This window comes from Toxorhynchites rutilus, chromosome 1 (assembly GCF_029784135.1).
Source record: "Toxorhynchites rutilus septentrionalis strain SRP chromosome 1, ASM2978413v1, whole genome shotgun sequence".
Classification (NCBI taxonomy): Eukaryota; Metazoa; Arthropoda; class Insecta; order Diptera; family Culicidae; genus Toxorhynchites; species Toxorhynchites rutilus.
In genome coordinates, this window is record NC_073744.1 from 37,428,402 (window position 1) to 37,678,064 (window position 249,663).

At 37.9% G+C, this 249,663-nt stretch overlaps 2 protein-coding genes, 1 long non-coding RNA gene and 1 other non-coding gene across 6 annotated transcripts; 3 read left to right on the plus strand and 1 right to left on the minus strand.

Annotated features, from left to right (window-relative positions):
- Positions 1 to 28,739: 28,739 nt before the first annotated feature.
- Positions 28,740 to 28,812, plus strand: Trnak-uuu (transfer RNA lysine (anticodon UUU)). Its single transcript has one exon. It is a non-coding gene; the product is annotated as a tRNA-Lys (tRNA).
- A 27,265-nt stretch (positions 28,813 to 56,077) lies between these two features.
- Positions 56,078 to 58,413, plus strand: LOC129777826 (traB domain-containing protein). The gene is made up of 3 exons (XM_055784348.1): positions 56,078 to 56,278; positions 56,433 to 57,120; positions 57,181 to 58,413. Exons 2-3 carry the CDS (start codon positions 56,479 to 56,481, stop codon positions 58,111 to 58,113), a joined length of 1,575 nt encoding a protein of 524 aa, XP_055640323.1. The 5' UTR covers positions 56,078 to 56,278; positions 56,433 to 56,478; the 3' UTR covers positions 58,114 to 58,413.
- Positions 58,414 to 62,081: 3,668 nt separating this feature from the next.
- On the minus strand, positions 62,082 to 236,699 carry LOC129777798 (metastasis-associated protein MTA3). 3 transcript variants are annotated; one of them, XM_055784284.1, is made up of 13 exons: positions 235,393 to 236,699; positions 171,885 to 172,046; positions 127,409 to 127,516; positions 68,474 to 68,688; positions 68,034 to 68,354; positions 67,785 to 67,973; positions 67,412 to 67,687; positions 67,061 to 67,352; positions 66,704 to 66,997; positions 66,088 to 66,633; positions 65,903 to 66,030; positions 65,723 to 65,838; positions 62,082 to 63,410 (listed from the first exon to the last, which is right to left on the minus strand). In XM_055784284.1, the coding sequence occupies exons 1-13, from the start codon at positions 235,418 to 235,420 to the stop codon at positions 62,963 to 62,965; spliced, it is 3,123 nt and encodes a 1,040-aa protein (XP_055640259.1). In that variant the 5' UTR covers positions 235,421 to 236,699; the 3' UTR covers positions 62,082 to 62,962. The 3 variants fall into 3 exon arrangements, with proteins under 3 accessions (XP_055640259.1, XP_055640267.1, XP_055640275.1); XM_055784292.1 differs by having other exon boundaries at positions 66,704 to 66,966; positions 67,036 to 67,352; positions 235,393 to 236,698; XM_055784300.1 differs by lacking the exons at positions 171,885 to 172,046; positions 235,393 to 236,699 and adding an exon at positions 101,099 to 102,182 and having other exon boundaries at positions 127,409 to 127,504.
- Positions 236,700 to 240,880: 4,181 nt separating this feature from the next.
- On the plus strand, positions 240,881 to 241,820 carry LOC129777851 (uncharacterized). Its single transcript, XR_008743308.1, has 3 exons — positions 240,881 to 240,931; positions 240,991 to 241,416; positions 241,473 to 241,820. It is a non-coding gene; the product is annotated as an uncharacterized LOC129777851 (long non-coding RNA).
- The last annotated feature ends 7,843 nt before the right edge of the window (positions 241,821 to 249,663 follow it).

Here is a 249,663-nt window from a genome sequence, read left to right on the forward strand (position 1 = left end):
GTTTTTGTGTGTTATTTTAAAAATGTACAATTTATGCTTTTCCTTTGTATTGTGTATGTGTTTCCGTTTTCATCCCGACGTTGATTCAAGGGAAACAATTTATTTTAATTTTTCATTTTAAGCTTCCCTCAATCGTGAAATTAGCAAAAAATAAAACAACTCCACAACTGTATCGTGAAATATGACGCCATAGCTGCTGCCGCCGGTGCGCTTCAGTCGGGTTAATTCGGACGATCCTGTGTGCATTATCGGAAAGTTTTTTGTTTCAGTCGGCGACAGATGCGAACTGGCTTGTGTGCGAGTGGTGGGTTTTCTACTCATGTTTACCGGATCAATTAAAATATTAAAATTTCCATCGGAATAAAGCAAAAAGTTTGCCATCGGGTGGTGCTCTTATTTGCTCATGATTGCAGAGGCATGCTAATTACCACCACCTTTTAGTGGGGGGAAAGGGTTCTGTTGGGATCTTCCAGTGTGCTATCAATTTTCGGCACGCGGTACTTAGCCTTAATTAACGCTTGACTGGAACGCTTTCGCTCGCGATGAGCATTAAAGTCATAATTTTCCAGGGCAAAGGAACTGATACCGACCTACGGGTGGGTGTTAATGGGGCAACCCGACCGGGATGCAACCGCCAATGGGGAACTAAGTATGTGTACTTTTGAAGTGTCATGTTTATGATCAACTTTTTTTACTTTCGATGGTATTCACCACATCTGCGGAGCTAATAAACTATCTGAACTTGTTGAAAATCATTTTCGTGTGTTGAAGTCCGCTATCCTCGAAACCGTCGCGGTTAACACCAGAGAAGGAAATCCAGTCTTCTGTGATGTGGAGGACTCGCCGTATTGGTCCATAATATTCCATAGATATCATAGCATCTTACGACAGAATCGTTGAGACTTGACTTTCGCCGAACTTCTTGAAGATCTGTCGCATGAAGCCGGCCTGACAACCTTTACCAAATGAGCGTTCTACAAATTTCTGTAGATGGTTTTAATTTTTAATTTTCAATTTTCGATTCCTAATTTTCAATTTTCGATTCTTAATTTTCAATTTGTCCAATTTCCAATTTGTTCAATTTTAAAACTTATTCAATTTTCAATTTATTCAATTTTCAATTTGTTCAATTTGCATTTGTACTGTTTTCAATTTATTTAATTTTCAATTGGTTTAATTTTTAATTTAAAATTTGCTAAATTTTTAATTTGCTAAATCTTTAGTTTGTTAAATTTTCAATTTTTTCGATTTTCTATTATTCCAATTGGTTCAATTTTGGGGGGGTCTCCGTAGCCACATTGGTTGCGCGTTCGCTTAGTAAGCGATCGATCGTGAGTTCAAAACTTAGGACCCTCATTGACCAACTTTGTGTTGTTACAGAATAGCTACGTCCACGCAACAATCATCAGCGATGGAGATCGATCCACGGTCGAAATTAGATCGATTCATCCATACAACTGCTCTGCTCTGCAAGACACATCGGGCTGCTGTTCTATAAATAGCTCAACAATGATCAATCAACTTTCTCCGCTATCCGGTGGTCTAACTGGATAATGGAAGAAAAATACAATACAGAATACTCTTACGCCTAAATGGCTACTGTGTAAATGTAACATATGCAATGGTATAGAAGGAATACTGGCGAATGGCAACTGTGTAATGTAATGTGCTATAATTATAGATATGATAGCCATGTGACATGTACACGATTAAAATTCGGCTCTGTTACAGCTAAAATGCTAATGAGCCTGAAATAAATAAATGGGATAAAAAAAATGTTCAATTTTTAATATGTTCAATCTTCAATTTGTTCAATTAACAATTTATTGAATTCCCTTCTTTGTTCAATTTTCATTTTGTTCAATTTTCAATTCGATCAATTTTCGATTTATTCACGTTTCAATTTGTTCAATTTTCAATTTCCTGAGTTTTTAATATGTTCAATTTTCAATTTGCTAAATTTTAATTTTGAGTTCGTTCAATTTTTAATTTGTTCAATCTTCAATTTGTTCAATTAACAATGTGTTGATTTCAATTTGTTCAGTTTTCAGTTTGTTCAATTTTATTAATTTTTATTATTTTCAATTTTATTAACAATTTTATTATTTATTAACAATTTATTAACGTTTCAATTTTTTTTAATTTGTTCAATTTTCAATTTGTTATTTTTTTTAATTTGTCCTATTTCAATTTATTCACTTTTTAATTTGTTTAATTTTCAATTTGTTTAGTTACTAATGTGTTCAATTTTCAATTTGCTAAAATTTTCAGTTTCCTAAATTTACAATTTACTCTGTTTGTTTAGTTTGTTTGGCTTTCAATTTGTTCAATTTTCCAAGTTTTTTAATTCTCAATTTATTAAATTTTCAATTTGTTCAATTTTAAATTCGTTCAACTTTCAATTTATTCACTTTTTAATTTGTTCAATTTTCAATTTGCAAAATTTTTAAATTACTATATTTCCAATCCGTTTAATTTTCAATTCATTCACTTTCCAATTTGTTCAATTTTAAATTTGTTTAATTTTTAATTAGTTCAATTTTCAATTTGTTCTATTTTAAATTTTCAATTCGCTTAATTTTTAATTTGTTCAATTAACAAATTTTCGAATTTTCAATTTGCTCAGTTTTCAGTTTGTTCAGCTCGTTTTCAAGTTTTTTAATTCTCAATTTGTTCAATTTTCAATTTGTCCACTTTCAATTCGTTCAATTTTCAATTTATTTACTTTTCAATTTATTCAATTTGCAAAATTTTTAATTTACTCAATTTCCAATCCGTTTAATTTTCAATTCATTCACTTTCCAATTTGTTCAATTTTCAATTTGCTTAATTTTTAATTAGTTCAATTTTCAATTTGTCCTATTTTCAGTTTGTTCAATTTTCAAGTTGTTCTGTTTTCAATATGTTCAATTTTCAATTTTCAATTCGCTTAATTTTTAATTTGTTCAATTAACAACTTGTTCGATTTTCAATTTGCTTTGTTTTTAATTTGTTCAATTTTCAATTTGCAAAATTTTTAATATGCTCAATTTGTTCGATTTCCAATTTGTACTGTTTTTAGTTTATTCAATTTTCAATTGGTTTAATTTTCAATTTGTTCGATTAACAATTTGTTGAATTTTAAATTTGCTCAATTTTCAGTTTATTTAGTTCTCAATTTGTTCAGTTTTCAGTTAGTTCAATTTTCAATTGGTTGAATTTTCCATTTGTCCTATTTCAGTTTGTTTAGTTTTCAATTTGTTCAATTTCTAATTTGTACTGTTTTCAATTTATTCAATTGGTTCAATTTTAAATTTGTTCAATTAACAATTTGTTGAATTTTCAACAGTTTTAAATTCATTCAATTTTCAATTTGTGCAATTTTCAGTTTGTTTAATTCTCAATTTGTTCAATTTCAAATTTGTACTGTTTTCACATTATTCAATTTTCAATTAGTTTAATTTTCAATTTGTTCAATTAACAATTAAATTTTCTATTGTTCAATTTTCAATTTATTCACTTTTTAATTTGATTAACTTTTAATTTGTTTTATATTCTATTGGCTTAATTTTCATTTGCTACAATTTTCAATTTGTCCTATTTTAATGTTTTTCAATTTTCTATTTGCAAAATTTTCAATTTTCAATTCGTTCAATTTTAAATTTGTTCAATTTTCAATATGTACTGTTTTTAAATTTGTTCAATTGACAATTTGTTGAGTTTTCAATTTCAATTTTCAATTTTTCAAAATTTGAGTTTACAATTTCAATTTTCAGTTTCCAATTAGATCAATTTTAAATTTGCTTGATTTTCAATTTGTCCTACTTTAATTTTTTTCAATTTGCTAAATTTTCAATTTGCAATTTGTACTGTTTTCAATTTATGCAATTTTTAATTTGTTCAAATAACAATTTGTTGAATTTTCCATTTGCGCAGTTTCAGTACGTTCAATTTTCGATTTTTTTAATTCTCAATTTATTAAATTTTCAATTTGTGCTGTTTTCAATCTATTCAATTTTCAATTGGTTTAATTTTCAATTTGTTCAATTAAAATTTGCTCAATTTTCAATTTGGTCAATTAACAATTTTTTAATTTGCCCAGTTTTTAATTTGGTCATTTTTCGATTTGTTGGATCAATTTAAATTTTAAATTTGTTCAATTTTCAATATGTCAATTTCCAATTTGTACTGTTTTCAATTTATTCAATTTTCAATTGGTTTAATTTTCAATTTATTCAATGTTCATTCATTTTTCAGTTTTTTTTTTCAATTTTCAGTTTGTTTCATTCTCAATTAGTTCAATTTTCAATTTTTCATATTTTCGGTTTGTTTAGTTCTCAATTTGTTCAATTTCCAATTTGTACTGTTTTTAATTTATTCAATTTTCAATTTGTTCAATTAACAATTCAATTTTCCGTTGTTCAATTTTAAATTTATTCACTTTTCAATTTGTTCAATTTTCAATTTGATTAATTTTTAATTTGTCGACGTGTGACTACGTCTAACCGGAGTATATGGGGGGTAACATGAAAACCTTAACACAGAACCTGCAGGAAAAAATGAAAGATTCCGAATGATTATAACTCGAACATTTCTTACTGGATAGGAAAAATGTTTGTAACAATTGATAGGGAATATTTCTACGCTTCTATCGCGATTAATATAATGTTATTTTTCATTAGATAAACAATTGAATAACTGTAAAATGTTAAGCGTTATCTAAACGCCCTAACTGCTTCGTTTAGATTGGCCCGATTTACGGTTTCCCTAACACAGCCATCAAATCCAAGCAGCCTTGGGGATATCGGCATTGCAAACACATGAAAGTTGAGGGTATTTTATTTCCGACTGAAATGTGTTTCCCTAACACAAACTTCAAATCCATAGAGAGTAGGCAAATTGGCATTGCAAATACATGCAGGTCGGGAGTAATTTTGTTTCGACTGAAATATGTTTCCCCAACACAGACTTCAGAACCAAGATGTCTGGGGAAATCAGCTTTGCAAACAAACGCAAATTGCGAGTACTTTTGTACTCGCTTGCCTTTGTGCAAACTAGAAAATGTTTCCTTAACACGGTCTCCTGAACTTAGGAACCTGGGAAAATCGTGCAGACACTAGAGGCGAATGAACTTTTAAGTTTAAATCTTCTATAGTATAAAAAAGAAGTTGAAGTTGTTGATTCATGCAAGCCAGGGGGACTTTTTTTGCACTCCGAAAAGTGTTTTCCTAACACGGATTACAAAAGCGGGTGCGGACACAACGCTCTGGCTCGGTTATTTAAGATTGCATTGAAGGATATGCTTTCATATCTTCTGCTCACTGAATTTCAACGCATACCATTTGAAGATTAGGTGAAATGTTGATAACCATTTGCTGCGATAACGCCTATTGATTAAACAATATGCGTTCGACGCACATGTCAAAATCGAAACTGAGTGCCTGAAGTATATCAAATCAAGCTGTTGGAGAAGTACGTACACTTGAGAGATGTAAACTTCAGAAGGAAACGTAAAATAATATAATCATTTGATGATTCTTCCGTTCACATATTTTTTCCTAGGTATCATACCAAACGTAAAAGTCATTAAATGTCATTAAATTTACTTGTAACGAAGAACATAATATATCACAATGCATGAATTGACCTTACATAGCATTATACAATCTTTTTACTCACAAAGCAAATATATTGATGTCAATTGAATTCGGAAATTGTTTCATCCAATCAAAAATTCAATCAATACAAACAAATGATTGCTAATGTAAAGTAGTCCCACGTCAACCTTGCGGTTATATAATAGATATTACCCACCCATTTTTTTTTAATTTCAATTGGCTTAATTTTCATTTGCTACAATTTTCAATTTGTCCTATTTTAATTTTTTTTCAATTTTCGATTTGCTAAATTTTCAATTTGCTCGATTTTAATTTTTTTTCAATTTTCAATTTTAAATTTATTCAATTTGCTTGATTTTCAATTTGTCCCACTTTAATTTTTTTCAATTTCCTTAATTTTCAAATTTCAATTTGTTTTCAATTTATGCAATTTTTAATTTGTTCAAATAACAATTTGTTGAATTTTCCATTTGTTCAGTTTTCAGTTTGTTCAATTTTCGATTTGTGCAATTTTCGGTTTGTTTAATTCTCAATTTATGAAATTTTAAAAATTTGTTAAAAATTTGTACTATTTTCAATCTATTCAATTTTTAATTGGTTTAATTTTCAATTTGTTCAATTACAATTTGCTCAATTTTCAATTTGGTCAATTAACAATTTGTTGATTTTTCTATTTGCCCAGTTTTTAATTTGGTCGTTTTTCAATTTGTTGGATTTTAAATTTTCAAATAATCAATTAAACAATTTAAATTTTGAATTCTCAATTTGTTCAATTTCCAATTTGTACTGTTTTCAATTTGTTGAATTTTCAATTGATTTAATTTTCAATTTGTTCAATTAACAATTCAATTTTCTATTGTTCAATTTTCAATTTATTCACATTTCAATTTGTTCAATTTTCAATTTGATTAATTTTTAATTTGTTTTATTTTCAATTGGCTTAATTTTTATTTGTTACAATTTTCAATTTTTCCTATTTTAATTTTTTTCAATTTTCGATTTGCTAAATTTTCAATTTGCTTGATTTTAATTTTTTCAATTTTCATTTGAAATTTGTTAAATTTTCAATATTTACTGTTTTCAAATTTGTCAATTAACAATTTGTTGAGTTTTTTTTTCAATTTGTTCAGTTTTCAATTTGCTTGATTTTCAATTTGTCCTACTTTATTTTTTTTCTATTTGCTAAATTTTCAATTTTCAATTTGTACTGTTTTCAATTTATGCAATTTTTAATTTGTTCAATTAACAATTTGTTGAATTTTCCATTTGCTCAGTTTTCAGTTTGTTCAATTTTCGATTTGTGCAATTTTTAGTTTGCTTAAGTCTCAATTTATTAAATTTTCAATTTGTACTGTTTTCAATCTATTCAATTTTTAATTGGTTTAATTTTCAATTTATTCAATTACAATTTGTTGAATTTTCAATTTGGTCAATAAACAATTCATTGATTTTTCAATTTGCACAGTTTTTAATTTGCTCATTTTTCAATTTTTTGGATTTTCAATCTTCAAATAATCAATTTAACAATTTAAATTTTCAATTTGTTCAAATTTCAATATGTCAATTTCCAATTTGTACTGTTTTCAATTTATTTAATTTTCAATTGGTTTAATTTTCAATTTATTCAATGCTCAGTTTGTGCAACTTTCAACTTGTTCAGAATTCAATTGCTCGATTTTCAGTTTTTTTTCAGTTTTCAATTTGTTGAATTTCCAATTTGCTCAATTTTCAAAATGCTTGATTTTCAATTTGTTTAATTTTAAATTTTCATTTTGTTCAATTTTCAATTTGCTAAATTTTCAATTTGCTCAATTTTCAATATGTTCAATTGTCAATTTGTTCGATTTTAAATTTTTTCAATTTTCTGTTTGTTTAATATTCGATTAGTACAGTTGTCAATTTGTATAATTTTGAATTTGTTCAATTTATAATTTGTTTAATTTTCAATTTGTTCAATTTTTAAATTGCTTTGTTTTCAATTTGTTCATTTTTCAATTTGTCCAATTTTCATTTTGTTCAATTTTCAAATTACTCAATTTTCAACTAGTTCAATTCTAAATATGTTCAATTTTCAATTTGTTCAATTTTTAATTTGTTCAATTTTCAATTTGTTAGATTTTATATTTGCTCAATTTTCAATTTGTTCTATTTTCGATTTATTCAATTTTCAATTTGTTCCATTTTGAATTCGTTCCATTTCCATTTTCTTCAAATTTTAATTTGCAATTTATTCGATTTTCAATTTGCTCAATTTTTTATTTGCTCAGTTTTCAATTTGTTTTACTTTCAAATTGGTCCATTTCTAATTTGTTGCATTTTAATTTTTTTTTTAATTTTAAATTTGCAATTTGTTCAATTTTCAAATTTGTCCACTTCTAATTTGTTCCATTTTCAATTTTTTTAATTTTAAATTTGTTCAATTTTGTTCAATTTTCAGTTTGCTCAACTTTCGTTTTGCTCAGTTTTTTTAAATTGGTCCATTTCTAATTTGTTCCATTTTCTTTTTTTTTAATTTTTAATTTGCAATTTGTTCAATTCTAAATTGGTCCACTTCTAATTTGTTCCATTTTAATTTTTTTTTTAATTTTAAATTTGCAATTTGTTTAATTTTCAGTTTGCTCAATTTTCGTTTTGCTCAGTTTTTTCAAATTGGTCCATTTCAAATTTGTTCCATTTTCATGTTTTTTTTTTTTTATTTACATTTTTAATTTATTCAATTTTTTAATTTCTTGAATGGCGTTAAAGTTCCCTGTGGAACTTTTGCCGTCTCAACGTATGCATTAACAAGTGTCATTTATTAATACTTAGTTAAGATTTCTTAAGCCAAATAACACGCCTTGAAAGTATTCCGAGGGGCAAGCTCTTGAATACGTGTCACCACAGTGCAAGTCGAAGGAAATTTCTTTGACGAAAAATCCTCCGGCCAGAACGGGAATCGAACCCGAACACCCGGCAAGATAATGTGAGACGCTAACCACACGGCCACGGGTGCACCAAATTTTTAAATTTAGATTGAACAAATAGAAAATTGAAAATTGTACGAACTGAAAATGTGCAATTGTGTCTATTCTCCACAGAAACGTTTCGTGCCTCCTAAAATCTTCTCATGGCAAATTTGGTTTCGTTTGCTTGATTATCTCTCGAGTAATGCAGAAATTTGTGTTTCATTTGTGTTGCATAGTGAATGAAACCCTTCACTACAACCCTGGAAACAATCAGCTGCTGCCTGGTGCGAACCAAGGCGCATAGAAGTATATCCTAAGGTGGGCCAACTTGCTAAAACCACTCTTCAGCCATCTTGGAAGTCTACTGTTTTGTTTGTTAACAAAACACAATACGCTAGTGCCGAAGCTCGCTCCTGATCAGTCTGTCTCTTTCACCCTTCAAGGTAATAATTCCCCTGCTTTCTTCCGTACTGTTTTCATATACCGATCCCCTAACCAACTTAGTGACGAAACGCCCTCACCTAGTACCATAGACCCGTCTTGGTGCGAACAACGACCTTTTACGCAACATTAAATGATGTTATGTGATTACAATAAACTGATAGCTACCAAACAGTGTTTTGTTAATTTCTTTCGGCGCTTGCTTGCAGTGCATTGCAAGACGGGAGTACATTGAATGGAAATTGCGTAGTTTACTGTCGGCTCTAATTCATTGATTGCGAAGTGCATTTCGGGCCACAGACTTGCCCATGGAATTGTTCGTTTGGAATTTGTGATGTTGGTTCCTAAAGACGGGCTATCGGAGAAGGCCAGGTAACCGACAATTTGTATGGCAGCACCCCTTAGAGAGGGGGGTGGAGTGTCTAACCATCATAGAATCATTTATTTCACCCTTAAAACTCCAGATGCCTAATTTGGTTGCATTTGCTTGATTAATTCTCGAGTAATGTAGAAATTTGAATTTTATTTATATGACAGCCCCCCCTCCCCTTAGAGAGGGGGGGGGTGAAGTGTAAAAGTTAATTTTAACAGTGAATTTATCTGCCATCTCATATTACTAATGGATACATTCTCGCTGTAACATTCCATCGCGTTTCCTCCACTAGAAAGCGACAATTTCCCTTTCGCGAGCCACCGAACGCAAAACCTCATTTGTCGCCACCAAATGTATGCCAACATTAATAACGTCACAATTTCAATTTCATCACTTCCGTCATACTTATTTTCCCGGCGGATGCTACATATGCACACGAATGGGAAGCTCCTCATTTCACAATTTGCGAAGCACTCCGATGACTTTGTCTGTGGAAGAACAGAGAGTGAAATAATTTGGAGAAAACAGTCGCAGTGAACGGCAAAAAAAACAAAGAATCCGAAAGCGACAAGTAGCGCAAAGCTCTCCCATATTCTTCACACGATAAATCCCGCTGGCATTCAAAATTCATCCCGCCATCATCATCCCACGCCTGACCCAAATTCAATTCGAACGCTTTAAGCCCCCCGATGTCGTCGCTCGGCTCGGGCTGTAATAAATTATCATTAGATCCGTTGCATGATTTATGATTATTTAAATTCCTGACAGCGTACGCTTTGACCCCACTTCCCACGCTTCCCAGCACGTGCCTCGTATACTTCGACGCCGGGACAAACTCTCCAAGCCGACAGTAACGACGCCAGGATGCACCACCGTTGCGTCGCGTGTGAAATTGAACTGCTTGGTTCATAAAATCAGGAAATGAAAATTCAAGGAGTGATTTTCCTAAAGTTTGAAAATTTTGAGAAATTATATTGGTTTTCTTTGCTAAATACCACTTTAAACATCCTTCCGAATAGTTTTCCGAATTCATTTACAACAGATTGCCAGTCGTATTGATGACTCTCAAAACGTTCGTCAAATAATTGTTGTGGATTATAAACTTTCCCATCATGCATTTATGTTTTTCTTCATTGTCAGAAACTCGAAAAATTCGCTTCATCGGCAAATTGCAAGTAACAGTTGTTGCTCCCAATCCGCCACTAAATATGATCCCTTTGGGCGACAAATCCTCTCCAGAGTCTCCGCTCGTTCGTCGGTAATAAATTTCTCGTTCCGCTTGAGTTCGCGTGGAGTTGGAGTCAGCACGAATTAAACGATAGTTGTGCATTCGTTATGTGCCTTCCAACCGCCTCCACAAATCTCGCACTGATTGCAGCGGAATCGATCGCAAATCCCACTTCGAAATGTAATCAATCTCACCCACTTTAAAGCAATAATGGTAAGTTTGATTTTATTATTTTGATTTTATTTGTTCGTTCGTTCAAACATTGAGTCGGGGGACTTGTGTTGTTTTTCTACGACGTCTCTGAAAAGCATTGTTTGATAGTTAAATTGTAGATAGATACGTGAATAAATGTATCAGTTCCAAAGTTGAAAGAATTGACCCAACGTAGAATATACTTCTTTGCGTCTTGAACTGAACAGGAATTCTGACAGATTGTAACTACACCCGTCCGTAAACTGCTTCGAATCAAGGCGCCTAGACGTATATCCCAAGGCGCGTAGAAGTATATCCTAAGGCGGGTCAACTTACTAAAACCACCCTTCAGCCATCTTGGAAGTCTACTGTGTTTTGTTTGTAAACAAAACACAATACGCTTGTGCCCAAGCTCGCTCGTGATCAGTCTGTCTCTTTCACACTTCAAGGAAAAAATTTCCCTTCTGCTTTCTTCCGTACTGTTTTCATATACCGCTCCCCTAACCAACTTAGTGACGAAACGGCCTCACCTAGTACCATAGACCCGTCTTGGTATATCCTAAGGTGAGGCCATTTTGTCACTAAGTTAATTAGGGGAGCGGTATATGAAAACAATACGGAAGAAAGCAGAAGGGGAATTATTTGCTTGAAGAGTGAAAGAGACAGACGGATCAGGAACGAGCTGCGGCACTAGCATATTGTGTTTTGTTTACACACAAAACACAGTAGACTTCCAAGATGGCTGAAGAGTGTATTTGGCAAGTTGGCCCAACTTAGGATATACTTCTAGGCGCCTTGCTTCGAATGTAGACGAATGACGGCATCACCATTGGGCTCCATTTATTTGGACATAGCAGATGAGAGTTACTTCACGTGTTTTGACATAGGACTATGTCTTTGATTTCTAAGAGTTATTAAGATATTAAGAGTTTTCAAAGCATATTACTCAAATGGTTATTGCGACATATGTTGTGTTATATATCGTTAGACAGGAAATTTATCCCAATTTTTTTTTTGCTTGAAACATGAACAGTGAATATAGTTAAAAAAAAGTTAACTATTTGACGATTTAATTGGGTATGTTTTCTTTCGATTGCACTATCCACGTGCTTCCTCCCCGACGCAACGAGCAATCATTTTGCCTAAATTCGGGCGTTAGCTCATAACGTGAGTTGATGCGTAAAATGCATTATTCTCCATTTTCCGATAATAGGCATTAATTTTATATTATATTGTATGTCGTCCAATAAATTTGTGCTCAATTCATGTTTTTATCGTGTAGGTCTCACTACTAACAGTTTGTGTAATTGTGGTCCAGGATGTCATAATATCGAGTATGTTGTTTGGTTATGTAAAAAGGCAATAAATGAATTCAAATGACTGCTGATTTAGAAGATCGAAAGCTTGATAGCTTGAGTAGTCGCGATATTACAGGGCTAGAAAGTTATTACAAACAATGTTGAGGACAACGCGGTAACGAAGGATATAATGCTATTTTTATCTGTAATATATTTTTGTAGTCATAGATTGATTTGACTCAGGCTTATATTTATGTAGGTCTTAACTATTTAGACTTGTGTTTAAAAATGATACATGATGACTCTTTGTCTTCTTCTGTATGATTGAATAAACAGAAGAAGAGGGTAGTAATGGCTTTAATGGTATTTTTGTGTACATTTTGAACAGAATGCGGTACCAAATTCTACCACGTTATGTCATCTAACCCGTTCAAAGAATACAAGTACATATATGAAACGGTTTTTCCAGGGCATCCATTTGATGTATCAAAAGATAAAAAAAAAATACAGATTTTGAACAATGAAAAACTCAATTTAAATGCAATTACTACACATAATCACAGTCCTATGTCAAGATCCCGTCCATGCCGATAGACAACTTTTTTGACGTAGGTCTTTCATTTCTACACTGGGATGTAAACTTCGAAAACGAGAGCGTAACGCCGGAGCAACAAGACTTTGAGAGTTAATACCTTCTAAACAAATGGTATGATGAACACTCCCTTCGAAAGATGAAATGTTCACGCGTTATATGCTTGTTTCTTATTGATTCAAAAACGTGTTTCAATAGCTTCAAAATTGCTTTCCAAACAGGCTATTGAAATCACACAAATCTGTATATAAGCGGGTGCCCGCTCGAAAAAAAAGCTTTCGCTTGAGGTATTGAAGACAGTCGCCACTCACACACACGCGCGCAACTCATTTCGTTTGGTGGTCATCGAGGAAAAGGAACCGAAAAGATGTCATCGCCAGTTCTGCTTAGAACTTTGGATTATGTTGAAGCGAAAGAGTTTATTTTGTTTTTATTTCATGATATAATATTGCGACCAAATATATTTCGTTTCAATTTAAAATTTTCAATCAAGGGCAATTATTATAAAGGTTTCTAAAGATTATTCTTCCCCACCAGTAAGATATATTCGTATTCTATATTCTCTGGCTAGTGGTATAATTTTGGTGTTAGTATCACATAAAAGTGTTATATATTGTAACAAAAAAAAATTCCAACCTCAGATTACGTCATTGCGTCAGATTACGATTCATATTCAGCCATTCCATGCCAAACTGATATAGTGGTTCTCAGATTTTCGTGCAAAGTGGTAGTTTTGTTCTTTATCGCAAAACATTGGACCCGTATTTTTATTATTTTTCCAGTATGGTGACCAGGGTTGCCACATATACAGAATATTCTGTATTTTACAGATTTTAGCCAAATTTCAGATACAGAATCTGTATACACAGAATTACAGATTTTCAGCGAAAATACAGAATTTACAGATTTTTTTGAAATTCAATTTTAAATATTAAATTTATTACAGTGCATACATAGATACCTTGATTTATAAAAAAGTTGGACGCAACGCAACGAGATGTCTGTCATTTGAGGCAGTTATTAAGCGAAATCTTTAGCGATTTCAAGAGCTTAAACTAGGAAGGTTTTTTTAAGTTTTTTTTAGGAAGGAAGGCTAGGAAGTTGATCTTCAAATCGATTTGTCGTGAACTCTTGAAACATAGTTGCAGCCTTGATGAACCCTCAAAATTTCGTCAAGCTACCAAACCTTAATGATTTGATGCTACAATTTTCTTCAATTCGTTGAAACAGGTAATAGAAAAGGCTTACGAATTTAGGCTACTCAAGACGGATTTTATGGGACAAAAATTGAGTGACTCGGATATAACTTGGTCCCAGCTGTTGGATGTCAAAAGGCGTGATGGGAATTTGTTGTATCCATTGCTAAGGTCATTTGTAAGACATTTTTTGCGGCTCCGTAAAGCTTATGCGATTGAGTCTTACAAATAAATGAACTGGAAGAAAAGACATTTGATGACATTCATCAGCATGTGTTGAGCGAATATTTGTGCATTACAGTACCAACAAAACAAAGTCCGGAAATCGGTTGGTTCCCACAATTGTGTCGTTACAAAACCGGCTAACTCCACAAGTTTAAGAAATACATTTTTTTCAATTTTTTAGACCTTAGATAAATTTTTCTACTTATTAGTAGTGAGAAACAGCACCTATATCTATCAATTCCCTATAAAACACGCGTTTGAAAATAATGATGTGCTGCAAAACAGGTGGAAAATCCTTTCTTGTAATTTTTTTCTTTTTGGAGTTGGCCGGTTTTGCAAATAATCGATACAATTATGGACTCTATTTTGAGAGCGAAGAACTTTGTATCGGCTCAAGGAGGAACGTCAAAGATGAAGTTGAAGGAAAATTTGAAGGCAAAGTACAAACAAAACCATTTAAAAATATCGTACAATTCAGAAGTGAAAAACATTCCTATGATTTATTTCGTTGTATTGACACGACTTTAACAACCCATAAATAAGAAAAAAATATTTCAAAGTGAAAACCTTCATTTTAATTTTTTTTCCTCTAGCTTTCCGATACAGATTCTTTATACAGATGACTAAAAATACAGATGTACAGATTTTTTCAGAAATTTTTACTGAATTTAATGTGGTAACCCTGATGGTGACCATTCGGTATATTCGGTAGTTCTCGGTATTATTGATTGTATTCGTTTTTTATTGTTTTCATAGTCTTGAGACCAAAGGCGCTATATTTTTTTATATTTTTACTGGAAAGCTGAGGATTTTTCCCAGAGAGGCGTTTTTTTTCGTTTTTGAGTTATGATTTTTCAAAGTTAACCGATGGTTCGAAAAATCATTTTCCTCTTTTTTCCAACACAAAAATTCATAACTTTTGATCGATTTAGTTGATCGACACATAAAATTAAAGCCAATTAGATAGTCTTTATATATATTAGACTTGCGAAAAAAAATGAATTTTGATTTCGTAATTTATGATTGTATTAGTTTTCTTATAGTTTACATGATTTCAGGATCAAGAATGCTATATTTTTATTATATTTTTCCTTGAGGGCTGAGGGTTTTTTTACATAACATATCCAAAATAACATATCCAAATTTTTTTCAAAAAAGGCTAGCTAAATTGCTTTAATTTTATATATCGATCATCTGAATGTGGAGGCGATCTGGTGTAGTGGTAACATCCATGCCTCTCACGCTTAAGGTCACGAGTTCAATTCTCACTCCCGACATTCTTCCAAAAATGGAAGTAAAAGTGACGAACCAGCCAAATGAGTTGAAAGTCACTATAATACAGATAAAAAAAAAGATCATCTGAATCGGTCCAGTAGCTCAAAAGTAATACATTGTTTAAAAAAGTTATTTTTGGAAAGGAAGTGAAAAATGATTTTTTGGACCATCGGTTATCTTTGAAAAATCATAACTCAAAAACGAAAAAAAAACACCTCCCTGGTTTGGAGATATGTTATGTGAAAAATCCTCAGCTTTCCATAAAAAATATAGCGCTCTTGGTCCCGAGACCATGAAAACTATAAAAAACAATAATGACAAAACCAATACCTGACATTTTTGCAAGCGTAGCATTTTTTCAAGAATGATTAGCTAATTAGCTTTAATTTAATATGTCGACCGTCTAAATCGGTTCAGTAGTTCACAAGGAATGAATTTTTGAAAAATGTCATTTTTGGAGAAAAAAATACGGGTCTAATAGTTTGTGATAAAGAACGAAACTGCCACTTTTTATGGAAATCTGAGAACTACTATATCGGTTTGATATAAAATGGCTGTATTGAAGTATCCTAGAAACCGTTCAATGAAAATAGAATCTAATGAAGATTTAACAGTTTTAAATAACAGAGTAATAAAGATAGCATAAAATTTTGTGAATTTGTGTGTCGTAAATGGATATACTTTGAAGTGAGTAGAAACCAAAAATTTTCGCTTGTCTTCACCACGAATCTCCTAATGTTCAAGGATTACCCAGCTGAACCGATAAACCCCTACCTCCGCGTGAGTACTTTTTCTAAGCACCATGGTACAGCCGGTAACCTTTCGGAGTTGATTCTCGCATAATACGGGCTCTGTCAGCATCGCAAGCGATCCATCAATTCTATCTCCGTATGGATCCTGTGTAGACAGCACCAGCGTGTGGTCCTGTGCTGGTATTAAGCGATAGGTATGCGATATATATGTTTTTTATCTTCGTTTTACCACCCAGGTTATGTTAGGCCTCCAGCGAATTGCTGCTGCTGCTGCACCATCATCATCTCATCACCGTTCGTCGTCAGCACCGTTTATCAGGCCAGCAAACCCAGATCTACCACAACGCCCACGCCCAGTAACAGGAATCCGTTCTGTTCCGAGTGTAGAGATGGAATGAAACTTGCTCTGGCAGTCTCACAAGCGATCTATCGGTAGGTATCACGTACCATCATCACTATCAAATCGTTCAAAGCCATGTTACATCGATTGTATCGTTTGCCTCGGATTGCGAAATGTAAGTGAGCGTAGGATTTCTTCTGGCGGATGTACAAATCAACGTGAACAAGTGCCAAGTCATGTTTTTCTTAGCTCCCGCTGACTTTCGATACCGTCGATATGTCAGCGCTAAAGGGATGTGCATATTCTACTACGTACCAACTCGTTCCGTTTGCCGGATATGTTTGACTCAGGGAAAGCGTGTTCCTTCCAACATAATCCTGGCAAACGTCGGACCACGTGGTCAACTGACCATCCTCGGGCATCAGCAATCTCCGCTACCATCATATTTAAGGCCGCAAATCAAATCACTATTACTTGATTTTCCGGCTAAGCCTCTCGATACATATCATCACTCCATTTTGCTCACCCTCTAGTCACGATTTGTGGAATCCACATTCACAGATTACGGTGAATCCGGGTGACGAGCATGCGGGAAATCAGATAACAAGAAAACTTGCCACAGTAGATGATACGGAAGGGGAGGAGAAGCGAGGAGTGTGCCGGAAATACGGAGGAAATAAATTTTGCCATCACGTTTTCCTGCTCGGGTGCTCGAGTGAGGGGGTAAGAGGTCGACAGACCGACCGACAAGTACGTGTGTGTATGTGTATGTGCTAAGTCATCGGGTTGAATCACTTCGTGGGGGAATACAAATCAGAGCCCACATCCCTCGGAGCTGGTCTTATGGATGATGTTTTCTCAGTTGTTTTGGTTTATTTGGTTTGTACTGTGGTTTGGCTCCCAAAAGTGGCTACAATATGTGACTATGTGCACTTAATATTTGTCTCACAATCGTCATTTTTATTTCTGTGTGGCTCAGGATATGACCGATTATTTCCCTGTGTTAGCTTTTCATCTAGGAAGAATTTATCTCCTGAAGTATCATCTGATACTGACTGGAATGGTTCGCTGAGGACAAACATTTATTGTAACGGAAATTATTTCGTTAATATGTTTCTCCCGTTCTCCCATTGTATGAAGGAGAAGAAATACGAACAAACATGCTATTACTAATTCAAATACCAAACTATTTTTCATAATTTATAATAGCCAAATCTATAGTAGTACTTGGTTGAGATTTCCTATGCCAAATAACATACCTGAGTGCATTCTGAGTGGCAAACTCTAGAATACGCGTGCCCACAGTGCAAAACGGAAGAAATTAATTTGACGAAAAATTCCCCGGCCAGAACCGGAATCGAACTCGAACCCACGGCATGATAACGTGTGACGCTAACCACCAGCCTACGGGAGCACAATTCAATGAAACTAATAGGGCAAAAATACCAATTATGATATTATACTTTCGGAAAAATTTCTGAAGAAAGGCATAAATCATTGTAAACTTAAAATCTGTACTTACATCTCCCTTCCAAATCACTAACATCTCAAGGATGGAATGGCATTCGAGAAAAGTTAACCATTCAAACAAATATATTATATTTTACTTTCATAGAGAAATATCGTTAAAAATATTTTTCTCCATTTCTGATATAGCTGCGCCGTTTTCTTGTGGAACCCGCATCAAACGTTGCACTCTTGTAGCATCAACGTCAAATTTTTCCCAAAACTTTGGTTTTCGCTCAACAGGTGGAAATTCCTTGCCAAATCATGTACCTCCGAGGAAATCACCACAAACTCAAATCTACCGGGAAGCTGTCCGAAATCTATTCATCTTGTTCGCAGACGCGCTCTTCGAACGGTGCTTCGAGCGGCACCATATTTCAATGCGACTTCATGCGACTGACAGTCCAGGATTTGCTTTTCCTCATTGCTTTCCAATCCAGCTGACGATCGTACACTGAGAGGAACAATCAGTAAATATGACCAATTTTTTGAAAAATATTACCGATTCGCTAATGGACAACTTCTAAACTAAAGCCGGATTTAGACGTTGTGAGTTACTCGGTTGGGTTGTGAGTAAACGTCAATCGATCCGAAGAATCCCAATACATGCAATTCAAATGTCAAATTTCGTGGGTGCGTTTGTAATTATTCGAATCATTTGACGTTTACTCGTAACCGAGTAACTGACAACGTCTGAATCCGGCTTAAGTGTCCTTATGACTGACAAGTGCATGAAAAGATTTGGATCCTTGGACAGTTACCACTGTAGACGTCTTTCTGTTGAACGCTCTCGGTAGTTCTTGCAACTTTCATCTTGATCAGATATGACAAAAAACGATATTGTCAATGTAAACCAATGCAAAATATCCTAATATCTGGTAGGGATGTCTGAGCGTTGCTTTACAAAGCATTGGTGATGTATAAAGAAAATGGACCAATATACAGAAAATTAGACCGATGTTCCGACAATTAAAGATTCAGTAGTTTCGGTTGCGAATGTGTAAGTTTCACTACAACACTTCGTTTGAGTCTCTTGGGCTTCGGTGTTCCGCTCGTGAAAACATATGAGCGCATCACAACTCACGATATTCATCTGTTTTGCAATTATCGCGCCGAACCATGTTGGATGTTTACCGTAACTGTGCAAGACTAATTTTATTCACTCGTCTCTCATCTGGAATAACTTCTGACTCGCTGCACGAAAAGCGACGAAACCTTCACCACCGAGAAAGGACTTGTTTAGAAACAAATCGCTGTCAAAAAATTCAAGGAGCGATTCTTGAGCGTGATCACCAATGGCCATCCAAAACATCAACCTTAGCCGGAATCTTCGACCTAGGAAGAAGTACAATATTTCATACAGTTTAATTTCCGAGAGACTCGCAGTAATGTTTTGAAAAAGGGAAACCGTAAAATAAGTCTTTTTTTTCCAAAATATATATTTTATTAAGGAACATGTGGCGTTAGCCTGACGGGGCCGGGAGTCCAATATTTTGACAATTTTTGTCTTACAACTATGTTAGTAATATGTAACCGATTACTCGCGGTTGGCTCGAGGTTAGTATTACAAGTGTTCTCATAATTGGTATGTTGCAGTCTTCGATGCTCTGTACATGTGCCCGACACGGGATACTTCCTATTGGGATGCAGCTGACCATTAATCAGCAACGCCCCCCTAGTCTGTACCCCATATCTAGCGTGGTGCGTCTTTTTCGACTCGAGGAATCCAGGATAGATTGGTCACTAGCCGGCGCAATCATCAGCTCGTGTAGAGTTGTCATGAGCGGTACAACCTTTGGCTCTTGTTGAATGATCAGTGGACTGCACAACCTTCGGCCCGTGCATCTGTAAAGAGTGTGTGTATGTATTGCCGCGACTAAGTAAAAATTTATCGATCGGATAGGAGGGATATGAAACGGGGACACAACGGAGGAAACATCATTAAACGTTGACATCGGCGTTTCTGAGGAACAGGTATAGATGAAGCAGAAGATCAGGATCCCGGCTACCTAAGATATCCCGGACGGGGATATCCGATTGTCTGCCTTGTGCTCTCAGTGCTCTAGAGAGCTGAGAGCGAGCAGCATGGAACCGGATACATGACCAGACAACATGCTCGATGTCGTGGTAGCCATCGCCACAATCAAAAAGATTGTTTGCTGCGAGCCCAATGAGATAGAGATGCGCGTTTAGGTTGTAGTGATTGGACATAAGCCGATATATCACGCGAATGAAATCACGACCTACATTCAACCCCTTGAACCATGCACTCGTCGAGACCTTAGGGATAATCGTGTGTAACCAACGACCGAATTCATCTTCCCTCCACATGCGCTGCCAACTTACGAGCGAATACTGACGAGGAATGTGGAAAAATTCATTATAAGCAATTTGCCTTTCAAAAAGTGTGCCTTCTAAAGCGCCCACCTTAGCTAGCGAGTCCGCTTTCTCATTCCTCGGAATCGAGCAATGAGAGGGAACCCATGCTAAGGTAATCTTGAATAATTTTTCGACCAAAACACTCAATAGTTGTCTTATTCTTGTTAGGAAATAAGATGAGTCTTATCGTTCATCATACACTTTTACCGTGTTTCCACGTTGTCAATTACTTACCAACACATTAAGCGATTCATTTTTATTCATATAGTTAGAAGATATAGGATTGCGTTTTTCCTCCTGAAAACCCATTTCAATTTTCGAACGAAGATCAATTTCGTTAGCGCAAACATTAAATGGACTGAAAACGAGTTTTAGAATGTAATTGTAGAACATTTGAAAATTCCAAAATTTTCCAGATTTTTCTATTTTCCTTCAGAGTTTTCCGAAAATTTTCATTGGTCATGTTTTTCCCAGCATTCCCATTAATCCCAACATTTGTTCTGTCTATTTGTGTTCTTACATACACGTGCAATCAAAAACGGACAACTAATTGTTTTGTCCGTTTCCATTCTGGTTTGGTGGTCATCAATTTGTTACATTGAATGATCTTAAAAAATATCAAAAAATGGGTTACTCTCTCATACTGGTATAGCATTTGTATAATATACGAGGTATGGCTATTAAACAACGAGACTGCGCGCCTGGAGGGCGCCCTAGAGGGGTAGGGAGAAAAACGAATAGTGCGTTCGGTAGCTTGAAGTATATTGAAGGGGAGCATATCGTTGTACCGTAATTTTTAAAATATAACCCTATTTCGTAACCAGTCTCTTTATTTAATAGCCATACCTCGTATGCTATAGCAATTTAAGAGCAATATAAGCGACCGGAACAATGAACACATTGCAAATAAGCACGCATTAAAGCTTTCCGCATATATATACACCCATACATACAAACATTTTAAAGCTTTTGAAAAAGGTGCTTTTATTTGTTCATTCCATTTTTCAGCACACGAAAAACCAGCTGACCCGGCAAACTTTGTACCGCCCAAAATTGATTTTTTGATATGAATACTTTCGAACTTTCACGTTCCTTCCGCAAGGGGACATTCGTGGTTCAATACCAGAACAATTTCTTTCTTCTTTCCTTTTTCCTTCATTATTTTTTTTTAAATAAATTTTCTCGCCGTTACATTGATCTACGGCCAGAGAGAGAGATACAACGGAATAAAGACAGCTCAAATCGGACAATCTTTACTCGAATTGAACGACCACTATTTGGCGATTCATTTGCATTATCCCCCTGGAAATTATTATTACTATTATTTACAAAATATTTACAAAATGGCGAAACATGAACATCAATATCGTCAAAATTAATTTCAATTGAAGAAATTAACTCCAATCGGACAAACTTATCATTGTAGAATAAATGCGTGATCATTTTTTTCGAAATCACTTTTCACTGCAGTACATATGCGTAGCCCATTTTTTTTTTGAATTTTTCTTTTTCTTTTAAAATATTCTCCAAAGTATTCTACCATCCACATTTGAGTGGAGACAGACACAACGATATATAGACGACTCAAATCTAATCAGCTGTACGTACGTGATACGTGTATACGTACGTGAGAAAAACCTTGTTTTATAAAGGGTGTGTCACATCAAATTGCATCACGGAAAAAAACGCTGTAGAAATTCGCCCAGTAGACCGATCCTTTTGAAAATTTTAGACAGTAAAATAAAAACTATTAAACAACTTTTGGCATTTTCTTTTTATTCATACTTCGAGCCCAAGCCCGTATGCTCGCACCTTCCTCCTTACCCCGTCCATAAGGTTCTGTACAACGTCAGGTTGTAGTTTTTTTTGAACAGAAATCCATTTTCTCTTGAAGTCCGCCTCCGATTTGACAACTTTTGGGTTCTTCCGGAGGGCCTGCTTCATAATCGCCCAATGTTTCTCTATTGGGCGAAGCTCCGGCGCGTTGGGCGGGTTCATTTCCTTTGGCACGAAGGTGACCCCGTTGGCTTCGTACAACTCCAACAAGTCCTTTGAATAGTGGCACGAAGCGAGATCCGGCCAGAAGATGGTCGGGCCCTCGTGCTGCTTCAATAGTGGTAGTAAGCGCTTCTGTAGGCACTCCTTAAGGTAAATCTGCCCGTTTACCGTGCCGGTCATCACGAAGGGGGCGCTCCGCTTTCCGCAAGAGCAGATCGCTTGCCACACCATGTACTTTTTGGCAAACTTGGATAGTTTCTGCTTGCGAATCTCCTCCGGAACGTTGAATTTGTCCTCTGCGGAGAAGAACAACAGGCCCGGCAGCTGACGAAAGTCCGCTTTGACGTAGGTTTCGTCGTCCATTACCAGGCAATGCGGCTTCGTCAGCATTTCGGTGTACAGCTTCCGGGCTCGCGTCTTCCCCACCATGTTTTGCCTTTCGTCGCGGTTAGGAGCCTTCTGAACCTTGTATGTACGCAGGCCCTCCCGCTGCTTGGTCCGCTGGACGAATGAACTTGACAAATTCAGCTTATTGGCGACATCCCGGACCGAACTTCTCGGATCACGTCTAAACTGCTTAACTACGCGCTTGTGATCTTTTTCACTGACGGAGCATCCATTTTTGTCGTTCTTCACCTTCCGGTCGATGGTTAGGTTCTCGAAGTATCGTTTTAGTACTCTGCTGACCGTGGATTGGACGATTCCCAGCATCTTACCGATGTCCCGATGTGACAACTCCGGATTCTCGAAATGAGTGCGCAGGATAAATTCACGACGCTTTTTTTCGTTCGACGACATTTTTCCAAATTTACGAAAAATTGACAGTGAAGCATGGCCAACGTGATCTATACACTCTTATCTGATTATAAGCGAAAGCTGAAGATATAATTCCTAAAAATTAAATTTCTACAGCGTTTTTTCCGTGATGCAATTTGATGTGACACACCCTTTATATATAAGATTTTGAAGCATAATCTTAGCTTTAGTATCATTGGTTTGCATAGTTATTATGAATCTGAGGATGTTGATGAACCGTGTTATTTATTTATTGTAAAGCTAGCCGATGACGCAGACGTTGACATCTTTTCGCCTTAGATTGAACATGAGAGAGCAGTATTACGCGCTACTTATGAATGCCAAAATGACTCTCATTCAGACTGATTCGAATACTATATGAATAAAATTGATGAGTTGGGCAAATATTGTTGAGATCAAGCCATAACTGATATTGGATCGATATTTTGGAAAAAATGTAAATCTGTATAAAAACCTGAAAAATCTGAAATCTGTAATACAAATTATTCAGCAGACATGGTAACCCTGCCACTCGTTGACGAATTTCGGGAAGGCCTAGAGATTCAATTTTTCAAATTACAGTAGAGAACCGATTATCCACGTACTTGAGTGGTAACGTTACCGCGCATAACGAGGACCGCCAATAACAAAAAAAACTAAACACCAAAGAAAAGATTGTTCAGTGTGAAAACTTTCTAATAGAAATGTTTTTAAAAATATCGAAGAAATACAGTTCCTATACAGTCTATTGCATTTTTACCGGCTTTTTTGTACATCATATAATGATTTGTGAATTCGGGTGGCTGCTTCCTCATACAGCCATTCCATGACTTTCAGATTTTCGTCAAAACTGGTAATTTTGTTCTTTATGGCAAAATATTAATATAAGTTTTTTTTATTTTTTTTTATTAGGGTGCCCATTTTCATTTGAAAGTGGTCCGGAAAATATTTTTTTAAACATTTTCCCAAAAATGACTCTTTTCAAAAATTCATAACTTTTGAACTACTGAACCGATTTAGATGATCGATATATCTAATTAAAGCCAATAAGCTTTCATAAAAAATTATTCAACTTGCGCGCCCTCTAGCCCAAAGCCATGAAAACAATAAAAAACGACTACAATCAATAATTACGATTAATTTTTTTTTTATTTTTAATAAAATGCTAGCTTATTGGCTTCAATTTGATATGTCGATCATCTAAATTGGTTCAATGGTTCAAAAGTCATGAATTTAAAAAAAAAGTCATTTTTGGGAAAAAGTGGAAAAAGTTGATTTTTCGGACCACCCTAAAATGAAAATGATCACCCTAACGAAAAAATAAAAAAATACGGGTCTAATATTTTGCAATAAAGCACAAAACTACCGCCTTTCATAGAAATCTGAGAACCACTTTATCGGTTTGGCATGGAATGGCTGCATATTTAAAAAATAAAGAGGGAGGTGCCCTAATTAGTCCTACGTTAACGTAAAACTAAAATTGTGATTTTGGGTAGCTGACGCCCGAAACGTTCAAACCCACATTCCGTTTTGCCTGCCAAGATTGGGTCGAATACAATGTCAACAATCGACCTCAAATTGTGCCACTTTGCAATCGTTACATCGACCATTTGTATGTGTTTGATGTACAATTTGACGCAGCGATGCTCGATCCATATTAAGATCGTTTTTGAATGTTTTTCAGCAAACAGAAAATAAATGAAACACAATTGATCACAAAAAACCAATTTTATTTTATATTCATGCAATTATCAATTATCAAATATAATTATCGAAGTCTAGAAGTCTAGAGAAGTCTAGACTTCCGCTTGTTCTGGGATGATGTGCAGGAGGGTTTGCGACATCATCCGTATAAGCCGCGTTAGAGCGGCTCTAAAGCAGCAGAAGCTTGCTGCAGTGGAACATACGTGGATTAACAATTTCTGGTACGAAGCGTTTGTATTTGTTGAAATGTGTACCTCGATAAATGCGGGTTGATAGGATGAAAAACCGCAGAGGCAGCTCCTTGTGGTTTCCATCGACCTTCACCTTAACAAAGTAACATTCCAATGATACCAAGGAGCAACAATTTGCAATTCGAAACGCAACCGGAACAGGCCCGCATCTGACCTACGATGACCTAGACACTAGATATGACCACCAATGGGCTAGTTTTTAAATCCCAAGTAATTAGAGGTGTCACATGATGGGCATAGTTAAAAGTACTGCTTTTATCATGCACATTATATTACCGAAACATGTTCCGGCCATATTCCTGAACCAGTTTTCCTGTCATTTATATTGGCAACAAAAGGATCATATTATCTTTCTTTGGTTGAGCTTGAATTGGTTGAATGAAGGACGAGAAAACTAAAAAACAGGATTTAAGAAAAACTGTTCGTTTTTGGCACATGTGCCAAAAACGAACTGTGCCAAAAACGAAACGTGCCAAAATCGAACGGGGTCTGCAGTTTCATAAAGAAAGTATTGTTATGAAAGGCGAATTAAATAAAATGAATGAACTACATTTTTCATCAATTAATGCTAGGGTTTAAAATCATGACAGCACAACTGACATTTTGGCAGATTCTGAAATTTTAGTATTATTGAGTTCTAAACTTTTCAAAACTTAATTGCAACTCAATTTTACTTATCGACAAATGTTAGGCTTTTTTTTAACTTGAACACTAGAATTTTATTATTTGAACTCATTTAAACAACTAAAAAATACGAATTACCCAAATTACAACATTTATTTCAATTCTAGTTCGGTCACAAAAGGTAAATAAACAAAGCCCGAGTCACGAAAACGTTTATTCCTTTTATAGGAGACACGTTTGACCGCATGGGGAAGAATGCTGCAAGAATTTTTTTTTCAAGCTAAATCCACTTGAAAAATAGATTCGATTGTTTCCACATGACCCAGGTTTCAGCAAGTCTTCAGTCTTCAACCATATTTAATCTCCGTTCGGACCAATTGTCTCCTGAAATAAAATTGAAGAACAAACAAAATGAAAAAGTATAAATTATTCACAAATGTGAATCTTGGTTATTTCTTTGTTGTGTGTCGAATGACAGCTCAGCAACAGCAACAGCTGCTTTGATGTCTTTTCGCTCAGTAGGGTAACACGGGGTGAATTTTTGTAATGTCATATCTTTCTATTGTTGAACGACATGTACCTAACGTAAAAAACTTTGGTGAAATTCGACAGCCGGAAGGAAACGGTAGCATGAACGCGGCAAGCACTTTGATTGTCGAAAAATGTGAGTTTTCCAATCTTAGTTTTAAGGTTTTTCCCGCTGATTAAACGAACTTTTCGTGTATTGTGCAGTAAAATTTTGTTCGCATACAGAAGAGCAACAATTTGATGCAGCGAAACTGTAAGTTTGATAACAATAAATGAAATTAATTGCATTTTAATTTTTGCATGTTGTGTGGGGTGACATGGACACGTTTCTGGGGGGTGAATTGGTCCTACAGGTTTGAGGCTATTGATTGATCTAATTGATTCCAGATGTCACGGAATTACAAAAAGAAGATGGGCAGACAACGTTGGAAGAAGGAGGAGCTTGAAAGAGTAACTCAGGCCATCGAGAACGGATTTTCTTTGACCAAGCATCGAAAGTGTTTGAGAATGCTCGAACAGTGAAAAGATCCATGCAGAATTCGAGATGATCTCAATCCAATTTGTCTGGTCTGAAATCTGGCCAAGACACCTGGTATCGATTCCAAAACACTGTTACTGATTGTAACAATATCCTAAAATACTTTACATAAACAAAGTATGTTTTTTTCGATGAAACACACACTGGACCACATCACCCCACAGGCGGTCCAAATCACCCCGCATCAAATTTAAATGTCCAAAAATCATCTCTTTTATTTTATGATATATTGTGTAGATCGAAGCTTTATATTATGATTGAACACTATTGATTGAGAGAAAGCAAGTGTAGCTCAGTGTTCAATGTTACATTTTTTATTTAGACCGTATTGGTTTGGAAATATTAGGCGATTTGCTTAGGGGGTCCAAATTCCCCCTTTTACCCTACATGCAGCATTTGTAGTGTTCGGCTGATGAAGCGTCGATATCTCGTACATAGATTTTATTCTGGGAAGCTTCAAGAAAAAAATGGAGAGTGTCGGAGGAACGGCAGACTGATTTGACGTGGAACTGCTCACATATGAAATCAATCGTATTGCCTTTGAACACCCTGTGTAAACTGGTTCTTTCAAATTGGATTGCAAACAACTTTCTCAATGTAGTGGAATTGATTATCACAGACTTTTACCCATTAGATAAAGGTTATGTTACCATTACAAGTGATATTTTTCCGAATAAAACTCAATCGGATTAAATAACAGTTGAAAAAAGGAATGATTCCAAAGTACATATTCCATATCAAAACCAATCTCTCGTCAACAGGCAGCAAGAAGTAGCATCCCAAACACATGCACACACACATCTACCCACATCCGAATACACTAAATCTTCAAATAAATCAAACAATGAATTTTTCATAAACAACACAAACCTGGTATCGGTGTGCATCACGAGGGCAAAACCAATGTGCATCATTTATTTTCAACGAGCAGCTCCTGACAATGGCTCAATTTGGATTTAAGATGAAAATCGTTGCATATTGTATGCATAAAATCACTCCTTCATCGCCCCGTCACCGCCCTCCTGTGTCGATTCCTAGCGGCTCGGAAAGCGCCAACACGAACACACCATGGCGCTGATACGAGCTGAAGGGCATCCCGCTCCAATATAGTGTGGCTCGCTTCTCCGAGGATACTCCGCTGCCGGAGCTCCGGGCCAGAGATGATGTTAGGACGAGCGTGAGAGAATCGTACATAATTGAGGAAGATGTGGCTGATGGAGATCAATTTTGATCAGCCTTGTGGTAATTGATGTGCTGTACACTTCAGGTGAAGTTGGTATTTTTCCTAGTGATAGGATTTGCAAGGTTTCAAGCAACCGAGAAGCACACAGACAATAATGCAAAATGGTATTTCCTAGCTCACGGTTGATTTAAAAAAAAGTCTAAATAAAAGCATTCAAAATAACATTCATTATTTCGGAATGATCTAACACAGGGTAAGAAAAAACAAATCGCATCAGGAGAAACTTTCTCCCACTGAGAAATAAAAAAGACGGACCAAACTAGACCAAGAGAAAAACTCTGCGAGTAAGCAGTTCTTACCCATTTCCACTATTGCTGTCAACTTATCCTGGTTGAGAAAATGAAAAGTTAGTTTCCACCGCTTTATCCTCCACGTTTCCGAAGAACGTTCGCTTGTCTTATTCCTAAGAATATCATTTCTCTTCGCTTTTTTGTTTCTTTGAATAGCGGATTGCTGCTCCGGGTTAAAGTTTTTCCAACCGAAACCGAAAAGCAATCGACGAGACTAGAAAGTACATCACAATCGTACCATTTGTTACCCACATCCATCGTTGGGGTTGGGGGATTTCTGTGGGAATCAAACGAGACCAATTAGAGTGTCAGCGTCGGGCAAATTGTGCCTCCCGATGGATGAGTCTAAAAACAATCAATTCGTTTCCAATGTTCTCTGTTATCAAAGCTGACAATAGTGGTGTGATGATTATAGTAAGGCTTGTGTGCGCCCGGATAGCTCAGTCGGTAGAGCGTTGGACTTTTAATCCAACGGTCTAGGGTTCAAGTCCCTATTCGGGCGATGGGCTTTTTTCTTTGGTTTTCAGCTAGCAGGTAGTTTTAAGAATAATAGCGGTTATTTTGGAAAGTTATAACCTAAGAGAAGCATCGCTCCATAAATAACCTAATTGAGTTGAACATTTAGATAATTAAACATCTGTTCTCCATATGGTTGGAAGTTATGTAATATCGGACCAACTTGTTGTGAAAATGGTGCAATACCCCACAAAAAAAAACTCAACTTTCATTAGGTAACTTCCATTTAATCTATCCTCAACCTATTAAATTAACTTAAAATTTCGACGAAAGATCCTCGTTATCGTTTTAATAGAATGAAAGTGTTGATGTGTTAAATTGAAGGGTTTCAAGTCTAAATAGGATGAAAATCTATTTTTTGTTTGTTCCATTCAGTTGTGAGTTACAGGGTGCTAGCAATGCACAATGGTCCAGGAAGAGCATTTAAGTGGAAATTAGCATCTAGAGCTCGGCTACGGCTACCAAGAAACATCGCCACCAAGCTGCTGACGGTATGAAGGTTAAAGTAGGATGGACTGTATGTACCCTGAGGCCCTCCCACCAAGTTGTGAGGTGCTTTAGATGCATGGACTTCGGCCACAAAGCCAGGTATTGCCAGAGCGTAGATAGATCGAAGATCTGCTTAAGATGTGGGGAAAACGGATACCAGAGAATGCAATAAACCACCAAGATGCATGCTCTGCTCTACCGAGAACGAAAATAACCACGTTACGGGAGGCTCAAATTGCCCAGTCTTCAAGGCGGCACTGGCATCGAAAACGGGATGGAGGTAACTCAGGTAAAGCTCAACAGCTACTAAAGCAATCTGTAGCAGAAACTAAGTGCGACGTTGTTATTATCTCGGAGCCATATCGAGTTCCCCCCAACAATGGAAATTGGGTAGCTGACAAAGCTGGGATGGCTGCTATAACAGTTACAGGAAATTTTCCTATACAAGAAGTGGTATCCAGTGACAAGGAAGGGTTCGTAATAGCCGATATCTAACGATATCTTCATATGCAGCTGCTATGCTCCTCCAAGATGAACAATCGGACAATTTGAGGAAATGCTCGACATTTTAACGGACGAACTCACAGCGCGAAGCCCTATTGTTATCGATGGCGACTTCAACGCCTGGGCAGTTGATTGGGGAAGTAAACCAACCAACGCAAGCGATCACCAAGCGGTCCGATTCAGTATCGATAAAGGAGAGTCACTCGTAAGGAAAAGAAACTTTGGAGGTGAACGTAAGTGGAAAACAACAAACTTCGATTCCGATCTCCTCATTAAAGCTTTCCGGGAAGAAACCAGTTCCACCAGTCCGAATGCGGACGAACTAACGGAAGTAGTAACGCGGGCATGTGACCTAACCATGCCAAGGAAACATGAACCGAGAAATAGACGCTGTCCAGTGTACTGGTGGAACGAAACAATTCGATACCTTCATTCAAGATGTCTTAATGCTAGGAGGAGCATGCAGATTGCTAGAACCGACATCGAGAGGAACGAGCGCTGCACGATCCGCACTCAAACGCGAGATCGAGGTTAGTAAGGTGAATTGATTCAAGGCGCTCTGCAGAAACGTCGACGCGAACCCTTGGGGGAATGCATACAGGGTCACGATGGCGAAATTCATATACAAATCATATAGACCAATATGCCTGCTGGACACACTTGGAAAGTTGCTGGGAAAAATCATCGTCAACAGACCGTCAAAAACCACAGAGAGTGAACAAGGGCTGTCAAAGAAGCCATTCGCATTTCGGAGAGGAAGATCGACCCTGGACGCGATTATCTCAGAGATCGGCACAGCATAAAAAGCCATTAAACAGAAAGGAAGAGGCAATCGATATTGCGCCATCATCACGATAGACGTTAAAAATGCATTTAACTGCGCCAGCTGGAGAGCTATGGCCGAAGCATTGCACAGTATGGGTACTCCCGACTATCTGTGTGAAATCCTGGAGAGTTATTTCCAGAAACGAATACTAATGTACGACGCAGCTATTGGGCAGATGTAGACCAAAATCACAGAAGGCGTCCCGCAAGGCTCCATCCTTGACCCTATATTATGGAACGGCATGTATAACGGAGTGTTGACACTAGGACTTCCAAGGGGTGTTGAAATCACTGGCTTCGCTGATGATATTGTGCTAACTGTGATTGGTGAAACATGCGAGGAAGTAGAAATGCTAGCTACTGAGGGGTTTGGAATCGTTGAGAACTGGATGTCTCAGGAAAAACTTCATATTGCTCACCACAAAACCGAAATGGTTCTAATAAGCAATTGTAGAAGGGTGCAACAAGCGAAAATACAAGTAGGACAAGTTATAGTTTCCAAACGAGAGCTCAAGTATCTAGGAGTTATTAATGACGACCGACTCAACTTCAAGAGCCATGTAAAGTATGCTTGTGAAAAGGCGACTCAATCCACCGCAGCTCTCGCAAGAATAATGCCCAACAGTGCAGGACCCAACAGCAGTAGCAGACGTCTTTTGGCGAGCGTATTAACCTCAATACTCCGGTATGGGGGTCCAGCTTGGGCAACAGCACTAAAAAAGAAGCTGAACCGTACGCTGCTGAACAGAACGTACAGGCTTATAGCTAGAGGTGTGCAAATCAGCTCATCATGATGAACAGCTCTGATCATATCAGCTCATCTAAATGAGCTGTTCTTTATGAACAGCTCTTCAGCTCAGTTGTCAGTGCCGACTTTCAATTTGGGTCCCAAACTCGATAGCCACGAAGCCAGTTTGAAAATGTTAAAATTCAAATGAAATTTTTCACACCATATTATTAATTACTTGAAACACGTATTCCAGACTATTATTTACAACAGACTCGGCGAGTACAACATTTCCGACATTTTTACTGAGGCTTTACTTTACAATAGAAAGTTTTCTTCAAAAAAAAAAAAATCTTATGAGATTTTTGCACCGCCTGCAAACAAAGTGTTTTTCATTGAAATAGAATACTCATTTGATACACAGAAGTTAATTTTCATTAATAATTTGAATTTTAAAAACGTGTTCATTCTGCCTGAGAGCCAATTATTATTTTTGGCGCCCCCTAAACTGGTAAACAAAGCTCAATGCCGTCAACGCGAATATAACAGTTGAAAAGACGAGGGACAAATGAAACTAAACTGATGTCTTAACACGAAGAGCGAGAGACGGTCAGTTCATTTGAATCTTACAGCTCACACACTCTCTTCAATTCTACAGCTCTTTTCTCTCCTTCATCATCATCAAAGTGAGCTGAAGAGCTGTTTGATTTTTTTTGCGAGCTGTTCCGCGTCAACTCACTTCAAAGAGTCGATTCTTCGGAACAGCTCATGAGCGGATGGCACATCTCTACTTATGGCTATGAGAGTTGCGAGTGCTTATCGTACCATATCACTGGAAGCTGTATGTGTTATCGCCGGGATGACCCCCATTGATATCATCCTGGGAGAGGACAGCACATTTTTTGAACAGAGAACTGCGAATGGTCAGAACGCAAGAAATGTGCGTGCAACAGCAAGAACTGACTCGACGCGAAAGTGGCAACAGATGTGGAACAATGCAAGCAATGGTAAATGGACCCATCGGCTGATTCCCAATATTGCTGGGTGGATAGAAAACATGGAAAGGGAACTTCCATCTGACGAAGTTTTTATCGGGTCATGGTTGCTTCAGACAGTACCTTCACAGATTCGGGCATGCAAGATCGCCGCTGTGTCTTCAATGTGCAAGTGCAAAAGAAACACCGGAACACGTAATGTTTAAATGTCCCAGATTCGAAGTTTTACGTAACGAAATGGTCGAGCGAGGTGGTACAGATCTAAACGTGGGAAATGTTACACAAAAAATGTGCAGCAATGAGAACACATGGAATGCAGTGAGCCACGCAGTAAACAAAATAATGATGAGGCTGCAACGAAAATGGAGAGAAGAGCAACGATCGCACATTGAAATGAATTCATAAGCATAGCCTCCTCCCGAAGTAATACCAAACGGTGGTTCCGGGAGGTAAATGGCACGAAGAAGGAGGTGGGTTTTGGTGAGTAGGAATCTCACACTACACAGTCAACATGGCGACTGGGTGTCTATGCGAGATTTCCACCTTCTACAACAAAAAAAAGCTTCTAGAGCTCGACAGTTATTCTCTAGACTGTCTTCGACAAAATTGTTACGTATGATAAAGCGCTCATTTTGATGTTATCAAAAATAGGGTGACCAACATTTATGATGAAATAAAAATTGTAACTTTCTAATCTTTATAGATAGAGATAAACAGTTCTACAATTTTATAGCCCCAGTTATTTAAGAAAACTTTTTAGACCATCCGCTATCCGACATATAGAATTAAGAAACCGAAACGAGGAGCTCGTCCTCAACTTTGTCGCGTCATTTTAGTTGTTAGGTATGCTTAAAACGCATTTTTCTAACGAATGACCATTCTTTAAATTACAGATGTTATAAATTTCTTCGATCAATTTTTTATTGATTTTCAAACGTATCAAGAAGCCAGTATTATAAAAACAAAAACAAAGCGAACTGGCTCTGTTGCAGGCATAAATATATATCAATAGAACATTAAAAATAGGCATAAACTGCGAAAAAACCAACAATGTTCCTATCCATATTGACATTGTCATAGTCATAGTCTCAACTTCAGGCCCAACCCGGGAAGATCCTTGACTGATTGGGAATTGAACCCAATATCCAAAAGTTTCAACTTAGAACATAAAAGAGATCTGCTACAATCAGAAATAATCGATACCACCATCTGGTGAAAGATAGTTTACGACAATTCTGAATGAGCTATCCCAATTCCAGTTTCCACTTCAGACCCTACATAAAATTTCATTGTGTGTCAGTTTACTGCCAGTGTTCATTATTAACATTAGTCCAGGCCCACCAAACGCGCGCGAGACTCAAACTTTCGTAGACAACGCTCGTTTTTCTTTTTTTTTAATAATCTACAAAACAATAAAAAAAAAACATCATCATCATCAGTACGAACATGGCAGTTTGAGATACCTGTAATTTTTTTTAAAATTTCAATAATTAATAAACATAAAAAAAATAATTTACAAAAAAATTTCGAAACCCTGTTTATAAAACAGATTTAACGTGGGAAATACACATTCGCTTAAACTCTGCCATTGTTGCCGCTCGTTTTCCACTACAAAAAATCATAACTTTTGATTTACTGGACCAATTCAGATTATCGACATATCAAATTGAGGCCAATGAGCTGGCATTGTTTGAAAACATACACTCTGAATAAAAATGGATTTTGTTTTCGTAATTATTGATTATATTTGTTTTTATAGCTTACATCGTTTCGGGACCAAGGGCGTCAATTTTTTTTTTAATTTTTCCCTGAAAGCTGAGGTTAGACTGGTTGTATGTGACTATAATACAATTAATTGGCAAGTGTGTTATTTCTTCAAAAAAGGCTATCTAATAGGCTTTAATTTGATATGTTGATCATCTGAATCGGTCTAGTAGTCCAAAAGTAATACATTTTTGAACAAAATTATTTTTTGACAAAAAGTGAAAAATGATTTTCTACCTTGCGGTTATATCACAGATATAACCCAATGAGGTACATGTCGAGGTGGAGCAGTAGGCGAAGTATATCTGTATTGGCAAGCAAAATATCGTGTCGTAAATATTTGCATTCAATATGGAATGTATATGGAAGAAACAAAACAATGTTCAAAGTACTCACGGTTGCATGATAATTTGAGCCAAAATTCTCATGAAATCATTCAACTGTTTGTTTTTGACCAGATGACAATTTTATTATGGCTTATATCGATTATAAATGTGGTAAAAAGGTCCAAAGAGCAGTCGTATGCTTAGTTCTCGAAAGCAGTAACATTTTCGGTGAAATTTGGATTTATTGGCGGTTAATCTCTCACAACATACACACCGACACAGAGTGCCTTCGAAACATCAACTTCATAACGTTGATACCAGAGACAGACATACAGCTATACTAGCGTTGTACAGGTACCATCGCTACGATGACACATATACTTTGGTTATACATTGTACCGCATGTCAAACTGACAATCAGAAATTTGAATTAATTACATTGTATTTCCACCAATATTTCAACGAAAAAGTTTTCTATTTAGCGCCTAAACTATCAAACACAACAAATAAGTTTGCAATCTGAGTTTTTAACTCAAGAGAAAATCAATTAAAAGAATGTGTACCAAGTATTTTGATTCGGTTGGTTCATGCTACCCACCACTAACCGTTTATGGCGCTGCGCACAGTACAACTGTAGCCATGTACAACGGTGAAACAGGTCGGTACAGATACAGCGATTGTACCGAGTTGCTTGCATGGTTCTAGCGCTGTACATTAGAGATGGGCAAATCAACTCATCATGGTGAGCGGCTCAGAGCCATTCAGCTCATGCAAGTGAGCTGCTCATTTGGAACAGCTCTACAGCTCAGTTAAAATTTACGGTTGTCCACACAATTGCAGATGAAACGTAACTACCATGGGACATTTTATAGTGTGAATTTTCTTAATAGACGAAAGCAAAAAAAAATAAACGAATTTAATTTGTAATTGTACACAAACTAAAACTAATATGAATTCTAATAATATAATATACAACAAATATTGAATGCCGAAATCTAACATAGAAGATGCTTAGAACCAGCAGTAGCCAAATAAAATGCCTTCAGAAATATCGGCCGAGACAACGTTTTTGATTAAACTACCGATATATTTTTTTTGCATCCAAGGATAAAAAAATAAATCCAATAATAGATACAACGAAATAATTATTCGCGATAAAAAAGGTAACAAAAGGACCATTATCAATCATCTGTATTTATGCCGGATGGTTTTCTGAATTGTTTTGATTCAGCACGCGGAAATAAATTTATGTGTTTCCACAGTCATGTTTAAATAACAATATTCTATAGTAATTTTATTTACAAGCATATAATAATGTGGATTATTTTGTTTGGCGATGTAAGAAAAATTTTATGAAGCAACGAACGATTGAATATCTTCAAAACAAAAACCTTTTTCCTATCTGGCATCTCTGCTAAAGCTAAAGAACGAAGAGGAACACATGAAAACAAACTGACGTCATGTCATAACGCGGGAGACGAAAAATTCTTTCGCGTTTCTCAATTCACACTCTCTGCAGCTTTTGCGATCCACAGCTATGCAGCTCTTCAACTCATCAGTTCAGCAGCTCAACAGCTCATCAGCTCATCAGCTCAACAGCTCATCAGCTCTTCAGCTCCGTAATGAGCTGATGAGCTGCGTTGTTTTGATTGCGAGCCGATCCGAATCCGCTCACTATGATGAAGCGATTCGAATTCTGTACATGGTGACAGACATGCAATTTTCGAAGTACAACGCTAGTACAGTTGTATGTCTATCATAAGTATAAAATAATGAAAGTTCGTTCGTTTCTATGAACGTGAAGGAGTGAAAATGGCACATGGAAATATCACTCATCAGCTCTCCAGACAGACTCCCCGCAAAATATTTAAAGGAATTCAAGGATGAACTTGTTGAACCCCTGACTACCTTATTCAATTCTTCACTTTCGTCCGGTTACTTCCCGCCGTTGTGGAAAATTTCCCATATTACTCCAATCCATAAGAAGGGCCCTCGCTCGGATGCTGAAAACTACCGGGGCGTTGCAATCCAGTCGACGATGCCAAAATTATTCGAGCGGCTTGTTTATTCCCACCTTTACGAACGTATTGCCGACCGTGTTTCACCAACACAGCACGGTTTCTTGAAAGGAAAGTCAGTTGTCACGAACCTATGCGAGTTTTGCTCTACCGTCACGGACAGTATATCCAAAGGGTATCAAGTGGACTGTATTTATACAGATATGAGCAAGGCTTTCGATGTGGTAGGGATAAACAGCATAATGCGCGCAGTGGCTGATTTCGGCATTCACGGTAAAATGTTTGAATGGATTAAGACGTATCTGGAGAGCAGAACGCAATATGTGAAAGTACACAATAATTCATCTAGGTCATTTGGTGTCCACTCAGGAGTTCCACAAGGTAGTCATTTGGGGCCTATCCTCTTTGTCATGGTCATGAATAATCTTCCATCATTCTTGACCAACGCAGTAGTGCTTATTTACGCGGATGATGTAAAGATTTTCCAGCCAGTGAAACACATCGCTGACTGTCATCTGCTTCAGCAGGATTTGGACAATTTTGAGAGGTTCGTCGAGAACAATGGATTGAGCGTAAACCCCAACAAATGCTCCGTTATGACCTTTACGAGGAGAGTTCAGCCAATAAGCTTCGACTATAGACTGGGAGGTTCGAATCTACAACAAGTAGAGAATGTTCGTGACTTAGGCGTGACGATGGATCGATCTCTTTCGTTCAATTGCCACATAGAGCGTATTGTCAAAGAAGCGCTGAAACTATTTGCACTCACTCGTCGATTTGGGCAGGACTTTACCGATCCGCACGCAATCCTGAAAATTTACACCTGCCTTGTACGATCCAAACTCGATTTTGCGAGTGTGGTGTGGCGACCGCAGTACGATCTACATATTCAAAGACTTGAAAATGTTCAAAAGAAGTTCTTGAAATTTGCGCTAAGAAATCTGGGATGGAGAGAAGAATCCCGGCCACCATATAAAGATCTCTGCTGTTTGGTAGATCTGGATACCATTAGCAGCAGGCACAAAATTACAGACGTAACTTTTTTTTGCAACGTACTGAACGGACGGATCAAAAGCCCGCGTCTCTATGACAGGATTCGTTTTAACACCAGCCCCGTTTCTCTTCGTCGACGGAGGATGTTTGACCCACCCCTGAGGAACAGAAATTACACCCAGCATGAACCGACAGCCAGATTCATGCGTGAGTTCAACGTGCTGCAAAATGTTGTTTCTGTAAATATGACATCAGAAGAAATTCGAAGAAGATTAAGATTATATTTTAGAGACCAACTGAATGTATAAGTACTAAGTTTGTATGTTTTATGTTTTCTGTATTCACGTTTAATTTTAAGAAGGCTAACGGGCTTACAGCCTATAGACCAAATAAACAAATTAAATTAAATTAAATTCAATTAAAATCACTTTTATCCGTCTTTTTTGACATTATTTCACAAATATTCACTGCACGCTATCACATTAGCCTCATATTCAGCGGGAGTTCTAAAAAATGTACGTTTTTAGTACGTTTTAAAGCATTTTCACATGGATGCGAAGGGCATTCAAAGTGAACACAACGACTGACGTCACTATTTGAGAAGTAGTTATAGCAGCGCATACTATGTCGCTTGAAAATCTACCGTCTTCATTATCTTTTTTCCAGGACATTGGATATAACCTATTTCTAGTTTTCAAAATACATCTTCAAACAAACCTTAAACACGCCCAAAAGAACCTAACACTTAGCTAGATCTCAAATAATATAATAAATCGCCAAAACCTCAGGTTTTGACCTTCCAGATCAACCTCCCCCCGTATGTAATAAATACCATCTAACCAACCTCAAATAATTACTTTGATTTCATATTGAAATTGGGCGCTCTGGATAATTGTAACGTTCAAATATAGACAGTGTTTCCAAATCCTGAAACAAAAACCCTAATTCTCACCAACATCGTGCAGCCTTATTTATTCAAATGATGAACTAACTTGCAACTGTATCTAGTTGCAAGTAGGAGCTCGTTCGCAATAATCCTAACGGCACATTACAACGGTGTCCGTGTCCGTGTGCTGCTGAGTGACCCGCAGGACCACCATCGTTACCAGATTACCACCACCGGCTTCTCTATCTACCCGGGCAGCAATTTTCCGCTACACCATTCGCTAGCCATTTCCACAGTTAGTAAATAAATTATATCGGTGCAAAACCAAAATCGTATCTCGCTGAAACCTATACTTGCCATACGGCTATTGCCCAACAAACGCTGCAATCGAAATGTGTTCCCACGCCTCCCCCTATTCCGCAGGGAAAGCGTTGTCTCTCTCTCTCTCCATATGAGTAATTGCGATATTAATCATATTTTGCGCCAGCTTCTATCTATGTTACTGCCACTTCGGCTCCCGGCAAATCGGTCTACCGCGTAGACCCGGATTGGAGGAAGCATCGATGTCTAATCGCAACGGGGCAAACAGCGCGTGTCCTTTCCTCTCCCCCGCTGAGATTCAGATATATTCCCGATAATCTACGATTAATTGTATCTCTCTGCAGTAACGATGTGGTTTGCAACAGAAATCCTCATCGAGTCTCCGCTCAGTTCAGATTGTGGGTCAGTTTCGTATTTACACGAAACAGCGGAACCAAACTGCTGCATGCGCAATGTGTACCGTTTCATGTTTCGGAGCATACTACGAACGGTTCCAAATGATTTCGACGAGAAGGCAAACCAGGAAAGCCGACTGGAAGGAAAGAAATTCCCCTCCTGGCAATCCGACGACGAAAACGACTACGAGTTCGAAAAGTGTCCTGCGCACTCGGTTCCCACGAACACGTTCCGGAGGCCTTCCAGCGGATGGTCACAAGCGACCAGCTTGAGGATCAGGTGAAAGAGGAAAATAACAAAACAATGCAGTGCACATACTCACTTCGATTAAGATCAGGTGCGAGAAAATAAGAACATCTGCAAGTGTTGATTGATACGCCTCACCGATTTTGGGCATAGCTTAAATGCACATTCGATTGTTTTCTGTTGCCATCGTTACCTCGTCAACTCATGAACATGAAGAGCATTCATACAAGATATGTGATTATCATGCAGTAAGTGGCTCTGAGATTTTTTTTTTGCATTCAAATTTGTTTTATTCAGAAATCTTAGAGTTAAGCTATAATTTACATTAGAAGTGATACAGAATAAAAAAGGAAAAAAAACTTTTTAAGTTAAACGGTTTAATGTACTAATAATATAATTAGGCAAGTAACAGTTATTAGTTATCACATCTCTTCATTCATTAATCTAGGGCAATGATGAAACTAAAATAAAATCGTGAGGCATATGATGAAACAATTAATTCTGGATAATGGAAATCCGAAGTGCCCCACGATTTGATCTCGGAAAAAAAAATTTTTCACAGATCGGTTTTTTATAAATAAAAATTTTGAGATAACTGTAAATCTCGACGATTAGCTGATAATTTTGTATAGGATGTTTTTTCGAGGTGGTGAACATTTTTTATGGGGTAACTTTTTGAAATTAGAGATTACCATTTTCATTGGCACCCTAATGCAGGCATTGTTCAGGTGTGAGTATATTCATGGTTAAATGGTAAATCAAACTTATCATGGAACAAGTAACAGCTGTTAAAATAGTGCAAATATAGAAAAATGTCGCCAATTCGAATAGAGGTATATAACCTCTATACAGTGATGGACAAAAAAATCCCCTCCATTTGAAATCAAAGTGTTCCAATAGGTTCCAATGTGTTCCAACTCATGAAATTACCTATGAGTACGAGTGCGGGAAAGAGAGAATGAGTCGTCCCTCTCTTTTTCGGTGAATTTATCACTCACCAGCAGTGTCTTATGGCGGGTTTACATTAGAGAGATCTATAGCTATAGATGGATTTATTCACGTGAATATAGGTGTAAACGGGTGAGAATAAATATGATATACTTATTCGAGGTATATATAACTTGAATAAATTCAGCATATGTAAACGCTTGTGAATTTCTCACTGGTGAGAAATCACTAAAGTTGGATGCAGTTCTACTTCAGGTGAATAAATCCACCGAAAATATGAATATATTCATTATAGAAGTTCACGCTAGTGTAAACAGTTGATGCGATTTCTATAAATCTCATCATATTTCTTCACATGAATATATCACTAGTCTAAACCCACCCTTAGAATATCAACAAATATTCACGAGTAACAAACATGATTTTATTTCAGGGTAAATGACTCTTTTTCAGCTCGAAACACACTGCCCTCATTATATTGATGACAATAACAAACGAGTTCATATCGTTGGTGCATGAACAAATTTGGGTTCATAACTTCGCTGTTATTTATACTTTGAATATCAAAAGCAACAAATTGATAGTCATTACATTCGAAACGATATTCGTTCTGGCATAAATTTTGAGTAAAAATTCAAAAATAAAAAAATAGGCAGGCTGGACCATTTAAAGAACAAAAACGGTAGAGTTCGATGAAACGAACTTTACAAGAAAAAGCGCAGGATTTTGTTTGGCGAGACGGTTACAACGGCATAAATAAAAGCCAACCGCACACAGCTGCCGCAGGTTAAAAGTTCAACAGCTGATATTCATTTGACTAAAATGAATTTCAATTCTGGCATCTTGAATAATCAAGATGAAAATGACACTGGGTGGAAAAATAAACTTCAAAACATATTGAAGAACAAAAGTTCATTTGCCCATATTCACTGGTTGTCTGGATCTGTCATTTTGATTTTCGTTTGAAATATATAGGTTTTCGATACAACCTAGCCCAAAAATCTATGCATTTGAGCTTAGCAAAGATGATTTTTTTCAACACTGCTCACCAGTGAGAAATTCAACAACGTTTACATATGCTGAATCTATTCTATTCATAGTAGTAATATATATCTCGAATAAGTGTATCATATATATTCTCTACTAGCTGACCCGGCAAACTTCGTCCCACCCAAAATTTGTATTTTGACATCCGGCGATCCTTCTTTGGTATAGATAGAAGAAGATATAGGAGTGCGTTACATCACACTAAATTCCATTTCCAGTTTCGAACAAAGATCAAATTCGCTAGCGCAAACATCAAATGGACTAACAGCACTTGTCACTATGTAATTGTAGAACATATGGGAATCTAATTTTCCGAATTTTCCCTTTTTCCTTCAGAGTTTTTCGAAAATTTTCAATTGTCATGTTTGGAGGGGTGTCATACCATCATAGAAACATTTCTCATACTCAAAGACCCTCACATCCCAAATTGTGCTTGATTAGTTCTCGAGTTATGCAGAAGTTTGTGTTTCGTTTGTATGGCAGCCACCCTTAGAGAAAGAAAAAAAATTCACATGCTAAATTTGGTTTCATTTGCTTCATTAATTCTCGAGTAATGCAGAAATTTGTATTTCATTTGTACGGCAGACCCCCCCCCCTCCCTCCCTTAGAGAGGGGGAGAAGAGAATAACCACCATAGGAACATTTATAGCACCCTAAAACCTCCATATGCCTAATTTCGTTCCATTTGCTTGATTAATTCTCGAGTAATGTAGAAACTTGTGGTTCATTTGTATGGCAGCACAAAGAGAGGGGGGTGGATAGTCTAACCACCATACAAACATTTATTGCACTCTGAAATCTTCACATGCCTAATTTGGTTTCATTTGCTCGATTAATTCCCGAGTAATGCGAGTAAAGAAAGATTAGAGTTGGACCTTTCCAATCGCACCATCCTGAAGTACCTGAAGTGCTACTTCGCTAAAAACGACCGATGATCAGCAATATCAACAAAAATACGACTTCTGTTTGCGAGGGACTACGTCAACAAGCCGCTGAAGTTCTGGAAGCGCGTTATTTGGTCGGGTTCATGTTCGAGCTGTTAAACAAGAGAAGGCGACTCCGAGTGTGGCGGAAGAGTGACGAGAGCCTCCAGAACCAGCATCTACAATCGATGATGGTTGTTGTTGTTTTGAATTATAGAGACTTTCAGCTGTATGACAGTCGTTCGTCTCTTTATTCCCCTTTACACACCGGAGCAACCACTCAAAGTTACACAATACTTGTAGGTAATCATTTCAGGTGGGCGCAGACGCCTCTTTTAGATTACCCTGGTACGTGATACCAGGGTCTAAGCGTTCAACATTGATTGCAGTATCAAATGTACTGAATCAGGTTAGCCTCTTTAAGGAAATCCAGAGTGTCTCTTTCTTTCCGTGTGTCGTTCTGCAACACGACATCTTGGCCACCGGTTAAGCCGTACCTCCTACGAAAGTTCGCAGTTCGCATGCATTCCGTTAGAATATACCCCACTGTCAGGCATGTGCCGCAACAGGTAGGGGCCTCTTCTTTCTATGCTCGGAAGTTATAAGTCAACCACGGCCCGTTGCGAAGACGCGAGAGAATTCGCTGTTCAATTCTCTCGCGTCTTCGCATCGGCCATACGTGATTGACTGCTGGTGGTGGAAACATCATGGTGCAGGGGCTGTTTGTCGTAGGCTGGGTGGGAAACTTAGTGCAGATCAACTGTATTATGACTACCTAAAGCTACATCGACATTTTGTGTAAGGCTCTCCATGCTGGGAATGAATCCTTGTGAGAATCCATGCTGAAAATGGGGCTACATCTTCCAGCAAGATGAGTACCCAAAACATACTGTGAAGAAAACAGCCGTATTCTCAAACCAATGGTGTGGTCGTCCCAAAGCTCCGACTTGAATCCTATTAAGAATTTATGAGTGATTTTGGACAACGAGGGGGACAAAATTAACCTTACGAACAAGCAAAACTATTTTGCTGCGTTGAAGAAGGCTTGGAACCAGCTGGACCTCCAACACCTCAGGAACCTCGTGGAAAGTATTGTCAGTTGGTTATCGAGACCAAAGGGGGTCATATTGACTTTTAATTAATTGTTTTTGTTTTTTTCACTTCACGGACTTTTACGTCATACCTTAAAAGTGTCCATTTAGGAACAAAAGCCATTTTCTGTTTCTTCTAAAAAATAAATCAACGATGCGAAACGATGGAAAAATTGTCTACTTATACCAGCTTTTACCTGGAACACCGAAAAGTTTGAACAAAATAATTAAAGTTGTAATAGGCTGTGTTTTTTGTGCCCTTCACTGTACATCTACAAAAAAACGCGCATTACAAACAGTGATATTTTTTTACAACTCTGATGTAGAGTTATTTAAATACGAACAAGTATATGAAGTCGATTATATTTCATACAACCACCAGCAGTTTCTCGATAAATATTTAAGAGCAGAACAAATTCCAAGCCAATTTCCAACCGACACGAGCGTGAAAGTTAATAATTAAACCAGTATTTGACCAACTTACCTGTCTGCTTTTCATTCCATCTGTCACAAACCCGTCTCTGCCACCGCTCCCTGTGAACCGACGACGAAAATTCATTATTAAGAGTCTTATTCTCCTACTTAGCGCTAATTCACTGACTGCACTTCTTTATTTTTCTTCCTCCTTTGCGCCCTGAACTGACATACCTACACCCCCACCCGCCCAACCAAACATAAGAATACGACGACGGCAGAAGGTAGCAACCGAAGGAGCAGATTTTCTCCGTCAACTTTTCCATATAAGTAGCAAACTTTCCTAAATTAACACATAATCCGAGTGATTATGGAATCTTTCTACTTCTCGCTCTCTGTCGCTGCTGATTCCCACATTCCCGCCAGGATCGAGCGAACGGATTGTCACAGCTTTGCTCTGTCGCTTTGATTGTTCGCCGGTAGTCGCAAGTCGGGGAACCCTTTCGCCCAATCCTTCCGCCGTCTGCTCATCCCGTTGCTATCTTTCTCATTGTTCCCGTAATGAATATGAAATTCAAAACTCCTGCTCGTGGAGCTCGAAGCCGCGGTCTTTTTGGAAGCTGCTCGTGGGAGAACCAACCGGAACACAATCGTTGCGGATGGTGGCGAGCTCAGGAGAGGTGAAAGTTTGTTGACGAAAAACTTACGTTCGTGTGCTCTCTGTGCTGTTCATCAGCGGTGCGCTTCCGGTTGGTGACACACCCACACAAAGAATAGACGGCAGATCATTACCATATACTTTACGCGAGTTGTTCATCGAGAATCCAGGAAATGTTCGCTTTGTTCAAGCAGGTTGATTCGCTTTTGTTTGCGTTGTTCGGATTGAAAATCAAATATTTTGTCCAGATTATTGAAATGAGAAAGATCTGTACTACTGTCCAGAGTTCAGCGAATCCAAATTGTGTCGAGAATTATGGTCAAAATTTTGCTGCAAACAGTAATGGTATGATTATCGTGTTTGATGCCAGAATTCATTTCTATCAAATTCGTTTTCGGACAGTTGATCCCCGTCTTTCTAGTCTTCCTACGGTCCCCATCCTCTCAAGAATCCTATACTCGCGCATTGGTCTGTCAGACCGAGAAATCAATAATTCGTTCATTTCTCAGAAGATATCAACACTACGACTTTGCGATTCTCTCTAGCTTCGTTATTCGTCGTTCGGCATCGTTTAGCGTATCGCATGTGTTGGTACAAATGGGACGTGTGTCACTTTTTTAACACTTTCGGTCTGACACACCGACGCGAATATAGGAGTAACTTTTTTGGACAAGTGCCTTTTTTCATATTGTAGAATATTGTTGAATGAAATGTATAAATTAATGTTAGTGGCATGAAATATTTATTGAATACTAGCTGACCTGGCAAACTTCCTCCCGCCCAACATTTGTTTTTTGTTATTAATACCTTCAAACATTCACGTTTTCTTACTATGAGCAAGTTCATGGGTCCAATCGCAGAACTGTTCATTGATTGATCTTCTATTCGACCCCGTTGAATTTACCTTTTACTATAAAATTCCTAGTATTAGTAACAAAACTCATCATTATAATATCAGATTATTTTCAGACACAATTCAGTAATTTGTGTTTTATTTGTCTGGCAGCTCCCTCTTAGAGAGGACATATATATATATATATATATATATATATATATATATATATATATATATATATATATATATATATATATATATTTTAAATACGAGTACAGGAGGGTTTATCACAACCTCCAAAGGTGCATAATACAGTTTTACAAACAACAACTATCTCCATCGAAAGCACCGCATTTTCGAAGTTGTTTTTACCACACCATCAGAACTTGATTTAAATTTTGATGCCAATGGCTCGTTTGTGTTTTGATTAGCAAGTTGAAAAGAACGCCAAACAATTGAAGAGTTACAGGATGATTGTGTCTGAGACATAGGGCCCTATTATAGAAATCGAGGCGATAAGAATTTAGCTCGTTAGCTCTATTTTACTATTACAGAAATCGAGCAATTCGATAGCACCGAGCGAGTGATAGCTATCGATGCAAGTGTCAGAACTTTTCGAGTTGTTTGGTTCTCTTGTTGCATATCTTCAGAGAATTATTTTGTTTTGGTTCGCGTGTCTGATATTTTCCTTTGGGAAACATTTCAGAAACGCTTAAATATATGAAATTTTCAACACATGTCCGTTTGTATTGATCAGTATTTGTTTTACGGTGCTGCCAAAATAGTCCATACAAGGTAAATCCAGCATTATTTATACTAATCACTAGCTAACCAGACGAACTGCGTCCCGCCCAAAATAGATTTTTGACGTAGGATTACGTCTTTCGGGAACATATTGGGGTACAAATTGAAAATCAAAAATCGAGCACATCGTGAAAATTGTCCAATTTCAAACGCTTACTGCTCAGTCATTTCATGATGGATTAATGAAATTTTTGCGTCAATCGATTTCGGCATTCCATAACATTTTTTTATATTGGAGAAAATAATATATGTCATGAAACTAACTATTGAACAATTGAAAAATCCCTACCCCTATCCTAACGGAAATACCACGTCTGATTGGTCGAAATTGACGACACATGCGGCGGGTCCCTAACAGAGACATCAAAACCAAGCTTCCTGAGGAAATTCGGCATTGCAAATACATAAAAGTAGGGGGGACTTTTGTTCCTACCGAAATGTGTTCCCTAACAGAGACATCAAAACTAAGCTGCCTGGGGGAAATCGATATTGCAAATGCATGAAAGTAGGGGGAGCTTTTGTTCCCACCGAAAAGTGTTTCCTAACAGAGACATCAAAACCAAGCTGCCTGGGGGAAATCGGCATTGCAAATATATGCAAGTCGGGGGCATTTTTATATTGCAAGTAAGGTGAGTGATACGACTAATTCTACCAGCCTGAGGGCATCCGTATACTAGCACATAGGATTTGACAGCGTCAAACATGTCCGGGTCGCAAATGCAATTTGCGACCACTGTCACTCGCGAGAACTGCCAAACTCTCAAGCTGGTGTAAAACAAGGCACTTAACATACTACCAGGTGGGTCAAAACGTGAAGTGGTTTTCTGCAGCCATTTAAAAAATACACAAAAGTAAATTAAGACGATTGAGCACAATTTGTGGAATATACTGATACTTTATGAAATACTCATTGCTATATTCATTATATTCATTACGTTTTACGCTGCAAGCGTTTCATTTATTGTCTTTGCGTTGAAGGCACCATAATGATTTGCGCCATTTGGAAAACGAAATTAAGGACGAAATTAACACACTTCTAGAACAAAAAATAATGAATGAAAATTTACTTTTCTGTATTCAATATGTATTCAATATGGTGGTGGGTCAACATTTCACAACCATACTGTAGCCATTTTTAAAATATACGAATTACCTGTAAACAAAACATAATACACTTGTGCACGGTTTGTGAACTCTATTCAATAGAACGTTTTATTCGGCAAACGCTTCATTTTTTCCGCACGCAAAACGCAAATTTTCGAATAAAGCATGAGCAGCAGCTAAATACAACAGAAATTATTGAAATAATGCAGAATTCATTCAAACCCTTTTATTTCACTTAAATTCTTTCAATTTCTTAAGTTGGTTTACATTATAATATAATACTACATTTCAAGTGATCAACCTAGGGTTCTACGTTTTATATTATCATTCAGACCCTTGTGATCATCATGATCATTACATTTCACATAAATTTTTTTTTCAAAAAACAATTCTTTTTTTAGTTAGCGAATGGGCGCACCTTGTTCCATAGATTTGCCTTGAGTTCGCCGAGTAATTTGATAGGTTTGGCAATGACAGCTAAATTTGTAGCACATCTTGACTCGCGGATCATATCCCCTTGCCCGGGGCTTGAATTCTACCAATGAAATTTAAATTTGGAACTTTAATGTTGGTTGCTTCGTGAAATTTCATATCAATGACCGTTCGTGTATTGTGAGAAATGTATCACAATAGAGGTGTAAAATTGTATATGGTAGCAGTTGTGTTAAAAATGACTCGGTATATGAAAAGATTTACTTCAATTTTCATAAATAAAAACAAATGTGTTCCCGCTCCAGAACGGGTCGTTTGGTTTATGCTGTCTGTTTTGTTATGTGCATTTTACCCAAGAAAAGTTTATACGGCGAGAAAAATTGGAAAAGTGTAGAAATATTGGAAAAAGTGATTGCTCTACATATTGTATGAGGTGTTGTTAGTCCAATTAAAATTCGCATTGGGTTGAATAACACTCAGAAAGTAAAAATTATACAAGAAAACTACCTTTTCCTTTTTAAATATGTTTTCTCTATATTAAAGTAATGTTTTACTGATGAGAAAAATTGATAATTTTGTTCGATATTGATAATTATCTTATATTACATTGGTGAGTTTTTTTTTATTTCATCCATACATAACACAGGAGGCATCTCGTCTAGGATCATAGAGGGCGGTTTTCATCATATCTCGTTCCACTTCGATATCTTTTATCTAATACGCACCATCCAACGACTGTTTACCATCCTTCTGTTATCATCACTCGGTAAACACTGGTGGAGTGAACAAACAATACCCAACAACCAAACAAAACGGCCCTTTTCAGGAGGCCACCAAATAATTATCAAAGAGTTTAACTATGTCATTCTTCAAACATATCCAAAATCAACAGATAGCCTAACGGAATCCTACGTCCACTATGCAGTCGTGTCTCGGACACAAACCTCCTGTAACTTTTTGATTTGAATACTTTCAAACATCCACTTTTTCTTACTAAGTGAACGTTAGTGAGTTCAATCACTGAACTCTTCATTGATTGATTACCCTTTGACCCTTCACAATTTCCTTTTACTATAAATTGTCTAGTACTTCTACAAAAATTCGTACTTATAATATAAAATTATATTCAGACACAATTCTCGTTCAAGATTCTTCAAGCATTTGGAAATAACATGTTTCTCTGTTGCATGGAATACATGTTTGATACAGAGAATATTATAAAATAAAGACAGCTCAAATCGGACCATTACTTCCTCGGGTTTAGGGCACACCAACACATTTGGCCTTCCATTTTTGTTTAAATAGATAGAAGATATAGGAAATAACGCTATATCGTCTGAAAATCTCTCTCCACTTTCGAACAAAAATCAATTTCGTTAGCGCCAACATCAAATGGATTAACAACGCATAGCTAATTGTAGAACATATGGGAATTCAATTTTCCGAATTTTCCGATTTTTCTCTCCGCTATATTGATCTACGGGAAGAGACGAATACAACGAAATATAGATGACTCAAATTGAGCCATTCCTCGGGGTTTGCGCTTACCAACAGATTTTGCCTTACATTTTTATTTATATTAGGCTGTCAAAAAATGCCTGCGGTATTTCCGCGAGGTGTCGATGTAAGCGCGTAGTTCTAGTTGTATTCATTGTATCGAGTCATACTATAGCTCGTTGGAAAGGTATTTTTGCGCGCTATAATATAGTCCTTGACAGTGTTTTGTTTGGTTAAGTCGTTCGTGAGTTATAGTGTCGCAAATATGGAGCAAAATAAAGAGAAAATCCGACATATTTTACAGTACTATTATGACAAAGGCAAAAATGGATCTCAAGCTGCCAATAACATTTGTGCAGTTTATGGACCCGATACAGTTTCCATTTCCACCGCACAACGATGGTTTCAACGTTTTCGTTCTGGTGTATAAGTCGTCGAAGATGCGACACGTTCCGGAAGGCCTGTCGTCGAAAATTGCGACAAAATCGCTGAATTAGCCGAGAAAGACCGGCATAGTAGCAGCCGTAGCATCGGCCAAGAGCTGGGGATAAGTCATCAAACCGTTATTAACCATTTGAAGAAGCTTGGATCCACAAAGAAGCTCGATGTATGGGTGCCACACACGTTGACGCAAAAAAACATCTTTGACCGTATCGACGCATGTGAATCGCTGCTGAATCGCAACAAAATCGACCCGTTTCTGAAGCGGATGGTGACAGTCGATGAAAAGTGGGTCACTTGCGACAGCGTGAAGCGCTCTTGCGTTCTACACACATCCACAATGGTTAGGGTCCTCAACCACGTTCTAACTTCACCTCAAAGGCTGAGATGCTCCCTTTTTCCACCAAACTATATGGGGCGAGGCTTGGTAACCCCTTTCGAGTTCGATTACGATGTAAGAAAAAGGTTGTATAGAAGAAGAACCATTCCAAGAAGAATATATGTTTTATTATAAATGTTTGGTATGTGTATTTACTCCTTATTTTCCTACTTCCTCTTTACTATTCTAACCTACTTGTGACGTCACATTTTTATGTAATACTTGCCTAATTTTGAGCAATGTTTGGTGGTAATGTTCTCTAACTTTTGTCTATTCGTCCGCCATGTGCTAGATTAAGCGTAATAAGAAAAAAAAGGTCCACTGTGCAAACCTACACAGTTCAGGTTATAATATACCAACCATCGCTCATTAACCGCATGCTCGTTATGTGCTTTTCTTACCTTTTTCTCTCCCTATCTATTTTTCTTTAACTTTCAGGTTTGTACTTCTTGTCGGTTACATTGGTAAGTATAATTTGGTTTTTCTTTTTTTTTCTGTTTTCAGGTATCTGACGCTAATATGGTCACGTCTAAGGTAAGTATTTTCTTTTCAACAATACACAAAACATAATTTCCACAGCTATTACACCTAGAACAAAACTTCTTCTATTAAACTAAGCACTACAAAAAAGACAAAGAGATATTACAATTTAAACTAGACACGACGCGCACTACTACTCCCGATTCTAGCTCTAGGCGGAAAGACCGAATATCGCAATCTGCCGAGTTCGTCTCTTTATTAGAATCCGCAGTAAAACCCCAACTCCGACAATCGGGTTTTGACACATGCTGATTGTTGGGAACCCTGTTCATAAAGCATTGTGAGTGAACACACGAAAGCTAGAAGAAACAATAGCTCAAACAGTTGAGCTTTTCGTAGCCAATGAGCAGGGGTCTGGCATGCTGATGAGTTTTTATTTATTTACAGTATGGTGTGTGGTCTCTGTAGTGTGTCTATAGTAATGGTCTATAGTGTTTATTTGGAATATTATGAAACCGAACGGTTACAGATGTTATAATTTACAATGCAGAACTTACTTCCAGCGCATATTTCAGTGGCTGAAAATGAGTGGACAGACAAATCACCACCAGTTTGAACAACTCGACTGCATTGAGACCATCAATGCGTCTTGGTTTAGAATGGCAGAAAGTAAGTGTTTCTTCTACGATACATATAACTTCATAAGTAAATTCAATCATATTCTTTGAATTACTACCAGCCGACTTTCCTACCTAAAATTTGCTTATCGCGTACATTAGTACGTGTTATTTTTGCCAGCAATTTTCTTTTTTTATTGCTATACTATACCAAACTTTTTATACCATATGCTAAAGCTGAAATGTCTTGCAAAACAATAATTATTGTTTTTAAATTACAGATTTGGATTGACATGAGGTGAAGGTAAAGAAAACACTAGCACACAACAAGCGATAGGGCCACAGGTGGTAGCCCAATTGGCGATCTAACGTACAAATCTACACCTAGGCGGCGCTGCGGTAAAAGTGATGATGGTTTTAAATTTTGCCATGTGAGCTTATTGGCGATCTAACGTACAAATCTACACCTAGGCGGCGCTGCGGTGAAAGTGATGATGGTTTTAAATTTTGCCATGTGAGCTTATGGAAGGTTTGTAGCTTTTTCCATAAATTACAATGTTATAATCATAAAAGATTATTTGATTGCGATGAGTTTGTAAGAAATTTAATTCTGCGCAATTTTATATATAAGATGTTATTTATTTACCTCTTTCAGTAGTGAAAACTATAAAAATCTTGACAATGGTTGAGTTAAAGAAGGAAATTCGAGAGCACAATCAAACACAAGTAGAAAAATGCACGATTCCTGCATGTGAGAACTACCTTGGAAAGCCCGGAAGTAAAATATACGTGACTTTTCGCGTAACTTTTGAAAAGGTCCAATGTAACATTTTCGTCAACTCGAATAGGGTGTTTTGTGCTAAAAATACTGCAAATCTTTCTCGTATCGACCCCTACATAATCAATGATATCAGCCAATTTGATATCATATCGATTTCATCGCTTTTATCCATAGTATCAATAACCGGTATGCATTGTCAAACTTAAAATTTTCGAAAATTATCTATGACCTTGGTCAAATCGCGTGTTGAAACCATCGTAAATATACAAAACTCCAACTTTCTTACCATATACTGACGACATTCAATGGCTGAAATGAATCTAAATTGAAATAAAATAAATAATCACCACCGAATCTTGCTTTTCAGTGCGTAAAATAAACATACACCCTCACTTTTGTGGTTCTGAGCTCTAATGTAGATGTCGCAAGAGCTGATTCAGCTTTGCGTAAATTCTTCAATTCCATACCAAAAAAAAACAGGAAGTGGGTTATATCTATGGTATATCCGCAAGGGTGACGTAGGACTATCGTTGATTTAGAGATCATTTGTTTGAAGTTGAATCTAAATCCATCCTGAATGAATGAATAAATAAATATTTGGGTGACTTCAAAAACGACTTCAGTGTTACTTTGAAGACTCAAGGTTTTATGCATCCAATATTGGATACAAAAAACCTTGTTCTGAAGAATAATCTTCAGAAGCTTTCCTGTTAACTGCACTTGATTGACAAATCACAAAACCAAATGTATGTGGTCGCAGTATTATATGGATAGAAAACATTAAAATAAACTCGCTTGAATGTAATTTTCAATTCCAAGGGGAACTGGCAGATTATTTTTCAGCAACGATCATTTCTTTCCAGGTTTCCTCTCGATAACCAGCAAACGAAAAGAGTTGCGCACGTGTATGTGTGTGTGTGTGGCGGCTGCTTCTATGTCTTCCCGAGGAACCGTATTTCGATGCTGATACTCTCTTGGTCACGAGAGTATCAGCATCGGCTTTTCTGCGCTCCCTCACAGTTAAAACAAACTGATTGCATTTCAGGTCAGGTCAAGCCAGGTAATGAATACCTCGATCCCTCGCCGTTCAGCTCGTTCAGTAACGATGTTGTCTTGTCGATGTCCTCAGGCGTCGTGCACAAATTACGTAACGCAAAAATCCGGATTTTCGTAACGCAATTTCCTATCTCTAATAAACAGAAAGTAACGCAACATCTAACCCCTCCCCCCTTATCGCGTTACGTAATTTGTGCACGACGCCTCACGAAAAATGAATGGGTTTCACCACCAGAATATCATTTCAGTATGCTTTTCGTGCGTGATTGAATCGAGAGAAGGTGTGGTTTACGATGGCAATTTGGAAGGCAAACTAGAGGAGAATGAACTCACTGAGTATGAAAATTTCGGCGACTGAGCAATAATCGATTGGAAATTATATAATTTTGGCGATACGAAACATTTTCCGTTTTTCATGTTATGCATCCATTATTGGATTCGAAAATATCCTACTGATGGGAAAGAATAATCTTCAGAAGCTTTCCAGCTAATTACACTTGATTGAAAAATTACGAAATCAAATGTATTTGGTCGCTGTGTTCGCCATATAATTAGAAAACATTAAAATAAACTCTTTCGCATGGATGTATTCTTCAATTCCCAGGGAACTGGCAGATTATTTTTCAGCAACGATTAGATCTTTCCGGAATTTTCTCGATGCTGTATGGCATCCAAACGTAAATTCTCATTTCAGTTTGGCCTGCAAAAAACTTTTCTGAACTCTAATCCATCAAATTCGGAGCCCTGAAAAGGGCCGTTGATTATATGCTAAGCTAATATAGCACCCTCTCCTTGGGTTCGACGGGCCAGCTGAATGTCCTTGGGCATGATGTGACGCGTTTTACTTGGATAGCACACAAATTTGTATCTTCGAATAAGCCTCCTGCAGCGTCATAACCGCGGAACTTTCAAAGCGCAAGTCGGTTTTGAAGTCCTGAGCAATTCCACGAACCAAATGCTGCAAAGGTAGCTTGCGGATCAGCAATTCGGTCGACTTCTGATAGCGACGAATTTCATGCGAAGTTCCCGGTCGATAGCGATGTGGCTTCTTCATGCTTCCTGCGGCTGATTCGTTTATCCGAGCTGCTTTCGTGGTGCCTTACCACCGAAAGACTAACGAGCTGTCTGCTTAGTCCCGATGAAACGAGTCCTCACGGTGCGAGAGTAGAGTAAGAAATGAACGAAAGCAAGGGAAGTGTCATTTTATAAAACATAAAAGAATCGAATGTAAACCCCACCCACTTTATTGTATAAGCTTACTGTATACTCACGAATATAATAAGGGTGGGATTTAGATTCTATACTTTTATGGTTTATAAAATGACGCTTCCTTTGCTTTCGTTCATTTCTTACTTTACTCTCGCACCGTGAGGACTCGAGCTCGTTAGTCTTTCGCAGACAGCTCGTTAGTCATTCGGTGGTAAGGCACACGAAGTCAGCTCGAATAAGCGCACCAGTAGCAGGATAGGTGGAGAAGCCACATCGCTATCGACCGGGAACTTTGCGTGAAATTCATCGCTATCAGAAGTCGACCGAATTGCTGATCCGCAGCTACCTTTGCAGCATTTGGATCGTGGAATTGCTCAGGACTTCAAAACCGACCGAGGCTTATTCGAAGATACCAATTTGTGTGCTATCCATGCAAAACGCGTCACATCATGCCCAAGGACATCCAGCTGGCCCATCGTATCCGAGGAGAGCGTGCTATATTAGCTTAGCATATAATCAACAGCCCTTTTCAGGGCTCCAAATTTGATGGATTAGAGTTCAGAAAAGTTTTTTACAGGCCGAACTGAAAGGAGCATTTAGCGAAAATCGTGGTTTCGATAATAATTCGTTACCGATAGGTGCCATGGATATGGATTTCTTAATGAAGAATATGAAATACATGACATGATGTAGTGAATATATCCGAAGAAATCACTTTGGTGAAACTGCATTATAAAATTATTTGTGTACGAATGCCGCAATCGATAGTCGACTCTAAATTGCGCTGGGTAATTTCCTCGGAGGACTCGATTCCTCCTTTGAACATTAATAATCTCTTTCTGGCAAAACGATGTGGTATGAATCACATTATTTGAATGATAGAATGAAGAAGTTTTCTGCCAATTTCCTTCAACCTCCAAACGTATCTTTCTCCCGTTTGTCGTTTTCGCGTTCGCTAATCCTTTCTCACAACACCCATTTCTCGTTTGAGAAATTGTTGATTAAACATTGTTTGCCAGTGCGCGTAGAGCGGGAGTTCCTTAAGATCAATTGCACCTCTAATAAATTGCCGAAAGACGTGGTCTTACGTTGATCGCACTTGATTGAAAAATCCAAAACGAAATGTATTTGGTCGCAGCATTATATGAGTAGAAAGCAAATAATCGCTCGAAAATGACTTGATTTTCGCGATGTGAAACATTTTCCGTTTTTCATGATGGGGAGAAAAATATTCAAAAGCTTTCCTGTTAATTGCGATTGATTGAAAAATAACAAAACCAAATGTATTTGGTTGCAGTGTTATATGGATAGAAAACATTAAAATAAACTCTTTCGCATGAATGTATTTTTCAATTCCCAGGGGAACTGGCAGATTACTTTTCAGCAACGATGATAGCAACGAGAATTCCGCGCGTGTATGTGTGTATGTGTGTGTGTGTGGCGGCTGCTCCGATGTTTCAAGCGGAACCGTGGCATCACTCTCCTCCTGATGGATTCCCTTTTGGCCTTAGGTGCACAAACAGGCTCTTGGTGACACTGTTCATCAGCGTTTTCATGATAAACGAAATTAGCTTCACAACAACAGCGACATCATGCTCCAATCGCTGTTCAATCATAACTGAGTGGGTTTACGAGCGGCGCTCGCTTATATACCGATTGGTGATTTCAATAGCCTGTTTTGAAAGCAATTTTAAGACTATTGAAACAAGTTTTTGGATCAAAAAGTAACAAGTATATGACGCGTAGACATTTTATCTTTCAAATGAAGTGTTTATCATACAATTTCGTTCAGTTGTTTAGGAGCTATTAACGCTCAAAATCTCGGTCTCCAGCGTAACGCTTTCGTTCTCGAAACATTGGTTTTACACCCCGGTATAGAAATGAAAGACGTAGTCCTACGTCAAAAATCAAAACATCATCATTTTACTCGCTGCGTCATCTGGTTGCAATTCTAACGTAAATTCGTCAATTCCACTGTCATCGCCAATAAACCACCTCCAGCGCCTCTTGTTGTCAACTACAAAAACTAAAATTGTTCCTCTTCAGCTGGCCACTCTTCTGTTGGCTGTCATTTACTCCGTTTCAGAAAAGAAAAAAACAGTGTTTTCCAGTGGAAGAGAAAGGCTCGTGTCGCGAAATAAATCCTTTTTTAAATCAAATCTCCACAAAGCTGAGTTTGCATGATAACAATTACTCGATTGAGCAAAAGAGAAAAGCAATTTTCACCCGTTCCTGCAGAATAGTAGGTAAGGATGGTATCCCACAGCGTATGGTTTGTTTTCGAATTCCTGAATTCACAATCGAAACCGATTACGTGGATAAATTTCTAATTGCAATTGAAACGAATGCATATTTTTGTTATTGTTTCGCTAACGGATGCATTTTTTCGTTCTGCCCTAGGAGCCGCGAACAGACATTGCTAATCTAAAAGCAAATTGCGCATAAAATGTCCTCCCCAGTAAGTTCCGCATCCGAATACAACAGCGCACTAGATGACACCTTAAATTCCACTGCCGGTTCGGAAACATTGACTGCTTCTCTCGTAGATTCAGATATCGAGAACATAAATCTCTCGCAGGAGTGGAATAAGCTGCTCCCTCCGGCGGGGCGCAAGAAACCCCAAAACCCTGTCGAATCGACCAAACTGCTGCTGGACAGTCTGAAAAATAACAACATTGCTAACAGTACCCTTCTGCAGGAGGGAGATCCGTTGGTTGAGGAAAAGAGCCCTTCTAAATCACTGAATAACGATACAACAATCGACAGTACGCTGGGCTCCGTTAGCATAGATATGAGTGGATCCGATGGCAGTACCACTCTGTCGGTTATGTCCAGCTCGGATGAGGTGTCGGTGTTGATAAGCGACGAAGAGATCAGTGGTGCAGCAGCAGCGGTTTCGTCCTCTAGTGTAACAACTCCGAGACCATCGCAGCTGAATGTGTCGCTGGTGACTGGTTCAGCGAAGGATAAGCTAAACGACGACGACAGCCCCACCACTAAGGATTCGAGAGACACAACGCACAATGTGTCACTGCTGCCGGTTGACGATGATCAACCGACCGAACCGGGGCACAGTCAAAGTCAGAAGGTGAGCAAGGTATTTTTTTCCTGGCATTGGGAATATGATCGATATTTCCATATTTTGCAGGACACTATAAAAATATACAACTCTCTGGAGGAATTCGACCAGAATCTTCCGGATACGGTTACCCTGTTGACCACTCCAGAGGGGAGCAAAGTATATCTCGTAGGAACGGCTCACTTCAGTGAGAACTCACAGAACGACGTTTCTCTGGTGATGCGAAATGTTCAGCCGAACTTGGTTATGCTTGAGTTGTGTCCTTCCCGGGTTCACATACTGAAGTACGACGAAAAGACTCTCATGGAGGAAGCTAAGGATATCAATCTTGCCAAAATTCAAACCATTGTCAAAACGAACGGCGCCATAAATGGACTGTTTTACATTCTACTGCTGAACATGAGCGCAAAGATTACAAAAAAACTGGGAATGGCTCCGGGAGGCGAGTTCCGAAGGGCTGTGGATGAAGCTACACGCATTCCAAACTGTTTGGTCCAACTGGGCGATCGACAGATAAATATAACTCTCCAACGTGCTCTCCGGGGTCTCTCCCTCTGGCAGACAATCAAACTTATACCCAAGTTACTGATCATGGACGATAACATCAGCGTCGAAGAGGTGGAACAGTGCAAACAGAAGGATCTACTCGAAGAAATAATGCTGGAGATGGCGGGTGAATTTCCCGCATTCGGTAAGGTTTTCGTCCAGGAACGGGATCTCTATCTTTGCCACTCGCTGCAGGTGGCAGCCCTTCCTCAACAGCTTCCCGACGGAAGCCTCCAGCCGGTGAAGGTGGTCGGAGTGGTGGGAATTGGTCACGCCGCGGGCATCGTTAAGCACTGGGGCAAAGTCGAACTCGATGCAATAGCCTCCATCCTAACCATTCCTCCGGCTAGCTTCGGTCATAAAGCGGCCAAATTTGTGCTGAAATACGGCACTCTTGGACTCTGCGCGTACGGTGCTTTCCGATTCCTGCGACCACGGTTCCACAAGTGGTTATGATCGGCCATTTATTTCCTGATGCTCGAAGACTACTGAGAAAAAAAAAATACAAGGCACGCACGATATTGAAGCATATTATATTTTTTATTGATTTCAAAGACACTACGCGTATGTATCTTCCAAAATTCACCGTAAATTATCATAGACAGAGCATGTGTATTCAGAAACCAGATTGCGCTCGAGTCGGCCGCAGATAGGGTATGATTCAAATCAAAATGTTGTGTAATTATTATTATCTTATTACGGTTGACAAAGAAAATATACTAGTAGAGTTGACAATTATTCCCCAAATTATTTGAAGCTTTCCAGTAGTTATTCTAAAAAGCGAACGGCCTAAATCAATTCCATTCCAGAGATGCCGAAGATATACGTCGACTTTCTGTGCTCAAATTCTCGGGCGTGCTTGATAATGCCACGCAATCACCCGAACAAGTATCGGCAGCCGCCAAGAATGTTCCGGTTCATAAGGTTTCGCTGAACCGAATTCTTGTCAACGATGACTGCATCCTCAAGGCTATGGCCCAATTGAAATCATCACTGTCAGCCGTCCCCAATGGGATACCTTCATTCGTTCTAAAAAAGTGTACTCAATCGCTACTCGCTCCACTCCGTCATTTGTTTGGACTATCACTGTCTAGCGGTAAATTTCCTGTCCTTTGTCCTTTGTAAATTTCCTGTCCGGCGTATATGTTCCCGGTACATAAGAAAGGGGACAAATCAAACATTGATAATTACAGGGGCATTTCTACCCTATGCGCCATTGCAAACCTTTTGGAACTCGTTGTTCTGCCGCATATGTTATTTCATTGCAAGCTACAAATAAGCAACGATCAGCACAGATTCATGCCCGATCGCTCCATAACTACGAACCTGCTCGCCTTCACATCGTACAGCACCGACGGCTTCTCGGAGGGTTGCCAGACAGACGCCATCTATACCAACTTGTCAGCTGCCTTCGACAAATTGAACCACGCAATCACAGTGGCCAAGTTGAAACGCATGGGAATCTGCGGTAACCTTCTGCAATGGTTCCATTCTTATCCTAGTGGCAGAACAAACTACGTGAAGATCGGAGAGCTTTTGTCCTCATATTTCGCATCGCGTTCAGGAATACCACAGGGTAGCCACCTCGGTCCACTTTTTTATGCCATCTCAACGACTGCAACCATTTATTAGAGGGTCACCGATTAATATACGCGGATGATATGAAAATATTCTGCTACATAAGGACTATTGATGATGTCATGTTTTTGCAAAGACAACTAGATTCCTTCGCAGCTTGGTGTGAGGCCAATAGAATGGTGTTAAATCCCAGTAAATGCTCTGTCGTGTCATTCACAAGGAAACGGAATCCTATAGCCTTCGATTACAGACTCTCAAACGCCGTTCTACCTCGCGCGGAGTGCGTTAATGAACTTGATGTCCTTCTGGACTGTAAGCTCACGTACAAAAACCATATTGCGTACATTGTTAACAAGGCATCGAGACAACTAGGCCTTATCTTTCGTACGACGAAATCCTTCACCGACATTTACTATCTGAAAGCTCTCGCTCGCCTTGTTCGCTCAGTACTAGAGTACTGCTCCGCTGTCTGGAACCCGCATTACCAGAACAGTGCGCATCGTATTGAAAGCGTGCAACGACTACTGCCGTGGCGAAATCCGCATCGTCTACCAAGCTATGAAAGCCGCTGCCAGCTCATTAACATAGATACTCTGGAAACGCGCAGGAACACTGCCCGAGCCATGGTGATTGCAGATGCATTAAAATCAAGAACCGACTGCCCTGCATTTCTCCAAAGGACGAGTATTCTGGCCCACCCAAGACAGCTTCGGAATTCTGCTTTTCTCTGGCTTCCCATCCGACGAATGAACTACGGTGCTTATGGCGCTATTACTGGACTGCAACGAATATTCAACCGTGTAGCTTCTATGTTCGATTTTAATTTGCCACGTGAATGTATTAAGTGTAAATTTTTAATGTTTTTTAAGTTCTAGACAACACACTTAGGCAAAATTTATTATGTTCGAATATTTAGGGAAAATCTAGATATTAAGTCTACCATTGGGGCCCCGAGCCTGTTGGCAAATAAATGTAAATAAATAAATAAAAAAAATGTCCATCAGGACAGCTTCAGTCAGTTTTGGAATTCCTAGAACCACCAACAAACCAAAGGAAATAAATCACCGACGATGGAGCTCGAATCCTTTGATCCAGTTTTACCACTACTCAGGAACAAGAACTGGTGGAATATTTACTGAAGCTGGAGAATCGATTCTTCGCCATCACAATGCGAGATGTCACCGTTGCGTGCCGTTATTGTTGCGCATTCCATTGAAACGTCAATAAGAGAGCGAAAGTACAATTAATCCTTTCACTACGAGTGTCGTCTATATACAATATCAGGGTGTTACTGCACATCGATTACACCAGCGCGATGTGCATACTTTTCGGCACAGTGCTCCGTACAGCGGTTGCACTCCGGCGAAGCACACTGCCGTATTGAAAGGGTTAACGGGAAGCACCACAATATCAAGTGTAATATCTCAAGTGTCGGTCTCAACAACCAAAGATATTTATTTCAAAACAAGATGACAGAAAAGATTTCTTGTTCTTCAAATTTGGTAAATACGTAAATGAACATGAAACAATGTTTCGATAAATTTGATTTTGCATTCGAAAACGAAAACAAAGAATTAATAACATTGATTAATTATTGAGGAGTGAAATTTTGTGCTCCCGTGGCCGAGTGGTTAGCGTCATAACTAACATGCCGGGTTTTCGGGTTCTTTCGGGTTGAGACGGCGAAGTTCCTCTAGGAACGTTAGTGCCATTGAAGAAGAAGAAGAAGAAATTTTTAAAACCCGCCGAGTGTCCTACGCTGTTACTGGTCGGCACATCCATTCCGACGTTTGGTTTGAGGCATCCAAATCGTCGTCACTCGGCAAAGGGCTCGGCAAAGTTATATTTAACTGGAAATCGCCAAGGGACTATGGAACCATTAATCTTCGCATTCAATTGAAAATGTTTTTTTGCTTCTTCCAACAATGTCAACATAAATCAAAAATCATCCGGGTGCTTCCGTTGCTATTTGCATCTACTTCGTCCATGTTCATTTCATTTTTCACCGTAAAATCAACTCTACGGCATATTGAAATGACCCCCCTCCTCTCAGACTGAATTCATTTCTCCCTATCTCATTTACAAATTGAAGATGAGTTAACGGTAGGTGAACAATGGAGTCATCCATTAATCCTGTAACTACTTTTATGTTTTGTTTACGAAAATGTTAGATCCTAATTTTAAATGCTTACATGCGCACCACAGAGGGGTTTTCAAGCTGCACATTTTTTCTCCTTTCACGCTTTTGCAAGATGATTGTTTTCAAAACACGTTCGATCTACGGAATAATAGAAATATGCTGTTGTTATCGATGTTACCAACACATGCTACACCACCGTCTGGCTAGAACTACTCAGGTTAGAGCTGAAAACGATTTCACTTCGGGTATCCCCTGCACGATTCGCTGTCTGTGACCTGGAAGAACACTGGTAGCAGTCGCCCACATTGATGAGAAATCCGGCTTCGAAATGTTTACTATATCGACAAATATGAAACACCTGGCCACCACCAGCTGATAATCTGATAAGAATATCTGGAAATGTGAAACAAAAGATAACCTGAATCCACTTACCTTTGGGTTCATTTTCCAAGCCGACAATTAAGTTCATCGGTGTTAACTCGCGTTTCTTTAGTATGACTGAGTTTTTTCTCGACAGACCAGAGAACGGATGAAGATCAACAATTTGATCAAATTGAGCACAAAATTTCATAATTCTGCAAAGCATTTTTATCTGTGCGAGTAATTTTGTGTAAGAGATCGTAATAACATACCTGTAGCAGCCATCAATGTGCGTTGGGTAGGGAGGTGTGATATTCCACTGCGTGATCGGCACCCGTGACTCCGCTTGTGATTTTCAATAGTTGCTTGTATATTTTGAGAGAGGTTTTTCATCAAAGGTGGAAAAAAGTTAATGATATTCCTTCTGCTCGACAGTGTTATCTTTTTTTTCTTCGCTTTTTCTTTTGTATTCATCTAGTTTTTGTAGTAAATTGAGTTTAGTTTATTATCATTTCTTCCTTCACGAATTTTTCACTTTTTGTTCTGCTTGTTAATTTTTTGTTTTCTTTGCCTTTTTCATCATTTCAAGAAGTGTTACTCTTAATAAAGAGGAAGGGAGCGATGTGTTTTACTTTTTACAAAAAATATATTGAAACTCGCATTTCTCCAGCACGACTTTTTTTGCGGACCTCGGAATTTCTTTTTCTCTCTCTTTCTCTCTTTTTCTCACTTTCGTTCTTCCATTCACAAGCGTACGGAAACTACCTTAATTTATTCTGTGTCTATCCCACTCTATTTTTAGATTCGTAACGCGAAATTCTCTCGAATTCTCCGCGTGACGCAATTATTATTATTACTAAACTCTCATTGTTTTTTCTTATTTTTCTCGTTTCGCTACTAGGTTTTTTCTTGTCTCACAGAGAATTAATAGTTTACACTTGAAATATTTAAATAGTTTTTTGATGTGCTTTTTCAACATCATACGCGAGTCCTAAAATTAAGATAAAATCGGAAAGAAAAAACGAAAACGATTTCTTTTTTTTCTTAATCATTAGAACTTGTTCTCAACCGTTCTTAGTAAACTAATCGTTAATTGAGCAGTGCTTCCATCGTGTATGGATGTGGCGGCGGCGGCGGCGCCGACGACTGTTGCTGTTGATGGTGGTGTTGAGACGACGGCGTCGGGTGCGCTTGATGCTGTTGTTGCAGTTGTTTCGAAGGTTCGGGTCAGTCTAGAATTACAACCTGTAGATCACTGTTGGCTTTATTATTGCTACTACTGCTAATATTGATGCTTGTGCTACTGCTAATGTTTTTGCTGTTGCTGGTCGCCAGTTGGGCAGCCAGCGGGTGAACACCGGCCAGGGCAGCGGTCGCGGCAATGCTAGTATTGAGATTGAGATTAAGGTTAGCGGCAACGGCAGAATGAGGAAGCTGGCCGGTGGCGTTCAGCTGGGCCGTCAGCTGAGGTGGAAGCGTCGTAGGTGGCTGGGAGGGTATACCAGCTGCTGCCGCGGCTGCTGCAGCGGCTACAGCGGCGGCGGTAGCGGCCGAAACGGGCGGGACTGGTGGCAGCAGGGTAGCGATGATCGCCGCATACTTCGGGTGCAGATTACGCCAGGGCTTCCGCGCCGACCGCCGCAGTTCGGTGATCGGGATTTTACGGCGCGTTTTCCTGAGGAAGAAAATAACGGGGAAAAGTTGTTAGATGGGGTACGTTTATCTTTCCAAATTTGTAGCACCATTAAATGGTGGTCCAATCCGTAAAATCACGCGCTTCCCAGGCATCGCGGGATACACGCTGCTGTGTGCCAGTAAAGTCTATTACAAGGATATCGCGTAAACTTCCGCTTTCAAACAACTCTTATAGCAATCATGTAAATCATACTGTATACCAATAAATAAGTGGAAGTAGCTTTTCCTGATAGGGCCTCACGTCAGTGATCGTTTGCAGCTGTTCCATCTTCTGATATGATATGACTAATGAACATTCGTATACCTTAATAACATAGTTTATGAATTAATGACTGATTTTGGAATCTGGGTATATTATCGTGCAAATTAAAATTTCGCAGCAAGTTCCGAATGAAAAATCGAGTGGGTAACACCAATTCCAAGGAATTCGTGCTGAGGGATTAATGACGGAGGGAATTGAAAGATACTCTGTAGCTAACGAAACTTGTGGGGAGCCAGACTTCATTCTCTTGGTTACGCATCTCGCTGGATGGGCTATCACCTATTCAAGGCAGACGCAAGGATATGAGAGAGACGGGTTGAGTTGTCTCGAGTTCTGCTGGAGAAGAGCGTGCGTGATAACTTTCTTTCCATTCTGGTGGTAATAAATCGAAAATTTCGATCTATGAGCCAGATTATTTGAGACAGAAAATATACACCTATCATCTTCGCAAAGTTCATTCTTGATTTGAACGGAAAAATACAGTCTCGATTCCACTCATCTATTCTCAGAGAATTTTGCATTCCCTCATTTGCCTCTCGGAATGACGTTAGATGGTGAGAGATTGCGTTACTTTCGGTGTATTAGAGATAGGAAATTGCGGGGGTCCAAAAATCGGATTTTTAGCGTTACGTAATTTGTACACGACGCCTTATTGGTGAGCGGGAAGGTAGATTCATGTACACTTGAGTGCTGACAATAAAAAGAGTACAAGGGAAAATAAAATCATACATACACGCAGATTCAGTCTATTTTGACTCACTCGTTATTTTGTTTCGTGCGATCCTTCCAAAGGAGTATTCATTCATTGAATGTTGTTTTCCACTCTTGGTTTTGTTCACTCTCAGCCCCGAATGAAGATGGTCGGAGAATGAAAAATGATTCATCGTACAATCTCACAATTGCTTGCTGCATTCATTTCGCCATTATTCCAAGCAGATACAGAAGTGATTTATAATTAGGTGTGGAGAAATGATTCCATACTTGGTAACAAGATTCATGTCAGGGGGAGTAGAAGTGTGGATTGAAGTCAGTTGAATGAAGAGGTAGATTTGTATTCATTAGTCACGTGAATTAGAATATGCTTGTCAATTCATTTTCTAGACAATTCAAATATGTTGACGGCGAAGCGAAGCTACTGGGAGGAGAGTCGATTTTCATTTTTTATCTTCGAAGATTTCGGGCCCTGCTCCTTAGTCAATAAATAAGCGTCTTGACTAGGTTGCTTCTCTTATTTGAATGCTTAACCCTTTCTCTACGGAAGTGTACTTCGCCGGAGTGCTACCGCTGAACGGACCACTGCGACGAAAAGTATGCATATCGCGCTGGTGTGATCGATGTGCAGTATCACCCTGATGTCGTCTATAGACGAAACTCGTAGCGAAATGGTTAATTCTGCTCCTTAAGGTACGCAGCACATAATACTGTATTATTGAGTGCGACTATAGATGTTATTGAAAAAAATCCAACCAATATCGGTATCGAACTTCATCTCCACCAACCGTGTGTGGGTGTTCCACCACGCAGGCTGACGCAGGCTGACGAGACGTTGTTCCTTTCCTTGCGTTCCACCAAACACGGCCATCGCTTTGTCTATTGAACAATCACCCTTCCAAGACACATCTAGGTATGAAAAATATACCGCACTCCCCATTGAGTCAAAAAAAATTGAGTCAATAAAAAAAAAATTGAGTCAATAAGTAACAAATATCACACAGTTTCATGGGTAGTTGAAAATTAACGGCTAAACCAAAACTAACTAGCAAGAGGAGAAAAGGAAAATGCTTGTACTGTAGATGAGCCTGATTCGGAAAGTCAACCACGATCTCCCAACTTCTCGGATTATGATTTGGCGAAAAAATTTAATGCTTGTTTTGAACGTCATGCGCAACAAACTCGTCTACAGGAAGACAACCCAACTGAAGCGTCAAACAACAAACAGTGATCAGTATTCGGGCTCACGAGCTGTACGGCCAGGTTACATGACACGAAATTAAACAACTAATCACTATTAAAGCGAAATCCGAACAAACCTGCTCGCTTTGGTTGATCGATAGTAAACATCGTCGGGTGCATCCATCCAGCTGATGACCTGCTTTCGCCCGGAACCGGTCCGTGCTAGTTGTGCAATTTTTGGTTTACCATTCATCTGCAAAACAAACATCACACGTTATCGATTACAGTCGCACCTTCGCTATACGCACAACACTCACATGATGCCGCGGGAGAGGTTGACCGGATGCTTGTGCTGCGGCCATCATGGCCGCATACTGTTCTGGTGTGGGACGATGAGACGGCATGGGATCCTTGTTCGGTCGCTTTGCCGGGATTACAATTGGACCTGAAAAAAAATATTACTTTAAAAAGACATTCTTGGCCACAGGGATACGATACCAACCATCGATTCCATTGGCATCCTCGTAGTGTCTGCGTTTGAGTGACGTCGGAGTGTTGGTGCTACCCACTATAATAGTGGTAGCCGCGTTCGGAGTGTTTCGACCGGTTGTCACCCCAGCCGTACTTCCGAGCGTTGGTATACCTGCGGGGGCAACCGTGACCGCCGGTGTCACTGATAGCGCAGCAGGTCCTCCGATCGCGTTCATACTAACAATTGGAACGCCAACCGTTGTCGTACCGGTGCCACCGCTGCTAGTCGTCATCACGACGGCCGGAGGAGGATTCAACGGGATTTTCTCAGCCTCGGGTTTATTTGGTATCCGTTCATACAGTAGACTGCCATCGGGCGCTTTCGGTGGCTTGGGGAATGCTACCACCTCAGGCTTTGGCATTTTATCCTTCGGGGTCAGTATGAGCCAATCGCCAACGGTCGGTCCTGGATTGCCGAGACGGTTTGCGATATGTGTCACGCTACCCCGATCGCGCTTCTTGTATGTTAGCAACCGTCGGATATCCGCTATGCTTTTGCCCGCTTCAGCGGTGGCGACTACAAAAAAAATGAAGATACAGTGTTAATGCAGCAGATTGATTGAATTTGCGAATATTCGGATAATTACATTCCTGTTTTACTACTGCGACATTGACCGCGTACGATGGCTGTCGTGCGGCTTTTTTCGAACGTATGATGTGTCTACACAATCGCCTGGAAACCCGCGTGGTCAGCGTGGTATGCAGATAGAATGCTGTCCGCGTTTTCATGATCGGTCGCGGCGATCCCGATCGGATCTGAATTCCGTGTGCCTGCGCGTAGTGTCGCGCCAAATGAACCTTCAGTTTGAACTCTTTGCCACAATTCACGATGGAGCATTTGAAGGATGGACTGTTTTTGGATCGAATATTAGCGAACTGAACTAGTTAAAAAGAGCTGCGTTTTGAGTATTGAAATTACCTGTGCGGTCGATGATTACTCATACCTCCCGTCGTCACTCCTAAACTTCCGATTGGGCCACTGCTAGCTACAATCGTGAGATCATCATCGATATCGCTACCGGCACTGCCGGGTTCGGTCCCAGTTCCGACTCGTTGCTTTTTTAGTGACACAGCTCCGGGAGTGCCGCCGGGGCCTCCGAGTGCTGCTGTCGTCGTATCAATATCACCACTATCCGCTAATCGGGATGCTACTTTAAGGCCTCCATAACGCTTCCAATAGTTCCAACAGTTCTGACAGAGACGACAACTCAGATGCGATGGGCCCCAGGAGTACCACTTGAAAGAGTCAATCGTTCTCAGGGACTAGTACCAGGGACAAAAAATGAGTGACCTACCTGTAGTGACGCTGACGTCGAACACGACTCACACGGCTTGCCCCCACTAATCGTTAGTACCTCAACGCCGCTGCTACCATTCGAGTTGCCGTTCAGGATACTCTTGTTGTTATTCGTGATCAACGCCGGACTGGGTTTTGTGTAATTGGGAATGTACACCTGTTTCAGCTTCGATTCTGCCTCGACGGCTTTTACTCGTTTCTGCTGCACGTATCGATCTGTCGTTTTCCACATGTAATAGTACTCCACTATGCTTTTGAGCGTCTTCCATGGCAGCTGTTGGTGTGGGTAGAAGTCAGTTAGTGGGTGTCACCAAACTTGTAACTAGTAAAAAAGACGGGACATAATTCCTTCTTTGATATGTACTACTCACAAAGTCGTTCCGTATGTCGTTGAAATCTTTGCCGTACTTTTCCAGTGCATCCTCGAACAGATTCGCTTCGGAAGCACTCCACTCCTCCATCTCGTCACGGCACAGCACCGGCCCACTTGAGGGCACTAACGAACACATTGCGTCCTCTATCGAGTAATTGTGCTTATGGAGGGTGTCCATCGCATGAAACTACAATTCGTGTTCGTTAGTTCGAGAGTAAACTTGGATGGAATAAAAAATTCAACTCACCAAAGTAATATCACGACTAGCGGCCGCAGCCGACATATGCAGGGACGGTTGCTTCACCGAGCTGGTACAATCGAGCGCTCGGGCGAAGGTACCAACCGATCGGGACACCACCAGAAACTGGTCGATCTTTTTATCGCTGAGCGCATGGTTAGGGGTCCACACTAGCGTTTCCATATCCTCGAGATTGCGCTCGTACTTCTCACCGTCCTTGAGCAGGGACTGCAGCTCGGTCTGATATCGGTTCCCGACGCGGATCTCACCCTTATCCGCTAGCAAGGTCTTCTGCGTTGGATCAAACACCAGGCAGTAGAAGAAGGTATCCTGAAAGACGAAAACAACAACAACCTGAATCACGTGCCATTCCGTGGGCCCTACACAAACTTGTCAGTCGAAAAAGATCGTCGATTTGCCTTGGAAGTCGATCCTTTACAACTACTCACGTCTTTGTTTAGATAGCTTAACAGCGATTCCTCCTCGTTAAGCAGTGTCACCGAGCATTTGGCCCGGATCTGGGTGGCCGGCAGGGTTTCTACTTGGCGGGATAGGAACAACTCACGGTGCTTCATCTGGTGCCGCTGCTTTGGGTTTAGCTGCTCGGACCGGTCGCTGCCACCGCTGTTGCTGTTCGGACTGTTCCGTTCCTCCTCGAGGGCAACTGTAGGGAAGAGAGGGAGAAAAAATTAAAACGAGTTGGATTAACCAATAAATCATTCACATTCGCGCGGCAGAATTTCACAGCACCCGCGAGAGATGAAACTTTTACTTTTGACGATGACGGGAGAAAATGTTACCACTCATTCCGAAAAAAAATAATTGCATTTTTGAGTAGACGACGACGTGTGCACAGGAGAAGGGGACAGACGAATAATAATTCCATTCCTTCAATTTGGCCCCGACAAAAAAAAAAAGAGCGATTCTGCACATAACCAACGTGAAAACTAATACGGTGACTCCAAAGCCCACAATTTTATACCCGGTGCAAAGGTGAATCTATACGACAAGGGATGGTGTTTGTGGCTCTGTAGAAGCCTGATTAATATGTTAATAATTAAAACGTTCCGGCATTGTGATGGAGTTTTTGGTTATCTCAGTATCGAGAGATGTTTTTTTACTTTCGTCTTTTGAAATGTTCTATTTCGATTCATTTAAGTTTAAATTTTTCTATACTTTGGTTTTTTTAAGTTTAACGATTTATTTTCATTTGTTCGATCTCTTTGATTTCTTTTTTTTTTATTTTTTCTCGATTCCAACTTTTTGGGTTTTTTTTAAATTTATTTTTTATCTATTACATGATTGGATCATATCTAGTAAAAAAATGTAGACTGTATATAATCCAGTCCGCATGTAATTTTGACATAGGAATACGTGAGGCTCTTTTATTCTTCATATGTACACAGAGAGAATACTTGGAACGGTGAGCTACCAAGATCTCAAAAAAGAAATATGAGAGCGGAATCCCAACTGCTTGCACTCTCGAAGCATTACTTCTACTACTCAGGTTTTATCGTGAGTGCAAGCCACAAACGATTAATCCCATTCCATAGAGCGGATGATGAGTTCTTGATCGGAAAGTGTAACAAGAGACGATCAACTGAAATCTTACGACACTCATCGAGGGATTTTTAATTCTCTATTGCACTGTCCGCAGTGAGTGGCTGACTCAGTCTCGTGTCGATTTTATTTTGCTGTCGTCTCCCGCCCGATAAACAGCAGACGGGTAATGGATGCAATTGATTAATTTTATTACCAGCAGATTTGGGCGAATCTCATCCCGCCCAAAATCGTTTTTAGATTCCAATAATTCTGAACATTCACATTTCTCTCCAAATAATTTTTCCAACAGTAATTCAATTAGTGACTTCACGAAACACCTTTCGAATTCGATTGAATTTCAGACCCTTTTTTATTTTGTAGATAAAACGGATCACATATTTGATTAATTCAATTCTGTGTGGTTACGTTCTTCGTTGCGAATAAATGTAATGAATTAGTATGGACGTATTTTATTCATATATCGTGGACTTCCGACATATGTGGCAGTAGATTTGTCGAACGACTAATGTTTTTTTATATCCCTTCAAACTTGTTGCATCTCTCAAGTGTACATACTGCTTTGACCGCAGATTTGCATGGTAGAATCTGGTTAATTTCAGGTATTCAGTATTCATATTGTCGAATAAATACTGTTGGAACAATAGGTATCGCAGCAAATGATTATCAACATCTTACCTTATCATCAAACGGTATGCGAATAATTTCAGTGAACTGACGGCATTGGAATATATGCTTAGTGAGGACCACACAATTATTATCAGAGCGAATAAACGTCCGACTGGAAGTCATGAACATCAATTCAATGTGCCCAAGATAAATTTATCCTTTGAAGGTCATTAACCTTTCTAAAGATGATCAGATGGAATATATTCCAATGTCGTCTGGAATAACCTGTCCAACACCTTATGATCGTAATATTGTTTTTGCTATTATTCTGATGTTTCATAACACGGCACTCTATTGATTATTCGCCGAAAATGAATAAAAAATATCCTTGAAGTTAGCCTACGGTTTTAGTAGCAGTGCAATATGGTGAGCCAGTCTCAGGATAAGAAAACATTTAAAAATAAAGCTTTTTTTTTGAATGAATCAATAGTAAAACAAAAGTCAAAAAATATTCAGCTTTGTGATAGCAGATAATCATTATCCATTTGAGTTGTATGAGTATTCCATTCCCCCACAAACTGTGGATAGTCTATCTGCATACAAATTATGTAGAGTGCCACAATCCAAAAAAATTATGAGCAAATATTTACGTGCTTAAACAAAAAAAACACATGTTGACATATTTGCGCTAATTTATGTTTTTTTATTAATTCAAGGTAATCAAGGTCTTTTCTAGACACCAGTTTACTCGGCCCCGAAAAAAGTGGTCTGTATTTGGGCAGGCGGAAAAATATATCTCGCAAGACCACGTGTTCGATGTCGTAAAAGCCTTGGCCAATAACGCATTTACATTAACTCATAAAATTAGTGATTTGAGAGGGATTATTGTTTGTAGTCTCTTGATTAATTTAAACACCATCTGAGAAATCCTCCGTGAAACATGAAACATTAAAGTCGTCCTATCTGCTGTAGCGCATTTTTTTTATTTTACCCAGTTTCATCGAAGTAAACGCGCTCGGAAAGGAAAATTTAACGCCCGGATGAGAGAGCGAGAATCGTACGTCATAGAGACACTCATTCCCATGGAGCAAATTCTTGTTAGGAGTTGAAAGCAAAACGAGGAAGGAGAGTAACTCAATTATTCGAACTAGTTTCAGTCTAGCAATGCTTTGGTCAACTCAGAGTTACCAAGAGAAAATCATTTGGTTATGATGGGTGAGGATTAATAGTTAGTCGCAGTTTGCACAGATTACGATCTGTGCAGTTTGCGATTAATCGTAAATCACATCATGCTCCCTTGTTTTCCATCCTTGTACCTAACTAACAATTCCCCATCAGTGTGATGTTTTCACGATAGTTTTGTTCAGCTCTATGCTTAATAATACCTGAACTATTTGTCGACAAACCCTTGTTTACATTAATTGGGAGAAATTATTAAGCTATAGAAAATAGTGTTCGTTAAATGTAGTTCAAGGTCAATAAAAAACATTTATCCAACTCCAAGGTGTGGCGACCATATATTTCATTTTTTCAGCTCTTTTTTGTCTTTATTTTGGCTATCCTTAACTATGGACAAAACTCGCAGCGGACGTTCAATAACTGTCTCAGACGATAATAGCCGCAAACTCGTCGACGATTTAATTCAAAATGACCAGTGAATCACTCAACAGCGTATCGCAAACCAAATGGAATATCCGAGGAACGTGTTTTGTCTTCATTATTGAAAAATTGGGATACCGTAAAATCTGTACTGGTTGGGTACCACTCAGTTTGATAGACGTGAATAAACAGCGTCGATTGGAATTCCAGTTTACACTGGATTCATCCAGTTTATTCCAGTATTCCTATTCTTCGATACAGATGCCGCCTTTTTAGGCGTAAGAATATTCCTATTGGACTGGTACACAAAGAGCCCTCTTTCTATGCTGGTTTTGAGTTTATATAAACATCAGAGATTGTAGATCCTCCAAATCATTCTAAAGTTCAGAAGGTCATAAAGTAAATGGTATCCATTGAATTTAATTGATATTAATATATATGCCAATGGATTTATGGGAAAAAAGTGACCCTCGAATTTTCAAAGCGAACTTGATTAAAAATGTTCATTCCCACGAAAAATTGCCCTATGTGAAATATCAGGTCAATCGGACTTCATTTACTGGTGTCGCACAGCGGTCAAAGTTTTTTTAAAAACCAAAAAATCACCGAAAATCGGGGTTTTCAAAAAAAAAAATTTTGGTGCCAAATGTCCTATAATTGAATTCCCCCTCGAGATTTACTGTTAACTCGAAAAAAAGCAAAAAAAAATTTTTTTGGCGCTTGATCGTTTTTTATCTGAAAAGTCGATTTTTGACCAAAAGAATGTTTTTTAGATAACTGTAAATCTCGACGTGTCATGCAATTTTAAGACATTTGGCGCTATCAATTTTTTTAAAACCTTGAAAGCACTCTATGCAAAACATCAGCCCAATCGGACTTAAGGGAGAGTGGTGGAAAGCGGTCAAAGTTTGAGTTTTTTTAAAAAAGGAAAATCATCCAAGGAAATCGGGGTATTCGAAATAAAAATTTGATGCCAAATGTCTTGAAATTACATGAAACGTCGAGATCTAGTGTCATCTCGAACAATTTTTTTTGTCAAAAATCGTCACTGTGGGACCTCTCAGGCTGTCTCAAAAAGTAAATTTTCGGCCAAAATTTTTTTTTCGAGATAACACCAGATCTTTTACGCCTTTTTAAGACATTTGGCATCGATAAAAAGTTTTCGATTTTCCAAATTTCCGTTGGAAGATTTTTGAGAATAAAAAAAATCAAAACGTTGAGCGCTTGGAATCATGTCCGATTGAGCTGAAACTTTGCACAGGTCATTTTTTTGGGGCCAATAAACAAAATGTACATGGTCGGTTTTTGAAATTTGACATGACCATTTTCGCTGCCACCCTAATACAGCCATTCCATGCCAAACCGATATAGTGGTTCTCAGATCTTCGTCAAAAGTGGTAGTTTTGTTCTTTATCGCAAATTATGAGACCCGTATTTTTTATTTTTTTGTTAGGGTGACCATTTCCATTTTAGGGTGGTCAAAAAAACATTTTTTTCGTATTTTTGCCAAAAATGACTTTTTTCAAAAATTCATAACTTTTGAACTACTAGACCGATTCAAACATATCAAATTAAAGCCAATCACCTGGTATTTTTTGAAAAAATACTATACCGGTAGAAAATTTGAATTCTGTTATTATTGATTGTATTCGTTTTTTATTGTTTTCAGTCTCGGGACCAAAGGCGCTATAGTTTTTTATATTTTTTTCTGGATGTTTTTCACAACATATCTAAAAAAAACCAGGGAAGCGTTTTTTTTCGTTTTTAAGTTATGATTTTTCAGAGTTGGCCGATGGTCCAAAAAAATTTCACCATTTTTTCCACTACAAAAAATCATAACTTTTGATCTACCGGACTGATTGAGATGATCGACACATCAAGTTAAAGCCAATGAGCTAGTCTTGTTTGAAAAAAATATTAAACTCTGAATAAAAATGGATTTTGTTTTCGTAATGATTGATTATATTTGTTTTTTATAGCTTACATCGTTTCGGTACCAAGGGCGCCATATTTTTTTATATTTTTTCCTGAAAGCTGAGGTTTTTTCACATAATATATCCGAATACCGCAGAGGTGTTATTTTTCGTTTTTAAGTTATGATTTTTCAAAGTTAACATGTTTTCAGTTTTCGTTCAACATTTCTATGCGACTAGACTGGATGTATGTGATTATAATCCAATTAATTGGCAAATGTGTTTTTTTTCTCAGAAAAAAGCTAGCTAGTAGGCTTTAATTTTATATGTCGATCATCTGAATCGGTCCAGTGTTTCAAAAGTAATAAATTGTTGAAGAAAGTAATTTTTGGGAAAAAAGGAGAATATGATTTTTTGGACCATCGGGTAAAAATCATAACTCAAAAACGAAGAAACGCCTCCCTGGTTTCGAAATATGTTATGTGAAAAATCCTCAGCATTCCAGAAAAAATATAAAAAACTATAGCGCCTTTGGTCCCGAGACTATGAAAACAATAAACAACGAATACAATCAATAATAACGAAAGCAGAATTCAAATTTTCTGCAGGTATAGTATTTTTTTCAAAAAAGGTGATTGGCTTTAATTTGATATGTCGATCATCTGAATCGGTCTAGTAGTTCCAATGTTATGAATTTTTGAAAAAAGTCATTTTTGGCAAAAATGCGAAAAAATGGTTTTTTTGACCACCCTAAAATGGAAATGGTCACCCTAACAAAAAAAATAAAAAAATACGGGTCTCATAATTTGCGATGAAGAACAAAACTACCACTTTTGACGAAAATCTGAGAACCACTATATCGGTTTGGCATGGAATGGCTCTATTAGGGTGGCAGCGAAAATGGTCATGTCAAATTTCAAAAACCGACCATGTACATTTTGTTTATTGGCCCAAAAACCACTATATCGGTTTGGCATGGAATGGCTGAATATATATATTAGGACAATTCTGATATAAGAAGTTAATTGCCATGCATAATACCAAAAAAAAATGAGAGAAATAGCTTCTCAATACCAAAAATTTATAATTTCAATACCACAGTAACACTTGTGCAATGTTGTTTTGGCATCGTATGTGCTTTTTTGAGAATTGAAATGATATTATGGGAAGTTGATTTTGGTATTTTTCTTTGGTATTTTACCTCGTATCGCATGCTAATCCTTTCCTTTTTGAGGTATCGAACTATTTGTTTCTGCTCGAGTTACCTAAACATTGCGTTCAGTTTCAGTTACTATGAAAGTAACCGTACCAATTTATGTAACAAAAACAAATCTGAACCCTTTCGTCTTGTCATTCCTCATAGTCTTTTCTTAAGTTACGAGCCACCTGTCAATTCCACCATCTTGGTTACTGCTCCCTATTCAAATGTCAACGAATGCGAGCCGTAACACTGCTCCTCAAATATTGATGCACAGTAATGTTCGAGTGGTGGGAAACGTAATTTTGATCTGCTCGAATGATATGATTAATTAATAGTTAATTTCGCAATTTCATGAACTACATATAAATACTACACATAGCTTTGAAGAAAATTCTATTTCTCAAGCAATGGAATGGATAAAAAACTTATTCTAGATAAATCATAGCCGATCTTTTTCAATTAAAACGGTTTTACAGGATCCAGGATTTTTTGGTTGATGTTTTGAGAAAGATCACAGCACGACTAGTGCCAAAATATCTCAATTCTCTTCAAAACTTTCATTGCAATCAATTGGCAGGAGATATGATTGAATGATCCAATTCTGATCCCACGTTCATCCAACGCATAATTACTGGCGACGATACATGGGTGTGACTTTTTCCTTCGTGGACCCGTTATGACAACATTGAAGACATAGAAGCTTGGACTGACGGCAACTACTGGATACAGCTATAACAAGTGTTTCGATGGCCGGATTGTTTGTTGGAAAAAGTGTATTGCTTCAGAAGGGGCCTATTTTGAAGGCGATAGTATGAATTCAAACGATAAAATAAAACATTTTATTCGTAAAAACCCAAATTCCCGGTTATATTTGACATAATGTAACAAACGGTTCTTTTCAAGGCTCAAACAATGATATTGAAAGAGTTAATCTTTTTTGTTTCGATTTTTTGTTGTTGTTATTTTTACAATCCTTCTGAAATTTTCAATTCATTTGAATTTTTATGATTTTTATTATCTTTTAATTTTTCAAACACTCAATTTTTGTTATTTCGAAATTTTAAAAATTATATATACAGGTAATCTTCGATATAACGTACATTTCACTTTCAAAATTGTACGTTGTATCGAATTGTACGTTATATCGAAGCATAATAAAGTACTCACAAACGTAGTCTATAATACATTATTGTGTTGCTGTTTTAGTAAAGTTAATGAATAACTTCAATCAGAAGACGAAGCCAGCCTTTCTCATGATATTTTCCTTCGTACTGTTGATTAAAGCTTGATTAATTCAGAATCCGGAATCACAAAACCAGCTGTATTTCGGGATTTATTGAAAGTACAAAACTTGTTTTAGCATCACAATACAGGTAACTCATTGTTCTATCAGAAAAAAAATATTGAAAAAAATTTTCCTTTACACTTTGGAAATGTGTACGTTATATCGAGGTAAAATGTACGTTATATCGAGTGACGTTATATCGAGGGTACGTTATATCGAAGTTTCCCTGTAGTCCCTATTTGCAAACTTATTTTTTCTTGATTTGAACTTTTATATTATATATTTTTAAATTTTAGTTTAAAATTCAGTTTATCGTTGGATCCTTAATAGCTCACTGCCATTGGAAAATTTCACACAATTGAGTTAGTCTTGGATAAAGACTGTTTGGATAAAAAAATATCACTTCAACTATTTTAGTTATACTATTACTTAAAACATGGAATCATTTTGCTGAATTGCCAACTGCATTGAATCGTTTACTAACACGAGAAACAACTTAAACGATACCCTGTCTAAATTGAAATGAATCTGAATTATTCCACCACGCCTTGCAAGATAAAATGCACGTCGCACCGGTTGTTGTGTTGGTGGTGTTTAGTTCGCTGGCTGGTACTCACCCTGCTGATACAATGTTGCATGTTGATACATACTACTGTATGTTCGCTACCTCGTTTCTTAATGGACATTAGAGCAAATTTCGAGAGAACGTTTTGTGCATAGATTCGCTTTGCTGCAAAATCTGTCTTTTCCTATTTTTTCTTATTCAATTTTTAAAATTTGCAAATTTTTTCAAGCTAAATTTTTGAATTTTCAGTTCGATTCTTTTTTTTCCATCCCATTTGTTTATTTATTTATGGTCATTGACATTTCAATTAGAACAGGGACGGATTTATTCATGTACATTCACATGTTTATTGTAACGATAATATGGCTCTAAGAGTATTCCTTCTGTGTGACTCTTCAGTTGGACTGACCAGCAAAGACAGTCGATATGAGGCTTCCATTGTTGTGTTCTTAATGTTCGAATCATGAGAACTGAAGGATTCTCCAATCCTTCAGTTCTTTAATTTTTCCATTTTTCAATTCTTTCATTCTCCAATTCTTCCATTCTCTAATTCTTCAATCCTTTAATCAAACAATTCTTCAATTCTTAAACTCTCATGGAATCACCAAGGAGGGTATTGTCTTAAGCACTTTTTCTGTAACATGTTTCAAAAAATGTCTAATCATCGTTGGAACTGAATTCTATGAGGTGAAAATTGATAGGCACGGCTATTTTTCCATTAATTCATTAGTTATTTCAAAATTCAGATGAACTTAGAGATTCTCATTTTGATGCATAAAACATTCCCAAAATGCAATCCTCAAATACTTCTACTCATACAATTGTGTCGCCAATGGAAAAGATAATCATATAGACCCAATTACATTTTCAATTCAGCGATACCAAATAATTCATGGAAATAATACAGAAGAAACGGCTAAGAGGACGCAGATTGACGGTCCTCAGTAAAGTTTCTAACGCCGATGGAAAACGAATTTCGCAACGCTACATCACAGCGAATGAAAAACGAGGCGAAAATGAAAAGAGAGAACGAAATTGATGAATCTCGCAAATACCCGCGCCACCTCCGACCATCCATCCCACACAAAAAAACGGAATCCTTCCCAACGCGAACTGCTGGAGTAAAGCTTTCCTTTTTTGTGCCTTTTAGAATTTTATAACCAAACTCTAAATTACCAACCAGCACTCTCGCTCTTGTGTGCCATCGCAGTTTCCTCCTCTATGTATTTATGTGTGTGCGTGGCTGTATGTATGTGTACACATTTGTGAGTGAGCATGTACACCCCGTCGTTCAATTTCCGCGTCACGGTTCCTTTCGCTCGCTGCTCAGTCCATTTTCTGGATAAAAAAGCTTCATCACCTAAAACCACCTCAACCATACCCACACACAAACACACAACCAGCGACACATCCACCCAACGCAGCATTGGTCGCAGAATTCCACCCAACGCAAATCCATGGCAGTACGCCTCCATCGTCATCTGTGCCGTTCGTTAGTAGTACTTTCACCACCCACCACCAAACAGCCGTTCACCCCCTCCAAAACATCTGAGCAACCATCGAAGGCTAGTTTCGGTAGTAGGTACCTTCCGTCCGCCGGTTCGTGTGACCGCCAGCCTTCGTCACGGAAAGTTTCTGCCACCCTGCCCCCCAAAATCCCTACCACCCTTATATTCCTTGCGCGTCTTCTCACCGAAAATTCTCATTTTATAATAAACCCCAAATGATAGAGACCCTTTCACCTCCGCCCCTGCTTCCAGACCATACCTCTTCCATCACGCTGATGCTCTCTCTCTCTCTCTCTCTCTCTCCCTTCCTCGTAGTTACCGGAGAAACGGATCCAACTTTGTGGGTAGCAGGCCCGAGATCTATTTTCCGCCGCCTGAGCCTTATATTGCTATATAGTTTTGATCCCATTCCTACCTCGTCCCTACCCCTACTCTTTCTCTATCACCCCACCGTTTCCATTATGGATTTGTGTATGTGTGTGTATGTTCGCGGATGTCCTATCGGTTGTATACTCGTTTCTCCGCGCTTGCTCTGGTGGCTAGTGGCTAGCTTTGCTGCCTGCGTGGCCTTTCCACTTGCCAGACTCGCAAAACCCTCCAAATTGTCATAGTGGGTGAAAATTGCGGTGAAATGTTTAAGGGATACATCCTTTTGTCTGATATTTTGTTTACAAAAACCATGCGAATATGGTGGAATGAAGAATCAAGCCCAACGTCATTGCTCAAGATTTTGGGAACAATTGTTAAAAAAAATTCAGGAAATATATCCCCACTTTTAACGAAACGGAATAGTTTTGAACAGATTTTTGAAAACAGATGTCAAAAACATACAAATTAGAACGAGCACGAAACTTAAAAATTAATAAAAGTTGGAAGCACTGATGGAATAAACACAAAAAATGAAAAAGATAATCTGCAGGAAATGAAATAAATCTAATGAATAAATGAGACAATAAAAAAAACACATATGTTCTCGCAAGAGACAATGCGAGAGGATAGCACAAATTTCAGAACAGAAATTGTTTATTCCAGTTCTTATATTCATCCTTCGCACTTTCCTTCGAATGATCAAAGACACCCAATTTACGAAGGAACTATTTCTTAGAGTAATAAGATTCGTTTTTTTAATTCACAAACATGGAAAATGGAGACAAGAAAAAAAGGACAGAGGAAAGTAAATGGAAAAAAGGGGACCGATTATATAGAATACGACAGGGTACAAAAAAAACATATAGAATAAATAGTTGGCAATTAAATCGAAAAGGACTTGATGAGGGAAATAGGAAAGATTGCAATAGAATAAGAGGACGAACAAAGGAAAGAAGGAAATGTGAGAGCAAAGAAAAATTAAAGAACAAGAGATAATAGATAAAAGGATTAAAGTGAGATGAGGACGAAACAAAAAAAAAACAAGAATGAAAAACGAAAGAAATAGAAAGAGTAAAAAGCGAAAAAGTACTAAGAAAAAACATGCAAACACACACAAAAAACACAAACACAAAAAATTGGATAAGAGAGTTTGAATGAAACTGAGAGAAGATAGGAAGGATAATTGAATTACTATCAGAAATATATCAGAAAAAAGAGAAAAAAATACAACAAAACTAAAAAAATCAAGGAAAATGCAGCAAAATTAACATTTAAAAACAGAATAACATTATTTAACAATTATTATTTTTCAAGACATCATGTAAGAGCCGTGGAGAATCGAAAATAAGAGAACAATCGACGATCAAAAATCCACTTAGTAGTTATTGCAAAGTGACAGGGAAATGATATCGTGAGTCAAGTCGTGGTCAAGTGAGCGAGCCTTGATTTGCGCTTGGTATTTCCGAGGAGGAATCGATTCCTTTTTTTATCGTTAATAACTTATTTCCGGCTCAATGAAGTGGTTTGATAATCACTTTATTTGAAAGATATTTTTTTTAAATATATTATATGTACAGTTGATTGCGAAATCTACGGTAGTCCTACGTCCACTTTGCTGTTATATTACAGATATAACCCATTTCTAGTTTTTTTTTGTATGTGGTGAATATATGAATATGGGGACTGCATAAAAAAGCTCAAATCACCGTTTGATTTCTTATTTTTACTACATTTTTCTCCACAGTGTCAGTAGAGCATGCACTGTATTTGCACTTCGAGTGAGCTTTTGATACGCGACTGATTTGCGTTACTTTTTACTGACAGATTTTCGAGATTTTCGATTAATCGACGAAGCATAATTTTGTAAAGTTTGACAGGAAAAAAACGCAAACCAACAAAAGAAAACCATAATGTGGCAATTTCATTCCCACTATTCCTTCAAACCACAGAATGATAGCAACAAGCATAAAGCAGTGTAACCCGTTTGGAGGGATGTTCTATGCGCTTACCTTCCCCTCGTGGTCACTGACACCTACCAATACCAATACCAGAGCCGAACGCAGTGAGCAGTATCAGCTGCTGTAATAACACACCACCCCCACCCTCCGGGAAATGCCTTTCATCTTTAATGAGTGGGTTGGTTGACTGGCAAGCTAGTTATTCTGCTGAGAAGCAAAGGCGACTATCACCCCCTACTCGCAATCACCCTGTATTCAATCCTTCCTCCTCCCACAAATTTCACTACAAGAGGATCCGGCATATTATATATTAACAAGCATAAATCGGATACCATTACGCGGACGGCACGGCACTCGCACGTGTATCCTGTGCTTTTGCGAGGTGGGCCTAAACCTTGGTCGCGCAACGAGGTCTGCTTGTCACGTTCAAAATCATCCGTCAGCCGGGATGCTCCAACGCAGGCATTGATGAGATGCGAGTTGGCAACAATACATAAACTGACCACAGCAAGCTCTAAAAACCGAGGGCAGCAACCGTGAGGGAGAACGACAAAGATGAACAAATGGATTAATAGAGATTTATGATACCACTCTTCCTGCAGAGTGCTCCCACCAAACATCCCCGACTGCAGGGGTTTTGTAGAAATACACATGTCTAGTGAGTGAATGTGTGAGTGAGGAGAGTGCTCTCATACCACCAATCGACCAACCAAACAACTATGGTCGGGAAGACGAAGTTTGCCCAAAGTGGGAGGGCGCTAACGGCTCGAGAGAAAGGGCAGGTCAAATGTGAACCACTATTGCTAAGTGAAAACCGTGCGCTTCTTGGTTACCCCGAAGTGACCTGCGCCCGCAATGTGTTTCAAAAATCATAAAATACCTGCGTTCAAACAACATCAAAAGCACTTTTTATAGAAAATCGGTTCGGTTCGAAATTAAATTAGAAAAATATGTGTCCATCAAATAAGTCTAAAAAACATCCAATTGCGCTTATTGCATCTGAAACGAAAGGGACACTACTCTTCGTGGGTAACACATAAAATTGCTATTGATCAGCGAACGCCGGATGCAATGGCTATGCATATTATACGCGCTGCACAGCACGCATCAAAAAGCTCTCCAATATCCTGAGTCGTATTTACTTCCGCCAACAGTTTTCATCTTTTTTTCTCCGAGGAAATACGCGTAGAAAAGTTCACAAAAACAAACACGGCAGCAGCGTGGAAATCCCGTTCGCTGATGAAAGTTTATTTTCCTCCCTCTCTCCTCTTTTCGCTCGCTCGCCTCCCTATTCATTTTATTTAAACTATACAATATTCAAATACATCAGAATATCGATTTCTTCCTCGAGTCCGGAATATCCTATCCAAACATTTGAATCAACAGCGGCGGCGGGTTCTGCCGTTGGAGAGTTGGTGGCGCTGTCGTGGATGGGGAAATGACGCCCCCTTCGCATGGGTTCGGTATCAAAGTGCTCCGTTGCGGTGATATTGAACTTGGGGAGGTCGAGGATTGGTGGGGTATACCAACAGTACCGGCGGCGGCAGCAGCAGCAACTAGAAATGCTTTCTCTACACATCCTTCTCGTGTCGCTGCCCAGCTTCCGCCGCTTCCATTCTTCTCCGCTCTACGGATTCTGGTGATTCGGTTAGCATACAACGGCTTGCTTTCGCTACCGCCACCCATTCATTCCACAGATACGCTGCTGCACATCGTGCGGATATGCAAGCCGGGGAAAAAGCACGCGGATGTTGTAGTCAGTCTATAGATGTGGTGCGCGAGATCTCGCTGCATCTTGCCGAGGGGTGCAGAGATTGTACGATGAAGATGCTGGTCGGTGGATTGCGAAACGATACGCTTGATGAGGGGGGTGAATTTTCTCCGTGAGTTCTGGTACAATTCAAGTAAATGAAATCACACTATCAAAATTATGACGAACATTTATACATTCACATTTCGCACCGCAACCCGAAACCAAAAACTCAAACTTCTGTAGAAAGGTCATGGTCGTATCATTGCTGTTGCCGAAAGTCATTTGATAGTCGGAAAATATTACTCAATTACCAATTACAAAATTACCAACAATCAAACGTTTAGTTCGCAAGTTACAGAGGTCTATGAGTTCTTTTTTTTTAAACAATGGAAAGCACATATGGAAATGGAAAGGACTTAAGGGAGAGTGGTGCAAAGCGATCAAAGTTTGAGTTTTTTTGAAAATCGAAGAATTACCTAAGGAGGGAGTAAAGGAAATCGGAGTTTTCAAAAAAAATTTTTTGATGCCAAAGGTCTTAAAATTGCATGTCACGTCGAAATTTACAATTATCTCTAAATAATTTTTTGTCAAAAATCGACAAAAAAAATCGGCAGAAAAATTTTTGTTTCGACAATTTTTTTTTGCGGATAACAGTAAATCTCGACAAGTGATGCAATTGACATCATTTGGCATCAAAAAAATTTTTTTTAATCCCGATTTTCGGTGATCTTTCGTTTTTCCTAAAACATTAATTTTAACGTCTGCGACACTAATAAATGAAGTTCGAATGAGCTAATCTTTTGCATAAGGTATATTATCGCGCAAATCTGCATTTCGCAGCAAGTTTTTCAAAAATTCACAACTTGGTCTGAAAAAACGTTTTTTTCCAAAAATAACTTTACATAACTTTTGAATTACTGAACCGACTCAAATGATCGACAACCAAATTGAAAAAAATGAGCTTGTAATAAATTGGATTTTGTTTTGATAATTATTAATTGTATTTGTTTGTTATAGTTAACATGGTTTCGGGATCAAGAGCGCTACATTTTTTTGTATTTTTCCTTGAAAGATGAGTTTCTTTACATAACATATTCAAAACTCAGAGAGGTGTTTTTTCGGTTTTAAGTTATACGAGGGTCGTTCAAAAAATAAGTTTGAGTACCTCAGAAATCGCAGAAAAATAAAGTTAGGACAAAAAACAAGGCGATTTTCGTAATCTCTGTTTATTTTTTATTTTTCTACATGCCGTAACGTTCGAGGCATTTTTCATAGCGTAGCACGAGTTTTTGTATTCCGAGCGCGAAGTGCGTAGCGTCAAACTTTTTGAAGTACGGTATAACTGCGTCACGAATTTCTTCAGTGTTATCGAATCGTTAACCGCCGAACGCCTGTTTCATCACCGGGAATAAATGATAGTCGCTAGGGGCGAGGTCTGGGGAGTAAGGAGGATGCTCGAACACAGTCCATTTGAATTTTTTCAATTGCACTTGAGTTACGCGAGCAGAATGGGGCCGCGCATTATCGTGGATGAGGAACACTCCTTTCGTCAATAAACCTGGCCTTTTGTTCTTAATCGCGGTTCCTAATCGGTCCAAAACATCACAATAGTACGGTGATGAAACAGGTGTTCGGCGGTCAACGATACGATAACACTGAAGAAATTCGTGACGCAGTTACATCGTACTTCAAAAAGTAGGACGCTACGCACTTCGCGCTCGGAATAGAAAAACTCGTGCTACGCTATGAAAAATGCCTCGAACGTTCCGGCATGTAGAAAAATAAAAAATAAACAGAGATTACGAAAATCGCCTTGTTTTTTGTCCTAACTTTATTTTTCTGCGATTTCTGAGGTACTCAAACTTATTTTTCGAACGACACTCGTATTTTTCAAATTTAACCGATGGTCCGAAAAATATTTTTTTTCTCGATTTTTCCAAAAATGATTCTTCTCAGGAATTCATAACGTTTGATCTACTAAACCGATTGAGACGCTCAACATATAAAATTGAAAAATAAATTATTGAGAAAAATATTTTTTGGGGAATGTGGAAAAAAAAATTATTATGCGGTTCTACTATTTTGTTAAAGAAACAAAACTATAAATTTTCACGAAAATCTGAGAATCACTGTAGACGAATTTCATGCCCACTCGACTGACAGCACCATCTCAGCTTGCAGTGAAACGTTGTGGATGTAAAGACATTGGTCATTTAAGCACCTTGGCATACTTGAAATTTTCGAAAAAGAATGAGACTACTTATAGGAAAGAGTCAATTTTTTGTCTTTATTTTTTACAAGAATTTATAACTCAAAAACTATAATATCTACATAATTCTGGTCAAAGGATGAAATAATCGGGGTTCTGTCAAAAAGAACCAAGCGCCATTTTTTTTTTCAAAATTTAATTACTTACATCACTGGATGCAGAATATAATAATCTGTCGACTGTAAAATGACAATGTCATTCGGGCAATTGACAACAGGTCCAAAACGAAAATTATGTGTAGTAGACTGTAAGACAACGAAATTGCATTCAACCAAAGCGAACCATAAACCCACAATATCGGACGATAGAGATCTTTTTCTCCGAAAAGATCCGAATCTTTAACAGATTTTTCTGTTTCGGACAGCTCCTAGAATCAGATGTCGTCGGGGTCTGTTAAGTAAGACAGCCGAAGGGCCATGAAGTGTTGAAGCGTGTTAAGAGGGCTGATTTGCATTTTTCAAAATTGCGTTCAACCACATCGAACAAAGAGTGTGAAGCATTCTTAAATCAATTTATTTTCATTTATTAGGATATTATTTTCTCAAAATAAGCGAAAGTGAGTCTTTTTTTTATTAAATCGTTTATTTTTACAGGCTCAGATACATAGGTTTAAAGGAGCCAAACTCTTAACTATATTTCTACTAGCATATATTAACAAGTTTCCTTAATTCTATGGTTAATAAAATAGGAAACCGATTACTCGCGGTCGACTCGAGTTTAGAAGGGTGAAAAAGTGAGTCAATATATAAACCATTCATAAAATTAGTCATGATCTGTTACAAAATACTAATTTGCTGTGTAATGATATTATGTTAATAGCTAGCAAGTACTTCGTTCGCTCTGGCTACAATGAGAACGAAGTTTTGGGTGTCTAGCACAGTGTCTTAGAATATCAACAAATATTCACGAGTAACGAATATGATTTTATTTCAGTGTAAATGACTTTTTTTTCAGCTCGAAACACACTGCCCTCATTATATTGATGACAATAACAAACGAGTTCATTTTGTTCATATCGCTGATGCATGAACAAATTTGCTATAATTAATGAATGCGCCATTGAGTGGGGTTCATAACTTCGCTGTTATTTATACTTTGAATATCAAAAGCAACAAATTGATATTTCTCACATTCGAAACGATATTCGTTCTGGCATTGATTTTGAGCCAAAATTCAAAAATAAAATAAAATTAGTCAGGCTGGATCATTTAGAGAACAAAAACGCCAGAGCTCGATGAAACGATCTTTGCAAGAAATCGCGCAGAATTTTGTTTGGCGAGACGGTAACAACGGCATTGCGAACGATCCCTAAACACCGTATTGCAATTGAATAACAATTGCTCCTAGACTCGATGGTCAAATGGATTACAACATATCATAATCTTCTTGTTGCCTGCGTTGATTTGGAAGGACTTAAGCATCAGTACAATCCGACCTACATAAAAACCAGCCGCACACAGTTACCTCTGGTTAAAAGTAAACAACAGCTGATATTCATTTGGCTAAAATGAAATTCTGTTCTGGCATTCTGAATAATCAAGATGAAAATGACATTGGGTGGAAAAATAAACATCAAAACATATTGATCAACAAAAGTTCATTTGCTCATATTCACTGGTTGCTTGGATCTGTCATTTTGATTTTCGTTTGGAGTATATAGGTTTTCGATGCAACCTAGCTCGAAAATATATGCTTTTGAGCTAAACGAAGATGATTTTTATCAACACTGGTCTAGCAGCAACATAATTTTGTTTTTTTCATTATCCTAAAGGTTCTGAATCAGAAATTGACGAAGATGTGTGCTTGCAGCATGATAGGGAGTATTATGTTTGACATCCTGTTTGTAACACGTGAGCGATAAAATGATAGATTTGATCAGACACAGTTAATTAATGGAAACCCTAACTTATAATTGAAATACCTCAAGATAACGTTCTTGGCGCATGGTTCGTTTTGGCAGAACCCCGTCCAAATGTGGGAAATTGTTTAAATTTTCATAAAAAATACCATAACATTTAAAAAAAAATCCGAAAAACAATTAATTTAAAAATTTAAATTCATTTTCTCAAAAACGTATTTTTTTAAATTGCTCAAAAAAATTATGTGGATAGCCCTTACAATTTCCAACAAATCACATTGGAAGTTGGGCACTTTTAAAAGGAATTTTTTTTCTGGCATTTCATGTTTTCTTTGAAAAAAATGTTAAAATAGTTATATAACGTATTCGACAAAGTTTTAGATCTCATTAAAACATGAACTTAGTCGAAGACATCAACTTTCTTCTATAGTTTCTGGAATACATTGCATTATTGTATAGAGCAATTCCAAATGAATTCGTCTTAAAAATGCATGGTTTTTCAACATTTCTTACCGTTTATCCGAAACGGTCTACAACACGAGACAATTTTGTTGCAATCCATTATGGTATACTATTATTGAATCTATGAGAACCCCCGCAGACTGCTGACGTTTGTCGCCCGATAGATTGGTCGGACGACTTAATCAGTATGGCGCGATATATGCGCGACATATGCGCTAGGGTGGCAATGGATGTATGGAAAAAAATTCATCATCGAATTCCAAGAACAAATCTCAGTTTCTTGGATATGCTATGTAAAAAAGCCTCAGCTTTCAAGAAAAAATATAAAAAATATAGCGCCCTCGGTTCCTAAACCACGTAAAGTATAGAAAACAGACAGAATCAATAATCCCGAAAACAAAATTCATTTTCTTCGCAAATATAATATTTTTCCAAACAAGTCTAGTTCATTGGCTTTAGTTTGATATATCGATAATCTGAAGCGGTCTAGTAGTTCAAATGTTATGAATTTTTGCGAATAGGAAAAAAAAGGAAAATGTGATATTCCAAACTATCGGTTAACTTTGAAAAACCATAACTTAAAAAATAAAAAGAACACATCTCTGATTTTGAGATATTTTGTGTAAAAAACTTCTAGAAAAAAATATAAAAAATATAGCGCCCTTGGTTCCGAGATCATGAAAAACAAATACAATAGATAATAACGGAATTTCATGTAAATATAAATTATTAGGATTTACATGTGCAGTAAACTTTATTCTATTTAGAAACATGCGAAGAGCACGTCAAACGCGAGAATTTACACACGAAAATGTTACGAGTAAAACATTATTTCTTCACGAGTCTTCACAAAAAATGCCGTATATTTTTGAAACTATACTGCCGTTCAACGCATAGTTATCCCATGTTCCAAAGTTTCTGTGAAAAACGCAATCAAAGTGTTCTAGCATATTTGTCTGCCAGAAGCTTTAAGCATTTCAATTTAGCAATACACCTGTTTTTTTATGAGCAGTACACCATTGTCTAATAAATTGTGAAAAGTTCCCCTCATTTGAATCAATTAAGCTTGATTATAAGATTAAAAGTTCATGATGGGACAGTTGGTCGGGGTTCTGCCAAAGCGAACCAAGCGCCAATTTTTTTCAAAATTGGGATATGTACACCACTGCACTATGGTCCAGGAGGTGCATTTAAGTGGAAATTAGCATCTAGAGCTCGACAGTGATTCTCTAGACAAAAACTGTCTTCGACAAAGTTGTTACATATAATAGAGCGCTCATTTTTATGTTATCAAAAATAGGGTGACCAAAATTTTCGATGAAATGAAAAATCTAACTTTCTTATCTTTATAGATAGAGGTAAACATAGTTCGACAATATTGTAGCCCTGGTTATTTTAAGTAACTTTGTGGAACAATATTTCTTTCTATCTCTTCAAATAACCGATATAGCGCTTTTTCTCTAGGTTGAGTTAGGGTTACCATGAAAAAAAGGTTTTTTTGCTCTAACTTTTATATGTAAAATTCTACATCAAAACTGTATTTGAATGGTCTTTAGAGCTTTCCAATCCACGCATTTTACGGTGCATAACTTGTATGTATCTTAATTCTACTCAAAGTTATTGATGTTTTTTCCTCGAAAACACGACCTCTTCATTTGCTAGTCGTTCTTTTTGGGGCAAACATAATAAAAAATTATTGATGGCATGTTAAGGAGCACATTTGACTCTACATAAGGTGTAACTTCCAAAAGAGTGTTATTTTTTGTATTTGAGCAAATTAAATTTGAAATTATGAGTTTTTGCATATAAATGAACAAGTTGCAATTTTTAAATGCATATAGTAAGCGTAAACTTTAAAGCAGCATCACTTCAGTTCAGTCTCATAGCCACTCAACATGGAGGTTCAAAGAAGACACATATTTGTTTTTGTTTTCGGTGGACGAAATATAGAAGACGTTATACAATTATTACGAGAAAAATGCCAAGATATATGTGTTTTGAGTGCCAGAAAGTGCCTGAAAAGCCAAATGCTGAGCCAAAGGATGAAGCGTAACCGTGTTCGGGAGATTACAGAAAAAAATTCTGCTGAAGAACTGGGCTTCGCAACAGCTTCGGATCCAGTATTATCTCTTAGTAATAGGCAAACACCAGAGTATTCCGATCTTCTGATTCCGGAAAATGCTAAGCATTTGATTTTGTAGTTTTTTATTTGTATGATTTTTATTTATTACGATGAATTTAATTTCCATTATAACAACTAAAACAGGTTAATATGTACATACGGAAGATTATAAAAATAAATTTGCATAAAACAATAGGAACAACAAAAGTTTGGTAAAATAATGTCATCAATCAACTCATCGCCAGTAAAATATGTCAATATATTACTAAAAAATAACACGTCGAGCCCCGAGTTGTTCTTCATACGGTTTCTATTCAGGAAGCATTTGATAATTGGTCGGTCCCGCTTTTCTTTTTATACAATAAATATATTTTGTTGTAGAAAAAGAAAATAGTCAGAAATTTTTCTCGTAATAATTGTATAACGTCTTCTATATTTCGTCCACCGAAAAAGGAAATCAACAATGTGTCTTCTTTGAACCTCCATGTTGAATGGCTATAAGACTGAACTGAAGTAATGCTGCTGTAAAGTCTACGCTTACTATTGGGAAAAAACTATCAATTTTGACGAAAGTCTGTGATCCACTATATCGGTTTGACATGAAATGGCTGTAAAATCGAGTCCGCCTGTACTGTACTGTTTTCTGAATTTGAGAAATAAAGGTAGGTATTGGTAGCGTAAAATTATAGCATATTTCAGGATATAATAAAAACCCGCCAGGTACAGTGTAGATTATTGCTCTACTTGAATCTTGTTGAGAAACGAGATGGGCTTCATAAAAACATCGAATTTTGACACAGATTCGGAAAGGGGTTTCTCAGAAAGAAACCTTGAGCTGTCATCTTTCGGTCGGAACCGTGAATTCGCCGATCCAATCGGTGCACCCCTTTCCTTCCTGCGCTGTACAACAACACTCTCACGTTCGCTCGTAGCACGAAAGAAGTTCAACTGTCGTTGTTATGTTCCCTACTAAGCTGCACCGTGTCCTTGTACGTCGGACGGATCGGCATCAGATGGCATCGGCAGCAGTAACAGCAACAGCAAAAACATCACATCCCGCGCGCGATTCTGACGAATGGATGTAGGACGGCTTTGTGTGTGTGGGGAGGGCAAGGAGAGCAGAGAAATGGAGCCCGTGATTGGGATGAGAGTGGGCGGTAAAATTGCTATGGCCACCCCGACCGTGTGATCGTGGGGGCGTTGGGTGGTGAAAGTACGTAGAGTGCTTGGTGATACTCATTTTAGGCAACAAGATTTTGGCAAAGCTTTGCAGTGTGTGGTGGAGAAAAGTGGGGGGAAACAATATGGATATTTGACGTATCAACCAGGACTTTTGATAGCTTTCGATGTGAATTACGCGAGACGGACGGATATAGAAATCAGATACACAGGAGATTACGCAAGGCTGACCTGCACAGTGATGCGACAATCGAATATAATTTTTTAAAATAAAGAACGCGTGCACGCGATGAAATCTAGAAATGGCGATTGATTTTGAGAGATGAATTCATGGAAATGTAAAAAAGTTTTGTTTTCAATAACCACTCATGAATAATTTTCACTTCAGTAGATCACTTCAAATAGCAATAAAACATGCGATCTCCCTACCCTATCCATTGTCATCGGAAACACAAACGGTCGTACTCAATGCCACCACTTCCTACTGGGCAAAACAGGGCATAGAAAGTGAAAAATTGGTTTCAACTTATCCGCACATACAATTGGCCTTCAAAATGTCATTACAGCAATCACGGGGTCAAGCTTCGCAGACGACAATTGACACCACAAGTGGGACCAAATGAGCACGATTGAACTCACAAATGAACCGAAGCCAGACACGTCCCACGAGCTTTTCCTGCGTGAATGGAACATCGGAAAACAGCCTGGGACAGGTTTGCAATTGGACCATCTTTTATTCACATATTATCCGTTTGTTTTTGTAGTAACGAAGTGTTGGGAATTTTCGACAAAACTTAGAAAATACAAATAAAAAAGACGGGTGGGTAATGTCGGGGACATAACCGGAGTGACGTAGGACTATACAATGGGGACAGCTATTTTTAAATATATTTTAAATATATTGTTTTATTTTCTTCTCCTACGTGAATACCTACCTATCTACCTGAAAAATGGATTAGTTTACTGTTTACTCTTTATGAATATGTTGATGGTTCTGAAAAGAACCTTTGGTGTTGTGTTTTTGTTATCACTCGATATTCCCATCTTGTTCGGTTAAACCTTCCTGTTTAGCTATTGCGTTTGCCACTCGCCACAGCTTTCACAGTTGGAAAATTTCTTCCCATCCAGCTTGTGACATGTTGTTCAGTAAATTACATTTAATGCGACGTGCCGGAGAAACACTTTGCCACTCACTGAAACTAATTGTTGCCTTGATGAGCGCAGAACCGAAGCTGCTCTGTTCTTGATGCGGGTTTTCTAATTGTCGTGAGCAGCTTTGCAAGCCAACTCGAGCACTCCGACGGCCGAACTCTATAATCGCTGTTAGGTATACTTGGATGCTCCGGCACCAATCCGTTCGGCCTAGTTACCCTTGCGGAGCAATCAGTGAATGCGACCAACAGGGAACTGGAGACCTGCACGGTTCGAGTGAGACTTTGCCTTTCCCTTAACTTGTCCTCCTTTGTTACGTCCACGATGCGTACAACCACACGGGTTTACGGTTTGAAAGAAAATAAGATATTTTTTTGGGTCCGCGTGTTTTATACTCTAGCGGTACACACTCACAGGATAGAGACAAATCGGCAGACTCAGCCAGAGGGGCGAGTCCAACGAGACGAACGAATGAGCGTTAAAAGGGAGCGATGGCAAAAAAATACATTCATTACGATTTGTTCGCTCGTTGGATTCACATGCAGGCTAAAAAGGGTCCTTTTCAGGATCACGAAATTATCTTCAATCTAAAGAGTTTATTGTTTTGTTATCACTCGATATCCCCATCTTGTTCGGCTAAACCTTTCTGTTTATCGATTGCATTTGCCACTCGCCACAGCTTTCACAGTTGGAAAATTTCTTCCCATCCAGCTTGTGACATATTTTACAGTAAATTACATTCAATGGCACGTCGCATTACCACCACTCAATATCGGATTGGAGGTAATTTTAACCTGTAATTGAACATTTGCGATGACAGTGGAACAGTGTCGACTTTCAATGTGGGGTCATAATTTGGACCCCGAACTCTATGTTTACAAAAATGTTCAACTAAATATGTCGCATTACAGGTCCGTCCAATTAGCTAAATGTCGAGATAAGTGTAAATTACTGTACTTTCAATCTAGAAGCAATTTAAGAATTGGTGAAAATCAATAAGCTCAGAACAACTGCCAAATTCACATACTCATCAGATCCTGGCAAACAAATTATGAAAAAATCAATTTGTGTTTTATTATTATTTTGGATAATGTTTTAGAAAGCATTGAACAGTATTTCCTAAACTCTTTTTTGGAAGGTTTAATGGCCCTGAAAAGCGCCTTGTTTTATGGAATGGTTCCAATTTAGAAAACTTAGTACTCGTAGTTTTGAAAAAAACCATTTCGAACGCCCTCGATGCCGCCTTGTTCTGGATTTGCCACCAAAGCAGTTTGTATAAAGAACAAACTTTTTTCTTCTGCTACCTGATGCCGTTTTGCGATTGCGTTTTTGCCACTCGCCACTCGCTGCAACTGCCTGCTGTCTTGATTGTCCACCGAACCGAATGTGTTCTGTTCCGAATGCGGGTTTTCTTATCGTCGCGAGCAGCTTTGCCAGCTAACTCGATCACTTCGGCGGCCGAAACTATATAACGCCGGCTAGGTGGACTGGTGCACTGGTACTAACGCGCTCGGCCTAGCTACCCTTGCGGGGAATTCCAGATCAACACGGTTCGAGCGGGATTTTGCCTTTCCCTTCACTTTTCCTCCTTTACCATGTCCAGACATGGCTGCTTGGGTTGGTTTGTTGATGTGTTGTGATGCGAACCGATGTGGTGTACGGTTTGAATGAGAATGATCGTTACGGCAGCGGAGCGGGGATTTTTAAGCTGACTGGCTGGCTCGAGAATTACGCATGTGTGAGACTGCGACCAATGTTTCGTTCATTGTTTTCTTTTTCCTTTCCAATCGTGCTTCATTCTATTTCGCTGCTGCTCTGGTTGCCCGTTTTGGTCGGTACGATTTGAGGAGCACAAAATGGACCAATCAAAAATGGGCACATAGTGCATTTTGACAATGCTTGATATTTCACAATTATTCAATTATTTATCTTAAGTAAAATGAAATGTTATTCGTTATGATAGATGCGTAGATATATTTCCTATCAATTGATGCAAAATCCTTTGCGATCTATTGAGAAATGCTCGAGTTATAAGCGTTCCAAATCTTGCATTTTTTCCTACTTGTTCAGTGCCTAGATTTCCATTTCACCCCCTATATTTTCCGGTTAGACGTAGTCCTACGTCAAAAGAAAAAAATGGGCAACAATTGATGTATTTTTTCGTAGATTTGATCCATTGAGCATTCGGGCATATGATTCTTTCATATAACACACATGATGCGATACGATGCCAATTTCCAACTCATCTCTGAGTTGGTAACACCTCTTATAATTTACCTCAACTCTTGATTGTTAATTGTTTAAGGGGAGACCTCGGTATGGAAGGTCGAAAAATAATCGATTTTTTTTTTTGCATTTTTGGAAAGATTATGCCAGCAGAAATGTTGTCATAATTTCTCGATATTTGACTTGGAAGTAACAGCCAAAAGTATGAGGGCACCCCAAGGGATATAGTTTGCTGTACGAATTTTTAAACGCGTTTTAAAATGTTTTGTATTTCAGTTGGTGGTATCGATATCTCGGGATCTACTCGACCGATTTGATGAATTATTTTTATCAGCATGTACAAATAGCCGTTTTTTGATATCTCATTTTTTCAATTTTTCATGGAGTCTCGATCGTGCAGGGGTGCGGATGTGTTTTTCCTTCGCTCCACATTCGGTTCGTTATTCGTCACATGACACGTTTAAACGTGTTCCGGTTGTCTGTGCCGTACGCCGGATACAATTGGTTGGTGTGAAATATCGATTTGATTTTTTTTTGTTATCTGTATTTTAGTGACTTTCAACACATTTGGCCGGTTCGTCACATTGCTTCCATTTTTGGAAGAATGTCGGGAGTGAGAATTGAACTCGTGACCTTTAGCGTGAGAGGTATGGATGTTACCACTACGCCAGATCGCCTCCATCATATCGATTTGTTCTAATTTAATCAGAGTTTATCGAAATCGAAATGTGTGAAAATGTGAAGCTTGATTTTATAGTGGTGAAGTTTTTGGTGATTTTCCTCGCAAAGTGGAGTATTTTGAATAGAAAGGCATGCAGTAAGAACGGTTATTTTCCGTACTCGATGCTCTATTTATGAGAGAGACGGGGAACCACGAACGCATTCGCATTCAGTATTTGTGAGAATAAATAAGATTTACAGATTAGGTTTGAAAAATCAGTGAAAATATAGTGTTTCTTATTGGACAAATTCATTTTTTATTCCCGTATTAGTGCATTTATTAGGCTCATTTGATTCTATTATGCTGTGTTCCGTTTTTGCCACCGCGTTATTAAATGTCTCGTAATCGTGTGGGTATATATGTGTGTGTGCGGAATAAATTTAATGAGCCCGTTCCGAAACGTATACGAATATATTGTGTCGAAGTGTGTGTTATGGTGTTCAGTAGTGTCTTGTTGTGTTAGTGTTCTCTGTGGCAGTGAATTCGTATAATTTTATTTATTTTGATGGTGCAAAGTGCTATCTACTTTCGTCCGACTGGCTCAGACCTTGTGCGTACTGCAGTGATGGTATCACCACAGAAGGAATGGCAGGCATGAAGTTTTCTTAGTTGTAATATATTCTGGTAGGTTTTCTTTGGGATGACTTTTGTGATTTGGATGTGGTTTTGGATGGTACTGGTGTTGGGGGCGGGTCCTGAGGATGCATGAGTGCTGGTTCGCACTGCTCTCGTTTTTTTCTGGTTCTTCCTGTCGTCGGATGAGGGAGTAGTGCTGCCGTTGTGGTGGTTGCGTTCTTGCATTAGTTTTTGTAGCTGGGTGTATAGTTTGGTGGTCCGTTTGGGAGGCCGGAGTTTTGTGGGGAGGGTTTTTTGGTTCTTCGACTGTTAAATTTAGTTTAATTTAATAGAGAATCATATTCTATAATTCTTTAAATCCGTTCTTCTATAATAATTATTCAGTTAATTCATTCTATTATTCATAAATTCTTCAATAATTTAATTGTTGGATTTTTTAATTCTCTTACTATTTTTTAAAATTCTTTGGTTAATTCCCGCCGTCACGGTTGTAGTTTGATAAAGAGTACGCTCGATAATTAACGGAACATATTTCCGATCCTATTGATCCTCAAGGAGTTCTTTCGGTTACCTTCTTAGGTTACCCAAAAATAAAAATAAAGAATACGCATGATGAATAACGATATATATCTTCGGTCTTATTGGTTTTACAGAAGTTCTCTCGCTTACCTTCCCAGGATTCCTAAAAATAATTCTTCGCCTCTGCGATTGGAGTTCTATAAACATTTTATGAAGTACGAAATATATAACCAATTCGATCTGTTGGTTACCTTCTCAGGTTTCCTGTAGTTAACTCTCCACCGTCGCTATTTCAATGAAAAGTACGCGCGATAAGTTATAGGAATTTGAATGATTGGATGGTTGAGGGATTGATAATGTTCAGTAGTGTTTGCTTGTTTACAAAATTCTGGTTCCTTGGATGGACTATCGAACTACACAAACAAAATTCTAGGGCTAGGTGTAGGGATGCGGTGCTATAACTTCGGTGCTGCTCTTCCGGCTGGTGATGGGGAGGACTGGAGGGATGCGGGAGTGGTGTGGACCGGCATTCATATATTTTCGGAGCTTGCCCTTTATATTAGTTTTTGTCTGGTATCACATCTGAACCGTGAGAGTTGTTCTGGAGAATTTGGTAGGAATCCTTTTGATGAATTGACAAATAAACAAATATTTACCTAAACATAATCTCTGGTTCAGGTCGATCACGGAGAGCAACTACTAATTGTACAGTCTACCCAAGCTCAAGCTCTAATTTTTTCAATTTTCATGAATAATAACTTATTTTTAGCAAAAATGGCAGCCATTTTGACAATTTTTCGAATTTTCAAAAACCCCTCGATAACGCTTTAGGTACCATCCTAAAGTTTCAAAATATTCAATGTCTGCGATAAAATTTTTCCACACTTTTCTTTACAAATCGATGACCCGCAAAAGAGCCAACGTTTTGAGTGGTTTCAGTTGGTGATGGATCATTCTTAATTGATTCTTGCCCTCACGAGAGTAATACACAAGCTGGAAATATGTCGCAATTTGTTTCCTTTGTACTGATTATGAATCGCGAAAGTTATAGTACTTCTATGTATCTAAAAGCTATATGAATTTTAAAGTTTATCCATCCATAGCCTTAAAAAAAACAATTAGAAGATGAAAGCCAACACGCTCGTAGCTTTTGGGCAGATGTCCCACACACCTGTTTATTTTCACTTCTTCTTCTTCTTAAATGGCACTAATTTTCCTAGAGGATCTTCGCCGTCTCAATGTAGTATAACTTGCGTGCTTAGTTGAGATTTCTATGCCAAATAACACGCCTTGAATGCATACCGAGCTATAGCCATTTTTGTGATGCGGTATCTAACCTGGTACGGCCATAACAATGAACTTCAAACGCGTTTTTCTCGAAACAAGTTTTTTTTTCAAATTCTCGTACACGATATCTGAAGTTCTGTTGAACCGATTCATGTCAAGTTTATATGAATACATTCTGTGCGCATTTCTCTATCGCATGAAGCAATAAAAAACTACATTTTTTACTGTTTTTTAAAAAAAATTTAAGCTACATTTCTTTCTTCAAACAGCCGCCATTTTATCATAAAACATATTTTTTACTTGTCCGAGGTTCAGGCGATAGCGGCATCTTTACTGATTCAGAATCTGTTCGTTTTTCTTAGTTTCAGATAACCAGAAGGGTTGGAATCGTGTACGCCATGGCACAACTTTTTTTGAACCTCCTTAACTTCATCTGCCTGTAACTATTCTGATTATGAATATTTTTTGCCGTCCAAACTTTGTTTTCTTGGTAAAGGATGGAATAATCAAATAATGGTAGAATGGATACCGTAAGTTTTGTTCTTACGGAGCACGAAAAAACGTTCGAAATTCGTGTCTCTACAAGGAAAATGCTCTATTTATCATTTAGATTTATAATAACGCCTCCAAAATAGGCTTCTTCTGAAGCAATACACTTTTTCTAACGAGTATTCCGGTCAGGGAAACACTTGGCTCTATTGGCACTAGTCTTGCTACGACTTTTCACATACACAAAACATCAACCCAAATATGACGAACGGTCTCGTAAGAGATTTTTAATCCAGAGGCTAGCTCTCTCAATCCTCAATGACGATTTCCGAGCACCATCTATTTTATTTTGTCGACGTTTTCATCAGTTGAAGAGGTAGATAGTCGTTATGGTGCCAATGAATGTATGGGAAACAATCGAGCATAAATTTTCAAAAAGTTACCCCATAAAAAATGTTTACCACCTCGAAAAAATACCCTATGCAAAATTTCAGCTCATTCGGACTTAAGGTAGAGTAACGCAAAGCGGTCAAAGTTTGAATTTTTTGAAAATCGAAAAATCATCCAAGAGAGTAAAGGCCAAAGGGTTTTCGAAAAAAAAATGTATGTCAAATATCTTAAAATTGCATGAAACGAGATTTACTGTCATCTCGATTTTTTTCAAAAATCGACACTCTGGGACTTTTTGGTTTTCAAAAAACTCAAATTTTAACGTCTGGGACACTAGTAAATGAAGTCCGATTGAACTAATGTTTCGCATTGGGTGTTTCATCGTGCAAATAAACAGTTCGCCCGAAGTTTCGTATGAAAAAAACCTTGACTCATTTTCTTTGGCACCCTAAACCATGCGTCCTGTTTCGTGTTGCGAAAAAAGACAAAGTCCCAGTGTGTCGATTTTTGACCAAAAAAATTAGATGACAGTAAATCTCGACGTTTCATGCAATTTTACGACATTTGGCATCAACAATTTTTTTTTTCGAAAACCCCGATTTCCTTTACGAATTGTGAACATTTTTTATGGGGTTACTTTTTGAAATTCAAGATGACCATTTTCATTGGCGCTCTAATGGTCGTCCTTGGCGTGGTAAATCATTCTTCTCTTCACGGCCATATTCGAGGAATCGACACAGCAGCAATATTTTCAAATTCATTCTCAGCTTCAACACAAAATAGTGTTCAATGAGCGCTGTCTAGATGAAAACTAAAAATCGAAACCACACAGCATAATAATTGTCTTGATGAAACATGACGTCGAATTGCTTACAAGAATGTGACTTGTTGCATTGTGCGAGAATGTGAGTAGCTAGTAAAATCAGCAAAACATGCCTGTTTTATTCATTGCATTGTTTACTTGTTTTACTGTTTTACAATATGTCTTAGAAAAAAAATGCTGGGAATATCTCCCTTTAAATAAGGGTATTCGAAATAAAAATCCATTCAATAATTGAAGAAATGTTAACGTTCAAAATTTGTTGCACCTTTTCCATCCCAAACATTGAAATGGGACCTTACATTGGAAGGTTAGCCGTAGTCCTACATTGAAGGATGTTTTAACTTTAGTATGTGTACGTAAGAGCCTTCAAAACCAGGAATCATTCTTTTTAATTCCAACGTCAGAAGGGTCTTCGTAGCCACTTGGTTGTGTGTTCGCTTACTAAGTGATCGATTGCGAGGTCAAACTCAGGGCCCTCAATTGACCATCTTTGAATAGCTACAAATATCGATTCATCCATACAACTGCTCTGCTCTGCGAGAAACATCAGGCTGTTGTGCTATTAACAAAAGTTGATGAACGCTCATCTTATTTCCTAACAAGGATAAGACATCTATTGAGTGTTTTGGTCGAAAAATTATTCAAGATTACCTTAGCATGGGTTCCTTCTCATTGCTCGATTCCGGGAAATGAGAAAACGGACTCGCTAGCTAAGGTGGGCGTTTCAGAAGGCACACTTTTTGAAAGGCAAATTGCTTATAATGATTTTTTTCACATTCCTCGTCAGCACACACTCGTAAGTTGGCAGCGCATGTGGAGGGAAGATGAATTCGGTCGTTGGTTACACACGATTATCCCTAAGGTCTCGACGAGTGCATGGTTTAAGGGATTGAATGTAGGTCGTGATTTCGTTCGCGTGATATCTCGGCTTATGTCCAATCACTACAACTTAAACGCGCATCTTTATCGCATTGGGCTCGCAGCAAACAATCTTTGTGATTGTGGCGATGGCTACCACGACATCGAGCATGTTGTCTGGTCGTGTATCCGGTTACATGCTGCCCGCTCTCAGCTCACCAGAGCATTGAGGGCACTATGTAGACAATCGGTTATCCCCGTCCGGGATATCTTAGGTAGCCGCGATTCTGATCTTCTGCTTCATCTATACCTGTTCCTCAGAAACGCCGATGTCAACGTTTAATGATGTTTCCTCCGTTGTATCCCTGTATCATATCCCTTCTATCCGATCGATAAACTTTTACTTAGCGGCAATACATACACATACTCTTTACAGATACACAGGTCGAAGGTTGTGCAGGCCACTGAACATTCAACAAGAGCCAAAGGTTGTACCGCTCATGACAACTCTACACGAGCTGAAGATTGTACCGCCCAGTGACTATTCTACCCTGGATTCCTCGAGTCAAGAGAGATGCACCACGATTGATATGAGGTTCAGAATAGGGGGCGTTGCTGATTAATGATCAGTTGTACCCCAACAGGAAGTATCCCATGTCGGCCACACATACATAGTACTGGAGACTGCAACATCCCTATTATGAGAATCTTTGTAATACTAACCTCGAGCCAACCGCGAGTAACCGGTTACATATTACTAACATAGTCGTAAGACAAAAATTGTCAAAATATTGAACTACCGGCCCCGTCAGGCTAACGCCATATGTGCCTTAATAAAATATATATTTTGGGAAAAAAAACCCAACAATGATCAATATCAACTGTCTCCACTGTCCGGTCTGCTGAACAATGAAAAAACAGAAAGAATACCCTTACGCCTAAATGGCTACTACTACTATGTAATTTACAGTGTATAGAACCATAAACATGTACATTAGGGTGCCAATGAATGTATGGGAAAAAATCGACCCTAAAATTTCAAAAAGTTACACAATGTTCACCGCCTTGAAAAAACACCCTCTGCCGAATTTCAGCTCAATCGGGCTTAAGGGAGAGTGGTGCAAAGCGGTCAAAATTTGAGTTTTTTGAAAATCGAAAAATTATCCAAGGGGGAGTGAAAGAAATCAAGGTTTTCGAAAAAAAAAAATTATGCCAAATGTCTTAAAATTGCAAAAAACGTCGAGATCTAGTATCATCTCGAAAAAAAATTTTTCTCAAAAATCGGCACTCTAGGACTTTTTTTTCGGAATGCGAAACGAAAAATATGGTTTAGGGTGCCAATAAAAATAGTTATCTCGATTTTTCATTCGGAACTTGCTATGAAATGTTGATTTGCACGATAATATACCCTATGCAAAATATTAGCTCCCCCTTGGATGATTTTTCGATTTTCAAAAAACTCAAACTTTGACCGCTTCGCGCCACTCTCCCTTAAGTCCGATTGAGCTGATATTTTGAATAGCCTAGAATATGAAATTCTGATGATTAAAAGTGGTAATTTAAAAAATGATTTTTATCCCCAGTTCGAAATATCGAAGACAAATTTACAGAAATTTAGATATTTTGAACAAACCAAAAAATAAGAGTTTTCAAAATAAAAGTGGAATAATGTAGAAAGAGAGTTATTTATTTTTTCCCGGGATCTTAACCATCATCGATCATAGTTTGAAACTTCCACTAGAGAATCGTTTTAGACCATCTTCAAAACCACTCTAAGGTATGGCAAAAAGAAAAAAATGATATCATGCAACTATTATGCTTGCCTTATCCGGCGCACAGACAGCCAAGCATGCCTCCTACCGTCCCCTCCTTCGTGTTCAAGCATAAAAAGTCGCTTACCTGGAAAGAAAACAAGAGAATTTTTTTCACCAAATTAGAATTGTTACACTTTCTGTATTTATTCTCGGAAAGGTTCTTCTTCAGAAACGAAGAAGTGGAAACACACGACCAAATGGATTCCAAGTATCGGGATATTGATAAGAACGCGATTTGCTTCAGAATGTGGCGGAGTTTACACTTCACAACAACCATTGAGCCTCTCTTCTTCAATGTATAGCAGCGAGGGTTTTGTGTGCACCCCTCTCTCCTGCAGTTGGTTGAGCCAGTTTTGACCATTGATTCATTGACTTCAGCCGTGCGGCAACGGTTACCGGTTTTTGCGGCACTCGTTGTGATCACGACCTGCTCAGCCGCGAATAAAGTTCATTCACTTCAAGCAGGTTTCAACAAGCTGAGATCCTCCTCCTAGACTGAGAAAACTTTCCCTCGAGAATCGTGCGCATCACAAATCGGTTGCTCCCTCAACCATTACAATTATGTAATATACGCTCAACAGGTTTATGTTTGTATATTTTGTTTTCCATTTCACGCCTTTCAGCGACAAAAAATCCTGTCGTCAGTTATTATCGGCCATAAAAAGCAACATAACAAGACGTTATTGGGCAATAAAAATTTCTGCCACCCCGAAGCGGTGCATGAAGTATCGATGAACGGTAGTGGAAGACCATTTGCGGGTATAGGAACCACAACTCAAGCTGGTTAGCTGCTATCATAACGAAGGCAGTTGGGATTTTTTTCTTGATGAATTCGATGAGTAACTTCATCACGCCCCTATGAACACACGAGAAGATATCGAGCGGGATCGCATGTTTCAAGGTCTTTGCCATCGATTGATTTAACGATGGAATTTTTTTCATTGAAGAGTAGCGCCATGTACCACATTTATTACAGGTGAATAGGTATTAATAGGCGGTAGATGATATCTTCCGAATTGCTTTGATGGAAACATTCCGTAGAAGCTCTTGGAATTGCATCCGGTGCCTCTGGGCGAATCTGTACTTTCATTATCTGAAATCGAAATGTGAAAATGCTTGCTTTTAATAGTTATTAAATTAAAAAATGTTGAAAAAAATAACACAGAAATCTCTGAAAAATTTCAAGTCCTAGTGTGCCATAGTTTGGAATTCGAAAGTCGTATTCAGAATCCCTTACACCGAAATATACATCTGCGATGTGAAATTTGGAATACAAAAGTACTGGAATTTACTGGAGATAAAATCTCATGAATATTTCATGAATATAAAAATACAGTAGAACCCCGATTATCCGCGGAATTGTCGGTAAGATAACCGCGAATGATTAAAATCACGGATAACGCAATAATGGATTGATAATAAGATGCAAACACGAACAAAAAAAAACTCAGTATGACAACTATGTGTTATTAATACAAAAATCATTAAGCTATCCATCTGTAAGCTCTTGTAGACCAGCGAACAGATCATGTGAAGGGCACGACCAAAACAAAAGAGCATGAGCTTACCACTCACTGACAAATTTCGGGAAGGCCTATAGATTTATCATGGAAGCCACTTTCGCAAATCATCCGCTCGCGGATAATCGGAGTTTTTCTGTACTTCCTTACAAAAAACATATCGGGGGTTGTGTCCGAGACACGACTGAATTGTTAATGTAGGACTACACCCTCGCAAGAACAATACACAAGCTAGACATATGTTGCAATTTGTTTTCTCACGTCAATGCATCGAAAATTTATCGCGAACGCTGTATCCGTGAACTTCTTCGCATTTGATACATATAAAGTTATAGTTTTGTTCCTTATCTCAAAATATTACACCCGTGTTTCTATTGTTCTATTAGGGTTGGCCATTTTCATTTTAACCCTTCACGTACAACATCGAGTCTCACTCGATATGGAATGATTGTGCCAAAACGTACAATATCGAGTCTCTCTCGTGGCGTGCTTGCATATCACAAGGCGCTAAGACGCTCAGCAGAGTAGTGAAATTACTCGATGCGTGACCCATCGAAGCGTTTGCATTTGGTCCGCTCTTTTGAAAATTAAATCGTACGGGAAGGGGTTAAGGTGGTCCAAAAAATCATCTTTTTCTCTTTTTTCTAAAAATTGTTTTCTGACGTAGGACTACGTCTTTCATTTCTGTACCGGGGTGTAAATTCAAAGCTTCGAAAACGAGAGAGTGACGCTGGACTGCAAGGTTTTGAACGTTCATAGCCTTTTACCGGCTGAATGGAATGGAATAATAATCACTTCATCCGAAAGATAAAATGTCAACGAATTATATGATTGTCATTTATTGGTCCAAAAAATCCAAATCCAAATAGCTTAAAAATTGCTTTGAAAGCAAGCTATTGAAATCATAACAATCTTGCTCATTGATGATGATTGGTGATCGCAATGTGTTCCCGAACACGGACGCAAAATCTAGGCACCTGGAGAAACCGTCATAGCGAATACATGCAAGCTGTGATTTGTTTTGCCCGCTTGCATTAGTGTTTGAGAAACCATAGCGGACACACGCAAGGCGCGAGTACTTTCACTCGCATCAGTTTCTGTTCTGCTTTCGCATGGAACAGTCATAAAAAAATATTTGCGTGTGAATGCGTTCGAGCGAAGGAATATTCGCACCCATTTACGCATTCGGCTTGGTGTTCCCGTGATGCCATCCAATAGCATCAGTTTCTGTTCTGCTTTCGCATGGAACAGCCATGAAAAATTGCCACATCACCATAAAAACGAAATGAATTTTATGCAAGGTTTTATAGACTTTATTTCGTTTTCACCGTGAAATGGCGCCCTCAGTTTCTATTCTGCGTATGATCATGAAAAATATCGTGTCATTCTCATGAAAATCGAAATCCAAATCCAAAATCCAAAATCGCAAGGGTAATATTTTAAGTCTAGCTCATTGCCTTCAATTTGAGATGTCGATCATCTCAATCCGTCCAGTAGTTCAAATGTTATGAATTTTTGAAAAAAAGTGAAAAGACCGTCCCCCTAAGAAAACCAATTTTCATTTAAACGTCCTTCAGGATTTCCCCTATTTGTTGTACTACATATCATACATATCTCGGCATCTCTCTTCCTTGTTCATATTATCGCGGCTGCATAGGTTGCCCCACCAATCAAGCGTCCAACATAGCATGCAAACAGACCGATACACAGGTACAGTAAACCGAAAGCCCACATTTTTGCGTTCGGCGCTCTTCTAAAAAAACATACTCTTTGTGTTATTACTCGCCTCGGTTTGTGAAGCTGTCACCTTTGGCGGAGACCCCCTACTGGCACGCGAAACCAAATCGCACACGAAATTCCAGAACGACATTTGTTTTCATGGTGAACCGACGATGGCACTAAATTGTGTGGCTCAGAACTTGACCGCCATGGTGTCAGGACCAGGCGGTCAAGCGCCAGGAAGTGAGCAATTTGGTCGCGTCGACAGGGAAAACGAAGACATGTGATGACGCAAAACAAGGCAGAACCAGCGATGTTCTTTGCTTTGAGTATAGAATGAGACTGAAAAATTTTATCAGCAGAGATCCACTCTTCATACCCCAGAAAATATTTCCTTCGTTGTTTATATTAGCGCGACTACATAAGTTGCTCCTCATTGACGGCACGGGTGGGTAAGTACATGAATGAGCAGAGCAAATGTTTGCGAAAACGGAAATGCTTTTAATATTTTCATTAAATCAAACCATTTACGCGCCAGGGGATTGTAATGTTCAGCATATCAAATAAACCTTAGGGAATCTTCGATTCGTTTGGTCTGCAAATCGTCGAAATCCGTTCGCAGCAAAAATTGTTATGAACGTTAACTTTATTTCTTAAAAACGTGACCTGTTTTCTGTTTTGGCAACCTTAGTTAAAGACGTAGTCCTACGTCAAAATCAGTCACAATGTATATTGATCATATGACAATGTAAATCATAGTTTAAGGCGTTACCTCATGTAGGATATTTCAGAAAACAAAATGGAGAGGGGCGGTTGGCGGCCAGGTCAGATCACGTGGAATTTTTCGTAAGTGGTGCAATCTGACGTAAACAATTCGTTTTCTGTATATTCTATCAAAAAATTGATGTCCTTCGAATGTTGTCGTTTCTGTCATGTGATATCCATTGTGGAGGTTTATAAATAATTTCACACAACAAATCAAAACATCTGCAGTTTTTTTGTTGCAATTTCCACTACTCAAAGCCCAGTTCTTAATCAAAATCTGAAAGACCATCCATTTGGCTTTCTAATCGAGTTCCCATCAAAGTATGTGTGTTTTCTATGTCATGATAATCACCGGTAGTTAGAATTGAATCTATCCATTCGTCCATCCATCTGTGGTTTTTTTTCTATCGTTGTTGCCACAAGCATAGAATACCTGCTCGCTATTCCTACGCGTACCGAAAAATCGCAATGGCGCTGTTGTAATTGAGAGCGTAACGCGGGCTGCCAAGGATCGTACGTTCGTAATGCAGCTCTCCTCTCGGTATCGAACACGACGTTCCGAACGAACGGATGGACAAAGATTACGAAGGCAACAGAGTGAGGGCGCACAGCTTCGGTAATTAAAAGCAAACAAAACATGATTTATATTTCATTATAACGGAAAATTTGCCTTTTGCTGAGTGGATGCTTCCTGCCTCCGTCTATGCGAAGCTTCCAAGCGCAGACCACTTCGCTGTGGTAGGTAACGAATGAGCTTCCATTTTTTTCGACTTTCTCGCGTTACGACGGTGGTGGTGCGGTCTGGTAATCCATTTTCTTGTGGAATTAGAAAATTGCTCCAAATTAAAGGTTGGGAGGAAATGAAAGCCAATAATCAAATCAACATTTGGAATCGTGGGCTGGAAGCGAGCGCGAGGTCAAATCGTGATCGAAATTTCCGAGGATCCTGGGGTCAGTGGACGAACTGTTGGAGCAAGCTATTGTGAGTATTTGACAAGCGTCAAAATAAGTAGTAATTTGTAGTTATACCCGGAGATTGAGTATGGCTTTTTAATGAGAATATTTTGCCAAATTGTCGATTCTGACATTACCAGGATACGTTCTTCTAACTCACTGGTGGTTCAATCTCGCTGTTCCTTCAATACACTTGTTCAAGTGATCTTCGATTGAGGGTTCCTTGTTGGTTATTGTATGTGCTATTCATATATTTTTTATAAATTCAAAAAAATCGTTCTTGATAAAAATAAATCTTTATTTTCAAACTATTATTTTCAGTGTTTTTGTATGATATTTTTAATGAAAATTGAAACACTTAAACTTTCTTACATTTCATTCTTCAACCAACATTTTGTAGGTATCCGTTTTATAGGTTGTATCTGTTCAAAATTTCTCCGCAATCTAAGATGGCGCTCCTAAGACGAGTTGGCATGAAATTCGCCATAAAATAAAGTTAGAATAGCTCAGCATTACATCATTTCAAATTCCATAACTCGATTCACCTTCCATTTTTCAGGGTTTCAGAACCATAACACATTTTGTGATAACATTGTGACCAGTATATTAACCCAGCATTCGATAATTCTAATCAGATTTTCTAATCCCATCTGCCGTATAACCTGCTACTATCCACCCACCCTAGCAACACCAAGTGTGTCAAGTCTAGCTTTGGCTAACTTTCCACCCGAATGGGAGAAAATTGAATTTGGCCCTAGATTGGTTGGTGCGCGGCAGCAAAATGCGTTACGTTGTATGTGCCTCGAAAATGTGGTATAGTGCAAGACGCAGGAGGAGCATAACCTGGTCGGTTCCAGCCGGGGCTATCCGCAGCTTGAACCGGATCATGAATTATTCATTGCACGCACAGTACTTCCTTCCTGCACAAGAAACAGGGAAGGAGAGAAGCGCCCGCTTTGCGCCATCTTTTGGCTAAGCAGGGGATGAATACAGTATGTGTTCGTGTGTATCCTGTCACAATGAACAGATGTCAACACAATAAAGTCGCAGCAAAAATCAATTCCGAACCTGCTGTTGGCGTTGCTTTGCTTCAGTGTGTTGTTACCGCGACTAGGCGTAGTTCGTAGAATCGGTGAAATATTTGAACAGAATCAAACGAGCATGCATCTTACTCAATCGATCTGGTTCCGAGTCCCTAGGTTTATAGAGATTAATTAATGGAGTAAAATCTAAACGAAAACACAAGCCAAGAAAAATTATTAAACGAACAAAGTTAATCATATGAGAGTATATTTGATAGAAAAAGGTCCTTTTCGCTTGTGATACTTGCGGATCCAACACTATTCTCTTGGTCAGTTAACGTCGTGCAGGGAAACAGTTCCCGATAACAGATCATACGATACAGATGATATGTCAGTTCATTCTCAAAGAATAGGAACCACCAAGGAGGTTCGAAGTGAAAGTCTGCGCTTTTTTCCAACTTACAAAAATATTAAATTTAAATAATTTGGATCGAATACCCAAGTCGATTTTCTATGTCTTCTTCTTCTTCAATGGCACAACGGACAGCTGACGGCTGTCCGTTGTATGGCATGAAAATGATAACCCGTTGGCTGCTGCTACTGCTACCCGCTGCTGATGATGATATTCGTGATCAGGGCCCGGAATCTTCGAAGATGAAAAATGAAAATCGACTCTCCTCTCAGTAGCTTCGCTTCGACTAGGACTTTTTCGGTATTTGCCCTCTTCTTCTTGAATGGCGTTAACGTTCCCTGTGGAACTTTTGCCGTCTCAACATATGCATTAACTAGCCTCATTCATTAATACTTAGTTGAGATTTCTTAAGCCAAATAACACGCCTTGAATGTATTCCGAGGGACAAGCTCTAGAATACGCGTGACCACAGTGCAAGTCGGAGGAAATTTCTTTGACGAAAAATCCTCCGGCCAGAACGGGAATCGAACCCGAACACCCGGCATGATAATGTGAGACGCTAACCACTCGGCCACGGGTATTTGCCCTCATATGCCTTGAATTGACTAGACATAAATTGGCGAGCGTTAAGAGCGGGGATGAGTGATGAAATATTCTAGCAAATAGTTTCTCAAATTGAAGTGACTAATAAATACAAATCTGCCTCTGAACTAAAACCAACGAAGTAAGACAGTTATCAGGTATGCTATAAAGGTCCTCGCGTTAGTATTAGTAAATATCGTGCAAAAGAGCGCACACACACACTGCACGCTATTTTATACGTGTGAATAATTTTCGTGTACAATACAAAAAAAACTAGCTCACCTGTAGTGTATGTCAAACCACGTTGAACTAAAACATCTACTATAAGCATACGGGATACATGAGAGAGAGAGAAACGAATTCATTTTGAGGGGAGTCACTTCGAATTACAATGAAGTCCATTCGACGGGAAAAAATGAGATGAAATAGTCGAGTCGTAGAGTGAGAGAGCAACTAAACACCCGAATGACTGTTGAGTCATGTTGACGGAGAAACTGCTGGCAGAAGCCAAAAGCTGATTTCCAATTGAATACAAGGGTGAATTTCTTCATAGTCTTCTGACTATCCTCAGTTGAAGATGACTTTACCGAGTCCTGTTCGTGATTATGCTAAACGGTGGCCTTAGCGTATGAGCTCTGTTTCGCGGTTAGAAAATTAATTATTTTTTCAGAAAGCAACTGTCAAATTTATTTGATTTCACTGACGGTAGAATCACAAGGGGAGTGGCTTACGATGCAATGTTTCGCTTGTGTTCAAATTATATTCTGGTGTTACTCTAGTTTCTCCTTTTGGTCAGAATCATTTAGGGAGCACAAATTGGACCAATCAAAACGTGGCATTTAGCGCGTTTGGATAATGCCTGACATTTCACAATTATTCAAGTGTTTATCTCAAGCAAGTTAAATGTTATTCATTGTGATAGATGCGTTGAAATATTCTATCAGTTGATGCAAACATTTTTGAAAGAAATGCTGGAGTCATAAGCATTCAAAATCTTGAATTTTTTCCTATATGCTTGCAACATATAAAATATCAATAGGACAATTTCAACTCGCACACCTGGTATAGGAAAACACTATTACCATGGTTTTCAGAAGGTTGTCCTACACCTTATGGTTTATAATTTGTTTTTCACGTAGTACTACCTCTAACAGGTCTATATGGGGAGTAAAACAAAAATAATTTCTGTAATTTTCTGTACTAGAGTGTAAGTCTCGCAGACAAGAGCGCTATGTTGGATGTGCAAGGTTTTGAGCGTAATATTTCTTGGTCGGCCAAACGACGTGATATCCTGATCACTTTATCCGAGTTATGTGCCTGTTAACTATTGACCCGAAAACTCGCTTCAATAGCTTGAAAATTCCTTTGGAAACACGCTATTGAAATCAATCACACAAATCTGTATATAAGCTGGCGCCCGCTCGGAAATTCATTTAGTTATAATTGCGAGGTTACTGCGGAATGGTCTCACATGCTCGCCTAAGCACTCTTTTCTCTCCCGTTTCTTTCCTGCCGCTGGAATCGATGGATCGATGATAATTCGGTGAAGATTCGATAGCCGAGAATACGAAATGTTTAACATGGGGTAGAAAACATTTCACCAAATCAAAGAAACCGCATTTTTTGGTGGAAGTAGTAATTCTATTGTCCAGTTTCGACGAATGCCGCAATCGATCGATGATTCTAATTGTCGGGGAAGGGGGTATTATTTACGATGGGTATTTCCGGCTAAAAGAAGTGATATAATTATCACTTTATTAGAAAAATAAAAAATAAAACTAAGAGTTATATGCTTGTTAATTATTGTCCCGAAAACTTGTTTCAATAGCTTAAGAATTGCTTCGAAAACAAGCTATTGAAATCAAATAAATCGGTAATCCACTTTCAAGGAGAATGACCTTGGGGCTAGTCTTTTAAAAAATAAGTTCAGATAGGAACGGAAATCCACTCAGTTACGATTCTGTAGTAGTTGGAGCATGTTCTCGCTGACAACCAAATACTGTGCAATCCATGACCAATCCAGTGAACGGCACCTCTAGCGAAAAAACGACGCATGGATAATAATTTTGAACAAAAGCTGCTGTCTTAATGACTATACTGAAAAATGCAATACTTTCTTTTGTGTATAAAACTTTGTGTATAAAAACCTTCTTTTGAGTGAAACTAGTGTAACGTTTATATTTGGAAAATTTTGTCACAATCTGTCAAGTGGTTAGCGAATGGCTTCCAAACAAGAAGTGTTTCCGGTGTGGTAGAATTGTTCAAGGGGACCCAGACGACTCAGCGGGGAAACTGGTAGCGGAAGAAAAGTGAAACAACCGACCCGCGAAGGCAAGGAAAGTGAGGGATTCGCTGCTTTTGTTTGTTTTATTTGAAGAGAAAAGCGGTCGAAGCACAACGTTTGCAAATTTCGATCTGAAGGACAGCAATCATCCTGGTGCAGCGAAACGAATTGAAGACGAGGAATTGCAGAAGTTGTTGGATGCAAACCCAACCTAAACACAGCAAAAATTGCCCGTTCAACGGATTCTGTTCAGAACAGCATTGGCATCGTTTGAAAGCCATGGAAAAGATCCAGAAGCTCGGAAAATGGGTACCATACAAATTGAGTGAGTAAAACCATTTTTAGAAGTGCTTTTTCAACAGCACCAAAGGAAGTCAGTTTTGCGTCGGATTATCACTGGAAGAAGGTGGATTTATTTCGAGAACTCTCAGCGAAAAAATCATGGCCAAATCACTTCGGCCGAAAGGAGATGCTCTGTTTGTGGTGGGCCCAGGAGGGCATGGCCACTTAGAACGAGGTGAAACAGTGAATACAGATCGCTATAGACAATAAATGATAAACTTTGCAGTCATCAAACGGCGATTACTTCAAATAATATATAAGGTTGGGGATAAAGTAATCCATTATTTTTAGGTGAAATTCAAAATTCTTTTTATTTCGCTTCGGATTGTCCGATTTGGGCCAAATATGCACCGTTTTGTTGTAAAATTTATTGCCATTCTACAGGTTGCTGCATAATGCCTCCATCATAGAGGACTTGGTTCTTATTTGTGAAAAACTCTAGCAATAGATTTTTACAATCATCTCTTGACCCCAATTTCTTATCACTCTAGAAATTTTACAATGCGAGGAAAAGGTGGTAATCGCTTGGTGGCAGGTCCGGACTATATGATGGATGTCTTCAAACATCCCAATCAAGTTATCGAAATTATTGGCCTTGCGTTGTCCTGTTGGAACACAACACCTCTTCTGTTGGCCAATTCTGAACGTTTCTGGTCAATCGCAAGCCTCAAACGGGCCATTTTTGACAGTATGGATCTTAATTGTACTAAAAAAAATAATAATAAATTAAGTTGCACGTATTTTTCTGTTGCAATATCGGCACCATAAACACCATTCACAGTTTCAGCGGTCTGGCTTGCATTTTCGCAATTATTAAAGAAAAAGTTTAAAATGTACCGAATTTTCTCTTTGTTGACATCCATTGTTAACACCCTGTAACTCATAATTGAATGAAACAAACAAAACTCAACAAGAGATTTTTTTTCAGTGTGAAATACAAACGATCTTATACTTGTAGTTTTACGATCGATATTACACGAGATATTGATTACTAAAGCCAGCTATCGAGAATGGATAACTTTTTCTCCTACCTAATGTTTAAAATTTCTCCTGAAAATAATGTGTTTACCTTATTGAAAAAAACGAACAATTTCAACTTGCTTCCGACCCCGTAATTCCGATCAACTTTATACACGACATGGATTATTTCACAGGAATGGTTATAACTAAAATCACAAATTCTTATGTTGAGTGTATTTCGGCTGTGTTTGGACATATCTTGGGGAAGCTCATTCACCGATTGAACTAGACCTCCGATAACAGTTCATTCTCTCTGAAAACCCATGGCGGTTTTCTTCAAAGCTGTTCTACAGCAGAAATTCTCCAGTGGCTTTCGACACAGACAAAAAAGGCAATTTCAAAATCAAGTTTACACCGCGTCTGTTGCATTCTCGCTGGGCGGGCTGTGTTATTTGGATGCAGTTTACCCATCGCGTAGATAATGTCGATACACACTTGAGGGTGGGTGCTTTCTTGGGTGGTTTGATCATTCTCCACCATGGTTGGTTCTGAAAAATGTGGGGGTGGATTGGTGTTGCATAGAACCCACCTAAAAGTCGTGTTCCGTTAGCTTTCAGGGGGTGATTTGTCTGGGTGGCTAGGACATCGAACCATCCATCGGAAGGGAGTTTCGCCCGCCCCCGCTCGGCGGATGGATTCTGTGTTCGTGGGTATGAGTGTTTCCACTCGACGGTGATGATAATGGAATCGAATAGAGGGATGAATAGGATGGTGTTGCTGCTGATGTTTCTCGTTTCGTACGCTAACTAACGCTCCAACGGAATTGAAGATGGGGAAAATTGGGTCGGTTGGTTATGGGGAGATATGCTGCGGGTGGTAAAAGAAAATTCGTGTGCAGAGTATGACGGCAATGAGAATGGTGGCGGCGGTGGTAGCAACAGTACTCTTCAACGAACGAGAGATTGTATTTATGTCCTCCGCATGTCTGGTACGACGATGACGGTACGGCTCGGAATAATATATATGCACTCCACACACACTCGCCGGAACCATGTATAAAATATATTCTCTGTATCCGTATTTATAGCAGGCTTTCGCCATGTGCTTGCTGGAATTCTGTGCACCATCCCAAAAAGAACACCCCACCACCCACTAAGTCTCTCGCCCCAAGTCAGCTCCGACGCACATAGCCCAAAAGGACACGGCTCGATTGCGGGGTACTAGAAATGTAAACCCATCTAGTTTTAAATCTCCGATCCATCCACCACCGCGTGGTTTTCAAAACCACCGTGGACTTGTGAGGAACACAGTGACCGTACCACAGACCAGTGCTCTTTCTACACGCATTTCGCCACGGATCAATGAGCAGCAGAGTACGCGTCCAATCAAAATATAAAAAACGCTTTCGCGTTGGTGCCGCTCTGTATTTCGATTCGTACCAAAGTTCTTCCCCTACCTTCTGTAACCGGTATGCTCTCCTATGCTGCCGGCAGCCAACTCGTCGCATCCCACCCCCATACACGACGATAACTATTCGCTGAAGAACCCACTTGCGAAACTATTCGCGGGTTGTTGAAAATAACATCCTCTCCCCCACCCAGTCGAATCCGATGCCTGCTTTTGAGACGCCCACAGCTGGGGACAACACAACATCGATCGATTCCGGGAGGTGGTAGATGCACAAAACTGCATACCGCACATGCAACTGCACCTTCATGTGCACACAGTCTTCTATGTGTGTGCGAGAGTGCGCCGTGGGGATGCGTGCGTGTGTACGTTGACGTCGCCGTCCTCGTAACTAAGACCTGTGTAAAGTGCAACAGAACTCGTTGTATTGTACCGAGTGTGGTGGTGGTGGCTGCATCCAGGATGCTGCAACGGTGGCTTTTGCGTGTGCACATATTCCCAGGATCATCTCCCACCACCACCCGCCTAATACGCGTCCTGTCGCACAGCTCCCGACCAGCTGGGAGGCAAAATTCGGGTTCAAACTCGAGCTTTGCCATCAACAACGACGGGCCTCTGATTCCGGTTATGTGACCGCGTCCTTTTCGGGGGGTTTGAGTCAGCTACGCATGAACCTTCGCCCGATCCGAACTGCTGCTACAGAGCTGCAGAGTTACTGCAGCTTGACAATAAGTAATTTGATTGTCGGTGAAAATATGTAAATTCCAGCGCGAAGTATATCATTACGCTGGTGGGTAAATATTGTGGCACCCGAGAATAACACCAAATTTATTTGATGCGATTCCAATTCACACGATTGGATTGTGATTTGGTGGTCTGATATTTGGTTGCCGCCTAAGAAAACATAAATACTAACGATGAAAACGATTCCGAAGCGAGTCTAAAGATTCACGAGTTTAAAAAAATTGTAATATTCACAGTGCTCAAAAAAGCTATTTTGGATCGGTCTGATCAGAACGAACTTAAAATGCTTTCTGAGTATTGTTTATGGAATGCATCTACCAGCAAAAATAATGATTGAAGCTTTGCCGGTTTCCACGCTAATTTTCTACTCAAATTGCGATAAAGTTTTTTTCTGTCACTACTGTCAGTGTTATAGTTCACTTTTATTTTTTGCATTTACGGTGTCTATTATTATAAGTATATTTTTAACCCAGTTTTTAGAACAATATTATATTACAAACAACATTTGTTAATAAACAAAATAGGTGAAAACTATTTATTATAAATTATTAATTTTATTAAAAGTTATGCTTTTTCTGGGGCGAATAATAATATGTTTTACTGTTGTAATAATAAACGAATTTCATGCCAACTCGTCTCAGGAGTTGGCAGCACCATCTCAAATACCAGAGAAACGTTGTAGGTGAAAACACATGGGTCATTTAACCCTTTATGGTCGTATTGAATTTCGGCATGGGTGTCGTACTAGTCGGAATTATTTTTCATTGAAAGAGCAGTGATACATGCAAGATTATGAAAAATAAATATTTTTTATTTTTTTCTGGGAACCATATAAATGTATTAACTTGACAATGTGTTTTAATGTGATGTTTGTTATATTAAACTTATATTTTTAGTTTTATTCGTGTGAAATCTTTCGAAACAGTTTTCAAGAGTATAATTAATACATTATTTTTAATTAATACATAATTTTATTTTTATTATCCTTTGAATATGAGACACTTTTGCCATTGATGCAATAAATGTGTAAAAGATTCCATCAATATATATTCGAAAAGTTCAGAACCTTTCAATTTTAACAAACAATACTTTGTTTCATGAGATTATTCAGATGACACTTATGCAAACAATTATTCTACTCTTTAAAAACAACCACTTCAACATAATCTAAACCAGTAGTTACTCAAATAATAATTTCTGTGTATCCGAAATGATCAAAATTTTTCACTTCAGATGAAAAAAGATTTTATCGCTTGGGACACTTATGCGATTCTTGAAATAACATGAGACATTTATGTAAACAGTAGTTCTGATACTTATGAACAATCTTTTCCATCACACCAAAGTGTTACAATGGCTAAGTTTTGCTGTTATGATTTTTGTCCCACATTCCTATGCATTCAACGCACTGTGTGTTGTTTTGTGTGGATGACTACTTTGTTTGATACTGAGTACCGTTATTGATTACTCATATGAGCACCGCAATGATTCGTGAACAGTTTCACTAGACATCAAGCATAAACTGATACTTGGTTGAGTAAAATATTAGATTAGCATGGTTTCTTGCTGTGGTGGCTGAGAGCAGACGAACGACCAGAAGGGTAAAAAAGGTATGGTGGCTGTGAGCAGACAAACGACCACAAAAAGTTAAGCAACTTTGCATACTCGAAAGGAATTAGACTACTTTTTGAAAAGGACTAAAAAAATTCTAAATTTTTTACAAAAAAAATATAACTTGAAATGATCACATTTACAAAAATTACAATTGATGAAATGAAATGTAGGAACTTGTTTAAATTTTCATTAAAAAAATGCAAAAAAATAGAAAAAAATCGGTGAAAAAAAAATTTTAAAGGATAAAATTAATTAAAAAATTTAATTAATTTAATTTTAATTTAATTAATTTAATTTTAATTTAATTAATTAAATAATTAAAAAAAATAATTAAAAATGAACTCATTTTTCTCAAAAACGTATTTTTTTAAATTCTCAATTATGAGAATAGCCGTCCCAATTTCCAACAAGTCATCCATACATCGGAAGATGGTCACTTTTACAGAGAAATTTTTTTTCTAAAAACAACTTTTTCATGCTTTCTTTGAAAAAATTACAACTAATCTTAACATTGTTCAAAGTCAAGATAGCGATATAGTGTATTCGACAAAGTTTAGATCTCATTAAAATATGAACTTTTGTCGAAGACGTAAACTTTCTATGATTTGTTGCTTCTGGAATATAAGGAATTTTTGTATGAAGACTCCTGAAAAAAAACAATGTTTTATTCGTAACATTTTTGTGTGTAAATTCTCGCTTTCGACAAGTTTCTAAATTGAAAAAAGTTTTCGGAACATGTATATCGCGATAATTTATACATAAAAATGTTACGAGTTGAGCATTAATAGTAATTAATTTATCTCGAAAACATGTTTTTTAATTCTGAAAAAATTGATATTCATACAATTTGTAAGCAGTCATTCATATATCGAAAGATGGGTACTTTTACAGGGATAAAGTTTTGCGAACAACTTTTTCATGTTTTTCTATTATTAAAAAACTACAAAAATTGAATAATCAGTCGCGCGAAAATCGCTGCAAAAATTGCAACTTTTTATGCTAGAAGATAGGAGGCCAAAAGCTTGAGCAGCCGTTTACTGACCCAGTGGTCGAGAGCAGGGATCGACAAAGTCATCTTCAACTGAGGATAGTCAGAGGACTATGAAGCCATCGGCAGTTAATTAGAAATGATTTTTTGCGATTTTCATGTTTCGTCTTCGACAATGTTGGACCCTGGTTGAGAGAATAGAGGATAGATGCGAGTGAAAATGATACTTCCAAGCCACCATAATAGAAAAAAAAGGATCAATTGAGTTTTAGTTTAATTGGGCTACAGCCAGTGAGCAGTCAGCAGTTTTTCCTATTGTTGATGTTTCACACGATATGCGGCTCGAGAACGAAATCACTTCGGAGGGTCAAATGCATTTTTGCATCACACGCATACATTGCTATTTTTTTGTGTTGTCAAAGGTAGATTGAAATGATTACCATAGTGTTGCGTGTATTAATAGAAATGTGGAACAATGGTGGTGGTGGAACAAATATATAGTCGTCCATGACCGCGGTGTATCAGCTGCGAAGAAGTAATTACGAGTATTCTTCTTCGCTGAAATTTTGAACACAAAAAGTGATGCTGATGTATGACCTTGACGAACAAAGCTCAAAATCCAACATCCGTAAATGTTTCCCAGTTGTTGTTGTCTAATCCATCTTCTATTTGAACTATTTGGGCTATTCTTCTAATCGGCCACAAATCGATGAAGTAGGTCATAATCATGTCAAAACCAAACTCTCATCTCCCGACGAAACCACCTGCCAAAATGAAATAGATCTCGGTTATGGAGAAATGCTTGAAAAGAAGCTTGAACGCAGCAGTCTACAAATTTTCCATCCAAATTACCACCACCCCAAGAAGGAGGGCAGGATTGAAAAACGGAGAATTTTCAATCCAAAACGCGGAACCAACACGAGAATTATAACACCCAGCGCGAACAGTTACGCACATATACAATCAGGTTCACTACCAGCGACAGAAAGGATACACATCGAAAAGTATAACTTGTTTTTTTTTTCTTCCGGTGTAAATTCAAAACGTGTGGAACACACAGATCCAGAGGAAGACCGACATTTGTAGAACTCGACGGAGCAAAGGAAAGGTGATGGTGACTTTCCGAAGGGTGGTGGTAGAGAGAATAAAGTTAAATTATAATAAAGTGGAACGAGAAGGTAGAAAAAGCTTCGGCACGGTAAATTTTCGGGTCTAGGAAAATGTGTTTGCGCGTGTATGTGTGTGTGTGTATGTGGTTATTCTTCCTATCGCGCTTTTCTACAGCTTCCCTTTTCGTGGTAATGTGCAACATGGGATTGAATTTCACCCGCCGAGGGACCACACTTTCTCCTCTTATCGTCTTTGGCATTGTGCCTTACTTGTGGCAGATTCTCGGTGGGCATGTGATGCACTGACTGAAAAAGGATCGCTTCGTGCATGTGTATGTGTGTGTGTGAGCTTTAATCTACTTCAAAGTCGATTGATAGAAAAGAAAAGCACCCATCGGATGTACTGACCAAATTATTAGTCATAACATATAGAACCAAACTTTTGAGACCTTGCGTGAAGCCAATAATCTGCAAAGAAAAAGTATGTTCCATCCAACGCTACCAGAGAGCGGTATATGGGAATGTTACGGGTCAGGGTAACCGGAAAATATAGTGCGGCAAAAAATGAGTAACTGAAATGAAGGAAAATCTACAACCCCCCGTGGAGTTGATAGGTGGGCGCTTTTGCGAAAATCGGTTGATTCATTGTATGGGTGTAAAGTCAACGGACAGCAACCGGCGTGTTGTGCGGAAGAGCGGAAAAGAGGGTGGTGGAGTGTTGAACCAAAAGTACGCCCCGACAATCGCGCACCGTAGCTCTTGCTCCGTTGGTCGGGCGGGCGGGCAAGCGGGCGAGCGGTTGGTCGATCCATGGTATTCGGTTAATCAGTGGGTTGGGTGAGGGAAAACAAAATAACCTAACACAAATTTTCATTTCGCTTCTGGCTCTATTCAATTTTTCCGTGGCGTGGTTGGTTTTATCGTGAGAGAGTGTGTGTGTGTGCGTGCAGTACTATGTATCCTTTCTTTCCTTTTACACCCGTTTTAGCCGGTCGGCATAAGTTTGGTTTGGGTTTGGGTTTGGGTTATTCCTCGTCATCGTTCCGGGTGGATCAGAGATAAGAACAGAGCTGAAGAGGTCGTCCCCCGATTGCTAGTGAGAAATCGGATAGAGTTGGGGAAAGTTTTATACCCAAATCATTTGATGGACCCATTGACCAGAGATGATGCTGATTCTTTTTGTAGATTATTGATTCAGTTTCCGCCCAAACTAGGTTGAATAAAGGATTTTAAACGATAGATCTCATCGACAAATTCATTGATTCAATAACTAACGCATACCTCGGTATGCAAGGTGTAACGTGCTCTTTGTAAAAGTCAAACCTGTTGACGTAGAACTACATCTTTCATTAAGGGTACCAAATCAGAAAACAGGTCACGTTTATATGAAATAAAGTTAACGTTAATAACTATTTTCACAGTGAGCGGATTCTGTTGATTTGAATACCAATCGGGAATTCTCTAAGATTTGTTTGATATGCTATACATTACAATGCCCTAGTCTGTAAATGGTTTAAATTAATGAAAACTGGTAGCATTCCCATTTTCCGATACATTTTTACTGCCGATTTATGTGCTAACCCTACCCGTACTATCAATAACGAGCAACTAATACATCCGTTTCTGCTCGTTTTTAACTTGTTTGGTATAAATGAGCTATTCTCGATGTTATACCACCAGAGTTTCCAACTATAATTTTCAAAAATCAGGAAGAATGAAAATAGAAATCAGGAAAAAAAAATCATGACAGCTCATATTGGGTTGTCTGAACAGTTCGTGACAATTTTTGGGAAAAAACAAGATTTTTGTGGACCTTCATCTATCAGGCAGCTTAAAAATGCTATCCCCTCAGAACATGTTTGTTTTCTCGTATTTTTCATGCTTGTCAGAGTTGAATTTTTTTCCACTGAGAGAATTTTGCAGGGATCTATTTTTTTATTTATTTTTATTAATCCATTTATTTTCACAGACTCTGTTACATAGATTTAAAGGAGCCAATTTCTTAACTATACTTTTGCTTGAATAAATTAACATTTTTCCTTAATTCTCTGGTTAATAAAATGAGAAACCGGGTGACACATTTTCCTTAGGAATAGGATGGGATGTAAGCAGATTATAACAATGTTCACACTCGCACTCACATTCACATTCTCATTCACACTTACACATCACACTCAAATCTTAAAACTATCCTTAAATCTGATATGTATTTACAATTCAACTTATTCTAATTTTAGTAGGAAGGGAACCGATAGCTCGCGAAGGACGAGAAGGAGGGGAAAAGGTCGTAAGAACAGTCGCACTCGAAAATTGATAGCTTTAAGAAAAACATATATTTGGGACATGTAATCAAGATCTAACCGAGCAAATGTTATATAACATCTTATTTTTTTGACTTTGAAATCAAAAAGCTTATCTTGAGTAGTATTACACTCTGAAACGTATTCTTTCATTATTAACTTTGCGGCTACTCGTACATACAAAACATAAAAGGTAATATTGTTCCCCAAACGTAATCTCGTTATTTCTTCTCAAATTCGTCAGATATTCTTATCTGGCACTGTTTTGAAAAGCTTCGAAACATTTATGCGTAGTGAAAATAATTCGGTATTGTTTCTCCGTTACATGGAATAAATGTTTGATACAGAAAATATAATAGAATAAAGACAGACAGTCTAAGTGTACTAAATCGGACAATTCTTCTCTCGAGTTTTGCTCTTATCAACACATTCGGCGATCCATTGTTATTTATATAGGTAGAAGACGATATAGGAGTGCGTTTTATCACATTAAAATCCATTTCCATTTACGAACGAAGATCAATTTTGTTAGCGCAAACATCAAATGGACTAAAAACGCTTGTCAATATGTAATTGTAAAAAATTTGCTTGATTAGTTCTTGAGTAATGCAGGAATATATGCTTCATTTGTATGACAGCCTCCCTTGGAGAGGGGGGGAGGAATGTCTATTCACCATAGAAATGTGTCGTGCCCCCTAAACCCCCACAGGTCAAATTTGGCTTCATTTGCTTGAATAGTTTTCGAGTTACGTAGCAAACCCCACCTACAATTGATCTGGATTGATGGCATCGAGCTTCGCTTACTAGTTTAGGGAAGCGTCATAAAATTGATTAATTTTCAGGCGGAATGAACACGTTTTTAAATTTAAATTATGAATGAAAAATAACCTTTCCATACCAAATTAGCATTATGTTTAAATGAAGTTTAAATGAAGAACGCTTTTTGCAGGTGGTGAAAAAAATCTTGTACGAAAATTGTTTTTGCAGACAACTTTATATTATAATAAAAAGTTTCAGTAATAATGTTGGAAATGTATAGACGAAGGGTTAAATAAAAGTCGGAAATAAGTGTTTTAAGTAATTAAATAACATGATGTAAAAATTTTCATTCAAATTTTAACATTTGAAAACTGGCTTCGTGTCTTCTAATCTGATAGGCATTACACTAACGAGATTGGGACCCAAACAATGGACCCTAATTGAAAGTCGCCACCAGACGTCGACACTATTCCTTTGTCATCGTGGATACACGCTTTGTCCAAAAAAACTAAAACTCTAAAACCAAATCTAAACAAACAGTTGACAGATGTTTGACAAAGTAAAAACTATGTTCGAATTCGAACATGCGTTAAAATGAAATAAGTAAAGTAAAGTTTTATTCATACGAATTCAAGTAAATACTAGGAGAGTTTACTTTACTTGGAAACGGGCAGAGTAAGTAAATACTTTTTTTATCCATACGACCCAATATCTAAGAGCGAGACAAAGCTCATGTTCCGCCACTCCAATATAAGTGCGAGTAGCTTAAGCGACGCTCTAAGGGCTTTTTGGGAGGTTTTGTAAACGTTCGACGTTGTGCTTCTTGGGAGGAAAGCGCTGACTGACTGGAACTGTCAGTTACAAAATAAGAAAATACTGATGTAGTAAATAACTAAAAAGTTATTTCAAAATTTTCGATGCATTCTAGAACAATATCCGAAGTAATAAACAAGCGGATTGAATAGTATAGTTCTACGTCGAAAATGCGGTCGTGTCCTAGACACAACCCGTTAGATTTTTTAATTATAACGGGACCTAAAGAGTTACGTCGACAAAAAACTATCGATGATCAGCAACACCAACAAAACACGACTTCAGTTAGTGAGCGACCATGCCAACAAGCCGCTGTAGTTCTGGAAGCGCGTTATTTGGTCGAACGAGTCCAAGTTCGAACAAGACAAGACGTTTGAAAAGAGAAGGCGACTCCGAGTGTGGCGGAAGAGCGACGAGGGTGCCCAGGTCCGGTATCTAGAACCGACTATGAAGCACGGTGGTAAAAGCATCATGGTGTGGGGCTGTTTCTCGTGGGCTGGGGTGGAAAACTTACCGCAGGTCAACGGTATTATGATTGCCGATGGCTACATCGACATTTTGTGCGAGAATTTGAAAGAATCCATTCTGAAAACACACATTCATCCAAATACCATTCACTCGAAACACGTTTACCCGATGCACATTTACCCGAATGCGACATTTACTCGAATGTAACAAATACCCACAAGCGACATTTACCCGAATGCAATATTTACCTCAAAGAAGATGGAAAAATTCGGACAAACCAGATTATGAGTTTTGTCGAATCTCCTGTTGACAAATAAGATTAAATCCAAACAACATGAGAGAGCAACAACAATACGAAATGAAAACTTAAACACAAAACATGCAGGAAAAAATTAAAGATTTCGAATGCATATATCTCTAACATTTCTCAACAGATCGGAAGGATGTTTGCATCAATTGAAAATCAAAGGAAATATTTCTACTCATCTATCACAATGAATGAAATGTTATTTTCCATGAGATAAACAATTGAACAATTGTGAAATGTCTGTGAAAAAAGCATTATCTAAACGCCCTACCTGTCACGTTTTGTTTGGTCCGATTTACGGTTTCCCTAACACATACTTCAAAATCAATGTATTTGGGGGATTTCTCTGTGCAAATACATGCAAGTCGGGAGGGAGATTTTTGTTCCCATCGAAGTATGTTCCCTAACACAGCCGGCAAAATCAAGGTGCCAGGGAAAATTGGTATTGCAAATACATACAATTGGGGTGAATTTTGTTCCCATCGAAATGTGTTCCCTAGCACAGTCATCAAAAGCAAGGTGGCTTACATTACATGGCGTTTGTTCAAATACTTTACTTACACAGCAAATATGTTGAATTCAACTTAAAATTGTTCGAAAATTGTTTCGTTCAGTCAATAATTTCATCAATACAAACAAACGCCTAAGCCAACGGTAGTTCCAGTCGGGTTAACGTTTTATCCATATAAATGATATTCGAGTGACATTGTTTCTCGTAAATGCTCTAGAATTTCATTGTGTCGAACACATCATTTGTCTTTTTTTTTCTTTTTTTTTTACTTTTTTTTAACATATCGCATTCTATGAATTTTATGGCGATTGCCTCAACTTGACAACTTTCTTCTACGTGTATGGGTTATGTGATCCAAATGACTGGATAATGTTTATAATCGAATTTGGAAGTACATTATCCATACGAAATTAATAATTTAATCAACATAAAAGTGAAATTATGTATCTTTTTCATGATTTTGAAAAATATAGTACGCAAAGCCACTCTTTCTCTCGTTTTTGCTCTACCCACGCAATATACGAGTTTTTGGATACCAGTTAATGTATGAACGTGATCATTTTGATGACGCTTATCAGGATTAAATATAAAAATACCTCCTAATCAAATATAGCTGTACAAAATAAACTTGGATAAATATTACATTCGGGCACATGTTGTATTCGGGTAAATGTCCATTCGGGTAAATATTCTATTCGGGTTCCAGTCGCATTCGGGTATTTGATACATTCGGGTGAATGCCTTGCGGGTAGCTGTCGTTCGGACAACTGTCTTTCGGGTAAATGTGACACAATCGTTGAAAATGGGACTAACCCTTCCAGTAATATTGGGTTGGGGAAAAAGAATGTCGTATATTTTCAATATATGGCAACACTTCAACATATCTTGTGTTGTACTTATCGCATCGGGTCATGCTATACGGCTATTTAAAGACGACAATCTGTGCTACAAGTGTCTTTTCAACAGTGTTGTGATTGTCCTTTTCTCAAGTTATAGCGCGTCAAAGATGGAATCCACCAAGCAAGAAATTCGCCATATTTTACGTTTTTACTACCTGCTAGGTAAAACAGCAACGAAGGTGGCCGAAAAAATTCGTGTAGTTTATGCACCCGATACTGTAACGATTCGCACAGCACAGCGTTGGATTGATCGTTTTCGTTCTGGTGTAGTGGCTGTCGAAGATACACCCCGTACTGGTAGGACAATCGTCGTGGAAACCGATAAAATCGTTGAAATCATCCAAGTAGACCGGCATGTGATCACTTGCTCGATTGGCCAGGATTACAGAAGATTGGATTCCAAAAAAAGCTGGATGTGTATGGGTGCCACACGAGTTGACGCAAAAAAATCTTTTAGACCGAATCAACGCCTGCGATGCACTGCTGAAACGGAACGAACTCGAACCATTTTTGAAGAAGATGGTGACTGGTGATGAAAAGTGGATCACGTACGACAACCTAAAGTGAAAAAAGACGGGTGGGTAATGTCGGGGACACAACCGGAGAGACGTAGGACTACACCAAGGGGTGTCCATTATCCGAATATCATGGAGCACAGATCCCAGAATGATCAACTTTTCATGCACAAAATTACAGAAAAAAAATCAAAGGATAAAATAAAACCTCAGCAAACACTCAAACGTTTAGATACTAATACGAAAAAATCAAAATTTGTCGTGCAAATGTCGTGCGGTGCAAATGTTGCAGGGGTTATTGTTCAGCCGGCAACGAACACATACTTGATGGCAATCATATCGTAATAGGAATTTACCGTCTGGTATCGTGATATAATTGGGCTTTGCACTCCTCATGAATAACTATGTTCTATTAGTCAAGTCCTTCATTTGATACCCATATATAATATGTAATCTGCCATTTTGTGGTGGCGGACATTTTGGATTTGCATTTTTCATAAATAACTGTGATCTACTAGTCAATCCTTTTCATTTGATACCCATATTGATGGGGCTTTGAGAAAATATGTAATCCGCCATTTTGTAGCGGTCGCCATCTAAGATTTTCAAGATCATGAAATATGCAGTTTTATAATGACTGCAGAGATAAAGGTGTGTTCCAAATTTCAGATCAACCGTTCAACAGGAGAGGGGTCAAATTTCAATTAATGTGCTACAGCGCCATAGACAAACATGTTACATACAAACATACGAATATGTCACAGCTAAATAAAACCGTTTAAAAACTCCAGCATTCTATCAAATCGAGCGCGATTAGCAACTCATTCACCCGGCGCGACGCTTCCACTGCTTTTAACACACTTCGATTGCTCTCCTGCTCCACATCCCATTGAAACTCCTGTCTTTCACTCTTGCGGCATTGCACCGCATAAATCCCCGGCAAATGCAGCAATCTCTTTCGCTGAAAATCAATTTCAAGATAGCGTCTTTCCTGCTTGGCGTCCGATGATAGAATGTGACCAAGCCCCACCATCGCTCACTTTATATAGTCATATAGTTAACGTTGTAGCGACCGCCTATGTTTATTTATAATCTCTTCTTCGTCTCCCTCCTTCGCTTTGTCCATACGTTTCGCCCGTACCCGTGGTTGCTTGTAATGAATAGCTGTTTGCTGCGGGAGCGCAGACAAAATGTATGGGAAAGCAGGGAACTCTTTCTTCCAATTTATCATCAATTTGAACTTTATATGAGCTGAAAACCCGTAATGTGTAGCATATAAACATTTACTGAGGATATTTCCTATCAATGTGTGTATTTGGAACCAAAATCCATTCATTAATTGAGGAGGTATTAGCGTTCAGAAACTGAACACTTTTTCACACCGAAATATTGAAATGGGCCCCTATATTGAAAGGTTAGTCCTACGTCAAAAGTCGTGGTCCAAGCGCGGTGAGCCGACCAAAACCATCACCAAGTCCGGATTGACGGCCAGGAAGGTTTTGCTGTGTGTTTGGAGGGATTGGAAGGGAATCATCCACTATGAGCTGCTCAACTATGGCCAGACCCTCAACTCGGTTCTCTACAGTGAGCAGCTTGACCGTTTGAAGCAGGCGATTGACCCGAAAAATTGTGTTGTTTTCCACCAGGACAACGCTCGGCCTCACACATCTTTGATGACCCGCCAGAAGCTACGGGAACTCGGATGGGTATAGTCCGGACCTGGCTCCAAGTGATTATCATCAATTTCGGTCCATGCAAAACGCTCTTGGTGATATTAAGTTGGCCTCAAAAGAGGCTTGCGAAAACTGGCTGTCTGAGTTTTTTGCAAATAAGGAGGGGGGTTTTATAAGGGGGGATAATGAAGTTGCCTTCTAAATGGCAACAAGTTTGCGAACAAAACGGCGCATATTTGACTTAAATTGGATAATTTTAGGTATGTTAAATAAAGCGTAAAATTTCGATCAGAAATACGACATTTCTTTTGCCCCAACCCTACATAAGAACCCGAGGCATTCTTCCGATCGACCCGGATCGAACCAATAGAGTGGCCACCCCAAAGTCCCGACTTGAATTCTATTGAGAATTTATGGGCGCTTTTGGGTAAAATGGTGGTCAAACTGTCGTTACGAACAAGCAAAACTATTTTGCTGCGTCGAAGAAGGCTTGGGACGAGTTGAACCCCTTTCCGGAACCTCTTGGAGAGTATGTCAAAGCGTTGTCAATTGGTTATCGAGACCAAAGGGGATCATATTGACTATTAATTATTTGTTTATATTTATTTTTATTATTATTATCTAAATAAACCATTAAGTGGATTTTTTATGTCATACCCCAAATGTGTCCATTTAGGAACAAAAGTTAAATTTTTTTCTGAAAAATAAATAAACGATACTGAATTGGCAAAATGGTCTACTAATTACCTACATTTTCATAGTATTGACTGAGGATGCCGAATAGTTTTCAAGAACTTTTAATATTGAAACACTTTGATTTCAAATGAGGGTGGATTTTTGTTTGCGCCCATCGTCATGTATAGTTCAAAAGTCATGCTGTCTAAAAGGCATTCATATAAACATACACACGATCATGAAACGTCCAAATGCAGAACCCAAAAATTAGAAACCGTCAAAAAATACTGTTTTCATTAAATATTCAAATCAGTATAGCTATTAGCTACATAAGAGATCTCTATCGATTTTAGCCAATTATATGCCGCCGGCCATTGTCTTTATCATGGGCACACAAAATGCCACGCATACACCTCAAGGAGATCCAAACATATTGAACACAAAAAAATCCAAAAGAATCATTGAACCATCGTTCAGGTCTCTCTGAATGTCTACACCCTTGGTGCATCCATTAGCCTGGCTGTCTGCCTCTGCTAACACCGCCCGTGGCTAACCGCTGCCTGATGATAGTCTCCATCCTTCTTGCGACGATGATAAAGTTCTATCAGAGGCCACCTTTTTGCCCGGTGACGTTCTAATTTATAGAGGAGTCGAGTGCATATATAATTATAGACATCGAAAGTCAAGAAAGAGAGCGCAAAGGGAGGACCGAGAAGAAACAAGACCAGAGCTGCAACAGTTCGTGTGTGCATATCAGCAGCATATGGATGATGCATCGCATGCAACTTGCAATCCAACTGCGTTTGCCGCTTTCTTATCGGTATTTCCCACACATACACATTTTCTGCAACGATGCACCGGCCCACCTCAAACGGAGGGGAGAAGATCATGGCTTCATGATCACGTCTTGGGAATAGGGAGTAATTGCGAAATCAGACCCCTTCTAATAAAAACAAATAGTCGAATGACACACTCACCTAGGGCAGGATCTAACACAGCTTGAGCGGCCTGTTCCTCACCGACCGGTGTTTTCAGCCACAACTTTTTCAGCTTCATCGCGACGGGAGAGTCTTCTGATGTGGCCACTGGAAGAAAGGTTAAAGTTGGATTAAAAAATAAATTAACAATTTTGTTGGGAAAGAATTTCATTCATTCAAATCATTCAATGGGGGTCTTCGTAGTCACATTGGTTGCGCGTTCGCTTAACGATCGATCGTGAGTTCAAAACTCAGCGATGGAGATCGATCCACGGTCGAAATAAGATCGATTTATCCATACAACTGCTCTGCAAGAAACATCGGACTGCTGTTCTATTAATTACTCAACAATGATCATATCAACTGTCTCCGCTGTCCGGTGGTCTAACTGGATAATGGAAGATCAGATGGAATACTCTTACGCCTAATGGCTACTGTGTAAATGTACCATGAGCAATGTTATAGAAGGAATACTCTTACGCCGAAAAATGGCAGCTGTGTAATGTTCTATTTATAGATATGATAAACATGTGACATGTACACGATTAAAATTCGGCTGTGCTACAGCTAAATGCTAATGGGCCTAAAATGAACAAATGGAATAAAAAAAAATCATTCAATAATGCGTGACTGGATTTCGATGGATAGAATATGTTTATGTTTAATTGACCATCAAGCGGAGAGAAATTAAAAAAAAGCACTGACTGAAACTTATGTTGATACTATGAGACAGGAAACTGAGACAAAAACATCAATCGTCATGTTCGTTGTGAGACACGTAGATGGCGTCAGTACCGACGAATCCATATAATTTTAAGCAAGTACTAAGATTTTAATGCTAATAAATAATGAGTTACAGTATGTTAATAATGAAAGCCAGCAAAGATAAAATTCGATAAATTCTACCCTTTTTTTTATAAAGGCGGAAATGCAAGCCAGTCTACTGAAATTGTGAATGGTGTTTATAGCGCCGATACTGTAACATTTTTTTTTTATTTTATTTTTTTCAGTAGATGACGACGTACTAGCCCTCGATCTGCATGAGGTACAGCGAGAGATTGGAAGGATAAAAACAACAAAGCCACCGGTAAAGACGGCTTAACACGTTGAGCCCCGGATTGTTCTTGCTGCGCTTTCCATTCAGTCCGCATCAAGAGTGTTTGCACAATATCAGTGTCGGTCCTCGCTCCCAAAGATATTTATTGTATCATAAGAAAAAAAAACAAGTCAACTATAAAGTGGTCACATATCGTAAAACATCCGAAAACCATGTTCCCATGTTGTTCGAAAACCAACCCTAGGAACTGACACGGTGCTTAACGTGTTAACAGGAGGGTTCTTTAAACAGGGTAGATACACGCTTGCTAGAGCACTACACTAGGTTATTTCCAAGATCTGGGGGGAGGGAAAATAATCGGAAGAGTTGATGGAAGGAGTCGTTTGCTCCATCATCTAGAAAGACGACAAGCTGAAATGCTGCAACTATCGTGACATTAAACCCTTCAACGCCGCATACAAATACTTTCCCAGATTTTATCCCAACGTCTATTATCTTTAACGAGGAGGTCCGTGGGTCAGTACCAGGCGGGCTTCATGGGAGTCTGGGGTACCACGGAAAAAAAAATATTTGCAACCCGACATATTGTAGAAAAATATCGGGAACACAACGTGGCCAAGTAGAGGACACTTACATCAGACTAAAACCAGAAGTCAGGCGTATTGGACTGTTGATTAATGTGTCTAAAACAAAGAACATGAGAACAAGAGGCTCCAAGGAGAACACCGTCAGCCTTCTATCACAGGTAATCGTGAATGGAGACGAACTTAAGGTAGTTCTACTAGTTATATACGAGTTCGTGTCGAGGGCGGTCCGATAAGTACTTAGCCCCGATGGTGTCAGTTTCGCAAGAGAGAGCCTGCTTATCGTGTAGTGCATTCTCGTAAACCGCTAATGTCAAAATTTCAGCCGAATCGGACCCGTAGTTTTGTTTTGACCGTGGGTGGAAGCGGGGGTGGAAGCGGGGGTGTCTGCGGATTTTAGAAAACGGAAAAAATGGAAATTTCGCCGTCGCCACGGCCAAATTGGTCGAATTGCACTACGAACTGCTGCCCCATTCACCGCATTCTCCAGATTTGGCCCCGTGCGACTTTTTTTGTTTCCAAACTTGAAAAAGTCACTCGCCGGGCAGAAATTTGAGGCGCATGAGGAGGGCATCGCCGCCACGGGGGCCTACTTTGCAGACCTCGAGAAAACGTATTTTCAGATGAATTAAAGAAGTTGGAGCATCGCTGGGTCAAGTGTATCGAGCTGAAAGAAAAATAAATCGACATTTTTCCAAAATTTTTTTTTTTTTTGTAGGCTAAACAATTATCAGACTGCCCTCGTATTTGGGATCGCTGAGAACCGTCGACAACAATACGAGGGTCACTATTTATATTTCGGGAATTGGCAACACTGATGTCATGTGAGTCCATCTGACGGTTCCATCGTAAAGTTTGACATTTTTGACGATATACGTACTCAGAACATTTTGTCATACGGACGCTATTTGTTTATTTTATATTTAGTTGAAAGTTTGGTCTCGGCAAAAAAATGGAACTGAATCGTGAACATTTTCGTGCGATGATTTTTTACGACTTTCGACGTGGATTATCACAACAAGAGTGCGTCAATCAACTTAATTTGACTTTTGGCGATGAAGCTCCATCAAAAACCACTGTGTATCGCTGGTATAGTGAATTCAATCGTGGTCGTAGTTCGCTGTCCGACGAGTTTCGTGAAGGTCGTCCAAAATCGACTGTAGTGCCAGAAAACATCGATGCTGTGCACGAAATGATTAAGCAAGATCGTCATGTAACCTATTGTGAGATTGAGCATTAGTTCCACCAGCATATATGCGATTTTACATGAACACTTAGTTGTGCGAAAATTATGTTCACGTTGGATCCCACATAATTTGACAATCGCTCAAAAAAAAGGCTCGTGTCGATTGGAATAAATGCTTTGAAAATTGGTTTAAGCGCATGCAAAAGTGTATCGATCATCGTGGCGAGTACTTTGAAAAACAATAAAAATATATTCGCAGCTTAACTATTTGTTTTTGTTCCTATTCCCGAAATATAAATAGTGACCCTCGTATCAGCAAGGAGATCCATAGACGCATCCAAGGTGGAACTACTTTTCACTTCGGAAGACCCTGAGATAAAATCGGGTACGCCTACTAAAGCCTAGAGAAACGGTGTGTACAGAACGCCATCAACCACAAATGATGATTCAAATTGTGCATTCACAGAGAAAAGACCACAATGAACCCGATAAACTGATATTACAACATGACAACGCATCAGCGCCCGCCGCTAGAGCTGCCAGGGACACAAAATCCTTAACTAGGAAACGTTATCACACCCGCCGTGTTCTGTAGACCTGGCCCTGTCAGACTATTATCTTTTTGCTTGAATGGAACATGCACTTGTAGAGTAACAATTCGCCGAATATGAAGACCCTGGTTTTTGTTGAAACAAATAAAAAGTTTGAATGAGAAGGAATCCACAAGAGATGGTGTAGAATCAACCAGGATTTACTTCGAATACTAATTTTTTTAAGATTCTCCTAGAAATTATGTGTTTTCTTCATCGAAAAAATTGTAGTTCACGAGTAACATTGGTTAAGGCCAGGCCCGCCTATCCGATATGTAGACGTTCCTTAAACTTGTATGAGAGCTGCCGTATGAAGAGAGCCGTCGTTTTAAAAAAAAATTACCCTAAAATGGAAAATTACTGTTTCAGTAGACCGCCGTCGATGTTTGAAATAACAGGTAGCCCACAGTGCAGCCTAATTCGTTCAGCCTTCTCTGGTTCAGGTGCTACTTTACGATGTTGAAAGAATGCGAATTATTTGAGTATTAATAAATTTAATGAATCAACAATTTTTAAACAAAGTTGTACTTCAATTACAAAATTAGTTATCAAAATTTATCAGTGTTTTAGCAAAAAACCAAACTGAGATTCTTCTATACCGGCTCTCTAAAAATCCAATGGATTACTCAATACTGGTGTCATCTACACCCGAAATAAATATTTGGCACATTCTGTGAATCATCATACATGAAATTAAATGAGCTCAAAATTTCATTGAATGTGCTATCCACCCATGCTGGTATAGCATTTACTTAAGCGAGAGGCGAGTTTGTGTATAACGTATATGTCATAACCATATAAGAGAGTAAAATGAGCGAGACTTCGCGAATAAGCACACATCATAGGTAAAAAAAGTAGAAGGGTCTGAGCCTAGGGGCACGGACGGAAATTTGACGTAGGACTGTGATTGTTCAGAACATATGGTTATTTTAAATGTGATTCTTTTCATTGTTCAGAAATCTGTTAGTTTAACTCTTTTGAAAGTCTAAATATTGGCCCTGAATAGGGCCGTTTGTTTTATGTACTCATAACCTTCAAAAGGTTTGTAACGAACAAAGAAAGACAATAAGCTTCTGGCAGGAAGTTCAACTGTCTAACTGAAAATGATTAATGAATATCAGTGGGACAAATAACAGGGTGGAATGGTAGATGAAGTATATGTGAATCAGTAAAAAAAAATATCGTCATTGATTACACTGAATATGAAATTTATGGGGAAGAAACAAAAAAACATGTTGAAAATACTCACTATTTCATAATATTTTGAGATAAAATACACATGAAATCATGAAGCTGCTTTATTTTCAATGGATAGCTATGGTATTGTGATTTCTTTCCATTGTCTTATTCTTATTATTAGTCTTGTTCTAAGGCATCGAGAGCAATAGCTTTTTCCGGTGAAATAATGTTCGCTTGCAAACTATCACAATCAAGTCGTATTGGTTCTACTGCTCAATCAATCATAGAAGGAATTGAGTAATTGAGAATTATGAATATGAGTCATGAAAAATATTAATATTCCATTTCGTATCATTTTTGTGATGCCATGTAATGCAGATCTCAATAAGTCTTCGCATGATAATCGCTGCTTCTTCTTAATTAATGAACGATCACTGTATGGGTGACACTTTCCCCGTTGCTTTGATGAAATCTTGCATGAAGTTTGAGTGATGCTTGAAATCTTGCATCTGGTTGCTTTAACATCTTGCTAACTTGCTAGATAGAAAGAATTATTGCACGCGATTTTATGTTACATACAACATTCATTCTCCGCTCGCAAAACATACCTCTTTTAATTATGAAACTGCTCACTTATTTTATTATGTCGACTGTTGATGTCTCAGGCGAAAAAAATGCTGGATAAATTTGCCGTCTAATGGTATATATTATAACATATTTCGTAGGATCGATTCTGCGTAATATGCATTTGAAAACTCTTAATAAACGGTACATTTTTCGTAGAGTGACCCCCCTATATAGAAATCAAAGACGTAGTCCTACGTCAAAAGTTGTTTGCGCTCTCCGTTTTACTCTTCTTCTTTTTCGGGTATAATTCCAACCTAATATTCAGTCTAAAAGAATGAAAAGTCTGCTCCATACACTCAAACATTTTACCAAAAGGTGCTTTTATTTGAGCACTAGACGCTTTAACACAGAAAAAAACATTTTTTCTGCCATGAATAGAATTTATTCTCTCTTTGTGCGCTCCTTTTTTGTGCCATGTAAAATAAATTATACACTCGACAAAACAAAGTAGATATTTTGGGATGATTTTTTGAATTGCGTTAACTTCAACGGATAAAGATGGGACGTATATCTCAATCTTTCAAGTTTTAGAATGTTTTACGAACAAATTTTCATCTCAGTGTGTGTAGATGTAGTTGACAAAGGTGTCGGGAAGAAATCAAAAATCGATTTCTTTCTGTTTTCCAAAGATTTTGTAGACTAAAACAAGTTTTTGTCAACTAAGTCAATAGCAGATTCGATTAAATTTAACAACCAGCTTTCATTTCATCCATAACGTTCCTTTATGACCTTTCCATACAGATATATTAGGTTGGCTTTAGTATTTGGCTTTAGCGATTAATATCTCGCGTAATATTGATCATATAATTTCAAGTTGAGGCTCATTTTGAAGGTGACATTTCACACTAAAAAAATCTTTTCCTGTTTTTTTGTCCCATTCATTTGTGAGTTACAGGGTGTTAACAATGGAAGTCAATAAAGAGAAAATTCGGTACATTTTACACTTTTCTTTTATGAAGGTGAAAATGCAAGTCAGACCGCTGAAATTGTGAATTGTGTTAATGGTGCCGAAATGTGCAGAAAAATACGTACAATTAAATATTATTAAAATTTTAATTATCTCTTAATTTTTTATTTATTTTTGAAATTGGAAAATAAAAGTGCACTACACTGAATTCAGATCTCTACAGCCAACAAATGGACCGTTTGAAGCTGGCGACTGACCAGAAACGTTTATAATTGGGCAACAGAGGAGATGTTGTGTTCCATCAGGAAAACACACTACACACTACTCCGGGATTGGGATGTTTTAATGCATCCACCATATAGGACCTAGCATAAAGCGATTATCATCTTTTTCTCGTATTATAAAACTTCCTAAGTAATAAAAAATTGGGATCAAACAGAAGATTGTAAAAATCTAAATCTAATTGTTATCCAATAAGGACCAAGACTTCTATGAGAGAGGTATTTGGAAACTACATTTAGAATCGGAATATTTCCTATCAATTGATGTAAACATATTTGCGATCTATTAAGCAATGCTCGAGTCATAAGCATTCGAAATCTTTTTTTTTTCTACATATTCAGTAGGGTGTCAATGAAAATCGTCATCTCGATCTTTTATATGGAATTTCGTGCGAAATGTTGATTTACACGATAAAATATCCAATGCAAAATATTAACTCAATCTAAATTCTTTCATTAGTGTAGCAGTCGTTGAAGTTTGAGTTATTTGAAAACCAAAAAATCATCCAAGGGGGAAGTACAGGAAATCAGGGTTCCAAAAAAAATGGTGCCAAAGGTTGAAATTTGCATAAAACGTCGAGATTTACAGTTATCTAAAAAAATTGTCAAAAATTCAGTTATTCAGACGAAAAAACAACTGAGTGGCAAAAAGTCTATTTTTGACCAGAAAAATCGAGATAACAGCAAATCTCGACGATTCGTGCAATTATAAGACATATGGCACCAAACATTTTCTTTTTAAAACCCTGATTCCCGGTACTCTTCCCTTGGATGATTTACGCTTTTCAAAGAACTCAAATTTCAACAACTGCTACACTAGTAGATGAAATTCGATTGAGCTAATATTTTGCATTGTATATTCTATCGTGTAAACAAACGTTTCGCAAGAAGTTCCATATAAAAAATCAAGATGACCATTTTCATTGACATCCTGAACCATATGAGGGTGTCGACTCAAAACCCGAAAACATTCTCTGATATTCCCTGATTTCCCAGTAGTTTTTCAGAAAAAAATCAGATACTCATACTGCTAGTAAGCTGCACATACTATTCGTACGATCACTCCTCATTAGTTCTTGATAGGGGTTTGATCTGGTAAACAAGCTGACCAGTCCAGAATCTGAAGTCCTTATTCATCAAACCATGTCATGTATTTCCGGATTTTATGAATTGATGCTAAATTACCCAATTATCACATTGTTGTTGTGGTAAAAACAGCCGTAAATGATTCTGAAGTACTTTTAGGCACTTCAGACTGTTCATTCTCTGATATTCCCTGATTTCCCAGTAGTTTTTCGGAAAAAAATCAGATACAGATTAGTGATCAAATTCTCTACTAGTATATTAGCTAGCTGTAATTCTAAAAACATTCAGTTAGCTTAAACAATGAAATTTAAGAAGTCTGTCCAAATCCTCCAATAAATGAATTGTCTGTGATTATTAATTAAGTGCGGTTGTTTTAAATTTTTATATGGGTGTCGTACTGGTCGGAATTAAGTACCCTTGAAAGAGCATATATCATTGCATGTATCATGTAAAAATATGGAAGCTAAAAAAGATCTGTTTATTTCTTGTGAATTTTGAATATGCATTTATTGAACAATGTGTTTTTTATAACACATTTATTATTAAAATGCTTTTTCTTGCAATGTTTCGGTTCTCTTTTGTGCGTTTTTAAAGAATTCCTTCATTTCACTTCCAGAGATTCCGCTTCTGCTTTCTGTAACCCTTTCATTGAATTTGATTTAATTTGACGCAAAAGCTTTTTTTTCGACTTTCCGTGTCTTTTAGATATCTAGATATCTTGGAGATATAGGAATTTCGAACCTCGTTTAATTTACTAACTAGACGTTTCTCTTGATGCTAACTACTTAAGAGAAGGGTAGCACCATACCATAATGGTAGCACCATAAAGAATCCCAGAGTGTCGATTTTTGACCAAAAAAATCGAGATGACAGTACACCCAAACTAGCGCTGGCAGGAAACATGCCATCTTTGGCAGAAAAGATGCCATTTCCTGGTCATGAGAGTCAAATACGCAAAAAATGAGCTATTTTGAAGCTTAAAAATGGTTTGTATGTTTGCGTGCAGACACCTCTTTCTGTTTTCTTTTATCTTTTCATTTGGGATTGTGCAAAAAAAAGTCCATACGAAGTCAATTGGGATCGAAACCAAGGCCGGCTGGAATGCGAAGTTACTTTACACGACCACGCCATCCATATAGCTGCCAGCGCTATTATAGAGGAGCGTGATAATATTACACCTCATCATAAAATGAAGTTGGAAGGTGTTTTCTAAGCCGATAAAGAAGAACATGAACGAGAATATATCTTACTCTGTCTAGGCCGTGTATTTGGCAAACTATACGAAAAGCTTTCATTTAAATGTGTCTACAGTTTCGCTCCCTCATATTGGCTCTAGCATATATATATCATACAAATGATATACATGTATTGGGGAATAGAACATTTTATGTTATCTTTCAGCTCATTTAATGTAATAAATCGGGATGGCAGAAAATGTGATAAAAATTAACTTTGGGTGTAGATCTCAACGTTTCATGCAATTTTAAGAAATTTAATACACTGCGTTTCACAACTATAGGACCAATCATTTTTTATGAGTTTCCAGAGACATAGACGAAGTCGGTTGAATTGAAGTATATAGTGTAGGATATAAGAACTATCTTCATTTAAAAGACTGGCCATTTGAACTTTATTGTTGTGTTCAGACGCGAAACATTCAAAAAACAAAAATTCCAGTGTTCCATAACTATAGAACCAGATGGAAAACTGTCACTCCTTTAGAAAATTAACGTCTATCCACATGAATTACAATAAGTTTCTATTTCGTTAGTCATCTTTAGTTCTCGATCAGTTCAAATAACCCATTTGGGGTGGTTTTGACCTAGCTGCGCTATGTTGTAGTGTGTAGGAGGATATTGCTCGTTTAAGCTCTTCAAATCACTCATACTGCTAGTAAGCTGCACATACTATTCGTACGATCACTCCTCATTAGTTCTTGATAGGGGTTTGATCTGGTAAACAAGCTGACCAGTCCAGAATCTGAAGTCCTTATTCATCAAACCATGTCATGTATTTCCGGATTTTATGAATTGATGCTAAATTACCCAATTATCACATTGTTGTTGTGGTAAAAACAGCCGTAAATGATTCTGAAGTACTTTTAGGCACTTCAGACTGTTCATTCGTGTTGATGGTAAGCTACTTAAACCAGGCTTTTTTGAGAAAATTCTCCTCAAACCTTAAAAATCTCATCTCCAAAGCTGCGGGTCCTTGAACTAATGTGGAAGCTGGTGCCATGGGTTTCACTATTTCAGGAGAACTTCTTTGATAAATAGAAAATCAACTTGAATAGAATTTCTTTATACTCATACTAGACTTACGGAAAGTGTCATGTAATTTTTGAACTCGTAACTTTGCAGGCGACAGTATTGTAATTCATGTGGAATTGACGTTAATTTTCTAAAGGAGTGAGTGTTTCTCCATCTGGTTCTACAGGGTGGCAACGTGAAAGTGATATACTTTATTTATGCCCTAAAACTCAAACCAGTTTTTATTTCTCTTCGGAATCGATTTTAATAACATCTATAAGTAGTAAAATTACAATGTACTTAGTTGAGTTCAAATTTTTCACCTTTGTGTTTGATAACGGTCCGTAGATGGTTTTCGATGTCATTGCAAGCCGCACGCACAACTTCGTTCGGCATTTCGTTCCCAATCTTTACCAAACGTTTTTTAAATGTGTCCAAACTCAAATGCCAACCTACCTAGCATGTATCCCCAGAGACTGAAGTCTAGCGGGTTCAAATCCGGTGACGATACAGGCCATTCAGATGAACTGATGAAACAAGGCAAATTCTGCATACACCATTTCTGAACGATCAATGCCTTATGTGCTGGTGCTGAATCCTGTTAGAAGCAACAACTGTCTTTCCCAAAAAGCATTTTAGCGCAAGGATGCAAATAGCCTTTGATAACGTGTTGCCAGTAGTACTCCTTGTTTATTTTCACGCCCCTGTCAATGAATAGCAATGGTAAGTTCCCTTCGGTCGATATACCTCCCCAAACCATCACAGCTGACACAATTTGATATCACTCGACTGTTGTTTCATCGGTTGGTATATTACGAAGACATGGTCCATAAACACGGTCATTTTGCTTGTTCAAAGCTGCCTGCAGAGTCAACAATTTTTCGTCCGAAAAAATAATGTTGTGAACTGCGTGCGTCTTCAGCAGCAACCGAGATCTAGCAACCCTGTCGGCAATTTTTTTGCGAGTTAATCCGTGGATTTTTTGCTTCTTAAAAGCTGAATATCCAATTTCCTTTATGATAAAATTTTGTGTGTGTGGCTCATGTTCATTTTACACGCTTTTTTTTTCGGCGAATGGGCTGGATTTCGCGGGAACGTTCCTTCACTGCTTTGATGACCGCTGGAGTCCGAACCCTCCGTTTTTTACCAGGTTTCTTCTTGGGAACAACCGTGCCTGTATCCTTGAAACGCTTGATGGTCATGTAGACAAATAATCTGCTTAAATTCAGATGTGACAGTTTCCTCCTGATCTCAATGTTAGTCAATCCTTGCAGGTGCAATACCCTTATTTGTTCTCTATTTGAATTCATTGCAATTTGCTTGAGAGCGGAACTGAAAACTGACTGTATTTATTCCGAATAAACAGTGTACACGTCACACTTTCAAAATATGCTCATATGTTTGTCAAATACAACGAGGAGCACACAAATACGTGTATCACTTCTATGTTGCCACCCTGTATAGTTATGAAACACTTATGAATTTTTGTTTTTTGAATGTTTCTCGCCTGAACACAACAATAAAGTTCAAATGGCCAGTCTTTTAAATGAAGATAGTTGTTACACTGTATGCTTCAAATCAACCGACTTCTTACATATCTCTGGAAACTCAGAATAAATGAGTGGTTCTATTGCTGTGAAACGCAGTTCTCATCCAACTTTCAAAAAAAAAACTGAGAACCACTATATCGGTTTGGCTGATATATGGGTACTACATGTACCATGTTAGACATTCCGACTACCCTTAGAATGTAACGACGAAAGTTACAAATTATTTTTTTCATATTTAAAAAATTGTCTCTCAAAATCGAAAAAGGAACAACGAGCATTGCCGAAATCGAGGGTACCATGACACACACAGGTTGCACAGTTTTGGACGAAGAATTTAATACGCTCGAACGAGTCTATTTTTTAATTAATTATTTGCCTCACTTTCTCTATTGTTGTTCCCATCCCCTGCATTGGGCTGGTGATGGTGACGTTATTGAGCCGTTTCTGATGCACATCTGCACCTAGCACCATCTCATCCAGAGACACAACAACGTTCAGGACTCGGATAGATAGAGCACGCATGAACAGGTGAACAGGTAGTGCAAGGAACCTGGTTGCAGGCTTGAAATGGCATCGGGCACTGGAATGGGAATGGCATCCTTTTCAGGAAACGCACCTTGTGGCCCCACCATCACCATATCGACGAAACACATGGAGAAATATTTGGAAAACACTATAGAGGATGGAGGAAGGTACGACAACGGGACACACACCGGTCTTCTGCTTCTCGCTTGTTCAAACGTTCGAAAAAAAATCCTCCATACGAAATTATTTTGTTTATTGTGCATGCATCATCCATATGTGTGCAGCAACAGCAGCCGTCGTGTGCCTTCCCGTTTCGCTAGGCCTACGATCTTGCCTGCCTGGATCGACATCGTTAGGTATGTGGAAAGAGAGAGAGAGTGTGGTTATAGAGGGCCGCCAACCGCCACTAACTAGAACTTTCGAGTAGTGCGTCAACGAGGACCGGCGAGAGCGCACAGCAACCGGATATATATGTATTATTTCGGGAATTCTCTACTCCAAATATGTTTATATATGCAGAGAGCAGAGTTCCAGCTGAGGGGAGAGGAGGGTGGCTCACACCAGAGGACACGCGGCAAGCACGGAATTATACAATATACCAAAGTCCTGATATGGAACGCCGAAAGCGATCCGCACAAGCACACAGAGTTTCCGAGTGTATTTCTATGCGAGAAAGACCTCGCCATCGTACACCTCCTCCCCCCCCCCCCCCCCAAACACGGGTACATGCAAACACCAAATGCATCCGGGGGTGGCTCGGGCGGAGATAGAAATTGCATAAAATATGTGGTGTATTGGCGATGCGTTTCGAGCCGGAAGCTGAGCGTCTTCCCCACCCATACTACCAACTAACACACGCACACCGTTGGGCGTCGTCGTCGTCGGGCAGCAGGATTTGGAAACTCAATTTCTGAATATTTACCAAGGTAGAAAGAGTTGCAACGCTCGGTGGTTATAATGTTTAGATTTATTCCGGATCCTTCGATTGAAAAGCGCTTTCATTTGCAATATTCCGATTATCGAAAAACAACTGAAGAGAGACTAGCATCTTGTTCCTCCAATTTGAATGACATTTCAGGATTGATATTTGTTTCGAGTGGTTACTAGGCTTGTTCAATTTACTTACTTACTTACACAAACTAGCGTTGACAGAGAATATTTCATATTCGACAGAAAAAATGCTTTTTCGTGTGTTGAAGAGTGAAATGAAAAAATAAAATCTTTTTCTCTCACACTGAACGTCAGCTTGGAATAGTATCCAAAAAATAGTCTAAACGATGTCAAAGGGGAGTCAAGGTCGGCTGGAATGCAAGGCTGTTTTACACGATTACGCTATTCACATACCTACTGGTGCTGTTGCATTAATGCGTGATAATGTTACACCTCATTATAAAATGAAGTTGGAAAGTGTTTTCTAAGAGTAAAACGGAGAGCATAAACGGAGAAGTATACGAAAAGTATTAACGCGTACTCATTTGCAATTTGTGTCTTGTGAGCTCATATTGCTCTTATATGGCTATAGTTGTGAGCTCATATTGCTCTTATATGGAAGGTTGCACAAACCCGACCGGTGGCCCAGAACCGACCACCCCTTGGATCTCGGGGATGGCCCTACCTACCGAATTTTTAGTAGTGTCAAATGAAAGGTGTCACTATGCTCACAATTTGATTGTTTGGTGACCTTTTTCATGCTCCCTCCATTCTAGCGTCTTGGCGCCGTTTTGTATTCTCAATACTTTAAAAAGATAAATTTTTGACCTGCTGAATATTAGTTAAATGTTCTTGTAGATGTCGAAAAATTACAAAATTAGATAATTTCGATTGCTTATGGTCTGCTCATCAAAACAAGCTACAGTCAACTCTCCCTTACTCGATGTTCTGTAACTCGATATTTTCCCTAAATCGATGAATTTCATGGCACCTTTGATTTTACATGCATTCTTCTCTCCCTAAATCGATACCTCCCTTACTCGATGCCTCTCTTACTCGATGGGCTTTGTTTCATTTTTCCATGGATTTTTACCTCGCTAACTCGATTGATTTTCGCGTACTTGTTTTTGTGCGTTTCTAGCTGTCATTTCAATTGCTATGGGCGAAAGTAAGTATGGGCGAAAGGTGTCTGAAGTTGCAAAAGATTTCAGTATTGCACAAAGTACGGTGTCAACACTATTCAAGCAAAAGGAAAAATGGCATCGGATGGGAAAATTGAATGTGGACAAAAAGCGTATAAGGTTGGTTGGGAACGAGAAGCTGGAACGGTCAATGGAAATTTTTGTCAATCAAGCCAGAGAGAATAATTTACCTCTCTCAGGTTCTATTCTTCGGGAGAAGGCTTGCGAATTTGCCCAGAAACTGGGAATTACCAATTTTAAAGGAAGTTCTGGATGGCTAAGTAAATTTTTAAAACGGCAAAAGATGACATTTCGGAAGCTATGTGGCGAGAGTGCCAGTGTAGATCTCAGTGTAACGGACAACTGGATTTCGCAAACCCTACCCAGTATAATTGCCGAGTATGATGCACGTGATATCTACAATGCAGACGAAACAGGACTTTTCTACAAATGTTTGCCAGACAAAACATTTGCATTTCGATCAGAAACTTGCCACGGAGGAAAATATTCGAAACAACGTCTGACAGTCATGTGTACAACCAACATGGACGGAAGCGATAAACTACCATTGCTGGTCATTGGAAAGAGTAAAAACCCACGGTGTTTCAAAAAGAAGAAATCATTACCAGTGATATACGAGAGTAACACCAAGGCCTGGATGACCTCTATTCTTTTTGAGAAATGGATTATGCAACTTGACGAAAGATTTTCCAAAGAAAATAGAAAGGTATTGATTCGGGAATTATGTGTAATGGGAATGTATCATACTTATATCTCTTTCTCCTCAAAGGGTGTCATGTTCGTTGATAATTGTACAGCGTACCCAAAATCTCTCCAACCAAAGTTTAAATCGATAAATTTGCAGTTTTTTCCACCAAACTCTACTTCAGTAGTTCAGCCGCTGGACTTGGGCATAATCAAGAACCTGAAACAGTACTATCGCCATGAATTAGTAAAACGAAGACTGCTAGAAATGGAGGATACAACGGTATTTTTTTCCTTTTTACATTCATGTTATTCAGCACTCATACTGTATTCAAATATACTCTAGGACCCTTCAGATATATCGGTATTGGATGCAATTGAATTACTTTCACGCTCTTGGATAAACAAGGTTAAATCTGAGACTGTTCAAAATTACTTCAGGAAAGCCGGATTTTCCATAAATGATGATGATGATATTCCGCTGGCAGAATTAATGCGTCGTGAGCTTGCTGCTGTCGACAGTGCAGTACAATTCGATTGTTCATCGTCATTTGATGAATATTGCGAAATGGATCAAAACGTGATTTGCTGTGACCTAATGACTGATACCGATATACTGGAAAGTGTTGAAGAAGCTGAAAAAAACGTTGAAAATAGTAGTCTTATGGAGTTAGAGGAGGTTCAGGAAGTTTCAGCTGATTGTTTTGAAATTACACCTTCGAACGTTAAATCGAACCTAAATAATATGTCCGAAATATTGCAATCAACTGAAAATGTTCCCGTGAAACTATTTGAACATTTCTTTGCGATTGAACAGTTCCTGCGTGATCGTTACAATTTAGTTTTAATTACATACATAATTAATATTTTCTTTGTTAACCTAGTTCCTTTTCCATTTCCAATTCCATTTCACAATAAAATTGGCCTACTAAACAAACATCCTATGTATTTTAAATTTATATTAAAATTTGAGAAAAGAATGTATAATAGTACATGCGCATTAGTACATATAGGGTAAATGTACTAATGCACAAAAACAAATCAATTATAGTAATATCCTGTATACGCAATGGTACCAATTATAGTAAACCCCATGTACCATAATTGGTTTATTCCTAATTGGGTCATATTTTAAGCCCTAATATTGGGACACTTACCCTAACATCATATATTTGCAATTTGTGGCATAAAAAAAAATGAAAAAATGTTCTGTATCTCGATACCTCCCTAACTCGATGGTCCCTTGGATATCGAGTTAGGGAGAGTTGACTGTATATAAACTGAATTCACCTGTTAACTGTAATACACCGTTTTCGTTTCCGTTTCCATTTCCATTGCAATTTCTCTTTCGTTTCCTCTTCCGCTTCTGTTTCCGTTTCCGTAAGTGCAGGTGTTCGTTCACAACACTTCCTTTTGTGTTTACGTAGATAATGATATGTTACCTTAAACCATCAGCTTTTGAAATATTTTTCGAACGTATTGTTATTTTGGTGTGTGTAGACGAACTGGAGAAAAATATCGGAATGGAATAAAAATCAATTTTTTCGGTTTTTTTTCAATGATTTTGTGAATTAACACAATTTTTTGCTAACCAACATAATTGCAAATCCAATTACCATTGTCAACCAGCTTGAAAAAGTCCACTACATCTACACACATCAAGATAAAAATATAATTCGTAAAATATTCCAAAATTGATCCTTAATCAAACAGAATGTTTCGTTTTCGACTTTCAAATGTAGTGAAAAGAGATCTGCATGGTGAGGTACGAAATCGAGTTTGAGTTACTGTAATTACGGACGAACAAATAACGGTTCCATACAAACACGCATGTTGAGAGCAAAAAGAGAGACATATAGTGACACGAAACCGAGCGAAAGTTAACACGAAATAGTTTCACCGGAAAATGTATTGAGAATTCTTAACTTTTCCAAAAATTTTCAAACATTTGTCCGCGTTTGCATCAAAATTCAACATTTCGACAAATCCAAAGAAGGATTTGTAATTTGAATTAAAAGCATTTCTTGTATCCAAATATTTTCTTTTCTGCGTATATATTTTTTTCGAATTCTTATCATGTTCCTCAAACTTGTTCTTATGCGATTTCTCTATACAATTTCAATGCTTTAAACAAAGCCCTATCCTGTTTTATACAAATCAAAGATCAGACAATTTTTCGAATATTTTCATTTCATTTTTGGTAGGATAGCTCATTCATTATCATTCATCAGAATAAATCCCATAAATAATAATGAAATATTATTTTATTCTAATGAACGCATTTATTATTTAAAAACAACCCAAATTATTCATTTATAAAACTAATAAACGTTCTATCTATTTTATTGTTGCCTCATCTTGCACATCTTGCAGCATTGTACAATACAACTCATGTCCCAAAAACTTTTTCTGTCAAATTATGCAGGGTTTGGGTTGCAGGGAATCAAAAAAAAATTCCGAAAATATTCCCTGATTTTCCAGTATTTTTTTCTGAAAAAATCCAGTCATAGACTAGTAATCAAATTTTGTACTAGTTCTGTGGTTGTAGATCATTTGATAAGCAAAAACAATGATATATCTTCGAATCAATGAATTGTTTGTGATTTTTAATTGGGTCAAACAACGACTTAGAAGTCGTAAAAAATAATCAATTCGATTTTTAAATACAGTTCAAAGTTATCTTGAGGGATCCTCAAACAGTAGTACAGAACGGGTCACTTTCATTTAGATTCGGATCAATTTCACGAAATTGTTACGATTCTAACGAACTTTTTTTTTCTTGCAAACTTTCGATTTCCTTCTGTGCGTTTTCCAAATTATATTCGTTTCACCTCGAGAGAGTTCGCTTCTGCTTCCCGTAGCCATATCATTAACCGTGATTCATTTGATGCAAAACCTTCTTTTTTGAAACTTTTCTTGTCTTCTGGATAAAGAGAATGATAATTTCGAACTCTTTGAATTAACTGGCTCAACATTTTTATTAACGTTATCCTTTCAAGGCGAAACATAGCATCATAAACATATCGCATAGCACAAAGCAGAAAATTAACGCCTCTCTTCATCATGCCAAAATCTGACATTCAGATCCATCTGCATCCACTTTATAGTCTTGTTCAAAGACCCGTCGAAACAAACGACAAAGTACAGTTTACAATCTCTCGATCTTGCGGCCAAATGCCTTGAAGGGTGGTTTTGCCTGTCAACTCGTATTTAGTACTGTTATGCTTCCTTCGTACAGATAATAGTAATATTTCCTCTAGCATAGAAATCATATTTTTATAAAAAAAAATATTAAAAAAAAACTCTATACTTTCGCTTCAGTTGACAGTCGGGGATGAACTCTTAAAGTGGCCCTTACACGATCATCCGTACTGACATTACCAGTAATGATATTCATTCGAGATTCAATCCACATGACCATTATTCTTAGGCCCTACACACTTATTTCCTATATCATTATTTTCCTCGTGTCTCTAATTTAATAGATATGCTCGTATTTTTCTATCCACGTCAAAACTACTCACACAAATGAAAATAGTTTGCAGAATCTCGATATTTTTTGCACACAATATGCTTATTTACTAATACTAATGCGCGGATATTATAGCATACCAGGGTAACTGGACATGTAATGATTCATGACAAAGAAGCCGCTTGTGGAGTGCAGCAACTCTTATGAGTGCAAGTGCATCAGTGGAAGAGATTGATACGTTTCCGAAATGAAAATTGTCAATGAAAATTATATTTTCTGTAATAAATAAGTATTCCAATTGATAGTTTGGAAACTTTGCTACAAGCAGTGAAAAAATGTTGAACGAAAATTATTTCTGATGGTTTTTAATTGATGGATGGACAATTGATTTATACTTACAATTACTCTTAGAAATTATAAAAAAATATTTAGAATAGCATGTTTTGAGAATTGAAATAAACATTAGCAATTATTTTCATTGTTTTTTTGACGATGCAAAACTCCCTTTTTGCATAGTCATCTCAATAGCTAATGCTTGCTTCACACGTTCAAAACGTTTCTAGATGTACTTTGTTGTCCTAAAATGTACTTGCCAGTCACTCCAATTTTATGAAATCACATGATCATTTTTAATGTCATCCTGTTGAACTAATGTAAATACTAATGATAGTGTAAGAGCCGCTTAACAACTTTATGATTTTATAGTATCTCTCTACAGGAAAATCTATTTGCGCTGTTTACCCTTCGGACTGACTATGTTCACCTACAGGCCAAAGCATATAACATATACTGAAAGACCTACAGAGAGTCAAACTAGTAAAATGCGATTTTTTGGTATCACTATCTTTTGATTATTGCAACTATCAAAATTCTGATTGGCGGGTTTTCATTTTTTCCAGATTGGTTACAAAATTCCCTGATATTCTCTGATTCGAAGATCAGATCATGATAATATTTCAGCAGTCTACTTTTGCATCCTGGCCCGTGAGCCGATAATGGTAATACATTTTCCCAGATTTGTACAAATCACTGACCCACAGTTTCCTAGGCATCTCAGCACCCGGAGAAACACACATGTAGATTATAGGCCCGGTCAAAATTGTTTCGCCATCATGTTGTCGAGCGACGCATATATATGTACAACAATAACACTATTATAGAAAATGTATCGGTTGCTTCCGACCTGCAGCGCTCATCCCGGGGGTCGTTAAATAAATGAACGGCTAATCTCCGCGTTCTCCCGTTGCCTAAGAACGGAGAGGGGCTTCCCGCAGCAAATGGGAATTTGCATTCGCGATAATTACAGATCAAGGAACGCTTTTCGCAGGCTAACGCACGCATGCGACGCCGAAACGGCAATGGAAACGTTTGTCTGGTGGTATTCGGTAATTCGATCGACAATTGCTTACCACTCGGCCAAGGGTAATTATAAGCACAAAAGCGCACCATATTCCTCTATATTAGAAATAAAGTTCCCATGGTAACTATCCTCGCTATGCACGCAGGGCATAGTCAACAGACCAGACAAACACATAAAACGCCCACGCACAACACGTACAACCGTTATCCGATGAACATGGACGCAACAGAGGCACAGGAAGAAGATTGGTAGAGGTGACTGGAAGCCGCGCGGGTGGTACAAGCGCAACGATAAGGTGGTAATCATACCAGGCGAGATCGGCGAGCTTTTGACGAATGTTATGCCAACTCTTCTTAGGAGTTGGCAGCACCATCAGATCATCAGATAGTAGTGAAACGTTGTGAGTGTAAAGACATGGGTCATTTAAGCAACTAAGTATGCAAATACTTGAAATGTTCAAAAAAGAATTAGACCTCTTTTTGAAACAAGCCAAATGTTTTTCTTAATTTTTAACAAAAATTTTATAACTCAAAAATTATGATACCTACATAATTCTTGTCAAACGAAGAAATGTAGAAAATTGTTTAAATTTTCATAATACCAAAATACTAAAAAAATGTTGGAAAAAAAAATTCACTGGATAAAATATAATTTAAAGTTTTCCTTGATAAAAATACAACCAATCATAATTTTGTTTAAAGTCAAGAGAGCGATATAATGTTTTCGACAAAGTTCTAGATCTTATTAAAATATGAACTTTTGTCGAAGACGTCAACTTTCTATCTTTTACAGTTTTTGGAATCTAAGTCATATAAGAAAACTCCTGAAAGAAATAATGTTTTGCTCGTATCATTTTTGTATGTAAACTCTCACGTTTGAAATGTCCTTGACATGTTTCTAAATGGAGAAAAGTTAGCAGAGCATTGAAAAGGCGATAATTCATGCATAAAAATGTATTATTACAGTATTATTGAACATTAATATTATTTTTCCAAAGAAAAAAAATTAAAAACTTGTAGTTCGAAAAACTTTTTCCATGTAATGTGCCCATCGTCCAATGTATGGCAAACTTGTTGGAAATTTTAAGGACTATTTATATCTATTTTTTCAGAATTTTGAAAAACATATGTTTTCGAGAAAAATGAATTTTAATTTTCATTGATTTGGATAAATCCAAAAAAATCTTTGATAATTTCGAGTTTTTTTTCAATTTTGTTTCGAAAAATCTTAATTTAAAAACTATAAGATCTAAAAAAAGTTGGTCAGAGAATGAAGTGTGAGAAATTATTTAGGTTTTCATAAAAAAAAATCAAATAAGTTTTTGGAAAAAAATTTCCTTGAAAAAATTATATTTTGGAAATTAAAATTTTTAAAGTGTTTTATATGTTTTATATGTCATGGGGTGTTCGGGTTCGATTCCCGTTCTGGCCGGGGGATTTTTTCGTCAAAGAAATTTCCTTCGACTTGCACTGTGATCACGCGTATTCTAGAGCTTGCCCCTCGGAATACATTCAAGGCGTGTTATTTGGCTTAGAAAATCTCAACTAAGTATTAATAAATGACGCTAGTTAATGCATACGTTGAGACGGCAAAAGTTCCACAGGGAACGTTAACGCCATTCAAGAAGAAGAAGATGTTTTTAAAGTTCTAAAAAAATTGATATAAATATTCCTTAAAATTTCCAACAAGTCACCCATGCATCGGAAGATGGGCACATTTAGATGGACAAAGTTTGAAATGTCCTTGACATGTTTCTAAATGGAGAAAAGTTAGCAGAGCATTGAAAAGGCGATAATTCATGCATAAAAATGTATTATTACAGTATTATTGAACATTAATATTATTTTTCCAAAGAAAAAAAATTAAAAACTTGTAGTTCGAAAAACTTTTTCCATGTAATGTGCCCATCGTCCAATGTATGGCAAACTTGTTGGAAATTTTAAGGACTATTTATATCTATTTTTTCAGAGTTTTGAAAAACATATGTTTTCGAGAAAAATGAATTTTAATTTTCAATTTTTTTTTTCAATGATTTGGATAAATCCAAAAAAATCTTTGATAATTTCGAGTTTTTTTTCAATTTTGTTTCGAAAAATCTTAATTTAAAAACTATAAGATCTAAAAAAAGTTGGTCAGAGAATGAAGTGTGAGAAATTATTTAGGTTTTCATAAAAAAAAAATCAAATAAGTTTTTGGAAAAAAATTTCCTTGAAAAAATTATATTTTGGAAATTAAAATTTTTAAAGTGTTTTATATGTTTTATATGTCATATGTTTTTAAAGTGTGCACCCGTGGCCGAGTGGTTAGCATCTCACATTATCATGCCGGGTGTTCGGGTTCGATTCCCGTTCTGGCCGGGGGATTTTTTCGTCAAAGAAATTTCCTTCGACTTGCACTGTGATCACGCGTATTCTAGAGCTTGCCCCTCGGAATACATTCAAGGCGTGTTATTTGGCTTAGAAAATCTCAACTAAGTATTAATAAATGACGCTAGTTAATGCATACGTTGAGACGGAAAAAGTTCCACAGGGAACGTTAACGCCATTCAAGAAGAAGAAGATGTTTTTAAAGTTCTAAAAAAATTGATATAAATATTCCTTAAAATTTCCAACAAGTCACCCATGCATCGGAAGATGGGCACATTTAGATGGACAAAGTTTTTCGAATAACAACTTTTTCTTTTTTTCTTTTGAAAAATGTTTAATTCGTAACATTTTGATGTATAAATTATCGCAATTTCCATGCTCTGCGAACTGCTAACCATTTAGAAACATGTCAAACGTGAGAATTTACATACAAAAATGTTACGAGCAAAACATTTTTTTTTCAGGAGTCTTCATACAAAAATGACCAATATTCCAAAAACTATAAACTATAGTTGACGAAAGTTGACGTCTTCGACAAAAGTTCATATTTTAATAAGATCTAAAACTTTGTAGAATACACTATATCGCTTGTTGGAAACTTGTTGGAAATGGTAAAGACTATTCATATATATATTTTTGGGAATTTAAAAAAATACTTTTTAGAGAAAAATGAATTTTAATGTTTTAAAATAACTTTTTTTTCAGTGAATTTTTTTTCCAACAAATTTTTGGTATTTTTTTGTGAAAATTTAAACAATTTAGGTATCATAGTTTTTAAGTTATAATTTTTCATAAAAAAAAATAAGAAAGAATGGCTTTTTCCAATAAGTAGTCTAATTTTTGTCTTTTTTTGAATATTTCAAGTATGCAAAGTTGCTTAAATGACACATGTCTTTACACCCACAACGTTTCACTGCTATCTGAGATGGTGCTGCCAACGGCCAGTCGAGTTGGCATGAAATTCGTCTTTTAGCTAGAAAGCGTAGCTTAGACAGGATGAACAATCAAGGACAGGTTACTTAGAGACTAGGTCATCTTTCGGTTTGTTTTTAAATTTCATGTGGTTTTGACACTGACAGCTTTTATGCGCAAAAACAGTTCACAGAAACTCAATATATTTTTTGCGATATGAAACCGCGTTGGAATATTGCGAAACTGTTTTTCATTAAGATGTGAGTGCCAAAATAACAATGTGTTTCACAACAAACGACATCAGATTAGGATTGGGCGATCTTAAGAAAAAAATCGATCTTGGCGAATCGGTTTTCTTAAAGGTGTAGTGATCGATTCATTGATTAAATCGAAACCAAAGAATCGATCTTTGCTGAATTGATCTTCGAAAAATCGAAAACTTTTTTCAATTTATTCACTTATTCTATATTAGTGTCTTCTCTTATTCAAATATGGAATGAACATTTCAGATTCCTATTCAAACATCAAAGGCATTTTATTTTGCTTCTCAGCATGAAAGTCACAAAAAAAACTTAAAATTAGAAATTGTATTTTCCAGGGCATTCATCCTGTACCGTCATGGACTTATTTAATTGAATGAGTTTTAAAATGGTAAAATAATTAAAAATTACTATATGTAATTCAACTACTGATGTTCATCCAGAACTCTGCTTACAATGATCCCATAGAATCCAACCGTTCCATACCTTTGACAACCTGATGTCACCATCGAATTTCGTCACAACGTTCACTGTCAGTCTACTGAATATGATGGTGTAAATATAATACTTTACGACCACTTATTTTGCAACAAAGGGATCCAAAGTTTATGAAATTTCTCGGGTGGTTTTTGGTGAGATTAAAATCAATGTTCACTGAAAACAAATTTACATCAAATTTTCTGCGATCAAATCGAAAGATCGATTTTGCGATCTTTTGGACTACAAAGAATCGATCCGAAAAATCGGAAACCAGATAGGAAAAGATCGATCTTCTAAATATCGATCCAACACCGCCCTATGTTTATGAAATTTGACATGTGATTTTTGATGAGATTAAAATAAATGTTCACTGAAAAACAAATTTTATTTTAGAAACGAATTTTCATGATCAAAAAGATCGCAAAGCTCGAATAAAAAAGATCGGATATTTAGAATGCAAGGAATCGATACAAAAAATCGAGAATTTTAAAAGATCGATCTTCTAAGAATCGATCCAAGATCGTTCAATGTTACATTAGATGCCCGCACTTCTATTTTATCCACTATTTGACCCGGCAAACTTCGTCTCGCCCAAATGGATTTTTTTTGTTATCAATACCTTCGAATATTCACGTTTTCTTATCAAGCGAACGTTCATGGATCCAATCGCAGAACATAATTGAATAATCTTCTGATTGACCCTTTACAATTTTCTTTTACTTTGAATTTTCTAGTACTTCTACCAAAACTCGTCATTAGAATATAAAATTATTTTCAGACACAATTCTCGTTCAATATGTTTTAATCACTTGCAAATAATATGTTCCTCTTCTTTATGGAAAACATGTTTGATACAGAAAATATAATGAAATGATGACATCTCAAATCGGACGTTTCTTTCCTCGAGTTTTGCGCTTACCCCTTTGCTTGATTAGTTCTCGAGTGACTCCATTAACGTGAAAATTTGTATAAATTTCGTTTTGGTTCCATTTCAAGAGGAATTATCATTAATCAAGAAAAACATATGAGTTAACATTCAGAAAATAATAAAACTGAATTTCTTTAATTTTTTTACCTAGAAGCAGACATTTTATATATCTTTCCTTTGGTGGTAATATTTCTGAAATTGATCCAGCGAATAGTTAGTCCGTTCTTAAAAAAATGGTCAAAAATATTTTCTCGTTTTGCCTTACATTTTGAAGGTTGTGTGTCTTCAGCGAAGTTTTTCAGAATATCGATTCGAATGGTTGTGAACATCCATTTGAACTTTCACTAAGTTAATACAAAATTTAGAAAAACTAACTTTTTGTACTGTAGATTATGAATAGTTGTGTTTTGTCTTCAATTTTTTTTGGTTAAAAAGAAAAAATGTCACTTTTTCTTACCAAATTATCCGGATTTCGGGTCCGCCAATTTTCAAAAATGGATATATTTAGCAAAAACGATCGAATTTACAGACCATTCTAATCTTAAAACTGTTAAGTGTGGTATCTCATATACGACCGCATGATATAGAGCTACGAAATTATTTCAATCATTAGAATTATTATACGCAGTAAATTTTTGTCGGACGAGTTTGAATCGAAACCAACAATAACGTAGACTTTAAAAAGAACGTTTGAAATTTTAACATAATCTCTTAAGTCAAGGTTCAACTGGCAAAACTTTAAAGCAACTTGTAGCCTCTGGACTTTGCGCACGCTACACACAGTCTTACCATTGAAGCAACACGATGCGGTGACTTAAATCTCCCTAATTAACTTGTCGAAAAGTGTCATTTTCCTTCCGACAGCCAACTTTCAGTGGAATCTCGGCTTTAGTCTAAACGAATTATGTTGGCTGAAGCAAGTACTAGAATGAAAATCGAAAATGGAATTATCTTTTTCACACTCCGGGACCTGATGCGAAGGCGGAGCTCAAGTTATTAGTTTGTTTTCACTTCACATTCCTCTACGGCTTTGATCCTGCGCGTCAGAGCGAGCTCTGCCCTGAACTTACTCTGTGCATAATCTGACAATACGATCTGAAGCACATCCGTTCAGCATCAGAGCAAATCACAAACTTACGATTTGCTGCAGCAGAGACAGTATTTGTTGAGTAGCTTCCTTTTCCCTTCCATAGGATGATATTAGGGTATTGATGTATTTAAATTCTGTGCCTCTGCTGCGTTGGTTTCTCGTATTGGTCAGAGCAATTTAAGGAGCAACGATTAGACCAATCAAAATGTGGGTTTTTCTTTGAGATAATGCATATCATTTTCCAATTGTTCAATAGTTTATTCCAACAGAATTGAAATCTTTCTTTATTGTGATAGATACGTAGAATTATTTCCAATCGATTGATCCAAACATCTCTGCGATGTATCAAAAAATGATCGAATTTTAAGCGTTCGAATTTTCTCATAATTTCATTACATGTTCATTTTGGTTTCTTACATTTTAATTTACGGCAAAAATTAGAGCTAAAGTAGAAAAAATTATTCAAAAAAATACGTTACTATGAGCTACCCTCAAGACTACATAAGCCGAATATTCAATGAAGCATTTCAGGTAATACATACTAAGTAGTTTGTATTTTAAATTTGATCAAAACCGCAATTCTTGAACTTTTTTAGTACGCAACTTTATAAAATTTGAAAACTTTTCCAACCATACTATGGATGGAACTATTGTCTGATATGGACTATTCTCGTGTGAAGCGCAAACACAAAAAGTTGACTATTGCTTCATGAAGTGTTTCATGGCGGCTAAATTAGGGCGATCGCAGTTATCCGTAGATTCTACATTGCTAAAACACTACCAGCTCTCTTTAGCGACGCATAAAAACAACAATGTGTGGAATGCAGATTGAAATCTCCATGAAAGAGGATTTGAAAAAAGCTGGAAGTTACGATTAACATGATGAAACTGTGCGTTGCCTCAAGGATCTAAAAATGGCTGGACTTTTCGCAATTTTTAAGCTTTTTTTAGCAACAAACGCATCAATCTATGTGCCCCTCTAAGCACAATGTTCCCATGACCTAGACGGAACCATGCTGTCTTGGACACAACCGTACCAACCCTTTTTTTTCTATCCACCCATAAATCTCCCACCATGTGGTACCTGCGCCTCCAGCATCCGGCCCTACACCTGTGAACGGTGTTTCTAATCGGGAAACTATCCGACTGACTCCGTCAGCCCGACTACTATCACCGACCAGCCCGTCACTACTAAACAAAACGCTTAGAGGTAACACGTAAAATAATTTCTTTTAGGTTATGGGCTTTGATGTAGGTGCCCCTTTGCAGTGTACGACACGCGGTGACCCTAGAAGTTTCTTCGGGGCATGTCTTCTTGAGGGGGCACCAATTTTGCGCGAACCGGACGCCTTCGGCGTAGATACCATCATCTGTTTGGTTGTACTTCGCATATCGCATTCAAGCGCGAACGACTCGTGCACAACTTGAACCTCTTTTCAGTGAAGCCACTATCGCGTTGATCTATGTGTTCCCCGCCTACGAATGCTCCACAGAAACTCAGCGAGCTCCGCCAGGCATAACACAATGCTAGGAACCTACCAGCTCACGTACTTGTCGAGCGATGTTGTTTTGTATTTTGTGGATTCGATCCAAGTCCTAGTATCTTAGAGGACTTGAACTTTTTGCCACAAAAAAACCTTGATCTGAGTGTTCTCCGCCGGCGAAAGTCCCACGAGTTGAGGGATGAGGTGTAGAATACACCGCTACCTCAAGGAACTCTGCTGTCCAGGAACACACGTTTGGATGGTGGAATACATTCGGACATGTCTAAATTAGGAACATGATTAAAATTGGATTACAAGGCGGTCTATGACAAGGAAGGGTGATTTTTGAACTGGTCCAAAAAACGCTTTCCTCTTCAAATGAAGAAGTTTTTTTGCCGTATAGCAAAACAACCAAACTCCGAATTTATGTGCCGTGAGCAAAGCAAACCATAGTACTTACAGGAGTGCGAAATATGCATGGGCACGAAAAGATGGAAGCGTGTTTGAGCCAGGTTCAGGGGATTTTGAGGTTTTCGGGGATCGTTCCAACAAGTATGAACTAGTAGGTTCGGTGTATTCACAGCGTCAGTTGTCAGTGCGCACTGACAACGGATCGAAACTTGGCCTCTAATTTATATTTTGAACACAGGCAAAAATCAATGCAATACAGGTAGTGCAGTAATAGGAGGAAGTGAAACTACCCTCAGTAAATTTGGATGGAAAGATCGGTTAATAAAGGTGGGATATTACCCACCTTTATTAACTGATGGGATATTACCCACCTTTATTAACTGAAGCTGCGGCATATATTTTCAAAACATATTCAATATCGATGAGGATCTCCGCTGCCAGATGGTTGTGCGACCGCCTATCAGGCGAACGATAGTGACATTAATCCTAGAACCCTCAATCGATTGATCTTCTAACTAGGCTTTTTCGAGGCTAGAGGCTTTCGAACTGGATTATTCAAATATTTTATGATAAAAAATAGAATCAATCAAATTAATCATTACCGACGTGCAACAAACAGCCTAATGTCATTCTACGACAACTGGGGGGTAGTGTTTCGAAACCAATTTTTTAATTCTCCAAATTTTTTAATTTTTGCTAATTTATTATCCTGCTTGAGATTTTTTGAGAGATTTTGTATTTCATAAAATGGGAGTTGCTTTAAAAAATATCTCTACTGTAGAGGCATTTGGTGTGTAGTCCAATATTTTTCTTACAAATTTCAAATATTTTTCATTTGCATTTCAGGAATCAAAATCAAAAATCAGTCCAGCGACTCAAAAAATTTTTTAAATGATATATTCTGAATAATGTTGGGGACATAACCGGATAGACGTAGGATTGCCCCAACGGCTATCAATGTTAATAAAGTATTTAATATCCAAACAATTTTTCAGTATCTCTTAGCAAAATTATTTCACCAACGCAGCCAAAAATATTATTGTAAATAAAAATAGAAGGCCAAATTTGTAAGTACAAAACCCGAAGAAGGAATGGTCCGAATCGAGCCGTCTTTATTTTGTTGTATTCGTCGCTTCCCGTAGATCAATATAGAAAAATATATGTTATATAGAAATGTATATGTTCTACAATTACATCATCATAAGTGTTGTTAATCCAATTGGACGTTTGTGCCAACGAAATTCATTTTTGTTCGAAAGTGAAAATTTTGAGTCGAAATAACGCATATTGGTAGGCCAAATGTGATGGTAAGCGCAAATCCCGAGGAAGGAATGGTCCGATTTGAGTCTTTATTTTATAATATTTTCTATATCGAACATGTATTCAATACAACGGAGAAACATGTTATTTTCAAGTGATTGAAGAATCTTGAACGAGACTTGTATCTGAAAATAATTTTATATTATAATGATGAATTTTTCAAGAAGTACTAGGAAATTAGTACGAAAACGTGAATGTATTCGTTTCAAAAATCAAGAAAATAATCATATAAAAAACAATTTTGAGTGAGACGAAGTTCGCAGGGTCAACTAGTATATAACATAAATAATTTGTTTTCCTTAATATTTTGACGTGATTTTTTTCTTAACTATTTTAGATTCATCTTCAAAATATAACCGAACTTTTACTCATTTCAGACCCATACAACAGTGAAGCTACAAACCACACAAGAACAGTTTTCGTCGGTACCTTCCCGGGAGACTGGACTGGAAATCATCCCTCACTGCTCAAAAGGGGGTTTCGGATTTTATTTGTTTAATGATATTTAAATTTTCGTTTATTGGCGGTTCATTTACTTTTGGTTTATCAATTGATTAATTCTAAGTTACTTATTTATGTGTTTGTGGGTCATTGTTTTTTTTAAGTTCTTTGGTTAATTTATTACTTCGTTGACCGTTTTGTAGTTGTATCGTCTCACTGACTTATTGCCTAATTTTTTTATATCTGTTTTCTTGTTTTTTTTTGTTATATTCGATTGATTACTTTATATTTTAGTTCTATCGTTGGATATATTTCTTTCAATTTAACGAAATTTTTAATCGTTTATTACGTTGGATTTTGTTGTTATTTTTATTGGACATATACCGGGCGAACACGATTATATACAGTCTCCGATTTCTTTTCACTGAATATAATCGAGTCAAAAACAAACTTCATTTATTTGTTTTTATACATAAGTTAAGACCCCTACATTTAGACTCACCGTCAGCTATACAACCATAGAAGTAGTACTGAGCGTGCTTTACCAAGTAGGTAGGCATCGAACAAGGACAATGATTAGAAGCAGGGTAAATAAAAGATTAGCCGCTGACTAATAGAGATATAGAAAATACGCCTGTGGCGAAACGGATAAATGACTGTTTCTTGCCCGATGTAAGAATGTGAAACTATGTGAAATAAATAAGTTCTAGTCTAGAGTTGGGGAAATCGATTTTTTTTCGATGCCAAATGATTTGAAAATGCATAAAATGTTGAGATCTGATGTCAACTCGAAAAATAATTTTGGCTGAAGATGGACCTTCTGGGACCTAGCCTGAGTGGCAATGAAAGTATGGAAGAAAAACAATCATCGAATTTAACCTCTTCCCGTATTATTTAATACGTCACAGATCAAGTGATTTTTTTTCGATTTTCCTAATTTCATGTCCAAAATGGTATGATAACCACTTCATTAGGAAGGTAAAATTCCACCAGCAGGCGAACAGGGGGAGAACGATGATGCAATCAGCAGAAACGAAGATGCAATCGGCTGCACTCGTCGATGCAATCGTACTCACACATAGTGAGAAGTGTAGTTTTAAGTTTTCTTTTTCTTTATTCTGTTAGTGTGTAAGGATGTATAGATTTAAGTTTTTCCTCATTCTGTTTGTAACCATTAGAAGAGCAACATCAATTATATAAGTGAAAATTAAAACAGCCTTTTCTTGAAGAAGTGTCCCACTGAAGCAGTAGCAGTGAAATCCAATCTGGTCAACTGGGCGACCAACGTAGTTTCTATCCTCCGTTGTCTTGTGAGTCACTGGGCGACAAACAAGCTACGAATGTGTTCGATCCTGTTGTCCTTTTGCCAGCATCGTGTTGTGGAGCGGTTAATGGTGTGTTTTAACCGCTGAAATTTCTCTGCTGGTGTTGCTGTGTGCCGCTGCGGGTGAATTATTTTGTGTTGTTTTACGGCGAATCTTCGCCGTGGTCCTTCGACGAGTCAGAGCAAGCTGCGATCTGAGTGTGCGATCGTCAGCGACTTTATGTTGTGTTGAGACAAAACACGGATTTTCAGGTGAAAAAACGCACTGCTATATATTCTATCGTATAAACAAAAATGAATCGCCAATGTGTTGGTAAGCGCAAAACTCGAGAGAGTAATACAGTCAACTTTCCCTATCTCGATATCCAAGCGGACCATCGAGTTAGGGAGGTATCGAGATACAGAACATTTTTTCATAATTTTGACGTAGAACTACGTCTTTCATTAAGGGTGTCAAATCAGAAAACAGGTCACGTTTTTATGAAATAAAGTTAGCGTTAATAACTATTTTTGCCGCGAACGGATTTTGGCGATTTACATACTAAACGAATCGGAAATTCCGTAAGATTTGTTTAATATGCCATACAATAGAATCCCCTGGTTAGTAAATGGTTAAAATTCATGAAAACTTTAAGCGTTTCCATTTTCCCATACATTTGTTCTGTCCATTTGAGTGCTTTCCCGAACAGAGATATCAATAATGAGGCAATTATCGACGACCAACGGAGGGGAAATCGTAGGATTTAAAGTCTCCGTGAACAAAGGAAAAGAAGAAGAATGAAGGGGAATACTTGCCTAGAGTATAAACAGTGGATCTCGCTGAGGCAAATTTTCATTCGGCCTTAGAGATGGGCAAATCAGCTCATCATGGTGAGCGGCTCAGAGCCGTTCAGCTCATACAAGAGAGCTGCTCATTTGGAACAGCTCTTCAACTCAGTTGAATTTTGCGGTTGTCCACACAATTTCATAACTACCATGGGACATTATATAGTGTGCATTTTCATAATGGACGGAAAGCAAAAAAATAAACGAATTTATTATATAATTGTAAACGAACTAAAACTAATATGAATTCTAATAACATGATATAAAACAAAAATTGAATGCTGATTTCCAACATAGAAGATGCTTAGGATATGCTGAACTTAAACAACAGAAAGAACAGCACTAGCCAAATAAAATGCCTTCAGAAATATTGGCCGACACAACGTCTTTTGATAAAACTACCGAGATATTTTTGCATCCAAGTATATAAAAATAAATCCACTAATAGGCGCAACGAGAAATAATTCTTCGCGATGACAAAGGTAACAAAAAGACCATTATCAATCATTAGCATTTATGCCGGGTTGTTACTGAATTGTTTTGATTCAGCACGCGGAAATAAGTTTATGTGTTTCAGCAGTCATGTTTAAATAACAATATAATATAGTAATTTCATTTACAAGCATATAATAATGTTTATTATTTTGTTTGGTAACGAACGATTGAATATCTTCAAAACAAAAACCTTTTTCCTATCTGGCATCTCTGCTAAAGCTAAAGAACGAAGAGGGACACACGAAAACAAACTGACGTCATATCATAAAACGTAGGAGACGAAAAATTCTTTCGCGTCTCAAAATTCACACTCTGCAGCTTTTGCGCTCCACAGCTATGCAGCTCAACAGCTCAACAGCTCAGCAGCTCATCGGCTCAACAGCTCCGTAATGAGCTGATGAGCCGTGTTGTTTTGATTGCGAACCGATCCGAATCCGCTCACTAAAATGAAGCGATTCGAATGAACAGCTCATGAGCGGATGGCACATCTCTATTCGGCATCGGACTGTTGAGTAATCCAGTTCACTTTGCTTTCGCTGCGCTTCGATCTAAGATTTGACCCCACCAGTGGTAATCCAACTTGGAAATCGTCGTTTGATTTTTCGGTTCGTTTTTCGCGTTATTCGTATCGTGTGTTCTTTTTTCCGCGTCATAAATTGGACGCTTCGCGTAGTGTGCGATGAGAAAGAAGAAGAGGAAGGCAGGTTCGAGCCCTGCAGAAAACGAACGCATTGCCAGGGGCAATAAAATTTCGAGGTAAGCGTCATCTAATGATGCACGCGGTGTTGATGCAGTGAAAAGCGCTCGCACTGAACCGAGCCTTCGCAAATGTGACACCGCACCGAACAACAGCGAAGTAGGCGATTTCGGCGCGTCGGTCGAAAATGTAAACGCACAGGCAGCAACCAAAATCAAGCTCCCCCCGCTGGTGGTGAAGGCAGTCGCTCTTGACAAACTCATCAGCGAATTCGCATCGATGGGTGTTACAGCAGAGTACAAGCTGTGTGGCATAATTCAGTCTTTTTCCAAGCAGTTAACATTGTTTATTTTCCGTCTTCATAAGGGCTTCGTTAGTGCCTTTGAGAATGCATCAATGCATTAAACTGACGTTATGGCGAAGCAGACGTTAAGGTTGTGCACCAAAAAATTATTTGGGAATACCAAGCTTCTTGAATGTCTTACTGGAATGTTATAAGTTATTTGGGTTCGCGTGCCAGTCGCAAAACTGCCTTCAACTAGGACTGCATTTGCGCTAATATTGATCATAATGAAGCATTGCTACTGTTTTCGAGGTTGTTATTAACAAAAAGAGTTTATTTCTCTTGTTTAGTCATCAAGAAAGTAAATGTTCTGGAATTTTGTATGTGATAAGGTTTCGCTTACCAGTAGCAAAACTTCCTCCACTAAGGGTGATAGCTGCGCTTCTCTCGAGCATGAGAAAGTAATGCAACTCTTTTCGAGGCCAGTAATATTAACAGAAGCGTTTCTTTTGAGAATAGCGCAAAATGATGAGAAATGTTTATATTGCTAGTAGTTTCAAGCCACCAATGTATGGCTCTGTATGCATACTATGGTGAACACTTGTTTGGCGCTTGGTTTACGCTTAGTTTGTACGAACGATATCTAGAGGTGCGATTCCTTTGAGGCAATACTAAATAACATGTACATTTGATACTTGCAAGTGTTGTCATTGTTGTTGTTTACATGCGGTGCCAAAGATATATTGATGTAGTTGTGAGATATGGAATAATGGTGCTGGTGCAACATGTATATAATCGACTGTAGCCGAGTCTATGTCAATTTCGAAAAAGGCCACCGGAATAGCCTTCGAGGTAAATTTTCAATGCATTGACATGAAATAAATTGCGACATACGATTGTTTTGCGAGGGCAAGAATGAATCATCAATCAATTATCGTCAACTGATTCTACAATGAAAAAATCATTTCAGAGATTATTCTACTAAGCAGTTGTTTCTAAAATTTCACAGCATTATAGAATAATATCCGAAGGTATAAACAAGCGACTTATATAAAATAACAGCGTAGTTCTACGGTCACAACCTCCTATAGTTCTGCGGTCACAACCTCCTATATTTTTTTTATGTCATAAATTGTCATATATAAGGGTAATGTTAAAATTTCCAGATTATGGTATGAATATGAATTTCTGATTCTTCGCCTCAAAGTGAGAAAACACCTTTCTCACATAAAAAAAAAATCCAGAATCTCTCAGGAGGTGATAGATGGTTATATTTAACAAAAACAATCGTTCTACGCATATGTTCGAATTTCAACGATAACAGAGTTATAGAACTTTTTTTTTGTTTCGGACTCTGTTGCTTCCATTGACTTCACATTGAAAAGTACGCTACGTAAACCGACAATGAAATGTTGAAATGTTCAAATAGTTTCACAGGAACATTTTCAGTTGATTTCAATATTCCGGACATATTCAGGTTTGGTTTGATTTAACGTTCGAAGGAGTAATTTCGACACAATCATCTGAACCTTCCTGAATATTCTCAAACCCGATAGGACTACTATCTTCAGCGTTTTTATCTGCTTTTTCAACACTTTCCAATATATCGGTATCTGGCATCAGATCCCAACAAATCACATTTTGATCCTTTTCGCACTAATCATTAAAGGACGTTGAGCAATCGAAAGGTGCTGCATTGTCGACATCAGCAAGCTCACGACGCTTTAATTATGCCAGCGGAATATCACCACCATCATTGATCCATTTCTCAAAAGGCATTAAGGCCATCCAGGTCTTGGTGTTGCTCTCGTATATCACGGGTAATGGCTTCTTCTTGAAACATCGTGGGTTTTTACTCTTTCCTTTCCATTTTCATAGTTTATCGCTTCCGTCCATGTTGCTTATGCTTTAAAGTTGAGAATTCCCAGTTTCTGGACAAATTCGTAAGCCATATCCCGAAGAACAGAACCTGAGAGAGGTAAATTATTCTCTTAGGCTTGATAAGCCAAAAAACCATTGACCGCTCCAGGTTTTTGACCAACTTTATATGCTTTTGGTCTAGGTTAAATTTTCCATTCCGATTCCATTTTTTCTTTATCTTGAATTGTGTTGATACCGTACTTTGTGCAATACTGAAATCTTTTGCAGCTTCAGACCCCTACCGTCCATACTTTTTGACCTGCTCGATGATGCTCAAACGTTGCGCAATGGTTAGCGTTTGAATTGTTCGCTTGAAGGGTTTTTCGTGGTTTTCCATACTTGAAAAGAAATTTCTTGATGACACGAACACTTCGTCTTCACTTTCAAGAGCGATTGAAATAAGAGTTAATAAAGCACAAAAACATGTACGCGAAAATCAATCGAGTTTGGGATGGGAAAATCCATCGAAAAATGAATCAAAACAAACCTAGTAAGGGAGGCATTGAGTTAGGGAGGTATCGAGTTACAGAACATCGAGTAAGGGAGAGTTGACTGTAGTACGATTCGAGCTGTCTTCATTTTATGATATTTTCTGTATCAAACATTTATTCCGTGTAACATAGAAACATGTTATTTGCAAGTGAACGAATCTTGAGCGAGAATTGTGTCTCAAAATAAATTTATATTATAATGACGAGTTTTGGTGTAATTGAATGAATAGTTTTGCGATTGAATCCACGAACGTTTGCTTAGTAAGGAAACGTGAATGTTTGAAAGTGAAATTATTTATATCCAATTTGGTCGGGACGAAGTTCGCCGAGTCAGCTAGTCGTATATAAAATTCTCGGCTTATTGCTGTCTTGCTAAATTGGAATATTTCGAATCTTTTAGTTATTGATTCGTTGGTCATTCAAGTATTGAATATGGATATCACGACTAATTCATTGCCTCCAATTTAATATGACGATCATTTGAAGTGGTCCATTAGTTCGAAGGTTATGAATTTTAGGAAAAGTCATTTGTGGAAAAAAGGAGAGAATTGATTTTTCGGACCACCCTACAAAGGAAATGGCCACCCTAATAATTAAATCAAAAATACGGATCTAATGTTTTGCGATGAAGAACAAAATTACCAATTTTTAAGAAAATCAAACTGATTATTTAGGTTGCCCTCCATGCCAATTGTCAATTGAAGAGTGTGTGTGCAGTTTAGTCGACAAAAAATATTTCACTGTTAAATGGAATATTTAGAGAATATTCTTCTTTTTCTTCATTAATAGTTCATTTGTATCAATAATGTCAACATAATAAAGCACCGAACATACAGAGTGTGGGACGAAAACTTTTTGTTTCATCCACCATTTGCAAAAATCAAATGATCCAATCAATTTCCTACAAGAGACTCGCTCGGCCAAACCAAATCTAACAACACTGAAACCGGCAAACCCTCACAAGAGGGAAAAACCTTTGCATGAAATAATAAAGAAACAAAAGCCGCTGCTTCCCTACCGCTTTCCACCGTTACTGCTGCTGCCACCACCAAGGGTACGATCACCTCGTGCCGACGAAAAAAAAATCTTAGGAAAATTACGGCCACCATCATCGAGGAAGAAGAGGCAAAAGAATGTCTACAGTATTTCATCCCCACACAACACACACCAACCTCGCACTTCCTTTTCCACTCGCATTCGTGAATTTTCCTAAGCCCGCAGGAAAAAGGCGGTGGAAAATAGAACGAGTTTCCACCATCCACCCACTCCCAAAAACTTGTATTTTAATATATTTATATTTAATACAAAAACCACCCTCCCCTCTAAAGGTCCGTTCCGCAGCCGGAGTAAAAGCGTAAGCTCGCTTGCTCGCTGGCTGCTTCCGAGGCGCTTCTGCCTTTTTCCATCAAAGCGTAAGCCAACCCACACCCCACCATTCGGCAACGTGATGACGACGAAGCGTCGGCGATGGTACGGACGGGAAAAAAAAGATTCTACCACCCACCACCCAAACCTATTTTCTCGGATGTATACACTTTTCCTTCGCTCGGGGTTTCATTCCTTTAATCTATAACCCTGCTTCGAGTGCAGCAATACACCGACATCCCTTGGCTCCCTCCACCACCTCTTCTGTTTTTCTGTCATGCTTTTTGAGAAGGAATCTGCAAAGCGCGCGAAAAGTTTACAAACACAGTAGACCTAAGTCCCACACACACACGCACACATTTAAACACAACTATACCCTACAACAACAGCACCCTTTTGCTACTCTGTCGCTGCCGCCGCCGTCACCATCGAAGCAAACTCGCAGCACATTTCGGAAACTGTGCCGACTTTCGTCGTGTGACGACGACAACGCTCAACGACACTGCTAGGATGATGCTGCCCTGAAGGACAACAAGCGTGCAACCCGGGATTGCCCTTTGGCGGCAACAAAGCAGCATAGAAAAAAAATACAGAGCGGCAGTAATGAGGAACAGAACACAACTTCCCGCCCCGAAGAGTCGACGGGAGTTTCGAAAACGGGAAGCCGCTGGCAGCGGGAGAAACCATCCCTTCGAAATGTCATTCCGCCAGGAAAATCATCCGAGTTCCATTAACCCGATCAAAGAATGAAAAACTAAAAAAATTGATTTTGATTTTTGAAAACTCTCCTGATAATAAATCGACAAGTATATGAAAGAATATCAACCAAAAAAAGAACCTACATGTTGGTATTTTTTTAGAAACCCTTAGAAAGTAAATCATAAAAAAATAAAACGTTCAACATAATTTCACAGGTAAAATCGCATGCAAATTCCATTTGATATGTTACTTTTCTTAAATGGTTACGATTTCACAAAGTATTGAAATTTATAAAATTTTCAAAAATTCATATCTCCATTTTGTTGAGTTTACCACGGCATCACTTTACGTGAACTTTGTTAAGTTGGAAGGGCTTTACAATAAAAATATAAAAAAAAAACATTTTCCAACAATTTTGTCGATCATCGTATTTTTATTTTTTGAAAGAAAGATAAATAATTTTAAATACGCCCTTTTGAAAAAACAGTCTTGATCATATGATAATGAACAACATGTCGGTGAAGATACCAATAACTTTTTTTTTCAGCATATAGTCAAGTCCAAAGGCAAATTTTTTGAGGCGATGGAATTACATTATTTTTTCATTTGAATTAGAAGCACACCATCCTATGAGAATATTCTGAGATGGTGGACTCTTGGAATTGACCCATCTGATCATAGGAACTATTTGAAATTTCAAGTAAATTTACGAAAATGGTCATGTTCTTAGGCAATTTTTTTTAGGCAAGATGTCCATTTGATCCATTTAGGACTTGACCATTTTCGACACCTCAAAAACCATAAAAACAAAATTTGGGATAGTGGACTTTTCCGTTTTCTCTCCAAACGAAAAGTCCACTGTCGGTCTGATGGAACCGGCACAAAAAGACGGAAATTAAGTGTCAATCCCCAAGGACCGACGAAGGACTGAACGTGTTAATAAATAAACAGTAAAAATCTCAATCAAAAAGTAGAGTGGTCTGTTCCTAAGGACCGTATCGTTATTTATGGGTACGCTTTAGAGTCTCTGTCTGAAAAAGACTATAGCTTGTTTTGACAGCTGTTTATTTTTCTCCTGTTGTTGACACAGTTAGCGTTCAGTTAGCATTGTTAAAAGATCGTTTTTTCCTAAAAGTGCAATCATGAGAGGGCTAACAGAAGAAAAACGAAAATCCATTGTGACCAGATACTGCTCCGAAACAGGAATATCAATGAGAAAATTGGCGAAGGCGGAAGGAGTAAGCGTCCATGCGGTCCAAAACGCTATCAAGCGATTTGGTATGTATAATACATTGAAGGATCTACCCGGTCGCGGCAGAAAACCTGGGCCATCCAAGCCAAACTTGGATAAAAAGATTTGCAGGCAATTTGAAAGAAAAAAGGAATTATCGATACGGGATTGCGCAAAAAAGTGTGGAACATCAATCGGTATGGTTCAACGTGCCAAAGAACGTAACTCACTGAAGGCATATAGAAAGCAAAAATGTCCCAAACGCAGCCAAATTCAGGCAAGTTCCGTGAAAACCCGTGCCCGTAAGCTTTACGATGGGATTTTAAGCAAACGCGAACTGTGCATCGTCATGGATGATGAAACCTACGTCAAACTGGACTACAAAACTCTTCCTGGGGCACAGTTTTACACTGTAAAGCAAGGAACAGATGTCCCGAACGCGGAGAAGTCAATTTTTTGCGAAAAATTCGATAAGAAAGTGCTGGTTTGGCAAGCTGTTTGTCAATGTGGCATGAAATCATCTCCTTTCTTCACTCTCGGGAATATGAATGGTGAAATTTACCGGAAAGAATGTCTCCAAAAGCGTGTGTTACCGCTCATCCGAAAGCACACTGGTCCGACACTATTTTGGCCTGATTTGGCATCATGCCACTATGCACGTTTGACCTTGGATTGGTATCGCGAGAATAATGTCGATTTTGTGGAAAAGGAGATGAATCCTCCAAATTGTCCGCAAATAAGACCTATTGAAAAATTTTGGGCTTTGATGAAGGGACGACTGCGGAAGAAGGACAAGGCAGCCGATGACCTTGAGCAGTTCAAAAAGGATTGGATAAATGTGAGCAAACAAGTCGATGAGACGGTTGTCCAGAACCTAATGAGGGACATCAAGAAGCAGGTGCGATCATTGGCGCGAAAATCAGAATCTTGATTATTTTTTACTGTTACTCCTTTCTTTCATTCATAAGATACAATATTTTGATATCAGAACTGAAAAATAAATGCAATATTTGAAATAAAGCTGTGTTTTGAGCGTACCCATAATTAACGATACGGTCCTTAGAGGCACGGACGCGAAGATAGTTATCGCATAGTATCGGTGCGTCGAGTATATTGGAAATTGCCTAAAAAAGCACCAGCATCGAAAAAGCATGAGGCATTGAAGACAGTCTCCACATACACACACACGTGTAATTCTTTTCGTTGGGTGGTCATCGAGGCAGCATTGATTGCCAGTGGGCGTCGAGCTTCGAGGAGATGAAACCGAAAAGATGTCATCATAATGTGGCAATTCTGCTAAGAAATTTGAATTACGTTGAATTGAAAGCGTTTATTTTGTTTTTTTTTTGTTTAAAATATAATGCTGCAAGCAAATGCATTTTGTTTTGTAATTTTTTAATCAAGTGCGTCGAAGGTCGAGAAGAAGAAATCGAAATGATATCCTCGTTTCTGACAAATAATCTAATTGTGTTGAAACGAAAGAGTTTATTTTGTTTCCTATTTAAAATATAATACTGCGAGCAAATAGGGTAAATGATCTTCGTTTGTCCGATTTAGGGTGTAACTAGTAAATGTAAACCGATTTACCTTCATGAAAATGACATACAATCAAGACGAGTTTGGGTTTGTTGAGAAGCCCCAAGTCTCTAGTTGCTAATACTACCATAAGACATTATTCAAATTTTTATGTTTTTTAACGATTTTTCTCAAAAAGTAATTATGCTCACGGTTTGTCCACCTCTGATCATGATTTGTCCGAAAAATGATCATGGTTGTCCGGTTTTAGAAATCACCATTTTTGAATGAAATTCAAAAATTTCGAATTTTCAAGTAGATATTGCATTTTTCATTGCTTGAGTTTACTGTCATCATATTAATCCGTTCATAATTTAGGCTTTCTTCAGAATATTGCCTTTTCTTGGGCATTTTAAAAGTGTTCACCTCAACACACTCAACACAGAGAAACTTTATTTCTGCTTTTGCTGAATATTTTGCCTTTGCTAAATACAAGTTATTTGCTTACAAGACATATAACTCGTAGACATTTTACCTTTCGAATGAAGGATAATCATGTCACTTCGTTCAGTCGACAAAGAGGTTTTGAGGCTCAAAACCTTTTGCCTCCAACGTAACGTTTTCGTTTTTGAATTTCCTTAAATATTCATTCATCCATTCATTGAAAATTTATTCAGATTCAACTTCAAACAAATGACCACCAAACCAACGATAGACCTACGTCAACCTTGCGGTTATACCACAGGTACAACCCACTTCAAATCAAAATCAATCAAAAAGATTATTGATTGAAAAAGAAAAAAGCACCTTTTGAATTAGTAACATTTCAAATCGACCACTTTATATGTGTTACTATCTGACCCAGTAAACTTCGTCCCGCCTAAAATTTATTTTTCGTTATCACATCCACGTTTTCTTACTAAGCGCACGTTCATGGGTCCAATCGCAGAATTGTTCATTAATTAATCTTCTAATCTACCCTTTAAAATTATTTTTTAACTATAAAATTTCAGTACTTCTACCAAATTTCGACTTTATAATATAACATTATTTTCAGAAACAATTCTCGTGCAAGATTTTTCATCCACTTGCAAATAACATGTTCCTCCGTTACATGGAATAAATGTTTGATACAGAAAATATGATAGAATGAAGACAGCCCTGAATCGGAATTCCTTTCTCGAGTTTTGCTCCTAACAACATATTCGGCGATCCATTTTTATTTATATAGATAGAAGATGATATAGGATTGCGTTTTATCACATTAAAATCCATTTCCACTTTCGAATGAAGATCAATTTCGTTTCCGCAAACTTAAAATGGACTAACAACGCTTGTCAATATGAAATTGTAGAACACATGCGGTTTGAATTTTCCCATTTTCCTTCAGAGTTTTCCGAAAATTTTCAATTGTCATGTTTGGTTGAAATATCTGCATTAAATTTATGGGACCCCCAGAGGAGAAAGGGGTGTCATACCATCATAGAAACATTTCTCGTACCCAAAAACTCTCACAACCAAATTTGGCTTCATTTGCCTGATTAGTTCTCGAGTTATGCTGAAGTTTGTGTTTCATTTGTACGGCAGGCCCATGCCCTTAACCCTCCTGTACTCGCGTGCAAAATCATAACACGTATACTCGCGCACGGTGTCACAGACCGGAAATTGAATTCTCTGAAATGTTGCCATTGTGTATTTTTCAGGCTTTATTGGCATTTATTTGAATAAGAAGGTATGATTGAATGAAAAAACTCCAGAAAATGCGTTTTCTTCGTCTTTATTATGTTTTAATAGTCATCTAATTCAGCCGCCTCAAAATAGAGTAACTTTTGATACTCCAACACAAATAACGAAATTCGAGTTTTTCGCTGTTATTAATTAAAAGTAAGCAACTGAATCTAATTCATGGAAGTATAAAGAGCTATAAAATAACATAAAAACGTATTAATCGATTGTGGTTTTATTGGAGTAAGAACAAGTACTTAGCATAACTGCATGCTCGATACAAACATATTTTTTACATTTCATGCAGTTCTTGCGTGTATAAAAGGATTTCTAGGAACTTCCTTTTCTTTTTCTTGTTTTCTGGTCGATATTGTCCATTAGAAAAAAAATATCCCCGAAACTGTAACTGTTAAAAATTAACATACCCATTAGTTTATAGTTTACTGTTTACAATTCTTCCTCAAGTGAAATTCTCTCACAAGTGTGTAATGTATGACCATTATATTTAGTAATTACTATACGAAAGTCAAACATTTAAATTATGCTTTTGAACGTGTGAATCTAACGACGAATATATCGACGAATAGTTAATATATGGATCCGTTCAATCCAGTTACAAAAAAGACTGAAATCAAATAAGAATAGTTCGGTAATGATCTTATGCATTATATTCAATAAATATTCCACGCCACTAACATTAGTATACATTTCATTCAACAATATTCTAGAATATGGAAAATGGCACTTGTCCAAAAAAGTTACTCCTATATTCGCGTCGGTGTGTCAGACCGAAAGTGTTAAAAAAGTGACACACGTCCCCTTTGTACCAACACATGCTATACGCTAAACGATGACGAACGACGAATAACGTAACTAGAGAGAATCGCAAAGTCGTAGTGTTGATATTTTCTGAGAAATGAACGAATTATTGATTTCTCGGTCTGACAGACCAATGCGCGAGTAAAGGATTGTTAAAGAGGGGGTAGGTGTGTCGAGCCACCGTAAAAACATTTTATTGCACCCTAATACCTCCATATGCCAAATTTGGTTTCATTTGCTTGATCAATTCTTATGTAATGCAGAAATTTGTGTTTCATTTGTATGGCAGGCCCCCTTAAGAGAGGGAGGAAGAGTATATAACCACCATAAAATCATTTATGGAACCCTCAAACCTCCATATGCCAAATTTCGTTTCATTTGCTTGATTAATTCTCGAGTAATGTAGAAATGTGTGTTTCATTTGTATGGCAGCTCCCCCTTAGAGAGGGGAGAGGAGTTTCTAATCAACATAAAAACATTTATTGCACCCTAAAACCTCCATGTGCCAATTTTGATTTAACTTGCTTGATTAATCCTCGTGTAATGTAGAAATTTGTGTTTCATTTGTATGGCAGCCCTCCCTTAGAGAGGGGGGCTGCCATACAAATAGAATCATTTATGTAACCCTTAAGCCTCCATATACCAAATTTCGTTTCATTTGCTTGATTATTTCTTGAGTAATGTACAGTTTGTGTTTCATTTGTATGGCAGCAAAGCACCCCCCCTCCCCCTAAAAAAGGGAGAGGAGTATATAACCACCATAGAATCGTTTATGGAACCCAAAAACCTCCACATGCCAAATTTGGTTTCATTTGCTTGATTAATTATCGAGTAATGCAGAAATTTTTGTTTCATTTGTATGGCAGACTCCTCTTAGAGAGGGAGGAGGGGTCTCGAACTATCATAAGAACCTTCCCCGACCCCAAAAACCCCTACATACCAATTTTCATGTCAATCGGTTCAGAAGTTTTCGAGTCTGTAAGAAACAAACAGACAGACAGAAATCCATTTTTCTATATAAAGATTAAGAGGTTATACAAAATCCGTTTTAACTCTCTACGTATTTTATGTTGAAAGTCGGAAATTCGAGATAAAAGTGGAGTAGGTTTTTTTAGATAAATAAAAAACTTGGGCGGTGGAGGGTTAATTTTTGGGGTTTCTCTCTCGTCTTAATTTGCGTAACTGGAATTTCGGCGAACGACCAGTGTTGCCACACGTACAGATTTATCTGGAAAGGTACAGATTTTTTCGTTATTTTTGGTACAGATTCTGTACGGTACAGAGTACAGATTTTCGTCAAAAGATACAGATTGGTACAAATTTTTCCCGCGGGTGATTTTTTTTACATTTGAACAAAGCTACATTAAGGTACATGATTACTTTTACGTCGCAGTATCGCTTGGCGCGGCAGCTCGAAACTTTTAATAAATGATAGTATGCCTTCTAGATTCAGAAAAAACTATGTATAAGCATCATCAAACACACGAATGACGAATGAAATGTAAATGTGATATTTGTAGTAAATGAATGAGTATTTTTTATGCTATGAAATGAATTCCTCTACAACGAATATTTTCGATGGTACAGATTTTTGGAAGAAAAAATACAGACGAGTAAGATGTTTAACCTCTCTGGTACAGATTAAAATGTGGCAACACTGCGAACGACGTTCGAGTGATTGATTTTCGAATAAATGATGCACCTTCTCGTCTACACTTTTATCAAGAAGTCACAATTCGTTTAGAACTTCATTGCCCCAAAAACGATACGATAAAAGTGTATCAATCTTCATTTTACTAGCGAAAATTGTTAACCTCCGGTCGTAAACATAAACCTCTGGAAATCTCCCTCTCAGAACTCACTCCAGACAGAGTCTTCGAAATGACGTCATATTTAACGCCCAGATTAACAAACAGCAGTACTTACTTTGATGCTTATCAGCTAATTGCACGAGCGGTGTGGGCAGATCTCGCCTCCGGTAGAAGCACATCACTTTCGCCTCCACGTTGCCGTTGGGCGTTTTGTTGAGCTCATCGATTCGACGGATCTGGTACGGGGAGGTCGACGATGTCTCCACGTAGACATAGTCTGCAATCATAAAAAAGAAGGGAAGCGATCAGAAAAAAATACGTTCGATATCAAACAAAAGTTATAACAAAATTGGGATGGAAATGTTGTGACCGACACTCGGTCAGCAATTTTTCAATCGGTTTGGATGTAACTCTGTTTATTGTCAGCAAATTCTACAAATTATGCACGACTGGCATTTTGATTCCGGTGATTAAACAACAGAGGTCGCTCGTATTTTTACGAGTGGCTGCCGTCACGAAAGCTATAAAACGGATCATTTATGAACTCATCTGTCCATGTCCCGGTGTCATCACCTTCAAGAAGAAGACATTCCAGAAGATGAGAGGAGCATTTTGATAACGGAGGAGGTTTTTTTTCGTTTGAACTGGATGAACTTGCGGTATGATGGAAATGAACCGGTTCCAAAAACCACCTGCTCTGATCTCTGCGTATAAATGTTGTATTTAAAATCACATCAGGATGTGGTGCTCTCAACAGCACCATCATTTAAAGCAATCGGTTGAATGAATCCCTCCCAATTACACGGTTGCACTCGTTTCCCCACGCGCGTATACATCAATGGTAAATCAAACCACGTCCAATCAACCACGTGTGCCAGCCAAAAGGTGCGGTACTTTTTTACACCAAAATGTGACTCACTTTGTGGTGGCATCAAAATAGAGCAACTTGCCCATGGGGGACAAATCCCCCTAGTGGGATGGAAGCGAACTGTGATTTTTTACGAATAGATTATCTGCTGGGCAGTCGGCTATCGAGGTGTTCTATGTCAGCCAAACTACACATTAAATCAAATATTTCGATTACCCAATTTTTAGTACAACTTATAATTTTACTCAGCGATGTTATGAGCACATTGTGGCTAGTATCCCCTTAACGAAATTATTGCCGACGAGAACAAACATTATAGGAATTAGAGAATAAACGGTATGAAAAAGCGCGGTATGACCTATCTTTTCATCGAGCCTCCACTGGGTTGGAGGAAAAAAACTAGAAGTGGGTTATATCTGTGATATAACCGCAAGGTAGATGTAGGACTAGAGATGCCAACATTCCTTATTTTTCAAGATTTCCCAGACATTTCGCCATGTCCCTTAATATCCTGACAAACATTGAATTTTGTCTGATTTTACAGAAATGATCCTGATTTATCCTGATTTTTGCTGATTTTGTTTTTAATGTTTTTTTGGTCTCCATAAAATTTGGTTACCTGATTGGAAATGAAAACTATAAGAATCTATATATATACAGCCATTTCATGCCAAACCGATATAGTGGTCATCAGATTTTCGTGAAATTGAAATTGAAATTGAAATTTATTGTTCTTTATCGCAAAACATTAGACCCGTATTTTATTTTTTTTCAGTAGGGGGTGACCATTTCCATTTTAGGGTTGTCCGAAAAATCAACTTTTTCCTCTTTTATCCAAAAATGACTTTTTTCATAACTTTTGAACTACTAGACCGATTCAGATGATCGACATATCCAATAAAAGCCAATCGCCTGATCTTTCTCGAAAAAAATACTGCACCTTATATAATTCGTATTCTGTTCTCGTTATTATTGATTTTATTCGTTTTTTATTGTTTACATGGTCACGAGATCAAATTATTAGCGAATACAAAATTAATACAAACGACAAGCTTACAGAAGCAAATAATGCGTTAAATTTTAGAAAGAAATGAACAAGTTTTAAAATAAAAACTATGAACGAATATTCAATTTTTCGTTTATAATTAGTATCCTATTTGATAGTGTACCAAGTATTCCACAAGGAATCTGGAACAGTTTTTTTCTGATAAAGATTGTGTAAAATTTAGAATAATTACCGATTCCGAACTCCGAATAAATGCTCGTGAACCAGCCTTCAACGTGGACTGTATTTCGGATTTGCTATAGACGACGTACTCGGGTGAATTCCAGTAGATGAAAGAGAGTGATTTATTGGATGCTGTTCTTTTTATAGGTGTTGTGAACAATGGTAATTTGTGAACTATTGTTGTGTACTAACATTGGTATTGGTATTGATGTGTAACGTGTGTAATACTTCCGGGATTTTAGCAGGGGTGTTTATGACCCTCAGTTAACAAAGCGTTACTATTATTTAATTCTTAATTTATTTTAATTTCACACTTGGTATTTAACAGATTGTATATTATAATAATGATATGTTTGTGAGAATATTGAAATTATTCTAATATTCGTCGAGTAAGATTAAACATTACGTGTTGTCCTTCAATCAACTTTTTTCATTAAAATTGAAAAAACTTATAACTGCCTTCAAGGACGGCAGTCTGAGAGAATACACTTACTCCAATACAAATCTAAATTATTATGACCGGCGAAACATTTCATTCAACAACAGTTGGGTTTGATGGAGTAGTGGGTAGGGCTTTTATATATTCGATGTAATTCCGCATGTTGATGAATCAAAAAAGTATTTGGACAAAGTCGATACTGCACAAAGAACACAGAACTTACTTCGTATGACAGCATCTTCAAACGCTAGAGATGTCTTCAACTACGAAGGGATGATATATGATTGCAACCTTTTTAGACCCGAGGTTCAAGTTATACCATTTTGGAGTGCTTGAAGCGGAAAACAAAATTTTACAAAAATATCTTGAGACGAATCTTCTAAGAATAACAGCTCATTGTCATCTTGAGCAACTGTTCAACGAAACGAAAGCGATGAAACTGAATAAAACGTTACATGCGTAGCTCACGACACCTTTCTTCTTCTTCTTCTTTTTGGCTTTAAGAGGGTTTAAACTTTTCAGTTCATTCGCCTCTAATACGACACCTTTTGGAACGACGAAGTGGCGAAGCAAAATAATCGCAATCAGGCAAAAAAATCATGCGCTAAATCACATTTCACATAGAAAATATTGCGAATCGATCACCATCACGATCCTTATGTTTGGTGATTACTCTAAGTAGTATATACTCGCCACTGGCGAGGTTTACTAGAATTCATATTTCAGCTCCTTGCTGTAGTATTTACACCGAAAGGCTGTTCTCTGAAGAAAAGCGTAATCGGTATACCATCAACCGTTGAAAATTTATTATTTATTTATAATAATTTACCACTGGTTAATTTTGGATACTTTAATAAAATTAAGGTTATGTTATGAATTGATAATGATTTAATTATAAAAACATCTTTGAAATGTCAATAATCACACTTTATTATTGCTGTTGCGCTATGATTTATCTGATGCTAAGAATTTTTTTTCCCTAATATCCGGTATCCGGCCGGATAGTGAGTCACTATCCGGTATCCGGCCGAAAAGCAAATATTGACCGGATACCGGATAGTTACTGGATATCCGTTTCATCTTTACATTTTACACTTTTTCTTTTATAAAGGCGATGATGCAAGTCGGGCCGCTGAAATTGTGAATAATGTTTATGGTGCCGATATTGCAACAGATATTATTTTTATTTTTTTTTCAAAAATTTTTCTTAATTTTATTTTTCTTTTCTTTAAATGCCATACGCTAAATTCAGATCTCTACTGTCAAAAAATGGACCGTTTGAAGCTAGCGATTGACCAGAAACGCCCAGAAATTGCCAACAGAAGAAACGTTGTTTTCCATCAGGACAACGCAAGGCCACACAATTCCGAGAGATTAATTGGGATATTTTAATGCAACCCCCACATAGTCCGGACCTGCCACCAAGCGATTACCACTTTTTTCTCGCATTGCAAAATTTTCAGAGTGATAAGAAATTGGAACCAAGAGAAGATTGTAAAAATCTATTGCTAGAGTTTTTCGACAATAAGGACCAAGACTTTTAGGATAGGGCCATTATACAGCAACTTTTACAATGGCAACAAATTTTACGGCAAAACGGCGCATATTTCACCTGAATCGGACAATCCAAAGCATATTAAAAAAAAGTTTATAATTCCACCCAAAAATGATAGATAACTTTTTCCCCAACCTAATATATCGAATATATCGCTTTTTTATATAAAATATTGAAAATAGAGCAGCCGAACCGAAAGATCGGTTACTTATTCTGATTGTCCAGGAATTTTTAGCCATCGCTTGCTGAAACACCAATCAAAGGAAGTTTTTTTACTACCGGTTTGAAATGTCTAAGCTTCAGCTTAGGTAGAATGTACACATCTTAGTTGCTCTCCGTGATTGACTTGAACCAGCAAAATTGCACAAAGAACACACCGAATGATGCTTGGGAGCAACAAATTATTTTCATTGTCCAAGTTTCGATGAATCGAGCTTTAAATAATCAATAACGACCCCGACCCCGTCCTTACAGTCACCAGGGAAAGGGAAGGAATGTTAGTATGATATTCGCCACCCGAAGGCCAGAAGAGTCACCTATATAACGTGGTTTCCTAGCGATTATCAAAAAAGGGATAGTTGTTAGTGGAGGGAGATAAGAATCACAATACACTGTGGTTAGTGATGTGATTAGGAGTTTATCCATTTCTTTCTTCGCATAATAACCATGGATAGCAGCTGCTACAACCATCCTCCTTAGAGGCATTGGATTCTCTCCTCTGATTCTCAATAGTTTCAGGTTCTTTTTCGGACATGCTACTATAGAGATTCGTCAATCGCACTCGGAGTTATACAATCGTTTTGAAAATAGGCTATCTCTCGGTAGCGATTTTAGGTTGCTCGATGAGATTCATCATACTTTTAACCGACTCAGTGAAAAACTTAGAATCACTCAAAATACACAATGCCCAGAAATCAATGGAAATCGGAGAACCCACCCGTCTTTTTTTGGCTCATCAAATCTGTCAAAATCTGATTCCATTATATCCTCCACACTCCGTAGTGAAAACGTTACGAAGCCCACCCCTTTCGCATCAAGCGGCCATCCCCGGGTAACTGAAAAAAAAATAACGAAAACAATATGCGTTGGGGGTTTAACATCGAATTGTTACAATTCAATGAGTAAAACCCGGTTGTGTCATATGTTGTGTATACATATTCCCATATTATCTCGCCACCCTACCAACCAATCAACAACAGGTGAGTTCAAACTAAAAAATGAAAGAGACCGTGAAATTTCCGGGGGTCGTCCACTTCCACGGTCATCAATTCTGTACTTATCAACTACTTTGCAGCCGCAAGAGGGAACCTGGGGGAGGGGGGCGTTCGCGGTCAGTGCCATTTAATTCAATTCATAATGCTCGCTGAGTTGTTCCCATGTTGTTGCTTTTTATCATCATTTCATTTTACTGTTTCGCTGTTGTCTGATTCTTTATTCGCTTGCAGCTTTTGTGAGTGATTATTCAACTCGACCATGCTTGATCACCACTAATGGTTTCGGTGGCGAGTACCGCGGCGACGAGTTCCAGTGGCGAATATTATGCACTTGACCACGGTCAGAAAATTATTCATTAAATGATGGGTGCTGCTGCTGCTGCGCGTATAAGTGATTAAAATTGCACATTTTCGTATAGGACCCATTCATTGATAGGGGGGCTGTGTGGAAATCAGGAATTAAACCGGTATCCAGCATGCATCTGCCTCTTCGCTCACCTCTCGAAAGGTAGGCAGGAGGTGACGATGTGTCAAACAACACCAGACAGGTTCACTATGAGGAGATCGATATTATAATTTGCGTAACGTAGCTTTATTAGGGTTTCCGAGCGTGCAGCTGTTGTACGCGATTAGTGGTGACGTTTTTTGGGGTGACGATTTCAGAAATAATGAGGAGAATGTGTGTAAAGTGGAAGTAATATGTGAACGTGTATGTTCGCCTTTATGAATAAAGATAATTGTTGTTTTAGTTATCCCACTTCTAATTTGAAGTCGAAAATAAATTTCTGGAAAACTGATGAATTAGAATTAGATAAGCGAGCTAGGGGAATTACATTACCACAAGACGATTAAAATCGAACCGAAACAGAACTAAACCAGAGCCAGCTAAACAAACATTTAATAATGCTAATACCGTGAAGACAAATGAAGGTTTTGAAACGCTTCGCTGCCTGTCAGACACGAAGAATCAACACTCTGGATTTTTTTACTGTACAGATAAAATGGAACCATCACCTAAAAGTCATTTCCTTTTCTGTTTTTCTTTAAAAAAATGAATAAGAAGAATCAAGTTCTCCTTTGTTTTATCTGACCATAGTGTATCACATAATTTCTTATCATTTTCAGGATCAGTCCAAAAGTGACGGCTTTAGTCGTGTCTGAAGATCCTATCATGTAGGTATGTTGGGACCCTTCCTAGAACTTTATACCATTGAGCTACTTCTCAACAAGACGTTTTTGAGCTGTGCTGAAACTGACGAACAAGCTTAATTCATCTCTTATCTTCGTAGCTGATTTGAATGAATCAATGTCAGAAAGTGGTTAGATGTGATCGTCGTTCTTAGCTTAGGGATCGTCCAACGGCTACAAATTGTCCTAGAACTTTTTTGACGTAGAGCTACGTCTTTCATTTCTGTACTGGAGTGTAAGTTCAAAATTTCGCAAACGAGAGTGTTACGTTGGAGTTGCAAGGTCTTCAACGTAATAGCTATTTGCCGAATCAACGAAGTGGACTCTCAACTGACCTAACTGATGACATATTTCCTAACTTATCGCTTCGCCAATTTTCAAATATTTCACATAGTTTAACAGTCGGTGGCAGACGGTATTTCTAAGCAACCTGAAAAGACAGCCAGGATAACACACTTCCACTAGAATAAACCGACGATGGATTCATACAAAACCAAAAACGATATAGGAGTGCCGGTAAGTTACTTGGTTTTTTTTCAAAGATTAATGCTTTATTCTGCAAAAATGGTTACAAAATTTAATATTCAAAGTATTGCCCATCGCTAGTGACAACTTTTTCCCATCTTTCTGCCAATTCACGAATCCCTTTGCGAAAATAATCGGCCGGTTTGTTGGCTAACCACGAATCGATCCTATTTTTGACTTCATCAAAATTGGAAAGGTGCTGGTCAACCAGGCCATGTTGCATCGATCGAAGAAGGTAGTAATCGACGTTTAGGATTGTCGTAATGGACCCACTTTCCATCGCCAGTAACGAGTCGATGCAAAAAACCCTTTCATTGCCGTTGCCGTTGGAGCAGTTGTTCGCCCGTAAAAAAAACGGCGTTCGACGTCGCGTGGTTTCAATTCATGCGGCATCCAATGTCATATCTTTCGGATTATTCCCATTGCTTTTAAACGATCGGATATGGTTTGTTGAGCTAAGTGTATACGCAACGTTCTTCGTCTTCCAAGTCAAAATTACCACTTTTAAACCGTGTGAACCACGTCTGACACGTTCGCTCAGTTGGAGCATGATCACCATAAACTCCCAACAAAAGGCGTATCTTCCCACAGCTTTTTTCTCCATATTGAAGTAATGAAGTAACACTCCCCGCCAAAACACTTTCGTTGGTACGAAATTCGACATATTCGAAGTGGCAACAAACTATGTTGTTTACGCTTCAAATTTTTGACATATACTGAAAAGACGCGCAATGACAGTAGCATTCCAACGAATGTCTGGAAATTTGATTCCCTGAAATAATAATCAAGTTACGCCATCTGTTGTAAAACCGAAGAAACTTACCGGTACACCTAATACTTCGTGACTAAAATGTGTCGACAACAAGCAAACCATTTGTCATGACAATTGTCATGCGTAAATGCGAAAACAGAATAGAAACATACGGTATGAGGCATGATGTCGACGCCAACCTCTCTCAGTTTCTATTCTGTTTTCGCATTTTCGCATGACAATTGTCATGACAAATGGTTTGCTTGGTCGACAATTATCAAATATTTAAATTAATTTCAAGCTCAGTAGTGGAGGGATGTATTTCGTTAATCATGACGTCGCGTGTTCTCTAATATTTAAAAAAAATAACATTAACCCCGGTGACATAAAATATCCTTGGCAGGCTGAGAAAGCGACTGGGAATATCTTTTCAATCGAACGTTCCGGCGATACATTACAAAAAATAAGAATAGGTAGCCTGACGAACCGCATGCAACCGTCAGGAGTAAATAATTACATATAATTGTATTAGTGTGGTAACATTACTTCGCCTCTCTTCGTTCGAAATCGCCTGCTTTGAGCGAACAAAATAGTTTGTTTCTTTTTGTCAGTGTTCGTACAATCATGTTTTCGTATGTACTTCGAAGCAATGTCACCGCGGTCTAATTGTTGATGTATGTAAGCGCCCGCCGGTCGAGGGTCCAATGGGAAATCTGAGAAGAAAGAAAATTTATTCAATAAAATAAACCGATGTAGTTCGGGAATCATCAAGCCACGAATTCTCAAATATGTGGAATAAATATAACGATTTATGAATTTCGAATCGTATCACAGCAATTCCGTATCATAGTTACCGATGCGCGTTCCACGATTTAGAATTTACGATTTGCGACAAACGATTTACGATTCACGATATAGTGATGACACTTCACGAATTAATATTTTAGATTACTCTGTGTAGTACTGATTAAATTTTTTTTCTAAATTCTAGTTTTATTTTTAGATTATTTCAGCGCACCTCTCTTGCTTTGTGCTAACTTTGTGCGCAACCCTACTTTCCTCTAGAGCAGGGGATTTCAGATTTTTTTATGGCAGAGCACTTTTTATAGCAAAATAATTTGACGGAGCACCTGCATTTTTTAATCAATAAAACAAATCATATTTGCATTGACATTACCTAATTGGGAACAACTCTATTCCGATTACGCGTCGTGGTTACACGACATCTGACCCGGAGTAAACAAAATACATCATTATATGCCCCGTGAAATTAAATTAAAGAATGTTTTTTTAAGGTGGGTTTTCAAGCGGGAGCATTTGCTATAACTTCGTGGAGCACAAATTTCCCGCGGAGCACCATTTGAAACCCCCTGCTCTAGAGAAACGCTCAATTCGTATTGGATTTTTGTTACTCGCTCAATAGTGCACATGTGACTTTGAAGCCATGCAGAAATGCATAAATGAAAGAGATATAAAATTAAACCTCTTGATGTGATGTCAGCATCCAACATTAATAGAATACTAGGTATATTACATCGCCATATGGGTCTCCAATACAAAGAAGATTATTTTCAAAACAATGTCAACTTTTTGAAATATCTCGAGAATGGCTGCATTTAGAAGGAGATTGATAAAGAGTTTTTTTTTATTTTTAATCACATCAGGCCTCATAATTTGTGGCTAAAAATGATTTTCAACATTCAAAAATTCAATGTTTCGAAAATTCAGAAAATTTCGATGTTCCATAAAGTTCGTCAAAAATAGTTTTACCATATTGGACTCATTTTTTAAATTTTCTACATGACTTCTATTTTATATGAAAATTCAAAATTCGATGTTTCATAAAGTTCGTCAAAAATAGCTTTGCCATCTTGGACTTATTTTTTCTATTTTATGTGAAAAAATAAAAAAAAGTGCATATTTTAGATATTGCAAGTCAAAATTTTTTTTTGTAAATAAAAAAAGAGTATTAATTTTTTTTCTCAGTGTATATTTTTTCACATTTCAATATCAATACTCTATAACTCTTCCTTAGACACAATTTTGGTACGACTCATAATTTTTGAAATATAATTTATCAAAGATTTCTCTTACTAAAATCGATACGCCCTTTATAAAAGTTACACTTGAGTCAAAAAAAAAAAAATCCCAATTGCTGTGAAAACACATATTTTCTCCAACCCAAACGGAATACAAACTTTCATTCGAAACAAAAATACATGTTTTTTTCAAATCTGCATTTTTAGGACGATTTCATTTGGGATTGCTCTATAACGCGGTGAGTGCGTACCGATATCTTTTTTGTCAAACATCGACACTCTGGGACTTTGTCTTTCTTCGGAATACGAGGCAAAACGCATGATTTATGGTGCTAATGAAAATGGTTATCTCGATTTTTCATATGGTGTAAGGGGCTTGTACACACGACCACATATTTTCGACGTAGAACTACGCAATTATATTATGCAATCCACTTGTTTGCCACTTCAAATATTATTTTAGAATGCATCGAAATTTTTGTAATAGGTTATGTACGTTTGATATTATGCCCAGGACTACCAAAATATGTGAAGAACTCAACATCAAAAAATACCCCCGACTCGCATGTATTTGCAAAGCGGATTCCCCCAGCCACATTAATTTTGAAGTCCATGTTAGGGAAACACTCAGTGGGAAAAAATACCCCCAACTTGAATGTATATCATGAAAAATAATATTTCAATAATTGTGATAGACGCGTAGAAATATTTCCTATCAATTGGTGCAAACATCTTTCCGATCTGTTAATAAATGGGGTTAGCACACAAATCGGCAGAACATGGGAAAAAAGGAAGTTCTTCCATTTTTCATGAATTTAAACCATGAATTGCAATATATATATGTAATATATATATATAATATATAGTAATATACCAATCTTAGAGAATTTCCGATGCAAATCATGAGATTTCGTTCAAAGTGAAAATGGTTATTAACGTTAACTTTATTTCATAAAATCGTGACCTGTTTTCTGATTTTGCAAAATTTTGAATTACAAGTTAACATACCCAATGCACAATATTAGTTCAATCGAACTTCATTTATTAGAGTAACAGACGTTAAAACTTCAGTTTTTTTGAAAACCGAAAAAACACCGGAAATTGGAGTTATTTTTCCATATGCTCAAGTAGGCTTTCTGAAGTTTGCATTTAGATTTCTATTGTTTCGATGTGACTTTTGAAAAATCAGTCATAATCTGGATTGGTCGTATGATAATGAAAATTGTTATTTTGCTTCCTTCATATGTATCAAATTTCAGTAAAATCGAAGACTGGGAAATTTTCCGGCTTCCCAAATCGCTATTAAGATCATAATGTTTCACTCAACTTTCGCACCGCGCTTCGATATACGATATTTTTGACGCATTTTGTTTATTGTGGTGGCGAGGGATGTGTGTCCCTCTTCCTTGGTGTGTACATATTTCAGTTGATAAAAGAAAATCAATATGCAATATTTGAGCGAAATTCGAGCAATTTTTGTAGACATATTTGTTCGTTTAATTTCTGTTTTTAGAAATATCATTTACCTTTCATAAATATTTAAAATTTACAGATATTCAAACCAAACATCGAGAATCAATTATCTACAATGAAATTTTAAAAAGCTCAGATTTTTTTTCAAATCAGTACTCAGAACTGTTCACGGGAGACAAGTGTGAGCAAGAACGCAAGAACGCCATCGAATTATATCACACAACAATCATGCCACCGGTTTATCCCGTGCTTTAGATCTGAGGCAAACAAACGCGAACGCATACATACACGTACGCACACACGTCCACCTTCAAACAAGCGCACTCATATCTTGTAATTAGCCAGTCAGCTACAGCGCAGCGGAAAAGAGTCCAAGATACGATGGGCCAACAGCATGGGAAACCCTCCGGAGCCAGCGATAGCAGCAGAAGCAGCAGCATCGATTATCAAGATTACGCGATAATATGAGCTTATTAAAATGCTTCGTCGGGTAAACCGCTGCCGAAGTCAAGAAGTGACCTGGTAGTGGTGGATAAGTGGTTAGCGCGGTAAAAGCAAGCACTCATCAGCAACAATAGAGAACACAACATCGAAGAGAACAGAGAGAGATAAAAAAAGCAGACCAAACCACGAGGCACCTAATTGATACTTGGAACTCTACCGACATATGATCTCGAAAACTACCACTCGATGGTCCAGAAAGAAGAAGAATTGTGAGGGATGAATGGGACTATGACTGTCGAAAAATTTGAATCACCACTACCAGAGGCTCTTGAACTCATCGTCATGTCATAATCGGTAAACTGAGAATGGTTTGGGGAGGGGTACACGGTGGCACCCAACAACCATTTAGAGAATCGAATTTCATGCACTCAGTGGATTGTCATCGGACGGGATTGTTTGTTGTTGGCCCAACACAACCACTACTCGGCGGAACTTATTTGCACTTATTAGAAATCTAATTGTGCCACAATAACACCAATCAGTTCGATGTCAATCAAAATGAATAACAAAAAAACCATGGTGGTAGTAGATAGCTGTTTATAGTTTTGAATGCTTGCTACTAGATGTTCGCACGCGTTGTTATTGTAGTTATAATTCATTCGCGGTCTAATTGGCTTCTAATGGGGGTTCAGGTGTGAGAAAAAGAAATTGGCCGGAAAATCGATTTCTCCACTATGTTGTGAGCGTATGCGCCCTTCATCACGTTTGTGTGCGGTGATCAGATTAGCGGGGAGATTAGTGTTGAGTTCGAAAGCTGTCAGGTACATGATTTATTATGCTACTGCAAAGTAAGGCTCCACTTGATTACGGATAGGTTATGAATGACAACAATATTTGACCTATCGGAAAACAATACTAGCTCTCATTTGGGTCCTTGGTCATACGTCCATTAGTGATAATTAACATGATATTTCTAGGTAATATCACTGAAAAGATATTTCTAGTTTTTTTTTGTGAAAAACCGAAGTCAAGTAGCGTTTTCGAACATGCGAGAGTCGTTTCAAAAGTAGTGCACAACATGGAAACACTGCTTGTTGTTAATGTCGACGATTCAAGAAAGGCAGTAATCATATCTGGTGTGATCACTTTACATAAGATGGGCTCTGATTACTAAAATCTCACAGGAAATCTTAAATGAGTTTGATGAATGTGAAGAACATATGAAAACATCGATTTATCACATTCTACCTAAAAAACTTCTTTCAATGAAATCATATTTAAAGTTTGATCCACATCAACTGCACATTACGGACTTTGTATTTTCAAGCTCCATTTGGCCATAAAAAGAAGCCGTTTTCCATCACCTGAAGTCATTCAACGGATGATGACCGCTTACACCCTAAATTAAATTTTAGCACATGTTTTGGCATCCTTATTTATAACATTAAATGAGCTTAAAAATAACAAAAAATGTGCTACCCTCCCATACTACTACAGCATTGATATAATGTATATGCCATAGTAATATAAGAGCAAACATTGCAAATAAGCACGCATTAACCCTTTCCGCATACTTTGCCACATGCACGATCCACGTCCGAAAAGAATACAAATTCACGTTTATGTTTTTCTTTCTACTCTTAGATAACACTTTTCATACATACTTTTAAGATTTGACTTCATTTTATTATGTGGAGTAATATTAACTTATTTGTACAACAGCACCAGTTGTGGATAGCGTAGTCGTGTGAAACAGCCTTGTATTCCAGCCGGTCTTGGTTCGATCCCTAATTGCCATTTTCAGTCTGAGAGAAAGAGAGGTCTGCTCCCATATATACAAACAAACCCTTTAAAAATGTGCTTTTATGTGTCCATTTCACCCTTCAGCGCACGAAAAAGTATTTTTTTTCTGTCGATGATGAAATTTTTTCTGCACACGCTAGTTTGAGCGTAGTTACTCTGATCAGGGCCCGAAATCTTCGAAGATGGAAAATGAATATCATTCCGTCATTCACCGTCAACATAATTTGCATTAACTAAAAAAATGAATTGATTAGCTTTAAGAGTGAGGATGACGGATGAACTGAAGGGACTAATGAATACAAATCTGCCTCTTCATTCAACTGACTTCAACCCACATTTCTAGCCCCCTAGGAACGAAATTGGTACCCGCGTACGCAATCTTATGTTTATATAAAGAGGAACGAAAACTTGATTACTGATGCAAAAAAGTAGTTACACCGTTAATAGAAGGTTTATTTTCTACCCATCGAAAACTGAAAAACAACGAACTTAGACAGTTATCAGGTATGCTATAGAGGTCCTCGCGTTAGTATTAGTAAATAGCGTGCAAAATAACGCATACACACTGCCCGCTATTTTATACTCATAGCTCATCTCTAGCGTATGTCAAACCACGTTGAACTCAAACATCGATACATGCATACGTGGTACATAAGAGAGAAGAACAAATTCGTTTTGGGAGAAGTCACTTCAAGATGCAATGAAGACAATTTGACGGGGAAGAACGAAATGAAATAGTCGAGTCGTTGAAGGGGAAAAGCGACTAAACGCCCGACTGACTGTTTAGTCGTTTTGGCGGAGAACCTGCGTGAAGCTACGGAGGGGAATTTCCCCATAGTCAGCTGGCTATCCTTAATTGACTATGACTATGCCGAGCCCTGACTTTGATTGACGGCATGCGAAAATCATTATTTTACACATTTCAGATAAGGGCGGCTATTTTGAATTAGATGATTTTTTTAAGTGGGACATACAACCTCCAACATAGGGGCCCGTTTTAATGTGTCAGGTGGAAAAGCATATAATATATCTAAATAATCTTAATAAATAATAGATTTTGAACGTTGTTATCCGAAGGCTCTCAACCATTCGACGAAATGAAAATTTTCAAAATCTGATATTTTTTTTTACGCGGTGGCCGAGGATATCTTTTGGTCGCGTGAAAGGGTACCTGAGAAAATTACCCTGATATTAGTCGATCCGGCAATATGTTACGTTATACCTCACTCATATTACATTTTAAACCTTCCTATACTTGCGCATAGGTCTGACAAACCGAAAGTAAATGAGGTGGCTGATTTAAATGACTATTAAAACTGAATGAAGTGAAAGAAAAAATATTTTCCGGAATTTTTTCATTCAATTATATATTTTTCTTTCAATAAATATCAATAACGCCTGAAAATACACAATAGCAATATCACAGAGACACATACAGTCTGTGAGTATATGAGTTACGACATTGCGCGGGAGTATACGAAAGTTTAGTATAAGGATAAATCAGCGATATGTGTCGTGACTTATTTTGCGTACAATTGTCTTTCAAAAAGATCTTAAAATTCAAAAGTAAAGGGGAAAAATAGAAGTCAATAAAACTAAATAAAGTTAAAAAAACGAAAACCAGTTTGAAATTGAAAAAAGTGAAAAAATTTAAAACAAATAAAATTTCAAAATTGAAGAATCTTAACATTGAAACTTTGAATAAAATCATTCAAATGTTGAAAAAAAATAAAACACTGCAAAATTCAAAGATTAAACAAATGAAAAATCAGAAAACTAAGAGTAAGAAAATTGAAAAGTAAAAAAATAAAAAAAATAAAAAAAATAAAAGAATTTAAATGGAGAATGTAAAAAACATACATATATGCAATAAAACTATAATACTTCTTGAATAAAAAAAATAAATTTAACAATTGGGAAAAAAACTCATTCAAGCTTTATATAGGAAACCAAAAAATGGAAAAAAATGGAAGTCAAAAATCAAATTGAAGAAATTGAAAAATTGAAAAATTGAAATCGTAAATCGCCAATTGGAACCGTAAGATATTAAAGTCAAAACTGAAAATTGTTAATCAGCCGAAATCGTTCAAAACTTGAAACGATTGGAATGAAAATGAAATTCAAAATTTGGAGAAGATGAAGAATTTGTATACAAAACAAATTCAAAAATAAAACAAAAAATTTAAAAAAATAAGAACTCAACTAAACAATGATAAAAATTAAAAAAGAACAAAATGATTTGGAAAATCGAGAAAAAAAAGCAAAAGCTTGACGTAGGCCTTCGATTATCGGGGACAACTGCTTTTGAATTGAGTTTTCGTAACTGTTCAGAAATCACCGAACACCGAACTTACTTCGTGTGCAAGCATCTTTAAACGCTGGAGAGGTCGTTTCAACCACTTAGGAGATGATCAAAATTATCTGATTGTAGCCTTTTTAAAGTCAGACCATTCAGAGGTTCATGAAGTGGTGGGTTTCCTTTGCCAACGTCACAATCAAGCAAAGAATCCAATTGCTAACGAAATCAACAGTTATGTGAAAATAACCGAATATTTGGTGGTTACTCTAAGCAGTAGACCCATTCCAGCGTGACGTGACAACGTTTTGACACATTAAAAACATTCTTGTTTTCATGTATAAATCACACGATTTCCAACTAGTAAACGATGTTGAAGTAAAATAGAGAAAATTTCCTACAAGAATCTTCGGTTGGAGAATATTGTACAGTTTAATTTGCTTGTTGCCAGCCCCATATTTTTGTCACGTGACAACACGTGTCTTTTTCCGACTTTTAAACATTAATGTTGTATTTTAAAATAATCAAAAAACTCGCAACAACATTGCAAAAATCGGCATTCACTTTGTGACGTGACAACGCGCTCTGTGCGAAAAAACAGTCTCCACGAAGCGTTGTTACGTCACACAATCAATTAGTTGTATCAAAAAAGAATTTCACCGTATTGTAACAAGCTATATACTATTTTTTATGTTTTTTGTTACTCTGAATATTTCTCACTTTCCTCAGAGGTCTCCCCTTCCAGAATCAGAATTTCTTGATAAACACTTTATATGTATCTCTGTGCATGTGCGCGTACCTGTGCAAGGGCGTTTATGTTTGCGTATTGAAGATGACTTTGACTTTGACTTGGACGTTGACTTCGGCCGTCAACGGTTGACGTTTGCATGTGCATTTGGATGTGTACTTTCTTTGTCTAACTCCACACGGGTCGCTCATAGGCTAAGTTCTTACCACTCATATATTATTTCCCTTTCGCTTGAATCCTATCTGCTCACCATCAAACTTTATTCTCTATTTTCATTCTTCTTTGCGTACCCATGGATAACGCTACCATTCACGATCGCATTGAGGAATTTCATGCCATTTTTGGTTCTTTTAGATCCGTTTTTAACGAACCGGAAGTCACCATCCTCGATTTTAAAATGACATCGGAATACGATATTCTACTTCCGCTGGTAAGACACCTGCAACGAAATTCCCTAATCGTATCGGGTTTCCATATTTTTTTGTCATTCAATACTATTACCAGCAAACCGGAAGTCGAAACAAGAATCAGTTCTATATTGTGGAATCTACGTTCATCTATGGTTGACAAAACATAGAAGAAAGTTCATTTGTATTTTTTGAAACGGTTTAGGTTCCGTTTCAAACACTCATGTTCAACAGTCCAAAACAAAGCCAGGTGTTGTTTCATCACAAAAGTATTTGACAGACAACAAGCCAATCCATCTATAAAATATTCTCCAACTGATGATTATTGTAGTAAATTTTCTCAATTTCACTAAAACATAGTTTAATTTTGTGTGTTTTATACATAAAAACGCAAAAAAATGTTTGCATTGAGCCAAAGTATAACCACGTCACGCTGGAATGGATCGTATACTTTGCGTGACGTGACAACGACTTCTTGAGACAGTTGATACTCCTCTATTTGTGGACCGATCTTAACCAAATTTTGAGGGTTGTTGACACTCATTGTTTGCTCAGAGAAACCCAAGTATAAAAAGGTTTGAACTTAGGTTCAGCTGATAAATTAAAAAAATGCTCTATTTTTGGGACGTGACAACGCTTCAAAATACCTCTTTTTCAAATGCTTGTTTCTCATAAATTACAAAATGAAACCTAGATCTACTCACGGCTCTTCAAACAAGTATTTAATTATCCATTCAATGGTATATAGACGTTGAATTTTGGTTAAGCAAGTGCAGAGATATCTCAAGAAACATAAAAATACTGAAAACCCAAAATATTTTAAATATAATTATGTAGTTTTTTAAACTCGCCTCTCTCAAAGGTTGGCGCATAAAAATCAAATTCGTTTCAAGAAATCTATCATATAACTAGTGCTTATTCAAATAACGTTTTCGATTTTTTCCTAAAACTAATTTAGAAATTTGGTTCATTGGTGCATAAACTATCAGTACATACTCGCGACTGACGGGGTTTGTTAGAGTTTATATTTCAACTCCTTGCTGTAGTATTTACAATGAAAAACTGTAAGAACGCGAAAGACAGCTGGCCTAATGTGCAAAGAAAAACGAATTCATCATCTACTGCTAGAAATTTGATATTCACTTGCTGACCCGGCGAACTTCGTCCCACCAACAATTGATATTTTAATTTAAATAACTTCGAACACTCAAGTCCCCACAGAAATTGTTTTTCTGTACGTGATCTATACTCGAGGTATATAAGTTCTTTTCAGGCATATAAACCTGATGCAGTCTAAGACGCATCAAACCTGATACTGACTGTTCAAATCAAGTCATCAAATTAGCTAAAAAATGATTTTCCAATTTTTCAACTTCTATACAAAATTTGTAAAAAAATGATTTTCAAATTTTCCAACTTTCCGAATGGCTTTCATAACTTTCATGGCATATAATCCTGACTATGACGCATTATTCCTGATACTGAATGTTAAATCCATTGCTCCGTTCTTGAGTTGAATCGTAGGGAACGGACACCAAATCATTTTTATTTATATAAATATACGAAATTTGCTAAAAAATGACTTTTCAATTTTCCATCTTTCCGAATGGCTTGAATAACTTTTTTGGCATATAAACCTGACGCAGACTAAGACGCATCAATACTGATACTGACTGTTATATCCGTTGCTCCGTTCTTGAGTTGAAACGGACACCAAATCTTTTTCATTTATATAGATTTATCATAATTTACCACTGGTTAATTATGAGTACTGTTATAAAGTTAATACTGCTATGAGTTGATAGTAATTTAATTAATTAAATAATCATTTTTAATTTCGTTAAGTGACCCTCTATGTAGAAATCGAAGACGTAGTCCTACGTCAAAAATAAAAGAAATAAACTAACGAATAAAATAAATAGATGATTTTACTTGCGACAAGCTATATTCCTGCATGCGATTCGGGCGTTGCATTACAAGCCATGGTATTTTTTGGTGTACGATTACATTGAACAATTAGTATAAATTGATATAAGCTGTTTTGACTTTTAGTTTCACTCTAGAAATCGATGGACTGGACAGTTAATTTGAAAATTATTAATTATAGATATTTTATAACGTCTCTCCGATTATTTTACCCGTCATTTTTGAATCAAATTTCAAATGTTCACGAAAAACAAAATTGGAAAGAACAAAACAAAAAAAGGTTGAAAATAGTGAAAATGTCAAATAAAAATTAAAATGTTTTTCGTTAAACGCACCTCAGTAAATTTTTATCAATTACCGTATCACAACTGTGCATAGCTATTAAAAATGTTAAAATTGGCAAAATTGATGAAATTTGAGTTTTAAAATTGCAAAAATATTTTTAAAAAATGCAATGAGGTTAAAAAAGAGATTCAAATTGAAACTATAAATGACATTGGAGAGTTCTTTTAAGATAAGTGTAGAAACATCTATTAGATGTGTAATTGGATTCGTTTTTTTGCATGAAAAATGCATTAAATTGCATTCAACCATTCCATGCCAAACCGATTTCGACGATGACCAAAATATCAAATGGAAGCCAATAACCTAGTGTTCATTAACTGGGGGCTGGTTACATGAAATTTGGAAAATCAATTTTTTTTCGATGTCAAATAATTTAAAAATGCAAAAAAAAACAAGATCTGATGTCATCTCAAAAAAAAATAGAAAATCGATTTGAACATTTATCTAGTAGCATTCATGAAACGCAACATCTCTTTTTTGCAATGTTATCAATCATTATTCTGACCTTCACAAAAAAGTTACACTGCAACTGGAGCAAACATGTGTACACAGCAAAATGTCTTGAAAAGAAAACAGCAAGATTCTTATTCTTATCCCCAACCTCAAATCTTTCCGAAAACTCCTGCTATCTTATAATCGTACAACTCTCCTAGGAATTTAATCAAAGTTTAGCGGAGAAGTTAAATCTAGAAGATGCCCAGACGACGGTCCTCCTCTCTCGTGTTGTTATTCTTCATTCTGTTAACAACATTGACAAAAGCCGAACCGAAGCACATACATACACGTCAGGGGTGTGATACTCTTGTGTTTGTTTATACTCAACGGGTTCATTATCATATTGATTTTTACTCTCCTGCTACTGTTTTTGACATTCTCCCCCACGTGATCTGCCCCTATCATTTACCACAAATTCTACATCCCTTTGTGCCTCTGCAGTCCAACAATCTCTGGCGAACGGCGAACACAGGTATCATACACAGAAACACATCCACCGCCGCAGCCTCTCGTAACCAGGCGCGTCACACACAACACCCGGAATACGTAATCCCTTCATATAATTTTTTCTCGCTCCTTTTTCGGGGTAAGAAATTAACCACCCCGAGCAAGAGGAGCACACAAAGGGACACACGTCCCTCGCCGTCAGTATAAACTAGGGAAATTTACGGCGAGAATCGTCGAAAATTTTGTGTATCTGAACGCGGTGCGAGAGTCGAGGAAAAAATTCGTTATTTCGCCCGCGTTTTGAGGATGCTGGGGAATTCCACGATCTACATATCGGTGAGATTGAATCTGTCTCCGTTGCTGTTGTTGTTGTTGCCACAAGCAGCAGAAACAAAAAATGAGGTAAAATATAATAGGGAAAAAGTTTTTTTTTCAATCGCGTGAAGAGGTCACGTATCGGTTCCTGGAATGTAACTCCACCTGAACAGCATGCGATGTATCACCGTAAACTACCAATTCCGTTATCTAGTGTTTTGCATCCAACGAACACAATTTCAACGCTTCTTGAAATTCTGACTACAGTTACATAATATATAAAATGTCAAAACTCGAAATTCTACAAAATCAATTGATTTTTAAAAACAATAAAAAAAAATTTAAAATGAAAAACTAAAAAAACAAGAAGACTAACATGAATTTCAACATCTAAAATAAAAACAAATAGAATATTTTGAAACCTAAAACTACATCTTAAAGCTTATGCATGATTCTATAGAACAAATATAGATGAAAACTAAAAAAAAATTCGGAAAACAAGCAAAATAAAAAAAATAACGAAGATATTTGTTTAAAGACGATTGAAATTTCATAGTTAAATCTATACTAAATAAAAACAAACCACAGCATTAAGTTACGTTGGAATTCAACGAAATGTACAAAACTACAAGCAATTGAAATGAAAAAAATTAAATCAATTCAAAAACTAAATTTAAGCAAAAAGCTTAAATCTTACGAATTCAGCAGATTCAAACAATCTAGAAATGTAGATGAAGAAACAGGATAGAAAGAATTATTAAAACAAATAACAAAAGATTGGTTCAAAGATTTGATGAATAAACAAAACAAATGTTAAAAATATAAAAGAAAATGTAATACACATATATTCAACATGCGAATCATTAAAAAGCTATAATTAATGGATGATAAACTGTAAACAATAAACAGTAAACAGTAAACATCAAATAGTAAACAGTATACAGTGAACAAACAAAGTACAACAAACAGTGTGAAGTATACAGTAAAAATAAACAATGAACAGTAAGCCATAAACAATGCACAGTACACTAACAACTGAAAACTATCTGTCTAACTATTATTTAAATTCTTTTTGTGGCCATGAAAAGATCCGTTTGTTTTATGTACTCATACCCGTCAAACGGGTTGTAACGAACAAAAAAAACAAAACCTAGTTTTTGGCAGGAGGTTCAATTGTCTAACTGAAAATAATTAATAAATATCATTGTGACTCATAACAAGGTGGAATTGACGAATCTACGTTAAATTTTCAAAGAAATGACGTAGCGAGTAAAATGATGATGTTTTTTTGGTTTAAAATTCGCTTGTATTTTTTAGAATTTTTTTTTGACGTGAGACTACGTCTAACCGGAATATACGGGGGGGAAAATGAAAACCTAAACACAGAACATGCAGGAAAAAATGCAAGATTTCGAATGCTTATAAATCGAACATTTCTTACTGGATCGGAGAGATGTTTGCATCAATTGATAGGGAATATTTCGCATCTATCGCAATTAATAAAATGTCATTTTTCATTAGAAAAACAATTGAACAACTGTGAAATGTTGAGCGTTATCTAGAGACGCTCTAACTGCCTCGTTTTGATTGGCCCGACTTACGGTTTCCCCAACACGACCATCAAAACCAAGCAGCCTTGTGGAAATCGGCATTGCAAATACATGATAGTATAGGGACTTTTGTTCTCACTGAAATATGTTCCCTAACACGGACTTCAAAACCAAGCAGCGTTGGAGAAATCGGCATTAAAAATACATGAAAGTAGGGGGAGCTTTTGTTCCCACCGAAATGTGTTCCCTAACAGAGATTTCAAAACTAATGTGCCTGGGGATATTGGCATTGCAAATTCATGCAGGTCGGGGGTATTTTTGTTCTATAGAAGTTGAAGATTTTGATTCATGCAAGCCGGGGGTACTTCTGCACCCGCATTTTTGTTTTGCATAGCGGGTACGATTACAACGTTTTTGCTCGGTTATTCAAGTTTGCATTGAAGGATATGCCTTCATATGTTCTGCTCACAGAATTTCTACGCACACCATTTGATGATTAGGCAAAATGTTGATAACCATTTGCTGCGATAACGCCTATTGATTAAACAATATGCGTTTAAGATACATGTTCGAAACTGAGTGCATGAAGTTCATCAAATCAGGCAAATTCGCAGTTCGAGAAGTACACACACTTGAGAGATGCAAACTTCAGGGGTAAAAGTAAAATAAATAATCGTTTGATAATTCATCCGTTCACATATTTTGTCCTAGGCATCATACCAAATGTAAAAGGACTGTCATTAAATTTACTTGAAACGAAGAACATAATCTATCACAATGCATGAATCGACTTTACATAGCCTTTGTTCAAACGTTTTACTCACATTTAATTGAGTTGGGAAATTGTTTCATTCAATCAAAAATTGAATCAATACAAACAAATGATTGCTAAGCTAAGATAGTCTCACGTCAACCTTGCGGTTATATCATAGGTATAACCCATCCATTTTTTTATTTCTCGATTTCGAGTATTCTTTACACGCTGAAATGAAAACATATGAAATGAAAACATATGAAGAATGGCTTGGTATAAGTGTTGTAATGCAAACGGTGAGTGGCATATGTTGCGCTTCAAATACTGCAGATCTTTCTCGTATTGGCCCTGCATAATTAATTATATCAACCAACCTAATATGATATTGATTGCATCGCTTCTAAAAAATGTCGGAAAATTAGTACTCATAACTTATATGCACTTTCAAAAATTATCTATTAATTATTGCACACGATTTTGTGTTGCATGCAACATTCACATGAAACAAGCTGAAAGAAAGAATGCATAATCCTTGATTTACATTGGCATTCGCTCGTAAAACATACCTCTCTCATTCGTTAAATTTTACGTAACATGTATTTGAAAATTCCTAATTTTTCGTTACATTTTTCGTAGGGTGACCCCCCTATATAAAAATCAACAGAAGATACTTCTGGAATAAACTGAAATTAGAAATTCTAGCTATAAAGCTGTGAAAAGAAAAGAAAAAAAATATTTTCAAAAAAATAGTAAAAAACTGAAAAACTTCTTCCATGTGGTTCATTTATAACAAAATCACAGCCTTACAAAATTACTAAAAAAAATTTATTTATTGCTTTTATATTTTTTTATTTTATCGAGTTTATGATCAAAAAAAGTTTATTCATTTTTAAATAAGGTCAATTAAGAAAAAAGGTCAATGGAGAGGGTTATGTGTGAACGAATTAAGTGTCACGATTCTTAGCTTATCAACCAGACCTTTTGTCTACCAAGTCCTCCAATAAAAAAAATTAAAAGAAAAATGTCATTCTATACACATTAGGGTGCCAACGAGAATGGTCATCTCGAATTCAAATATGTTACTCCATAAAAAATGTCCACCACCTCGAAAAACCACCCTATGCAGAATATCAGCTCAATCGGACTTAAGAGAGAGTGGCGCAAAGCGGTCAAAGTTTGAGTTTTTCGAAAAAAAATGATGTCAAATGTCTTAAAATTGCATGAAACGTCGAGATCTACTGTCATCTCGAATAAAAATTTTTTGTCAATAATCGACCTTTGGCATCAAAAGAATTGTTTTAAAAATCCCGATTCCCGGTATTTTTTCGGTTTTCAAAAAACTCGAATTTTAACGTCTGCGACCCTAGTAAATAAAGTCCGATTGAGCTTATACTTTGCATTGGGTATATTATCGTCCAAATCAAAATTACGCAGCAATTTCCGAATGAAAAATCGAGATAACTATTTTTATTGGCACCCAAAACCAAACCAAAAATTTCGAGAACCCCGATTTCCTTTCCTCGTGTGATTTTTCGATTTTCAAAAAACTCAAACTATGACCGCTTTGCGCCACTCTCCCTCAAGTCCAATTAAGCTGAAATTTAGCATAGGGTGTGTTTTCGAGTTAGTGAACATTTTGTTTAGGATAACTTCTTGAATTCATTAATTCAATTTTTTTTCCCATATATTCATTGGCACCCTAATACACATCCTAAAAATATCTAACCAAAAAAAATAAACTGAAACGAAAAAAATTTTAAAAACCTGAACCTTAAATTGATAACAATCTATAAAACTAACAAACAAAAAAAAACTCAGAATATCATGAAAACCATGTTTTTCCTCAAACTTCAATTAAATCCAAATCTTAAAATTTTTATTGTTTTTAAATAATTGCTGCTCTAGTGATATAATGACATAAATTGAAATATCTAAACAAAAGTTGATGAATTTTGAAAACTATTAAAATGTGAAAAATTCTATGGGGTTATGCACAAAACATGACCGCATTGTTGACGTAGAACTACGAGATTATTTTATTGATTTCACTTGTTCCTTTTTTTTAATGCATCGAAATTCCATACTCAACTCTTCGGGTGACCCTGGAACCGGTGGTTTTTCCTCGCTAGAACACAATAGACATGCTAGTATAGGTCACAATGTGTTTCCTTATGACAATGCACGTATTGCACTGATTATTGACCGCGGATGCTATCGGGGCAGTTTTGACGTAGGACTACGTCTTTCATTTCTATACTGGGGTGTAAATTCAAAGTTTCGATAACGAAAGCGTTACGCCGAAGAACGAGATTTTGAGCGTTAATAGCTCCTAAACAACTGAACGAAAGTGTATGATAAATACTTCATTCGAAAGATAAAATGTCTACGCGTTATATGCTTGTTACTTTTTTATCCAAAAACTTGTTTCAATAGCCCTAAAATTACTTTTGAAACAGGCTATTGAAATCACACAAATCGGTATATAAGCGAGTGCTTCTCGGAAATCCACTCAGTTATGATTGCGCAACGATTGAGGTACGATCGCAGGAATGGATGGATGTTTTCCTAACACAGACTTCAAAACCATGGAGCCTGTGGAAATCGGCATAGAAAATTAGATGCAAGCAGCGGGAACTTTTGTACTAGTTTGCGTTTCTGCAAATTGGAATGTTTCCCTAACACAGACTTCAAATTCATGAAGCCTGGGGAAATCGGCATTGCAAAATAGATGCGCGCTGCAGGTACTTTTGTACTCGCTTGCGTTTTTGCAAATTGGAATGTTTCCCTAGCTTTTGTACTCGCCTACGTTTCTGGAAGCTTGAATGTTTCCCTAACACAGACTTAAAAACCACGGAGCCTGTGGAAATCGGCATAGCAAATTAGATGCAAGCAGCGGGTACTTTTGTACTCGCTTGCGTTTCTGCAAATCGGAATGCCTTCACTCCCATGCATTTTTACACTCCGGAATTCGTTTTGCTAACACAGTCGTCAAAAGCGGGTACAAATGGAATGTTTTGGCTCGATTATTCAAGACTGCATTGGAAGATATCTCTTAATGTCACCAGTTCACTGAACTTCTACGCATACCGTTTGATGATTAGGCAAAATACTGATAACTTTTTGCTGCGATACCTACTACCATAATGCATGAATTTACTTAAATTGGGATTTGTTTGCAATTAAATTTATAAATAGTTTCATTCATTCACTAGTTTAATCAATAATTTAATCAATACGATAAGGATGAGAAACATCCGAGGTGGGATTATTGCTAATTGAAGAAATACAATTGATTACTAAGTCAACGGCAGTCCTACGCCAACCTTGCGGTTATATCATAGGTATAACCCATCCATAGTTTTTTTCGCAGCATTCGTTCAATTTTTGCAGTACTTGCTCACTTCAGTTGCATTTCGAGCGATCGATTTACATACGCCATATTGACCACACGGTAGGAAGAAATAATCAATTGGGATGCATCCAATTTTCGTTATTTCAAACCATTTACGGGTTAGTGAATCGTAATGTTTATCATATAAAAAAATACAGAATTTCTGGTTCGATTGCTATATATTCTGATTTAGCACCCTTACTGAAAAACGTAGTTCCACGTCAAAAAAGTTCAAATTAAATAAAAAACTTGAAGCCTACGTTGACCAGATTTAGTGTACCCTTCATACACAATTCTGTAAATTGATGCGTAGAAATATAAATAATTCCGTAAATTGTTTGTTGTCAATGTTTTCGGCATTAAGGATACAGTATTGCTTCACAAAATTCTCAAGAATTTCAATATCTAGGGTTATTCCAAATGAATGGGTAATTACACCAGCGCTTCAAAGATGCAGGGAAGTCCTCGATTTACATATCGGTGAGACTGAATACGTGGTTTGCGAGGAAAGAGTTGGCGCGAAGAATTCGCATATTGCTTCCTGGAATGTAGTTCCATCTTTCCATTTTATCTCTACCTTTGGTGACCAACACGCGATGCGTCGCCAATACCTGTCAATCCCGTTATCGAGTGGTTCGGCTCCAACGGCGCGGAGACATCTCTCCGAAGAAAGTGTATCGCGGGGTGTTCGCGAGAAGAAGGGTAAAAAAACGGACAAAGTCGTGATCATTACGGTGGAAGGAAAGCTCCTAACAAGACTCGGGAACACGTTCCACGAAAGCAATCTGATAATCTCGCACATAAGGTTCACAGTTTGTGGTGGAACGAAAGAATGAGTTTAGCAAACAAATAGCGTCTAGTTTTAATGCAAGCGAACCTAACCTAATATACCACCACTAACGGGTGCGCAGATTGTCTATCGCCGAGACAACACCCACAGCTAGTTGCCCAACCGGACGCCATTATAGTTTCATACCACACTCATCTCAGAGGAAGTACGTTAGACAGGGCGGTTGCATCGGTCCGCTGGCTGTGGTACGGCAACAGCTGCGCGTTGATGGTCATCAAGCCATGGGAAATTAACTAATTTAATAGCATTTATAATTATGATAGGTAGCACAAAAGCCGAGCTCAAGTACAGTGCAAAACTTGAGAGCATCGACCATTACAATTTAGCATATGATGATTAGACCCGATGCCTAATAGTGAGTGTTTATCACTTCCGAATAGCCACGCTCCTAATGGAGGCAGTACTTTGACCGTACCGTGTGTTGGCTTCGCTAAACAAACATGACCTCTGTGTCGATTTGAGTTGCCTAAAATAACGGACCAACAGCGAGAGTACCGAAATGAGTCTCTGGTTTTCAAATGAAAAGTTTCCACTCAAACTCACCACTCCAGGCCACAAGCAGCCATCATATCCCCACCCACTACTCCAGATCACCACGCCACGCTGAACAAACACAACGGCAACACATTGATCCGCAGCAAAACCGAAGCCCAGACCATGTTGGAGATAATGGCGATGGAAATCAGTCACCGGAAATAATACAAGCACTCCGCTGCCTCTCCTCCTATCTCAGAGGCGAGGGCTTCTACGAGCTGCTTCACCATTGGCCCGACGAAGGTGAGTTTTGATGCAACAACAACGACTTCAACTCCAGGCCAGCGCACGCACCCACGGCCTGACGCATTAGCGAAAACCGCCATTACACATCTTTCCGGCAAATGTTTTTGTGTCACTTCTAAATATATGATTTTCTTTCCACCTCTCTGCAAGTCCTAGGCTTCTGAAACACTGGCTAACTAAATATAGATCCACCGCTCCACGATAGCCCGCGCAGCTCACTGAGTTCACGTTCGTATCTTCCAGGAGGAGCGCCACCATAAGTTTCATCAAAGCCCCCTGAAGACGAAAACTAGTATATAACGAAGTTCAATACACAAGATCTTTGCAGATTTGAGAGTTTCTGATAACATTTTTTTTATTTTTTCGTAAATGTGATCGTAGGACTACGTCTTTGATTTCTATAAATGGGGGGGGTTCACATTACAATAAATGTAACGAAAAATTAAGGGATTTCAAATTGCACAAAGAACACAACGCTTGGGAGTAGCAAATCATTCTAATTGTGCATGTTTCGGTGAACCGAATCGGCATATCAAATTAAAGATGCGATTTTTCTATTTTGAGTTATGATTTTCCTACGGTTATTTTCACAATGGTGTGGTATATTCAAATCGTAATTTGATACTACATTACATGCTCCTTTGAAACGAACAAAAATTGAACCAATCAAAACGTTGGATTTAGCGCATTTGGATAATGCTGACATTTCACAATCATTCAATGGATTGCCCAAAAATATACACATTTTTTTTGTAATAGATTTTTTTTGTTGCAAAGACAGTGGAAAAATTTTGGAAACATTCAACTACATTAATATTGAATTTGCAGAGAAATTTAATTGACTAATACATTCGGCCCATTCATCCACAATTTTTTACGTAGGACTATGTGTTTTATTTCTATACTGAGGTGTAAGTTCAAAGTTTCGAAAACGTAGCGCTCTCGTTTTCGAAACTTTGAACAACAAGCAACAAGATTTTGAGCGGTAATATCTCCTAAGTAACTGAACGAAATGGTATGATAAACACTCCATTCGAAAGATAAAACATCTACGTGTTACATTCTTGTTACTTCTTGATCGAAAAACTTGGTTCAATAGCTTTAAAATTGCTTTCAAAACCACTCAGTTTCGCAGCGATTAATGTACGATCGCTGGATTCTGTGTGTTCCCCTGACACAGATTTCGAAAATCCGCACGGGAATCCACTCAGCTATAATTATACAGTGAATGGAGCATGTTATCGCTGTTGTGGCGAAGCTAACTTCTTTAATCACGTTCATCAAGCTGATGAACGGTGTCACCAAGAGCCTGTTTGTGCACACAAACGACATTGGTGCGTCGGGCTCGTTTGAGATTCCCCCTAAGGCCAAAATGGAATCCACCGAAAAGAAGGACGGTACCACTAGGAAGGCGACCAAAATAACACCAGCATCGAAAAGACTTAAGGCATTGAAGACAGCCACCACACACACACACACGCTCCACTTTTCGTTTAGTGGGCATCGAGGTAGGATTGATTGCCGGCGAGCGTCGAGCGTCGATGAGAAGGAACCGAAAGATGTCATCACTGCTAACAAATAATTTGTCAGTTCTGCGCAGAACTTAAAGAGTTGTGTTGGTTGTTGAAACGGAAAAGTTTATTTTGTTTTCTGTTCAAAATATAATACTGCGAGCGAATGCATTTTTTTTTGTAATTTTCAATCAAGTGCGTCGAGGAGAAGAACACGAAAAGATGTCATCGTTGCTGACAAATAATCTGCCAGTTCTGTTTAGAACTTAGAATTGTGTTGAATCGGAAGAGTTTATTTAGTTTTGTATTTAAAATATAATACTGCCAGTGAATACTTTTTTTTTGTAATTTATGTTTGAAAATTAGTGACAAGCAATGTGTATGTGTATAGGGCAAACATAAAAAACCAGGGAAAAAAATTTTGCACCAATTTTGCGTGATTGCTGCTATTGCTGAATATTCTTCCTTCGCTGCATACAAGTTGTTCGACGACGTTGTATACAAAGCGAATTTTGCTTTGCTAGCCTTGTCTTACATCACCCGCATATAAATCATGACTGAGATGAAATTTCAAGCAGGTACCCATATTTATGGATTTTTTTGTGATTTCAATAATTTGTTGTTTTTTTTCCAAAATATATATTTTTATCAAGGCTCATATGGCGTTAGCCTGACGGGGCCGGAGTTCAATATTTTGACAGTTTTTCTTATTATCTATGTTAGTAATATGTAACCGATTACTCGCGGTCGGTTCGAGGTTAGTATTACAGGTGTTCTCGTAATTGGGATGTTGCTGTCTCCAATGCTCTGTACGTGTGCCCGACACGGGATACTTCCTATTGGGATGCAGCTGACCATTAATCAGCAACGCTCCCCTAGTATGTACCCCATATCTAGCGTGGTGCGTCTTCTCGACTCGAGGAATCCAGGATAGAATGGTCACTAGCCGGCGCAATCATCATCTTAGGCGCATAGACAGGCGCAGATAATTTGTTGTTGTTGTCTTGAATTATAGAGACTTAAAACTTCTTCAGTTCATTCAACTCTATCAATAGTTTGCTAGCAAGGCATATAACTTGTAGATATCATGTCACTTCGTTCAGTCGATAAAGAGGTTTTGAGGCTCAAAACCTAGTGCATCCAACGTAACGTTCTCGTTTTCAACTTCCCCGAAATATTCGTTCATCTATTCATTGAGAATTGATTCCGATTCAACTCCAAACAAATGATCACTAAACAAACGATAATCCTCGTCAACCATGCGGTTATAGCCCAGATTTAACTCTCTTCCTGTTTTTTTTTATAATCACTGAGAGGGTGCTGCCGCGAAATTCATCCGAAGCAATATTCCCTATTTTGATCCAATTGCAGATTTTTCTCTACACCAGGAAAACTTTAACAGTACTTCAAACACTATTCAATTACCAATTCACATACCCCCGGGTTTGCTAATGATACCAATGGAACGAATCATCGACGCAAAGGTGAAGAATCACATTATAATAATAACAGCCAGAAAGCTACGAGAAAATGATACCGAAAAAAATGCGCAAAAAATAAATAAAAAAAATAAAACACACTAAGAGATGCACAAGAGATCCGAACGAGCGCAAAAAAACACTGATAACAGAAAGAGAACAGAAAAAATCCGAGCTCTGCTAAACCGAGAAATGCCTATACGCGTTCTCCCAAAAGGAGAAGTAACCTTCGGAAAGAGGCACTTCTGGGACAAAATTCGAGAGAAAAAATTAAGAAAGACTGTGCCAGGACTACATCAGGAGAGTACGCGTTCTCGTTAGCCAAAGTGACTTTCTCAGAGGCAACGCGTGTGAACGTGGCCTAACCGTTTCTTCACGGTTGTGGTTTATTTTTGTGTTTGTTTGCCATTTTTGCTTTTCATGGCCCAGTCTTCCAACGCGGAGCAACATCAGCACCACGCGGTGAAGTGAACGAAGCATGGAACTAACTGTCAAATTTTTATGCTACTGCTACCACTGCGCTGCTGCTACGAGGTGTTGTACCTTTTCCTTTTATTGCCGCCACGCTTGTTTGCCCATCGTATTCGCGCCGAGCAACCTTACCCCTTCTCCCCCTCAAAATACTCTAGGCTTGGGTCGGTAGAATTGCGCGTTGTGTAATAATACGACTCTATCAAACACAGATTACGCGACCGCTAACAGTGGATATTTCTCCGGTGCGTATGGTTTTTCGGTTTCAGAGTGCTAAACCGTCTCGTAAGATAACAGATAACGTGTTTTGGGACGAATGAACGAACGTTGAACGACAGATGGAGAGTCGCCTATGTGGATTACGGCTATTGAATGTCGTCCACCCTATTCTCTTCCACCATTCGCAGGTTCGATGGTGAGCAGGTTCTCTTTCACTGGCACTTTCCCAGTTTTTGTTTTTCTTTTTTGGTTTCCCCTTACTCTTTTCGCACGACGCTAGAGGTTCAACCACGTATGGACGAGCAGCCGCTTCTCCTTCTTTTTCGCGGTTCTTCCAGCGCCATAATCATATGCAGAGCGTATATCCCATTCATAGACCAACTCGTCGTAATTTTCGACGGGGGTATTTTATAGTAGCATTTCTGCACAAACACATACACAACAAGATCCAAAACGCGGAAATTCATACATATCTGCATGCGATCTTGGTTCGGTGTGTGTATGAGAATTTTTTAACATGACGAAGCCATTTATTAACGCACCGGAGTAGACATACAGGGAGAGTTCTGTTGGAGATTGTATTAATTGTTAAGAATCCACACACAGAAAAGTGAAAAGATCGCTGAGCAAAAAATAGTCGTCATGCGAAAGCAAGCGATTTTTTGCTTATTGTGGAAAATATTGATTATTTAGCTGTCAATTTGCTCATCACAAATGAGGAGGGTGGAAGACGGCTTTATAAATATGGCCCCTTGTGTGTGTATTTGATTAGAATAAAATGTTACTGATTTAATTCAAAGAAGTGATTTAATTAAAAATAAGCATAATTTCTGAACAGTGAATGTTTCTGTATCAGCAAAGTTGGACAATCCTCCCGAGAGCATATTGCTGCCCCGATTTTGCTCGAATCTCACAATTGACGTATTTAATGCCAACTCGACTGGACATTGACAGCACCATTTCAAATTGCAGTGAAGCTTTGTGGATGTCATTGTCCGTTCAAGCTTCCGAAAAGGGGCGTGAAAAATATTCGTAAAAAAAACAAAAATTACAGAAAATTCTAACTCAAAAACTATGAGACATGTAGTAGTTTAGTCAAAGAGTGGAATGTTGGAAATTATACCAGTCGTGCTTATAAAAACTAGTCCCCTGTAGAAGTGCCCATCTTCCAATGATGGTTATTTCTGGTTATTGTATACATATAGTCAATCACAAAATTGAGTGTACATATACTACTTCACGATTCTCTCCATTTATTTGGCGCAAAATATTTTGAATACATTTCTTCTTTTGATGCATATTAAGAATTTACTCATTTAACTTACTATGCGAACAAAAAAATTTCGCGAAAAGTTTCTTGCTAATTATGTATTCATAAATTTGAAAACAATCTCTATTCTAAGCATTGCAAAATTGAGTGTACACCTTGAATTTCTCCAAATAAATTAATCTTAATAGTATGATCTTTGCGAATTAGCGTACTTTTTTTCGTCAGAGTCTAATGTCAACATCAAACCACTGCCTGGGCAGTGTTGGTTTTTGCTTTTTGTTGATGTTTGAAAAAGTTTTTAGCAAAATTGAAAGTAAGAGGAAAGAAATAGATTTTGTTACAGGTACAATGATAATAAGCAAGACTCGTCGTGGAAATACGAAAGAATTATCGTTCTACAGTGACCAGACATCTCCGAATTGATGCCACGGCGTTTGCAAGAAGTAATGAACGCGAATAAGGGCCATACCAAATATTAGGGGAAAAGGTTTAATATAAATATTATTAAACCTTTTACGCATATGTTCGAAGTTGAACTTTTTCTCCGTTTCGGGCTCTATTTGCCTTTAACTGACTCTGATTAAAAAAATCCGCTACCCAGAATAATCATGTTGCTTCCATTTGAAAGATGAGAAAATTTAATACAGGATAAAGTTGTCAAACTTCCAAATTAAAGGATTTAAGTAACATTTTAGAAGTGAAAAACTCCAAATGAAAGCTCTCTAATCGCTCTATAATTCGTTTTATGTCATCCAACTTCTATCTTTATTTTAAATTTCGCTGCAATATAATTTTTTTAAGCCTCGCAACAGTATCCTGTACAATCTTTCAAATGGAAGCAACAGGGTTGTCCTAGGTAGCGTATTTTTTAATTATAGCCAGTTTAAGGCGAAAGAAGTCCGAAAGAGCGAGACACAACCCGATTTTTTTCATCAAATATAATCCTGTATAACCTCCTGAAAGAATTCGATTTTTTTATATGAGAAAGGTATTTTATGGCTTTAAGGGGATGAATAAAAAATTAAATTCTTCTTTTATATTCAAAAAAACAAAAAATATATGCATACAAAACAAATAGAAAAAATTGTTTTTACTCGATTATACATATGACGAATTGGATGTCAACTCAAATGGCCGTTGGCAACACCATTTCAGAAAGCAGTGGAACGTTGTGGGCAGAGTTGCCAACTATAATTTTCAAAAATCAGGAGAAATCAGGATAGCTCATATTGGGTTGTCCGGGAAGTTAATGTCGATTTTTGGGCGAACAAAAGCACATTTTTTAAATAAAAAAATATAATTCAATTTTATTATCCACAGTTTTGTTTAACAATCTTTCATCATCTTTCACGTAGCTCAAATATTCTATCCTCCTAATTCTTGAAAATAATAAAAATATGTTTTGGAGAAGGCAATGCTTGAATTGAATTTTCATAACATTAAATCACTTCATGTTAGCACTTTATGTATAAAGAATACGATTTTTTGCGATTCACTCGAATTTTGAAAAAATGCAGCTGACTCCATTTTTCCCCTAACTTTAGAGGTTAGAGATAGGGATTGTTAACCGATTTTACCGGTAATACCGGATCATTTTTCATTACCGAATTACCGGCAATTTCAGAATCAATAACCGGTGATTTCGGTAATTTTTATTTTTACAACTTAAGGGGGGACCCCTCTAGCGATTTTTAAAAAATCGAAAAAATTAGATATCAAAAAACGGCTATGTAACGCCTTAGATAATTCATTTTTACATGCTGATAGGAAATTTCAGCCAAATCGGTCGAGTAGAGATATGATGCCACCAGTTGAAATAACATGGTTTGGAGAAAAATGTGTTTAAAAATTCGTACAGCTATACTATATCCCTTTAGGTGACTTCATACTTTTGGCTGTAACTTTCCAACGAAATCAAATATCGAAAAATCCTTTCAGGACAACATTTCTGAGGGCATAAGCTTCCCAAAAATACAAAAAACAAAAAAAAAATTCGATTTTCCAGACCGGGGTCCCCCCTTCAAATAATATTTGCCTTTACGCCATTTTAAAATATTACTCGAGAATCAAAATAAGACCGAAAAAACCCAACTGGCATCTCTGAATTCTTTGAACTCTTTGAACTCTGAAAATTCTGAAATTGAAATCTGAATGTTCAAAAATCGCTGCCCGATTTGAAAATGAAGCACAGGATAAACTTCAGCGATGAAAAATTGACAGCGATAGAAGAATTGATTGATGCCCTCGAACCAGGTTTTGTTGTTTTTGGGTTGAACTGTTATGCCGGAAGAACTGCACCCTTTATGACGTCAGATTGCAATTTATGCTAGAACAGCTATTGGAGCAACCATCAGAAATTTCGGAGAAGCTGCTTGGAGCTTGGAGCTGTCAACGTTGACAGTCAGAACGGGAGGAAGCTTCAGCAGCGACTGGAGAAAACAGAAGAAGAAAGAAACGGAAAAATAAAAGGAGGCGCCTTTCGTTCTGGAGCCAGTAAGCGATCCGAACCAACTAAGGAAAAATTGAAAAAAAACTGACGTAAAAGTTCAGGAAGAGTTGATAGAAATTTGAAGTCAAAGTTGAAAGAGAGCTGAAGTTTAAGTTTAAAGAAGAAGAAAAGAGAGTGATAGAAAAGCTAACATAAGTAAAGCGAAGTGGAAATACGTGGAGTGCAGTCGGGCAGTACGACTAAAGTCGTATTGAACAAGTCCTCATTGAAAGGACTGCAGAAAAACGTTTCGTATATGCAGATTTGTTTGCCCATATGAATAATCATTCTGCTCGTGGTCGTGACACAATTAATGATGACTTCGGCGTCTTCTATCAAACGTCACGGACTGCAATGATTAAGCAGACATTTGAAATCGTTCGTGACTTGATGACATTCGACGATTATGGTATTGATTCAGTAGCTGGACAACAGTAGGGAAAAATCCACTGAACGTTCCAGAATCTGCAGAACAGTTGAGTATCAAGGAAAAACTTGAACCACGGTAGCAGCAATCAGAAATATCAACATCCAGTCCAAGCACAACGCCTATAAACGGACTGATGAATACCCTCCAGAGTTTTTGTACAGAGGACGTTAGAGGCAAATAAGTGAAAATGATATTCGATGCTCTTCGTACTGTACGCCCAACATCATTGGACTCGGAACGTGCGTTTTTCTCTTCTGGAAATTTCGTTAATGATATCCGATCTGCATTAGATGACGACAAAATTTACATTATTTGTGTCCTTAAGTATTACTTTAACCAACAAACAAAGTAGCGAAAACTTTTCAAAATGGTTTCTTGTAAACTAATCATTATCAATAAAAGCCATTTCATCAAGCAAATGGTTCATTTTAAAGTATTGTTTTACCGGCAATTTACCGGTTTTACCGGTAATGAAAGGTTCATTACCGAATAACCGGTTATTCAAATTTGGCACGGTAATGCAATCCCTAGTTAGAGAGCTTCAATTTGGTTGATAGTAGCAATAAAATTTATTATGAATTTTTGGGATAAAAATAATAAAAGCATCTTTTAAGTTTTTCACTTTCGAAATATTAACTTAATCCACTAGTTCACATGTTATGATATTCAGTACTAATTTTTCTCATCTTTCAAATGGAAGCAACAGAACCGCCCTACGTGGCGTACTTGTTGAAGTAGGACCAGTGAAAGGCAAACAGAGCCCGAAACGAAAGAGAAGTTCAACAATTCTGTCATTGTTGAAATTCGACCATACGCGTAGGACATTTTTTCATCAAAGTTTTAATGTGAGGAAGGTGTTTTTGAGGGGATGAATCAAAAATTAAATTCTTCTATTATGTTCAAAAAATGATAAATGATGAATAAAAAAAACAAATAAAAAACATCATGCTTGCACACCATTTGTATCAGATCTATACAGGTTTTTCCATTTCGGGCTTCCGAAAGCATACAGCCCTGCGCTGACAACCGTTTGACATAGCTGTCAACCAAAGCGTCATATCGTTAGTTGAATGTCTGCCATTTTACAATATGGATCGTTTTAGCATCGCACAACGTGTTAATTTTGTTAAATTATACTATAAAAATGATGAAAAACCGGCAAATGTTTTTCGAGCATTACGGACGGATTTTGGTCGTCATGGACGGCCTACAGAGCACACAATCGCTAATGTAGTGCGTAAATTCGAACAAACTGGATACGTAGCGGATATTGTGAAACCTGTGCATCATCGTAATGTGCGTTCGGCCGAAAATATTGCTGCTGTTGCTGCCAGTGTGGAGGATGACCCGAATGTTTCGATTCCACGGCGTGCTCAGCAATTGGGCTTGTCAAACACATCATTGTGGCGAATTTTGCATTTGGACTTGCACCTACATCCATATAAAGTCCAACTGGTACAAAAATTAGAGCGTAGTGACCATGGAATGCGTGCTCCCTTGGCCGAGTGGTTAGCGTCATAACTAACATGCCGGGTGTTCGGGTTCGATTCCCGTTCTGGTCGGGGGAATTTTTCGTCAAAGAAATTTCCTCCGACCTGCACTGTGATCACGCGTATTCTAGAACATGCCACTCAGAATGCATTCAAGGCGTGTTATTTGGCATAGAAATCTCAACTAAGTACTAATAAAAATGACGCAAGTAATACTACGTTGAGACGGCGAAGTTCCTCTAGGAACGTTAGTGCCATTGAAGAAGAAGAAGACCATGGAATGCGTCGGGCATACGTCGATTGGGTGAACGAACAGCAGCAGCAAAATGCTGAATTTTTGCATCAAATTTTCTTCAGCGATGAGGCACATTTCGAGCTCGGTGGCTATGTGAACACCCAAAATTTCCGTATATGGGGCTCAGAAAATCCACACGTGATTGTTGAGAGGCCATTGCATCCGCCAAAAGTCACTGTTAGGTGCGCATTATGGTCTGGTGGAGTCTTCGGGCCGTATTTCTTTTAAAATGAGGACGGCGAGACGGTAACTGTGAATGGTGAGCGCTATGGCCGCATGTTAACCGATTTTTTTTTGCCACAAATTGAAGATATGGATACGGATGACATGTGGTTTCAGCAGGACGGCGCCACGTGCCACACAACACGACCGAACATGGCCATATTGCGAACGAAATTTGGGGGACGCATAATTTCGCGTTTTGGTGATGCCAATTGGCCGTCCATCCAGATCATGCGATTTGAACCCGCTAGACTTTTTTTTTGTGGGGTTATGCGAAAGACCGTATCTATGCCAACTATCCGCAAACTCTTGAACATTTGAAAGACAACATTCGTGAGGTTATGACCGAGATACCGCCCCATATGTCATCGAAAATTACCTGTTCCCGATCAAGGTGTGCGAGGAAGCCCTAGGTGGACATTTGAATGATGTTGTATTCCACATATAATGGCATAAACCAAACTTTAATTTGAAATAAAAGTTTCATCGAAATTCGAGTTCTAAGTTTGTTTTATTTCAATTTACTTTCGGAATATAAAGTTGGAAAACCCTGTATATCTAAGTTATGGAATTAATAGGGGAAGGGAGGAAGAGATCTCACCACAAATTGATAGTCTAGGTCTCTTTTTTTTAATAATTGTCTTTCAGGCAGAAATTTTGAAAAATGAATGTGTCCAACATTTTTAAAAAAATTAGATTGAGTCGGGAAAGACGGACACTTGGGGTGGGAAAGATGGACACTAAATGATAACTCAAGTTTATGTACTCGATAAATTTTGGAGATCTTCAAATATGTCTTAAAATGATCTAACAAAAAGGCTAGACTAAAATCACCTAGAAGGGCTTGTAATTTTTCTATTTTTTCATGTCTAAAATAGCTTCCGGCATTCGGAATGACAAATTCGGATTACGTTTTGAAAACCGCTTTGCTGATTCGTCCATGATATGTGGTTGCATTTGCAAACGTAGTTAGTGGGTATCTGTTAAAAGAAGAAGGAGGAGATAATCAAATTGTTTTCAAAACAAAATGTTTGCCTTCTGTCAGTGGTCTGTTCGTCTTACCCGACTTGATTAGTGTTTTATTTTCATCAATATTTTTAGAGTAACAATGATAAAACTTCGGCGCTGATTCGATAAACTGGAAGAGAAGTGATGGTAAAACATTCACGTAACGAAAAATACCCCAAAAAATTACTTGATAATAATGAGAACCATATTTTCTGCAGACGAAAATTTACATCGAGCTGCTCATTGTATATTACTTTTTTACTTTTATTTAAAATTTTAACAGAAATCCAGCTAGGTGTACACAGTAAGTGTCAAAAATATTGATACACTTTATTGCGATTTTGTACATCACTAAAATTTAAAATAAAAATGTAATTTATGAATTATACAGGGGTGTCCGTCTTTCCCGACTTTCCCCTACATCTCGATGACCTCTATTATGATACAATGATGTTGGTTTGTCAAAATGGTTACTATGTCAGTCCTTCGCGCGTAGCAGTACTGTTCACTTTTAAAATGCCCTAAAAGCTATATGCTTGTTACTTATTGATTGCTAAGCCAACGGTAGTCTTGTGACCTTGCGGTTGTATCACATATATAACCCACTTCAAGTTTTTCAGTAACTCCTAGCAAAATTACCTCTTCAGCGCTCCCAAAAACACTCTCCTCAAATATTTACATTTCCATTTTCACGAAAATTATACTATGCACCATCTTTCGCCGAACGGCAACAAAACATCCGAACCGAACTGCTTGTGTAGAGGCGGCGGATGTGATGGCAATTCAGTTTCCAACCGACAAACACAGCTCTCACGCTGTAAAACACCGCCTTCGCTTCCAACTTGATATGCGCTGGAATTAACGGAAAATCAATGAACGAAGGGAAAAAGTCTCCGATATGCTCAAAACATTCTTAAATTCACACCTGGCAAAAAAAATATAACAATCGATTTACTTATTATTTCGAGTATTATTTTCGATTCAATTGTTTAATTATAAAATAGATGGGTTTCTTTATTGTGATAGATGCAATCAATTGATGCAAACATCTTTGCGATCTATCAGGAAAGAATCGTGTTATAAGTGTTCGAAATCTTTCATTATTCCTCACATGATCTGTTTCTAGAATATCCTTCCTTTTAGACGAAGTCAACATTACGTAACTACCATTGTGCTGCTGCCTCTTCTTAACCCTAGTTATGAATACTTACAGGATGTCGAGAATGTTCATTACAAAAGTTCCTAATTGTTAACTCACCTGAAAAGAAAGAAAAAAATTGCACGGTAATGAACGAAGTTGATGAAAATTGTGGAATATCGTTTTTTTATGAGTTTTAGAAACATAGAGTTTTTGTATGTCAACAATCAATTTTAGCCACAAAATATGAAACCTGATGTGATTTGAAACCAAAAAGCTCTTTATCAATCTCCTTCTGAATGTAGCCATTCTCGAGGTATTTTAAAAAATATTTCTAATTTGTCTTTTTCATAGTAAATATATCCTTTTAATATGTTTTATTATGTTATACCGCGATTGCCTTGAAGAACTCATATTTCCTCTAACCCAAACGGAATACAAATTTTCATTCGAATCAAAAATACTCATGTTTTGTCATTTGTCGATTTCATTTACAATTGCTCGACTGTCAAATAATTGTCATACAAAAACCGGATACAAACATTCTTGAATCATCGGTAATACCACCACGATGAACAAAACCAAATCGAAATATCTTCAAACGTAGGAATATATACTTCATTTCTGTACAGGGGTAAAACTCAAAAGTTTCTAACATGAGTACGTTACGTTTGGGGCGCAAGATTTCGAGCATTAATACCACTCTGCCGGCCGAACAGAGCGATTCGAAAGATAAAAAACGGTCCACGAATGATGTTTATTACTTATTGACCCCGAAAACTTTTTGCAATAGCTCAAAAACTGCTTTGAAAGCAAACTTTTGAAATATGGATACCTGCTTCTTGAAATTTCATCTCAGTCGTTATCGGTCGGCGGTTCACGCATAGCTTGATGCAAGATTTGAAAGCTTTCTAAAACAAACAACTAACCAACAGTGTAAGAAACTCAACTGGAAACCAATCGTTTCCAAGAGGTACAGTTCTACGTCAAGCTCCCGTCCGTCTCCCTATGCATAGACCCTTCTAGTTTTTATGTAAATATTTTGAAAGGGCAAAAAAAAACTAAAAGTCAAACTGTAATTTACGTTTAATTTCATTACAAGGTTTGACCAAGACTTTTGAACTGATCTCGCGAAAGGTGAAATCTGGTTCAAAGTAAACCCATAACTTTTTCAAAATCGTCACGTGGCCGGAATAAAACACAATCACGTGATAGCGAGCGCGGTATCGGTTTTGAGCTGGCAACGACATCAACCCGACAAAAAAGTGCACATGGGGAGAGGTAGGTATCGATTTTTTCATCTGCCAGAGGGCTACCACTTGGAACGCTGCGGGAGAGACTGGCTTTTCGTAACTATTTTTTTGCCGCCTCGTCGTGCTCTGCACCCATTCCTAACCAGTGAGGAACAGAACAGAAATTTGCGAATGTCTTCACACACAAACGAGTACACTGATTGGGACGCGCGACGGCAGGGAGAATTCGGCAGGCAAGGATACAGAAGACGGAAAGAGAAAGCGTTGATTCTGTGTTTGCGTATGCTGCATGCCACCTCCGACGCGGAACTCAAGCAGCTCCAAATGATGTACGACTCCGACTCGGGCATTAGAATTTAGAGTCGGTCGCGGAGTTGGGTTTTGGGACGGAGGCACACAACACTACCGAAAAGCCAAAAGAGAAGTGGAAACGAAAAATCGACCGATTTCTCAAGCGCGTATAGAGAGACAAACACATAGAAACGAAAGGCGGCTGCAAATCAACACGCCGAGTACCTCAGACGGAAGTTGTTGACCTTGGGAAGAGCAATCAAGATAAAGATGAGTTTTTTAATGAGCCTTTTTCTCACACTAGCCACACTATCGGGCCTTTTTTCGTGTCTTGAGAGCCTTCAAATGATATCCCTCACTTGGGATTTTATCCAATACCAATACCATATGGTTCTCACGGAACCGGTTGCGCAACTTTCTAGAAATTGAAACCGTGAATTCCTTTGTGATGGGGATATATTTACAAATTTCACTTCAAACCAGAAACTGAACCAGTTCGCCACCAACGCCAATGCCATTTCTCTATCGTCGTCAACTAATAAACTATCGAAAACGGCCGCCCTCCTTCCTATCCCCCCGAGGCCACGAAACTGCTACCACCTACCAACAACGAGCGAACCGTGTCCTTCCGCTACGTCCAATAGCTTCCCCTCCCCTCGTCGTTACCCCGCAAATAGTGAACCGCGGACTGCAGCAGTACACATTTTGTGGCGCATGTGTAAAGTGGTTCTATTCTGTTGCTACTGCTGCTGTTGGGATGATTCTATCTCGGGATGACCCCCGCGAAAGTGTTCTCCTCCTCCGAAAGCCAACCCACCATATCATTTCCTCGGTACAGATGTTTCCAGAAATTTCTAGAAGAAGCATGAAAACGGAACACTTTCTATCCACACATTCAGAGATTCGAGGAGGATGCAACTGAGATTTTTGTTTGTTATTGTTGCAATCGCTACCACCATTTCACAATCGAGCCGTAGTAATGCGCCGATTTATGTACGTGTCACTTTGTAAGTGAGGGGAGGTTGGATGAGGACGAGGTGAATGCCTAGCCGTTTGCCATGCCAAGTGGCGTACTCTTTCTTGCATCTCTCGATCGGTGATTGCGTAAACTGTGATCTGAAACGAGCAAACCGGAAAAAAGTCTGTGCTTGTTGTTGGGGCAGAAAGATCGGATCGGTTCATGTAAAACGGAATGGGAAAAAGTTGAGAATAAGATGAAACATTGGAGTAAAATTTAATCATTTGATGAGTACTCCGACTTTAGAAACAATACAATATTACGATTACCTATTTGGTAACCATTAAAGGAAATACACAAAATCGCTAAAATCGACTAATTACCAACAAATTCACCTGGAATATGTAGCTGTAGATTCTGTTTATTCTACTAGCTGACCCGACAAGCTTCGTCTCGCCTAAAATTTATTTTTCGTTATCACATCCACGTTTTCTTACTAAGCGCACGTTCATGGGTCCAATCGCAGAACTGTTCATTGATTGATCTTCTCATCTACCCATTAACATTATTTTTTACTATAAAATTTCAGTACTTCTACCAAAAACTCGACATTATAATATCAGATTATTTTCAGACCCAATTCTCGTGCAATATTTTTCATCCACTTGCAAATAACATGTTTATCCGTTACATGGAATAAATATTTGAAACAGAAAATATTAGGCTGTCAAAAAAGTCCTGCGGTATTTTTTTTTGAATTTTCATTTGTTCATAAAATTAGTTACAATCATCTGTTTTAAGTCAAATATGCGCCGTTTTGTTCGATGACTTGTTCCCAACGAGATGCCAACTTCATAATATCACTGTTATAGAAGCTCGCTTCCTTATTGGCAAAAAACTCGGATAGCCAATTTTTACAGGCCTCTTTTGTGGCTAACTTCTGACTACCTAGCTCGTTCGCCATGGACAAAAACAGGTGGTAGTCACTTGGTGCAAGGTCCGGACTATACGGCGGATGCAAAAGAACCTCCCATCCGAGCTCCCGGAGCTTCTGGCGCGTCACCAAAGAAGTGTGTGGCCTGGCGTTGTCCTGATGGAAGACAATTCAGAACCTTACTGACCGTTAATGAGGGCTTGGCCACCGTCTGAGCCGCTTCAGCGGGCTTCGACCACGACCGTTTGCACTTCACGTTGTCGTAAGTGACCCACTTTTCATCGCCTGTCACCATCCGCTTCAGAAACGGGTCGATTTTGTTGCGATTCAGCAGCGATTCACATGCGTCGATACGGTCAAAGATGTTTTTTTGCGTCAACGTGTGTGGCACCCATACATCGAGCTTCTTTGTGAATCCAAGCTTCTTCAAATGGTTAATAACGGTTTGATGACTTATCCCCAGCTCTTGGCCGATGCTACCGCTGCTACTATGCCGGTCTTTCTCGGCTAATTCAGCGATTTTGTCGCAATTTTCGACGACAGGCCTTCCGGAGCGTGGTGCATCTTCGACGACCTCTACACCAGAACGAAAACGTTGAAACCATCGTTGTGCGGTGGAAATGGAAACTGTATCGGGTCCATAAACTGCACAAATTTTATTGGCAGCTTGAGATGCATTTTTGCCTTTGTCATAGTAGTACTGTAAAATATGTCGGATTTTCTCTTTATTTTGCTCCATATTTGCGACACTATAACTCACGAACGACTTAACCAAACAAAACACTGTCAAGAACTATATTATACCTTTCCAACAAGCTATAGTATGACTCGATACAATGAATACAACTAGAACTACGCGCTTACAACGACACCTCGCGGAAATACCGCAGGACTTTTTTGACAGCCTAATATTATAGAAAATATCGGCCCTAAATCGGACAATTCCTTTCTCGAGTTTTGCTCTTATCAACACATTCGGCGATCCATTTTTATTTACATAGATAGAAGACGCACCCGTGGCCGAGTGGTTAGCGTCTCACATTATCATGCCGGGTGTTCGGGTTCGATTCCCCTTCTGGCCGAGGTATTTCTACTTTCGAACGAAGATCAATTTCGTTACCGCAAACATCAAGTGGACTAACAACGCTTGTCAATATGTAATTGAACACATGCGAATTAAATTTTTCGAATTTTCCCATTTTCTTTCAGAGTTTTCCGAAAATTTTCAATTGTCATGTTTGGTTGGTATGTGTGTATTATTTTTATGGAACCCTCTCTCCATTCCAGCGAAGGGATGTCATACCATCATAGAAACATTTCTCGTACCCAAAAACCATCACATCCTAAATTTGGTTCCATTTGCTTTATTAGTTTTCGAGTTATACAGACATTTATGCTTCATTTGTGTGGTAGCCCCCCATAGAGAAGGGGGAGTAGTGTCAAAATACCATACAAACGTTTCTTGCTCTCAAAAACCTATACATGCCGATTTTAGTTCCATTTGCTTGATTAGTTTTCGAGTTATGCAGAAATTTGTGTTTCATTTCTGTTAACGCGTTACGTAATTTATGGAACTATTACTGCTCGAAATCATTGTTATCGATATTGTATCGCCGGATGTTTCAATAATTGCCTGTGTAGTAGTTTTCCCGCATTACTATAAAAAGCCAAACTGCACAGTAGTCGATCTCTTATGGCGGGTTTACATTAGGGAGATCTATAGCTATAGATGGATTTATTCACGTGAAAATAGGTGTAAACGGGTGAGAATAAATATGATACACTTATTCGAGGTATATATAACTTGAATAAATTCACCATATGTAAACGCTTGTGAATTTCTCACTGGAGAGAAATCACTAAAGTTGGATGCAGTCCTACTTCAGGTGAATAAATTCACCGAAAATATGAATATATTCATTATAGAAGTTCACGCTAGTGTAAACGGTTGAGGCGATTTCTATAAATCTCATCATATTTCTTCACATGAATATATCACTAGTCTAAACCCACCCTTAGTGGTGAATAAATTCGCATACGCATCACACCGAATATCGTAGTACATACTTATACTCGGCGGAGCAATAAAGCTAAGTATTTTCGCAACGCTAATCTAGAGTACTTATTTCCTATTTCGCAAAACCCGAAGAATCGCGGTTACATTAGTTTTTGGTCCTTCGAACCGGATAAAAGACTCTGTTGGAAATAGTACTCGTGATTAGCTATCGGTCGGTTCGGAGTGATATAGTGATAAATCTGTTCTGTGGATCACATGTGTGATCAAATATCGACTGTCTGAAGAACTGTCTAAAAAAGACTAAAGTGATAGAAGTAGAAAGAAAAAATTGAAAAAGTGAACTTGAAAATTGTACAGTTAAAACGAAGTGTTCAACCAGAAAACTGTAAACTGTACCCGTGGTTGTGTGTTGCGGAGAATCCTCAAAATTACGGAGTGGCGCGTTCCATCTGTATCGCAAAAGTTGTCGTGCAACAGGCGTGTGTATCATCATTTCCCATCTATTGTTACACCCGAACGGCTTGGCTTGGGTAGCGTGGCTGGACAGCGTGCTCAATACCGTAGCGTGGTGCGGTTTGGTTCGACGCGATAATCTGCGAGACTGTAGGTACAATTGCATGATTTTTTAAGGAATTACTGAATACTAACCAACAGGCTGGATCACTGATTTTTGCATAACGAATGATAAAATTAAGGTGAGATTTTTCTGAAAAGGTTGCATAGTTTGGTTGGCATTTGACAGACACGTGGAGTCTATTGTTCTAGCGTTATTGTTGCAGTGGAATCTATTGTTCTAGTGTATTGTATGGAAATCCATTGTTCCAGCGATATTGTTGTAGTGAACTCTATTGTTCGATAAAAGCAATGGCTTCCGATTTGAGAAGGCTTACAAAACAAGAGCGTTTTTGTTCAGATTCACTTAAAACGCTTGACCGCGTGATACAAAATTATTCGATAGATACTGATAAGGACAAGCTTGAAGTTTGGAAGGAAAGATTAGAAAATATTTTCCAGCAGTTTGTAGAAATTAAACTTGAATTAGAGCTTTTGGAAGAAGATGATGAAGACGAACAAGCGAAAGGGTTAGATGTTATAAAACAGAATGCACGTGCGGAATTCGAGCTCAATTATTTGAAATTGAAGAGTTTTCTTGTTTCTGAAATTGGAAGGATCAAACAAAGAGCCAACAATCAAATTAATCATTCGTCTGTTTTATTACAATTTCGCGTCAAATTGCCCGAGATTAAGCTGCCTCATTTTGACGGTTCAATAAAAGAATGGACGACATTCAGAGATGCATTTATGTCCCTTATCGAATCAAATAATCATCTTACTAACATCGACAAATTTTCATACCTGATATCCTCATTGTCTAGAGATGCAAAGCGTGTGGTTGAGGCTATAGAAATAACCTCAGACAACTATTCAATAGCATGGGAGCTATTGCAACGTCGGTATGAAAATAAATATCTGATTGTTAAATCATATGTAGAATCTCTTTTCGCTGTGGAGCCTTTGCGAAGGGAATGCTATGAGTCGCTGAATCGTCTCGTCGATGAATACGAAAGAAATCTCAGAATGCTTGAGAAGGCAGGGGAATCTCCAGTTGAGTGGAGTACACTGTTAGTATTTATGCTGTCCTCTCGTCTCGATTCCGCTACATTACGTTACTGGGAGACGCATAGAAAATCATCTAGCGTTCCAACCTATACAGAACTTATCGATTTTTTACACGATCACATCCTAGTTCTTCAGTCTGTTGTTGCCTCGAAGGCGCAATCAAATGATACGTATCGCCCCAGTGCTACGTCTCGTTCTAGTTCTACAACAATTATGAAACCATCATCGGTTAATTCAGCAGTCACTAACCTACACAAATCATGTCCGTTTTGCAAGCAATCGCCACATTCTCCCTTCCAATGCGAACTATTTCGAAAAATGTCTCAAACACAACGGTTTGAAGCCACCAAGAAAAATGCTCTTTGCATAAACTGCCTCTCATCGTCACATATCGTCAAAAACTGCACTAGCGGAGCATGTCGGATATGCAACCAAAAACATTATACAATGTTACACTACCAACGTTCACCTATACCGCCAAACCAATCGAATAAATCTCAACCTTCGAAATATATTACGTCTGATACAGTAATTCAGAATAGAAACTTACAACCTTTGCAATTGTACAATCCGCAGTCGCGTACTGAGAACCAAACCCCCACAACACCCGCCATTCCTACACAACCAACTACTTCGACAAGTTATCTTTCGATGTCTTTTGATAATAAACAGCATCCAATTAACTCAACCGTAATACTATCGACGGCACTCGTCAAGGTTCTTGACCCTTCAGGATATTTCGTGATGGCACGCGCTCTCCTGGATTCAGGATCACAATTGAATTTCATTTCGGAACAATTAATTCGGAAACTGCACGTAAAGCGAATCAAGGAATTCGTGCCAATCAGTGGTATTGGTTTATCGTCTACCGCATCCAAATACTCAACAATCGTTCGAGTTCAATCGCATCGAGCAGACGTGGATGCTACCTGGAAATTTAACATCTTACCAAAAATTACGATGGAATTGCCACATCAAAAGATTGATATTTCTCATCTTGATATTCCAACTGATATTGTTCTCGCTGATCCTTTATTTAACGAAAGGAGCAAAATCGATTTAATTATTGGAGTAGAAATATTTTATGACCTATTACGAGATGGTCAAATTAAATTTGGTCCAAACCAACCTCTGCTGCAGAACACCGCTTTAGGTTGGATTGTTTCTGGAAGGGTTAGTAGTCAACACATACAGCCATCTATAGCGAATGTTGCTCATGAGAGTATTCCGTTTATCGAACAACAATTGGTACGATTTTGGGAAATCGAATCGTGTCAAACGAAGAGTGTGTTATCTAGAGAAGAATCTCTCTGCGAAGAACACTTCGCCAAAACGACAGCACGAGACTCTTCTGGTCGTTTCGTCGTAGCTTTACCCAAGAAGGAAGCTGTTATCTCCCGCATTGGAAATTCCAAGAATATTGCCAGTCGTCGCTTTATGTCTCTTGAACGCCGTCTCCTCTCCAATCCCGAATTAAAGGAAGCTTATTCGAAGTTTATCCATGAGTATTCACAGTTGGGTCACATGAAATTGATCGATGATGCTAACGAACCTGGACAATCTATTCTTACCTACTACATTCCCCATCACTGTGTCGTGAAACCTGATAGTATAACGACAAAACTGCGTGTTGTTTTTGACGCTTCCTGTTCGTCAGACACGGGAGTTTCACTCAATGATGCACTTATGGTTGGACCTCAGGTACAAGACGATTTACTGAGTATTATTTTGAGATTTCGCATACCACAGTTTGCTATTATCGCCGATATTGAGAAGATGTATAGGCAAATTCTCGTAGCAGAAGCTGATCAACCGTTACAACGTATTGTGTGGAGAGATTCGCCAACTCAGCCGCTTCAAATGTATCAATTGACAACGGTCACTTATGGTACCTCTGCAGCTCCATATCTTGCAACAAAATGTCTGCAAAAATTAGGAGAAGATGGATCAATAATTTATCCAGAAGCCGCAGTGATAATTCGCAACGATGTATATATGGATGATTTGCTGAGCGGTGCAGATAGCATCAACAAGGGGAAAGAACTGTGCAGTCAACTAATTGAACTGGCAAATTCTGCTGGTCTTCAGTTTCGCAAATGGGCTTCCAATAGCCACGAAATATTAGAATCAGTCCCAATACACCTGAGGGATGAACGCACTCTTTTTGAACTTGATCCTTCATGCGCATCGATAAAGACCCTTGGTCTAAAATGGGACATATTATCAGACAAATTTCTTTTCGAGATTCCAAAGCACAGTGGGGCTAGTAGGCCCAGTAGTTATTGAAGCTAAATTATTCATGCAAGAACTTTGGAAGGAAGGGAAAGACTGGGACGATTCACTGAATGATAATTACCATCTTCGATGGATAAACTTCCGCAACAATCTTAGTGATCTAGCGAAGCTAGAAATTCCACGTTGGATGATGACGTCATTTACCAACGAGTGCACGGAATATCATGGATTTTGTGATGCATCAGAGCGAGCGTATGGTGCATGTATCTACGTTCGCACAATCTCGTCAGACGGTTCCATATATGTACGCTTATTGACTGCGAAGTCCAAGGTCGCCCCAATTGGAAAAACTAAGAAGGACACAACTGTATGTCTTCCTCGTCTTGAGCTTTGCGCAGTCCTTCTACTTAGTCACCTTTACGAAAAGGTCCAATCTTGCATAAAAATGAAGGTCATTACCTTCTTCTGGACGGATTCAACAATAGTCCTCCATTGAATATCCGGCAGTCCATCTCGCTGGAAAACATTTGTTGGCAATCGTGTTTCCGAAATCCAGCGAATTACCGTCAACAGTGTTTGGGCACACGTGCCAGGCATAGAAAACCCTGCGGACGTAATTTCCCGCGGAATGTCACCTGAACAATTGAAGGAATTCACTATTTGGTGGAACGGTCCTCCATGGCTTTCGCAATCGCCTCGTTTTTGGCCTCCGCTCACTCGTCAAACTGGAGACAACTTCCCTCCAAATGAATTGGAGGAACGATGTGTATTTCTTTACGCCCAAACGAAACCTCCAAATGAGATTTTTTCGTTGTATTCGTCGTTCACAAAATTGACACGTATGGTTGCATTGTTGCAAAGATTTATTCATAATATTCAAACACGAAATGCTACAGAGAGACGCTTTGGATTTTTATCGACTTCCGAGATAAATAATGCCACCCACTTACTCGTAAAAATTGCTCAATCTGAATGTTTCGCTCAAGATATCGCTCAAATCAGACGCTATGGACAAGTTAATGCTAACTCCTGTCTGAAATCACTCTATCCAATAATTGTAGATGAAATATTGCGTGTTGGTGGCCGGCTGCGCAATGCTCCAGTCTCTTATAATCAACGACATCCGATGGTGCTCCCAGCTAAACACCCTCTCACTGCAATTGTGATGGCATATTATCATAAAAAATTTCTACACGCGGGACCACAATTGCTCACAGCCGTTGTTCGTCAGAGGTTTTGGCCGCTTCGTATTCGGAATACAGCTCGTCAAATTGTTCACAGTTGCATCAATTGCTTCCGGAGCAAGCCAAAGATTTTAGAACAACTGATGGGAGAATTACCCCCTGAGCGTGTAACGCCAACGTTTCCATTCATAAGAACGGGAGTGGACTTATGTGGACCTTTTCATTATCGATTTGGGCGAGCCACTCCGATAAAATGTTTTGTAGCAGTGTTTGTCTGCCTTGTTACCAAGGCGATTCACATTGAATGTGTCGCGGATCTGTCCACCAATGCATTTATCGCCGCCTTAAAGCGCTTCGTAGCTCGAAGAGGGAAACCGGAAACAATCGAATGCGACAATGCACTCAATTTCAAAGGCGCACAGCGAGAACTCCAGGAGCTTAACAAATTATTTATGTCCCAACAACACCGAGAGCTCGTAGTCAACACTTGCGTTAACGACAACATAAATTTTAAATTCATTCCTCCTAGATCGCCAAATCATGGTGGGATCTGGGAAGCGGCTGTGAAATCCCTGAAAAAACATCTTCGAAGTACTATAGGCAACATAATTCTCTCAATGGACGAATTGCTTACCATACTTGCTCAAATTGAGAGTTGCCTCAATTCTCGGCCACTTACACAGCTCACTACAGATCCAAATGACTTGGAAGTTCTTACTCCTGGGCATTTTTTAGTACATCGCAATCTGACAGCCATACAAGAACCTAGTCTTGAGACCGAACCATCGAATCGACTAGACCGTTGGCAACAAACCCAAGAGTATGTTCGCAGAATATGGAAGCAGTGGCAGGCGGAATATTTATCCGGTTTACAACCACGAACGCGATGGACACGTCAACGTAACAACATTGCGCAAAACACCATGGTATTGCTGAAGGACGACAATCTTCCTCCACTCAAATGGAGATATGGACGAGTTCTACATGTTTTCAAGGGAACGGACAACAATGTGCGTGTTGTAACAGTACGCACGAAGGATGGTGAATTTCGCCGAAGCATCTCCAAGATCTACATCTTACCTATACAACAGCCTACGCAGTCATCGAGTGGCAAGGCCACTGAATCAGACGCAGAAATATAAAACGTCAACGATCGCAGGATACCACTGCGCAACGCTGGGAGGTCTGAGGGCCTCCCATCCGTGTAAGTCTTGTTAATTTAATAAATTATGAAAAAACTAATAGAATGTTCCATCTTCCATCGGTCGACGATCGTTTGCTCCAACCCACAACCAAGAGCAACCCCCCAATTGAGAACCAGGCAATAAGGTGCTGCCCTGCTGAGGTGGAACTGTTGCAATATCATCAGAGTAAACTGGAGCAGATACACTTTTCAATCTTCATTCGCACAAATCAGGATCATCGTCCTAAGGTTTAGGACCCGTGGAGACCGGTTGCCTCCATCCAGTTAAGTGTTGGTTTAATGCTTCATTACTGTTTAAAAAGCCGCCCATGTTTTATTCCAGTATAATCCAGCAACGACGAGCGACGGTACCAAGGGCTCCAGCGTTAATGGTCCAGGACGAAGAAAATCCACCGCTTGATGAATCCCGCTAATCAAACTGCCAAGGTCCATTCATAGGCAACCGAGTGTTCGGAGAAGGAGCCACACCCAGGAGACACACACGATTTGAAGAAGGAGTCAAACCCAGAAGACGATGAACCGATGGAACCCGAAATCACTTGCAAGCAGTAACCAGAATACGAAGAAAGGAGGAGAAGCAGAATTTTAAAAGAAACGTTTACACTCAGTTACTAGAAATGAATTAAGTGGAACTGAAGTATACCGTGAATTTAGACAGATAGATAATTTAGAATTGAATTGTTAAAAAGACGCCTTTTTAACGGTGGCCGGCATGTTAACGCGTTACGTAATTTATGGAACTATTACTGCTCGAAATCATTGTTATCGATATTGTATCACCGGATGTTTCAATAATTGCCTGTGTAGTAGTTTTCCCGCATTACTATAAAAAGCCAAACTGCACAGTAGTCGATCTCTTAGTGGTGAATAAATTCGCATACGCATCACACCGAATATCTTAGTACATACTTATACTCGGCGGAGCAATAAAGCTAAGTATTTTCGCAACGCTAATCTAGAGTACTTATTTCCTATTTCGCAAAACCCGAAGAATCGCGGTTACAATTTCTATGGCAGCTTCAAATTCAAATCATTGGCATGTTCAAATCATAAATCACCCCATAGTGGGGGCAAAGGTGCGCACTAATTGAACTGAACTTCTGAGATAACTTATACCAAAAATAAATGCTTTATCATCAGAAGCGGGAGAAGCATCATTACTAGGGAGTGTAGGCACCGTCCAGTAGGCAGGAGGGGGGTTTTCTATGTTTTTTTATGTGTTGAGAAGAGTGGGTGTTATCGAACATACCGCGTGGAAATTTTTAGGAGGGAGGAGACTGACAATATAAGATATCCGAAAATGTCCAACATTTGAATCAGACTAAGACGCATCAATCCTGATACTGACTGTTTAAATCCGTGGCTCCGTTTTTGAGTTGAATCGTGAGGAACGGACAACAAATCATTTTTATTTATATAGATCAAGTTTATAATTACATAGTTATCTTCACTTGATTTATTTGAAAATCATTGTTGAAAAAAAACAATATATCTTTGAAGTTTATTGTGAAAACATAAACATAAACGAAACATAACCTTTATTGAATTAAATGCATGGTGAAAATAAAAACATTTTTTATTTGGAATTCATTTTGAATTATTTTTAGCAATTGTTTATTTTTATTCCTCATCTTGGATTTCGGTTCTGAAGATTCCGACGCTTTGCCTTGGAGCGCTGTTGCTTCGTTACGCTGTTGTGGGGCTCGAAGAGACAGACGGTGGTTCCACATGAAGCTCTTCCTGCTAGTTTTGCAACATTGTTAAATTCGGGCTGGAGGTTGTTGGCTTCCGGAAAATTAAACGCCATGTGTCATAAATCTTTGAGAGTCATACCATAGAAAGTTTTGTCCTGTGGCCTGCAGATCCTCAGACTGCTCACTCGTAAATACCTATCTGAACCGCACTAGGTACTCGCTGACACATTCCAGCAGAAGTAGAAATGAATATTCGAATCATAAATCGCTTTCTGATATGAGCCTCTTCCTCAGAGCTGATCCAGAAATACCGAGGTCTGCCGCAATCCGACACTTTGAGACTCCCTCCCGAAGCCTCTGTCGGGCCATTTGAGCATTTCTGGAGTGCATTTCTTCAAATCAGTTCTCTTCTTGTGGGCCCCGTTAAAAATTTGGTTGAAAACATTTTATAATTTTTTTCAGAGTAAAACGCTAATGTGAGCTTTTACCCCACAGCCACTGCGCCCCACAAGCAATTTTTGAATTAATCGAATTTTTAAAAAAAGCTCTTGAACTTTTTCACAAAAACGAACATTACTGCAGAATGAAGGTTTCCTTGACAGTGTAGCTTCGACCTTTCCAGTTATTTTAGGTAAGTAAATCGTCATCTCTGAAACTGAAAAAATTGGATCAAAACTCTTTTTACCTCATAACTTTTTGCCACATTCATTAAATGTATCTTTTTTTATATGTGTGAGCTGCTGGTGTAATAATGCATCAAACGAATACACTGTTGTCGAAATTTTATGTTCGTTTGCTTCAAAATGGCCAACGCGCACCTTTGCCCCGCACTACTCTATACCTAATTTGCTTCCTTAGAGAGAGGAGAGGGGTCTCAAACTATCATAAGAACCTTCCCCGGTCCCAAAAACCCCTACATACCAATTTCCATGTCGATCGGTTCAGCAATTTCCGATTCCATAAGAATCAGACAGACAGACAAACAGAAATCCATTTTTATAGATATAGATATAGGTTGCTTTTCAACTTCTGAGCATGAATCTGGCCAATTTACAACAACACAGGTGGCTTCATCACAGATTAAAGGGTGTCCCACGTCAAATTTTATTATGGAAACGCTGTATAAAATTACCTAGTTCATCGATCCTTTTAAAACTTTCAGACAATAAATTATAATCCATTAGTAAGCTTTTGACATATTTATTTCGTTCAACTTCTATACCACCTTACTCTCAACTCCACTCATAAGGTTCTGTACAACATCTGGATGCAGCTTCTTCTGTACGGAAACCCAATTTTCCGTCATGTCTTTCTTAGCTTTGACCTCCTTGAGATGCTCCCGTAGTGCCTGCTGCATAATACCCCAGTATTTTTAGGCTCTATTCCCGGTTCGTTGAGGGGGGTTCTTGTCCTTGGGTACGAAAGTGACCCCGTTAGCTCTAGGACATCCTTTGAGTAGTAGCACGAGGTTCGTAGCTTCGTGTTGCTTCAGCAGAGGAAGCAGACGTTTCTGTAGACAATCCTTGAGGTAGATCTGCCCGTAGATCAGGTCAAACAAGTTTGCATGTTTTTTCCCGCTGCGCCTATGAGTTTCACCCACAAGATGTCCAAACGTTCTTCTTTTCGACGATAGTTTTTTAGCACATCGCACGAACCCAGAATATCACAAAACTCGACCAATTTCTATTTATTTTTGTCCGCCACGGTACCACCGATTCCATCATTTCCATCTTTCTCCGCTAAAAGTTCACGAACGAAATTCATGCGCTTTTTTGCAACATCAGGGTAGTTTACAATAACTTCTAGATCGATTCAAGAAGCCGGTTGGTTTTCGATCCATCTTATTCCGCAAAACTTCAGGGGGAACATTGCCGATCCAGTAGGATACTCCACATATCTTAACAGATCGTTATTAAACAGCATTGAAGCAATTCCCTTATTTTCCAACCAGTCATCTTCATTCCTTCTTTGAATTAATTGTGCACAACATTCAACCAGCATTTACCTATATTCGTGGGCTCGTAGTTTTGGCCACCTCGAATTTCACAGATTTCTTCAATAAACTGCTTCATTACTTTCCAACAAACTAGGTTTAGCTTCGAAATATTTCTTCGATCAATCAATCAAGTCCTGTGCACACGTTGAGCTTATGAAAGCAGAATCCTTGCCCTTCGTTTCACTCCAGTAACAGACGCTAACATCCATCTGTTGCTTTTGAAAAATTCTATTTAACGTTTCGTCGAATTCGAAAACGATATCCACGTTGGCATCTTATCTTATCAATGCTCAAGAAAATGAATGATGCCATTCAAAACAATATTTGTTTATTTGTTCATCGTCTTCGAGAGTATCATACAGACTTGTTATAGTTATGATATATTCTTAATCCTAGCTTTAAAACAATCTTTAGTCATGTTGAAATCAAAAATTTGGCAGACATTGTTGAAGGCTCGAAGGCAGGAACTGAATGGGCTATTGTAGCCGTAGCATGTTTTATGTCCGGGAACAGCATTTAATGTGGAGAATCGCAGCTGACGTTGAGGAACGTTTATCGGAATATGCAGAAGATTTGCACAATCGGTTTTTTCACTGAGGATGTCGAATACAATCAGACGTTGCATCTTCGGTCGCCTTGGCGTGAGCAATTCCAAATCGATTAGACCACAACGTTCCGAATAATGGGGAAGAAAGCCGGGGTCATTGCACGGGAGACGCCGCAATGCGAAGCGAACGAAACATTTCTGTACACGCTCAATACGTTCTTCTTCTTCTTCAATGGCACTAACGTTCCTAGAGAAACTTCGCCGTCTCAACGTAGTATTACTTGCGTTATTTTTATTAGTACTTAGTTAAGATTTCTATGCCAAATAACACGCCTTGAATGCATTCTGAGGGGCAAGCTCTAGAATACGCGTGATCACAGTGCAAGTCGGAGGAAATTTCTTTGACGAAAAAATCCCCCGACCAGAACGGGAATCGAACTCGAACACCCGGCATGTTAGTTATGACGCTAACCACTCGGCCACGGATGCACTCAATACGTACAGTCTCGGAAACGTGGTATGGGGCCCAGACCGGTGCAGCGTACTCTAAGTTGCTCCTCGCTAAACTACAGCACAAAACTTTTAGTGCATATACGTCGGTGAACTGTGACGCATTCCAACGTATAAATCCCAGGATAGAGAATGCTTTGGAGGTGATAGCAGAGATGTGATCGTTGAAACGTAGCTTAGAGTCCATGATAACACCCAAGTCACGGATAGAATGTACACGATCCAAGGAAAAAGTGTCGATGTTGTATTGGTATTTTATCGGCTCGTAACAACGACTAAAAGTGATCACCTTGCTCTTACTTGTGTTCACACACATGCCGTTGACCACTGACCACTGCGCTAGAGAATCGATATCGGCGTGCAAGCTGCAGCAGTCCTCAGTTGATTTGATGACCCGAAAAATTTTAAGCTCGTCCGCAAACAATAGGTTTCCAGAAGATATTCGTAGGCACAAGTCATTGATGAAGATTACAAATATCAATGGTCCTAGCACACTCCCTTGGGGGACTCCGGATGCTATATCGAATACTGTGGATCGTGCTGAGTTCACCTCAACAAATGCTTTCCTACCGGTCAGGTAAGACATCAATCAATCGGATATCCTATCAGGAAAACCCATGTGCCTCATTTTCCTCATCGTAAGAATATGCGGAACAGTATCAAAAGCCTTCGAGAAATCAATATAAACAGAGTCCACTTGGTTTCTGTGTTCAACTTCACGAAAGAGCACGTTTGTGTAGCATAATAAATTGGACGTTGTGGAACGATGGGATCCAAATCCATGCTGGAACTCAGATATCATCGGTTTCGCTGCGGACAGTAGCACTGTGTGGATCAGTGATTCGAGTAGCTTCCCTATGCAACATAGGATGGATTTTCCACGGTAATTTTCATCGCGCCGCAAGCTGCCTGAGTTGTAGGTAGGAATCATCTTCGCAGTTTTCCATAGGCTAGGAAATGTTCTTTCCTCGAGCGACTTGTTGAAGAGTATTGTCAGAGGAAAGGCCAATGATGAAGCGCAGTTCTTCAACAGGATAGGTGCTAAGTCGTCCACTCCGGCTCCTTTCGTCGCGTCTAGTTTTTGCAATGATCTTAATACTTCATCATGGGTAAAATTGAAGAAAGGTAGGTGGATATGATGCGACGGTAAGTTGCTGAAACATCCAGTTCCTGGTTGAGGCAGCTCAGTATTGAACACGCTTTGGAAGAATCGTCGAAAAAGATCAACAATTTCATCAGGTAGGTTTGCTTTTATGTTACCGTATTCGACAACTTGTGGTACTTTAATTGCTCTTTGACCTCTAACGAATTTCCAGAACGCCGAAGGGTTCCGTTTCATATCAGATCGAAGCCTCTGCTGGTAGGTCCTGTAGCTGTTCTCTACAAGATCCTTATAACATATTTCCACGATGCGAAGAGATTCATGGTTTTCGTTTGATTTATCTCATGCAGTCCGGGCCTGACTTCAAGTGGATATCCCCTCTCAGTGACTTTTTGGTCAGATTGTGGAAAATGATTAATTATTTTTCCACTAATTTTGTAACATTCGTCCGTGTTTAAGTGTTTTATCACATTTTGAATTTTAAATGTTTATTAATTGGAAATATTCTGTGTTTCGAGTTTTGATTTCACAACTCTATGCTTACTAAATATGTAATACGTTCTGTCAAATTTATATCGGGAATTCGTTTTTTAAAAAAACCTTATTTATCATCTAAATTTATATTATCGCCTTCGAAATATGTCCCTTCTGAATCAATATACTTCTTCCAACACAAAATCCATTTTGTATAGCTGTATTCAAAAACTGCCTTAAAATAGTACGTTCAATTTTCTATAATTTATGAAAAAATTATGAATATAAAAAACAAGTACGAACACAGCAGTACTTTGTTGAAAAAATTAATTCAATAATTCCAAATTATTAAAAAATTGTATCGCAAAACCAGGTACATTTCAATGAAAATTATGTTTTTATGAATCTAGAAATAAAAAAAATACAAAATTTCGAAATAACAAAAATTATAGGAGATTGTGTTCAAGACATGACCGCATTGTTGACGTAGAACTACGCTGTGATTTAATTTAAATCGCTTCTTTATATTGCGGATATTATTTTTTAATGCTACGAAAATTTTAAAATAACCATTCTACCAGTTTGGTCACCCTGAAATGTTTTTTTATTGTAGAATCACAATAATTGTTTGATGATTCAATCTTGTGCTCGCAGAACAATACTTGCTCGAGATAAGCGCAGCTGTCATCCTTAGTGGAGAAAGTTTTGCTACTGGCAAGCGAAACCAAATCACATACAAAATTCCAGAACGTCATTTACTTTCTTGGTGACTAAATGAACGAAATAAACTCTATCTGTTAATCTGAACAACCTTGAAAAGAGTAGCACTGCTTCATTATGATCAAGATTAGCGCAAATGCAATTCTAGTTGAAAGCAGTTTTGCGACTGGCACGCGAGCCCAAATAAATTAATAACTTAATATAACTTATTGAATAACTTGGTATTCCCCAATTGGTATTTTATCGCAATGTTAACTGCTCGGAAAACAATGTTAACTGCTCGGAAAAAGGCTGAATATTTGCCTCACCAGAAATTTATTACCAATACCCTAGCGTAAATATTTCCCTCCCGCTCTCTCCCCTCCTTGTTTATATTGATCATTACAAATGGGTTTTCAGCGTAGCGATGATACACTATTTTTACGTACGGTTTAAGTAGCACGCACGTACGCACACAAATATCCATATATCGATGGCTTGAAGCAACTAAATATACATACATTTATCTCCGTTTTGCGCTCTTCTCAACAGAAGGTTAATTCTGTTAAAGTCTGTTCAAGTCTAGATTAGCTTAGCTGTCATCCTTTAAGGAGAGAGTTTCCTACCGTCATGCGAAACCATATCACTGACAAAATTCCAGAACATGCTGACGATAGGCTAGCTTGATGATTCTCCACACAATTGTGTAGCTCACAACCTTAATGCAATGGCGTCAGTTTGATGCAATGCCAGAGACTTCAGCGAGTGAGTAATTTGGTCGCGTCCCCAGCTCAATCGGAAACGAAGACATGTGATGACGCAAAACAAGGAAGAATAAGCGTTATTCATTGCTTTGAATACAGAACGATACTGAAAGTTTGCCTTCCTTCCTTGCTTGAAACTTTAAACTTCTTCAGCTCATTTGTCTCTAACCTTCAAAAAGGCCCTTGGAAAACTTTACATTATCCATCATATTACTCCTCCACCCCCATTGCCTTGAGAAAGGCATTAGATCCCTCGCCGTCCAGCTCGCTCAGCAACGATGTTGTTAAGTCGATTAAGTCGAGTCGAGAATGAAGATTGCCTCAGCGAGATCCATTGTTTATACTCTAGGCAAATATTCACCTTCGTTCTTTTTCTCTTCCTTTGTTCACGGAGACCTTACATCTCACGATTTCCCCATCGTTGCTTGTCAGTAAGTTGCTCGTTATTGACAGCTCTGTTCGGGAAAGCACACAAATGTACAGAACAAATGTATGAGGAAATGGGAATGCTTCCAATTTTTCATCAATCTAAACCATATACAGACTATGGGATTGTGATGTATAGCATATCAAACACATCTTATGGAATTTCCGATTTGTTTGGTATATAAATCGCCAAAATCCGTTCGCGGCAAAAATAGTTATTAACGTTAACTTTATTTCATAAATACGTGACCTGTTTTCTGATTTGGCACCCTTAATGAAAGACGTAGCTCTACGTCAACAAATAATTTAAATAATTTTATTTTCTACAAAAAAAAATTATAATTTGTCGTGGTACACCATAATAGACGTACTTTAAGCATTTACAGTGTTTACAATACAATTATAGATTTTAAGATAATAACAAAATGTTAGAAAACGAACAAAATAGTTTTTTTAAATTATTGGATATTTTCGCGATATTTCGCCTCGAAATTTTCTGAAATAAAAAATTACAAATATCAAAAATCACATATGAACATATTTTCATAAAAATTCAACCAGTACTAAGCATCGAAACTCTAAAAAAAAATATCAAAATTTCATAAATATATATTTTTTGTATCGCACAACGCAGTTAAAATTCTGAAAAAAATCACATATATCTAGAAAAGACGTAGAAACACATTGAAATACGAAGAAGAGTAGTAGTGAATCTCTAGATCTTCGAAAAAAATATCAATATTTCAAGATGTTTTTCAGTACTTAAATTTTTGTTGATTTTTTTTTTTAATAATATTTCTCGATGCAACTTTCTGTTTTTTTTTTTTTATCGTTTTATTACGTTTTTTACCATAGAACCTATGTTGAACCTTATAGGGGTTCAAAAAAATAGTCAAAATTTCTTATTCGATACCCTATACAATATTTTCCATAGAGCGGGTGATTTTGATTGGGGGCACTTTTTACCTCCATACCCGGCCAGGCCCTTTATGTATTTTTTTTTTTGTATATTAGGTTGGGAAAAAAGTTATCCATTATTTCCTCTTTGGCTGGCTTTAGTGATCAATATCTCGGCTAATATCGATCATACAATCTCAAATTTAGGTTCGTTGTAAAGGTGGCATTTCACTCTAAAAAAATCCTTTGGTTGATTTTCGTTTGTTCCATTCAGTCACGAGGTACAGGCTGTTAACAATGGAGGTCAACAAAGAGAAAATTCGATGCATTTCGCACTTTTTTTTATAAATGCGAAAATGCAAGCCAGGCCGAAATTGAGATAAAGAGAAGATTATAAAAATCTATTGCTATGGATTTGTGCTAATAAGGACCAAGACCTCTATGATAGAGACATTATGAAGTAATTTTTAGAATGGCAACGAATTTTCCAACAAAACGGTGTATATTTTACCCAAATCGGACAATCCGAAGCATATCAAAAATAGTTTTGAATTTCAGCCAAAAATAATGGATCACTTTTTTCCCTACCTAATACAGGGAAACTTCGATATAACGTACTCTCGATATAACGTACATTTTACCTCGATATAACGTACACATTTTCAAAGTCCAAAGGAATAATTTTTTGAATATTGTTTTTTTGGAAGAACAATAAATGATCTGTGTTTTGGTACTAAAGCTTGATTTGTACCTTTAACCTATCCCGAAGTACAACTGTTTTGTGATTCCGGATTCTAAATGAATCAGATTTTAATCAACAGTACGAAGGGAAACATCTTTAGAAAGGTTGGTTTCGTCTTCTAGTTTTCATTATTTATTTAATTTATCAATTTATTCATTAACCTTACTCTAACCGCAACACAACAATGTAATATAATTTACGTTTCTGAGTTCTTTATTATGCTTCGATACAACGTACAATTTTGAAAGCAAAATGTACGTTATATCGAAGTTACCCTATATACACAACGGACCTGATTCTCGAATACACTTCACGGTGGAAACGGAATAAACGGCACGCCATTGAACTACGTTTTACGAGTTAGTGAAGTGTCGAAGATAATACAGGTAAACTTCGATATAACGTACATTTTACTTTCAAAATTGTACGTTGTATCGAATTGTACGTTATATCGAAGCATAATATAGTACTCACAAACGTAGTCTATAATACATTATTGAGTTGCTGTTTTAGTCAAGTTAATGAATAACTTCAATCAGAAGACGAAGCCAGCTTTTCTCATGATGTTTCCCTTCGTACTGTTGATTAAAGCTTGATTCATTTAGAATCCGGAATCACAAAACCAGCTATATTTCGGGATTGATTGAAGGTACAAAACTTGTTTTAGCATCACAATACAAATAATTCATTGCTCTATCAGAAAAAAAATATTGAAATTTTTTTTCCGTTACTCTTTGGAAATGTGTACGTTATATCGAGGTAAAATGTACGTTATATCGAGTGACGTTATATCGAGGGTACGTTATAACGAGGGTACGTTATATCGAAGTTTCCCTGTATGAGTTTTCAGGCAGAATGAGCACTTTTCAAATAAAAAATCATTAATGAAAATTAACTTCTTCGTATCAAACTGGTATTTAATGTGAGTGGAAAACTTTGTTTTCCACTGTGATATAATAATCTCATACAAAAATTTCATCTTAAGATAATTTGATATTATAATGATAAGTTTAGTGGGAAACTAATCTCGTATCCAGGTGTCGACACCGTACCGTTGTCATCGCGGATACGTTTCATTCCGTTTCCACCGTGAAGTGTATTCGTAGTGTATTCGAGAATCAGGCCCAACATGTACGTAATGTATTTAATTTAACCGAAATATAGTAACAAATTTTCCTGAACAACTAGTTTTGATTATTACAAACGGGAAAAATACCAAAAGTATCGGAAAAATGATGGATATTTATGTCGGCTTGCTTGTATTGGAACACTCCAAATAGAGATTTTATTATTATCCCCGAGTGCCTGAATACTGTTCGATGTTACTTATTGACTTTTTGACAGAATGATTCAGCTGAAATATTATCGATGTGCAGCAAAAGAAATTTCCCGCGAAGGAATAATTAAAAAGAAATATATCATCCAAACTACCCAACAACTGATTCCACTACCACATCTTAAATATCAACACAAAAAAAATAGATTGAACAAAAGTGCGCATTGATCTGGCGTAGAGCGTAGAGATAATTTAAAATTAATTCATTTGACGAAATCTAAAATGAAACACGTGCCACAACTACTAGCCAAGCTGAAATCATATGAATTATGTCATCCCCTGTTGGGAATGTATGCGTTCGCTGACTTATCCGCTATCTTCCGCGTTCAAATACGAAGAACAGCAACGAAGAGTGTGCAAAACAGGCAAGTGCAATCTAATATGCACTACTAGCTAGTTAAGATAAGGCTGATTTGGACCTTTGTAAGATGACGTGGCCAAATATTCCGAACAAGTATCAATATCCGTCCAATCAAAATCATCCGCACGTCATTTCATCTATTAATAGCCTTCTTTGCATTTTACGACTTTTCCCAAATCGGTGCTAGTAGTCAATCGTGCAAATCTGTTGCGTGTGTGCGGTAATAATCGAGGCTGTCGACCGGACACACTTTGCCCGAACGAAACAGTCAATATTAGGTGCTAAGTGTGCTGCCGCTACCGCGTTAGAAAGCCGTGAACCGCATCCGTCCAGTGTTGAATCGAAACGGTTGGTAGTGTTATCCAATAAAAATCTCTACGGGCAGCCCGTACACGTAAAACAACTCCAACTAAAGTCAACACTGCAATAATCAACATTTTATTTTATCTTAATTTATCCAACACCCCTAATTGTATACATTTCACCTGACAAAACAAAAATTTCCTAAAAAAATCGAAATCAACTTACCTCCGACCCGATACATGTTTGTTGTCATAGTGGCCGCGGGGTTGTTTTCTGCTTCCCTTCAACCAACCCCTCTCCTGTTTAGCGTCTTCCAATCGTGCGCGCACTCACACCCACAGCGTCTGTGTGTCCACTAAGCTCGCACTCTCCGTTCCGTGATAATAGCCCGCTACTAAGAGGGAAATTTTTCCTTTCACAAACACTACGCGAATAAAATACGCCCGATGTATGTACACCATCCAAACTGACACAAACACACCGAGCGGCCCGAGCGCAATATACTTCTTCTGTTTAGTGGTGTGGTTGTTTTGTTTTTATTTCTCCCCCACTCACTTCTTGTTATGACAATATTTTGACGTTTAATATTTTTTATCCTTCCGCTTCCATACTAGGTAAATCGAAACTGGATCGCCGCTCGATCAACGCTTCCTAGCTTACACAATGCTGACCATTATCAGCAATTCGCACTCTCACTTTTCGCGTGCTTTCTGTGTTACTTCACTATCCTCTTTTCGTTGTATTATGTTGCGTTAGCCTATTTCACGCTACCTTCTTCTTTTCTTCGCAGCGATATAAAAGCAACATTCATATTTATATTTTTTTCGCACCTCACTCTACTGCTAACTACAAATTCATGTGCAAAGCTCAGCTGATAGTTGTTGGCATTAGTATCCGCCAGTTGGCCGACTTGTTACAAGCGAAACAAAGGAAACCGGATCAGTGCACACTGGTCGCAGCAGCAATGCCGCGGTATCTTCCTCCGCGCTCCGAATCAGTCGCGATAACTGTCACAAAACACGATCCCGAAATTCGCCTTCCTAGTCAGCGAACGAGAGCTGCCATCCGAAGGGCAAAAAAAAGCACACACAAAGCGCACTTTCCGCGCTTCCCGTAGCCAATTTTCTGGTAGCTCTTCCCACAGAAGTGTCCAGCTACACACAACACAGCACTCACGGCGCGATGCACTCTTCCTTTTTTTGCTCTTCTTACTTTTTTGCCTCTAGTTTTCTTCCGCTACCTTTGCATACGAACGTTCCGAACGTTCTTCCGATGGATTTGTACTCTGCCGTGGAGCGTACTTCGACACGACTCGATAGAATCCGGATCCTGGCGCCTCGGGGGAACACTTCCGGCACGGTTTCACACACAGTTCGGTCGTATTTCACTCAATTTCCGCTGATCACACACAGCAGGACGCGTCTCTCGTTTTTGCCAAGCTCCGCCATTTTGGCTTTTTACGGCCGACCGTCCCAGTTCCGTCAGCTAGTTTGCGCGGTGGCCGTTCGGGAGCGGTGAGATGGCGCAAGTGAGTCGCTAGCTCGCTCGGTTTCGCACGACAGACCGGGGCGAAATATGTGACGCAAAGGAGAAAACGATTCGCTCGCTCAGTGCTGAAGGAGGGGAAAATGGACGTAACCCGCCACTGAAAAGATTATGCTTTATGTCAAGATATAGAATTGACAGGTGGTTTGCAACACGGCTTACAAAGACAAGGCTAGCTACTCCGGATCAGTCATTTTTTAGTGACGTCATCTGAGTCGTTGAAGTAAATAATGTGTTCTTATTTTTTATTTTTCGTGCTTTTTAAGTGCGTTGATAATATAGTTGATTATATTTAACACCATGAATAATTTGATAACATAATTCTCGGTTTTTCGGAAAGCGAAAGAATCTCTTTTTTGGTCCGATAATGTCATTTTCATAATTTATACACCCGCTCACAGCGCATTGAACCAATTTCGATTTTTCATTTCAGGAACATTTACGCGTAAGTCGGAAAACAAAATACAACTGGCGACTGTTTACACTGACAATTCGGATGACGTCATCAAAAAAAAATGTTTACTCGCTAAAGAACTAGCCTTGTCTCTGTAAGCCGTGGTTTGCAATTTACGCTATTTAGAAAAAAATGCATGAAGAGTGGCAAGACCATAGGGTTCAGCTGGGTCATGCGAAATCAATAAAATTTATTTTTAATTTTTCTTTTTCCCAGCATTTCCGCATGCTGTCAGATGTTTCTCCTATACAAAGGGCAAACGTTTTCGTAACTCGGGCTTTGTTTATTTAACTTTTTGACCGAAACATTCGTATTTTTTATTTGTTTTAATGAAAGATAAAAGTTCAAATAATATAATTCTATCGTTCAGAATAATAAACACCTAAGAGAGAAGTAAAACTGAATCATAATTGAGTTTATATTTTCATATACCCAAATATGAATATATGCAAACTAAAAAAACATCTTTGAAATTGAAAGCATCTCTGGCATCTCTTTAGAGAAAGAGCCAGTGTTTGTGAAGCGAGTATTACAATGTGTTCTTGGGAACGAAAAACCAATTTTAGAGAAAAAATTATTAATGAAAATTACCTTTTCAGAATCAAATTAGTATTCTATGTAAATGAAAATCACTTTGTTTCTGCAAGTGGTGAAAAAATTCTACACGTAAATTGTGTCTGAAATTGATGTTATATTATAATAAGGTTAGATCGGATGTTGAAAACCTGGCTGTCACGATATTGTGACTAATTTTGATCATGTAAGACGCCGAACTATATTTTTCCTTCAACTAATGCTGGCATTCCAAGTCATAAGGGCTCACCGGACATTTTGGCAGGAACTGAAATTAATGTACTATTGACTTCTAAACTTCTCTAAACTTAATTACAACTCAGTTTTATTTCTTGCCAAAATGTCAAATGTTTATGATTTCAAACGCTAGAATTACATTTTTTTAACTTTTTTCTTTCGCGAGTTGTTTTAATGCAACTAAAAAATACAAATTACAAAAATTGCAACATTCACTCCATTCGAGGTTGAATGGAAAAAATCAGAATCAATGCATAATACCTCAATCAATATAACTCGGCTGTTGACCTTTGTTTCTCTAATTTTCCAAAGTTTTTCCGTGTTCAATCTGTGCTGTATCAACGATTCAATGAAAAACAATTTTAATATTTCGAATAAACGTTTGTAGAGTACGTCTCACAGCTGCGTGTAGCAAGAATCTATCACCACAAAGATTTCTGCAGAAATATAATCTTTTTTAGGCGAGATTCTGAATCACCAAAAAGATAAATAAACAAAGCCCGAGTCACGAAAACATTTTTCACAAAAGTCTCACAATCCTTTTCACACTTCTGTACCTAGTGATCCCCGATAATCGTTCGATTAATCGATTAATTGAATACTTCCTACAGAAATCGATTATTAATCGAACGAATACTGCGCAACCAATAATCGTAGCGAACGAATAGTTTACGTCGATTAATCGATCCTAATCCAGAGAAAAAAAACGTATGGCCGCTGCAGTTTTATACTGAAATTCAATCATTATCTTTGACGCTCCTCTGGGATCGTAAACAAAGCGCAATGGCGTCAATGCGAATTGAGCTTCGTTAACTAGTTTAGGGGAGCGTAAAAGATAATAATTGATATTCAGGCGGAATGAACACTTTTTTGATTCCAGATGGCTTTCTAGCAAATGAGGAACATTAGTCTAACTAATTATTTCGCTCAGTGTGACGATTAATCGATTAATCGATTATTTGGGGCGATTAATCGTACCCACAATCCAATCGACGAAAAAAACATCGACCTAACTGTCGTATCCGGACATCATATTTGCTGTCTGGTTACGATTTTCCTTCCGCCGATTGAAAAGTACTCCGCTGCTGCTGCTGCTCGATGTGTGCTCCGCTGATGCTGTCCCAAAAGTACGCTCCGCTACTATACGACTGAACTCTGCTGCTGCTGCCCGATGCGCACTCCGCTGCTGTCCAAAAGGTTGGATCCTCTGCTGCTGTTGTCCGATGTGTGCTCCGCTACTGTCCAAATGGTCGGTTCCTCTGTTGCTGCTGCTGTGCCCGTGGATAATGTCCGAAAAGTTGGTTTTGCTGCTTTCCACTGTGTGTTCTTCTGCATCCAAGTTAAGAATGAGCTCGCTCGAAATTGCGCGCCGTTTATATAGCGGCGTTCATTATGTTTCCCTCCCGACGATATTCTTTCGTTTCACCCGCCCATCGAAATACAAGGGGAGATATTAGGGGTATATTTTTCTTCTTTTTCTTTACGCTTATGAATTAAGTACTCAATCCGGTGAATGTTTATTTATTTTTATTTGTACCACATCTCTTTCCTACACTAACAACGACCGTAACGCTGTTACCTATTCACGATCAAGGCGCCTCTATATATACCAGGTGAAACAATCATATGAAATGCACTTTCAGCCATATTGGAATTGCTGTCGGTATTGTTTACAAACAGCATCAGAACGCTGCCGGCGGCTCTCTACAAACTGCTGCGACGCTTATTCGAACGATGCCCACTTTGTTCGGCTTTCGCGAATTTATGTGAAAAAGACGGGATGATTTTGTAGAATTTCATTCTCATCCAGTTCATCCACTACTCTCGCATGTGAAAATGCGAAAATGGCGTATCCTAGCAATAACAAAACAAACAACCCCCGCTCCACAAACCGTAATACCCTTCTCATTGAAGTGATGATGTTGCTTCACCTGTTATACATTTATACAAGCGCCTTGTTCACGATGATGACGATTACCCACAATCCAATCGACGAAAAAAACATCGACCTAACAACGACCGTAACGCTGTTACCTATTCACGATGACGACGATTACCCAGCAAACATTAAGTCGTATGAATAGCTATAATTGGAGGCGATATACATACAACCAAGACACATTTGTATGATATATGATGCAGATAACTAGCATATACACACAAAAGTGGAGGCGATATACGTATATGCCATATTTTGTACGCATATAAAGCCGTATATAACGATATGCGATGCTTTTTGGACTGATATGCGATTTGATACGACAACGTTACCACTCAATCCATCGATGACATGGAAAATCGTGTTTTTTGCATTTTATGCGATTTTAGATATATATGATCGATATTTTGATTGATATTTTATGCGATTGTGATTTGATACGAAATTATATGTGACTTATCATGTGCAAAGTTATACGATTTAATGTTTGCTGGGTAGGTATCGACATCTGGATACGGCATTAGTTTGTATGAGGCAAACTATTCTCTATCATATTAGTCGGCCCGAATCAGTTTATATTTGCTAAAATTTGTATGAAATTTTTTTCTGGCATAATTTTTTCTACTTAAAGTACGTTGTCATGACCCTAATTTGAATTATTTTCTATAGACGTTCAGATATTCTCAAAAAAACTTGTCATTATAATATAAAATTATCTCAAAACATATTTTTTATGACGTTTTTTCACCACTTGCAGGCAATGGTGATTTTCACTTACATAGAGTACTAATTTGATTAAGGAAAAATCATGTTCATTCATAATTTTCATTTTAAAAGTGTATTGATTCCTTCTGCAAATCCATACTGTTATGCCTATTCCCCAATATCGTCAACGCGGATAGTTCGTTAGTCGAAAATACTGAATAATTAAACAAACCAAATGGAATCACTGGTGGTTCTTTTTTCCACTCCGCTAAACTGTCATCTCAAACAAAAAAAAATGGATCATACAACTGGTGAGTATGGAATATATTTCGGCTTTTTAATTATTAATTATTTTATCTTGTCTTATCAGCTATGAATACATTCGACTCGTTTGCTTCCATCAATCGGTAAATGAGAAAGATGATTTCTCCCATCACCACAGTGCGGATTTCCACTTCTATCACAGCAGCCAACAACATCCGTTTTCCTGCAGCAGTAACCACCAACCCCTGTTGGCAATGCCGTGGGACAGCATCAACAGCAGCAGCAGCAGAATTTGACCATGGTATGGTATTGCGAAGAACAGGTTCCGTGCTTCGCGCACATTCAAAAATCCTCTTCAGACACGAAAACTCAACGACAAGGAGGTATTTATCAACTTGCTCAGCTGAATTACCACCCCGGAGGAACCCGAATGCACTGATTCCGTTGTATAGTAGAATGAAAACAGGCGAGGTAAGCGAACGTAATCGCATGATATTTTAATGTTCGCATTTTTATCCGGATCATACAACTGGTGAGTAGGGAATTCATTTCTGCTTTTCACTTACTAATCATTTTATTTTGTTTCAGCTATGAATACATCCGACTCAATCAATCGACGAGTGAGAAAGATGATTTCCCTCATCACCACATTGCTTATTTCCACTTCTGTCACACCAGCCAACAGCATCAGCTTTCCCGCAGCAGTATCCTTTAAGACCAGGGTGCTATTCCGGGGAACAGCATCAACAGCAACAGTATCAGGACCTGGCCATCGATAGTATTTCGAGCAATTTTCCCCATCGGAGATCCCGTGCTTCACGCACATTGCAGAATCCTCCTCAGCCACATATCTGTGTCATCCAGGACAAGGAGGTATTCATCAATGTACTCAGTCGGATTTGAATCGTCAATCCAGACAACCCGGATGCACCGATTCCATTTTATATACATTATTTTTATTATACATGGATTTTTATTATTTTTTTCAATAAAATGGTTAAAATCGATCGATATATTTCCTTTTCATTTTCAATAACAAACCAATACAAACAAGCAGCAAGCAGTGTTGGAAGCAGCGCTGCAAGCAGGTCGACGCCTTGCACATGTTGGCGAAAAAGTGGCGTCAAGTTGTTCGATGAATGCATATGAAAGGTCGATAACTCGATTGCAAGGTGGCAGCATTTGAGGTCGATTGTTGACATTTCATCGACCCGATCTTGGCAGGCAAAACGGAATGTGGGTATCGAATAACAAACTGCTGAAAAGTATTCGATTAGCTGATGAACGATTAATTTAAAAAATCGGGGATCACTATCTGTACCTTTCACACGAAGGTGTAAAATAGTCATACGTGATACGAGGCGAAACAACGGTTGAAACACCACCATTTTCACGTTCTAGCACCTATTGTATAGGAGGTACCAAGGCGCGTAGAAGTATATCCTAAGGTGGGCCAACTTGCTAAAACCACTCTTCAGCCATCTTGGAAATCTACTGTGTTTTGTTTGTAAACAAAACACAATACGCTTGTGCCGGAGCTCGCTCGTGATCAGTATGTCTCTTTCACGCTTTAAGGAAATAATTCCCCTTCTGCTTTCTTCCGTACTGTTTTCATATACCGCTCCCCTAACCAACTTAGTGACGAAACGGCCTCACCTAGTACCATAGACCCGTCTTGGGAGGTACTATAAGGCCAGGCGCAAATTGAGACGCGTATAGCGCGAGTAACTTGGCGCGATATAGCGCCTGTTTTTGTGGCTAATGAAAACAGGTAGAACGGCGCAAATTGGCGAGAAGACTCGAGATGGCGCAGCGCTCGTGAGAGACGACTAGCGCGACGCTGTCGCTGAGCCAAAGTTTTTCGTGCTTGTCGTGCCGGCTGTGGTGGTTGTGTTGGTGAACTATCATATAGCACCGTGAGTCTGGCAGTGTATGGTTGTGCCGGTCGGGTAGTTGTTCACAGCAAACTGCGACTCAATATGCGCACCGCCACGTTACGTTTATGGTACATATGAGTCGTGTTGGTCGTCTTCTGCTAGCTCACGAGCGCTATACGCTTCTCAATTTGCGCTTAGCCTAAAGCACGTTTGGAACACGTGGCGGAACTATCACACACGGTAGGTGGAGATGACGTCCGAGACCGATTGGTTGGTTGGATAAAGTGCGCTACACGCACAACGTCCCGTCACCGTGAAGTCAACGTAAAGGAATTAAATGTCAAATATTCTTCCATGGAAATCGTATGGTAGCATTCACATATACAATCGGCAACTTTGACGTCGGCAAAATAAGTCCAAGAGAAAGTTGACGGGTCGGTGACGGGACGTTGTATGTGTAGCGCACTTAATTGTGTTTTCTCAGCAGTCTTGGCCTTACTAGTATTGACTGGACAGTGTCGGGGCATGATCGGATGCCAATGAGGGTTTTTTCACGTACTGGGTACTCTCTCCCGAAGCCGGTGTTTGTTTCGTAATTCTACGTTCTTCTTCTTTTTTGGCTTTAAGAGGCTTTGAACTTCTCAGTTCATTCGCCTCCAAGGGTAATACCAAGGCGCGTAGAAGTATATCCTAAGGTGGGCCAACTTGCTAAAACCACTCTTCAGCCATCTTGGAAATCTACTGTGTTTTGTTTGTAAACAAAACACAATACGCTTGTGCCGGAGCTCGCTCGTGATCAGTCTGTCTCTTTCACGCTTCAAGGAAATAATTCCCCTTCTGCTTTCTTCCGTACTGTTTTCATATACCGCTCCCCTAACCAACTTAGTGACGAAACGACCTCACCTAGTACCATAGACCCGTCTTGGGTAATACTACGTTGAGAACTTGAGATATGGTGTACGCCATTTTGAAAAAACTAGTTTCGAAGAAAAACCCATTTGAAGTTTATTGTTATGGCCGTACTAGGTTAAGGGTACCTTACACGATAAACAATAATGTCATTACTTCATCATAATGAAAATAACAATGATCGTGTAAGGTAAATTGATATGAAGGGCAATAATGATGCAAATCCGGATTTTCTGATCTCGCTCTATCATTACTGTAATAGCAGGGACACTATCATTCGAGGTGTCTAGGATGCTGTGCGACATCTTGTGTCAAAATCTATGTTTGTGAGCCAATTTACTCTCTATCAGATTAGTGGGCCCAAAGCAATTTAAAATTATTAAAATTTGAATGAAAGTTATTATTTGCTATTATTTGAATGCATAAAACACGTAGCACTGAAACTTACTTGATCAATTTTCTATAATTTTTCTGAAATCCCTACTAAAGCTCATTAGTATAAAATAAAATTACCACCAGAATTAGTTTTAGCTCAAGATTTTTTTACCATTTACAGAAAAACTGTTGCTCTATTACATAGAGCAACATATTTGATGCGGAAAAAAAAAGATTTTCATTTATACTTTTTGATTTTAAAAGTTTTTTCTTCTACCTGAAAGCCCGTTATCATTTTCGCTTCACAACGATGGAGCACGAAGCAGAGCTGCAATCCATCACCGTCAATGTCACAAAAAAGCTGACCATAGTCACTCAATTCCTCTCACGGTACGTGAGATCCAAATATTCAGTAGTGATACTCACTCTCTTGTTTCTGACACCTAACCAAATGACGGTTGGTTCCAATGCCTCTCACTGCCGATCGCTCTGTTTACAACTTTACGTTACGAGAGCGGTGGTTGTGGCGTATGATGGTAGTAGAAATTTGAGTGATCAGACAGTTCCAATAATTTTTGATAATCGCGACGGTTGTTTAGATTCGTTTGTTGAAGTAGAAGTTGTTGTTGTTGTTAGAGATGTCTAAATTTTTCGTTTATTCGATTATCGATTAATCGTGGGCCAATATTCGATTCATTCGAACAATTGTCCTTCAGTATTCGATTAATCGAGCGAATATTTATTTCTTGTAGTTAAAATGAACAGACATATATAATAAAAAATATTATGGTGTCATGATTTTAAAAGTTACATTAAATAATGGTTTTTGAATGAAATGGTATTTAAGTATATTGACAAATTTACCATTTCATAATTATTTGCGGATCATGAAAACGATCCGATTGAAAACCGACAAGGCGTGTTTTTTTTTGAGAACTATTGAAGTTTAGTTAATAAACGTGAGATGAACACAAAAATTTTATTTTTTCATAAAACGAAAGAAAATTGCGATCTCAAAGAATCGCTCAAAAATCATCCTCTTGCATTGAGGCTTTATTGAGAAACTTCTTATACCGTGCCATTAACTGCGCCACGAACAATTCCAGATGGAATATATATTTGCTTCCTTGCTGCATCCGGTGTTCATAATACCCGGCAAAATTCAACGTTTGCGTCTTCAGACTCATATCGCGATTTTTAACCAGATTCGGTACCAATCCACAGATTATAACATTCGATAGAACGCCTTGGGATAGCAGTTCGTATAGCTGTTTCCTCACCACTTCCAGAAATCTTACAATCTTACATTCAAAATTTTAAGAATATCCTCCTAAGGTAGAGCCGGCACTCTTATTCCCAAGCAACGATTCCTAACCGCGGGAATAACCCGCGAAGTAGAATTGGCGCACAAAATCAATCTGCACATAGACAAATAATTTTCAATGGTTCTTCTCAGCGCATCCTGGGTATCTTTGGTCAGCTAATCCACTTCGGACAAGACGAGTCTCATATTCCCTCTACCCACTGGGATCAATTTGCTTGATCAAATTCGACACGACCACCCTGCTATATATCACGGCAACCGATTAATTCAACTCGATGTGGTAATTACTGCTGATGGTCCTGATTTCCACCTTCCGGTTCGAGGGCGTTGTGAAATTGATTATCTCATTGCGTAGCCGTTCCGCGCCCGGTTGGTAAAGTTTCCGCAGCAGACACATGATGCGAGTTTTCTTACTGGCCTGGAAGGACCGTAGAACATGCGGGAAGTCTCTCTGGGAGCGAAGCTTAATCAGATGCGTAACTTGCGTTTTGTGGTAGTCCAGTTTGAACAGCTGGCGCGGTCGGTAGCGGTCAACCCAGAGAGCCATTGTACACAAAAATATTTGATGTATAATGTATACAAAAATACTTGGTGACTTGTTTTCGTGTTGGCCTTTGTCAAAGTAAGAGCCCCCGCATGCTGCAGACTGACTTGTCGACCGATAGTTCGGTCGGCTTCTTAATCAGTACGGAGAGGTATGCATGTACGCACATTACACCGATTCAATTGGGTCGGTTTTTGCACCAGTACGCCGATCCGACCAAACTGTCGCCTGAAAAAAAAAAGTCTGTAGTGTGCGGGGGCTCTAAATGTCAGCACCTCCAGAGATGTCAGATGTTTTTTTTGAAAGTCTTCGACAAAAAATTGAAATGTTGACGTGTATAAATGGCAGATATTTTTGTAACCGCGAGAATAGCAAAGTAATGTATGAAAAAAGGGGTTGTTAGCGCAGGGAATCAAGTCATAAAGAGTAGAAATACTATATCCCTGCAGCTAGTAACTAAAAATATAAGTCTGCAACAGGATAGGCAGGACATCAAACATCAGTAAAATTGCGAACATGTCTACAAATTTAGCACCGTTGCAATGATGAGAAACAAATTTGGTAAAAAAAATCGAAGTCGAACGGGTTTCAAAATGCATTATTTTGCTAATTTCAAACCCGGGATCCGCAATAGAGGGGATAGTCAAGGCGTGTCATTCCACGAACTAAGTACTAATACAAATGACACGTGTAATACTACATAGAGTCGGCGAAGTGCCACTAAAAACATTAAGGCCATCTGAAAAGATGAAAAGAAAATACATGCCTGAAAATATAATATTCTTCAAATTATATTTAAAATGAAACTATATATTCACATCTGGCATCCCTGGTCGTAAAGAACGAACACAAAGAGGCGAATGTTGTGAATATCGCCAAACACCAAACCATCAGCTAGACTTTTGAGTGTCGTACTATTCTGACATTTCAGCAACAGGACACTCACCAAAGAGCTCGGATTTCTACTGTTAAGTAGAAGCTCACCATGTGTTAAGGCTGATTTAGACGATGCCAGTCAGTGCTCTAGTTGAAGTATCCAGTGAATGGAGAACAGACACTCTGTTCAAGTTAGAGGCCAATTAGTTGTTCGATACTGGTACAAGTATCTTGAACAGAGTGTCTGTTCTCTGTTCACTGGATACTTCAACTAGAGCGCTGACTGGCATCGTCTAAATCAGCCTTTAGTATTGTGATAATACTCTTCTCACACTATTGAACTGGCTTTGGGATGGTCACCAAAGATAATCGTAGTACAAAATTTGTTGATTATCTTTGTGTGACTACCATCACTTGATTCTCACGACAAATCGCAGCTCTGGCACGAAGCTTAAAATGGTAATTCGCGATAGCGACGGTGCAGTGTCGACATCTTTTGCCCAAATGAGCGGGTGAAGCATACGGGTGAGATACGGTGCCGACATCTACGAAGGTATTAAATGGTAATGAATCAAGCATAAGCTATTGAGATTACTATTAAAAAATACAGTTTTAAATTGTGAATAGATCAATGAAAAGAATTCAAATTGGTTTTCGAATGCTCATAACATATTGTTTTGAATCTTCTTCATCCATTACCGAAAGACATTATATTAACAAATCAAATTGTTGAAATCATAATTAGAAACCATTATTAGGAACAACTTTCCTTCTATATTTTTTCATTGTTTGGAGAAAACCATTCAAATTATTGATGTGGATGTTTATTTGATACAATAAAATTGATTTTCATTGATAGTTTTCATTTCGAAAATGTGTATATTTCTCTTACGACTATGAAGGCTAGAGTTGCTGCATTCCACGAAGCAATAAAAATGATCGTGTAGGGTTGAAAAATAATGATGATGCCGAATGGAGTGTGTCTTGCTGGTATTGCCATTACTGATAATTTCGATGCTACTGATCGTGTAAGGGCCGCTTTAGATACCGCATCAATAAAATAACTAACTAGGTAAATAGTAGGATTTTTAAAAAATTTTTTCTAGGGTGTATAATTAAATTCCTAAGCTTCAGAAATATGGAGAAAAAAAATTATTTTTATTTAAAATTTCTAGACAAGAATACTCCCTTGGTGAAAAAATATTTTCTGGAGTTTATCATTCAATTATATCGTTCTCTTTAAATAAATACCAACAACGCCTAAAAATACACAATAGCAATATCACAGAGACAAACACAGTCTGTGAGTACACGAGGTACGATTTTGCGCGCGATTATAGGAGAGTTAATGATTGCGTTTTCATTATACGAGGGCAGTCCAACAAGTACGCAGCCTACAAAAAAAAACAAAAAATTTGGAAAAGTGACCCAGCGATGCTCCAACTTCTTTAATCCATCTGTAAAAACCGCCTTCTCGAGGACTGCAAAGTAGGCCACCGTGGCGGCGATGACCTCCTCATTCGACTCAAATTTCTGCCTGGCGAATGACTTTTTGAAGTTTGGAAACAAAAAAAATCGCACGGGACCAAATCCGGAGAATACGGTGGATGGGCCAGCAGTTCGTAGTGCAATTGGCCGTGGCGACGGCGGAATTTCCATTTTTCCATTTTTCTAAAATCCGCGGACACGCCCGCTTCCACACACGGTCAAAACAAAACTACGAGTCTGATTTAGCTGAAATTTTGACAGTAGCCATTTACGAGAATGTACTACACGATAGTAATCTCTTTTGCGATACTGACACCATCGGGCGATGAGGCTGAGTCCTTATAGGACCGCCCTCGTATGTGTAGAGAGATTTTTCTACATATATGTTAAGGGCTGATCGTCACAGAAACTCTCTTGATAATAACGTTGAGATCGAGTTCAGTTTTTATTGCTATTCTACCTTAAGGGATTTTTGATAAGCTACTGTACATAATACCAAGTATGGAAAAGTTCATTCACTCATTGCTCCACACCTAATAAATCACTCTTGTATCTGCTTGGATTGATCATTGCGAAAAGAATGCAGTAAGCAATCGTGAGATTGCACGATTAATCATTTTTCACTCCCCGACCATCTTCAACCGGGACTGAGAGTGAACATAACAAAACCAAAGAGTGGAAAACAACATTCCATGAATGAATACTCCTTTGGAAGGATCGCACGAAACAAAATAACCAGTGAGTCAAAATAGCCTCAAGCTGCGTGTAAGTATGATTTCATTTTCCCTTGTACTCTTTTCCTTGTCAGCATTCAAATGCACATAAGTCTACTTCCCGCTCACCAATAACTTGCGTTAATATGGTCTTTTGCGTTGTTTTAGATCGTTTCATACTAGAAACAAAAAATGCCATTACAATAGTGCACAGGAAACAACTCGATTTCAACTATCTACCTATATTTTACTGCCGCGATCGAGGCTTCAATTATTGCTATTTGAGTGAAAAACGAATGATTTTACAGAGACACTCGCTGGCTCAAGCAAAAGTTTCAAATTTGATTCTCTCATAATCTAACGTCATTCCGAGAGGTAAATGAGGGAATGCAAAATTCTCTGAGAATAGATGAGCTGAATCGAGACAGTATTTTTCCGTTCTAATCGAGAATGAACTTCGCTAAAAGGATAGGTGATTTTTTTCTGTCTCTAACAAAGTGAGACATAAACGGAGTATAGAAGGGTGAGTTTTATCTGTGAATCAAGGCGCGTAGAAGTATATCCTAAGGTGGGCCAACTTGCTAAAACCACTCTTCAGCCATCTTGGAAGTCTACTGTGTTTTGTTTGTAAACAAAACAAATACGCTTGTGCCCAAGCTCGCTCGTGATCAGT

Coding starts and splice junctions, on each gene's coding strand:
- LOC129777826 (XM_055784348.1), top strand. CDS start 56,479: ATGTCCTCCCCAGTAAGTTCCGCATCCGAATACAACAGCGCACTAGAT. Junction 57,121..57,180: donor GGCACAGTCAAAGTCAGAAG/GTGAGCAAGGTA, acceptor CATATTTTGCAG/GACACTATAAAAATATACAA.
- LOC129777798 (XM_055784284.1), bottom strand. CDS start 235,420: ATGACAACAAACATGTATCGGGTCGGAG. Junction 172,047..235,392: donor AAACATGTATCGGGTCGGAG/GTAAGTTGATTT, acceptor TTATGATTGCAG/ACTATGTCTACGTGGAGACA. Junction 67,974..68,033: donor CTAGTCGTGATATTACTTTG/GTGAGTTGAATT, acceptor CACGAATTGTAG/TTTCATGCGATGGACACCCT.